Below are 263,539 nucleotides of genomic sequence, written 5' to 3'. Positions count from 1 at the left end.
ATAAGCTCCACAAAGTCTGGGATTCATTCTCCTTTGCTCACTGCAATATTTCCAGCATCTAGAAGTCTGGACAGCTAGATATGGGGGGTGACCACTGAATTCCACAGTATTCAGTCCTCCCAGTGGCTGAAAAAGCAGTCTGAACAGCAAGAAAGCACAGAGTCCTTCAAAGGACCTGTACCAATGTCTCTGAAGCGACAAAGTAGAAAATAAGCCAAGTATCTAGAGCAATAATACACTTGCTGTTATAACCCAAGCTGTCTTATTATTTCTCTGCTTGGACTAAGTCTTTGCAGGAGACAATGGCACGGCTTTTATAGAGAGGGTTCTGTTAAACAAGAGCACAAGTGATAAAATTGGGAGAATTTTGGAGTTATTGACTATGGTCACTATTTGGATGCTGCTGCTATTTGGTAAACATCTCCTTTAGTTATTCTTGCGAAGTAATTATTTGCATTTATAACCAATTTCTCTGCTTAGTAAATCCCAGGCTTATAATTTATTGACTTTCCTCCATGGAAGGACATTATCTGAATAAAATTCTTGGCATGGATTTTGAAAACAAATTTATTGTTACTAAAGGGGATGGAGAGAATAAAGTAGGAGTTTGGGATTAACAAATACACACTATCACATACAAAATAGATAACCAAGGAGGACCTGCTGTGTAGCCCAGGGAACCCTATTCAATATTCGGTAATAACCTCTACGGGAAAAGAATCTGAAAAAAAAATGGCTATATGTATATGTAAAACTGAATCGCTTTGCTGTACCCCTGAAACTAATGCAACATTGTAAATCAATTGTACACCAATAGAATTAAACAAACAAACAAACCCTTTTGTCTGTGTTCGCTTGTGTTTGTTAGACACTATTTGACTTAGTCCTTTTTTTTTCCCCTGGAGAATATTTTCAAATTGCTACTTTGGTAGAACAGTGTTACCTGGAAAAATGTTTGTCAAAGTGTGGATGCACTTGTTCCCTCTCAGGATGTGGCACATCTGCATCCACATCATGCAGAGTGCACACGCACACCTCACCTGGGGAGTGTAACCACGACCACCACCTCCCGATTTGCAAGCATCTCCTGACGGTGGGTCCCCCAGAAGCAGGCGGACTCATGTGGAAGGTGGAGACACCGGGAAAGGTGATGAAGGGGAGGAAATCAGGAAGTCAGAAACTACAGTAAGTGACTACAACTTAAGCCCACAGAGAAACTCTGGGAAACGCTGTAAGAGACATGTGCCCCGCCAGAGGAGTGAGGGAGCTGGGGCACTTTTACACCAGTTCCCATCAGCCACTGGTTGAGGCTGTGCTCAAGGATGTGAATTCCTTGGGAACCTGCAGAGCAGGGCAGAGGGGCGTTCTATGGTTTTGGAAAAAGCCTTCAAGCAGAGAGGCGGAGATCCTGGCAGTTGGAAGAGTCTAGAGCACAAGAAAGCAGCAAGGGCTAAAGGGCATTGAACCTCAGCTCCCTTCATTTTTAAATTCTTAATTTTTTTTATTAAAAAAGAATTTTTTTTTTTTTACTTTTTATGGCTGCCCCTGTAGCATGTGGAAGTTCGCAGACCAGAGATCAAATCTGGCCTACACCACAGCCACAGCAACGCAGGATCTGAGCCACATCTGTGATCTATATCGCAACTTGGGGCAACAGGGAATCCTTAACCCACTGAGCAAGGCCAGGGATCAGACCCACATCCTCATGGACACTATGTCGGGTTCTCAACCCACTGAGCCACAACAGCCTTCCAGTAAAGCTCAGACATCAATGTCATATTTCTCCCTCTCTCTCTTTTTCTTTTTTTTGGTCTTTTTCTAGGGCCGCATTTGCGGCATATGAAGGTTCCCAGGCTAGGGATCTAATTGGAGCTGTAGTTGCCAGCCTATGCTAGAGCCATAGCAACACGGGATCCAAGCCATATCTGCCACCTACACCACAGCTCATGGCAATGCTGGATCCTTAACCCACTGAGCGAGGCTAGGGATCGAACCCACATCCTCTTGGATGCTAGTCAGTTTCATTAACCACTGAGCCACGATGTGAACTCCCCCCAATGTCATATTTCATCGGTGACATAGGAGAGGTCTGGATGGCACTCAGACAAACTTTTTAAAAATAGTTTTTAGGTTTAGAGTTCCCTATGACTTAATGCCTAAGATGCTGATTTTCCATTTGGAAAGTGATATAAGAAATGTAAAAGGGGAGTTCCTGTCATGGCTCAGTGGTTAACAAATCCGATTAGGAACCATGAGGTTGCGGGTTCAATCCCTGGCCTTGCTCAGTGGGTTAAGGATCCGGCGTTGCCATGAGCTGTGGTGTAGGTTGCAGACACAGCTAGGATCCCGTGTTGCTGTGGCTGTGGTGTAGGCTGGCAGCTGTAGCTCCGATTAGACCCCTCGCCTGGGAACCTCCATATGCTGCAGGTGCGGCCCTAGAAAAGACAAACTGTCACAGAACGAGGGAGGCACAGCCCTGGTATCTTTATCCACTGACCAATCGCCTCCCCCATGAGCTGCAGAGCTGGACTCAGCAGCTGGGAGCAGGAAGGCTGGAGAGGAAGCAAGCAGCCATGATGCTGCCAAGAGGCCCCCCAGTGATGTGCCGTCTTGAGAGGCAGCCTTATTGTGTAAAGAGACATCAAATCCAGATGGCGACTTGGGGATTTTTAACTTCCTATACAGAAGTCACATTTTCCAGGACATCCTAATTCTATTTAGTGTGTGTATGTGCGTGTGTGATGGCCAAATGTCATTAACAATGGCCAGGCACGAAAATGAAGAAAGTCATTAGGCTAGGATGGGCTCAGCAGCGGCTCCAGCTCTGTGCTCTTGGGGTGGAGGAGACGTGGGCAGGAGCCCTTGCTGGGCTGCTTCAGCGAATTACACAGCCCCCAGGGACCATCACACATGTGAGAGCACAAATCTGGACTGACAGCAACATCACATTCAATCAAGACCTGGCCTGACCCAGAGAGTCACGGACTTGCTACAGAAAATGCTCAAATGATTGACTCAGAAAAAAACAGGTGCTCATTTGCCTTAGAACTTGAATTTGCATGTTTCACTCAGGGGCAAAGAATGGAACTGGGATCTATGCTCACATAGCTCCACATCCTCCTAAGTTCAAACTGGGTTGGCTAGCCAAGCCTAAAGCAACCAACCACAGGGCAGGAGGGAGGGAGGGAGTTGATGGGGAGGGCACCTGGGCATCAGTCAGACAGCCTGGGTCTGAAGGCCGGCTCTGCCACTCACTTTAGCATGAGACCTGGAGACACGTGCTCAGGTCTCCTGAGCTTTATCTTCTTCTGTAAAATGGGGGCTGTACAAATACCCCCCAAAGAAATCAGAGGCAGCCACGTTTAAGCTTGGTGCCTGACCCACAGGAAGTGCTTAAGAAATGCCTGGCTATGATTAAGGATGACTGATTCTTACTGTAGCCGTCTCGATTCTGCTTTTGATGTCCTCCCCACTGCAGAGCATCAGTGGGTACTGCTAAATTAATTAAACAAGGAAGCCGTCAGACTGGGATGGTCCTCATGCTGAGATGGGATGGGCTACGTTAGCAAACCAACGTCTGAGCCTGGAAATGCCTCAAGCCTACACATCAGAACCTAAGGACAACCAATCACAAACAGCCAACTAGGCTTGAAGCTACAGCCAATCAAAGAACTTTTCTTGGCTTCCACCCTTTCTCCCCATCGCTGTCTCCCCAGCTCTTGTTGCAGGAGTGCTCTTAACCACAGGCGGATGGGCCCTGCCTCTCCGCTAAACTTACAAACTGTCATGTGCCTCCACGTACATTTTAACCGTACAGAGGAATTGACACAACACTGGGGCAAGATTTGACCAAATCCACACTTTAGAAGAAGAGAAAAGAAGAGAAAGGAGGAGTTCCCGTTGTGGCGCAGTGGTTAACGAATCCGACTAGGAACCATGAGGTGGCAGGTTCGATCCCTGGCCTCACTCAGCGGGTTAAGGATCCGGCTTTGCCGTGACCTGTGGTGTAGGTTGCAGATGCGGCTCGGATCCCATGTTGCTGCGGCTGTGGTGTAGGCTGGCAGCTACAGCTCCAATTAGACCCCTAGCCTGGGAACCTCCATATGCCACAGGAGTGGCCTTAGAAAAGGCAAAAAGGCAAAAAAAGAAAAAAAAAAAAGAGAGGAAGGAGAGGAATGAATGAGGCTCTGAAACACCCAACGGGAATGGAAGATGGAAAAGAGTCCAGCATAAGAAAACACAAGTCCACCCAGAGGCACACATCCATCTGCGACAGAGGGTGACATTTCAGATAAGCTGGCAGGGAATACCTGTTACAGTCAGTGGTAACAAACCCGACCAGTATCCATGAGGAAGTGGATTTGATCCCTGGCCTCACTCAGTGGGTTACGGATCTGGCGTGGCTGTGGCTGTGGTGCAGGCCAGCAGCTGCAGCTCCAAGTCGCCCCCTAGCCTGGGAACTTCCGTATTTGGTGGGTGCGGCCCTGAAAGAGGAAAAAAAAAATAATAAATTCATTCATTCATTCATTTAATAAAATAACTCGGCAGTTAACTTCATGTGTTTATTCCTGAATAAAAAGGGAAATAAGAATGGGGAGAATTCAAATATCTACACGTGGGATAAAAATCTGAAAAAGAATGAATGTGCGTACATGTGTAACTGAATCATTGTGTTGTTCAGCAAAAATTATTACAACACTGCAAATCAACTATACTTCAATAAACTTTGAAAAGAAAAAGAAACACTGGCCCCCCCCCCAAAATAAAAGGTCTACTAGAAGGGGGACAGCAAGCCGTGCTGCTTTGGCCATAACATCAAACACCGAGGCCGCCCCTGCGACGACGGGCCCTGCTTTACTGCAGGAGACCTGGTCTCCCGTTACCATGGCGACAGGCTCTTCATTGTTTTCTGCTCCCGCTTTTGCCCCCGTGCAAACAGTACTCAGCCCAGCAGCCAAAGTTATCTCTTACATTTGCAAATCAGATTATGTCACTGCTCTGTTTCAAATCTTCTCCAATGTTTTTCTAATAGACTTCAAATCAAATCCAGCCTCTCCGCCACGGCCCTGAAAGGTCACGATCTGGCCTCTGATGGCTTCTTTGGCCTCCCGCTGCACCATCATCTTGCTCCTGACTGCAGAGCAGGTCAGGCCTGTTCCCTCAGCTGGACCACGCCTGCCTGCAGCTTTGCCTGGCCGGCTTCTGGCATGTGAAGCTCAATTCAGACACCTCCTTTCTGAAGAGGCCTTCCCCAACCACCCCACCAAATGTTAACTCCCCGCCCCGCCCCATCCTCTATTCTATTACTTCCTTTTTTTTTTGGCTTTTTATGGCTGCACCCGTGGCATATGGAGGTTCCTAGGTTAAGGATCCAATCGGAACTACGGCTGCCGACCTACACCACAGCCACAGCAATGCAGCATCCTTATCCCACTAAGGGAGGCCAGGGATGGAACCTGCAACCTCACGGTTCCTAGTCGCATTCATTTCTGCTGCGCCACGATGGGAACTCCTATTCCATTACTTTCTAGTGCTTTACCACTGAGCAAAGTCAGCCTCCATGCAGGTTTATTCGCTTATCATTGGACTCCCCATCCCCGGACTAGGACAGGAGCTTCTGGAGAGAGGAAACTTGTTCATGAGTGAATCTCAGGCACTGGGGTGGCACCTGACACGGAGACAAGAGTTCCTGAATAAGTAAATAAATGTGCAGTCCACTCTCTTAAACCCTCTCCTACCCCCAGCTCCCCACCTCAGGGGAGTTTGGAATGTGGAGCTAGGAGCAGAAGCTGTCTTTGTCCTCTCGGCAGATCTTAGCAAGTTGAGGAGCAGATGGTTAGGGGCTCAGGGGGCCAGGAGGGTGAGGGGCCTGACTCTGACCGGGAGAGGAGGAGAAGGACTACAGGCTGGTGAGTGATGAGGCCTGGGACACATGCCCTTGCATATCCCTGGGGTCATGTGGAGAGCGGGGAGGTACGGGATGGGGGTGGGGTGGGGGAGAGCATCTCGCTGGGCTCAGGGAGGCAGGTGTGGAAGCCTGGCTTGGAGTCCTGTGCCCTCGAGGCATGCAAGTGCACGGTGGGCACCTGAAGCTGGACCAGACCCATGCATCAGTCCCCTGCGTCCCCCTACGGGTGTCTCCCTCATGTCTGAGCTCCCTGGGAAACCTGAAGTAACAACGGAGACTGAGCTTCCTGAAAGCCTGACAGAATGGAGGCTTAGAGATGGATCTTATGTGATATTTCTCAAAGAAGTGGAGTTCCCTTCATGGCTCAGCGGAAAACGAATCTGACTAGGATCCATGACGACCCAGGTTCGATCCCTGGACTTGCTCAGTGGATTAAGGATATGGTGTTGCTGTGAACTGTGGTGTAGGTTGCAGATGTGGCTCAGATCCCTTGCTTCTGTGGCTGTGGTGTAGATAGGCAGCTGTAGCTCCGATTGGACCCCTGGCCTGGGAACCTCCATATGCCGTGGGTGTGGCTCTAAAAAGACAAATAAAATACAATAAGGAAGTGATGGGACATCTCAGAGGCATCTCGGTTCTGGAAGCAGAATATACACTTGCTGCTCCAACATCTACTAAAGAAACACCCACACTTACAATGACCTCCATTTATTAAGACTTCAGGGAGTTCCCATTATGGCTCAGTGGTTAACAAACCTGACTAGGAGCCATGAGGTTGCGGGTTCGATCCCTGGCCTCACTCAGTGGGTTAAGGATCCGGCGTTGCTGTGACCTGTGGTGTAGGTTGCAGACGTGGCTCAGATCCCCCGTTGCTGTGGCTGTGGTGTAGCTCCAATTGGACCCCTAGCCTGGGAACCTCCATATGCCTCTGCTGCAGCCCTAGAAAAAGACAAAAAAAGACCAAAAAAAAAAAAAGACTTCAGAATGCCAGGCTTGGCCAGGGCTCTCTTTTTTTCCCTTTACTCCCCTTAACCCTTCAAACAAGGCTATGAGGCAGCTCTATTATTATCTATTATTTATCTGTCTATCTCCTGTCATTATCTAGTTATCACTATCATTATTTATTACTATCTGTCATTTTCTATTACCTATTTAATCTATCATGTGTGTATGCGTGATCTATGTATGTGTGTATCTCTCCAAACACCTGTCATCTATCTATCTATCTAACAGGGCTTTCTGCATCAGCTCTTTGTCTTACTTCTGGAAACAAGCCAGGGCCCCCCACCCCTCTGTGGATGAGATCAACCCCTGAGTCCGCCCTCCGGAGGAACGAGGTGTCCTGTCCCTGGTGGTGGCAGGGCAGAGGAGGAGAAGTGACTTCTCTCTAGAGGTGTGGGCTGCGATGTTCTTCACCCTCGAGGGGTTACAGCAGGAAAGCGCTGGGGTGGGGGGAGCCCGCTCTGGCTCCTCCCCTCCCCCAGCACCCGCTGGAGGCACCCAGGGGCACAGAGACACCACCCAATCTCAGCTTTTGCTCACCTGCCGCATGATACTGAGGGTTGTTTTCTTGCTTCAGAGACATAAAGGTCTCTTCCTAGAACACCTGGTGGCAGGGTAAGCGGGCAAATACCTCAGAGATAAAATTGGATCACCTGTACCTTCCCAGCAAGGAACAGCAATCTCTTACACAGTGCATCATTAAAAAAAAAAAAAATGCTGAGAAAGACTATGGATGTGGGGAGGCATCCATAGTCTGCTCAGCATCCCCCCTGCTGCTTCCATTGACAGCCCCCCCGGACTCCTCCCCAGGGCTGGTACCCAGGCACGTCCCAGAGCTGCTCTGAGCAATGAACAAAGTCCTAAAAGACCACTCCTCTGACTCCAGCTGAAGGACCCTCCCCTGGCGGGGCTGAAGCTTTCTGCAACCCATGCTGTGGTCTGAGGCTCTTTCCAATGCTCATCCTTCCCCAGGTCTCCAGAAGCAGATGTCAGACAGCAGAACACTGGGAAGCTGCTCCCTGCCCAATCCTGCTCCCTCCCTTTTCTGCAAACAACCTCTCACACTCCAGCTCATCTTGGCATCTGCTTCTCAGGGATGGATGGCTGGAGAAGGCAGGCAGAAAGATGGAGCCTGCCTGGCTCGCTGTCGGGAAGGCAGAGGACATCATCCTGAGTAGAACACGGGGACAGAGAATCCCTGGCACAAGGTGGCAGAATAACTACTGACACTTCGCTGGTGGTGGCCTCATGGTGGAATGGGACAGTCTGACAGGTCGGAATCTGGAATCTGCCATTTGAATGATACAGGGGTGGATGGGGGGGGGGTGATGTTTAGAGGAGAAGAACCGTAGAGTCAACTGGTTATTGCTAAGTTGTCTTGAAGCCCAGCCAGGGAGGAGAAACCCAGTGTCATTAATAAACAGTTAAGCAAACAGGCAAAGGCTAAGTGTGAGACCCAGAGGGTGTATTTGGTAGTTTACCAAGAGGCCCTTGTTTCCTGCAGGAGAAAAGTGAACAGAGCAGAGGAGCTAATGCAGGGCTTGAGCTAAAAGCTCAGCCGAGACCAGCTAATATGCTAAGGCCAAACCCTGGCTGGAAAACCTAGCCCCTGCCACGTGGGATGGGGACGTCTGGACAGAGGCTCCGCCATGGTTCACACCCATGGGGAGCCCTGCCCCTTCCCCAGGTGGTGCCTCTGCAGGGTAGCCCACCTCTTTCCAGTTAGAGTTAGCACTTTCTCGGCGGGGTGGGGCCGCAGAGGCCTCTCCCCCACAAGGCCTCTGGGAGCTGCCCCACCTTCCACTAACAGGGCTTAAATTCTAGCATGTGCTGGGCCTGACACGGGAACAAAGAGGCAGTTCATCAAGAGCTGTAGGAATTAGCTAGCATGTGTCTTTTTTTTTTTTTTTTTTTTCTGTTTTGGGGCCGCGCCCACAGCCTATGGAGGTTCCCAGGCCAGGGGTCTAATCAGAGCTACAGCTTCCAGCCTACACCAGAGCCACAGCAACGTGGGATCTGAGCTGCATCTGCAACCTACACCACAGTTCACAGCAATGCCTGGATCCTTAACCCCCTGAGCGAGGCCAGGGATTGAACCCACACCCTCCTGGGTACCAGTGAGGTCATTTCTGCTGAGCCACAATGGGAACTCCCAGATTTGGGGGTTCTTAATCAAAGGGCAAGAACACAGGACTCCAAAGACTTGGACTTGGAGGCACTTTCTTGGGACATGACATTTAATGTCCTTCAAGGACCACAGGGGTCCGGGTGACCTTGCTGCTGGGGTTGCTGTGGACGGCGGCCTCCAAGATGGGCCCCATGGCCCCCCTCCTGGTTTTCATGCCCTTGTGTCATCCCTCCCCACTGACGATAGGCTGGACTTGTGACTCCCACCAAGTAGAATATGGCAGAGTGACGGATGTCATGTCCATGATGAGGCTGGCTTACGTCTGAGGCTTTCTCTCTCTCTCTCTCCTGGTGCTCTTTCTGCCCTCCTGACAAATACCTTTTCCTTCTTTTCCAAAGTCCAGGCACCACGAGAAGTCCAGACTATCTTGCAGGAGAAGCCACCTGCAGAGAGAGATTCTGGAGGAGGAGAGGTCACAGGGAAGAGAACAGGACACCTCAGCCAGCACCAATGGCCAGCCGTGCCTGTGAGCCTTCTCAGAAGCCACTCCTCCAGCCCCCACCCAAGCTTCAGATGCTGCGGCCCCACTGACACCTTGACGGCAACCTCATGAGAGTCCCAGAGCCAGAACTACTCAGCAAAGCCACTTCCCACCTGACCCACAATTGTGAAAGACCTGGTGTTCTTCAAAGTCACCAGGTTTTAGGGTGTCTATTCCACCGCCAGAGACAACAAATCCAATAGTGCTCAGAAGCCTGGAGAGAGTGATGAGCCCATGCTGGACAAAGTGGCATGCATGATTCGCTCTAAAAGAGAGAAGAGGGAGGAATAAAGAAGCTGAAAGCTGGGATGGATCCATTATGTGAGGTCAGGGGGTCACCAGATCCTGTTCTATGAAAGGATCCAGAGGACACACCATGAACTAAGGCCACCAGGACCTTATTAACTTAAGGTCACCAAGAAGTCTGGTGGTGGCTCTCCTCTGCAGGCCAGAGGGGGAGTCACAGCGCTGGGGGTGACCCCACCTTCACAAGGGACAGAAGCCAGATGTCAATTAGCGGGAGCCAGCGCTGGTGCGTTCCACCATAACAACCAGCACGTCTGGAGGGGTGGCCGATGGGGTGTGGGGATTGTTGACAGAGCAGTGCTGTCCTAGATGTAACACAGGGGGCAGCTCGGAGTGACGCCATTTATCACAACGACAAAGCAAGTGTGGAGACACAGGAGACCAAGGGCAATGGATCCAAGAAGCAGTCATGGCCCCTCACTCAGTGTCTGGATCAAGTCACTTTTCAGATCCAGAACCTGCTGGTGGCAGAGGTAGATGCGTTATTAACAGAAAGGACCCAGTGACATCACACCACATATATACTAGAACATGTACTCAGGTTATTGTACACGAAGAAAGTGGGGAGATCCAGGTATTTGAAAGACCCTTGGGCATTCCTGTGGTGACACTGACAGCCAGAGACACAGAGCCCTATCTTGGTCTCCTGTAGAGTGAGGGCTCGTAGGAACCAGGTTATAAATGGATTCATGGTCAATATCTGGCTCCTGGAAGGTCTACGGGGTCCGTGGTCATCTCCCCCATCCTCCGGTGTCAAATTGGGATTGAGTTTAGCAGTGGATATAATATCCACATTGGGTCTTTGGCCTTTGGCATAAGAGCCGTCAGAGTGAAGAAGGGCAAATGGAAACTTCTGAAGGTGCCCCCTCCTGCCTGGCCAAGAAGGGAAATAAAAAAAATAGTACATCCCTGAGGATTGGAAAAGACTAATATCACCATTCAATACGTAAAGGAGATGATGGCCCCTCTTGTATCTTCACTTAATCTGCCAGCTGGAGCCCTGCAGAGAGCGGCAGATCTGGAGAATGCCTGGGGATGACTGCAGCTCAACGATTCAGTAAGCCTGATTGTAGCTGCTGTGATAGACGAGGTATTTTTTGCTCTAGAAGATTCATAAGGCCTAACGTATGTGGTGTGTGGCTCCTGGTTTGGTAAATGTTTCCTCTTTCTGCAAGAAAAGAAGATCCAGAAATAGTTCACATGATCATGACACCGATAACGCTTATTTAGTTGTGCCTCCACCTCCTTTAACGCTCTCAGCCTTGGTGATAATATAGTCCAAAGAGATCTGGGCCACCTGGACATATTCCATGGAACATCACAGTCGTTGGTTACATTGATGGCATCAGGCTCATCACACAGAATGAGCGAGAGATGGCCGAGCACTGGAAGCCTTGGTAAGACCAGCGTACCACACAGGGTGGGATGTGAATGCTATGACGATTCGGCAACTGGCCACAGCCACGGGGGAGTTTTCAGCGGTCCACTGGTCCGAGGTGCACCAGAACACCCCCTCTAAATTAAAAGACAAATTGCTGATAGAGCTGATAGAGAATCACGATGCAGCTTCAGGATGCTAAGGCAGGGCCATGCAATCTGCAGCAGACAAGCACACGCCTTCAGGGAAACAACTCGTGTTGTATTACTGGGTCCCAAGAGAGACAGTCTACGGTTACCTATTATGAGCTGGGGTCTGTCAGACCCACCAAGTCAGAGAGTTGGGTGGGCCCAGCAGCAGTTCAATGTAAGTTGGAAATGGTATATTTGGGACCAAGCTCCATGGATGGATAGTCCAGAGTCCCAGGTCACCTATCACCGTTGCTCAAGCATCCAGATGACATCTAGTCCATGCTGGATGTTCTTGAGACCAGCTGCAGGCAGAGGAAGAGGCCCTAGCACGCTTTAGAGATGAGCTGGGCTGGTTGGTACAAAGCAAAAGTGGATGGAGGCTGCAACATATGGGATGACTGGCTGAGATGGAAAGTGAGAATCTTCTCAACAGGTGTAGCTTCAAGTGACAATGTGGTTACTCACTTCATGTAAAAGCAAAAGTAATCTGAGGCGAGAATATGGAGAGGTTTGCGGGCAGAAGCCATCAGGTCATCTGATCAGTGTCATGAAAGTAAAAGGACGCCTCACCAGAACAGCAAGGCCCCTGGAGTTCATGTGGCCTTGAAAAAGAGAACTGAGATGTTGCCTTAAAAATGAACAAAATGACAGAACTTTGAATTTACTGTTGCCTCTTGGAATGAACACTCCAGAACGGAGAGACGAGGGAAAGAGGGAGTGGGGTCCTTCTTAGTCTCTTTGGCTGGTGTCTTCTTACATCTTGGACCTCTGAGGATGGGCAAGTCCTTGACCATGTCCACTCCTTTAATTCCTTACCAAACTACATCTTAGAGGATCGCATGGAGGCTCGTGGCTTAAAATAACATGTGTATGCTGATTGCTCCCAAATTTATATGTCAGTTCATCAAAATTAAAAACTTTGTGCTTCAGAGAACATCATCAAGAAAGGAAAAGATGACCCATGGAATAGAGAGAACTATTGATAAATCGTAATTCAGAGAGAGATCTGTATCCAGAATATACAAGGAACTCTTAGAACCCAAAAAATAAAAGGACAAATAACCTAATTAAAAGAGGCAAAGAATCTGAACAAATATTTTTCTAAAAAAAAAAAGATAGACAAGGGGCTGATAAGCCCATGAAAAATGCTCAACATCATTAATATTCTGGGAATTGCAGATCACAACTCAATGAGATACCGCTTCACACCCACTCGGATGGCTGTAATCAAAAAGATAGAACAATGAGGGTTAGTGTGTATCGGGAGAAATTGGAATCTTCACACATTGCTGGTAGGAATGTAAAATGGTGCAGCTGCTTTAGAAAACAGTTTTAAAATTCCTCAAAAAATTAAACATAGAGCCACCCTATGACCTAGCATTCCACTTCTAAGCATATACTCAAGAGAATTGAAAACATGTGTTCACACAAAAACTGGTACATGAATGCTGTGCTCATTGCAGCACTATTCATAATAGCCCCAAAGTGGAAACAACCCAATTATCCCACCAACTGATAAGTGGATACACAAATTACAGCTTAGGCATACAATGGAATATTATTCAGCCACAATAAGGAAGGACTGATAGTCACAGATGGACCTTGGAAACATGATGCTCAGTGAAAGAAGCCGGACACAAAAGGCCACATATTATGTGATTCCAGGTTTGGGAAAGGTCCGGAAGAGGCCCGTCTATAGAGAGGAAGGGGATCACTGATGGCCAAGGGCTTGAGGGGACAGAGGAACGGGAGTGACTGGGGATGGGGATGGGGTTTCTTTGGGGGGGATGAAAATGTTATGAAACTAGGTGGTGGTGATGGTTGCACAATCCTATGAATACACTAAAAATCCACCAAAATGTACACTTTAGAAGGCTGAATTTTACAGGGTGTGAATTAGCTCTCGATAAGCTATTATAAGAAACCACAGAATTAAGAAAGAGTAATTAAATGTCAGGAAACCCTGACCTCTGTCCTAAACTCCACGGGTACCTACCGACCACTAGACATTTCTGCTTAGCTTCTGAGCAGGCATCTCAAACTTAATGTGTCCCACACAGAACCCTCAGCCTCTCCCCAGAGGTGTTCCTCCCACCGTTTCCTCTGTCTCAGGCAATGCCAACCTCAGGCTTCCGGGCGCCCAGGCCAGAAAGTCTGGAGGCAGCTTTGACTCGTTTCCTTCTTTGCGCTCTCCATCCAGTCCATCTTGGGACAGCCTACTCCACGTAGGCCACTGTGGAATCGGACTCCTCCTCACACTTCCACATCTACGGCTCTGCTCCGAGCCGCCGTCATCGCTTGCTCACCCCCTAACTGGTCTCCCCAGGTCTAACCTTGCCCCCATATGAGCCAGACTGTGTTCCCTCCAGATATGGGAACTCTCAGCCCCGGCAACTCAGAATGTGGCTGTATTTGGAGAAAGAGCCCTGAGCGAGGGGCTTCCGTTCATCTGAGACCACTAGAGTGGGCCCTGATCCAATCCAACAGATGACCTTAGATGAGAAGGAAGTGCGGACCCAGAGAGAGACAGCGGGGTGCCCGTGCACAGAGAAAAGACCACACAGAGAAGGCGGCCATCTGCACGCCAGGGAGAGAGGCCTCAGAGGAAACTACACCTGTTGACACCTTGAACTTGGACTTCCAGCCTCAGAACTGTCAGAGAAGACATTTCTGCGGTTCAGGCCCCCAGGCCTGTAGTATTTTGTTACAGTAAGCCCTAGCCAGCTAGCAAAACATCCAGCTACAACCTCCTTGTCACACAGCAGCCGGAGGGCACTTCCAGAATCCTATCACCTCCTGCACAGCACCCCTGTGGCTGCCCATTTCATCAGAGCCAGAGTCACCGTCCTCACGTGGCCAGGCAGGTTCCATTCTCCATCTGCCCTCACCTCCTCCCCAGGGCCGCCAGGCTGCTCAACTCTTGGGAGATCCTGCCTGTCCTGCCCCTTCCCTCCATGGTCCTCCAGCCCCGCAGATGGCTCCGAATTCCTCAGACTCACAGTTGCCCTTGTGCTGCCTGGCCTTTGCACACGAAGCCCTCTGTGCCTAACATACTTCCCCCTGCACGCGCCCACCTGGCCCTCTTCCTCGCCTGTCCAGGCTGATGCTCAAACCTCACTCCTGACAAGGACGCCCCCTAATGGTTCTAAGATCTCTGTGCACGGTCACATTTTTCTTTTAGCTCCTGGCATCACCTGACATATTATCATCACAGGTTTCATTGTCTCCCTGCGTATTGTTATTCCTCTCAACTGGCATGAAAGCTCCTTGAAGACAGGGACTTAATTTTGTTCATATGGCTCTATTCTCAGTGCCTGGGATAATACCTGGCATAGAGAAGCTCCAGAAATGGTAGATTACTTTTTATTTATTTTTTTGCTTTTTAGGGCCACACCTGCAACATATGCAAGTTCCCAGGCTAGGGGTCAAATCAGAGCTGCAGCTGCCAGTCCACACCACAGCCACAGCAATGCCAGATCCAAGCAGCGTCTGTGGCTTACACCACAGCTCACGGCAATGCCAGATCCTTGACACACTGAGCGAGGCCAGGAATCCTCATGGATACTAGTTGGGTTCTTAAGCCGTTGAGCCACAATGGGAACTCCTGATTACTTTTTGACAAAGGAAAGGGTGAGGGGATTGAGGATATTTGGGTCCCCTTTAAGACTGATTGTTTTTTTCCTGCTAGAAAGCTTGGAGCCAACCCGCGTGCTGTCTTTAGTAAAGTGAGCACACCAGGGAACCCACACAAGACCCTGGCTTTGTCAGGTTTCCCTTTGCTCTTATTCCTCCTACTGAGATAGACTGTGTGCTTTTTGGCAAAGGCTGCCTTCGTTTTTGAAATGATTTTGAGTATAACAAGATGAACTTTAAAACACATTTTTAACAAATATGTCTCCAGTTTCTGGCCTTTGGGATGGCTGTTTGACCCCTGGCTGTCCTGGGGGTGGGACAGACCCTTGGAGGGCTCCCGGGCCACATTGCTGGACATGGGTTCCCCTGCTCTCAGGAGTTCCTGGGAGAATTCTTCTGAAATTCTCTGAATTCTCCCAAGGACAGAATTCCCTGTAGCAGAAGAAAAGAGACCCTCTTGAGGGAGCAGTGGTCAAAGAGTGTGGAAAAAAATGAGCTTTGGGGGAGGCAAGGGCGTGCTGTCAGCTTCTGAGATGTCAGGCTAAAGTGGAAAGGAGAGCTTTTAAATTTGCCCGCCCCAAAGGACGCAAGGGCAGTTTCTAGGTTAAGGCCCTGGGTGCCAGCAAACACGGGGACAGAGTGACCATTGTCTGGCCGGCTGGGTTCCTAGAGGACACTCTGCATTGGTGCTCAGAGACTCACACGGCTGACACTGACCACAGGGACACAGGCGGGAAGGCTCCCCAAACACCACCCAGGCATGCAGACTGTGCCCCTCTGCTCCCTGGGGGTCGGACCTTGCAGGCTGAGGCCAGGGCTGGGGCTCCCCCCTCTGCAATCCACATGCCCAGTCTCTCGGCTCACAGTCCTGCCTCTGGCCTGCGGCAGAGGACAAAGCCACGCAGGCCTGGAAGCAGCAGCAGCTGCTCCTCCTGGAGGAGGCTGCCTCCCACCACGTGCCCAGCAGCTACGTGGTGTGGATCATTTTCTGGAACTTCTCACACACTCCCCTCTGCCCCCCGCAAGCTTTGTCCCAGGCCAGGTAAGGAGCGCTGGTGTTTTTCCATCACAATTTCTTGGCCTCCAACTCCACGTGGCCTCAGATGACACCACTTTTCTACTTTCTCCGCTTCTTTGTGTTCTGTTGGCTAATACTTCGCTCAGTTGCCGAGGGACGTCTAGTTGAGTCAGGAGAAAAAGAATCTAGGCTCTGCAGGATGGAAATCCAAGCTTCACTGTTGCAGAGCTGTGCCTTCCAAGAGTCCTGGTCCATCAGCTTCACTTATGCAGCAGGTCCCAAGTGTAAATGTGTTGAAACTGCAGAGGGACCTGTGGTGAAGACGACCTGTTGAACATGAAGCCATCTGCTCCCTGTCTATTCGGTGAGCCTGGGGCGGGTGGGACAAAGAATCAGGTAACTGGACTCAATTTCTGAACACGCCCCAGGGGACTGTGGGCAGGCAGCCCATGGACCACACTGTGGGAAATAAGTCCTATGGTTAACGATCTAGCCACCCACCTACCAATTCAGACCTGGCAACTCCGTGTGTGTTCTCCCCAGAGGAATCTGGTACATGGCTAAGCTGCAGACCCGCTGCCATAGGAATCACTTCGTTCTGAAAAGAAAGTCTCCAGTCTTTCGATTTAGAGGTCCTTCCCCCAGGGGCAGGTATCACACCCTGAAAATCAAGGCGCCACCGCTGCAGGCACAGAAACGCTGGAGAAAAACAGTCACGTGCTGCAGCAGGTGAGATCCTCAATCAAATGACGACCGAAACAGAAAGTATGATTGTGATCACTTTACAGAGCTTTTCTCTCTTTTCCTGGGTCTCGTGGGAACCCCCAAGGTGGAAGTGGCCACCTGGAGCCACCCACCTGGCTGGGAGATGGGCCGCCCCATGTATGTGGGAGCAGAAGAGGCGAACCATAGCTGTATCCATCCATCACCCAGAGCCAGGGCAGCCAGCATCCATCCTGGATAGCGGATAGTCGCCTATCAACACCACACGGGGGAGCTCCTATTGTGGGTCAGCAGGTTATGAATCCAGCTCGTATTCACGAGGATGAGGGTTCGATCCCTGGCCTCACTCAGTGGGTTAAGGATCCGGCGTTGCTATGGCTGTGGTGTAGGCTGGCAGCTACAGCTCCGATTCAACTCCTATCCTGGGGACTTCCATATGCTGTGGCTGTGGACCTAAAAGACTGGGGGAAAAAAAAAAAAAACACTGGGCAGGCTCCTCTGAGCCAGGTGCCAAGTGTGTTAAGTGCCCCGGAGAGGGTGCTCTGTTGGGGGGCTCACCGCCCCTGGAGGGGAATGACGTCACCTGCAGGAACACTGGGTCTGCCTACGAACAGGCAAGTCCTCTGGGGACAATCAGCCGTCCAGGCACCACATCGTGGCCAATCCAGCTGCAGGATCCGCGGTTAGACTTGCCTGAGCTGGGCAGGCTGCTCCTCAGGGGGGACCAAAGAGCTGCATTTGGAGTTTATGACAAAGCCAGAGTCTCAGTCAAACGTCCTCAAAAGCCAAGTGGCATCATGGGCCAGTCTTCAATGTCAGCTCCTTTCCTCCCACCTCCAGTGGGAATCACGAGGGTCGTGTAAGCCACTCCTCTCTCATTCATTCAACAAACATGGACCGAGTACCTACAGGGATCACCATGCCTCGTGCCGTCAATGTGATTGGCGGGGGCAGGCGCTGGGCTAGTGGGGGCTGGGTCTCTCAGATGATTCTCACCCAGCCATGTGAGAGAGAGGCTCACTTTACAGATGAAGAAACGGAGCATCAAAGCGGTGAAGCAGCCTGGCTAAGCTGCCATGGCCAGTAAGAGATGGAGCAGCCTGCTGGCCGGTCAGCCACGCCTGGGGACCAGGCAGAGCTGAGACAGTGTCCTCTTCCTGCCTCTCTGTGGAACAATGGATCCACTCCCTCCACAAGCCTTCATCCTTTCTGGGGGGGCTCCTTCACAGCCCATCCACCCTGCCCCCTTGGGCGCTGACCCTCCTTCCCGTCTCTCAGCCCTCTCAGGTGGGCTCGACCCTTCCATCCCCTGACCCCCATTCCTTGTCACCACTCCCCCATCTTCCCTCCACCCTCTGGCTCTCCCACCGGGTGGCCTCTTGAGCTCTGGTGTTGCTCCGAGTTCTCCGACACACTCCTTTTTCCCAGGAAGACGTCCCTCCGCCCCGCCCCCACACGCACGGCTCCACAAGTGTCATTTCACTGTATACTGGAGATGCCTTTATCCTAACGTGACAGCCCATGTTATGTCAACAGGTGATGTTTCTTCTGTCAGTATCTCCTATTAAAGTGGCTTCACGAAGGTGAACTGGTGCCCAGCCTCATGCATGGCACAGGACAGATTCCCAATAAATGTCTGCCGAACTCACCAGAACTGACTCACAGGCCACGTACAGGGTGTGGGCAATGAAGCAGCAGCCCTGATATGCCAACATAACAAGGTAAACGTAATCTCGTCCGCACTCAGAAGGCAGAAAAACATACGGGAAAGAAGTATGGTAACTGAATTACACAGGAAAGGCCATGACACAGGTCAAATGCCTGACCTAGGAATCTGACCACTGGGTTTAAGTCCTGGCTCCCCCAGCCCCCAGCTCGGCAACCATGTGATCTGGAGCCAGTGATTTTGCCTCTCTGATGCTTAATCCCATCTAGAAATGGGACTAACTCATCCTACAGGATTGTAGGAGGACTAAATGAGAAAATCACGTGAATATTCATTGATTTATTTTTGCTTTTTAGGGCCGTACCTGCAGCATAGGAAGGTTCCCAGACTAGGGGTTGAATCGGCCACAGCTGTGGGCCTATACCACAGCTACAGCAACGCGGGATCTGAGCTGTGTCTGCAACCTACACCACAGCTCACGGCAATGCTGGATCCTTAACCCACTGAGAGAGGCCAGCGAGTCCAGGGATCGAACCCGCATCCTCATGGATTCTAGTCGGATTCATTCCACTGCACCACAAAGGGAACGCTCCTTGTGCAGTATTTAAAACAGCACATGGTTAATGTCTGGTGAATGGTCTATTTATTTTTCATTCATAATAAACGGATTTGCTAATGAAAGAGTGACGGAGGAGATAAGGAGGCATGGCAGAGCATTTTGAGAGCATGATACAAACCCCAGGGCAGATGAACAATGCAGGTGAGAAATGGCCAACCAGGGGCCTAGATTTTACATTTTTTAATTAGCTGCCATATTTAAAAATGAAGAAACTTCACATTAAGGGAAAAAAATCCAGAGTTCTGACTTCCCCTGAGAAGCTGGAAGAGTTGGCAGCTCTGGGCTTCTCTTTCTGCGGGGTGGTCATTGTGGGGACTTGTGTAGTAACTGCCTGTTTTATCACGGATGCCAGCGCTCCGGCTTCCCCGCCCCCACACCTTGCCATTTCTTACCTGGCCTGCTTCACACCATGGGCATTGAGTTTGTGACTCCTGCCATAGTTGATGCCATCTCAATACCAAGATAATTTCTTTTTAAATTCTTTTATTAAAGTATAGTTGATTTAGGAGTTCCCGTTGTGGCGCATTGGTTAACGAATCCGACTAGGAACCATGAGGTTGAGGGTTCAATCCCTGGCCTTGCTCAGTGGGTTAAGGATCCAGTGTTGCTGTGAGCTATGGTGCGGGTTGCAGATGCAGCTTGGATCCTGAGTTTCTGTGGCTCGGGCATAGGCCGGTGGCTACAGCTCCAATTAGACCCCTAGCCTAGGAACCTCCATATGCCGCAGGAGCAGCTCAAGAAAAGACAAGAAGACAAAAAAAAAGAAAAAAAGTATGGTTGATTTATAACATTTCACCAATTTCTGCTGTACAGAGACTATGCAGTGCTGTGGAATATTTCAGTCATACAAATATACACATTCTTACAAAGGAAAAGGGCTTAATCTCCCAAATACACAAACAACTCATACAACTCAACCACAAACAACCCAACAGAAAAATGGGAAGAAGACCTAAATAGACATTTCTCCAATGAAGACATGCAGATGGCCAGTAGGCACATGAAAAAAATGCTCACCATCACTAATTATCAGAGAAATGCAAATCAAAACTACAAAGAGTTGTGTACCACCTCACACCAGTCAGAATGGCCATCATTCATAAGTCCACAAATAACAAATGCTGGAGAAGATATGGAGAAAAGGGGACCCTCCTGCACTGTTGGTGGGAATATAAACTGGTACAACCACTATGGAAAACAGCATGGAGGTTCCTCAGAAAACTAGATTAAGAACTACCATATGATCCAGCAATTCTACTCTCGGGCACCTAACTGGACAAAATGACAATTCAATAGGAGACATGCACCTGCATGTTGACTGCAGCTCTATGCACAATAGCCAAAACATGGAAACCACTTAAATGTCCATCAACAAATGAATGGATTAAGATGTGGTACATAAACACAATGGAATACTACTCAGCCATAAAAAAGAATGAAATAATGCCATTTGCAGCAACGTAGATGCAACTAGAGAGTCTCATACTAAGTGAAGTCAGAAAGACAAATACCACATGATATCATTTACATGTGGAATCTAAAATATGGCACAAATGAACCTATCCACAGAACAGAAACAAACTCACGGTCATGGAGAACAGACTTGTGGCTGCCAAGGGCGAGGAGTTTGGGGTTAGTAGATGCCATTTCTGGCATGAAGTCCAAGCAATGAGGTCCTACTGTATAGCTCATGGAACTATATCCAATCACTTGTAATAGAACATGATGGAAAAATAGCAGGAGAAAAAAGAACATACACACACACACACACACACACACACACACACACACACGACTGTGTCACTCTGCTGTACAGTCAAATTGACAGAATACTGTAAACCAACTATACTCTAATAAATTTTTTTAAATAAATAAATAAAGCCCAGAAAACAAGTATCTATGTTCTTTATTATTATCTTCCATCATGGTCCATCCCAGGAGATTGGATATAGTTCCCTGTGCTGTACAGCAGGACCTCACTGCTGACCCATTCTAAATGTACTAGTTTGCGGGAGTTCCCGTCGTGGCACAGTGGTTAACGAATCCGACTAGGAACTGTGAGGTTGCGGGTTTGATCCCTGGCCTTGCTCAGTGGGTTAAGGATCCGGCGTTGCCGTGAGCTGTGGTGTAGGTCGCAGACGCAGCTCGGATCCTGCGTTGCTGTGGCTCTGGCGTAGGCCGGCGGCTACAGCTCCAATTAGACCCCTAGCCTGGGAACCTCCATGTGCCGCGGGAGCGGCCCAAGAAAAAGCAAAAAGACAAAATAAATAAATAAATAAATGTACTAGTTTGCATCTACTAACCCCAGACTCGCCGTCCACCCCACTCCCTCCCCCCATGATAATTTATTCTCACACACAGTTCTCCTCTGCTTGAGAATCTAAAGTACCTCCATCACCAAACTCACCCTGCCACTTTCTCCATGTGGGAGCCCTTCCAGCCCCACTTCTCATGGGTCCCCATTGCACCCCAGCTCTCCCTGCTATGGGGCTGGCATGGCCCCTCTCTCCCTCTCTATAGCCCCCGCCAAGGCTTAGCTCCTGCCCAGCCACCCTCGCGAGCTTCTCCCACACTCTGCAGTCCACAGCGTGCTCTCTGACCCCCAGCTTGCTCTGCACTGCTGCCAGAAACACCCATGCTTCCAATGCAGTCGGGAGTGATGGAACTTGACCCCGTACAGAAATCTGCCCTTGTCCCCTGGGTTCCCTCCTTTCCCCCTGCTGGACCTATCCCTGGAATTTTGTGATTTAGAACAAAACCAGAAGGGGGTGGGAGTAAGAGGGCAAGCGATGTGGGAGCTGAACGGAAAAGGAAGAGAAAAACCAGAGCAGACCTAGGGGGTCAGGTGAGTGGGAAGGAGAAATGGAGGGGCTGGAGCATCGGCAGAGAGAGGATGGAAGGCCAAGGTCAGGGAGGGGAACTTGGCAGGTGTGCGCTTCCTGGGAGCCAGAATCACACCTTGGCCGCCCCCTTGGTCTTTGGTTCCCCCTGGCAATCCCATCTTCCACAGGGTGGAAGCTCCAGGAGGAGGGACACCCTACCCAGTGCTCCTCTGTACCACCCAGAGCCCAGGGATTCCACAGGTGCACGCGGAGTGACTGACCTCAGTATCCTCACGTGTGCTCAGGTAAGTGACCTGAAGATGTTGGGCATCGAGAGCGTGGGCTCTTAGATTTCACCTCCTGGCAGAAGTGTGATGAGATCAGATTGCAATGTGGTTTTGCCTCCCAACCAATAACCAGGCGGATGCTCTGAACTAGAGAGCAGTGGCGCCCAAGATACAGCCTGCAGCACAGTCACCTGAGGGGAGGGGGGAGAAGATGGTAATGAAAACAGAGATGCTTTCTGCCCCTCCTCCAGGGCATTCGATTCAGCTCATCTGGGACGAGGTCCAAGAAATTGCTTTTCTAACTCCTCCCCAGGTATTGCTGACGCTGCTGGATCAGGAATCACACTTTGAGAAACCCACCTCTAGAGTCCAGGGCTGAGATCTCTGAAGCCATGTCACCCAGCTACTTTGTGGAAGAAAAGTAACAGTTCCCTCCCATGCCCTTCACTGCCTGGCGGGTCACTCGTCTCTGTCTCGGCTTCAGTTGCTACCTGGACCTTAAATGCCCACGTGGGGAGGTGGAGGGTGCCCCCTTGTGGCACAAATGGAAAATTACCTGAACTGTAAGGAGTATGCTCTTCCCCTTAATGGAATGTTGCTGAACAAATTTACCTTTAATCTGCCAGATTACTCACTAAATTCTCTGTTGGAGACGCTGCCTTTGTAACAGATGTTAGAAGTGAACAATTTCAAAGCCCTAGTAGCACTATGTGACTAAGGAGGGCCCTTAGGATGACTTTCAACTGTTTTCCCTCTAACTTTCCTGAAATTGGAAAGCTGGCATTATTAGCTGTGATCTAGTGTAGAAACGCTCTGGCGCCCAGCTCTGTCACCAAGTGATTCAGCGCAAGCACACAGCTTCTCAGCTTTTAGCGGGAGTTACAACACACTATGGGATTTGCTGCCACCTGCTGCTCGGGCCTGGGATGTGCAGGAGTTGGTAACCAGGACGTCAAGCTGAGCCCGCTTCTCAGCCTAGACAGGTGCATTAGAATCAGCCAGAGGGCTTGTTAAATCGTCGATTGCTGGGGTCCACTCCTAGAGATTCTGATTCAGCGGCACTGGGGTGGAGCCTGAGTATTTGCATTTCTAATCAGTTCCTGGGTGATGCACCGCTGCTGGTTGAGGGGCGTGCACCTGCATGGTATTTGTGGTTTCTCCTGAAGACACACACTCTAGAGCTGGATCATTAATCTGGCTAAGTCTGTAAATAATCAAGAGCCTCAATTTTGGGTTCCTCAACCTGCCCAGTATTGATATCTGGACCTGATAATTCTTGGTAGCGCGTGTTGGGAGTGGAAGTGGGGCTGTACTGTGCATTACAGGTTTAGCAGCATCAGGGCCTCTAACCACTAGATGCGGGAAGCAGCTACCCTCCCCATCCCCAGGTGTAGACAGTCACACATTTCTCAGGCATCGCCAGATGTGATGCCCCAGCTGAGAACCACTGCCCCACGAGGTGGGCAGATTTCCCTCTCCGACTTGTTAGACAGAAGGCATATTCCAGCACGGCCTTAAATACGTAATGCTTGTGACCTGTAATCAACTTTCAGCTCTATGGGTTTAAACCACAGAAAAAAAAATGACATACATTTGTAGACTACCTACGCTGAGCAAGGCACTTTGCTAATACTTTTGTATTATCAGCCTTTAATTCTTACAACCACTCTTTCTCTGGTGAGGAAACGGAAGCTTCCATGTGTTAAATGACCCGTCCAAGGCCATGGTTAATACCAGCTGGATCTGGGGCGGGAGGGGGAGGAGCAAGGGGAGTGTAGGGCTGGACCAGCCAGCAGAGTCTCATAAATATAAAGCAAGTCACAAATACAAGCCACATGGGTAATTTTACATTTTCTAGAGCCACATTAAAACATTGAAAAGAAACAAATTAATTTCGACGTCTTATATTTCACCCAATATTTGTATATGAACTGTTGTCATTTTAACATGCAAAATTTTCAATTTTTTTTAAATTTTAGGGCCACACCTGCAGCACATGGGGGTTCCCAAGCTAGGGGTCCAGTCAGAGCTACACCTGCCGGCCTACACCCACAGCCACAGCACGCCAGATCCTAGATATGTCTTCAACCTACATCACAGCTCATGGCGACAGCAGATCCTTAACCCACTGAGCCAGGTCAGGGATTGAACCTGTGTCCTCATGGATACTAGTCAGACCCGTTTAGAAGGAGCCACGATCAGAACTCCTAAACATTTTTAAATTGATATATTTTCCATTTTTTTTTAACTCAGTCTTTGCAACCTATGCAAACTGTATCTTATACTCACAGCACCTCTTAGAGCACAGGTCAGGTGCTCTAGGGCCACATGTGCTCCTGGCTGCCACCTGGCATTGCCCAAAACTAAATCCTCTGCCTCAGCCCAGGCCCCCTCCATGGACTATCGCGTGTCAATTTTATCTGCATGTTCTTCCATTTCTGCCGGCGTTGCAAACATTTTACCAGACCCCCCCACCCCACCCCTACTCAGGGACTCTGCAATCTGTTCTTGGAATAGCTCCAGTTATTTTGAAACAAGGGCTACAGTTTTGTGAAATTTATCAAGCAGTAGATTCCTCATCGGGTGCCCAAACTGTTGACTGTCATCTAATTTTAGCTGCGACAGCTTTTCCAGTGGCTGTTTCCCTGCACGGTCTGTGTCTGTACTTGCATCACAGACATCATTCATCTGAAGCCCATCTCTCTGGGCAAATATTTAATTACATTCTCCAGTCGTTTGGTTCATCTCCCAGCATCTAGGAAGGTTCGCCCTCATTCGGGGATCTTGCCTTTCAGCCCCTAGATGATGTTTCTCCCTACAGTCCTCCTGCTGCCTTCAGTAAAAGTTTCTGAACTCTTAGGAAACCGATTACTCTGTAGAGAATTTTGCAATAAACCCCTTAGTCTTACCACATCTGTTCGTTCACATTTTACAGGTATGAAAATCAAGACAGACCTGAGGACTAAGCTCAACTTACACCAATAAAACGGAGCAATAAGAGCTGATCCTTAAAAAAATGCTTCCTACAAGCCATACACCGGGCTTAGCACTTGACACACATTTTACTTGTTTCGCCTAATATCCTACCAGGTGGATGCAATTACAATGGCCATCCTGAGGTGAGGGGAGGAGGCACAGCGAATTTAAGACTCTTGCCCAGGGTCTCCCAGCTAGCAACTGGCAGAGCTGGGAGTCATATAGAAATCTGTTTGATGACAGAGGTGACCTCATCTCTAGCCTCACTGTCCGAAAGTTGATTTGCAAATGTTGCTTTAATTTCTGAGTTTTTAAGCGTGTGGGTCTAGACTATATCCTTTGCCCCTTCTCTTGATGCGGAAGAGAAATATGTAAATAAATAACTGATAGCAGCATTATTTATAATAGCCAAGATATGGATGCAACCTAAGTGTCCATCAACAGACAAATGGATAAAGAAGATGGAGTACATATGTACCATGGAATATTACTCAGCCACAAAAAAGAACGAGACCTTGCCATGTGCAACAACATGGGATGGGCTTGGAGGTCATTACGCTAAGTGAAATAAGTCAGACAAAGACAAACACTATATGATATCACTTATATGTAGAATCTAAAATATGACACAAATGAATCTATCTACGAAACAGAAGCAGGTCAAAAGGGTCAGGAAAAGAGCATCCGAGTTCACCGCAGCATCATTCACAAAGGCCAAAAGGTGGAAGCACCCCAGTGTCCGGTCGATGGAAGGATGGTATGTGCATACAGCGGAACAGCAGTCAGCCGTTTTCAAAAAGGAAGGGCATTCTGACACTCGCTGCAACACGGATGAACCTTGAGGACATGAGGCTGAGTGAGACAAGCTGGTCACAAGGGGATAAATACTGCATGATTCCACCCGATGTAGGATCAACAGAAGTCAAATTTATAGATACGGAAAGCCGAGTGGTGGCTGCCAGGGGCTGGGGAGAGGGGAAGGTACAGGTGTTGTCTACTGGGTACAGATCTTCCGTTCCAGTTTGGGAAGAAAATGTTCCAAAGCTGCCTGGTGGTGACGGTTGCACAACAACGTGAATGGACTTAAAGCCGCTGAACTGTACACTTAAAAATAGGATGGTAAGTTTCACGTCATGTGTCTTACCACAATCTAAAAAAATTGAAAAAAAGAAAACCTAGCTCATTTAACAGGGACCTGATCCCGTGTCCCTGTCCATTTTTAGCTTGTCTCAGCTTGGCTTCTCCGTAAAGGAAGCTCAGCTGAGCTCAGGACAGGACTGAGCTGGGATCTGGAAGAGCCACCGAGAGAGACAGTCCAGGGCACAGTAGCTCCCTGGGCTGTGGGCTTTGCTTTGAGAAGGGCCAGGTCTTTGGTCCCACGCTGACCTGAGAGGGACACCCCTGTGGGGTCCTCAGTAGCGGGAGGGGAGCTGCTTGTGGGGAAGGGAGACAGCAGCCTCCGTGGACTTGCCCTTTGCTGAGGGCCCTGCAGCCAGTGGCCCCCACCTGGGGAATAACACCGCTACACAGTTATTACTAACTAAGCTCCCGTGGCTGGCATGGAACGCTCACAAGCTGGGTAAGGCAGCCCTGACACTGATGTGAGGACGCTGGAGCCACACCCCTGTCCCTCGCAATCTGATGCTTTCGGACCCTGGGAAAGGAAGGAGCAGAGAAGCAGCCTTTGAACCCTCTCTCATTAGAGAGACAGGATCTTTATACTGCTATGGGAACACTTGCAGAGGAATACACTTCCTTTCCATGCCTCTCCAGCTTGAGTCCCAAGCTCTTTTTACCAAATGCTTTCTACTCTGTGACACGCTTTGCCCACTGTCTATTATTAGACACATCAGAAAAAAGTCCGCCTTTGACTTCTCTTCCTCTGGCTTCTCACTCCCCATTTGCGGGAGGGGTGGTGGTTGGGGTAGGGGCCCTCTCCTTTCAATACCTTTCAATAGAAGGTGAGTGACAAGGAGATGACAGTCATCTGAAAACTCACCTTGGTGCCAACGCAGCCTGGATATAGGCTCTGCCTCCTTTGCAAACGACACCTTGTCCTGGCTTCACCCCCCACCCCCCCAGATGGCACAGCTGATGGGACAGGAAAACATACATATTTTAGAGCATTTACAGCATCGTTTCTCCCCACCCCCACTTCCTGAGAGGGTGGATTTCGTCTTGGCCAGCTCAGTTTTGGGGCCCTTCTTGCGTTGGTTATAAGAAAGTACGGGAAGGGATTCTGAATTGTGCCATGCTGTGGGTCAGAAAGACTTGGGCTCACTGAAGAAAAGGCAGAGAATTAACTATTGGAGAAAGCAGACTAGAGGAGGTGAGGTGGGGGTGAGGGAGAAAGATCCAGGGGGAATTAAAGCGATAAACGGAGGTGGATTGGAGTAGCTGCTGGGCTGTCGGGAGGAGGGTTTGGAAGAGAGATGGGAGAGGATTTTTCAGAAATGTTGTTGGTGTTATAACTGGAATCCATCCTCCCCTTGACATTTTTCAGAGATTGCAGTAAAGACAGAAACTGGTTATGAAGTTATTTTTTGTAGGAGGGACTGGTGTTTATTCAAGGCAGCCTGGACCACTGTAAAGGAGAGCCCCCCTTCACCCCATTGCTCCCATCAGCACACGTGGTAGTCCAGCTATCTCACACTGCTCTCCTATGGGCTGCGTTTGGACCCCAGATGGATCTAGTGTGGCTCATTGAGAGTTAATTTTTTAGCTACCATTGAAAATTAGGATTTCACGTTTAACAAGCCTGTGTTTCCTACTTCTCTTAAAAAACCCGGAAAAATTTGGCAACATGAGACTTTCATTCCTATGAGGCAAAAACAGGCCCTTGCTCTCAGGTTGGCCCCAGTGCACACCACTTAAGGTGTGCATGTGTGTATACACCTGGCCCATTTCCTGCATTTGTATTTCCTGCCATCTGGTACCTTGGGGGCCTGCTTTCCTGCTGAGGATAATTAGAAAGGCTGGACAAATAAAAATGAAATCAGCCTGAAGGCATCAAAGAGTTAATGAGAGAATGGAGACTTGCCAACCCAGTTCTGGGAAACAGTGAGCATCCAGGGAGACAAGCCCAACACCTGGGGGCTCTTTTCCCCTTGGGACACCTGCTGCTTCAGGAGGAGATAAGTAAGAAACTGAGAGGTCAACCTGCACCTAGCAGCTTTCCACGTCTAAGGGGACCAAAGTTGGAATCCGGGGCCCACCAAAGAAGAGGGGGCCCTGTAACTCCCCATTTTAGGCAAGGCCCTGAAGGACTGTACCTTAAGACTGGGTGAATTGGAAATAACCAGATTTTGCCAGGCCCGAGCTCAGCTTCCAATGAGTCTGATGCTTCAAATGGATTAAGGGTATCTCAGGTTGCTAGTATCCCTGGGTGCCTAGCAGATACAAATGTATGCACTCTCTGGAGGAGGAGAGCATCGTAATGTCTCATGCTACTTCTACGAACAATCTTAGTTCTACACACAATTTCAGTCTGAAAATACCCAGGCACACAAGGAAACACAATAACATGAACAAGATCCAGCAGAAACAACTACAATAGCAACAATCCTAGAGAACTCCAGTTATCAGAAAGACAGACTTTGTGCAAAGGAGATAAAAGACAAGACTGAAAAATCTGGCAAAGAACTAGACACTTCAAAATATCATTGACACAACATGGTAAATTAACTATAATTTTAACAATTAAAAAAAGATAATCATGATTTGAAAGACAACTGAGTGGCATTTTAGAGCTGAAAAATATAACAAAAGTACAGAGTTCCGTTGGATGTGTTTAATAGGATCGGAGACATAGTTAAAGAGAGAATTGATGAACTGGGGATTAGGTTAGAAGAAAACATCAGCATAAAACATGGAGAGACACAAGGATGGAAAATGCTGTGGGGAGAATACTCTTATATGGAAAATAAAGTGAAAACAGAGGTTCTGGAAGGAGAAGAGAGAGAGAACAGGGCAGTAGAAATATTTGAAGAGAAAATATTTGAGAAATTGCCAAAATTGACTGAAAGCATCAAGCCACAATTCCAGAATCCCTGAGAAACACAAGAAGGACAAGTAAAAAGGAAGCAACACTTAGGCATGTCATAGAAAAATAGAGAAAAACCAAAGACAAAGAGAAGAAAAATGTTGCGGGGGTGGGGGGGGGGCGTGGGGGGGGGGTGTGGGTGTGTGGAGGAAACAAAAAAGCTACCATTACTTGAAAAAAAGAAACAGACTGTTAGCTTACTTCTTTGTTTTTGTTTTGTTTGGCTGTGCTCACAGCATGCAGAAGTTCCCGGTCTAGGAACCTATGCCAGAGCTGTGACCTGAGCCACAGCAGTGACAATACCAAATCCTTAACCTGCTGAACCACAAGGGAACTCCTAGCTTACTTGACAGAAACAATGGAAATTAGAAATTAGTAGAATTTAAATACCTCTAAATTGATGAAAAAGATTACTGCCAGCCTAGAATTCCATTCCCAGTGAAAATATCCTTCAATAATAAAGGTAAAATTAAGACATTTTTAAGATTCTTTACCAACATTGGATACTAAGGAGTGTTCTTTAAGCAGAAGGAAAATGATTTAAGATGATAGGTTATAGATGCAGGAAGAAATGAAGAACAATGCAAAGGTTAAGTTGAATAAATCAAATGAATTACTATACAAAACAACGTAACAATGTCCACTGGGAATTTTAAAAAAAGGTACATGGTTGGGAGTTCCCATTGTGGCACAGCAGAAACAAATCCAACCAGTATCCATGAGGAGGTAGGATCAATCCCTGGCCTCGCTCAGTGGGTCAGGGATCTGGCATTGCTGTGAGCTGTGATGTAGGTGGCAGATGCAGCTTGGATCTTGTGTTGCTGTGGCTGTGGTGTAGGCCAGCAGCTGTAGCTCTGATTTGATCCCTAGCCCAGGAACCTCCAAATGCCATGAGTGTGGCCCTAAAAAAAAAAAAAAAAAAAAATTTTTAAAGTACATGTAAGTCAGGATGGAGAGGTAAATAGAATTAAAATATTAAAATGCTCTAAGGCCCTTGTATTACTATGGAAGAAGATAAAAATACTAATTTATATTAGGCTTTGATAATTCAAAGATACATACTGTGATCTCTAGGATAACTTCTGAAAGAGAAATGAAAATATATAAATTCCAAGGTAATATAGGGAAAAACAGAATATTCAGCCACCCTAAAAGTAAGCAAGAAAGGCGAATAAAAAGAACAAAGAACATGTAGGATAAATTAAAACATCGAATAAGATGGTAGCTTTAAACCCAAATATATCAGTAATTACATTGTGTAAATGAACAAAATACTTCAACTAAAAGCTAAAGAGTATCAAAACTGAATTTTAAAAAATCCATATACTATTTATAAGAAGCACATCTAAAACATTAATTTTTCAAATATTAAAAGTAGAGTGGGCAAAATATAAATATTAACCACAATTATATTAACAATGTATATTAATATCAAAGTATCTTCATACAAATAGCATTACTTCAGCTCAAGAAGGATACATCATAATGATAAAAATTTCAATTCACAAGGAAGATACGGTGATTAAAACTAGACCACATCTTATAACGTAGCTTCAAAAATATGAAGCTAATATTGACAATAAAAGCACAAGAGATAACCAGATAAATGAGTAAGGATGTAGATTATCTGAACATGACCAGCACACTTGGCTTAGGGGACATATATATAATATTGCAGCCAGCGATTACATAATTCAAGGTCTCCAAATATTTACAACCCCCCACCTTCCAAGGGTTAGGGTTAGGGTTTATTTATAACTTCCAACCTTCTAAGGGTTAGGGTTTAGGGTTAGCTGCCTAAACAATAATCTTAACCCCAACCCTAAGCGATTATATAATTCAAGGTCCCCAAATATTTACAACTCCCCACCTTCCAAGTAAATAATAGAATTGAACTTCTCCCCCTCATTTTAGGTTAGGTGTGGCCCTAAGACTCATTTCAACCAATGAGGTGAGTAGGAGTAACTTCCAAGGGCTACTGTGAAAGTAAACATCTCTCTCCTTTCCTTCCTAAAAACAGAGGGCTGGGGCTCCGTCCGTCTGGGTCCCGACCTGAGAATGACACAGAGCAGAGCTAGAGCTGCCTGGCCAACCTGAGGGTGTGTGACAAACAGACCTCTGTTATTTTCAGTCACAACCATGGTAGAACCTGGTCTATCTAATACAAGTAGAAGAAGAAGGCTGTTTTGCAGGCACAGAGGTGAGCTTGTCTTGAAAGAGTAAGGTGAGGTCACGGTGACTGAAGCTCTGGGGAGGTTGGGTGAGAACGGGGCTGGGGCAGGAGGAGCAGCTCCCAAGAAGACCCTCGAGGACTGGCTAGATGCAAATTTTGAAGGGTCTCGGATTTAACAGTAAGGAGTGGATATGGTCCTGGAAGTTGAAGGTTCTCCAGAAGCAGGTGACTGGTTGCATATTGGTAGTAATGGGAGGATGAACTGGGGAAGATCTCGCTGGTGTGAAAGGGGGGAATCAGACGGAGAATATTCGCAGTGAACATGGCACACGTTTTGTGCTTGTGACAGTTGTTTTCCACTTCCTAGAGGGAGCTATTTTTAAGAATTTGGTGGGAATTCCCCAGCAATGGCGCACGCACACACACACACACACACACACACACACACACACACCATCTAAACAACTTAAAAACCCGAATCAGATCAACTACATTCTACCTGCAATTCTGAAGCTATTTTTTTTTCCCAGTTAATGCTTTCAAGGTTCTTTTCTGTGTCATCTCAAATAAATGTGCCTTTTTTGTTTTTAAATTGACTGCCTAGTATATCCTTGCATGGCTGAACCAAATTATGTAGCTATTTCCCTCCTGACATTTAGGTTCTTTTCACTATTACAATGTTTTAGCAACCATGTCGTGAATCATTTCCATAGGTTACTGTGTCTTCTTTCAATGGAGAGCAAGACCGGTTTTGCCATCACTTTCATGCTGAGAATTCCAGGCTGGGTAACAGGAACACCACCAGGCAGGCCGTGTGAGATGACAGTTTTGGTGAGAGATACCTGGCCTGCCTTGATTCTGCCCAGAAGAGCGTCTGAAACATAGTGGGCCCTCAAGAAGTACTTTCTTGTTGATGAATGAATCCCATCCACTGTCAACCCTTACTGGGCCTGCCCATTCTCATCTGTAAGGGATTTCTCAACCTCAACACTACTGCCTCGGGGGCCAGCCTGGATAATTGACGTGAGGGGCTGTCAAGGACACTGCAGAAGGTTTTGCAGTATCTTTTGCCTCCACCCACCCGATGCCTTGAGCACAACCCCAGTCGCAGCAACCAAAATTGTCTTCAGAAACTGCCAAATGTCTCCTGGGGAAAGGGGCTCCCACTGATGTATGATACGGACTGTATTTGTGTAAAGGCAAAGGGCCTTTCTAAAAACAACCGATGCTGCAAAGATTGATCCTGCTTTTTCCCCCCGCCCTGCCCCATTAAAATGGCCTTTCTTCCTGGGTCTCCACAGTCCTTTCAAACAGATCAGACCTCATTCCCGACCTCCCCACTGTGTGCTGGGTCAATCTTTGTTATGTATTGTCAATCCTCATTACACATTCTCTAACCAACGAATACACCTCCTTGGAGGTGATCATCGAAGGTGGATTCTTACCTTCACTGAGAAATGATTAAATGAACAGGTTTCCCTCCCTCAACTCCCTCGAAGTACCCATAAGGAAGAATGTGGCATGGCACATGCCAGTTTTCATTCACTATGTTAACACCCAGAGCCCAAGACAATGCCTGACACATAGAAACTCAATGGGTGTTGGTTGGACATATGGACGGATGGATGGATAAGAGCCGATTATCAGTCAACAAGAGGCACCCCAGGAGCAAGAGTCTTTGCCCCTCCTGAACCTTCTAAAACCATTCTGAAAAATAATGTTACTCATACTCGCATTTAAAAATTGATCTTAAACGTTCACTCCAAAGTTCACATAGATTCAAGATAATAGCTTCCCATATACTGTAAATATTGGAAATAAAAAATTAAGCTGTGGCATCATTCTTTAAATGTATCTACTAATCTGTTACTGTTATTACTTTTTCTTTCTTTCTTTTTTTTTTTTTTTTTTAGGGCCTCACCCACAGCATATGGAGATTCCCAGGCTAGGGGTCTAATCGGAGCTGTAGCTGCCGGCCTGCACCACAGCCACAACAATGTGGAATCCGAGCTGCATCTGCGACCTACACCACAGCTGACAGCAACGTCAGATCCTTAAGCCACTGAGTGAGGCCAGGGATCGAACCTGCGTCCTTGTGGATGCTGGTCAGATTTGTTTCTGTTGTGCCATGACAGGAACTCCCATCATTACTGCCTCTAATATCCTCTACAGTTTGCTTTCACAGTGCTCTCCCTCAAATTCAAGGGACAGAAGAGACAAAGTTGTGAAATAAAAACTGCCTTAGTTATTGAGGGAAGCTGAATTCAATTATTAAAGGAAGCTTCCAGTTTGAGAATGTGAACCTAGAGATTTCTATATATGAGGCAAAGGTTCCTTAGGTTTGTGAAGAGTGAGGGGGATGCTTTCCAGTAAGGGAAGGATTATTAGGAGCACAGGCATGTTCTCAGGCAAGCCAGTTTTATGAAAAAGTACCTAAAGAAAAGGGGAACCTAGAAAGTGGTTCTCTAAAAATAACCCTCCGTGTGCCCATTGGAAAGTCTTGAAAACCACCATCCTGGGGTGAATCATGCTAGTGGCCAGCAGAGGGCAGTGTTGGACAAGCTGTTGGGCTCCATCTCCCTGGCTCCTCCCCAGGGCAGTAGACAGAAAGGGCAATTTCCCTTGGAGGCAGTGGGGAGCCCAGCCTGGGCGGCCCAGCCCAGTCTTCTCTGGTGTGTGTGTTTGCACAGTGAATTATTCATAGGAAACTGGCTTCATGGAGACTGGAGGCCAGAGACTCTCCATCCTGTACCAAGAATCAGGGCCTGGGACTGGACACAGATGAAAACCCTTATTCTTTTTCCCCTTCAAGAAACTGTGTTTGGGGGAAGAAATTGAAGAGTGACGTCATGCGTATGAATCAACCATGGACGTTTTTGTTTTTCTTCTTAAAGAAATGAAAACAACAGTGAAGTCTCAATAATTTATAGCTTCGGGAGACAGGGAGCAAAGTGGCGGCAAGCTGCCACTCTGCGAGCTCACCTCCCTGGCCTCTGCCCCTCTGGCAGAGCTGTCAGGGCTCTAGAAACAACCATGCTGATGGCGCAAAGAGGATGATGGGCAGGTGGCATTTTGTCAGGCAGGAGGGCTTCCCAACTTCCCAGGCAGGTCTGGACAGGAAGGATCAGAGGTGAAAATCCAGGTTCCTTAAATATTTAAAGTTTTACAAGCTTAGGAGTTAAAAGCAGAAACAGCCAGGGGAAACAGCCAGCATCTCTGTGATTCAGGGTTCAAGCCTGACTCGTCACATGCTCACACCCCCGGCCCGAGGTTGCTAAGAGGGGCTCTTATGTCTGCAGCCGGAAGTGTGTTGACGGTAGGAATGCAGTACAAAGCAGTGACTTTGTCATTACACATATCCTTCCTGAATCCTCAAAGGGTGGGGATGAGCTGGTGGAAATAAAGTTAGGAATCTGAACTAGCTGCTCGGATATATTAAAAGTGACCCGGGGAGAAAGACCCTCTGGCTGCCCTTCCGCCTTGCACAGGGAAAGGTAACCGGGCCGGTTCCAAAAGTGGCTCGGAGACAGCTTGGATGGGACATCTGTCCTTTCACCTGGCATCTGTCCAGCCCCCAAATAGCTTCTGTGTTTGGTCCAAAAATAAAATCACATGAGAGGGGGGAGAAATAAATGCACAAGGACTTGCCCTTGGACTTTCTGTGGGTGCCCCAGCCACCCTGGTCAGGGCCCCGGGAGCGTGGCCTCACCATACACTCCCCTGCCTCCCTCTCGGGGCTCCCCAAGGCTGGGGAACCAACGACCTGGATCAGGGCGGGCGTGGGCTGCCGTCTGCACGCAGCCCCTTCTCTGGGGCCCCCTTGAGCCCCAGTCACAGCAGTGAGGGAGCGGGAGAGAGAGGACCGCAGACCCAACCGCCGGCACTCCAGGGAAAAAGGGCATCGCCTCCTTTGGTGAAAGACACTCCCTGCTGATGGAGGATGGGAAATCCCTTCCTCCTGCCGCAGCCCAGCTGGCCTGCAGCGGGCCCGCTAGCATAGTGTGGATCCTGTAGGCTGTCGCAGCTGCCGTCGCCCCAGAAAGAAAGCGCCCCAGAGCCAAAGCTCCAAGGTGAGTGCGCCTGTTTCTCCAGGGGGCTCAGATTGCGATGGGCGGCGTTCTGCCTGGCTTCAGGCTTATGCTCAGCATGCATGCTCTCCACACGCCCCTTCTCCCTCTTCTCCTCCCTGATCTGAGTCCGTGGCGGGGGTGAGTCTATGTGATGGATGCTGGGGTAAAACATTCCTGCACTCTCCTCTCTCACTCGGAGGGCAGCCTGCTTCCAGAACGAACTGGGTGAGTCTAATTCTTAGCAGGGAAGCAGGAAGGGGTTCCTACCAAGTGAATTATCTTTGCTGAGATCCAAGAAGACATTTCTCCGAAGAACCATTAGACAGATTCCATTACAGTCACGTTAATGTCTAGCTTTGAAAAGCTCTGCCTCAAATAGGAAATAAACAAAAGGATGCCAGCTGAACCCTTGTCTTTGGGCAAAAAGGAGAAAATGCAAATGTGGTCTGCAGAGCTTTCTCCCCCGCCTCTTACCCTATCTCTTCCTGATGTCTTGGAACCCTGCAAAATATTCTTAACAGATCCAAGAATTCATTTCTTTGGTTGTGAATAAGAAGGAATACCATCAAGGGTTTGGGAAGAACTGCTCTGAAAGCAGAGCCAAGGGACAAAGAAGAAGGGAGAAATTTTGTGGAGCCGTGGTTTCTTCCTTCTCAAGTCTCTGCCTCCCAAGCCTGGGACAGGTGCCTGCACTGCTTCTGGGATACGGGCTAAAGTCTCCATCACTTGGGCACATGCACTGTTATTCCTAGACACGCACCGCCCCTCACTAGGGACCACAGATATCTACGCTGAGGGCAAACCAATACAATGTTGGCAGGAACAAGGCACCTCCTTGACTATGTCAAGATTCTTTTAGGGACAATGGACTGAAATCCAGTTTGAAGAGACTTAGGCAACTGGCAAGGCCAGGGGTTTGGGAAGGTGGGGTCCAGGTGCCCAGGCAATGGCACCCTGAATCTGTCTCTCTGCATTTGTTGGCTCTGTGTCCCTGCGTTGTTCTGTTCCCCGGGGGGCTCACCTATCCTGGGGGCAGGGTGGTGGCCAGCAGCTCCAGGCTGCACCCTGGGGGCACAGCCCCCCTTCAAGAACGGTGCCCCCCTTCCCTGCAGTTCTAGCTAGACTCTCAGGGTCACGTTTCACAGAGCCAGAGTGGGTACTGCATCCAGCCCTGCCATGGGGTCTGGTCATCTCCACCCCAAAGCACATGGCCTGAGAGTGATGACGGGCGGGGGTCCCCAAAGACAATCGAGGGGGCTGGCTGCAGGACTGCCGAGGTCCCTGGTTACCATTTTCTGCTGCTTTTTGGGGGGCTGTCTGGATGAAGAGCCAAAACTCCTCCAACACAACCCCTCCTCCTTCCTCCCTCTTTCCGTCCACAAAAATGTCTTGGTGACAGAAAGTCTCATAGGGCATGTGACTGTCTACTGAACGGGTGCCTGGCAGACCCCATGGCCTGTCTTTCCTAGGGACCCTGAGAGTGGGAAAGACACCAGAAGGTTTGTCTCTGGCTCAGTCCCCAGACTGCTCCCCATGCCTACACCCACTGGGCCCCCCACCCGCCCGTGCTCCCATGGGTGTCCCCTTTCCCTCCCGCCCCTGCCGGCCGCTGTCTCCCTCTGCTCTATGATGTGACCCCTCCAGCCTTTATGGGCCGGCCTCCTCTGGCCCCTCCAGTCTCGCCTGCCCTCTCCCCTCCTGGACCCGGACAGCCCTGCCCCCAGCACCACAGTTCCCTCTGATGCCTTGTTGCCCTCCCAACCTGAATTTTACATTTCTGGGGACAATGAAGTTCCATCCCCAGCCCTCCCTGTGGCATCTGATACATCTCAGGGGTTCCCAACGACTTAAAAAAAAAATCAGCCTCCCTAAATAGCTTAGAGAGGATGGCTGGAGTATGTGAGATCCTGAATTCTGATTTTATAAGTGACATAATAACCATGACAGGGAGTTCCCCTTGGGGCTCAGTGGTAACAAATCCAACCAGGATCCATGAGGACGCAGGTTTGATCCCTGGCCTCGCTCAGTGGGTTAAGGATCTGGCGGTGCTGTGAGCTGTGGTGTAGGTCACGGACGCAGCTTGGATCTGGTGTGGCTGTGGCTATGGTGTAGGCTGGTGGCTACAGCTGCAATCTGACCCCTAGCCTGGGAGCCTCCATAGGCCATGACTCTCACCCTAAAAAGCAAAAAAAAAAAAAAAAAAAAGAAAAGAAAGAATAACCATGAAAGACAAGCATTAATGGAGCTCCGAATGTATGCTGGGAGGTAAATAATGCTATTATCCCATTTAACAGATGGGGACACTGAGCCTCAGAGAGCTTAGTCACCTGTCCTAGATCACACAGCTAGTAAGTGGTGGCCTGGGGACAGGAACTCAGGCATGCCTTCCATTGCCCTTCCTATTAAATCCCTCAATTATGCATTTAGCAATGGCTCTTTCTTTTTTCTTTCTTTTTTTTTTGTCTTTTCTAGGGCCACTCCTGTGGCATATGGAAGTTCCCAGGCTAGGGGTCTAATTGGAGCTGTAGCCGCCAGCCTATGCCACAGGCACAGCAACACCAGATCCGAGCCGGGTCTGCAACCTACACCACAGCTCACGGCCACGCTGGATCATCAGCCCACTGAGCAAGGCCAGGGATCAAACCCACAACCTCATGGTTCCTAGTCAGATTCATTAACCACTGTGCCACGTTGGGAACTCCAGCAATGGCTCTTTCTACAGCCTGATTTTATTTTATTTTTTAACTTTTTGGTGGTTCTCTTTTTTTTTTTTTTTTTTTTCTTTTTAGGGCCTCACGTGGCATATGGAGGTTCCCAGGCTAGGGGTCTAATCGAAGCTACAGCGGCCAACTTACGCCACAGCCACAGCCACTTGGGATCTGAGCCGCCTCTTCGACCTACACCTCAGCTCAAGGCAATGCCAGATCCTTAACCCATTGTGCAAGGCCAGGGATCGAACAACCGCAACCTCATGGTTCCTAGTCGGATTAATTAACCACTGCACCACGACGGGAACTCCCTGGTGGTTCTTTTTTAGGTTTAATAAATATGAGTTCTAATTTCCTACATATACATACACACAGAGAGGAAGAAATAGCATTTAAAAATAAGTAAAACTCCCACCTAATTGTAATATATCAAGTGTGTTTCAAATCAATCATCTTTAAAAGCACATTTTATAAAATATCTCCAGTAAGTTGACCATACATTCCTATCATGTGTTTCTGATTTGCTGCTAAGAGACGTGAACCACACAATAGAAAGGCAGCAAAGATAATCAATTGCTCCTCAACTCTAACACCTAAAGTTAAAAAAATTGGGTGAATGGCACAAAGTATGAAAATTTCCGTAAATATTTTGCCCATAGCCAGAAAATATTCAGGTTTTGTCTATTCCGCTGCCTGATTTTAAAGAGCAAGGGGCACAGGTCAGAGAGCTTGAGGAGTTCAGTATTTTCAGCCCCTCTTCTGCCACCCTGGCTCTCAGTGCCTCTATGGGGGAGGGGGAGTCGTTATTAGACTGTAGCCTGGGGTCAGGGGTCACACCCTTACTCCAGAGCCAGAAAGAAGGTCAGGGACATGGGGATTTCCCAAAAGGAGGTACCTCTGGGGCTCTGCAGAGAGCGAGGTGTTTTTTTGATTAAATGATGGCTCTAATTAGAGTGGTCTTGGGGGAAACATTAGCTGGAGGGTGGGCTTGAGAATTTAAGCTTTGCCCACCCAGCTGTCCATCTCTAGGCATGGCCCCTGAACAGGTGACCAGGCAGGGACCCCCCTCAGAGGGCAGCTTGCAGGATTTGGAAAGCAACCAAATCAGATCTCAAAGGAAATTCACATCTTAAGCAAATGGCATGTTTTATACAGTCTGTGCCTCCACATCCAGCCACTGTTCTCTTGGTTGATGCTATTACCTGCGGGACACCTTGGTCTGAGGGTATCTGTCACCTGGGGAGCCCCTGATCTGAGGGTATCTTGTTTCTCTGATGCACATGAACCTACTCCTCTGGGTTAAGATCTCAGGAGCAGATCCCATGGGGTTTATGTCCCGAATCCTCACAATATCCCTGAGAAGAGTCAGAGCTCCAGGGTCCTCACAACTGAGGCACAGTGACACGGAGTCACATCCCAGGCAACACAGAAGCCTGAAAAGGCCCAGACTTAGGGCAGAGGAGCTTTCAGATCTTGCAGATCCCAGCCTACTGGCTTCCTCATGAGGTCGTGATAGAACACAACTGAAACCCCAAGGATTGCGTAGGCTAAGTAAAATGCTTGGTGTAAATCTTTAAAAGAAAAAGTGCCATTGGACCCAAGAGAACTGAAAAATGTATGCTCACACAAAAACCTGTACATAACACAAATGTTCACAGCACTGTTATCCATGACGAGCCAAATTGAGGAAGCAAGGCTGAGGTCCGTTCATCGATGAATGAGTAAAATGTGGCATCAACTGGATTATTGCTCAGCAAGGAAAAGGAATGATGTTCTGATACACCCTCCAATGCGGACGAACTTCAAAGGTGTTACGCTTTTGAAGGAAAAGCAACCCACACTGTATGATCCCATTTATAGGAAGTGGCCAGAACCAGCAAATCTACAGAGACAGAAAGTAGACTAGCCATTGTCTCGGCCTGCAGGGAAGGGGAATGAGGAATGAGAGCTAACGTGAATGGGGTTCCTTTCTTTCTTTTTCCTTTGTCTTTTTAGGGCCACACCCACAGCATATGGCAATTTCCAGGCTAGGGGTCCAATTGGAGCTGTAGCCACGGGCCACAAGCCATAGCCACAGCCACGCTGGATCCAAGCCGTGTCTGCAACCTACACCACAGCTCATGGCAACGCCGGATCCTTAACCCACTGAGCGAGGCCAGGGATCGAACCCGTGTCCTCACAGATGCTACTCAGGTTGGCTAACTGTGAGCCACGACGGGAACTCCAAATGGGGTTTCTTTTGAGGATGATAATTAAGTTTTAAATTAGATAGGGGTGATGGTTGCACAACTTTGTGAATATACTAAAAACACGTAATTGCACACTTTAAATGGGTGAACTGCCTGGTATGTAAATTATATCTCAATAAAGTTGCTCAAAAAACCCCCAAACCATGGCTAATGGGAAATAATGAACCCAGCGACAGGGCTCTGCTGAAGGATGTGGTTTTACCCCATGTGCTCTGATAAGCTTATGTCTCATCCCACCAAGCTTGGCCACAGGCCACCCTGACAATTCAAGTAGAAAGAATAGAGGTGGGAAAGATGGGATCCATAGATTTTCCTCCAGAGTCTAAATAAGGACGATCCTTCCCTCTCTTTATTATAAAGATCATTTTAAATCTTAGGGAATCAGTCTCGCTATTCCATTTTTTTTGTTTCTGGGTTTCAAATCCTGCTTCAGACAAGCATTCCAAATCTTATTACCTATTGATTTCTTCTAATGTTTTTCTCTAATGTTTCCCTCAGTGGTTTGTCTTATTACATTTAAGGCTCTGATTCAGCATGAATTTAAATAACAAGCTGGGGATTCAGGTTGTTTTTGGTTTGTTTTGCCAAACAGTTTGCCAGTGATGAGAATGGGAGTTTTAAATCTGAGGTTAAAATGGACGGGGGGCAGCTTGTAACTTCCTGAAATTCAATATGGAAAAGTGTGTGTGTGTACATTTACTTTTTTTTTTTGTCTTTTTGTCTTTTCTAGGGCCACTCCCACAGCATATGGAGGTTCCCAGGCTAGGGGTCTAATAGGAGCTGTAGCTGCTGGCCTACGCCAGAGCCACAGCAATGGGGGATCTGAGCCACGTCTGCAACCTACACCACAGCTAACGGCAACGCCGGATCCTTAACCCACTGAGTAAGTCCAGGGATCGAACCCGCAATTTCATGGTTCCTAGTCAGACTCGTGAACCACTGAGCCACAACAGGAACTCCTATATATACTTTTGGAGAATAGACTCATCAGTTCTCTGAGGTTGTGTGACTTTCAAAAAAACCATTAGGCCTCTACATTCATAACCTGGATCCAAGGAGAATTCATGAGTTCCATTCTAACGCACCAGAGCCTAATCCGAGCCGAGGACAGCTGTGAAACAATGATTGGGGCGGGGGGGGGGGGGGGAGATGCTGAGTGATTACCCTTGGGGAACGTTCTCTGTCACATGTCAAGGGTGGGTCCCATCACCTTTGGGTCTGATGTTTCACTGAGGCAGAGAACAAGCAGTGCCTCTCACTGGCTCCCGTGGGCCGATAACACTCAAGGTTCCTAATCGCCTCTGACAAATCAATGAAGCCGATCCATCATTTTAGCTGACAGGACTTGTCACAAAGAATGGGAGGCAGTCTACAGTCCAACAAATATAAATAAATGGTAAGATTAAAATAAAACTGCTATTCCAAAGAAGGCAGCAGATCCTTTTGCGCAGACTCCTGTATTCATATAACAAACGTATAAGCAATACCCACTGCGTGCCAGGCACTGTCTAGACGGGCGGCTCTCAAAGTCTGTCCGTAGACCAGCATAGATCAGCACCATCCAGGTACTTGTTAGACACACGCGTTCCCAGGCCCACTCAAGACCTCCTGAGTTAGAAACTCTGGAGGTCGGGGTCCTGCCGTCTGTGTTTTCATAAGAAACCAGGTGGTTCTGGGGTCCTTTAAAGTTTGAGAAACTTTGGTCCAGGTACTGGGAATATGATGGTGCAGAGACCAGCAAAATCCCTGTTCTCCTCATGGACGTTACATCTCAGTGTGTGTGGTCGGAGGAGACAGACAACAAATAAACAAATAGCTGAACACAATCATTCTCATGTAACAGTAAGATCTATGAATAAGAGAAAGATCTAGGAGGGGGGATTTAGGTGGTCAGGGAGGAGGGTCTGAAATGAGACCAGAACGATAACAAGAGCCAGCTATGCAAAGAACCAGGGGACAGAAAATGTGTGTACTTCAGACAGAGGGATCAGTCGGTGCAAAGGCCCTGAGGCAGGACCACGCTTGGCCTGTACGAGGAGCAGTGGGGCTGGAGCACAGTGAGTAGGAGGAAGGCACTGGGGATGGAACTGAGGAGGCGGGTGGTGGCTGCAAGCTTAGTGCCAGAGAAAGGCACGGGTGGTTTTGATCAAATCCAAACAGGATCTGATTTACCTTTCGGCAGGCTCCCTCTGGAATGAATGGTAGTGGGTCCATGCAGAAACAGGAAAGTCAGCTAGGAGGACACTGCAAGAAGCCAGACAAGGACTATGGGTGCTTGGATGGACCAGTGTGCAAAGATCTATTACTAAGTGAAAAACAGACAATGCAGGACGTGGTGCCTAGCAAATTGCTTTTAATCATATACACATTTAGGTATAAAAAGACATTCCTTTCTCCCATGAAAGTTTCTAGAAAAAAAGTATTTATGGGAAGAAGGGGGTTAGTGAGGCAGGTCATTTTATACCTTCCTGCACACTGGGCATTTTAATCACATGCACAGAGCATTGCTTTCATTGAAAGGTAAAATACTTTAGGAGTTCCTGTTGTGGCTCAGTGGGTTAAGGACCCAATGTTGTCTCTGTGAGGATACAGGTTCGATCCCAGGACTCTCTCAGTGGGTCAAGGATCTGGTGTTGCTGTGGTTGCGGTGCAGGTCGCAGCCACAGCTCCGATTCAACCCCTGGCCCGGGAACTTCCCTGTGCTGCAGGTGCAGCCATAAAAAAAAAAAGAAAAAAAAGATAAAACACTTGAAAAATGGAAGACGTGAGATAGAGGAAAACAGAACAGGCCATGGGTGAGCAGTATCAGAATGAGGAAGGCTGCTTCTTGTGGGTCTGCCCCCTTTCCAAGCGTCCTCCCCCGAGGTCACTGAGAGCCAGGCTGACAAATTGGGGCCGGTTCCTGCCCTGGGTTAGAGGGGGAGCAGAGTGAGGCGCCTTCTCAGTGGAGAACTTCTGGACGTTGTTTCTGTCCTGTAGCTCTGGGGATGTTTGTGTCAGGTCTCCTTGGGCAACTAAAACAATTTCCTGTGAATGTCTGCTGCGTCTCCCTGTGCCCTGTTTGTCAAATCGCTCCCCTGTGTCATCTTGGCAGCCAGTTCACCATGAGGCCAGCATGCCCTTCATTAAACTGCATGATTGGGCATAAACAGAAGGAAATACTTTGCTGGGGTGGTGGGGGCGGAGACTGGCGGGCAGCGTCCGATTCCTCCTGTCAGCTGATTAGGATTTGTTGAGTCCAAACAAGGTCAAATGAGATTAGAAAGAAAATGCAGTGTGTCTGGGATGCATTTCCCATAACTGTATCTTTTGTGTAAACAGGATGAATGAAGGGGAAATTTTAAAGCCAATATTGAATGGCAGCCTTGAGAGACAAGGACAAGAAGCCAGGGCTTATGCGTTATGTCTGGAGAGAAAGGGAATTTATTTTCTGGGGACATTTGAGATCTTGCGGAATATATCAGGCTCAGAGTCTTCTTTCATGCAGGTGCAGTTAAAAAGTTTTATGTCTGATGTGCGGAGACCCTGGGCACAGAATAAGAAAAACCATAGAAATGCCACATTCTACCTTTCTCGTCGTTCTAATGCTCTTCAAAGAGGTTTCGAGGCGCTTTCTGTAAGAGTGGCCACCAACGTGCTTAGCAGTGAATCAGTCTCTCAGCATGTGGAAGGAAAATTCTCACCTCCACACCAGCCACAACATTCTAGACATGGCTGATTCTGGCCAAGGCCACACCTCTGCGGATAAACCTACCAGGCTTCCACTAGGATTTTTGTTGACCCTTCAAATTTTTTTCTTTCCTTCTCAGACCCATCCTCTGCAGCGCTAGTGAGCATGGATATAAGGCTTTCATCCCTGCAGAAACAGCTTTAAAATTGGTCTAAGAGCTCTGAGGGAAGACACGGTTTCTGTTACACAGTCTGTATAGGATCTGGCATCTTGGGAAGGCTCAGTAACCAACTTCGACACCTGTTATTTTCAGGGACTAGTTCCTAGCCCAGAACTGCAGGGCTTATTCTGAGGCCAGATTTTTTAACTCTTTTTTTTAAAAAAATTTCTTTATTAAAGTACAGTTGATTTACAACTTTCAAGTTCTGTTGTACAGCAAAGTGACCCAATCACACACATTTCCCTGTGCTGTACAGTAGGACCCCATTGCTCATCCATTTTAAATATTACAGTTTGTATCCTCCCCCCCCCACCCCCCAGCGAATGCCTATCCATCCCAGTCCCTCCCCCTTCCCCCAAGGAACCCCGAGTCTGCTCTCCTTGGCCATGATCTGTTTCTATTTTTTTTAGATAGGATCATCTGTTTGATATTTTAGATTCCACGAATAAGTGATATAGTGTGGTATTTGACTTTTTCTTTCTGGGTTGCATCACTTAGTGTGAGAATCTCTAGTTCCATCCATGTTGCTGCAAATGGCATTAGTTTGTCTTTTTTATAGCTGACTAATATTCCATTGTGTATGTGTATCACATCTTAATCCATTCATCCGTCGTTGGACATTTAGGTTGTTTCCATGTCTTGGCTACTGTGAATAGAGCTGCAACAAACATACGGGTGCATGTATCTTTTTCAATGAAAGTTTTGTCCAGATATATGCCCAGGAATGGGATTGCTGGACAATATAGTAGTTCTATATTTAGTTTTCTGAGGTACGTCCATACTGTTTTCCACAGTGGTTGTACCAATTTACACTCCTACCAACAGTGAAGGAGGGGTCCCTTTTCTCCACACTCTTGCCAGCATTTGCTATTTTTTGACTTGTTAATTATGGCCATTCTGACCGGTGAGGTGGTATCTCATCAAGTTTCGACTCTAATCTAGGTAACCTCCTGTCCTTTCCCATGCCAAATAATGGGGGGGGGGGCTGGAAAGTATTAACATTATCGTGTCTCATGCTCTAAGCATCTGAACGTATACTATTTAAAAGATATATCTAGGAGTTCCCGTCATGGCGCAGTGGTTAACAAATCCGACTAGGAACCATGAGGTTGTGTGTTTGATCCCTGGCCTCGCTCAGTGGGTTAAGTATCCGGTGTTGCTGTGAGCTGTGGTATAGGTTGCAGACATGGCTTGCATCCTGCATTGCTGTGGCTGTGGTGCAGGCCAGCAGCTACAGCTCTGATTAGACCCCTATCCTGGGAACGTCCATATGCCACAGGTGCGGCCCTAAAAAGACAAAATACAAAAAAAAAGAGATATATCTAGATATGGTGTACACACACACACACACACACACACACACACACACTGGAATACTACTCAGCAATAAAAAAGAATGGAATAATGCCATTTGCAGCAACATGGATGGACCTAGAGACTCTCATACTAAATGAGGTAAGTCAGAAAGAGAAAGACAAATACCATAAGATATCGCTTACATGGAATCTAAATGTGACACAAATGAACTTATCTATGAAACAGAGAACAGATTTTGGTTGCCAAGGGGCAGCGATGGACTTGGGCGCTTGGGATTAACAGATGCAAATTGTTAACGTACAGAAAAGATAAACAGCAAGGTCCTCCTGAATAGCACTGGGAACTATATTCAATATCCTGTAATAAACCATAATGGAAAAGACTGTGAAAAAGAATAACCCTGTAGGTAAAACGGAATCACTTCACTTTACGGTGGAAATTAACACAACATTGTAAATCAACTAACTTCAATAAAATAAATTTAAAAAAAGATAAATCTAGATACTTGACATGAAAGTTGAAATAAATACGGAACTTGAGGGACGTTAAACATTTTAAAAATTCAGTGTTGAGGAGAATCACATCACGGTACATGCGTTAAGGGAATGAGAATCACCATTTGCCAGTCTTTGGGCAGGAACAAGGCCGAACACCTGACATGTAATAAAGACACTGGTTTCTATCAGTAACTAGGGATTGTATTTGCCCAAAAGTTATGTGGTTTTTCAGCTTTTTTTTTTTTCATGACAGCATTTTACAACTAGATGTAATGAAGAAATAAACTAAAATAATGACTTCCACTTGCAAGACCGGAGTTGCAGGTGCAGTCACACTCTCGGGCACATGTGATTGTCAGCATAATTGTGTCAGCTAGCAGGGGACATGCGACTAGAGAACCTCAAGAATCTCCTTCGGGAGGGAGGGAGTCGGGTCCTGAGGACCCGAGCTGCCCAGGAATGGTCAACAGCAGTGCAGGCTGGCTCAAGGGTGCCAACAGGAGGCGGGAGACAGGTTTCAGACCCAGTGAGGGCTTAGTAACCGGGGGTGCAGCCCAGGTGAGATGCTGAGCCATGTCTCTGTCTTCAGGGTTTTTAGGGTGTTCCCTAACTTTAAACTTGACTGGGCCTCGTAGCTAAAAAGAGCTTGCACCCTCCACCCACCCACCGAATAGAGCAAAGCAATTCTCCAAAACTGACAAGATGACGGTCCCTCATGTTTTCCTCTTTCCAAGATTCTGAAGGTCCTTGGAATTGTGCAGATATGCAAGATCGCCACTGCTTGAAAGCAACGTTCTCAGTACCTTTGAATAGGTGGAAGGGGCAGTCCATGGGGGTTCCCATTTAATTAGTTTGGAGACAGCAACTCTGTATCTTTTAAGCCCCTTTTAGGAGAGTAGCTCTTCTCCATTATCAGATCCGTGTAACATGTGTGCCTCTAGTTCTCTCAGGAGCTGAGCTTCTTATCCCTTCAGAGGTCCATGAAGCCTCCCTGACTGCTCCCTGATGAGTCTGGAGAACAGGTTTCCACCCCACCTTCCCAGAGGAGGGAGAGACCAGCCAGCATATTTCTAGTTCCAACAGGTCAACCTGTACCTCCTACCTGAATCACCAGGTGGGCAGGCTTGTGTGCAGACAGACAGACACACACACAAACACACGCAGAGCTCCCAGGCTCAAATGCCTGCCGAAGTGGGTAGGACTCTTTGTCAATTACAGGAAAGTATTAATCATGTTTCCATTTGCTCTCCTCAAAGACACCTTCTCAACTGTATCCTTCTCATCCAGCTTCATTCCTCACTTTCCAGCCAGAGACTTAAGCACACAGGCCGCTTCCCCGCCTCCTCCGTCATCCTGACCACGGGCACAAAGATGCCCACGGTCCATGGAAGAAATGCCTCCCCGCCCTTCATCAGAGCTGGACTCACCTGATGATTCCCCTACAGCTCAACGGGGACAGGCTTGACCCCCAGGGAGGAAGGACAGAAATCTCCTCTGGGCAGCCCTCTCCCCACCTCAAGCAGGATGGCTGGCCCTTGCCTTAAGGGGCTTTGCAAAATGGGATCAGCACATATAGACAGACAGACAGACACACGGCCTGGCACCAATGTCTACACCCCGTGCAGCGATGCCAGAGGCCAGGACAGAAAAGGATTCCCTTTCAGCCTTCTGATTCCAGGGAAGTGTGTCTCTGAGCCGCAACCTGCTGTTTCCCTGCCAACTGAGGCCTCAAAACAAACAGGAATCCGCTCAGACGGGCTAGTAGTCCATTCGGCTCAGCCATTTGCCCCAAGACAAACCACTTTAAAATAACACCCAGGAGAGCTGCTACCACTGTCTGCTGTCTCTGCCTCCCTGCCTGCTGGCCAGCAGCTCTGCGTCCCTGGGCCCGCTGTGGGCTGTCCAGGGTTGGGGGCCCTTAGAGCTCCGTGTGCATCCCTGTGGGCAGGGTCGGTGCGGGCAGCTGCCCAAAGGCAGGTCCCCTCTGCCCATCAACAAGGCCAGAGAGAGACCTGGAGGCCGCCCCCGCCTTCCCACGCAGCCCAGCGGGACTGGTAGCCGGCTCTGTGGCGCGGTGTCTGGAGGCGGACCAGCAACCTGATGTACATGCCACAGCCCGTCCCCTCTCCCCACACAGAGCCGCCGTCACCGGGAGGTTCAGAGCCGGCGTGAGGCTGCCGGGGAAGCAGCTGGCTCGCGGTGACAGTGACAGCACAGAGCAGACGAGACCGAGTGGATTCGCTTTGCCCTCGGCCGCGGAGAGGCGCAGCTCTCAGCCTGCATGCTCTTCAGGTAAGAATCAGGTTTCCGTCCTGGGGAGCAAAGAGCTGGTTATATCCAGAGCCGAGGTGGAGAGAGAGAAAGAGAGAGAATGTGTGTGTGTGTTTGTGTCCGAGGGCAAGTATGAGGCTGCTTAGAAAATAAAAGGCCGGCTGGCGGCACGGACATGTAAAAATAGCACCTGGGGTGCAAAGCCTGTAAGAATAATCACACACCACGCTGTCCCCTTTCTCTTCACCCCCCCCCCGCCCCCCACTGTTGGGCCAGGAGGAGGGGGCGGAAGGCTCTTATTCACTAAAGCGCCAGAGGCAGCCTTTGTGGTTCCGAGGAAGCCAAACACTGGGGCCTTGATGAATCTGGCTGGGTGTATCCTGCTTCTCACACTTAATCGCTTAGGTGGCCTGGAAATTCAGCCACCTAGAAATTCTGTCCACTGGGTGGGCACCTCAGATCTGATCAACCTTTGGATGTAAATTTGGGCTGAAATATAGGATTATTTGAGTGTGTTGGAGAGGCTGGTATTCCAATGCCCCGCAGGTCACCTTCTTAGCTTCTTTCTTTGAAAATCGCATCCTCATTTCAGTGTTCCTCCAGACAGGAGGGAAGGGATGGGAATGGCTAGCCAACGGGCACACTCTTGGGCACGGATGCCAGCCACACCCACGTTATGACTGCATGCCAAAGTATGCAAGGCTTCTAGACGGAGTGCCTGAAAAAGTCAGACCTCTAGATGCTGGGGTGGGAATTTCAGGCATTTAATCAAGGACTCATTTTTCAGAGACCCAAGAAGGACCACGTATCTCAGTGCTCAGGTCCAAGAGCTTGCTCTGTGGCTCAGCAGATGTAAGTGCCCTGTGCTCCCTCAGGCTGTGTGAATCCACCCCCATTCCCCACTCTGGTGACTAGCCCTTTCCCTTTCATTCACTATAGGGATGCGATTGTTTATGATTCATCTCCACGAACCCCAGTGGGCGGACTCAAGCATCCAGGCAGCGGGGGAACGGGGCTCTGAGAGAGGGTGAGCCAGCCGACTGGTGGCAAAGGGTTGGGAAGAAAGCAGCTTTGCAGAGTGGTGTCTTGCGAAGCGCTGGCCAACTGCTCCCTGGGCTGTCTGGATGGATGAGCATGCATTTTGGTGGAGACCGTGATTCACTGTTGCAAACTTCCTTTGTTTTCTTTGTGTTGGTCACTGAGGGTTTCTGAGGAAATTCCCCTTTTGAGATTGGGTATCTGAAGACAAAGTCACCGGATCTGCTGCTGAGGGTAGCGGGCGAACTCAGGCAGAGGGCCTTCGGGGGATCCTGCCTTTTCTGTGTGAGGAAATGGATTTGCAAAAGCAGTATTTAATCAAAAGCGAACTTAATACACAAAAAGTTAAGAGAGAAAACGCTGGGTATCCTGTAAAATCTCTCCCAGATCTGGTGAGCACATAGACATACATGGCTTGCCAGCTTCCATAAAGGACTTAAGGAAGTGGCATCCAGTCCATGAAGTGGTTTGATTTTATAGGCAGGTAGCACCAACTCTGATGACGCCATTTCCATGGTAACAGTGAACGGACAGCCACAGGCTCCATCTGTACCTGGCGAAGGCATGTCTGATGCCAGGACCGGGAGCGACGTGCTCACACACTCTGCTGATGAGCATTCGAGGGACCCTGAATAAACTAGTAAGGGGTGTGGAGCTGCCAATCCCACTGTGCCAGCTTCTAGGCGTGCGGCGGCAGGGAGGGGGGCCCACACCCCTTCCACCTCATCAGACAGGCGTGGCTTGGCCCATGCAGTATATTCCCTGACTTAAGCTCCTGGAAAAAGAATCCGCAGTTATTGGTGCCATAGTCGCGCTCTGTTTTAGGTAAATCTTACACTGAGCCATGCCACGTAAACTGCAGGTGAATGACTGTTTTTCCTTCAGAAAGGATTCACTTGTCAAGTTCATCAAATTCCAACAGGGTGTCCCATCCCAAGATGGGACTGGGTCCAGCCCACCCAACCATAGAGAAAGGTGGAAATCTACCTGGGTAGGCAGCTAACAGAGAATGAACCTGGGCTGACTAGAAGGTCAACTCAGCCATGCTGTAAAGGAGTTCAAGGTACAGAAACAACAACAAACATCTGGACCAGTGGTCCATAGCAGGAGAAGAGGGAGGGAGGGAACAGTGATTCTTTTGACTCCTAAATGTCACTATGTAAGGGAGCCAGCAGAATATGGGGCGAAGTGCACAGATTCTGCAGCCAGGTAGAGTCTAGGGTTGAAATTTGGACTCTGACCCCGACTAGTCCTATGACCTTTGCCTCAGCCTCCTCATCTGTAAAATGGGCCAATGAAGTACCAACCTTGTTACTGATGGGATGAAATGAGTGATGCTTTTAGCACAGCACCTGGGTTGGAGTGAGTACAATGTCACCCTCATCTGAGTCTTGACTTTGTGTGTGTAATCTCGCTGGATCCTCAGGACAACCCTGTGAAGAAGGGCTGTCATAGCTGCAGGAACGGAGCTCGGTGGGCTGGGCCACATGCCTGTAGACACACAGCGACCAAGTACCCAAGCCACATTTATACTGCTGTGTGTCTAACCATTGTGCTGTTGATGACGGGCGGGGGGTGGGGGGGCAGGGTCACGGGAAGTGTCCTGAGAGGCAGGTGGAATGACAGATGGAATTCAGCAACAGGTGGTAGTTGAAGTCCTAGAAAGTGGGCCAGGATTTGGAAATTCTGTCAAGAGATGGCAGGACCCTAGATTGGCCTGAGGACAGAATCTCAGCCTTGAGGACCAATGACCTCTGGGGCTGGGTGTTTGGGAACAAGATATGAACGGAGGCCCTGGGGCACGATGTCAGCCTCAAGCTTTCCTGCCACAGGCAGTGGACATGCCCGAGAAGAGAAAATGGTGCCTAAAAACAGAGGCAGGGCAAGGCAAGGATGCTGGGCCAGGGCTCCAGACACTGCTCCAGCCTGGGGTCAGAGGTCATCTTGGGCTAAGTCCGAGGTCGAGGCTAGGTGACACAGTGCTAAGCCCTTTTCTCCAGCTGTGGAGAGAAGAGGAGTGGGCCGTCCAGATCTTAGCCTCTGGGTGCGGTAGAGTCCCAGTGACATAAAAGGCTTGATTTGCCCATGCAATCCCTCTACACAGAATATTTAAAACATGACACAGAGATTTGTTCTATGCATCGTTGCTCAAGCCCACCTCTGTGGCTTCATCCAAGGAATCCTGATAATGGGAACGGGGTGAGGGGCGCGCCAGGGCTGGGCGGATGTGCGGGTTGCTGACGGCCGAGACTCATTTCTGTGGTCTGGCCCTGGGGGTTTTCAAACTTTAATGGCATGAAAATCACAGAGGAGCTTGTTTAATACGTCAGGGACCTAGAACCTACTGACCCAAGTCGCGATGTGGCTGGGCTAACGAGAGGCCCAGGATTCTGCATTTCCTGGGTGATGCCCAGCCGGTTCTGATGCCCTTGGTCCATAGGCTGCCGTCGAAGCAGCCCAGGGCTGAGGGTGTGCCATCTCCCTGTCTTCACTGCTGTTGAGGAGATCGGGGTCATGTGGCTTGAATCAGGGCTACTCGCCTCTTCTGCATCATGGCTTCCTTCCTGAACGACCATTTTCCTTGGGCTGGACCTCCAACGCGCATCATAACGACAGCCCCCCAATGTGCGCGGGGTCACCAGGTGCTGGGCACAGTGCTAAGGCCTTCCAACCGCCCGTGAGTTAGTGATGGTTGTTATCACACTTTACAAGGGAGAGGCAAGGCCCCACTGCCCCTGAGTGGCTGGTCTGGGATGGGACCCCAGGCCCTGCAGGTCACCAGAGCACAGTCACGGACCTCTGGGTGAGTCTCTGAACAAAGTCTTAGCTCTTCATCCGTTCAGCCCCCCTTTCTTGCTCTTGGGTGTCTTTCTCGTCTTCATGATCCCATCTGGTCCACCTCCCTTTTGCCGACTCCCAAACAATCTCTGCGGGAGATGATGTGTCCTTGTGGTTCCCTATTTTTATCTCCTTCAGTAAGTCAAAACGGGTGGGGGCGCTGGGTGGGTGGAAGACACATGTCATGGGTTGAACTGGTTCCCCGCCTCAAGTTCATATGTGCAAGTCCCAGCCCCTGTATTTCAGAACCTGACCTGATTTGGAGACAGTGTCTTCATCAAGTTCTTTCTTTTTATTTCCCTTTTCTTTTTTCTTTTTTGGCCGCCCCTTGGCATATGGAGTTCCCAGGCCAGGGATCAGATCTGAGCCGCAGTTGTGACCTTCGCTGCAGCTACAGTGACGTCGTATCCTTTAACCCACTGTGCCTGGCTGGACATCAAACCTCCGTGCTGGCTCCAGAGATGCTGCCCATCCTGTTGCACCACAGTGGGAACTCCTTCGCAGAGGTCATCCAGTTTAAGTGAGGTCATTAGGGTCCATCCCAATCAGTATGACTGGCGTCCTCTTCGAAAGGGGAAACTGAGACACAGGGACACACAGAGAGGGCAGACGCCGTGATGAGATGCAGTGAAAAAATGTCCATCTACAGGTCACGGAGGGAGGCCTGGACCAGATCCTTCCCTCGCAGCCTCAGAAAACAACTGCAGAAGGACCCAGGTTCCCCCTGTAGGCCCTGGGTCTGCAGTGATCGAGCTCAAGGCCAACACATTCTGCCAAGCGGTGGCAATTTTTCTTTAACTCTGAGTGCTTTTCTGGTGGCTTAAATGTGTTCTTGGCAGCTGCAGGTGGGCCCAAGGCCCAGGAAGGAAGAAGGAATGAATAGAAAAGATAAAGAGAAAAAAAGGGATGAAGAGGAAGGAGGGGGAGTTCCCATCGCGGCTTAGCAGTAACGAAGCCGACGAGTATACATGAGGATGCAGGTTCGATCCCTGGCTTTGCTCAGTGGGTTAAGGATCCAGTGCAGGTCACAGATGCGGCTTGGATCCCACATTGCTATTGCTGTGGTATAGGCCTGCAGCTGCAGCTCTGATTTGACCCCTAGCCTGGGAACTTCCATATACTGTGGGTGCAGCCCTTAAAAAAAAAAAAAAAAAAAGGAGGAAGCAGTGAAGGGAAAGCAGAGAAAAAAGGAGGAGAACGAGAAGGAAGGGGCTGGGGTGGGCACTGGAGGCCGTTTCTGAGCAGTTCAGGTCATGGCAGCTCATTCGCAGGGCCCCTCCTATGTGCCAGGGAGCATGTGACGGGGCCTGGAACTGACAGCCCCTCCCTTCACCAAAGTTAGCGGCCAGGTGGGGTCACCAACATCCGTCCCATGGGCATTCCCCTGGGTGGTCCCCCAACACATAATGCAGAGTACTGGACACAGTTGGGGGCTTTGAAAGGCTTTGGTGAGGGGGTGAGGCTGAGGCTGAGATCTGCAGGCTGGGCGGTGGTCAACTGGGTAGGGATGAATGTTTCAGGAGGGGGAAGAGCCGGGGCAAAGGTCACAGGGTGAGAGACTGGCTTCACCAGGAGCGGAGGGGAGGCTGGAATGGCTGGAAGGTGGGGAAAGATGGGGTTGCAGTGGCAGGTGGGGGCTAGGCCATGGTGGCCAAGGTGAGGGTTTAGGTCCTATGCTAAGAGCTACGGAAAGCCAGAGAAGGAGGCAATTCTCTCTAGGGCAAACTCTGATTCCAACAAAGGACACAGAGGCTACGGCGTGGGTCAGCCCTGGAGCCAGACAGCAGGCTCCCCAAGCTCCCAAACCTTGGCTGCATCGCCAGAAGGGAGGAACGTTCCAGGCCACTTCCCAAATGGTGTTCTAGCCATGGCCTCCCTCATCAGGAGTGTTCCAGGTGCTGGTCATGGCCCCACTGGAAAGGGCCTGAAGAGGGACAGCTCTCAGTTTGTTCATCAGCTAGGCAGCCAGGTCGGGCTCAAAGTGGGGTTGTGACCACTTGGGTGTCATTTGAAGGACACAGAGAGGCTGTGTAAATACAGCTTCTCCTTTGCCTGCTGAACTCTGCCTGAAGCTACAGGGGCAGGTGTGCGGTCAGGACACTAATGATTCAGCACAGCTGTGGAGAATGGCTGGGATTCAAGATGGGCAGGGGAAAGAGGTGGGGGCAGAACCCCCCGAGGCACCAGGGGGTAGAGAGGGGTCTGAAAGGGGACAGAGAGTGTGAAAGAGGGGGTATAAAGGACATGAAGCCAAATTTTGCCTTATTCCTGATTTCATGCAAAAAGCAGCAAGTCAAGCCCACTGCTGCAGGAAGTCCAGCATGGGGGCTGCAGTCCTGTCAGGTGCCTCTGCTACCAGACACATATCACTGGGAAACTCATTGGTGTCAGCTGTTGTTGGTGTCATCCATGAGGGACTCCTGATGTCACACTGAACGCCATGCCTTTACCATATGCCCTGCCTGCCCCCAAAAGAATTCCCTTCTTTGTCCTTCCAGAAGAGGGACGAGATTTTGCTAAACAAGGATGAGCTCTTGGGCAAGTGCAGCACACTTGGGAGAAGAGAGGTGACTTTCAGGAAGGGGAGAGCCACCAGGATGCTTCCCGGGGAGCAAGCCCTCCCCACTCCTCTCACATCCCCCACTGATTCTCACCTCACTGGCCTCTTTTCTGTTCCTCTGCTGTTCCATGTCCTTTCTTGCCTCTGGGACTTTGCAACTACTCTTCCATCTGCCTGAAGTACTTTCCCTGCAGTTCTTCACATAGCAGACCTCTTTATCCTTAAGGCCTCGCATCTCATCAGCTCCTTAAAGAGGCTTTCTCTGCTGTTACACCCAATCCTACTTCTGTTTCCTTCATGTTGCCCCAGTCTAGAGTCAGCTTGTCAATTTTTTTTTCAAGTTTTCTATGACTCATCCTCCCTCCTACATGTAAGCCCCAGGAGGCCAGGACCTCATCTGTCTGGCTCCCTGCCGTATCCCTAGAGCCTAGGACAGAGCCTTGCCACATAGTAGGTGCTCAATAAATGCTGGTCCAATGAATGAATGAGTGACTCCTTCAATCCTGGAAGTAGGAAAGCCAAGATCAAGGACAGCAGTGGGACTTCCCAGCCTCTGTCGCTCCTTAAGCTCTAGAATGGGATGCACTACATCTGCAAGCAGGAAAGATAAGTTCACATCAAGGGTTTGATGCTGACTCCGGTGGGCAGGCCCCTCACAGTCCCAAGGAACCCAGGATCTGTGTCCGCTGCTCTGGCTTAGCCCTTGCAGTCTCATCTCTTCAGAGAACTAACTTTGGGAGCCTGGAAAAAACCAGCCTAGCCGTACTGTTCACAATCAGAGATGAATAGCTTCCTCTGGCTGATGGGCATCAAAGGCAAACAAGTCAGGCCCCCAGAAGGAAGATGCTGACCCAGCATGTTCTGGCCCCGCTCACAAGGGGGCCACACAGCTGCACATCCCTGCCTCGGCTACCGGCCCAGTGGGAGTAGAAGCAGTGGCCAGCATCCATGAATCAAGGCACCCAAGCCTCTGGGTCTCAAAGAGCTGCGAGAAAATGAGGCTGTGCTGGTCCTTCCTCTGAATCTTCATCAGAGTTGAGAAATGGCGCCTGGAGGGACGCTGAGGACAAACACTCCAGCAAGTGGTCTACACAGCAAGTTGCAGCCCTGGGAGCGCATGGCCCTGGTTCAGCGTCCTAGGCTGGCTCGGCCCAGGCGTCTCGGCCTTTAGTGCTAGGGTGGCACTTAAGTTAGAGCAGAAGGATGTTCCTCCTTAGGCCTCCTTTGGTTTCTTGTGTTCGAAGTGCTACTGGGGATATCTCAGGTGGCAGAGAAGCAGGGCGGCTATAGGATTCTTCAGAGTGGTTTCTTCCCAAGGATAAAATCCCCACTCAGTTGGCTGCACAGAACTTGCCTTTCTCTCAGGCCGATCTTAGGATGTCTCCACCGTGGGTTCGAGAGGCTGAGTTCTAGGTTCCTTGGAAACAGAGCTGACACACAAGACCACGAATTCTCCTGTCAGCTCCAACTCGGCCTCATCTCTCTCATCACCATGTCGCTACGCCAGAGTGACCATCTGGGGGCCCTGATGATAAGGAGTGTAATGGCCAGGGCCGGACTGCTTGGGTTTGAATTCTGGCTCTGACACGCAACAGCTGCATGGCCCTGGCCAAGCTCCGTAACCTCTTGACTTGGTAAAAGAGGGAAAACAAGAGCTTTTGTATCCTAGGGGGATTGATGGGACCACGTGAGTCCATAGAGTGAAGTCGGCACGACGGCAGTGTGTTGTTATCAGCCTCCATTGCTGCTCACTCGCAAGGCTGATTTAAGACTTCCGTGAGACAAAAATGTTTTAGCATATAATGCATAACACACAGTGTTTGTCCAATAAAATATTAATTATTATTGCCACTGGCAAGCTTTGCAGTCTGGTGAAGGTTCCTTGGAAGCCTTCCTAAGAATGTACGTGAACTTTGAAAATGATCACTGAGAAGGTCACCTGCTGCCCTGCTGTTCCCCTGTCACATCTCCTTTGTGCCAAGGGACAATTATCACCCTGTGCTCTTTCGGCTCTTAAAAGCCACATGTCCGGAACCTGGACCTAGCCAAGAAAGCAACAGCCCCCTTAAAGAGGTCAAGCATGGAGCAGACACATGCTCCCCGTTCAGCAGTTTTAAGCTGTAGGCGTTTGCCACAAACAAGGAAGCCTCGATTTCAGCAAGGCTCCTTTTGCGCAATTCCCCAAAAGGCTTTAGGATTCCCACCCCTGGGGGTGGGGGCATGTGGTTCCTGGTTTTGTTCAGCATCCCCTGCCCCTGGGCTCTGCGTTGAAATCATTGGACCACAGGATGCATGGGATGGGCTGCTGGAGGCTGTGAACCTCACAGTCCTCCTGCACTCGGGCTGTCCGAGGCCCCGCCCAGCCCTCCTGAGTGACCGTGGGTAAGGGTCTGGTCTTCTCTGTGCTTTGGTTTCCTTCTCTGCAAAAGCTGCTCTCTAGGGGGGGGGTTGCAGAGGTTATTAGGGGGGTGTGGAGAGCTCCAGCTGTCTCTCTCCATACTTGCTCATTTCCTTCCCCTTCCTCTGTGGCCGTCCTGATTATCCCGTAGCAGAGGTTATGGAAAAAGCCAGTGGTGATCAGTGTTCTAGAGGTCCATAAATATTCCCTTGCACTAGGTGACCATGAGCAATCACTTGGCTTCTGGAGCAGCACAGGGAGATGGATTACGGGAAAGGGTCCAGGCCACAGTCTGGGGGAGGGGATGCTGGCGGCCCCCACACTTAGCCTGGCCCATCCTTGGACCATGGAGACCAGGCCCGGAGTAAGGCTTCTCAGCCCGAGGCTCTCCTGGGTCTCCAGACCTCTCGCTGAGACCTGAAGATGGATGGTCTCCCATCATGAAGGTGACCCCATCCTGACACATTCCGACCTCCCCCAGATGTCGCCCTACCTCCCACCAAGGCCAGAGGATTGAAGACACAGCTGGTTCAGGGTGGATCCAAACGCACACAGCGCAAGTGGGGGGAGAGTGTTTCCAAGGCGATGTCTGAATTGTTTCTAGCAACCCATTGACCCGACCCTCCCCGCCTCGCGCTGCCCCAGGACTGAGCCAAGACTGCGCTGGGCGGCTACACCTTGGGATGCCTGGCTGGGGTCCTACTGTGGTGGGAGGTTCACGACCCACACTGGGAGGGGCCCCGGGGAAGGTCAGGGGGAAGGTGAGCCAAAGCAGGCTAATCCCTTCCCCATGACCTCCTGCCCTTCCCTCTTTGACAGCGTGGAGGTCAGCTGGAGGCCCCTGTTTTAGGAACTGTAAGGAAGAGCTCTTAAAAAAAAAAAAAAAAAGGATGGGAGCACATCCTGAACTGGTTGCTTTAAACCTTCTCACAGGCTACAGACCAAGAAGAAAACCCCTGGTAGCGAAGGAGGAACCCTACCTGCAGTGCCGGAGCCAGTATTTTCTTGGAGTCAAGGTCCCTTTCTCTTCCTGGCCAGTCCCCAGTCCCACATCCTACTGGGCTTTGCTGGCCAGCTTCTGTTTCTCATTCTCTCTCCCCCATCCTCTTTAAAGACTTCTCACTCCACCCAGGGGTTTTATTTTTAAACCTGCACAGTAATGCTAGGGCTGAGCAGCACACACTGCCCACGTCCACGGAAAACCAGGCCGCCTGGAGGGGTACTCTCCCCTCCCTCCCAAGGTACTGGGCATCTTCTTCCGCATGAGGGGTCCTGCCCCAAGCACACAGTGGAGAGGCAGACATGGCCCCTACCCTTGAGAAGTTTGCATTGTAATGAGGCAGGGGAGTGGGGCTCAGAGTGTATGCACGCACATGCATGCACACACGCGCGCACACACACACACACACGTAAGCCAATGGGTAAAGAAATAAGCAGAAATTGTGATAAGATGTACAAAAGCACACAGACAAGGTCCTGGAACAAGAGAAGCTGTTCCAGATTAGGTAGGAAGGGAAAGCTTCAAAGGGGGCTAGAAGCAAAGAGCAGCGGAATGAGAGGCTCCGGGCAGGCAGAGCGGAGGGGCTGAGGCTCCGCTTCTCGGAGGGAAGAACATGCAAGATGGACCAGAGCCTGTGTGTCCTGGCACCCATCAGAAGGCCGGGACAGCCCACAGAGGGGATGAGATGAGGCTGGAGAGGCTTGCGGGGCCAGACCATATACATGCCCAGCCTGGCATCTGCAGAGCGGGGGCTTTACTCTGAACGCGCTGAAAGCCACTGGGGGATTAGAGTTAGAGGAGATGTGCAACAATGGACACTTGAAGACTCTCATTTGGCCCCGAGTGGAGATTTGAGGGGCAGGAGGGAAGGCAGCGGTTTGACTGAGGAGGCCTGGGAGTCCCGCAGAAGGGAGATCGGGGGCGCTGAGGCTGCAAAGAGGCGGTGAGGCCACGACCAGAAGTAGGCTGGCTCTTCCAGGACTTAGCCGGCTGCTAGGCATCTTCCTTCCAAAGAGCTGAGAATAGAGCTAGTAAGACCAAACAGAACACCAAGGCCCAGAGTCACAGAGCCGGCCAGCGTAAGGGACGGAGCTGAGCTATCCTAACGCCAATGCCGAGCCAAATTTAGTAGGTTTCCAAACACCACGAAGTAAATCATTAAGATTTTCTGAGAGGTATAGGAAGACTCTGGTCTCTCTTTAAACCATGGCAACTCTCTCTGGTCTTTGCAGCTGTGGCTATAAGGCCCCATGGCTTTGACTGGGTGATCTCACCCACGTGCAAAACTCAAAGGTGACTTTATATGTCTGAGTCACCTAAACAGTGGTCCCTGCTCTCCAAGAGAAACACAACCATGTCATACTCTTCGGCAGAATGGAGATGGAAAACACAGCCGCAAGGTATCCATTCTACAGAGTCAGAGTAACAATAGCTCTCATTTGTTGGGTACCATTTAAGCATCCCAAAGGCTGATGAGGCAGGTACCCCACTCTGCATCATTTTACTCTCCATGATGATGGAGCTGAGGCTTAGAGGGAAGGGAGTGATGTCTGGTGGTAGAAATGGTAAGTCAGGGCCTGGCTTGTCGGCCTCCATCGGCAGGACTCCTACCTACGTTCCAGGGCTTGGTTACTGTACACTTTGGTCACCACCGTTTTTTAAAATTTTTTTTATTATGATTGATTTACAATGTTCTGTCAGTTTCTGTTGTATTGCAAAGTGACCCAGTCATATATATATATATGTGTGTGTGTGTGTGTGTGTATATATATTCTTTTTCTCACATTATCTTCCATCATGTTCCATCAAAAATGATTAGATATGTAGTTCCCTGTGCTAAACAGCAGGATCTCATCGCCTGTCCACTCCAAATGTAAGAGTTTTCATCTATGAACCCCAGACTCCCAATCCACCCCACTCCTCCCCCTCCCCTCTGGCAAGCACGAGTCCATCCTACAGGTCCATGATCTTTTCTGTTTTGCAGATAGATCATTTGGGCCATATTTTAGACTCCACATATAAGAGATATCATATGGTGTCTGTCTTTCTCTTTCTGACTTATTTCACTCAGTATGAGAGTCTCTAGTTCCATCCATGTTGTTGCAAATGGCATTATTTTGTCCTTTTGATGGCTGAGTAGTATTCCATTGTATATATGCGGCACATCTTCCTAATCCATTCATTCATCGGTGGGCATTTAGGTTGTTTCCATGTTTTGGTATTGTGAATACTGCTGCAACGAACATACAGGTGCATATATCTTTTTCAATGAAATTTCTGTCTGGATATATGCCCAGGAGTGGGATGGCTGGGTCATATGGCCATTCTATTTAGTTTTCTGAGATATTTCCATATTGTTTTACATAGTGGTTATACCAGCTTACATTCCCATCAGCAGTGAAGGAGGGATCCCTTTTCTCCACACTCTCTCCAGCATTTGCTATTTGTTGACTTGTTAATGATGGCCACTCTGACTGGTGTGAGATGGTATCTCATAGTAGTTTTGATTTGCATTTCTCTAATAATTAGTGATGTTGAGCATTTTCTCATGTGCCTACTGTCCATTGTATCTCTTCTTTGGTGAAATGTCTATTTAGATCTTCTGGCCACTTTTCAATTGGGTTGTTTTTGTTGTTGTTGTTGAGTTGTTTGCAAATTTTGGAGATTAAACATTTGTCAGTTGAGTCATTTTCAAAAATTTTCTCCCATTCTGTGGGTTGTCTTTTTGGTTTTTTTTTTTAAATGGTTTCCTTTGCTGTGCAGAAGCTTTTGAGTTTAATTAGGTCCCATTGGTTTATTTGTGTCTTTATTGTCTTTATTCTAGGAGGTGGATCAGACATGATGTTGCTGTGATTTATGTCCAAGAGCATTCTGCCTGTTTTCCTCTAGGAGTTTTATAGTGTCTGGACTTACATTTAGGTCTTTAATCCATTTTGAGTTCATTTTTGTGTATGGTGTTGGACACTGTTCTAATTTCATTCTCTTATATGCAGTTGTCTAGTTTTCCCAGCACCATTCATTTGAAGGGACTACCTTTCCTCCACTATATGTTCTTGCCTCCTTTGTCACTGATTGATTGACCATAGGTGTTTGGGTTTATTTCTGGGCTTTCGATCCTATTCCATTGATCTATATTTCTGTTTTTGTATCAGTACCCTATCATTTTGATGACTGTAGCTTTGTAGTAGAGTCTGAAGTCAGGGAGCCTGATTCTTCCATTTCTATTTTTTCTTTTCAATATTGCTTTGGCTATTCGACATCTTCTGTTTTTCCATACGAATTTTAAAATATTTTGTTCTATTTCTATAAAGAATGTCATTGGTAATTTGATAGGGATTGCATTGACTCTGTAGATTGCCTTAGGTAATATTGTAATTTTGAGAATATTGATTCTTCCAATCCAAGAGCATGGTATATTTTTCCATCTATTTATGTCTTCTTTGATTTCTTTTATGAGTGTCTTACAGTTTTCAGAGTATAGGTCTTTTGTATCTTAGGTAGGTTTATTCCCAAGAATTTTATTTTTTTGATGCAATGATAAATGAGATTTTTTTCTCTAATTTCTCTTTCTGATCTTTCATTGTTAGTATATAGAAATGCAATCGAGGATTCCCGTCGTGGCGCAGTGGTTAACGAATCCGACTAGGAACCATGAGGTTGCAGGTTCGATCCCTGCCCTTGCTCAGTGGGTTAATGATCCGGCGTTGCCGTGAGCTGTGGTGCAGGTTGCAGACGCGGCTCGGATCCCACGTTGCTGTGGCTCTGGCGTAGGCCGGTGGCTGCAGCTCCGATTCGACCCCTAGCCTGGGAACCTCCATATGCCGCGGGAGCGGCCCACGAAATAGCAAAAAGATGAAAAAAAAAAAAAGAAATGCAATCGATTTCCATAATAATTTTGTATCCTGCAACTTTACCAAATTCATTGGTGAGCTCTAATAGTTTTCTGGTAGTGCCTTTACGATTTTCTAGGTATAGAATCATGTCATCTGCAAACAGTGATAGTTTTACTTCCTCTTTTCCAATTTGGATTCCTTTTATTTTTCCTGATTGCCTTGGCTAGGCCTTCCAAGACTGTGTTGAATAACATTGGTGAAAGAGGACATCCTTGTCTTGTTCCTGATCTTAGTGGAAATGCTTTCAGTTTTTCACCACTGAGAATGATGTTAGCTGTGGGTTTGTCATAAATGGCTTTTATTATACTGAGGTAGTTCCCCTCTATGCCCACTCTCTGGAGAGTTTTTATCAGGAATGGGTGTTGAATTCTGTCAAAAGATTTTTCTGCATCTATTGAGATGATCACATGTTTTTTATATTTCAGTTTGTTGATGTGTATCACACTGATAGATTTGCAGATATTGAATAATGCTTCATCCCTGGAATAAATCCTACTTGATCATGGTGTATGATCTTTGTAATGTATATTTGTATGTGCTTTGCTAATATATTGTGGAGGATTTTTGCATCTATGTTCATCAGTGATATTGGCCTGTAATTTTCTTTCTCTTTTTTTTGTGGGATCTTTGTTTGGTTTTGGTATGAGGGTTATAGTGGTTTCACAGAATGAGCTTGGGAATGTTCCTTCCTCTGCAATTTTCTGGAAAAGTTTCAGAAGAAGAGGTGTTAACTCTTCTCTGAATATTTGGTAGAACTCAGCTGTGATGCCCTCAGGCCCTGGACTCGTTTTTTTTTTTTTTTTTGTAAGTTTTTAAATCACATTTTCAATTTCAATACTTGTGACTGGTCTATTCATATTTTCCATTTCTTCCTGGTTCAGTCTTGGTAGGTTTTGTACCTTTGTAGGAACCTATCCACTTCTTCTAGGTTGTCCATTTTATACCACTGTGTTTTAAAAGCAGCATAGAAAAAGACCAGAAGGAGATCATATAAGATGCCAGAACAGGCGTATGAGTAAATTTGTATCCTTTTTGTTTTCTGTTTTTTTAAAAGTTTTGAATAGACGGAGTGGATTCTCAAAAGTTGTTTGTATAATGAAGTTGTTGAATTAATGAGTATGTATTACATAAAAATTATTTTAGGTAATTAGTATATTTCATTATAGGAAATGTAAGCAATACTAAAAAAATAAGAAAATAAAAGTTTACCCATCATCCAGAGATAAGCACAGTTAAAATATTGATAGCACTGATACCCTTCTATCTCTTTTCCTGCATTTACGTATGTCCACGTTTGTGTTTACCTACTTATCTTTCTCTGTGTGTGTTCGTGTGTGCGTATGTGTACACGAAACAAAAATGGGTTCATACTGTTCTTACAGACGTTTAACCTAGCAACATATCATGGGCATTCTTTACCCCACTTAATTTTCTTCTAAAACAGAATTTTTGATGGTAGCAGTGTATTCCTCTATAATTTAATGAGTCCTCTATTATTAGATGTTCAGTTCATTGTCACTATTATTAATGATGCCATATTGAACATCCTTCTACAAAACATTAATGCATAGCTCTGATACTACTAAGAAGGAGAGAGCATCATATATGGAAATACAAAACGGAGCAAGACACCTATTGTTAGGGCTCTTTTGGGTAGGCCAACCACAATTCTTGCATTTGTCCTTTGGAATCACTTAAAGCTGGAGAGAAGCCATCTGAATGTTCCCCATTTTCCCAGGCTTGGTCATTAGTCACCTCTCAAGTTATGTTTTTGGTGCAATTCTGCCACAATGGAGGCAGGTGAAGGAAAATTCTGGTTGTGGCTAAAATGTGGGCCCTAGTGTAAGACAATCAGATTTCAGTTCCAAGCCTGTCCCTCACCAGCTGGGTGAACCCCTACTGGTTCATCTTTCTGAGCCAGTTTCCGTGTGTAAATGGCACACACCTCAGAGGATGCAATGATGTGACACAGGTAACGCTCTACTAACATCTGCTCAACGTGGAACTAAAGCTCGGAAAATGGTGATTACTGGGAATTTCCATCGTGGTGCAGTGGAAATGAATCTGACTAGTATCCATGAGGACTCAGGTTTGATCCCTGGCCTTGCTCAGTGGGTTAAGGATCCGGCGTTGCCTTGAGCTGTGGTGTAGGTGGCAGACACAGTTTGGATCCCTCGTTGCTGTGGCTGTGGTGTAGGCTGGCAGCTGTAGCTCTGATTCAATCCCTAGCCTGGGAACCTCCATATGCTGCTAGTGCAGCCCTAAAAATGAAAAAAAAAAAAAAAGAAAGAAAAAGGAAAGATAATGGTGATTCCTATTCTTATGAAGGCAAAAGAAGACTCTCCTCACAAGTTCAGTGCTTTGGAAAACTCCAGCCCAACCCACAATGCAGGATCGAAGGAAAATGAATTTTAAAATCACTCAATATACCCTCTAGCTAAGGTGCCCTTTTACCCTTTGTTTATGCATGTGTACCTGTGTGTGAGTGTGAATGTCTAAAGTGTTAAAAAAAAGTTAACTCTTTTTCCCTTCCTTGCCAAGAACCAGATCTGGAGGATCAGAGATATATTTAAATTCTGTTGTTCACAGCTGCATAAGGAATGTAGCTTTTCTTTCCATTTTGCCAGCTGTGTTTTGTTACTGTCCTAAAATAAAAGCAGACAAAAAAAAAGAAAAAGAAAAAAAAAAGGCAGGACTGTCTACATCAATCTGAAATTACTCTCAGTTTTATGTAAGAAAACAGAGAATATCTTACCCCTAAAACACAGACCACTTAAAGAACTGACCTGACTCATCTCTCGTACACTGTTTATTAACAAAGCACATAACAGGTGCTCACTGAATCTTGCTGAATGTATTTATTGAATATATGTTTTCCTCACAAAGAGCAAGCTGTTGAGAATTAAATCAGTATATTCATTTCATCTAAATACTGTCAGAGCCTATTTGGAGGGGGTGAAGATGATGATATATGATGAAGTGAACAGATGCTTTTTGAGTCTGCAAATTCAGTGTTGGGAAACTCTCCCCTCCTAATTCATGGCTCTTGAAATATGTTTATGATCCTGGCGGAACTATGTAGGGATTTCTCTAAACCGCCATCAAGTGGAGCACATGCCTGATGACCAGGCCAGGTTTTTCCATTTTTGCCTAAAAATGGAAAATGTTCAGAAAAATCTTAGTATATGTCTCTCCTCAATATCCAAATGGCTCCAGACATCATAGGTGACACATGTGATTACAAGGCAATCCAACGCTGGGCCAAGATTTTAATTCCAGGGCAAAGTCCTGCAGGCAGATAACCATGAGGTACCCTGTAATTTCCAAGCCAATCACTGGAAGTGGTAGAACTGCCAGCATCTACTGCCCTTATGTATTCGTTTCTTCATATGCTTGGCTGGTGTGGGGTGAAGGCCTTCTCTGCATAAGAGATCACGCCACGGGAGATTCAAATTAAGAGGCATCTTCGGCTCTCAGGATGTCATGAGCCAAGGAGGAGAGGGACAAGCCAACAACTGGCTGGATCTTAGAAGGGATGAGCAATGTGCCAGGCAAAGCACCACACTGTAGGCCCTGGAACAAAGGAAGGAAGGGCCCTTCTCTCTCTCTCTTTTTTAATGGCCACACCGACACCATAAGGAAGTCCCTGGGCCAGGGGTCAAATCATAGCTGCATCTTTGACCTGCACCACAACTTGTAGGAATGATGGATCCTTAACTCACTGAGTGAGGCCAGGGATCGAACCCACATCCTCATGGACACATGTTGGGTTCTTAACCCAACAGGAACCTGCTGAGCTACAACAGGAACTCATAGGAAGGACCCTTCTTCCTGGAGATCTGGGAAGGCTTTGTAGTGAGGTAGATGTGCTGTAGGCCTTGAAGGGATAAGGAGAATCTTAGCTGCTAGAGGTTGGAAGGAAAAGGCTTTTGGTTGAGGGAACAGCATGCACCACAACGAGAAGGGAGGGCCGCACATGGCTGAGATGGGGTAGGACATAGCAGAAGGTGAGGCTTTTCAGACATGATTTGGGGTCGCGGAAATGCTTTGCAAGGACTTTGAGTCTTAATGTCTGGGAAGTGGAAGCAAAGGAACCCCGAGTATGGACGGGTTGACAATTGCAGGTCTTCCTGTAAAAGAAGGACTGGACAGCCATGTGGAGAAGTGATGAGAACAGCAGGTGGGAGGCAGGAGACCAAGCTCCAGGCTCTGGCTTCCGTTTTTCATCTGTTTAACCTCTTTGCAGTTCTGGAGGGTGTGGCCCAGAGCCAGCTTCCCCTGACCGCTGTGATCCTCTACCTTTTGGCCTCCAGGCTCCTGCGACTTCTCCTCTGAGCTCACCAGCTGCATTGAGGGTCTCCAAGAATCCAGGGTGTCCCCCAGGGTGGCTGCCTCTATTTCTCTCTCTCTTTTCTCCCAGGTTATTCTCCCCTGACGATCCCATCTCTGCCCCTGCTCTGACCCTCCTGCATCTGCCTCCGACCCTGGCTTCCCCTCCAGAGCCCCATGTTCAGTGCCTGCCAGACCCTCAGCTCTGGAGGGGTGGCGCCCCCACCAGGGACAGAGCCTACTGTGCAGCGCGCTGGGCACCTACCCTGTTGACTGCGTTTCTCCTGCTTCCGTCCACTCTCCCACGCATTCCTCCGCCCTCCCCGCCCACGTCTGGAGCTATCTCTGAGGATTCCTCCGCTGAGTTCTCGGCATTTGCCAAATCGCCATCCCCCTCCTCTCCAAGTGACTCTAAGAGCCCCACTCCCTCCTACTCTCACAGCTCTAGGCTAGGATCCATTTCAACTCGATTAACTATTTGCGAAGCCCTGGGGATGGTGCCGGGGACACAGATGTGCGAAGGAAGCACATGGCCCCCGTCCTAGAGAGCATGCAGCCAGGTAAAGGTGAATATTAAGCTAGGACATGGAGGCTGATGAATTTTCCAGAAACGGAAATGGAAATGCAGAGCCAGTGCCCCTCAGCCTCTGCCCAGCCCTCCCCCTCCCCCACCGAGATCTTCCTATAAAATGTTCCCAGAAGCATCTTCCCAAGTCCCTTCTCAAAAATCCCCACGGGCTCCCACTGCCTGCAGGTAAAAAATCTATACTCTCCCAGATGGCGGTGTTCTGGCGCCGTGGTGGTGTGACTTCAAACTCGGGTGCGGTGACCGGCACATCCCCGGTGCCCCCTGAGCCACAGCACTGGTCACTCGTGCTGGGACCAGACCACCTCTGCCTGCCCAAGCCCGGCCTTTGCTCCAGATAGCCCTTTACTCCACATCCGCACATGCAAAGCTGTCCTCGTGGCTTTCAGCAAATCCTCCTGGACCTCTTCCACCCCCAGTCTTTGGCACCTTAATCACAGCACTTACCACAGTCTGTCTTAAGGGTCTGCTTTTCACCCGCCGTCAAGGGCAGGTTCATCCTGAATAATCATGACAATGAAACAGTAGCTAAAACTCTGAGATGCTTTATGTGTGCCAGGCACCGTGCTGAGTGCTCTTACCTGAGGTACCTTGCTTCAGCCTCATAACGAACAGGTGGGTGCGGGTGGGTGCGGGTGGGCCCCGTCACTTATCTGACCTTACAGGTGAAGTAACGGATGCTCCGAGAGATAAACTGACTCTCTGGACTTAAATCCAAGAGCCAGATGGCAGAGCTCATGCCTTCGACCTCGACCCCACCTGTATTCCTGTGCTGTGTCTTATTGGGTCCCTCTACTTAACGGGTCCTTAGTAGGGGTGGCTTGATTAAGTGAAGGTAGATGGTGAAGCCGGAGCAGCATCCTCAGGGTCATACAGTGAGTCACGATGGATGTGCAAACGCAGGGTGTTTACTGGACCATCTTCTCTAACACGTATTAACCAGGAAATGGAGGCAGGTTTCAAAGGAAAGTTGAAGATCCCACCTCCCCGCCTTTTTTTTTTTTTTTGCTTTTTATGGCCATTCTAGCATCATGTGGAGGTTCCCAGACTGAGGGTTGAGTCAGACACATCCACAGCAATGTGGGATCTGAGCCACATCTGTGACCTACACCACAGCTCACAGCAACGGTGGCTCCTTAACCCACTGAGCGTGGCCAGGGATCGAACCGGCAACCTCATGGTTCCTAGTCGGATTCATTTCTGCTGCTCCACCATGGGAACTCCTCCACATTTTTAACGTTTTACTGAAGTATAGTTGACTTACAATGTTGTGATAATTTCTGCTATGCGACAGAGTGATTCAGTTATGCATGTACACACATCCATTCTAAAGCTAAACATTTTTCACTGACTGGGGGCAAAGGATTAGATGGAGGCTTGTTGGATCCAGAATGACTTAATCCGATTTGATTTGGTGCCGTGCTGCATTCACAGCCCTGGCTGGACCAGGCACCGAAGCAGAGAGCTCTCCCTCCACCCCTACCCGCTGTCTCTGCTGAGCCTGGGCGGTGATTCACGAGGGGGACACCCTCCTTCCATCACTGGACTGAACCTGCCCGTTTCCTTAAGGGGAGCCATGTGCAGGGCAGCCCTCCCCCCTAGCACGCCCTGCTCAGCAGCCAGACAGACCTGCCTTTGTGAGCAGGGCGGGTGGGCAGGCGGGCACAGCTTGGCATTCCCGAGCTGGGAGCCTGGGAGCAGGGCCAGAGGGGAGAGTGGGGACAGAGGCTGGGAAAGGGCTGCTGCTTTTCCAGAAGGCTGGACGTGCAGCCGCCACCAGGCCGGCCTGGCACTTCCTCTACTCCATTCTGGGGTGAGTGAGGCAGAGGTTCTCCCCAGAGAGCCCACAGGAATGGGGCCCTGGGTGCCAAAGCCTGATAGCGCCAGGCACTTTGACCTTTCAGATCCACCCCCTCCCCGACCCCAAGAAAACACCTGCAGTGTGGGACACTCGGTAGTGGGGGACTGTCGCCCTCCTGCCTTCCTACCGGCCTGCGCCAGGTCCAGGAAGGAGGCCTTCCCTTACGTTATGCCTTCACTGGCCTGGAGTCCTCTGTCCTGCAGACACCCTACAGCCACTCTGGGCTCCTTATCCTGGCTTAAATGCCACATGTCCTTCTCCGAACATGCACAGACAGGCAGACAGACCAAACGATAAATAAATAAAAGTGGGGAATCTGGTCTAACACGCCAAGCTTTCTACTCTCTGCTTAAATGATGCTGTGTCACTGCTGCTGCATTTCGTGAAATGGTCCCTCTCACCCACTCCAGCACAGGCACTGTGTCCCGGGGGACTCAGGGAGCAGGAACAAGTTTGGAGGAGCTGGCACTTTCTGGACATGGTCCTCAGCCCATGAGAGTCATTTTGTCATAAATGCAGCGAGGACTCCTAATCCCACAGCTTCCCCGAGGGGCAGGCCCATGAGGCTGCGCCAGGTCCAGCCCCCTGATGACAGCCTTGAAGGGAGCCAGTGGCTGCTTCAATGACAAAGCCTGGGACTTCCATCAGATACCAGCCAAGGTGCACACAAAAGTCTGGGTTTTCCTGGAGTTCCTGCTATGGCACAGGGGGATTGGGGGCATCTCTGGAGCATTGGGATGCAGGTTCAAGTCCCAACCCAGCACAGTGGATTAAGGGTCCAAGTTGCAACTGCAGCTCAAATCTGATCCTGGCCCGGGAACTTCACGTACTGTGGAGCAGTCAAAAAAAAAAAAAAAAAAAAAGAAAAAGAAAAAAGGCAGACTGTAGAAAGGCTGGCTAGAGCCAGCCTGGGGAAAAATCACGAGTTCCATCTCCTGTACTCACAACATGATGAGAAAGATGAGGGCTCAGGAAAGGGATTGGCCAAGCCTGTCTCCCTAAGGGGCTGTGCTCTGCAGCCGTCCCTGAGGAAAAGCTTGTTTGTGGTACTTTGAGAGGAAGGCTGTGTGATGCTCTGGATGGAGAGACCCAGCAGGACCTGATGGCCCAGCACGGGGGAGGGTCTGGGTGTGAGACCACTAAAGTCACAAATGCAAAGCTTGATTGACCTTGATGCCTAAGACTTGCGAGGTGGCGATAAGAAGCTTTGGGGAAAAGAGGCCATTTATATTTAGGTCAGGGGATTCCAGCAAGCAGGGCGGCACACAGCTTGGGCACAAGAGGAGATGGAAGGTGAAGCGACAGAGAAGAGCCCTGCTGGGGAGGCTGTGGGTCCTCAGGTGCTTGAGAAAACGCCAGTCGGGCGGGGGCTGGTGGTGGCCTTTGCCAAGCAGGGAGCGAGCCAGCCCTCTTCCCAAGCAACAGAGTTCCTGAACTTGTAGGTGCAGAGTCCTGAGGAGGGCAGGGCCAGGGAGGGCTTGGAAAAGAGGGGGGTGCAGGGCACAGTGGAAGATGGGGTGCAGGTGGGGGCGGGGGGCATGCGGCGGGGCTGCGGTCCTGCCGTCATCACCCACAAAGCATGAGCCGCTGGTCTGGCTTCTGAGACCCCTTCCATGGGGAGTCTGAGGTGGAGGTCTGTGTGGGGCTCCGGGGGGATCTCAGCGGGAATATTAAGAATGATAATGACACTCTTAACAAAGTATCATCCTGTTACATCAGGTTGTTAGCAGCCGCAGCAGCCCTAACATGAAAACAATGCAGCACTGCGCTAAATAAGCACTTTCCGTCACTGTATCTCATTGTATCCTCACCAGGGTAGGTGATAGTGTTGTCTCGCCAGGATCACAGAGGAAACCGAGGCTCAGAGAGGGGACAGTGCTTAGCGTGCATCTCACGGTGAGTCGCCGCCGAGACAAGGCTTGCGTTCAGCAGGGCTCCCTCCAGGGCCCCAGTTCCTGCGCCCCAGAGCAAAGGCTCAACCAGCCCAGAGAGAAGGGGATGCCAGGATGTGGACAGAGTCCTGAGCTCAGCGCAGGCGGAACAACCACAAGACACCTCCAGCACCACTTACTGGAGGTCTGCTTCCGCATTTTATCAAACGTAAAACGCCATCGATGGTAAGATACGCCATCATTGGTAAGATACGCCATCATTTTCTGTACCAGCCGGGCATCAGTGCTGCACATCCTAATATTAGAGATGTCAAAATACCGAAGAAACCTGCCTCTGAGGCTCGGGGAAATGTTCTAGGGGCCACGCTGTGCTAGGAGCCTGGCCTCTGCCCCTTACTCCATCCCAACAGCCCTCTCATCACTGACCCCACTGTTGGAGCCGCAGAGACTGGGTGTGTCCTCGGCAACCTCCTGTGCCCCAAATTCCTAATCACTGGGCCACAGTGCCTCTGGAGGAGATGGCCATCTTTGTCATGTGTTCCTTCTGGTGGACAGCCAGCCAGGCAAACCAGAAACACAGCAGACACACCTGACCTCAAGAGAAAAGCCAAGCTTGCCTCGCTCCTCTGCACAGGCTCATCTGCCCAGACTCGTTCTGAGTCTCAAGCTCCCCTTGAACTCGGGGGCGCAGCCTCGGGCTGCTAGATCAGGTGACCTACTTAGGACGATCTTGCAGCTTGACCATTCAGCTCCCAGTTCACAAGCCTCCCCATCCAGAGCCTTTCTCTGACCCACTGCTCCTTCTTCCCAAATGCCAGTTGGTGATTTGTGCCAGATTTTGCAGCATCATCCCTGACCCTGAACTTGAGTCTTCCCACATCTTCCTTGCCTCCTCCCATCTTCCCAAGAGTCTTCACCCTTCTGCCTGACCCTGCCTTGTTCAAGAGCCTTATTCACGCCTGAATCCCTTCCTAGCCCTGTTTCACACCTCCTTCTCATTTAAGGCTTTCTAGAACCCTCCCTGCATGTCCAAAATGAAAACATGGGGAAAAGAGACGTGGCACGAGGAGGCTGTACGTGGGGAAAAAGCCAACTAGACAAGTGGCCTTAATTTTTGACCCCTGGACCTCCACCACCCACTGTGGGTTGCATGTCTCCCAGCTGGCCTCTTGGTTTCCCAGCTTGTGTCATCATCATCTATCTGCTTTGCCCCCGGACTTGACCTTCAGGCTTGTCTTCCCATGAGTTTCCAGAGAAGAGGGCAGAGGCACTGTAATGAAATCTTCCTCGTCTCTTTGAAATACTCTCGTTCCCTCCCCTCCCGGCCACTGAGTCACTCTTTTCCCTGCACATCTATTCTCAGAGACTTCCCGACACCGGAGCTGAAGGAGGGTGCCTGGCACGTTCCCCACTCTTGATTTGACGCCCCATTTCCACGAGAAACGAAAATTACAACTTGGCCATGCCTCCTTCCTGGCAACATCATTCTGTTGCAAAATGCCCTTTCTCTTCTTTTTCCTGATTAAGCTTCCTCTCGCCTACCCTTCAGAACCTCTCTTCTTTTATGTATGCCTGTCTCATCTCAGCCTAAGTTCCCACAAAGCCCCCTCTAACCAAATTTCCACTGGCCATCTATGTAAAGTTTATGCAAGGTTTGCTATTATTTGTTCTCAGTGTTTAAGCCCAGTACTGAGAGCGAACCCTGCTCAGTACTGCTTCCTTTGCTCCGAGTTCCCCCAGGGCAGAGACCTGCCTGTTCTGTAGATTCACTCCATCTTTGCAGCACAAGGACACAGCAAACAGATGCTGAGAGAATGAACGACTAGCAGCCACTGCTGGGCTTCTGCATCCGTTGAGGATATGAGCACCATGAAGCATCTGTTGGTCCCACACATCTCTGTGAGACCCTACTATGTGCCAGAGACCCTACTATGTGCCAGGCTCTGTGTTAAGCATAGTGGAGATGAACAAAACCAGAGGCCCTATTCTCGCAAAGCTTCACTTCTCATGGAAAAGGACTGTTTAAAAATCATTAACTTGGTATCTGGCCACCAAAGATTGGATTCTAAAAATCCTGTCGAAGAAAGTCTTGAAACGACAAAGAACAGAATTCATACTGTCCAGGAAGAGCTAAGAAACCAAACAGGAAAGGGAGAGTCAGAATGAAATAGGACCCTTTTAACAGTTTTATTGAGATAGGGTTTATATACCATATAAATCACCCATGTAAAGAATACAGTTCAATGGAGTTTACTATACATATATTTTTTGGATATGCCCTTGGCATGCAGAATTTCCTGGGCCAGGGACAGAACCTGAGCCACAGCGGTGACAATGCCAAATCCTGAACTGCTAGGCCACCAGGAAACGCCTGGATTTTACCATATTGACAGAGTTGTGTGACTCCTGCTACTGTCTAATTTCAGGACATTTTCACCACGCGAAAAAACGTGCAGTTAAGCTGTCACTCCCCAGCCCTTCCCCTCCCTCCCAGCCCCTGGACTCTAACTAACTTTCTGTTTCTATGGATCTGCCTAGTGTGGACATCTCATATAAATGAATCATATAATATATAGTGTTTTGTGACCAGCTTCTTTCATTAGCATATTTTTTGCAGTGTTTCTAGAGGCCATTGTAGGCAAAGTGTGGCAGGACCAAGGGTAGACCTCCTGGGTGGAGAGGCAGAGACCCAGAGGACCCTCTGCCCCCCAGAAACAAGGGCTCATCAGCCAAGGCACCACCTGGGGCCATGACCCAGCTGAGAGAGACCAGGATCTCAACTGGAGCTGTAAAGACTGAGGGTGGGTGGTAACAGAGCCGGGAGTGGGCTCCACACCGAGACCCTGGCCCCAGAGGCCCCTGAGTGAGGGTCTCAATTCTTCTAGCCAGACCATGAGGGACCTCTGCTCCTCTGATGGCCGGATGGTACTTCCGAGGGGAGCAGCGAGGGTGGCCGAAGACGCAGGCACGTGTGGGGTGGAGCGCTTCCTACAGGGCTGTTTAGGTTCTTGTATTGAATGAGCATGAGGCTGTTTTTCAGCCTCCTAACAGGTGAGGAATTGGCAGGAAGCTCAGATGATGGATAAGGGAGCAACCGCAGGCACACCGTGTGTGACAAAACCGGTGACCTGCCACCTACATTTGCCTGAGTGACTTGCTCAGCGATGAGCCAGGTCAGCACAGGGCAGGAGTCAGGATCCCACTAAGCCTGAGAGTGTGTGTGTCTGTGGCCGCCTCCAGGGCCTGTTCTGGGGTCCAGGGGCACCTGGGCAAGGGCCTTTCTCCCTCGCAAGCAGAAAAACAGCTCAAAGTGCATGTCCTCTGTCTTGTTTGGCTCTGACTTAGAAGCTTTTGGAGGCATTTGGTTGGGCCCATCCAGGAAAAAACACTCCTCTGACAGCAGTATCTCCGGGATTTTGAGTCCTTATTTTGTTTCGGGTGTTGTGCAAACACTTACACGTGTCACGGAATCCTTGCAGCGACACTGTGAAAGTGGGTGCGATTATTTGTTGCGTTCTATAGGTAAGGAAAACAAGGGCTTGGTGAGGTTTCCCAGGATACAGTACGGATAAGCATGAGAATCAGGTCTTGAACCGAGCGATCTGGCTGCAGGGCCTGGGGAACGGAGCACTGCGGACACTGCCACTCGTTTTCTATCTAAAACGCTCCCTTAGAATTGAAGCAAGATGAGATGAAGAGCTGTTTATTGAAGAAAAAAATGTTCATGTGACTGTTTCTTATTTGTTAAAAAAAAACACTTGCCCATTTCACTCATAAAGATGGTTCATTGGAAAAGGGGACAAGGAACCAAAATGGTGGAGAACTCTTCTCAGCCACTCTTCCCTCAGCGCACGCCACTCCAGCAAACTCAGCCCTTCGGGTATGTTGCCTATGTAACTATCCCCCAAAGACACTGCACCCAGCTCAGGTCAAAGCATGGGTGCTTCATCCACCCACCCAGCCACTCACTATCCATTTGGGTAAATGGATCTCTCCATCCGTCCACCCATCTCTCCACTCACCCTTCTATTCATCATCCACCCAGCCAGCCAGCCATCTATTCACCCATTCATTTACCCATCTATCCACCCATCTACCAATCCATCTACCCATTATCCACCCATCCATCCATTCATCCATCCACCCAGCCATTCACCCATCCATTTACCCACCTATCCATCCATCTACACATCTCTCCACTCACCCTTCTATTCATCCATCCACCTGGCCAGCCAGCCATCGATTCACCCATTCATTTACCCATCTGTTCACTCATCTACCAGTCCATCCATCCGCCCAGCCAGCCACCCATTTATCTACCCATCCATTGATTCATCCAGTTTTTTATCTCACAGTTATTGAGCCTAAAACGTACAAAGCATATCTACAAAGTTCCTTCCTTTGAGAAGTTCACAGTTGGCACAGGAACACCCTCAGAAAGCAGGGTAGACAGGTATGGTGGCTCGGTATGCACGCAGTATGGAACAGGTAGGAAAAGGGAGTGAAGAGAGGCAGGCGTGAGGAGGAGGAGGTTTGCCTGCAGCAAGCTCTGCCCACGTCTCTGCACCTTCTCTTCCTTCAGGTCCCAGCTTAACCGTCTCCTCCTCAGGGGTGCCATGCCTGACTGTTCTAAAGTTGGCTTTCCTCTCTCATCTCTGTCGTGGTTCCTTGAGGCTGGATTTTGCTTTCTTTGTCCTTTAATTTATGAATTTGTGTGTGTGTGTGTGGTCTATAAAGTCCAGGGACACGGTGGTCCCAGAATACAATGGAACAAAGACTTAGTTTTTTCTCAAAAGAATCTGTAAGGCCTGACCATTGATGAGTTCTCAGTTTGTTGCCTGAATAAATAAAGGTTGAGCCAAATCACAAAGAGCCTTGAATGCCAAGTTAAGACGTCTGGGCTGTGGCCTGCAGGCAGTGAAGAAGTGGTGGGGGTTTGAGCAAGGATGAGGCATGACCAGATCTGTGGTTTAGGAGGACAAAGCTAGAGGTGCTGGGGTGAAGCTACAGAGAGAAAAATTCGAAGCAATCACCCTGGATAAGGGCAAGATTTCGTTGGCCTGACCAAGACACTGATGGTAGGGAAGAAAAGGAATGAAAATGTGAGGACTGCTTAGGTGAAATCAGTAGGAGATGCCCGTGGGTGGTGAGGGAAAAGCAAAGGACCAAGCCCTATAGTCTGGGTTTCTCCGTAGCTATTATACTGCCACCCATTAAGGCGGAGGCAACCTGGGATTCTGGCGACATGGATGGAAGCGGAGGCTGATGAGGGCACGTGGGGCGACAAGGAAGCACATACCTGGTTAGGAGAGGACACCTGAAGGATGCTGGATGCCAAGGGAAGCTAAGGGCCAAGAATCCAGGAAGCGATGTTGAGTAAGAGCAGGTAGAGAGGAGGACCCAGAGGGCAGCACTACTGTCGAAACCAGATGGAGGAGAATGTTCTAGAATGAGATGAGAAGCTCTGCAACCCAGGGGGCAGATGAGTCCACAGGAGGGAGCAGTGGAGCCCCCCAGGCAGGCTGCCCCCTCAGCTCCAGTCACACAGGAAGGCGGGCAACAATGGGTCAGACCTTCTGAGGGTTACGGAGTCCAGACAGCGCCGGGTCCACTTGAAATCTAATCATTGGTAGATGTCAAATAAACCAAGAACAGCTACAAGCAACGTGTGGCTCCAGCAAACCAGACAGCCTCAGGCCATCTCTGGCTCGTGGGTCCCAGTTTCCAACCCTGTTTTGGGGGACAACTGGGTGAGCTCTTCCAGGGGCAGTTTTGGTGGAAAGAGGCCTCCAAGGGCTGGCAGTGACAGAGAAGGGCTGGAGGCGGTGACATTTTGGGGGAGAAGCTCAGCCAGGGGGAAAGCTGAGAGCCAGGGTGGGATCCAGTAGCCCCAGCGAGGGTGGGAAGGGTCCTCCAAGTGGAAGATGTTTAGCAGCTTTGGGGGCTGCAGGGAAAGGGTGAGAGGACAGCGTTCTTGCCCTCTTTTCAGAGGTCTTTGCAAGTGTCACTGCCCTTTCCTTTAACTTGGGAAACACCTGCCATGTATTTTCACCACCTCCATCCCACTCTCCGGCGGTCATCATTTTTTTCAGGTTCCCATCTCTGTATCCACACAAACACACATAATTTTAAACGCCAGGTATGGACTCATCCCACACATGCTGTCCTAGGGCTTTCTTCCCCACCTCATCGACGTACATGTGTGTCTAGCGCTCTTTTTTATAGCTGCCTGCATTGTGCATGCCTGGATAATTGATCACTGCGTTATTGAAGCAGGATGGTTTCCAAGTTCTTGCTCCGGTAGCGAGTGCCGCTGTGAACCCCTCAGACACCGGGGGGCATCCTTCCCTCCACAAGATGACTTACTGGTCACAGAGTCTGTCCTGTGTGCCCTTTCCTTGAAGGTCTTGTTGAATTTATCTGCTGTTCCCTCAGGACCTGGGGATGAAAAATGCAGGGAAAAAGGTGTCTTTCCAAGGAAAGCTAATACACTGAGAATGAGGCTTGCATGGGTCCAAATCTGATGACTGCACAGCTTTCTTCTCAACGGTGATGCAGAGGGTGGGGCGGGGCTAAACACAGGTGACTGATTCTTCAACCTCATAAATAAGAACAAACACAAATAGCTCTCAGAGAGAAAAAAGAGCCATCTCCTCTCCTTGGGGTAAACATCCATCTCTTAGGACCAGCATCAATATTTGAAAAAACACAGATTCCTGGGGGCCCACTGAAATATGTGAAAAGAGCCACAATGCTGGAAATTTGTTGGCAGATTTCAGGGAGACCAAAGGTCTAAGGCCATTAAAAAATTTTTTTACACATATTTATGTGCCTGGGATTTGGTATTGAATCTGCGAAATCATCAGTGTGATTATATTTGCAGGAGATTATCCTTTGGCACAGAGGAAGGAAAACCCGCTCTCATTGCTGCAGAGACACACAAAAACACGCAGGGCAAACAAAGGTGACATGTAAACAGTCTCTTTCAGGGACCCTGATTTCTGGGCCAAGGTCAGCACACTTAGCTCAGGGCGCCCTCTTCTGGACTCAGGCTCCATTGCACCAGCCTGGGCCCAGCCCACCAAAGGCAGGACGCATATGATTTTGTTTGGAAAATTGCTCTAGTTCTAACTTCAGTACATCTTTGAGTTTCTTCTGCCTTAGCCACTAAAACCCCAAGATGTTCTTTTTCAATATTTGTGTTATATTTTCAGGGGACACAGGAGTCGGTCTCCTCTTTAAGAAGGATTCCTTGGTGACTCTTTAAAAAAAAAACAAAAACCAAAACCCTCCTGAGATCTGAGTTAAGCCAGTGGGACTCCATGTAAGTTTGCTAACTGTCGGGAATAAGTTCCTAAGTTTGGATAAGTGGGATCTAGGTCTAGAAGCCCAAGGAGAACGGCAATCAGTTGTATGTGTCCAGACCCAAAGCATTTTCTCAAACTGGGTTTGAGACTGTGGGTTTCTGCCCCACTTGAGAAAGATGTCAGAACCTTAGGTCAGCCTCCTGTCTCCGCTAGTCCTCTGACAAATACTGCTGGGCAGCTATTACGCACCAGCAATGTTCACAGTGGGGGACAAGGGGACAAGAGGGTCCCTTAAATCCCTCATGTGTGATAACTAGGAGGTGTTTTTATTGCAAAATACTTGAAAAAGCTCTAAGCATCATAATGAGTTACTGGAGCCTCAGTAACGTGCTTTCTAATTACCTGTAATCGTTCCTGTGCTCCTATTATTCAATTGAACTAGGTTAATCCTCTCAACTCAGAAATGGCTTCTTTCTAACTTCTTAAAAGGGGCTATTCAACCCTCCAAGGCACATAATCATCATGTTAGGATCAGAAGGAGGAGGCAGGATGAAAGAAATTAGCTTTTCTGCAAAACGGCCCGTTTTCCTTGGAGCCGGGGTGGGCAGAGCCGAGGCCAGGCCCTGTTTGGATGTGGGAGCCTGCAGTTACCTGGCACGTCCTCCAGAAACCCTGCCGGGTCAGCCCAGGCCCCTAACCGCCCCCGCTCGCCCCACCCTGCTCATCCATCTTCTGGTTGGAGGAGAAGCACCCTACCCCCTCTCTCTCTCATTCAAGGAAGCCCTTAGGCCTATTTGCCAAACTGAGGGGCATCGGGTCCTGGAAAGGACTAGCCCCAAAGAGGATGCTTCCTCGCAACCAGACCACAACATCACGGGGCCGAAGACGGCACCCAGAACACTGGGGAGGGAGGCAGGCGAGGCCGCCCGGGAAGATAAGGAAATGACGCAAGGCCAGGGGTTGGCAGAGCCAAATCCCACAGCCTCCAGTGGGATTCCGTGGGTGATTTATGCTCTGACTTTTACTAAACTTCAGATGAACCTCGCAGAGGCAGACACCCTTCTGTCCTCACTTCAGTAGGATTTATAACCGTAACACGATGCTGCTTTAAGAAAGTTACGGATCTAGTTTCTAGCATGCTATCCCAATTAGAAGAGACCTTGGCTTTTTAAAAAAGCTAACCTTCTCTCTAAAATCACTCCAGGGAGCTCCTGGTGTGGCACAGCAGAAACGAAGCCAACCAGTGTCCATGAGGACGGGGTTCAATCCCTGGCCTTGCTTAGTTGAGTTCAGAACCCAGCTAGTATCCAGGAAGATCCCTGGCCTCGCTCAGTGGGTTAAGGATCCGGTGTTGCCGTGAACTGTGGTGTAGGTCGCAGACGTGGTTCGGATCTGGTGTTGCTGTGGCTGTGGTGTAGGTTGGCAGTTGTAGCTTGGAGTTGACCTCTAGCCTGGGGACCTCCACAGGCTGCAGGTGCAGCCCTAAAAAGCAAAAAAAATAAATAAAATATCTTGCGGGCTTGCTCCATCAGATGTGCTGAACTTTCCTGTGCTGTTTCTCAAGTTACCCTGTTCAATTAAATCCAGTTCATTCAATTCAACTCACCAAATATTGATTGAGGCGAGCACTGTGTTCACAAAAGACCCAGACGTGGCCCTCAGGAAACTCACAGACCAAGAGACGAGACAGATGAATAAACAAGCTGTGTCAGTCCAGCACGGGGAGTGCTGCGAGAATTGTGTACAAGGCAGCACTCGCAGGCCTCTGCTCTCATGGATTTATGGTCTGGAGGGAGGGCCAGACAGTAATCGGAAAATTGCCCAAAGAAAAGCAGAGTGTAGACTTTGACCGAGGCCCTGAGGAGAGGCAGGCAGCACATGACAGGTTACATGGAACCTGTGGTCAGGGATGTTGAACAGGGCAGCCCTGAAGAAGGGGCAGTTGAAATGTGAAGGATGGTTCGGGGAGAGTTAGCTGCAGAGTGGAGGCCACTGTGGCCCAGGCCAAGGGAAAGCATGTGCAAAGGAACTGTGGCCAGAGATCTCATAGTGCACTCAGGGGCCCAAACCAAAGCTGCTGTGGCCAGAACACAGGGCTGGAGGGGGGGTGGTGGGGTGGCTGGGCCAGAGAGTCAGCAGGGCTGGATCTCATGCAGCCCCTGGTCACCCATGGCCTTCGCTTCTGGGTGCTCATTTCTTCATCCATGTAAAGGGGATCAGAGGGCACCCACTTGGCAGGAATAAGTTTCTAGCCCTCTTCGCACCTCGAGGAAGCCTGTATCAGCCGCTACTGGAAAGCTGGAATTCTCAGGCTCACCATCTCACCAGGATGCACCTGCTGGCCCAGGTCAGACAGTTCTTTTCACACTGCTACGTGGGCACAGTTCCAGAGAGGTCTCAGAGGCCACAGAACATCAGCATCAGCTCCTGTAAGGGACACCGCTGGCCCTCTGGAGACATCTGAATGCGTGACTGGCTGGGCTGCTGACCACAGGGCTCAAAAACAACCACCAAGAGTTTATCCCCAAGGACCCAGAAAAAAACGAGACAGAGGAAGGAGCACAGTGCCTCCCAGAGAAGGCTGTGTCTATAAATGGAAAGTGACACGGAGTGAAAACAAATCTTACTTGATGTGAAGCCATTTTTGACTCTGTCTGGAAATGCAGAGCAGAAGGAAGTGGAGGGGACAGGGAGACGGCTGGCATGCACCCGCGTGCGCTGTGACAGCGTGATGATGAGGGGCTGTGGCCGGCGGCCCAGGCACCCACACCTGGGCCAGACACTGGGCAGAATCCCAGGCTGCAGACGTTGGCCCCTGGGCTGAGGTGGGGAGGTGGGGAGCGGGCCGGGATGGGCAACATGCAAGGAGCTTCAGAGGAGTAGGGAGAGCAGGGCTGGGCTCCTGGACACCTGTTTCCCAAAACGGATTGTCCCAGCGTGGGAAGGGATGACCTAGCCACGAAGTGCCCAGGAAGCATCGGCTTAAAAAGCCATTAGCGCTCTCTTCAGGGCAAACATGACGTTTCAGCCCAGGCCTGCGACCCCTGGGCAGTGGGCACTAGGGAATTTCCAGCATCCCAGGGCTCGGTCTGCCTCGTTAGGAAAAAACTGCGCCCTGACCGTCTTAGTGGCTCTGCTTCAAAACTACTAACAAGAGGTGGCGGTGGGTAATGGGTTTTCACTATGTGCCAAACGCTGTCAAGAACTTGCCTGGAGTTCCTGCTGTGGTGCAGTGGGTGAAAGATCTGGCATTGCAGCAGCTGTGGTGCAGGTCACAGCTGTGGCTAAGAGTCAATCGCTGGCCTGAGAACTTCCATGTGCCATGGTGAGGCCAAAAAAAAAAAAAAAAAAAAGGAAAAAAAAAGAAAAAAAAAAGAACTTTCCCAGGAGGATACAGCATCCATAATAACACCTGCACTCAGCATGTCTGGGTTGGAATCACAGGCCAATCCTTTGCTGGATCTCTGGCCTTGAGCAATCAGTTAACCTCCCTGGACTTCTCCTTCCTCATGTGTAAAATGGGAGTGTTCAGAGTACCTAGGTCACGGGGTTCCAGAAGGACTCGTGAGGGAGGTGAGAGGCAGTTAGCAGGGAGCCTGGAGCCTCCATGCTATCATCACCGTGAACTCCCCTCATCTGTGCTACCCATCACCCCATATTACAGCCCGGGAAACCAGGGCTAAAAAACAGTTGTGCACCTGCGTGATGGAATATTACTCAGAGCTACAAAGAAATGAGGCATCACGCCATGAAAAGACATGCAGGAGCTTTAAATGCACGTGGCTAGAGAAAGAAGCCAACCTGAAAGAGCTACACAGGCTATGATCCAGCTACAGGACATTGTGGACAACTGTGGAGGCAGTAAAAAGATCAGTGGTTGCCGGGGTTTCAGGGAGGGGAAGGTGGGGAAGAATTTTTAGGAGAGTGAAAACTGTGCCGTGACAATGGTGGACACATGTCATTTATCCAACCCCACAGCATGTATGCCACCAAGCGTAGCTCCTAATGTGGACGGTGGGTTCTGGGCGATTAGTACGCGTCGGTGTAGGTCAACCAGCTGTAACAGAGGCACCTGTCTCACCCAAGAGGCTCTCCTTGGGTGCGGGAGGGGGACATGGGACCGATGTACCTTCCTCTTAAAACTGATGTAACCTTATCTCTCGGGAGGCGGAGCTTGGCTTTATCTGAGCTCAGAGCCAGGGGTCTCACCCTCTTTCCTTGGCCAGGGTGGAAGACGTGGGCTCCTGTGGGCTGAGGCGGGGCACAGGGAGGAAGCAGGTTGCAGCTCAGGGAGGGACGCTGGGCACCTCTGGGTTACCTTTTGGGTCCCTCAGTCTCCAGGTGGGATCCCCAGTGGTGGCCTCCTTGAGCCAGGAGCCCCACCCCAAGGTTCACAGGAGGGAGGGGGACATGCTGTGTTTCCGCCTCCCCCACCCTTATGTGCGCTTGGCTGGGGGAGGGGGAGAACTTGGGCGTGTGCATGCTGGAATGGGTGTCTGTGTTAAGCTCTGTGTTTATACTTAGGGTGTAAAATGTTTACCCTCTGACTGAGCCGCCTCCTCTCCCAACACGGGAACCCCCCACTCCTCACTCCAGCACATTTCTGGAACCTGCACCCTGTGGAGCTGATTACAGGTGTTGATCATATTTTTCCATGAGAATAACAGGTGACTGAGGGCTAGACAGTTAAGATCTCTGTCTGTCCTGAGATATTAAAGCCCTATCCAGTTACCATCAACCGCTGTTAAGAGTCTCTAATAATGAAGCTATGAGCCACACTATAAAATAGAGGTATTGACTATAAGGAGGGCATCACAGTCACGAGCATCGTTCTCACCCCCACCGTCATCATTTATCAGCCATGAAAGAAGTTCCAAGTTCTGGGTTAAGCAGGGTATGTGCCTTAAGTCACGTGATCTTCACCATTTTGTGGTTGGGGAAACTGAAGCTCAGAGAGGTTAGGTGACTTCTCAAAGGGCACACAGCACTACGTAAGTAGTGGACTCCACGAACTCTTTTTAGTTGCCGTATCACCTTTGGCAGCCTTTGGAACCCTTTGCATGCATCATCGTGGTGAATCCCTGGATTCCCTCCTACATCAAGCCCTCGCACAGTGCATGGCACATAGGAGCTGTCAATCAAGGTCACCCTCCTACCCTCCCCATGTACACCCATCCTCCACCATCTATCTGTCCCCACCTCCCCACCTCTCAGAAGAACCACCTCTGCTCCCCAAACCAGAGAACTGCCTAAGAACCACCTGGGGAGGTTCACTATCACGTAGGTTGTTCAGCAGCTCTCATGTGGGACACAGGAACCTGAATTTCATAACAAATGGCCCATGTAATTCTGACTTGGGTGTTCCTGGGATCATACTCTGAGAAGTCTTTTAAGAAAATTAACTTTTTGGAGTTCCCATTGTGGCTCAGTGGTTAACGAATCTGACTAGCATCCATGAGGATGCAGGTTCGATTCCTGGACTTGCTCAGTGGGTTAAGGAGCCAGCATTGCCATGAGCTGTGGTGTAGGTCGCAGATGTGGCTCAGATTCAGTGTTGCTGTGGCTGTGGCATAGGCTGGCAGCAAGAGCTCCGATTTGACCCCTAGCCTGGGAACCTCTGTATGCTGCAGATGTGGCCCTAAAAGCCAAAAAAAAAAAAAAGAAAGGAAGAAAGAAAAATAAAATTAAATTTTCATATTTAAAAACATCTATTTTTAAATGCATCTGGTAAAAAAAAAATGCAGAAAGTTCAGAAGCGTGGACAGTTTTAAGTATCTCTCTCCATGTACAAAGGTGTTCCCGGCAGCAATTTGGATAGTATAGCAAGAAACTAAAAGCAACCTAAGTGTCCATCCCTAGAGAAGGCATGCAAATACAGCATGAGCTTCCTGGAAGATCAGAACTTACTGCTTTAGAAGTTACTTACATGACATTTGTTGTTAGACAGCAATTATTACAGAGAAGGTATCAAAATGGATAGATCTCAGATACAATGCCACGTGATAAAAGCAAAGTGCAGAACTACACAAAGAGAGTACAACTTTTATGAGCATTAGACACACATACACACACACTGAATTCCTAAGAGGGGCTGCCTCAGAGGAAGAAGGATAAAAATACTATAAAGGGGGGAGTAAGGGGAACTTCACCTTTCTAATGTCTTATTTGTTTTATACATAAAAAAGCCTAAAGTAAATCTGAGAGAATGTTAACATTTGTTAAATCTGGGAAGAGCACATACAGGTGGGTTTTTTTTTTAATTATTTTTTTGTTTTTCTTAAATCAAGAAGAAAGCCATCCTGCCTCCCTAAGTCACTCCATTTTCTTCCATAAAGGCAGCCTCATGTTTACGTTGTCCCCGTTGAGTCAGTCTAGGCATGAACTCACATGTGAGCTGAATGGGGTTCTCTCCTACCCCCTCCAGGACCTGGACTCATTGATGAGGGTCTCTTTGGAGCTCCGATCTATTCAGCACCATTCCTCATTCCACAAACATTCCCAGGTCTCTCGTTTGGAAAAAGCATCTCTTGGCGTTCCCATCGTGGCGCAGTGGTTAACGAATCCGACTAGGAACCATGAAATTGCAGGTTCGATCCCTGGTCTTGCTCAGTGGGTTAAGGATCCAGCATTGCCGTGAGCTGTGGTATAGGTCACAGATGTGGCTTGGATCCCTCGTTGCTGTGGCTGTGGCGTAGGCCGGTGGCTACAGATCCAATTAGACACCTAGCCTGGGAACATCCATATGCCGTGGGTGCAGCACTGAAAATTAAAAAAAAAAAAAAAAAAAAAAGTATGGAAAAATCATCTCTCCACGCCTACTCAAGACACGATTCTCCTCTGGGTATGACTGTTCTGGGCAGGCGGTGTGGATGAACTGCTTTCAACCACTCACCATTGACTCAAGCCCCGGCTCCCCTCCCATGGTTCCTCCACCACCCTCCTCTGGGGACAGAACTCCCAAGGCCATTTCTTGGTCTTTACCCCTTGATGTTTCTGCAGGATCTGATGCTCACAGTCACCCCATTCCTGACCTCGTCCCCTGCCCTGACATGCACAGTCAGTCTTCATCAGTCTCTTCCTTTTCCATGTCCTCATCTCACTCCCCTTCCCTCGTGCCCACCCTGGCACTGCCCCCACAGGCCACCAATTCTGCCATCTCCTCTCCTCTCCACCTGGGACCTCACCACGCCCCACACGCCAACCCTCAATGAGCATTTTGGTAAATGCTCACTTCCTTTCCATGACCTCAGAACCACATTTCCAGCTGTCTGAGGGACAAGCCCACCTCACTGTCCTGCAGCGAGGGCACACTCAACCCGCCACATTCAAAGCATTTACTCAGGAATTCTAAGTGTCCGCTAGGTCGGTGCTTCTCAAATTTCATATGCATACGAGTTGGCTGGGGCATTGTGTTAAACTACAGAGTCTGGTTCTCCAAGGCTGCTGTGGTGCTTGACACACTGCAATTCTAACAAGCACCTGCTGATACTGGTCCAAGGACCCCACTTTGAGTAGTGAGATGCTACAGAGATTTCCATTCTCTAAGTCAGGCGTTCTTAACTCTATTGGAAAATCAGAAGCACCTGGGGATAGTATTAGGTATAATACTATCATTTAAAAATTTTTTTATCATAGTTGATTTACAATGTTCTGTCAATTTCTGCTGTACAGCAAAGTGACCCAGTTATACATTTATATACAATCTTTTTTTTTTTCACATTATCCTCCATGATGTTCCATCACAAGTGATTAGATATAGTTCCTTGTGCTATACAGCAGGATCTCATTGCTTATTTGTTCCAAGTAATACCATTATTAGAAATATGCATATGGTAAAAATTCAAATAAATTAACTTTTCTTTTACCTGGCCCCAACCAAATAAATGAGTCAGAACTTCTGGGTGTTTAGCCCAGAAATCTGCATTTCGTAAAGAACTACTGAGCACCTACTTGGCTGGGATTGCCTAAGGATTCACAAGTCAGTGGCAAATAAGATGAAGTCTTATGGAGCTTACAAGTTGGAAGTGACCCTGATGACAGAGAAAAACTAAGACTGGAGCGCATTTCAAATAAGTGCTGTAAAGGAAAAACTGGAGTTCCGAGACAGGGAAAAACTAACAAGGGGCTAGTTTAGGATGGTCAGGGGTGACCTGCAGAGGTGACATCTGAGCTATGAGCCAGGAGGAGGTGGACAAGCAGAGATCAAAGGGAAGGAGCACTTCAGGCTGAGGGGACCGTATTTTGGACAGAGGGAACAGTAAATGCCGACGTGATGAGCAAAATAGTAAATGCTACGGCAGGTTCATGCCTGGCGAGTTCAAGGAAGAAGGGGACAGGAGCGTGGATGGAGCGGGACAAGCAGGGAAGGAGAGGAGAGTGAGGCTGGGAAGTGGCTGAAGCCTGATCGTGAGCCCCTTGGGCACAGTCTTCCCACGGAGAGAGGGAGGCGAAGCTACTAGGAGGTTTCCAGCAGGCGAGGGATATGCTCGGACTTCAGCAAGCTGCTGTACCAGGGCAAGAATTGAAACAAGGAGGCAGGTGAGAAATGATGGTGGCTTGGCACCTAGTGGTAGTGAGGGAGAAGATAGAAGAGCTCAGATTGGGGCACGTTTTGAAAACAGACCTTGCTGATGACCTGAACGGGGCTAAGGTGAAGGAGACAGAGAGACGTCTCTGTTTTATGGACACTTATGAAGATCCGAGGTACTTGAGAAAGAACGCTGGGGGACTGAGTGGGGAGACCCCACAGTGGTGTCCAGGCCATCTTAAGTTGAAGGTAATTACTGAACATCCAGACAGAGATGCTGAGTGGGGAGCGGGTTATAAGATCTGGCTGTAAATGCTTTCCAGCCTTACCCCCTCTCCCACGAACTCATTATGTATGAGCTCCTCTTAATTCAAAGTGTACTGCTTCCCAGATTCACAGACATAGAAAACAAACCTATGGTTATTTAGCAAAGGAGAACGGGGGGAGAGGATAATTTAGGAGTTGGGATTAACTGATATACATGACTATATATAAGACAGATAAGCAACAAGGTCCTTCTGTATAGCCAGGGAACTACATACAATGCTTTGTAGTAACCTATAATGGAAAAGAATCTGAAAAGCATACACACACACTCACACACACATCTCCTCACTGATATCTGTCATTCATGTGATTTGTGCCTCCCGGGAAATGCATTAAAACTTGATGCTGTGTTTGTAGCTTTCATCACCACCCCCGCCACTTGGGTGACTTGTGTGTATTTACCTCCTATGCTGGATTCTTAAGTTCCTGGAGGGCAGAACTCACATTCTTTTACCTTCTCTACCACGATAGCCAGAAATGTGCCCAGTACATAAAAACTCTTCACTGAATGTATGGAGTCAGTGAGTGATTAGGACACGTCCTAAGACTAATGCTGAGATTAATCTAGGCATTGGAGATCAAAGGTAGGAGCTTTGCTTAATCCTGGACAGACCGATGATTGCCGAGTGCCCCAGTCACTGGTATAGAGCCACCTAGCGCGATGCTAAGAGTCTCAACATATGTACAATCACTATTTATCTCAAAACAGTGATGCAAGTAACCTCCTCTAGGCCAGAAGCACACCCCTTAAAAAATCTGAATCTAATTTATGAACTCACTAAAATAGGCTATTATTAGAAAAGCTGGTTGTTTCATCTTTCCTAAGAAAAATATTAGTTATAATCACCACTGCTGCTCCATGCCCTTTTTTTCTCAATGAATTTTATTACATTTATAGTTGTACAACAATCATTACAACCCAATTTTATAGCATTTCCATCCCAAACCCCAATCCCCCCCGTTTTTTTTTGTTTTTTGTTTTTTGTTTTCTTTTTGGGCTGCCCCTGGGCATATGGAGTTCCCAGCAACTCCATATTCCCAGCAATGCCAAAGCCTAAACCCACTGTGCTGGGCTTGGGATCGAACCCACAGCCCAGCACTCCAGAATCACCACTGATCTCGTGGCACTACAGCAGGAACTCCCCATGACCAATTATGATAACACTGAACTTTGGTCCACTTTCCTGTCTGTACCTTAAACTGGAGTGATGGACATGGGTGTTGAGCCCTGCTCATTTATGACCTATGACTCATCCGTCCATGAGGTGTCACCAAAACCAGACTCATTTATTCCAGGGCACCTTACTTCACCGTGAGCCAGGTCACGGATTCTGGAGTAGAGAAGAGACATGACAGGTCAGATATAGGGTCTTGGTGCACAAACTGGCAGACCCTGAGAAAGTGCGAGAAAGATGGGCTATGAAGGCAGAGGAGTGACCATGGAGGGAGGTTGGGGTGCAGCCCCAGCTTGAAGGGCGTTATAGGTAAAGGAGAAAGGTGTGAGGGTGTGAGGCTCAATGAGATGAAAAGGCAATAACAACGTGAAGGCTGGAGAAGCAAAGGAGCCCCTGGAAGAAGATGCTTAAACAACACCCTCAACACCAGCACCTGCCATCCGTTGAGGGCTGGTTACAAGCCAGTTTTATCGAGATTGTCTGATTTACTTTCCTCATGACCTTGTAGTAGGTACTATTATCGCAGCCATTACACAGACGAGGGATGTAAAAATCAGAGAGGTGCAGTAATTTCCTGGGGGGTCACAAAACCAGTAACTAGAAGAGCTAGGATTCAGGTCCAGCTCTGTTGGATGTCAAAGTCTAGATTCCCGAAGTGCTGCTTAAAATCCCCTCTGACTCGGATTCGGGGGCATTTCCTCTCACGGTGCCTGGGGTAGGCTGAGAAACGCAGCATCTCCCACCATCCCAGAGAGAGAGGTGCTGCAGGATGAGCTAATTCAGAAGTGTTGCTCCAAAGCCCTGCTATGACTGAGCTGTCTGCTGGGGCCGCGGGCCCTCGGAGCGAAGATGCTCTCACCCATCATCAGGGAATACTCACTCCATTGTGTCGGGCCCCACCTACATGTTTTTTTATTGTCTGCTCTTCACCATGAGTAATGCCACTTTCCATTTTAAGCTGGGAGCTTCAGGAGATGACCGTGTTATAAGCCAGGGTTGAAAGCTAAGCACAGCCTGGGGGATTACTCACCCACTTTAAGATGCAGCCAACATCGCACCCTCCCACTCAGGATGCTGCTGGAATAGCCTCTTCCTTGCCAAAGCCTAAAGGAAATCTGGTTTCTCCTGGAATCAGACTAGGAACGATGCCAGGTTACCCAAAAGTTGGCAAGTTAACTGGTTCTCCCAGTGGAACGCCTGTAGTTGTTCCGGTCCCCTCATGGGCAGCTGTTTGTCCATTCATTTGGCATGTACAAAGGGCCGACTATGTGCCAGGCACTCTGCCCCATGACAGAGCTACTGCCATTATCTAGAGGGCTCTAGTCCTCGTCTTCAGGGAGCTAAGAGTCTAGAGGGGAATAAGCAGCCAACTCCAGTGAAGTATAATAAATAATGGGAAGCCCAGAGAGTTTGGGGAATGAATAGCTGAAGGACTTATGCCAAAGCAGGACAAGCAGGAGCTGGCAAGATTCCTCAACAGTCGGCAACCAAAAATGACTTTGATAATAAACAGAAAGAGAAGCTGGAGAACCCAGGTTTGCCCATGGAACCACTGGGAAGCTGTGGGAGGCCTGAATCACACTGCAGGAACAGTCCGGCCAGACTAAGACCTGTGTGTGTATTGGGGGGGGTTGGATAGCCCTCAAATATAGGATGGGGCTTGAGATGCTGGACAGTCAAAGAGGATGACAAATGTCCAGGACAACAGGTAGAAGAAGGTGGGGAGAAGGCTGTCTCAGAATGACCTAAGATACTGACTCAGAAAAGCCAAGAGGAACAGCTTTAAAGAGAGAGCTGACTTAGTGAGGTGGGCAGGCACTGGGGCCACAGCCAGTCTCTCAGGCGTTTCCTTAGCGAGTTTGCTGCTTAACCCAAAGACTTCGAGGCTCTGTGCAGAGACAAGCCCATTGCCAGTAGGTAAGTAGAAACTATCTTTTGAGCTTTTCTTTTCTTTTTTTGGTGTTTCCGGGGCCATTCTGGAAGGCCACAGTCCTGAGTACAGGCTTTGAGGTTACAGAGCCCAGCTAAATCAGAAAAAAAAAATGTTCTCTGCAAAACAGTTTGCAAAGATGATTGGACAAGGCAACGGGATAGTGATAATAGCCGACCTTTATGGCTTGTGCTATGATGCGCTAACATGCATTATTTCATCTAATCCTCATAATAAACCTATTAGTTTTACAGACGAACAGATGGAGGCACAAAGATTGTAAATGGCTTGGCCGAGATCCCATGGTTAGCAAATTGTGGAGCCGTGATGCAAATGTCCATTTACTGGACTCGAACTAAGAGTCCATTGACAGAGGAATCAAAGAAGTGAGGGTCAGATGGGGACAAACAGTCCCCACACAAGGAGAAAACTTTTTTTCCCCTATGCTAAGAAACCGAAAGCCTAATCTCTTAGCTATGACCTCTCTCATGGGTACCATCTTGAATCTTAAGGTCAATTATTGCTCCCTACTGAGAACTTTTCAAATTTTATCCAAGGGAGAAAAAGCCGTATTTCCTAGAGGGAGACTTTCGGAAGGGAACTTTAAGCAGTAACTCAGGGTATTCACCTTTAGGTTGCAGCAAGAGGTATATATGGTATTTTTAATGGATTTTTAAAATAAAAATGGCTCTATACAAATACTATATGCTACTTGTAAAAAATTAGGGAAATATGGAAAAGTATAAAGAAGAAAACAATCATCTGTAATCTTCCCGACTAATAATGGTGATGGCCCCACCTTCGGGGGTATGTGTGTAACTCTGCCGTCTCTGCAATGCATATCTACAGGTATTGCATTGTAAAATCATAGCTATTAATATATTCAATGATTGTTATTACCGCGATGTCATCCTTTTCCTCAAGGGGCAATTGTATCAGTGTTCAATTTGGCAAAACTCCTACAGGAATATCAGTAAACAGAGGAGAGCATGATATGGAACGCAAGCATCTTTGTTCAAATGCAGGGGGAAGAGGGTGGGCAGAAGACACAAGGGCCTGCTGGTTACACTGGGTCTAGTGTATGTGCTTGGTTCTTTTACGGATTTGTTCTTTCATTATTTATTAGTATTTCTAGCTGGTAAGCCAGTCTGGAAAAATGTTGAACAGAATGAGTAACCTGATCGGGTAACCACTTATTTATTAGGAGAGATTTATTCCACAGTTGACCATACAGATGCCACTAACCACTACTATGGAGATAAAAAGTACAAGAGTCATGTTTAGGACTGAGTGCCAAGTGTAGTCTGGGTTCTGATCCCGCTTCCCCTCCTCTGGCTTAGAGGGACCCCCATCCCTTTCCATGTCCCGGTCTCAGGCAGGTCGAAGCACAACATACACAGCGGTTTGGCTTTCTCAGGCAGGAATGCAGTTCGGCCTTTATAGCCCCCTCTGAGCATCTGCCCTCGGAGCCCATGAGGCTCGAGCCAGCACAAGGCCAGATCTATTCAGTCACTGCTGCCGTCAGCTCTTGGCATGCCCAGTGCCACCCACCTCTTGTCCATTTCCTAACTCATCAAGACAGAGTCCTACCAGCTGAGGAGTCCCACATGCTTCCTTTGTGCCGCCCGGACATCTGTTTTGTGTTGGGAGTCCGTGGCCGGTCAAGTGCTTGCACCACGCAGCTGGATTTACTGATGTAAACAAAGCTGCCTGCACGTGGGTTTTCTGAACCTGAAAAGGCCCCACAGAACTATCCGCTTGGGGGATAAGGCATTGTGCCCCCTGGCCAAGGAGACAAGGAAAATGGACTTGGGTTTAGTTAATAAGTGACAGCCAAGAGGGACCTAGCTCCTCTCCCCTTTCCCTGTTGGCAGGTAATCCCTTTCTTCCTGGACCGCCATTGTCCTGAACTGAGGCAATGTCACTGCCAAGTGCATCCATGTGGTGGCCCAGCAAGCCAAGGGTCAGCTGGCCCCCCTGACAACAGTGGACACTACCTCACTATTCCTAGTACAGAGCCCTTTTCTACTCTGGCCTCTTTGTTTTGTTTCCTCTTGCTTCAGTAGATTGGATTCTTAGTTACAAAAGTAAACACTCAAACAATACTTAACTATCCATTTTTTAAGTTAATCATGTCCAGGCCTATCTTCTAGTCTTCTTAGCTCCACTATTCCATTTGCAAACACAATAAAAAAACTAAACGGTAATTCAGATGAAAACACCTTCTTACTCTGGGAAACTACTTAATTTCTCAAAATTTCAGACTTCTTAATCTGTGAAAACGAGGATAACAAAATTTATGCTACTTCAGTTGCTATATGAAATCCTAAGATGACATTGATGAAGTGCTTAATAAGACAGTGCAAATAAATTAGATTTAATTAGTTACATACTTTCCATTTTTAAATTTTGTAACATTGTATTTTTTCATAATTACTCTTGCCATTACCTTCATGGCAAGTGATACTGGTTTTATATTTCCAGCAGTGATACAAAGTTTCCATGTGTATGAATTCCAGATTCAACGTTGGTTAGACCTTAAAACTACTAATTATAACAAAAATACATTGTAGCTCCATAGGTATAGATTATTCAGGACAATACATTCTGAATAAAAAGAAAATAAGCTCCCTCAAAGAAACGATGACAAAACATAAGACACGAAACCCCAACCAAACCCCAAATCAACCACTAGCCAATCAGACAGCAGAATCTCCCGGCAAACATGGACGAGTGTGGCATAGGGCTGGGAGAAGTAGGCAAGATGCTTTCCAATGGCTTTTTCTTACCATTAAGACCAAAACAGCAAAGTAACCAACTAGTCCCCATTGCCAAGCCCCCTTTTGTACTACCCCCCCCCCCGCCACCCCCGCAAGCTTTCTTTTCTTATCCTGCCTCCCCCACTGCAAAGCCTTGAGGCATTCAATGGTCTCCACCAGAACCATCTGGGTCTCTCAAGCTTTCCATGCTCCAAAATTATCATTCCCATCCCCCAAGTCAAACTCTTTTTGAAATAGGTATGTTTCAGGGTTCCTTAGCAGCTCAGTGGGGTTAAGGATATGGCATTGGCACCACTGTGCTGCTAAGGCACAAGTTCAATCCCTGGCCTGGGAACTTCCACATGCTGCAGTCATGGCCATAAATAAGGAAATAAGAAAGATAGGGATGTTTCCAAAGCAATAGCCAGACATTTTGTTATTCTATTTAAGAAATGTCAACAAAGACTCACTGAGCATCCGTTAGGTGTGAGCTAAGAGCATGTCTCTATGCAGGAAGGGAGAGCGTGAGACCCAATCCCTGCCCTCGAGGAGGCGAACACTCACTAGAGAGGCCCAAGGGAGGATGCAAATAACTCTAATTGCAGGGTAGAAGGGAGTAACTGCCACAAAGAGCTCCAGCCAACAAGCTGCAGGAGGAAACAATGAATTTCGGCTTGGTGAGGGTCCGGACGGTTAGAGGAAGGAGGCAGCACTGGCCCTCTGAGACACTTCCATCCTTAAATAGATTATGTTGGAGTTCCCGCTGTGGCTTTATGGGTTAAGAACCTGACTAGTATCCACGAGGATGCAGGTTTGATCCCTGGATCTGCTCAGTGGATTAAGGATCTGGTGTTGCCATGAGCTGTGATGTAGGTTGCAGACACAGCTCGGATCTGGCATGGTTGTGGCTGTAGTGTAGGCAGCAGCTATAGCTCCAATTCAACCCCTAGCCTGGGAACCTCCATATGCCACAGGTGTGGCCCTCAAAAGAAAAAAAAAAAAAGATTATATTAAGGCCTATGGCCTCCCCAGCTGGTGGATTATTTCAAGGCCCTGCCTGTCCTGGGCTCACTGCTGGAAGAAGGTTTAGCCTCTGATGAGTCTTCCCTGAAACGTGCCGGTCCCTCACTCACGAGTGTTGCTAGGTCTCCTCTAGCTGGTGAAATAGAGTAGGATGCGGGTGTCCTGCGCACATCCCTGGGCCCCACCCACCGGGCTCCTGCCCATCCTCCAAGGTCCCAGCTCGCTGTCATTCCTCAGAAACACCCCACCACAAACCACTCCCTCACTGCCTCCCGCCACCTGATTTCAATGGGGAGGTACAGGCATGGGCCCTGTAGGATGTTCTTACTCAGCTGCTCACTTTTTAAAAACTTATGATCTCCCTCAACAGGAATAAAAACAGATGATGAAAGCAGGTACTGTGATTATTTTATTTGCCTATGAGTCCCCAGGGCCTGAGAAACCATAGTTGTCACAGATATTTGTTGAATGAATTAATGAATAAGAATAGACAGCTGCAACCTCCTCTCTGCCCCCAGTCTCTTCTTCCTCATTTGGTTTGTTCGTTTTTATGGGGAGGGATGAATGGTTTTAGAAGAGACATAGGATTAAATTCAGATGGAGTTAAACTATTAAAAATATTCATGTGTGGGCTCAGGATGGCAACTGGACAGTTAGGAGCTTCTCAGGGGCTTCTAGGTATAGCACGTGACTTTTCAGGAAAACTGACAGAAGGCACAGCACACCTGGACCATCGCTCCCCCCACCCGCCTTTCTTTCAACAAACACTATTTTGTGCACCTTACCTGCCAGGGCTGTGCAAGATGCTTGAGATTGAAAGCTGAGCAGCAAAGGCCAGGGCTCTGCCCTGATGGAGCCAAGTCAAGGGGGAGGGAGTTCCTGTCATGGCTCAGTGGGTTTAGGACTCAATGTTGTCTTTATGGGAATGAGGGTGCAACCCCTGGCCCTGCTCAGTGGGTTAAGGATCTGGCATTGCCACAAGCTGTGGCCTAGGTGGCAGCTGTGGCTCAGCTCCAGTGTTGCCACGGCCATGGTATAAGCCGGGAACTTCCATTAGCTGCAGGTGCAGCCATAAAAAGAAAAAAAAAGTAGAGGAGGAGGAAGAGATCAGTGAGCAGCTGCAGCGACACCCAGGGGGCCAAGGGCACCTGATGGGGGGCTGGGCCATGACCCGGGGTGGGGGTCAGGGAAGAACATCCGGGGAGCAGCCAAGGGGAATTCTGAGGGAGACGCGGGAACATCCCGGATGTCAGGGGCTGAGGGTGGCAAAGCTGGCAGAGAGGTAAGGGCGAGGGGCAGCAAGTTCAAAAGTCCAGAAGTGAGAGCCAGCTCAGAATCGGGAGGTGTTCGCCCTGGTGGGAGGCCACTGATGGATTCAAGGCCAGGGAGCCTTTGGGTCCTCTTACTCAAAGCTAAGCCCAGCAGAGCTTGGAGGCAGTGTGGGTCCAAGCTGGTTGCACCTCAGGAAATGGCCGCAGGGTAAGGTCCACAGAGCCAGGACCCCGCAGCTTGCTTCTGAGGACGGTGGCCAGCAACAGAGAACTATGAACCAGCCATTCCCTGAGGGAACAAATGCAGCACCCTCAGGATGACCTCAGGATCCCAAGGCTGAGCATCTCGATGGCTGGCTGGTCCAGTCTGTCTGACCTGCCCTCCAGCCTCTCAGAGAGGACACTGCTTTGCAGCTTTTTGCAAGTACAGAAGCATGACTCGCAAATCCGGTTCTTGAGGCCGTCCTCGTACAGCCAAGGGACAGACAATGAGTCCAGTCAGCTGCTGAGTCAGGGCAGGATGGAGAAGAGCGAGAACAGGGGTCCTTCATGCCCAGGCTGCAGGTCAGGCAGCAGGACTCGCCCACATTCTCTGTCATCTAATGAGATGCCCATGGTGCCTCAATTCCCCACCTGTCACTGAAGATCGATGAACCCACGTTCCCACAGCAGCTCCCTCTCCTGCGGAAATTATATTTTCTGGTAGACATGGTGGTGAGAATTTCAAGTCTGACATCAGCTGATGTCTGGGTACCGTGAGCTGGTTGCACGCTGTGGTCTCTCTCAGAGAAGGCTCCCATGGAACCAAGATAAGCCAGCCAGAGAGCTATGAAGAGTGGGCACCACATCTGGCCTGTGCCCACATCTACATGCTGTCTGAGGTCCCACCACCTCTTACTTGGGCAGGTGCATCTAGTTTCCCTGAACTCTTTCCCAATACTGCTTCGCTCAACAGTCAAACGGACATTTTAAAAACGTGAATCTGACCATGTCACACAGCAAGACTCATTGTTTGATAGTTTTGAGATAATGGCCCTACCCGCTTCCCCAGCCACAGCCCTCTTGCCTCAGCTGGAGTGGACTATTTTCAGTTCCTTAAGTACAACGTGCTCTTGTTGGACTCAGGACCTTTGCACAGGCTCTTCCTGCTACCTTCTCCTCCCTGTGCACTAGGAATAAAAATGCCCCTTCCTCCAGGAAGTCTTCCCATCTGCCAGGCTCAGTAGGTCCCGCATCATCTGGCTCACAAGGTGCCCTGGACTTTGCTGCTGTAACATTCAATTCATTGGGAATCGCTTTTTTCGGCGGGTCTCCCCCATTTGCATGCAGACGTTAAGAGGTGCATCTGCCTTGTTCTCCATTATACTCCTCCTGTCTGGCACCTAGTAGGTGTTCATGAAGCATGTGTCAAGGGAATGAGTGGGTGCTCAGATCTTTGAACAGTTGGGAACAACGTTATCGCGTGAATTACGAGGCAGAGAGAAACGAGAACATAATAGAACCGCATTGCAATCCTAAACCGCGTGACCTTCCTCGCGCTGGAGGCCAGATTTCATCGCACTCTGGGCTCGTGAATTGTGACTAGGCCCCGTTTACATCCCCAGAACTGGGGTTTGGCTCAGTTCACCGTCATCTGGGCCTTTCCATCAGCCACGACCACGATCAGGAAACCAGAGCCTCGGAGCAAACCCAGTCGGGGTAGGATGTGTCAGTGAGCCTGCTGGTGGCCTGCGCCTCTCTCTACAGAGACAGGAAGCCCTTCCTCCTGCCCCAGCCTCGCACAGCACCCCAGAATGAGAAGGATCTGGAACCTATATTCGATGCACCTTACCCTCTGTTTTATTTTCAACCCCACCCCCACCCCCACCCCCAGCAGGGACAAACAATAATTCAGCAAGGGAAATATGAGTAATGGAAAGAAAGAGGAAAATAAACATATCAAAATGGGCAGTGTCCCCTGGGCCACCACTTTTAAAGAAAACAAGGAGAGTAGATTTGGAGGTATTTCGGGGACCTTGCTAAAATGAGAAAAATAATTGAGCTGGCGCCTTCCTTCGAGGCTGAATTCCTTTCCTTTCTCTTGATGTAGGAAAAAAAAAAAAAAAGGATCTCCCAGACCAGCGGTTCTTACGCCCCCGTGTCCATCAGAATCCTTAGGGGAGGAGTTCCCGTTGTGGCTCAGCTAGTATCCATGAGGATGCAGGTTTGATCCCTGGCCTCGCTCACAGCATTGCCGTGAGCTGTGGTGTAGGTCAAAGACATAGGTCAGATGTGGCGTGGCTGTGGCTGTGGTGTAGGCTGGCGGCTACAGCTCCAATTGGACCCCTAGCCTGGAAACTTCCATATGCCGCAGGTGCAATCCTGGAAAAAATAAATAAATAAATAAATAAATAAAAATTTTTAAAAAGCAAAACACCACAAACTATAGTTAGGATGTGTAGAGCGAAGCAGATTATTAATTTCACCTTCTGGGCAGAAAGGGGGATGGGACAGGTATGCTATGCATTTCACTCACTTCAGTTGACCCTGACCGAGGGGAGCCCACGGGTAAGGAGCTACGCTAGGTGCAAGGGCAAAGTGATGACAGCAACTCACGTGGATGACACCTTGGAACGTGTTTTGTGTTTTCCACTCATGGTCTCATTTAATCTTCAACCACCTTACGAGGTATTAATATCTGTGTGTGAGAGATGAGAAAACTGTGGCACAGAGAAGTGCAGTGACCTGCCCAAAGTCACCCAGCAACTAAGTGCCCACTCAGATTGGAACGAAGGTCTCTTTGTCTGTGCAGCCTCCAGGCTTACCTGTTACCTTGCAAATGCCCTTAAGAGGCCCAGCCCTTGCTTTTCTAATTACAATTAATGAGAAAGGCATAAGACAATCGAAATAATAGGTGCAAATTATATAGTTCTGTGAAGCAACGAGTGATCACCCCTGGGGATGTCTGATGTGTCTCAGCCTGTTGTCATTACTCACTTGGCTGAGGCTTTGTCACCTGGATCTCGGGAGTCATGAAGAGATAGGACAGTCCTCAAACCAAAGCAGCCATTTGCCCTTCTCTGTGGAAGGACGGAGTTGGGGCATTTTCAAAAAAACCAAGCAGCCTCCACAGCCTGTTTCTGCTGCATGCAGAGGCGTCTGGGAGCACGAGGCCACAGCCCAAACCTGGAGGGGTGCTGTCTCATTCTGTGAATCCCTCAAATATGAAAGCTATGATAGTGCCAGGTGGGATGCGCTGCCCAAGTGCTGTGTAGAGCACTATGCACAAGTTAGGTCTTTGCAGTGACCCTACAAGCAGGTACCATTCAGGCGAGGAAATAGACTCGGAGAGGACCAGCCACTTGCCCGCAGTCACACATCGACTATGGGGTGACACCTGCTGGTCTGAATCGCAATGAGTTCTCAGCACCTTGGCTGCCTATTTAAAGACCAGGACAGACCCCCCTGGGAATGCTGGGGAAGCAAGAACTCCCAGCGGTCAGGCATTTTTCATTTGGCTGTGCCAAGCCCGGCCTCAAGCCTGGGAGGTTCTTATTTCAGCAAGTATTTACCAACAGTGTGCCACACAAGGGCCCCACATTTAATAAGCAGAAGGTCTGGTGCCCTTCGCAATAATTCACTGTACATTTACAAATGAACAGCGGATAACATCACTTCGAGGTGCTGTTGCCAGAGGTCTGGGAACTGCTGGATTAAGCAGTCACTGATGCCTGTGATTTGGAGAGGAGGGGAGGTTTGAGCAGAGCTCAGGCAGGGTTTGTCGGCACTGACAGATGACGGCAGGGTGGCAAAGGAGTGAAGTGGCCAAAACGTCAGAGACAGGAGCCACCTCTGAGCCCCGCCGCCAGCCCACACTGCCACAGGGCATCTGCTGCCCACGAGCCTGGAGCTCGCTGAACCCCGGCGAGGGCGGCGGGTGCATGCTGTGGGGACAGCGTCCCTCAGGTTGGGTCACGTGCTCGGGAACATGTGCAGCAAAAGCCCAGGAATGGTGCTGAGTCTCCTCAGAGCAGGGTCAGGCAAAGGGCAGGGGTCCCATTTTACGAGGGCCTTTTGAAACCAAAGTCGGCAGGTCAGAAAGTTTCAAGTTAATTTCTCCTCTCCCTCCAAGAGCAGACACAGAAATCAGAAAGGAAGTAGAGCGAAGTCCAGGAGTGAAAACGGAACTTAAGCCCATAAGAGGCACAAACTTTCTGAAATTTTTTGAGTAATAACCTTAACAAAACACGTTATGCTTGCCCCCAGCAATTCCATTTCCATAAATCCCTCCTAAGCGTGGAATGGGCTTCTATGCAAGAATGACCACAGCAATTCTGCTCATAACAGTGACAAACAGTATACAACCTAAATGTCTAATGATAGGGGACTGTTGCCCCGGGTTTGCACGTCCTTATAATGAAATCTTAGAGTCCTATGCAGCCATTGCAAATGCAGATGTATATAGATTTATGTTTATTAATGAGAAAAAAATCATACATATGAGTCCACTTTCTTCAGATCAGATCTGAATCAAGTTAACAGCGTTGAAATCATACAAAATAAACTCTCTGATCACATGCAATTAAATTAGATCTCAACAACCATAACTATCCAGAAAACCCCAAATACTTTCAGCTAAACAACCTTCATTGAAATAACCCTTCGACAAAAAAAAAAAAAAAAAAGGAGAAATTATAAAATAATTTAAAGTGAACAATATAAAAAGTACGGCATACAAAAATTGGGGAGGCAACTCAAATAATCGTTAGAGGGGAATTTTACCATTAAGGGCTCATATGAAAACATTTTTAAGGGAGGGTCTAAAAATGAATGACCCAGGGTTCTGCATTAAAAGAATTTTAAAAATAAAAGTGTAAAGGAATCTAAAAGTTAGTAGAAATAAGAAAGATTAAAGAAAAAAGTAGATGGCAACACAATAGAAATCAGGCAAACGACGCAGAAAATCAACAAAGCATAGAGCTGTCTTTTTGTCTCTGGCAATCTGAGATATTCATACGTGTGAATCATGTCTAATTTCACTTTGCAACATCCTTACGTCTCCATGAATGGATATGTTAACAGAAGTTATCTCTGGCCAAGAGGAACCTGGACAGTCTTTTAAAGCTTTTTATTGTTGTTCTTCTGTATTGTCTAATTTTTCTAGCACTCTCAAACGTAAGGATTTCTAAGAAGATTGACTGGCATCCTTTGCTTATTTGTTGAAAGGATCTAACAGCCAAGCACCCAAGTATTAGCCCTTTGCTTTTCAAAGAATGGGGCACTTTCCCCTGGCAACGCCAAAGTTCTGAGTGGTTCTAAGACATCTTTTTTAGGAACAATGCCGAGAGAAAGGGTGCCCCCTTTGAAGACTCCTTCAATCACTTTCATGACTCAAGGAGAAAGCTTTGGTTTGGTACGACTTTGTTTTCAGCTCACCTAGAACTGCTGTTCTCTCTTTGTGACTCCAAGAGTTGAGCAGGCAGGAAACAGCATCCAAGCAAAAGCCAGTGACTGCTGTCCTTTCACTGTATTTGCCTTTACAAGTGCCTTCCCTTTACGGGACATTTTTGCCATTATAATAGAGAGATAAAGCTACCTTTAAATAAGGAAATGAAATTTAGGTAAAACTGTACTTCGGTAAAAAAATTTTAAAGTAAGGAATTTGGCAAGGGGATAAGGATCTGAGTGATAAAGGTGCACACCTGTGTTGAGGCCCAAGGAAAGGGATGCTAACCTCTGGTGATGGTAGCCCCTCCTGGAATATCAGTGCACACTAGTTTATCCCAATGGCTCAAACCAACCCAGGCCTTGATTTCTGTCTATCTTATCATTTCAATATAAAAACAAAAGCACAGAGGTGATAAACGAGGAATTTGCTCAGGTGGTGACCCAGGTGGAGGGGGGACGGCTGCAGAATAGGACTTATGTCCAGATGAGTCCTGCTGGAAGGATGATGGAGAGCGAGGCTCCTAAGAGCAGATACAATTTCTTTGCCCTGAGAAAAGAGGCCCTTCCACAGGAAGAAGGTCAAGTCCGGTCTATTTTTATAAGAGCATTTCAAGTGGTTAGTGGACTTACTTCCTGTGGTTCCCAGGAGGATGTTGGTGGCGGGGAACAGGGACTTGATGAGTGAGAATCAATAATTATCTCTATATTTGCTTCACGTTTTTCCATAAAAATAATCCGGGGGAAAAAACACTTGCTTTAGAAGAGCAAAGTTCATGACGCCAGAGAACAGAACAGGACCTAAAAGTTCCTGAGTGTGTGGCAGAGTCCTTAGGTCAAGATTTTGCAAGCGGAAGACTGATGGATTCACTTATTCCCTGCCCTCCTTCATTCACTCGAGAAAGAGTTGAGCCGGTTCTCTGTGCCAGGCGTGCTTGAGGGGCTGTGAAGAAGCTGGCTCTGTCCTCCAGGGGCTTATGGTCAATTCGGGGAGAATGTCATCAACCGAGGAAACACATGGGGAGGGCGGGGGACACACAATTAAATTACAAATGATGAGAAGTGGTGAAAAGAACAAGAGCCAACAGGGGAGAACCACAGAGGTAGAGGGGACAGAACTCAGAGCAGGAGGTCAAGGAAGACCTCGGGGAGGTGGCACTTTAGCTGCCACCTGTGAGGTGGAAAGGGTTGGGGAAGAAAGAGCATTGCTGGTGAGGGAACCATTTGTATGAAGGCAGCCGGAGGGAGGAAACCACCATGGACTCAAGGATCCAAGAGAAGCCAGGAGTGGACAGAACACAATGTGGAAAGGGAAGGAGGAGGAGGTCAGGCTGGGTCACAGGGTCTGGGTTTTACTTCACGGAAATGGAAAGCTACGAAGGATTTAGGCCAGGGAGGGATCATCTGATAGATTTATAAGATCTTCTGACACTGTGTATAGAAATGACTGGAGGGGGCCAAGAACCAAGGAGGGGCTACTTTAGAAGTTAAGACAGGAATGGCAGCCGGACGCGACTAGGCATTGACAGTGGGTGGTAAGTACTAGAGTCACGGGGCTTGATCGTGAATGCTTAAAGAGGTTGATGCACTAGCAGGGCTGGGGCCAGGATGGGGCCAGGGAGGCCCCTGCTTTGGGTGTCCAATTTACTCAGAAATCAAGAGAACTAATATTTTAACACAAGGTTTTCTAAAAATCAAATTTAATGAACAAAATATCAAGTTTCTTTTTTAAAAAAAGAACCAGTAACCATGCTGTGCCAAGCCACATGAGAAAGCTGAGGCCAAGGGGAAAAATGAGTAACTGATCCAGCCCTTATTCAAATTTTTGATAGTTTGTTCATTTCTTCACTCTTGTCCTGGTGGCTGAACTTGCCCACCTGTAAGGCAAGAGACCACCAGGTGACCCTCTACTCTAAACAGATATCACGGAAGGAAAACTAATGACATGAATCATCGAAGCCGCCTGGTGGTGTAGACAGCATTGTTTCTCCTTATTCTGGAGACTCTGAGCCAGAAGGTGCATAATAGTTGCTTCATAAATATTTCTGGGGGTAACGTAACTGGCTGACATTTATGAGGCTCTTACTATGTTAGGTCCTCTGCCCCAAACTGTTAAATACAATGATCTCCTTTAATCCTCACAGTAATTCTGTGAAGGAGGTTCAGTATTACCCCTTTGTTGCCATGCCTGGCATATGCTTGATGGGCATTTTAAAAATATAGGAAGAAAGAAAGAAAGGCTGGAGAGATAGAAGGGACGAGAAGAAACAGAAAAAGAGTTTCACACTGTTTCTTCAGAGTCCTCTGTGGATAAGCAGTGATTCCAACACTGGAACACGCTGCTCTAACAAACGCTATTCACCACGCTTGAAAGGATCAGTGGAGAAAGGAAGCTAACCCAAAATACCACCTTCTTCCACAGGGAATATTTTAGGTAAATTGGGTTGTTTCACACTTTTTCCCAGCAGCTTTTCTGATAATTTATTTCTTGACTTCATTCATTCCCAAATATTTACTGAGCAATTACTATGCGTCAGGCACAGATCTAGGTGATGACAATAGCGTGTGAGCCAAACAATCTCTGTGTGTGTGTGTGTGTGTGGTGTTGGAGTGAAACAGTACCAAGGAAGCAAACACATACAGAAAATCACCAAGTATCATAAATATTACATAAGGAACACTTCAGGGTCTGAGGCAGAAGATAGGGAAGCCATGGGGTCTCCCCTAGACAGCATGTGCCCAACACAGGGAATCTTGGGGGCTCCTGAGGGTCATGCTGCCAAAGAATGTCTGCAAATCAAACCAGCCAAACCTGACAACCTAACGACTTGCTCCTGGAGAGGACAGTTTTGAAAAGCAACACCCATCTATTTATTTATCTTCTGTATGAACTCATCCATAGAAAATCTATTCACGCCATCAAGGAGTCAGGAATACAGCATCGTGGAAACACCGGGAAATATTCTGCCTTCTGACTGCCCCACCCCACGGGCACACCTACATGTCAAGATGTGTGCAATTCCAGCCCCTTGAATCTGATAATGCCAGGGAGCCAAGGAATGTGGTTTCCTTGAAAGTTCAAGAGGACCCATGTGCCAAAAGATGGCAGCCCAGAGAAGGAGGCCAGCCCCTGACATTTCTCCCTACTTCGTGTTGCCTCATCTGCTTTCAAAGGCCAATAATGCAGAAGTGTTCCATGTTTCAAACCACCCCACCCAAGGCAATGGCACTTTGATCTCTAAGACCTGAAGGGCACTGGGAGGTGGAGGATATTAATGGCTTTGAAAGGTCAGTTAGGAAAAAAAAAAAAAAAAAAGGAATAAACAAGGAGAGAAGCCACGAGGCATTGAAGGGATGAAAGCAAGCCATACGTTGAGCTCCCTGCCAAGTTCAAGACCGCCCCCGGGAGAGGCCATGTTTGACATATCAGCACTGAGCTATCATTGCAATGTTTCTGATAAATGGCATCTTGACTGCAATTTGTACCTTCACGGAGACACTAGATACAAGGGCAGATTTATCTCTTAGTTTAGCCTCTTGGATACAAGACCTCGACTTGCTTCCAAGCTCTTTCATCGCTTATCAAACACTGGTCGTACCCCAGGGCCTTCAGGAGTGATGTTCTCTGGCTCCATCTCCTTCCCATAAAACCCACCTGGCCCCTGCCAACCACAGCTGCGTGGGGACCTGTGTGTGGAGCCCCAGGGATGCAGTCTCCGGACCCGAGAGCCACCAGACAGGCGGAAACAGGGCAAAGAGTGCACACTGGTCCGGGTCCCTTCTGGACTTTTCCTGTGGGATCAGAGAGCTGGCACGTGGAAGGAACCTCTAAAGATAGCCAAAGTCCTTAACAAGAAATAACGCAAAAGGAAACAAGTTTTAGACCCTCCTGCGGCAAGCCCGGCAAAAACGAGGCCCCGGGAGGCTGGTACTGGGGGATTCTTTTCTTCCTGCCCTTTGGCCGTGACATCCACTGGGCACCTTTGTGAATCCTGGGCCCAGCTCCCCCCACCCACTCCCTGCATGGTGCTGGACGCCTCTGCAGGAATGTCGCTCTCGGCACTTGGTTGGGGCCTCCGTGGCCCGCTTTCAAGACCCAGAATTGACTCTGACATGTGAAACGAGTTCCATGGGGTTTACATTCCTCTTCTGTATCCAAGCACCTTAAAACACGAACCCGCATGCCAGGACTGCTAAGTCTTCTTCCAGAGACGCTTGGATATATCTGGCTGGCAGAAATGTGAGTTTTGTCCTTTTCCATTTTTGAATGTTTTGAGTGAGCCTGGGGCCTTTGGAAACAAAGCCGCCCCACAGAGGGGCAGCAAGATAAGCTGATGTCTCGGGACAAAGGGTTTTATTCTTGGCAGAGCCAGAGCTTTGCTTTGATAAGCTCATCAGCATCTCTGCGTCTCAGATCTGCTGGTTAGAGAAACGGGAGAGGCGTTCATCTACCCAGTGACAGCAGGAAGAGCAGACACAGCAGGATTACCCAGTCCCTGGCGTGGTGTCTGTACCAGAGACACCCCAAAGTAAAATGCTTTGCAAAAGCCCAAGTGTTTTAAAAATGTAAATAACGGACACGCTAAAACACAGGCTCTCGTTAACCACAGTCATAGGGCCTCCTATTCCAAGGCACTCATGCGAAGCAAGGCCCTTCCCAGGCCTTAGCTCTCCTCCTTCCTCCTGGCACCACCACCACAGGATCGGGCGTCTCCACAGCATCCTTTGGCAGATGAGGGTCAGAAAGGTTAAGTGACTTGTCTGGTCCTACAGGGAGTGAATGACACAGGAGAGACCCACAGCCAGGTCTGTGGGAATATCCCTTCCCCGCGCCTTTCCAAGCTAGGCTGGAGGAAGATCTTTGACCCAGTCTGCCCGGTGGTGTCTGGCCTCAGCCCAGCCCCTTCAGAGCAAAGGCAAATGACTCCACGGTGACAAAAGCCGAGAAGGGCTTGGCCAACGCTGGGTCAAGGGAGAGCAGCGTCACAGTGACAATCAGCAACGTGCTGGTGGGGGACACTGGACTGCGGTGGAAGATGGTCACGTGTCAAGGGAGAAACTTGCAAAGACCTCATTGAAGAAAAACAAGCGCTTCCTTCAGAACATGACGATGGCGCTCTGGGAACTCTGGGGGCTGGTGGCTTAAAATGAGTGGAAAAGCCAAGGGCCACTCAGTCAAAGAGGCATTTAATTCTCTTTCCCATGTTTCTTTGGCAATTTAAATCATAGGCTTTGGAGTCCAAAAACCCTCCCTTCTGATCTCAACTTTCACATTTATGTAGCTGTGTGACCTTAGACAAATTACTTAAGCTCTCTGAGCCCCAGTGTCCTCAGCTGCCAAATGGGAGATTAAAAAACAATGTCATGAGTTCAGTTCAGGGCAGTGTCCCTGGTCTGTTAATTAAACTCTGAGACATTGAACTGGCTGGGGTAGATGACTGCATCAAAAATATTCCTCTATTCATTTACCTCCCGGCTTACAAAAACAAAGAAAAAAAAAAGCCACGCCTGTCTAATAGAATTTCTTTGAAATTGATTAAAATCATGTATGTCAAGCACTTAAGACAGTACCTGGTACATGGTAAATGTTCAAGAAAAGGTCACTCTTATTATTTATGGACATATTTTATGATTTATGGGTATGTCCAGAGCAGGCTATAAAGAAATATACGGCAGGGGCAAGCCCTCGGCATTTCCAAAGAGATAACATACGCCTACTTCAAAGGACTTGAGTTTGGAGAAGCCGAGTTTTCTAGGCCAGGAGAGAAGAAATACCAAAAAAAAAAAAAAAAAAGACTCAACAAACAGCATTTCTTTCTATGAGGTGTAAGGTCCACTGACTTCAAGAAAGGAATGTTCTTGCTGGGCTGGTTCTGGAGATTGTAACTCACACAACAGATTGAAAAGATTTTTGGAGACACATCAGTAAAAGAAGGCTAGAGGAAGGGGCGGAGGAGGGCAGCCAGAGTGCCTGCAGAATCGTTTTGCATTTGGCTCGAAGCCCTTTAAAGCATCAGTCTGCAGGAAGGATATTTCCACGGGAGATGTGTGCAGGTCTTCACTGAGCACCCAAAGGATACTCTGGCCCGGGATGTACCATTAAATTTCAGACAGCACTGGGGCCCGCAGAGTACACCACTGCGCCAGGGAGTGGTCTGTTTTTCCTCTCGGAGGGGAAGCTGTTTTCTCTGAGCACTTAAAAGAATTCCTGACCTCAAATTGAATGATACTCTGTGGGGGAGATTTATGGGGGGTGGAGAAGCCAGACTGCAGAGCATGAAAGATCCAGAACAAGGGAATGCAGGATACTGGAGGTGATGCTTGGGAATGGATGTGTCTGCCCCTGTGTTCTCCTCTTCACTGTGGAGTGTGACAGCTAAGGCTGGGATCGAGCTATTGTGTGACACGGCCCCCACTTCCTGCTGGCTACACTTAGTCTAAGCATTCACGTCCCTCTTATCTGAAGCACAGCTTGATGAATCTGGTACAGCCAGACTGTAAACTCCTTAAGGGCAGACACTGTCATTTCTGCTACAGGTCCAGAAACTCTTATTTGAAAAGCCTTGGGGCTAGACATGTTCCAGAATCCAGAATTTGGGGGATTTTAGAAAGGCAGTATGGTGCATGTATCGTGTATTATGAAACAACTCCAGAGGCGTCTGGTACCGCATCCTATAACCAAACATGTTAGTAACTCCGCACCAGACGATGCAAATATTAACCCAGGAGTCCCCATTGTGGTGCAGCACAAACAAATCTGACTAGGAACTATGAGGTTGCGGGTTCAATCCCTGACCTCGCTCAGTGGGTCAAGGATCCAGCGTTGCTATGGCTGTGGTGTAGGTCAGCAGCTGTAGCTCCGACTGGACCCCTAGCCTGGGAACCTCCACATGCTGCAGGTGAGGCCCTCAAAATAAATAAATAAATAACCCAAAGTGGGATAAAGACTTTAAATAGTCTCAGGACGGTTTGGGTCAGGTTTTGCCACATTTCAGTTATGGAAGAGCTTCTGGTTTTCAGAGACTTTCAAATTTCAGAATTAATGGATGTGGGATTTCAGGCCATTTTTTTTCTTTTCCTTTTATTTTTCCTCCTTTTCTTTTGTAAATTTCCAGGACATCTGCAGCCTTCTGCCCCTGCCCATCCAGAACATGACCCCTTGATCGCCTTCGTACAACATTTGATTTTGGAAACTGGGGGATAGTTTATTTTCAGGGACTTGGAGACTCTCAAGGATTAGAAGGACCCTAAATCAGGAGGGTCCTGAACTCAGTGATCCTCTGTCCTCCTGAGAGTCATACACATAAACCCATGACCCATACTGAGAACTGGTACATCACAGTTGGCACGTAAGCAGATGAGACGAGAGCTTCGCTGCACATGAGTGATAAAGAAAAATTCTCCCCTAGCACTTAGAAAATGATGTTCTTCAAATATTGTGAAAACATCACTGAAATGTTAAAAATCAAGTTTGTTCAATCCTAAATCAGTAACACAGATGATTGGAAAATAAAACAAGCAGCCACACGAAGGTGGATAATCAAGCTACTATCTACTGAATGCTTATAAGCTTTCGAGTGCTGGGCTCAGCACTTTGTATGCATTATCACTTAATACTCAGAGAACCCTGGGCAGTAGCTATTGTTCTGGAGATGAGGAAACTAAGGGTCTATGAGGGTCCAGTCAGGACTCCAACCTGAGATTGGCAGTCAGGAAAAAAAGAAGCAAGGAAAGGAGGGAGGGAAGGAAGAGCAGAAAGAGAAAAGCCTTGACTTACAGCGTGTGCCAGTTTCCTTGGTATAAATACTCTTGCTGGGGCCAATTTCAAGCTACTAATGGTTCAACGACTGGCTCACAAAATTTGTGAATATTTAACCGTTAGCTTCTCAAAAACATGTAGGAGCCATGTTACACACCACTGCCAAGCCCATCCCACAGCCACGTCCAGAGTTTGCTGCCACCTTTGGGAAATGAGGTTTCAGCTCGGGGATTGAGAGCTCCCTGGCTTGGGGGCATCAGGAGGAGGTGCCTGCCCGGGCTCCATCCTTATCTCAGACCTGATGCAGAACTCCAAGGGTGGAGTAGAGAAAAAAGAGGAAAGAACACACGTCCCCCTTCCTTCAGGCAAACTTGCCTTCACCAGAGGATGGGAACCCAACGTGACACACCCTAGCAGACATCGTAACACCGGGAACGCTTTCCAAGACCCTAGAACCTTCCTCTTGGTCGGATAAGGAAGTCAGACTTGAGACCACAGGGTTTGATACCTTCCTTTAAATCCTTAATTCCCTTAATATCTCCTTTGAGGAAGTAAGGAAGTATCTTCTACAAGATGCGACACAGGTTTGGGCCTGCTTTTTACCCCAGGTAGGACATCCCAACCCTAATTTGAATCCAATTAAAATACCTGTAGGCTCCCGGCATAGCTTCTCTGTTAATACCTGAAGGACCTCCCCTTCTGCTAGGTGTCCTGACGAGAAGGGACTGGCTTGGTATTCAACCAGCAAACATGCGCAGGACAGATTATGTGCAGCCAAGACTAAGTGCTAGGTCTAGAAAGGTAAGGCACAGTTTCTGTCTCAGGGCCTCAGAGACTAATGAAGGAAACGGTCAAGCAAACATAGTTAAATTACATTCATTCATTGATCCAAAAGCTATTTATCAAATGCCCATTCGGTGTTAGGCATTTTGCCAGGTACTAGGATATACCACAATGAGCAGGACAGATTAGTTTGTACTACCATGGAGAGAGACATTAATTAAATAATCAGAAGACTGAAAGTGTTATTAAAAACGGACATAAGAGCTCTGAGCAAAAGGTTAAACAATCCTAGGGGAACGAGAGGAACCTGGCCTGGTTAAGGGAAGTCAGGCAAGTCTTCCTTGAGGAATTGACAACTGAACTAAGACTTAAAGAAAAAGTAGGAGTCCAAGTGAGTGGGGTAGCATAAAGGAGGAGAGGAACAGTATTTCGGAGAGAGGGGACAACCTAGGTGATAGTCCTAAGGAGGGCAGGAATGCATGTTTTCAAGCAGACGGAAGGCTAATTTGTAGAGAGAGAGGGCCAGGGGACGAGGCAGGGGAAGAGGCAAGGGGTTGCCCTCACAAAGCCCCCCAGGCCCTGTTATGACCTTAGTCTTTGTTCCAGAGCAATGGGGAAACAATGAAGGGTTTAAACAGGGAACACACCCAGGGCTGTGACAGAGAATTTGAAATGTTGCTCTGGAAGCATCAGGGAACCAACAAATCTGAACTGGTGTGTGTGGAATGGAGGAAGAGAAGGGAGGTTAAGGCTGGGAATCTGTCCAAATAGGCTTTCTGGAGGAGGAAATATCTGAGATGAATTTTTGAAGGATGAGTGTGACTTAGCCAAGCCACGGTGGAAGGGTGGAGGAAGTGAGAGACAGAGAACGTGGCTGGATGAGTGTAAGGACGGGGGGTCAGGGTGGGGCTCCAAGAAGGGCAGGCCAATAAGAGAAAAGGCAACATGGTTAGTGGGCACCAGATGAGGAAAGCCTTATAAGTCATGGTGGGGTCTGGGTTTTATCCTGACAGCTTCTGGGAATGCACTGACACAGTCAAAGATCATCAGTAGGAGAGGGGTGCTTATTTTTGCATGTTAGAAAGGTCACTGGCAGCAGAGCGGAAAGTGGACTGGAAGGAGCAGTGCCGGAGAAGAGAGACCACTGTTGCCTGCCTCAGCAGCCTGGGTGAGAGAAGGTGCTGCACCTGAACTAGGGCAGCACAATGAGGATGGAGAAGAGAGGGTAACGCTAGATGTCAAGGAGGGATGGATGAACGGGCTCTGTCACCAGTGGGAGCGATTTCTATTCCACCCAAAGAATAGTCTCAACAAAATGAATTCTATTTGTGTTGACTCTTTCCTTATAAGCCAGTACACAGTCAATTTTCATAAGCAGTCCATGTGTCCTCGAAAAGAATGGTGTTCACTAACTGTTGGGTGAACACCAACAGTTTTTTTTTTCTGTCTTTTCTTTTTTTGTTGTTTTTAGTTTTTTGTTTTTTTGTTTTTTTTTTGGTCTTTTTGCCTTTTCTAGGGCTGCTCCTGCAGCATGTGGAGGTTCCCAGGCTAGGGGTCGAATCGGAGCTGTAGCCGCCGGCCTACGCCAGAGCTACAGCAACTCAGGATCCGAGCCGCGTCTGCGACCTACACGACAGCTCACGGCAACGTCAGATCCTTAACCCACTGCGCAAGGCCAGGGACCGAACCTGCAACCTCATGGTTCCTAGTCGGATTCATTAACCACTGCGCCACGACCGGAACTCCTCATTTTCTTTTAATGGCCATGCCCACAGCATGCAGAAGTTCCCAGGCCAGGGATGGAATCCAAACCATAGGTGAGACCTACGCCACAGCTGTAGCAATGCTGGATCCCTTAACCATTGTGCCAGCCTGGGGATTGAATCCGAGACTCCAAAGCAGCTGCAGTCAGATGCTTAACCCACTGCACCACAAAACGAACTCCAGGGTTGTCTTGTACTGTTCATTCTATTAAGCTTGTTAACTGTGTATTTCAATCTTCTACTTCCTTAATATTTTTTTGCCTGTGCGCTCTATCATTTGTGATAGAAATGTGTTACAATCTCCCGCCATTGTCATGGATCTGTCCATTTCTCTTTATATAGCTGTCAATTTTTGTTCTATGTATTTTGAGGCTATGTCATGAAATATATATATACAAGCCTAGAGTTTTATATCTTTCTGTTGAATCGACCTATTTATCATGCAGTGATTCCTTTGATCCCTGATCTTTTGTGCCTTAGACCTACCTCATATTATATTAATATGCCATATTAACTCTTACTTTTTGTTAATATTTGGTATCTATGTTTCATCCTTTTGCTTTTGACCTTTCTGTGTCCTTATGTTTAAGGGTGTCTCTTGTAATCTGAGTGTGGATGATTTCTATTAAAAATCCAGTAGCTAGAAGATTTAGCCCATTTACATTTATTGTGATTATAAATATATTTGAATTTATTTTTGCCACCTAATTATGAGAAAAATTTTTAAAACATTTCTATTCTTTTTCTCTTTTTCCATTTTTTTATAAATACAGTTTTTTATTTATTTCACCTTTTTTTTCCCTTATCCCCACCAGTTGCTGATTGGAATTAATACATCTTATTTCTTTTAGTAGTTACCCTTAAGATTTAACATGATATTTGATTTATCAAAATCTAAGGATAATTAATATCTCTAAAGAAGAGTTAAGATTTTCGGGTGATACCATTCAAAAAAATGGGGAGCAAGGACTTAGGACATATTTGGGTGAGGGTTACCAAAGGTGAGACCTGTTTTATGTATGCTGGATTCAAGGACATATATCCAATTACCACATTCATAGATGCCTATACACCTATCCTCAGTGGCTTAATATATTTTGCAAAATATCCTCCTTCATGGGTATTTTGCATTGTTTAAGCAGTGATGGAGGCTAAAAACAAAATTAAAAAAAATAAGCATCAGTGTTTGCGTTCCTTTGATTCTTAGAACCATGTCTTCCCTTCTAGCCTAGTCACCAGGGCCAAACTACGCACAAATGTGTCCCAGAAATTGCAAGCTTCACAAATGTTCCTCCGATAAATGCTGATAAACTGAGACCTGAGTCTGAAACAGTGACCTGGATTCCCTCTTACACAACCACAGCTTACCTTTGCCCCCTCCATCTTCTCTACTGTTTGAGGCTTAAACAGTGAGGGAGGCAGGCCTTAGCTAACTTCTGCCAAATACAAGAGGGAATGAAACATTCTATTTCTGTAACAACTAAAAAATTATTTTATTTATTTTTATTTTTTTAATGATTTTTATTTTTTTCCATTATAGCTGGTTTACAGTGTTCTGTTAATTTTCTACTGTACAGCAAGGGACCCAGTCACACATATATATTCTTTTTCGCACATAATCATGCTCCATCATAAGTGACTAGATATGGTTCCCAGTGCTACACAGCAGGATCTCATTGCTTATCCATTCCAAAGGCAGTAGTTTGCATCTATTAACCCCAAATTCCCAGTCTATCCCACTTCCTCCCCCTCTTCCTTGGCAACCGCAAGTCTGTTCTCTAAGTCCAACAGTTTCTTTTCTGTGGAAAGGTTCATTTGTGCTGTATATTAGGTTCCAGATATAAGAGATATCATATGGTATTTGCCTTTCTCTTTATGACTGACTTCATTTAGTATGAGAATCTAGTTCCATCCATGTTGCTGCAAATGGCATGAGTTTGTTCTTTTCATGGCTGAGTAGTATTTCATTATATATACATACCACATCTTCTTAATCCATTCATCTGTTAATGGACATTTGGGTTGTTTCCATGTTTTGGCTATTATGAATGGCGTTGTAGTGAACATGCGGGTGCATGTGTCTTTTTCAAGCAAAGTTTTGTCTGGATATATGCTCAAGAGTGGGATTGCTGGGTCATATGTAGTTCTGTAGTTTTCTAAGGTGCCTCCACACTGTTTTCCATAGTGGCTGTACCAATTTACATTCCCACCCACAGTGTAGGAGGGTTCCCTTTTCTCCACACCCTCTGCAGCATTTGTTATTTGTGGACTTATTAATGATGGCCATTCTGACTGGTGTGAAGTAGTACTTCGTAGTAGTTTTGATTTGCATTTCTTTAATAATCAGTGATGTTGAGCATTTTTTCATGTGCTTGTTGGCCATTTGTAAATCTCCTTTGGAGAAATGTATTTTAAGGTCCTTCGCCCATTTTTCTATTGGGTTGTTGGCTTTTTTGCTGTTGAGTTGTATAAGTTGTTTGTATATTTTAGAGATTAAGCCCTTGTCGGTTGCATAGTTTGAAACTATTTTCTCCCATTCCCCAAATTGTCTGTGTTGGTTTTTTTTTTTATAGTTTCCTTTGTTGTGCAAAAGCTTGTCAGTTTCATTAGGTCCCATTGCTTTATTTTTGCTTTTATTTCTGTTGCCTTGGGAGACTGACCTGAGAAAACATTGGTAAGGTTGATGTCAGAGAATGTTTTGCCTATGTTCTCTTCTAGGAGTTTGATGGAGTTTGATGGTATCCTGCCTTATGTTTAAGTCTTTAAGCCATTTTGAGTTTATTTTTATGAATGGTGTGAGGGCGTGTTCCAGTTTCATTGATTTACATGTGGCTGTCCAGTTTTCCCAGCACCACTTGCTGAAAAGACTGTTACTTTTGCCTTCTTTGTCAAAGATTAGTTGACCATATGTGTCTAGGTTTACTTCTGTGTTCTATATTCTGTTCCATTGGTCTGTAGGTCTGTTTTGGTACCAGTACCACACTGCCTTGATGAATGTGGCTTTGTAATATTGCCTGAAGTCTGAGAGAGTTATGCCTCCTGCTTGGTTTATGTTCCTCAGGATTGTGTTGGCAATTCTGGGTCTTTTGTGTAAAAAATTATTTTAAATTAAGCATTCAGTTGTAGCTGACCTAGACCAAATCAGGCTTCAATTAGTTCAACATAATCACTGACTCCTATCTCCCTGAGGTCAGGTCACAGTTGTAAATTTTGCAAGTGTTGTTATGAATACTGGGTCCATTTAACCCTTCAGACAACTGAGTGGGCAGGGTAAAGACTATTAGAGGAAACATCTCGGAAGGAGTGAGTGACTCACCCAGGGTCCCAGAGCCAAACTGTGCATGGCTGGGGCCGAAGAGTGTTGCTCACGCTCCCACATTGAAAAGTGACGGGTGTATTCCCAGGCGAGAGCATATACTGAAGATCCTATTCACACGTCAGGGTTCAGGTTCTCTTCCAGAGGCTACAGCTGACCAAGTAAGTCAGCCTTCACATAGACGTTCCAAAAGTCTTGGTATTCCCCACTTTGGTGTCATCAGTGAGTCAAGAAAATCTCCCCAATGCCCTAAACCTCAAAGGGCTCAGCTTAGCACACAACAATGACATGGAGGCCATGGGGCTTGATCTTCTCCATCTCCCAAGACACACACACACACACACACACACACACACAGTCCTCTCCTGACAGCCAGCAAAAGGTAATAGTAACCAGCAGTACAGCTTACACATGACAAATTGCCATTCCTCTTACTGCCTGATTTCACATAGTTAATGGACTCTCTTATTAGAGCAGTTTGTGAAAATCCTAAGCCCCTGGTAAGGCTGCTGCCTAATGGTTTTATCACATCACATACTTCTTTTATGCCTATCCTTTAACAAATACTGGATTGGCAAGAAAACTTAGACCAACCACTGCCTAAAATATAAGCAAGTTATAAACAAAGCAAAAAAAGGGGTGGGGTAGGCATTTTGTGCCTCTGGACTTCCCTTCTCCAACAAAAAGGGATTTCATTCTTTGGATGTCCAGCTAATTCATAAATCCTGTTGTCATAGACGATCAAGATTTATTTTCAGGCATCAGCATATGTCCTTCAGGTTTCAGGAATGGATCTGAACTGATAAGTGGTAAGAGTGATCTGAAATCAGTGCAGCCACACCCCTGCACCCCCCAGTCACTGTCCCTGTCACTGGGGTGGGGGGGAGCAGAGCAGGCACAGAGTCGACATGTGGCCCTGGATAACCACAGGTTTCATTGTGATCAGGAGGCAAGGGGTGCCCACTGGCCTCTGGCAGAGGTCCTAGCTGGGGAGAGCGCGCAGTGACACAACCCCCATGGCTTACACTCATGTGAATGGGAGTATCAGGACAATTCTTGGTCAGAGCTGATGCCTCCAACCTCAGTCAGCCCTTTGGTGCACCTGTTCCCTCCACCCCAATGGGACAGAAGCAAGACTGCAAATGAGTAGAGCTAAATCCACACCCCACCCTTAGAAACCAACTTAATGGAGCCTCCCCACGGGTGCTGGATCTGCAAGGGAGGCCATCCTCTGCAGGCAACTGCTGCACAATTGGGCTCAGGGTTTGACCTCCATTTGAGAAAACCCAGGTACAGCAAGAAACAAAATTCTGCCACCTAAGATGCACGATACAAATGGCTGTTCATACAGTGAAACGGCCACCACTAGTGTGTGAGTGCTGTCTCCTGTACCGAATTAAGTGCTCAGTAAGTGTGTGGGAAAAAAAAAAAAAAAAACCAAAACCTGCTAGAACAAAAAATAGGGCTTATCTCTAAGTTGTAATTTGAGGAAGAAGGATCTGGTCCTTGTTGCGTGCTGATGAGAGCTGGGAGGAGATGTCCATCTGTGGATGTGCATAACTGCTTTACGTCCGAGGGGATCCAGAATGTAATGAGGATGCAGAGAGAGAGGGAGATGGAGAGGCTGGCGCGGGCAGGCTAAGTAGAGAGACAGAGGTGGGCACAGAGACCCAGAGGCTTGTAGACGAAAGACAGCGCTTTGCAAGAAAGAGTGAGGGTTTGGGAAGGAAATGCAAAGTGCCTTGCGAGGGGAACTCTGCCATCCTCCCTGTGAAACGGATGGAAATGAAATTGTTTTCCACCTATTGTTGTTCCATGTGAAGAGGGCCAGACAGGGTTTCGCCATCTGAAAAGGGGATTTTTGGGGTGGTCTGATTTTAAAGATAGTTTATACAGCATGTGCCAAAAGGCTCTTTGGGGGTCCTCAGAGGGCCTCAAAGCAGGTGACTATCAATTAGAAGAGGAGTTCCTGCAGGTTCGATCCCCAACCCAGCCCAGTACAGCGGCTTAAAGGGTCCAGCGTTTCCACAGCTGCAGTGTAGGTTGCAAGTGTGCCTTGGATTTGACACCTGGCCCAGGAGCCCCATATGCCATGGGGAGGCCAAAAAAGGAAAAAAGAAGAAGAAGAGGTGTACCAGGCATGTGAAGATGGAGGTTTCCAAACTGAACCCTCACACCAAAGTCGGGACAAATCACCCAACGCACCGCCTTGATGGCGGAAGGAATGACTGTTCGAGTGGCTCCAAGAGGCTGCTCCAGGCTCGGGCGGAGGGTTTATGTGTGTGTGGTGGTGGGGAGGGAGGATGGGTGGTGAGTGCCAGGAATGCACGAGGCCGGCCGGCCGGCCTTCCAGCAAGTTCGCAGGGCCCCTCACACTTGGTGACGTGGGCTCTCGGGGGAATGAGGAGATGTATGCGGGCAAGACTGGAAGCTGCTGGTGGTGACTGTCACCATTTGAGTCGCGAATGAGTTCCTTAATGAACGGCGACGTCACGGGGGCAGGTGCACATGCCAGGCAACGGGTAAAACCCCCCTCGTGGATATGATACTACGGTTTCATTGACGTCATCTCACTTTGTCGCGGTGATAAAGGGCCAGTGTGGGCTTTCTTTCAACAGACGTCTTTTGAGGCTCAGCTCCCACACTCACTAGCTGATGATTCTGGACAGGCCACTGAGTATCTGTAAGCTTCGGTTTGGTTTTATAAAAAAATGAGGATAATGCTGTCTTGAAGGGTTATGGTGGGGATGCCACGAGTTAACCTGTGGCCCGTGATATGCTAACGAGGTTGGTGCGCATTCTTATTACAAAGCCACTTGACCATCAACCTGCTCAATGAGCTCCTACTCACTCTTGTACGAGGAAGTTCCCACATTAGTTTTCTGGTCTCTGCTTCGCCTTGCTCTTGCACAATCCTTGCAGTCCAGCAGTGCATTCTCCTAAACGATGGGGCAAGAAGATATTTTAAAATACTAATGTTTACTGGCTTTGCTTTTCAATCCTTCTAAGTGCCATCAATGCATTTTTACAGTAATAATATAAATGCATTTAGAGTGGGTACGTACAACGTTCTAGGGTAAGCGTGCATGGCCTGGTGCCTTCTGTGTCATCATATGTATGTCCCATGAGAAAATAATTAGGACAACAGTCTTTGTACCAGGGACAGGCCACCACCTTCCTGTGTCACGTGAGGATCCGCAGGAAGCTGTGGACACAGGCAGAACCTTCAAAAACTCCACTTCATAAAATGTCCCTTTGGCACAGTGGTTGCCCTTTAAAAAGCCCACTTAACACCTCCATGTCCCTTCTTCTCCAGCTCTGGTTCCCTTTCCCTCCGCGAACCCAGGACTGTCCTTTACACATTAACCCTTGGCTGTCAAGGAAACACCCACCCACCCCCACTCTCGCCCCCACCTTCCCACCCCTGGGTCTCCCATGCCCGGCTACCTGGGCTGTCTCTGTACACAGCCTCAGCGCCTGGTCAAGAGAGTGGGAGAGGAAGGGCACAACCTCAGTGCCGGCCTCCCGGCTTTTGTGGGTTTCCGCCAGACCCTGAGTGTTATTTTAGGGCAACTTTGGTGTTTAATTGGAGGATGTGTGTGGATCAGAAGGAGGGACCCAAACACTATTTTTTTTTTTCCCCTCTGCCAAATGATCAAATTCGATGTTCTAAAAAATGCCCAGCCTGGTCCAGAGCTGTGTCCCATTGGGTGGGAAATGCCTGAAAATCCCTCCCCTGCCAGGTCCATCCTTCCTTAATTAACCACCGGCCACCGTGTAGGCCCTTTAACTGTGGGCAGCACCTGGGCAGCCTGTGGTTACCACCAGACCAGGAGTCTGTGCCCTGAGGCTCTCTGTCTCTTCTGGAAAGTGCCCTCTGCCCCTTCGCTGCAGGAACATCCTACAGGGTTCTTTAATTTCTTAACAGCCTCGAAAGCACCACAACCAGCAACTGCTGAGCCATGGCTGAAGGCGAAATCACAACCTTCACGGCCCTGACCGAGAAGTTTAATCTGCCTCCAGGAAATTACAAGAAGCCCAAGCTCCTCTACTGCAGCAATGGGGGCCATTTCCTCAGGATCCTTCCAGATGGCACAGTGGATGGGACCAGGGACAGGAGCGACCAGCACAGTAAGCACCCATCTCTCTTGGGTCCCCTCGCCCTCTGGTGTCCTCCTTAGTCAAGGGTGGGGGAAGGGAGGAGGGCTAAGGGCTGGCCCCTTCTCTCCAGGTTCTATTCAGGCAAGACTCACTCAGAGGCAGGGGTGATGCAGAAGCACAGGGTTCAAGGTATGGGAAACGGGGAGTTGGGAGGGCTACAGCCTGCCTAAGGGGTCCTAAAAAATGGTTTGGGAGGACTCGCTGCTGACCTAACACACCTGCTGTGAAATCAGGTTGGCTACCAGTATTGGATTGTTCTAGATTGCCATAACTAGCCAGAGGTTTGGTCCCCAAGCCTGGTCAGGGCCCCGCTGGCTCCATGACAACAAGAGTCACATGGGGCAGGGGCGGTAAACCCCCTACAAAGACGTGGGCTCCGTTTCAAGCTGAGTCTCCAGGTTGTGTTTCCATTGGGCTTGAGTGGTGAAATCCTAGTTCAGAGTCGTACGCTGACACATCATAAATTACGCTGCTTTAGCTCTGCACATCGTGCAGATGTGGTTGTGGTAACCGGGAGAGTTAAAGTCGTTCTCCAGACCTTATAGTAACCGGAGAGCAAGAGCAATTGCGCCAAAGGCTGCATATCTCCTCCGGGCTTTCCGGCCAGCCCAGCTCTCAGATGGTGTTGATAAATGGAGGTATGACTCTGGAGAAAAGAACCTTCTCGACTAAGAATAAAAGCCTCTTCCTTCTGCTTTAGTCTGGTGGTGGTGTGTACATTTGATACTGGCTGTCTGGGTCCTACCATGATGTTGCTGAGCAGGATTCCCTGAGCATGACTGAGGCATTCATGTTTGGGCTTCTCTGATGTTGCAGAGAAGCCCAAAGTCAGATCTGGTCTCTGCTAAGAGGCTCTAAAGGGTGAAACATGTCACAAACCAAGAGAAGGAAAGTGCAGACGTCAGGAGACACAGAACAGCGCAGGCGGACATTTAGGTTCTGCAGGATGGCTTTAAAATGGAACACACAAACAGTGGCTTAGATGTGATGGCTTCTCTATCAGGTAGCCTTTATCATTCGAGGAATATGCACCAACAGTTGCAGGCACTAAGCACAAACAGCCACCCCGGCGGTGCTCACTCTCCATCCTTAGCTGCACAGGTGGTAGGGACGGAAGCCAGCATTTACTGGGCAGCCGGCATGTCCCCGTCTTCCCACCCATCAAGCAGGCCCTTGAGAGGAGGAGCTGGAAGGCGGAAGTGTTCTGACCTTTGTTCTCATGGCTTGTCTTCAGATGGGCCTGCTGAAGGCCTGATACTCTGTGAAAAAATACGTACCAGAGGGAAGCAAAACAAGACCACTGAGTGTGTCTAACAGACACAACGTTTAATAAGCAACGTTTAATGCAAATAAGTGGATTTTGGACTGTGGTCTGCTGTGTGGTGTCAGGCAAGCTACGCAATTCGTGTGACCTGCCTGCTCCCTCCAACACAGAGGGAACAGGCTTCAATTTCTTGAAAGTTTTAAATGTTTCTAGTAAGTCTCACCATGAGCATGCTCTCTGCTCCTCAGAATCTCATGGGAAAAGAAAACCTCGCTGATGTGCTCTGTGGGGTTAAGCTGACTCTTCTGGGAAACCTTGAATCCTAGGGTAAAAAGGGGCTGCAATTCCAGTTCCAAGCACAGGAGTGTCTGGACAAATGGCTCTGATGCCACAGTTAACGTGGCAGACTGCACGCTAGGCATGTAATTTGGGACACCTTCTGAATAGCACTGGGAATTCAGGTGCCTGACTCAGATGTCAGGAGCCCTGGAAGGCCGCGTACGGTAGCGTAAGAGTGTGTGAAGAAATCTGCGTTGGGCTCGTTACTTAACCCTCTGGCCTCGCTTTTCTCACTTGGAAAGTAAGAATATGACCTGCCCCCTAGGTGTCTTGGGAGGGTTAAATGAGATGATACAGTGAAAATTCCTGGCCCAGAGGAAGAGCCCAGCCCATGTTGGTTCACATGGCCCCCTGTGGTCACCACTGCCATGCTCACCCCGACCCAGATTTCCATGTGTGCAGAACAGCATATGGAAACAGAGTGCGCCGTATTAAGGACCTGGCCCAGTCTCCTCTCTTCAGCAGCACTGCCCTCCAGGGAGGCCAAGGGTCTGGATTCAGGTTTTGATTCAAGGCCTCTTGGCAACGTTCGGAGCTGTTGAGCTGACCTATGTTCTTACTCTAGGACTCAAAGAAAATCACCAATCAAAGCGGGTGAAGGAGCAGAAATCCAGCCCCATACTTGTTAGTGCCAGAGCACTGGATAACTCACACCCCCCACCCCCAGGCAGCCTCCCCATTTTGCACAAAGTGCACTCTGCAAAAGGCACCACACCAGGTCTCCAGCCCCAAGACCCTTCTGATTAAATTCTCAGGCGCCAATGTCCCAGCTATCGAGTCTCAGGGGAAATTGCCAGGCCCACTTTCATCACCTGTGCAATGGGAATAACAGCATTGCCTTGTGCCCCTGACAAAGCTGCAAACTCTGGAGATCCAGTAGCCAAGAGGCCTCCCTGCTGTGGAGGCGCCCACTAGGGTGTGGTTCTGTCGCCCTCTTCTGCCCAGAGGTGGTACTGCTAGAGTCTTGAATTGCAAGGTTCTTCAGGGCCAGAACCAAGCTGGCCAGGGATGGAGAGGATGATCCCTGGGTAACTGGTTAGCTCAGTTCGGCAAGGGGATGGTTTCTACTCCTTGAACATTAGTTTAAAGGAGACTAGAGTCCAGGGTGATAAGTGGGGAGCCACACCTTAAGACTTCCTTCAGGAAGAATATTTCTAAAAACCAAATATTTGGTTTCTAAATAACCAAATATTTAAATACACCTACATAAATCATGCAAGACACAACTGTACACCTTCCAGCTCTACCAGGCAACCCCCCCTGCAAAAAAACAAAAAAACAAAAAAACCCCACCTCCTTTTACAGCTTCTCTTTGTCCCCAATCAGTTGCTCTGCACTGAACAAGACTGGGAAGTTCTCCAAAATCTCTCCTTCCTCCCTCCAGAAGAGGAGGTTTCCCAGAACCTAAGACGAGGCCTTCCTGGGAGTGGATAACCTGGGAGGGACGCACGTGCGTGGCCACTGTATACAGGCTGGAGCCAGAGGGCTCCACTGGGGGCACTTTCTGGCCTTCAGGGAAGAAGTCTTTGGTGCGCCCCTTGACAATGGCTCCGATCACAGCTACAGGCAATTAGCAATGCAGGCTTTGGACAGGCGTCACAGTGCCCCAAGAGGAAGCCCAGCGGAAGGAGAGAGGAGAGTTGCAGAAGGGAGAGGGGCCATGAGGGCAGGTGTGAGAAGATTCTGACTCCCAGGGCTTGACTCGGGGAGACTGCTAAATGGTCGTGCCACTGTGAGAGGGAGGCTCATGGGAGGGGCACAGGGCAGGGAAGGAGGACCAGTGCCAGCTCAGATACAGGGCATCGTAGAACATCCCACGTACAGCCAGCCTTCCTTGGGGTTATCATGGCCCATTTTCCTGTGTGACTCTCTAGTGGTTTTCTCCCCCTCGGGGCTCCCTGGGAACAGGGACTTTGTCTTTACAGCTCAACAGTGCAACTTGTGTGTTGAGCGCAATGCCTGGCAGTCGGGATCATGCACAATAAATATTATTTTGGTGAGTGAAGGAAGTGTGTTGGCAGCAGGTCAATCTAAATTCAACAGCATGTTCCATCCCTATCTACTGAGCACCTGCTATACGCCAGGCACGGTACTAGATGCTCATTTCCTCCTCGCCACAGTCCACCTCGTCCTTAACTGCCCTGGGAAGGAATCCCATGAACGCTGAGCCCAGAGGGGTCCAGCCCAGCTGGTAACTGGGAAACTCAGGACCAGCCCATAGCTGCTGCTTCTAGGACAAAGGCTCTCTCCACAGCCCGCTACCGCCCCCAGCAGGGTGAGCATGCTTTCACTCCACATGCTGATGAAATCAACATACTGATTCCCACAGCCCGTCGTGCAGGCTGGATGAGGATGGGAGCAGGTCCCGTCACTGCTGTTTACTGCTTCCCTGTCACCTCGGGAAAGGTACTTCTCCTCCCTGGGCTTCAGTCTCCTCGTTTTGAAAACAAGGATGACAGGGAGTTCCCATCATGGGCCAGTAGCTTAAGAACCTGACTAGTGTAAGGTCCTGTCATGGCTCAGTGGTAAATGAACCCAACTAGGATCCCATGAGGATGTGGGTTCGATCCCTGGCCTCGCTCAGTGGGTTAAGGATCTGGCGCTGCTGTGAGCTGTGGTGTAGGTCGCAGATGTGGCTTGGACCCCACGTTGCTGTGGCTGTGGTGCAGGCCGACAGCTGTGGCTCCAATTCGACCCCATAGCCTGGGAATCTCCACATGCTGCGGATGCGGCCCTAAAAGGACGAAAATAAATGAGAAATAAAAATAAAAACAAGGATAACCACAGAACCACCCTCAGAGAAAAGTAGGAATTTTAAGTGTGCTCATTTGTGGACGTGTTTAATAACACCCTGCCAGGCGCATGACAACCACTGAGAAAGTGGTACCCAGCACCATCAGCATCGCCATCATCAATATCATCCTCCCAAGGCCTGCTCGGCCTTCCCCCCCAACCCTCTGATCTCTGCAGTCTGTTGAGCTAAACAAGTGCTGCATTCTCTCTCCATCTCGGTGTGTCCAGGCCTATCCAGGTTTGGAGCTGTCAAGGCCTGGCATGTAGGTAGTTCATGCCCAGGCTCCTGCCCCGCAAGCCTTGCCCTATCTAACCACCTGCAGAGCAGGCTGTCTTGGGCAAAGCGAGGGGGAGCTCCCTGTCTGAGTCCACTCTTTCTGCTGGAGTTCCCTCTCTGCCCAAGGGGGCCATGACTTGTTCCTGGATGGGATTCCTACCTGCAACAGTCACTGGAGGAGAGGAAGAAGCTTACCAGCATCCCAAACATGCAGCCTCCTTCTGCAGGGCAGACCCCCTGGCCTCTCCAAGCACGTAGGAGGCTGTGTGGGGAGCAGGGTTACCGGCACTGCTCGCCGTGCGAATGGAAACGTTCCTGAGCAAAGTGTGTGCCAATCAAATATTTATCAATCCAACCACATCCTTCAGGCACTAGAGGACTTCGCTGGTCCAGGGAGTCCTACTCTGAGGCCCTTTATAAAGGGCGGGCTCCGGCTCTTGAGCAGGATCCCTCCTGCCCCGAGTTCTGGGGACAGTCCAGACACCCATTCTGCTATGACTCGGCACCTAATGGTAAAGGCCTTTGCTCCCACCAGCTTGGGCCCAAAGTCAAAACAGCTTTTTAAATGCCCAAGGTGGGCAGACCCAAGCCAGACTGCTGGGCAGACATCAGGCAGGACCACTCTCCCCAGTAGGATGTGGTGCCAGAGGATGCCTGCCTTCTCGTCCCTAGGTGCCCCTTGCCCAGTCATACAGAAAGGATTTTTCTAGATAAACTTTTGCTCTTTTTTAAATATCACACAGTCCATGGACGGCATCAAAATTTTCCAGGCACCTTTTTCAGACCTGAAAGAAGCAGATACCTTTATACGTTCTAAGAAAAGTCTTTTTCGTATATGTATGTATTCCAAACCACTGGAACTTTTTTTTCCCACAAACCCTATTTTATTTCTTCTCCGTCTTTCTCTAATGTTTTACGGCGCCCGGTTTGTGGCTACATTTTAATTATAAATGCCACTGACATAAAACAACCTCACCGAGTTCTGAATGAGGCTGACCTCATTTTGGGTAAACACAGCAAAGGACGGGAAGTCTCCAACCCAGAATAAACCAGGCACGTAATTGCTTTTGGCCCCTCTTTGGAGAACAGGGGTGGAAAGCGGGCTTAAAGGCCAGGGGGGAACATGCTGCAGAAGCAGGACCTCCCTCTGCAGTCGCGGCTCTGCTGAACACATGGGGTGTGACCTTATCTTTAATTATCCCCAGGGCAGGATGGGAAGATACAGGGAGGGCATCCCAAGCTCCCATCTCTTGGCACTGGTGGGCTCCTAACTCCTTTTCCTTCTTCCTATCCTTGGAAAGCATGGGATCACGTGTCTTACTAGGAATAAACTACTCTTAAGAGTTAATGGAAGACTTTGGGAACAAAAGAGAAAACCAGAGGTACTAGCTTGTAATTCCTCAGATAAAAAGGAAGAACACGTAGCCAGGGACCAGCATATCCACTCAAAGGCCTGATTCCCCCCACAGAGGTTCCCCTGAGGAAAGACCCATGAAGGGTTCGAAGGATGAATACAGGACAAAGCAACAGAACCACATGCAAAGGGGATTTTGTACCTTTCCGTTATGTGACATTTATTTTTTGAGAAACTGGCTATTCCTACACCAGCACACGCCAATGCGTCCCCAAAAAAGGGGCAGGATTCTGGATTCTGCTGGAGACAATGTGGTTTCCAATCCACCAGGCAAACGCTGCCAACCTCCTTGGAGCACATTTTTTACAGTGCTTGATACATTTGAATTTCCTCTAAGAAACCTGTACCCATCACCAGAATACCTGGTGGTAGTTAAAAGACTGCTTCCCTTTTCTTCTGCTAAGTCAAGTGTCTCCATCTATACTTCAGAACTGGGGAGTGAATGGGGAGCTCCCTGCAGGCTAAAGACTTGCCTCATTTTTCACAAAGCACTTGCTCCTTCATCCTTGGGATGCTGTAGAACCACTGTCCCTCTCATTAAGAGCAAGTCCTAAATTCCCTGTATGGGAGGGAGAAGGCGCACCCCTCTTTGTGTGCGGGGTACTCACCTGGCAGAAGGAGATGCAAGAAGAAACTAAGCAGAGCAGGTGTGGTATTACTGGCCCCTCACCAGCTTTCCTGGTTCCCTCTCTTCCCCCAAGGAGACCCTCCTTTTGAGAGTACCTAGGTTCAGGTCTAGGAGGTACCTGAGGTCAAGCCCATGGTGGGTCATAGAGCACTGCAGGGGTCACAGCGGGCAAGAAGCAGAATTTTGCCCACCAACTAGAACCAGGCTTTACACGTCAACTACCCACCCCTACCTCCCCCTGCAAAAAAGTATGAAAACATCAGCAGCCTCATCCCCCAGAACTAACCACTGCGCCAACCCACTGGCTGTTTTTGCATTACAATTGCACTTTGAAGGAAAGAAGAGTTAGGCTGAAGGAAATGTTCTTCTACTCCCTTCCCAGCCTCAGTCTTTCTCGTCCTCCCCAGAGCAGCCACTGCTATGAATTTGGCCTGAACTGAGTGCACATTTTCATATTTTACTCCCTATCTACTCATTACTGTTGTACAGGTTTTTTTTTTACCAAGTTTTCATTAATGATTTACCATAAATACCTGTTTACAATTCATTTTTCACTGTACAATATTTTCTGCTTTTCTTTGAAAGTGAAAAAATTTATCTTGGAAAAGAGAGCTTTTGTAGCTGTTGCACTTCTCTTTGCTTTTAGCCCCATCACCCCTGTGGGATGTGTGTGTGTGTGTGGGGGGGGGTGGTTTGTTACTGTGTTGCTTTATCACTAGTGAGTCTTCTGTTTTGGCTACTGTGTTGCTTTATCACTAGTGAGTCTCTGTACCTCTAATTGGATGTAAGCCCCTGAAGGCAGGGAACTTGCTAGTAAGGAGCATAGCACCCAGCGCAGAAGGGCCAGTCAATGAATACGTGGAGATTGGCTGGTTTCCTGCAGAGCCCCCTGGATCACTCCCAGAGGGAGGAGCTGCTGCTTCAGCCCAGGCTGTTGGCCAGCCCCTCCCTCTCTTTCTGAGCCCCCCACTTTCACTTGCTCTCCTGCCCATCCGCCCTGTGAGGCAGCTGCAGGAGGATGTAGGTTTGGAAAACTGGAATGAAGTCACACTGGGAGTTGGACACCTAGTCAGTTACATGAGCAATGCGGCTGCGTGTTATCCCTTCCCGCCAGCTCTGCTTGCAGAAGGATGTATGTTTTAAGAAACTTAGCCAGAAAGAAATCCAGTGAAAATGAGCTATGAAACTTGGACATCCTGGAGGAATAATATTTACAGAGGAAACTCTTGAGACGAACTCTCACCAGTGCAACAACCGTGGTGTTGGGGCTCATGGCGGAGGATGGAGTCCTGTGCCAGGCAGCTCTGCCTCATGTTTACCTCTTTGGGGTGTTTACAGGGCCAAGACGGGACTCCTCCAATGGCAGAGTCAACCCTACTTACCCCCGCTTATCCCTGGGGTGACAGGGACTACTTAAGGCAGAGAAGAGAAATGGACTAGAAAATGAAAAGCTTTAAAAACAAAAAAAAAAAAACAAAAAAAACCTTACTTGGTGATAATGACGTGTCACTGTAGGTTCCTCAGGTAAAATGAGGTCTTTGCCACTCCGACAGGGGTGCTGGTAATGGGATGCCCACATCTAGGGGAGGGGATGTATGGTCAATTTCTATACCATACCCTCAATTTTGCTGTGAACTAAAGTTGCTCTACAAAATAAAGTCTACTAAAAAAAAAAAAAATTGGGAGTCCCCATCGTGGCACGAATCCAACTAGGAACCATGAGGTTGTGGGTTTGATCCCTGGCCTCGCTCAGTGGGTTAAGGATCCAGCGTTGCCATGAGCTGTGGTGTAGGTCACAGACGCGGCTTGGATCTGGCATTGCTGTGGCTGTGGTATATGTCAGCTACAGCTCCGATTGCACCCCTAGCCTGGAAACCTCCATATGCCATGGGTGCGGCCCTAAAAAACAACAACAACAAAAACAAAAACAAAAACAAAAAAACTTCCTTGATTACCTAAAAGAACTTGGCCTTTGAGATTTCTATTGTATTTATAACGTGACTGACTAAATACCTATTACAATGGATGGTATGTGGGAAGAAGTCCCAGGTGACTAAGGTCTGTCCATCCCATGGCCGCAAAAAGGGATTCTAGATGGCCACTTGACATTTTGTACTTGTCTGACCTTGAACCCAAGGGGGGACCGAGAAGGGGAGGGACTATGGCTTGATTTGGACCATCGTTCCTGCAAGTGCAACTCAAGATATCATGTGAAACAGAGGAAAAAGTAGGAAACCTGAAATAGTCAAGCCTGGGTTCTGGTCAAGGCTTTGCCCTGGACTCTAAGTATAATGTTGGATGAAGTATGCTTTTCCAAAGCTTCCGTTTCCTCATCTGTAGGGTAGAGCCAGGGCCACCCTCCTCAAGGGACGCTGTGAGGGGTGATGGGGTCAGCCAAACACAGTGGAAATGATGCCAACAGTCCTGGACACTGCCGGGTGTCCCACCATTCAGCCTCCCAACTTCCCGAAGCAGGTGCTACCACTACAGGGAAGGAAACCGGGCTAACTGACCAGGCTGGTCATCACACAGCTCATACAGAGCCAAGCAGACAGAGCCAGGTTTTGCTTTCATGCAGCTTGACTCTGGCGTCCAAACGCTTTCATCTTACACTATTCATACCAAGAGGGAAGCCAGCATTGGAGGTGGTCTGTAAACAGGTATTCCCTCCTCTGGTCTCCCATAAACATACAGGATTATGCTAAGCAAAAGATCAAAAATGTGTATGAACATTTCCTAAAAACCCTAAAGCGTAAGGAAAATCAAGAGCACTCCAAAAAAACAATTTTTTTGAGCTAAGTTCACATATGACCCAGTTCCCTCATTTAAAGGATGCAGTTCAGGTTTCTTATATTCAGGGATTTGACCAACCCTCTCTGTAATCAACTTGCATCCCCCACCCCCACAAAGAAAGCCTGCACCCCTTACCACAATTTCCCCTTCTCTCGCCTCACCTTCCTTAGCCCCTGGCTACTACTAACCCTGTCTCTATGGGTTTGTCTATTCTGGACCTTTCATAGAAATGGGACCATATGACCCATGGTCCTTTGTGTGTGGCTTCTTCATTTAGCAGGTTTTGGTTTGGCCATGTATCGCTTCATTCTTTTTTGTGACTGAATAATCTTCAGTTGCATACAGCACTGTAATTCAATTTGTTGACTTGGTTTCTCGATGGTTAGAGCTGAAAAACTCTAGAGATTGAATCCAAAGGTCCCCCCCCCCCCATTTAACTAACCAGAAGACAGTGGCCTTGAGGCTCAACAGCCCCACCCTGCTGCTTGGTGACAAAGCCTTACAACTCTCAATTCAGCCCGGTTTTATTCATTCCACCAAGTGTTACTGGAAACACAGTTCAACATGTGCAGCTCACTGATGGATGGAGAGAATCACCTCTGCCAAGATGAGCCTAACACCACTCATTCTGTAAACACACATCAGCTGCCCCAGAGCGCAGGGCACTTTGAGGAGGGGGCACCAGAGACCAAAAGGGAAAGAGAACAGATAAGACCCCCACCCTTCTTCCACATGTGCATTTCTCTGAGGAAGCAGATGTAAATGAGTTAATCCCTAAATGCTCAGTGACAGTGTACATTATGTGAAATGCCACAAAGGAGACAAACTGGGACTGAGAAAGACAATGACGAGGGGACTAGAGTGGCTGGGGTCCCAGGGTGGGGTGGAAGGACTTGTGTGGGGAAGGCCTCCCTGAGGGAGGGGTTTTAGGCAGAGGCCTGGAGGGGAAGGACCAACTCCGTGCATATTAAGGGGAGGAAGGTACCAGCTAGAGATCAGAGCAGGTGCAAAGATCCTGAGGCAGAGCAGGGCTCGGTGTGTGCAGGTGGGGGTAGAGCAGTGACTCAGTGAGCAAGTGGGGTGACCCTTCTGGCCTGTGCCCTCATGACTACCTCCTGGCACTCCCTGGAGTTAGGAGGGTGGGCGGGAAAGGAGGTGGTGGCTTCCAGTTTTCTTGTGAGTTAAATTGACTCCACCTCCCAGGGGAAGCCAGAGGAGGCCCTGAGTCTCCACAGCAAAGACTTCCAAGGACAAGAGAACTGCATCTTCAGTAAGAGTGATGGAACCATGTGTCATCCTTGCGATGAATCAGAAGATATGGAAAACAGAGGGAAATGAGAAGATGCAGGGGGATTAATAAGGAAGTGGTTACACGATTAAGGTGCTGCCACATAATGGAGCATAACTCAACGGGCAAAAAGCAGGAGGGTAACTCCTGCAGTACCTAAGTAGAAAGATTTCCAGTGTGTTGTTAGGCAAAAAACACAAGATACAGAGCTGAATGGTAGCTTAACCATTGGTGCAGAAAACAAATGGCAGGAGGGAGAAAACGTGCATTTCTCTGACATGCATAAAACCTCTCTAGAAGGACACACTCAAAATATGTGTAAGAGGAGTTTGCTCGTTAGGCTCTGTCCCCCTGGGAGAATGTTCCCGGAGGATGGGGAAGGGTCCCACCTGCCCTACATCCCTCCGGTGGGAGTGGGAACCTGGGAGAGGCGGGAGGAAGACATCCATTCTCTACTCTTCTGTGTGTCCAAGTCTGAAACCTGAGAATATAGTTCTGATTCATAGAAATTAACAGAAAACTAAAAACAAGGACGAGCAATGAGGGGTCTGGAGGTGGTGGTGACAGCCCTGGGTTCCTTCCAGCACCCCTGCCTTGGCCTCTGATGACCTTGACCCTTACAGAGCTCAGTAGATTCCCAGAGAGCTACTGAGGGCTCGATAGATTTCACTCCTCATCGCAATCGTTGAGACCAAAGCAATTGTTCCTAAGGGTCCGGAATGCATTTCAAAGCACAAACAGAAAGCCTCTAAGCGCCTCCCTCCAGAGCCCCCGAACAAATGAGCAATCATCAAGCTGGACTCCAGTGAGGTATCCAGCAGAGGGCAAGGCACCCCAGGAGCATCAGTTGGTATAAACAGGAGGGGTAACTCAGAGTATCTCAGTCCTTGCCCTTGACCTCAACGTTTCCCAGCCTTGGCATGTGGATGTTTGAGCTGATGTTCTAAGTCCTTGTTGGGAAGGGCTTCCCTGGGCATCGCAGGAGGTTTAGCAGTCTTCTTGGTTTCTGCTCACAAGATGCCAGTAGCACCATCCCGCTCCAGTCGGGACAACCCCACGTGTCTCCAGACATGGCTGTAGAGCAAAGTCGTCCCCAGGTGAGAACCAGTGTTCCCCTCCCAGGGTGCTGCTCTGTTCTCCCCCCTCAGAAGCCAGGCTCTCCCCTCTTCCAGTAGCCAGAGGGTTTGCCATAGAGGGTGGGAGTTGACTGACCTTCACGGTGGGTGAGCTTCCTGAGTTCCCTGGGTGCCAAGCAAGCGAACTTCCTGGGAACCTCCTCTATTTGGGACAATAACACTATCAGATTTTTACAAGTAACAGTGTCCACAGGAAGCTCCCACGCCAGGAAGGCCCGGGCCATAAAAGGGCACCCCCACTGGAGCAGGTTGATAACTGAGCTGAACACCCTCAGCCTGGCTGGCTGCCACGCTACAGTACCCCACAATCACCGTGGTGATGGAGCCAGGAGAGTGAATGCCATTTCCGCCCCCACCCACGCCCTGCCAAGTGCACTCAGGGTCATTTTGTACCAAAGAAGGTAGCCCGGTGGGGGCGCCTGCCACCATCTCTCCTCTCCTTGAGAACACGATTCCCAGTAGACAGCTTTCTTTGGAGGGTGAAGAAAAAGGAACTGTGTTTCTGTGTTGTGATTAATTTGAGGCTCATCCTTGAGGGCTCTGTGAGATGAATGAGTAGAATTTTCCATGGCTCACTGTCTTGGCCGCCAGGCCCTATCGGCAAAAGCTTCGTGTTTATTTACTTTTGCTCATGTTATTTTTATTTCAGTTCAGCTGCAGCTCAGTGCGGAAAGCGTGGGGGAGGTGTATATAAAGAGTACGGAGACCGGCCAGTACTTGGCCATGGACACCAGCGGGCTTTTGTACGGCTCAGTAAGTATGAGGCTGACACGCTTCCAGATGCGGCCAAGGTTTGAGGTTTTCAGAAATCTTGTTACACTGAGTGATGCAAACTATAAAGCATCAATTAGTCTCTGTTTGTTATTTTTTCCAGCAGGATTCCCACCCTTAACCCTGCCTTATTTTAGGCACAAACATAAAAGAATTTCTTGCAGTTTTCTCTCAAAATACTCCAGTGTATTATCACATAGACACAGAGAAAACATGGATTGAAATTTTAGTAACTTTTGTAGTCACTCACTCCAGAATACCTGGTCCTGCTGCATTCATTCATTCCAAAAATGTTTCTTGAGCATCTATGGTAGGCTATATCGCTGTGTCTCTTAAGCTTTTTTACAAAAATTGCAGAGCCCAGATGCTGGCAGTTGATACATTATGCATCAAACTGGGGAAATAAGCTTTTCATTCTGGAAGGGTCACCTAAAAGGATAAAACGTTTAATAACTTCATTCAACCAAGATTGATCAAATATTTCCTGTGTCTGAATAGGCTTGGGTACCGAGGGGGTGCAGAGATGTAAAAGCCACATCGCTGCCCTTTGGAGAAGCAAAGTCTAAGAGTTTATTCGCTAAAGTCCTTCTCATCTCCTGTCGCATCCCTCTCCTAGTTAGTGCTTATCCGTGTTTGACTCAGTACATATTGATCTTGCCGAGAAAAGAAGAGAATAGCGGCAATCTGATTTGGTCCCTATTGGTATCTCTGGGAAACAATTTGAACGGAAAGAGGGCTGAAGCCAATGGCCACAGGTTTTGAAATTATTTCTGGATTTTGATGATCCTTTCTCGGTAGCCTCACAACTGAAAATTAAGGTTTCACCCAATCCTTTTCCTTCCATTCCTGAAGATGTCAAACAAAAGGCAGCCAGCGGGTGGGGGCGAGGGGGGGATTTTAGTCTGGGGCTCCCTTTAATTTCTGTCAAATTGCCAACTGAAGCTGTAACCTCAGCCAGAGGCTGGGATGTGAACACAGCTCATTGCGTTCATTGTTTTCACGTTGCCCACTAGGGCTCAGGAGACAGACCATCCGAGTAATGGGTAGCTTCTAGTAAGCTGTCTGCTGAAATAGCGATTGATTTGGACAACTTGAAAGGGTTTGGAACAAGGCATTGACTGCTACTAAGGGAGAAGTTTTTTTTTTTTTTTTTTTAAGGCCTGGTCTTCCAGTCGATAATAAAATCAATAGACCAATCATTCAATCTCAGATGCGCCCTTAAATCTCACACCTCTGCCACTTGGGCAAGCTGCTCACCTGCTCAGCCTTGTCTGAAACAGGGGCAGTAATCGGTGATAACAACCACATACCCACACATCCAAGAAGAGTCAGATGATGCCCAGAACCCGCCCACTGGCACAGCAGTGGTAGCTACAGGCCAATCAGTTTACAAGTTCCTAACCCTCATTGTTTCTGAGCTTACACTTACAATCTTATGGTTTTTCCTCCTTTACATCAATTCCACTGTTTATTAAAACCTTCTCTTGCGTGAAAATCTGAGGGAGAACCCTCCCCCGATCGGATTTCCTCTAGGCTCCAGACCTCCCCCTTCTCCCACTATAGTCCTGGACAAGACTGCGGCGCCTGAAATATTCACAGGGTCATCTTAATATATGATGCTGAGTAATTTCATGTTCTCTCATCGATAAAGAGAATTTCTAAAACACCTCAGATGTCTGCCTGATGCTCTTAACCAATTTAAGTATTCACCCATCCTGATGCAAATCTGTGTGTGTAGAAAGGACATATGTATTTTAAAAAATAAGTATGAAAGGCTCTAAAACCTAAGATATCTTTATCTCTGGGAGTGGTGAATGGCTGATTTTATAATACATGAATGCCTTTCTGTATTTCCCAATTTCCTACAGTGGGCATCTGTCACCTATGTAACTGGGAAAAACATGCTAAATAGAAAGAAGAAAACAATTATAAAACAATAGGCATGAATCAACTTTAATCCCCAGGCCTGTGGCACCATACAAAGTGTATCATAAGCGTTGACAAATCCTGGGTGAGAGACAGATGGAGCATCTCCAACCGGGCCTGCTGACTCAGCCTGTGACTCAGCCATTCTGTGTGTGTGTGTCAACCACTCTAGTGTCACAGACACCTCAGGTGGGGGATGTGGCCGTCCTCAGCTTCGTCACACACAGACCTGGCACCCACTGAGGGGCGTCCTGGGGTGAGTCCTCCCTGCAGGAGAGTGGGCAGCCCACACGGGTCCCAAACTCCCTGTCTCCTCCTCCCCCCCAACAATGAGCATCCAACAGTCATGTCTGGATAAGTTCCTCCAGAGGCAGCAGAGTCACCTAATTAAATATCACACCGATGCCCCATTTGCTCTAAAAGGATCTGAGTGTCTCACCCAGTTGTCACTGCATTAGCCTATGGATGAATAAGGAGCAGAATACTTCCTGTCGCATGGTTCCTTACTAATCAAAGTCCACTTTACCGAATGCTTTACGTGATCTCAAGAATCAAATTACATTCATCGCCTAGCCGGTGAGCACCTATTATCTGCAAGGCCCCGGGTCTAGGGGGTAGACACAGGCTGACAAGATTCCATCTCTTCCTTCAGGAGGGTTGACAGCCTAATGGACAAAACATGCTTACAAATAAAGAATAAACAAGAGGATTGGAAACCATGAGAAAGGGTGACACTAACCATTGCAGGTGAAGAGATAATATAGAGATCACATGACTTGGAAATGGAGTGAAGTCACTATATAGCAAAAGTATTTTTTTTTTGTTTTTGTTTTTGCTTTTTGCTTTTTAGGGGCTGCACCTGAAGCATAAGGAGGTTCCCAGGCTAGGGGTTGAATCTGAGCTGCAGCTGCTGGCCTACACCACAGCCACTCCATCTCTGGATCCAAGCCACAACTCCAACCTATAGCACAGCTCATGGCAACGCCAGGTCCTTAGCTCACCAAGCGAGGCCAGGGTTTGAACCCACATTCTCATGGTCTTCTAGTCAGGTTTGTTACCGCTGAGCCATGACAGGAACTCCTACAGCAAAAGTAACTTAATACTTCTGTTTTTGGAGTTCCTACTGGGGCTCAGCAGGTTGAGAATCTGACTAGCATCCATGAGAATGCAGGTTAAATCCCTGGCCTCAATCAGTGGGTTAAGGACCTGAGGTTGCCACAAGCTGTGGTGTAGGTCAGAGGCAGCTTGGGTCTGCCGTTGCTGTGGATGTGGTGTAAGCTAGCAGCTGTATATCTGATTTGACCCCAGCCCGGGAACTTCCATATGCCATAAGTGTGGCCCTAAAAAAAATAAAATTAAAAATACTTCTATTTTTTTATTCAAATATAATGAACATATTCTAAAATCTTGACATACAGAAAGTTCAAAGAACTGGGATTCCTCTCAAACAGATGAATTCCGAGTAAAAAAGTAATTGTTGGTAGATATTTTTAATGTACTTGTGCTATTTAATATGTCAAAGCTATCTTTGCAGCTTAATAAATTTACAGGTACATTGGATTCCACTGTTTGGATGTATCACTCTCCATTTAACCCATCACCGTCTCATGGGTATTTATACTGCTTCCAATATCCAGTAGTTCAATTCTAGAACATCCTTGAAAATACAGTTTTACACCTGCTCAACTATCCTATCGGAATCCATTCCTAGCAGTGAAATTGCTGAGTCAAAGGTAACACATGTTACATTTTTATATGTATTGTCAAACTCTCCTCAGAAAGTTTCCACCAGTTTATCTCACCAAAAGCATGTGAAAGCCCATTTCCCACCCTCTTACTAATACTGTGACGTGTACATTTTTTTTTTACTCTTTGCAGATACCACAGCCAACGTACGTTAAGTCATGTTTTAATTTGCATATTCTTGCTAGTGAGATTAAATATGTTTCAATAGGTTTATTGTCTGCTTTTAAAACAGCAGATATAACATGCCATTTTGATAACATCCTGAGTCTATGTGCACACAGTCTTATCTATGTCTCTCTGTGTGGTCATATGTAAAGCCATAAGGAAGGATATCCATCCACTGTTAACAAGTGCCTATATCTGGGCTAGTGGGCTTTCAGGTGATTTTTTTAAGTTGTGATATCTTACAAGTACCACTCTTTCAATAAGTAGCAAAAAAATAAAGCAATTTTCATTAAAAAAAAAAACTTTAAGTTTTACATTTCGTGCGAGCATTTAAGGTCATCCCAACACTGAAGTAAAACCCTGATACTGTTAGTGAAAATCACCAGGACATCCAGTGAAATCAGTAGGTTTTCATTTATTCTCCAAGACTGAACTTAAGAATCCCCATTGCACCACAGTCTGCTTTTACTCATTTTGGTCCTTTCTCATGGTCAGGCCTAGGTGCCAGGCCTTCGTAGAGACAAAAGACCCAGCCCTACCCAGCCCTGCCCTTAAGGCTTAGTCATTCAGGATCTCCCCATTGGGAGACTCTAGGGTCCTGAACACAGCAGATGTGAGGGGAGCTTACATAATAGCAGATGTACATTGAAGCCTCATGAAGCGCTGGGTCCTGTTCCAAGTCCTCACTGCTATGCTGAGATAGGCTCTATTGTTTTCTCAATGTAACTGAAGAAGAAAGTGATGTACAGAGAGCTGCACTAACTTGCCCAAGGTCACACAGCTAAGACCCAGAGGTATTCCGTCTAAAATCACTCACTCATGGTTCCACTCTCTTCTGCTTTTATTTCTTTAGCAGACACCCAGTGAGGAGTGTTTGTTCCTGGAGAGGCTGGAGGAAAACCATTACAATACCTACACATCCAAGAAGCACGCAGAGAAGAACTGGTTCGTTGGCCTCAAGAAGAATGGAAGCTGCAAACGTGGTCCTCGGACTCACTATGGCCAGAAAGCCATCCTGTTTCTCCCCCTGCCAGTATCCTCGGATTAAAGAAATGACCTGGGTGCTGACCACGCTGGAGGAGCCTGAGGGGTCTGCACCCGGGTGACCCCAGATGATGCCCTTGACCATTGGCTGCGCTAAGCCCTGGCCCACAGAGCCTGAATTTGTAACTCGCTTCTAAATGCCCAGCTCATCTTTTTTTTGGTAGAGCCCTTCACCCTGGCACAGTTTGGAACAGAGGGACCAAATGGCTTTTAGGGGCCTACTGGCTGGCCAGTCGGGTCTGGTTTGGAAATCCAGCTGCCTCTGGGCATTCGCTGCCAGCTGCGGCTCTCAACATAAAGGTGGGGCCGAGTGAAATGTGAGCTGGGGGTCGCCAAGTGGGTGAGGAGGTAACTGCCTACAATTCCCTCCTCAGAGTAAACCCCACCCGAGGGTCCCCCAGATGTCTGGCGTGACTCCATGTCATCCTTTCAATACTGAGAAGCTGAGCAGAGAAGCCTGTGGCAGCATTAGAGGAGGGCAGCTTTCCATGGGTGGAAACAGGAATGATGAAATCCCCTCTCAGGAACAGAAGGGATTAACAAGGCAAGGCTGGGTTCTAGTGGATGCCTTAGAAGAACAGGATCTCAATGCCCAATAAACGACCTGGGCGGCTCAGGCACCAGAGCTGAGAAGGAGGGGGCTCAGGCATAGGAGTGCGGAAGGAAGGCACGGCCTTGGGAGTTGATGTGATCCCCAAGGCTATTCAGCAGCAGGAAGCCCCTGGAGGAGGTCAGGTGCAGAGCAGAAGTGCGTTCTTGACCAAAGATTTGGCGAATTCACTCGGGCTGGGGGAGGGGGTGTGTGAGGGCTAAGAAGGAAGGGGAAATGAGCTAAGAGGATGATTCTAGAAGTGCGAGGCAAAGAGAAAGGGCTGCCATGACCAGCGCCTGACCACCAGGAGGCAGAGACTTTTGGGACCGGGGCAGTGTGCAGACATCTCCTTTGACTGCAGATTCTGGTTCAGTGGGTCTGGGCGGGGTTTTTTCCCCTATTTCTAATAAGCTCCCTCCCAGGCGCTGGAGATGCTGCCTCCCCACCCCCACCCTATGTAAACCACAAGGTCTCCAGGTGTTAAAATGAAAGGGGCTCAAACACCAACTATCCCCAGCCACACCCTTCAATACCCCTCTAATCCTCCCGCACTCCGGGATGGCAGCATCAGCAGTTCTGCCTGTGTCCTGTGTTGGGAGCATGGCTTTAAGGCGCTTTGGCCCAATGCCTATACAATGCCCATTGAGAAGATACACAAAAGCATCCTTCGAAAATGTTAAACCCTTGCAAACAGCTTTTCCCAAGAGGCCATTTGAGTTCCGGTGACTTTGCATAAACACGCTTCCTGCTTAAGTAAACCTGACCCGAGTGGCTAGCTACTTAGAAACATTGTTCATCTCTGACATGATACTGTTGCCATGCGAGGACATTTAATAAGCCATTTAAATTTACTGTGAGCCTGTACATTTTCGTCACATTTAAAAGTAGGTAGCTCAAAGGCAGTTCAGAGAGCATTCAGTCACTGAGAATGATAATAATGTATAATAAGCTCAATTATCTACTCCTTAGACTACATTTGCCTATGAAAGGAGATTTTTCTGTTTTCCACTGTGCTGTTAACAATTACCCCTTGAAAACGGGGACTCTTAAGCAATGACGTAATTGTAGATTAGAAGTGATAAGAGGGTTAGCTCGTGTTTTATAAGGAAGCCATTGTTAATTGAAAGGTAATTTCTCAGTCACTGAGCTGTATTTCGGAAGGAAGGAGAACACCAACGTGTTGAAGTGACAGCGCAGGTGCGGAACTGAACTAACACCAACGATACCACTCTGCATTTGTACCGCCAAACATGGCATAACTTTTTTGGGTTTTGTAGCTTGGATAAGCTTTATTTGGGTAAATCTTTGTAGGCAAGGTGGGGCTAGTGCGATGTGGCTCGACATCTCTTTGCTATGAAGATTTGGCCAGGAAAAGGTACCCAGAGAGGAAATACAAGATATTTATAAAGGCTCATGATTTTTAGTGTATGAATCAAATTCAAGGATGACATTGGCCAACAAAAATGAAATACTGTGGCTAACAGCGAGCTGGAAGTCTGTGATTGCAGAGACGCAAAGCATTGAAAGCAAATAGTCCTGTGACCTTGACCACCTTGGCCCAGTCGCTGTTCGTGTGTTTGGTTCAGGAATGTGTAGGTGCCAATGGTGTGCCAGGCACCATGCTGGGTACTAGGGCCCTTGGGAACCTTGTCTGTCTGGTTTGCTGCTGTCTTCTCTCCCAGGGCATCATATTTATGACGAAAGATGCTGGGGATTCATTTCTTTCAGTCAAGTAAGAACAGAGATGTCGGAGGTTCCTGCTGAATGAGCAGCAAGTCCCAGAATCCAGAGTTTTTGGAAGAATTAGCAACCCCCAGCCTAAGATAATCCCCCTACTGAAGTTTCAGAGGACACGGAAAAGGTAAACCTAACATTCCAACTGCAGAACCATGTCAGGTCAGGGTAACCGCTTTCAAATCAGAAAAAAGGGCTGTTCGGTCTTTGTCAGAAGAAGGGGGTGGCAGCTCCCTGCTCCGTTTGGAACATACTCTCATTCCTTCCTTCAACACGGAGCCGTCCCGTGGCTTTCTCTCTCCCTGAGTATGTCCTGGAGCCATCTGCCTGTCAGATGCCTCTCATGTGGATTCATGTCCAGGCCAGCTGTTATGAGTTGCCTGACATTCTGTACAAAGCATCAGGAGCGTATATGCTTTTGATTGTTTTCAATGGGAAGGAGGAGATGGCAGGAATCTGTTTCCTTGGAAGGGGGGATAGGTAACGCCTCCTCAGGCCAACCTTGTGTACTTAACAGACTGGAGCATCTCGTGGTACTGAAGACCAGGGTCCTTGTTTTGCATTGGAGGAGACGGAGCCCAGGTCCTCAGACTTGGAGAACGAGCTGTTCAACCTCCTGAGCTCCTGGGCTGCAAAGCAGACCTCTGAAGAAGATGACTGTCATTTTATATCACTGTTTTTTGCACCTTAAAAATATTAATAAATGTTCCACTTACAGGTGACAATGTCTCTCTGAGTTTCTGAGCATCACTGGGTTGCATCTTCCTATGGAAGGACTTTGCCAGCATCCCTGAGATGTGGCTGCTTTGTTTTCTAGTTCGTTACCAGATAGGAAACTTTTAAGGCTGATAAGAAAAACATTTTTCATTTTGTTTGGAAACCTAAGGCCATACTAATGCTTCTCAAGGGATCCTTAGGAAGTTTGCCCCATTAAGAGCCAAGGACCATAACTAACCCAGCTGACACTATTTCTTCATTGTAGCATGTGAAATTATGCTACAATTGGAGATCTGACCAGCCTGTGCTTTGGCAAAGATATAGTGACCTGAAAAAAAAATCTAAGGACTTATAATTTTAAGTCAATAGCAACAGGTGCGTCTATCTCCAAAGCCTTGATGTGGGGCTAGAAGTTTGCCCATTGGATTTTCTGAAATTATCATCACATTAAAAAAACATCTCCTTCAATAAACTTTTTCATCTTGTGACGCTTTTTTCTGGCAGAACCAGATCACATATGTGCAACACGTAAACACATGCACATGTGTGCATCTATAAAAAATAGTTGGCTGGTGTTTGCCCACTCAGCTAATTACATATCACAACCAATCCCTCCTTTTCCTTTTAAAGTTGCCTAAAGCATGGATCTCCTGTCATGGTTCGGTGATTAACAAATCCAACTAGGATCCATGAGGATGCAGGTTTGATCCGTGGCCTCGCTCAGTGGGTTAAGGATTCAGTGTTGCCATGAGCTGTGGTGTAGTTTGCACATGGGGCTCGGATCTCGAGTTGCTGTGGCTGTGGTGTAGGCCGGCGGCTACAGCTCCGATTGGACCCCTAGCCTGGGAACCTCCACATGCCACACCTGCAGCCCTGCAAAGACAAAATAAATAAATAAATAGTTGCCTGAAGCAGTATTTTTCTACTTTTTTGTAGCTCAAGCCATCCTAAGAACTACATTTTCTATCACAACCCCTTTAACATTTACACAATTAAAACCCAAAATGTCACAAAATTATGTATATGAAATGCACTAAGATTTTTCTATTACATTCCACTAAAAAGTGCTGGTCAAAGATCAATTGGATGGGGAGTTCCCATTGTGGCTTAGCGAGTTAAGAATCCGACTAGAATCTATAGGATGCTGGTTCAATCCCTAGCCTCGTTCAGTGGGCTAAAAGACCTGGAGTTGCTGCAAGCTGCAGCGTAGGTTGCAGATGTAGCTCAGATCTGGAGTGGCTGTGGCTGTGGCTGGCAGCTGCAGCTCCAATTCAACCCCTCGTCTGGGAATCTCCATATGTCACAGGTGCAGTCCAAAAAAGAAAAAAAAATCAATTCAGTGGGGTCATGACATTTGGGGTCACAACTGCAATTAATAACACTGGCTTAATGCAATCATTCTCCTTCCCAAAGATGGCCAGACCCTATGAGGATACTGTATTATGACTTCAGTGTTTGCAAAGACATGGTTTGTTCTTGAATAAATAATGTTAAGAGGACATCCTGTTACCCAGGAACCATCTGTTTGGAGGGAGTGATGATTCTTTTAGCTAGTCTGCTACTAATCATGCAAAATGAATGCATGGATGCAGATCCCACAGGCACCTACTACTGCCTGCAGTGCTGGTTGGAGCAGATTTCTGCTCTCAGAGCCTCAGAGATTTTTGACCCTCTCCCCTTCTATGGAATTCTCATCACTTGGGTCTTTTGTTTTTTTAATCTTCTTTTTATGGCCACACCTGCAGCATATGGAAGTTCCCAGGCTAGGGGTCGAATTGGATCTGCAGCTGCCAGCCTACACCACAGCCACAGCAACAGCAGATCCGAGCCATGTCTGCAACCTACCCCACAGCTCACAGCAATGCTGGATTCTTTCACCTACTGCATGGATAGAATCCACATCCTCATGGATAGGAGTCGGGTTCTTAAGCCACTGAGCCATGACGGAAACCCCTCACTTGGGTCTTGAGGGTCTCTCCCTCCCTAACTCTGATGGTCTTGACGTCATTGCTCTCTCTTGCCCTCACAATTCCCACTTCATAACCATTTCTAAACCCAGACATGAAAAGTGCACTGAGCCAGGAAAAGACTAGAAACTCAGGGCCTCAGGGCACATTCCCTAGTCCCCAACACTTTCTGGAAATAATGCTCTCATCTACCTTAAAAAAAAAAGTACACCATTCATGACTCAGTCGTAAGATAAAAGCCGTTACTTCTGGACTGCATCTTATTCAGAGATTCAAAAACTCCCATCTTTGCTGAACCAATCAAAAAGTATAATTCTAAATGCCCTAAATGTTTGAGGGGGTTCAGATGTCTGAGAACTGGCCTCTTATGGGTGAACACAAGACAAATACAAATGCAGTCATCACGTTTCGGATTTTTCTGAGTGATGCTCTGCCTGCCGTGGGGCAAGCAGGAGAGGGGATCCTAAGCCTGAAGTGCTTTGAGATGGTTGTCAGCATATTCACTGTGATACATTAAACAAAGATGTAACCTCTAGCTGCACTTTCACAAAGTAACGTGAATTCTTTTCAGGAGCAGTAGTTCAAAGTCAGAATCTTTGAGCCCAACCAAGCAGAGGGACTTCTTTGTTTTCCATCTCAAGATGACTAAGGATTTGTTTGACAAGCATTAAAGCTGAAATGATGGCTCATAAAAAGGGGCACACCCCTCCTTCTGACTTGGCTGCCTAAACCTACCCTTTACCCCCAGAATGACGCCTTTGCCACTGTACCTAAAATTTACTCGAAAATCTAGGCAGACAGCTCAGTGCTTGAGACATGGGGATCTGACACCGGGTGCTCTGGACTCCAGTGATTGACCGGATATCCTCTCAAGTTACAAGGGAAATGTACGAAGTGACTATCGGGAACTTTCTGTAACAGGGTACCCACTTTGCGGCAGACACATTGACCACGATATTCTACCCTGGTAGCTTTCCACCAGAGCCAGACCATTCAAAAGAGCAACCAGGTCCCAGGCAGCCTGAAGCTAGCAGATGGGTGTGCTTTATAAAATGCATATACTGTAGGACCCTGCCAGAGGCTCTTCTGAGGGGTCTGAGAATGTCTGTGAAGTGGGGAGGAGGGAATTTCCCAAATTGCTTCCTTCCTTCTTGGCTTCCTACTATCACATGGGCTAAATTTATATGTTGAGCAGCAAAACGCTGCTGTCGATTTGACTACATCAACAAGCAAAACCTCCCCAGGTACTTGATGTGCTTCTCCATCAGCCTTAAAGCAGGGTTGGGTCTTCCCTGTTGGCAACTGGGTTCCATTTCAGCATTTGGCTCACTCGGCTGCAGAATTTGGGGATGGAGCTGTAGGCAGGCAATTTGTGCAAATCATCACAGAGACAGTCTTCATTGTGATTTTCATATTTCATGTTTTCTTGCCTTGGGAGAACAATTTTTTTCTAGTCTGACCCAGAGACACGTAAGAGCAAGATGTTCAATTACTTTACTGGTTTGCCTTGGTCCAACACTCTTTCTCCAGAATGAGTTACAGGCATGTTATATACTTCCGTGCTTTGGGTGAACTGCAAAAACAGGACTATTCAGGGCCTGGAAATGAGAGCTGTATTCAGAGTTCAGTCATTTCCTGTCAAAAGAAACGGTAAAATCTATGGCATTCTCAAGATAGGAACACCTGCATTAGGAACCCTGACTCTGCCCTGGGAAATTCTTTGTGTTTTAGGACTGACAAATTATTCCTGATAATACGGGATAAAAAAATGCAATCCAGAGTGGCTGTGCAGAGAGAATAGACGAGAGGGAAACGTGTTTCTTTCTTCTTGGTGTTACTGGACCGTATCATAATATTTAATTGGTCTTACAGATTGCTTGAAAATGTGTGACTCCCAAGTAACTTACAGGTCTGGGGAGAGTAGCATAGGGCAGAAAGTGATTCCAGCCAGTCCAGTCCTCAAGGTAAACAGCAGCAATATGCTGAAAATGAAGCATCTTCAAAAAAATACAGAGGAGTTCCCATTGTGGCTCAGCGGTTAACAAATTCGACTAGCATCCATGAGGATGTGGGTTTGGTCCCTGGCCTCACTCAGTGGGTTAAGGATCCAGCATTGCCCTGAGCTGTGGTGTAGGTCACAGACATGGCTTGGATCTGGCGTTGCTGTGGCTGTGGTGCAGGCCCATGGCTATAGCTCCAATTGGACCCCTAGCCTGGGAACCTCCATATGCCATGGGTGCAGCCCTAAAAAAAAAAGAAAGAAAGAAAAAGAGAAGAAAATGAAGCATCTTCCCTCAGCTTCTTCACTAATGCATCCCTCAGTTATTGGGAGTCTAGCACTGGGGTGAGGCAGGGTCTGATCAGGAGACAGAAACCAGGCCAATAATTTAAACAGGAAAACTGTAATGGAAAGAGCAATAGGAACAAGGGATGGAGGGATTGACTAAAGAGCGGGCTAGAGAGATATGTGAAGATACTGGAAGAGCAGGTACAGGGAGCAGCCACTTTGCCCAAGGCTGAGGAAAGCACTTGAAGAAGGAACAAATACGCAAGAGGCCCTTCTCTGGAGGATGAGAGGCGGACTTCCTAGGGAAGGTGGGGGCCTGCCCAAGGGAGAGGGCGGATCTCTCCCAGTCCTTCAAGGAGCTTCCCACTGCAGCACTGGTGACTGCAAGCAACTTGCTCAGGTGCCAGTGACACTGGAGGTTGTGTACCGCTAGGTCTCCAGCAGGAAGTAGCCCACTGGCCACTGTACCAGAGGAGCAACAAGAAAACCACAAGAACCCCAGAGAAAAGCCCCCTCCTCGTGCAATGGCCCTCCAGCGCCCTCTACTGACACACCTTAGGTTGCATCAGCTGACAAATGAGAAATGACAGCAGAGTCCACCTGGTTCCAGCACCTCTAAACAGGGCAAGGAAGGAAGGAATCTGGAGCAGAGGGGCAATACTTTGGCAGCTGGCATAAACATGATTTAGAAACTGGGCTCGACCCGGGATCAGAAGATAAACAAAGGTGGTCTTTGCCCTTAAAAAGTGTGTGACAGCGGGGAAGAACATCCCTATGGAAAGCACCATGTTTTTGGGCTCTGTCCCCTCTAAAAAAAATGCCATCTTTCTAAGCCCGCTAAGCTTCTCTGAAGTCCACCACTGGTGTTCAAGGGGCTTTCTTTAGATAGTACTAGGTCAGTCACTTAACAGAATTCAGCCCAAAGCAATGTAATGTTCACATACAGAAGAAGGTGGCCTTGGCGTCAGACTGGATGGGTCTTGGAATCCTGGCTCTTTCATCTACTGACTTGGTAACTTGGGGCAGGTCCTCTCTTTCCACCTTTGTAAAATGAAGGTACAGATGGTGGCAACCTCACAGGCTTCTTGGGAAGATCCGGTGAGATGGAGGTAGGCAAGTATTTTTAACACAGTATCTGGCATATGATAAGGACTGAATTAACAATTGCTATTATCTTTATAAAAATATAATTATACATATTATATAATAAGATAGGACTTAAGATGATCTTTCAGATTCTCCATTTAGGTTTCCCGTCATTATTGTCATGAGTCCATATTTGGAGAAAACTTGCTTCATAGCAAGTCATTTGGAAAAGACATAGAATCCTTTTTTTTTTTTTTCCACTGTACAGCATGGGGACCAAGTTACACTTACATGTATACATTTTTTTCCCACCGTTTGTTCTGTTGCAGTTTAAGTATCTAGACATAATTTTCAGTGCTGCTCAGCAGGATCTCCTTGTAAATCCATTCCAAGTTGCATCTGATAACCCCAAGCTCCCGATCCCTCCCACTCCCTCCCTCTCCCCCCAGGGAAGCCACAAGTCTATTCTCCAAGTCCATGATTTTCTTTTCTGTGGAAATGTTCATTTGTGCTGTATATTAGATTCCAGTTATAAGTGATATCATACGGTATTAAGACATAGAATCTTAACTGAGGCCAAGCATACATCTGGGAGGCAGAGGTTATGTTATGTAACTGTCCTGTTGCAATTTGAGCTGGTTGGTCCACACCTGGGCTATTGTATCTCATTTTAGATGCTACATAGTAAATGAAGTTTTTCAAATTTTAAAAAATGTTATGTGGAAGCTGAAAGACGAGTAGGATGGGGCCAGAAAAAAACACATAATAATAACAACAAAACTGCAGAGGAAACTAGGTGAGTTCAGTTAAGAGAAGATTTAACTTAGGTCAAATATTAACTATTCATATTGCAATGACATATTAAAAATACTGAAATGAAATCGCATGGCTCTCTTCAGATGGTTCAAGGGTCCTTTTGTTTTTCTTGCTCTGGTAGTCAAGATGAGTACAGGTATTCGGAATGTGACAAGGTTTTTGGTTCAGTACAAAGAAAAAAAACCTTTTCTAACAATGATAGCCACTCCAATTATGGTTGAAGCAAATCCCCAGACAGTGGTTGATATCGGCCATTCTTGGGGATTTTCACACGGAACCTAAGCACCTATAGTTGACTGTGAGGCATCGTCCAGGTCTCCCTCCAGAAATGACCCTCCCAGCAAATGATGCAACCCACAAGGGCTTAGTTTCCAAAATACACAACTCAGCAACAACAAAAAGGAGACAACCCAATCAAAAAATGAGCAGAAGACCTAAATAGACATTTTTCTCCTAAGACATACAGACGGCCAAGAGGCACATGAAAAGGTGCTCGAATCGCTAATGAGAGACATGCCAATCAAAATTACAGCGAGGTGCCACCTCACACCACTAAGAACAGCCATCATTAAAATGTCTAAAAATAACAAATGCTGGAGAGTGTGTGGAGAAAAGTGAGCCCTCCGACACTGGTGATGGGCATGTAATTTGGTGCAATCACTATGGAAAGCAGTATGGAGCTTCCTCAAAAAGCTAAAAATAGAGTTGCTGTATGATCCAACAACTCCACTTCTGGGCATACCCAGGCAAATAGATACATGCACCCCCTATGCTCATAGAAGCCCTATTCACAATAGCTACAACATGGAAACAAACTAAATATCCATCAACAGATAAAGGGATAAAAAAGATGTGGTACATATACACAATGGAATACTACTCAGCCATAAAGAAAGAACAAAACAATGTCATTTGCAACAACATGGATGGAAGTAGGGATTCTCATACGAACGGAAGTCAGTCAGAGAGAGAAAGGCAAATACTATATTATATCACTTATATGTGGAATCTAAAATATGATACAAATGAACCTATATATGGAACAAAAATAGACACACAGACATAGAGAACAGACTTGTGGTTGCCAAGGGAGAGTGGGGGGGGGGGGGTGTGGAGTGGAAATTTGGGGTTAAGAGATGCAAACTATTACATATAAGATGGATAAGCAACAAGATCCTACTGTATAGCACAAGGAAATATATTCAACATCCTGTCATAAAACACAATGGAAAACAATATTTAAAAGAATGCATGTTAATGGAATCACTTCACTGCACACCAGAAATTAACCTAACATTGTAAATCAACTATACTTCAGTTAAATAAAAAGGAAGAAAGAAAGAAAGAAATGACCTTCCCAGTTTGAGAGCATTGCCTGCAGGCAGTTGATCTTGGTGAGGAGAGCTGCCTTGCTCAAGAGCACGCCCCTCCAAGGTGATCGTCATAGACGCATAACAGCCTGGCCCTTTGCCTCAATTTTGGACAACTCCAAAGGATTATTCCAGCTTCAGACCTTCTCAGGTCAGCTGAGGCCTCCACACTGAGACTGCCTCAACTTCTCCTCCTGCGCTGTCGTGCTTCCTCCCTTTCCACAATGTGATGATCCCAAGGCCCCTAGGACACCTCCTACATGCGAATCTTCATCACAGAGTCTGCTTCTCAGGGAAACCCTGCCTGTGACAATACCTGTCCAGGATGCCAGAGGCACTGCCACGGTCCCCTACAGCTCTGTGCTGCTACAGTTTCGGGGCATCCAAAGCTGAATGTTCTAAGCCTACAAAGTACAATCTGTATCTACTGTGTGCAACCAGAAAAATGATCCTCAAGACAAATCTCAGCCTGCTTTCTAATCATCTGACTTGTGGCGGGCCTGATGTCACTGGGAGGGGCTTTTGTTGAGTCACTAAATTGTTCATTCAATCACTCATCCAGTCTTTCAACAAATCTTTATGAAGGCCCCATTATGCACCAGGCTTGGTGGGTGTAGTGGTGCACATAAAGGTTCTTTGCTGGAGCTGACTTTCTAGTGACAGGAAACATATGAACAAAGTCATTCCCAAATTCCAGTCATTTGCATACAGCTTCCAAAATTTCTGCCTTTATGCCCATGGTCTGATCACAGTACTTCTTATTCATATGAAAGGTGGATTCATGGTTTTATTTATGTCAGGCCTGCTGTAAGCTAAAATATCCACAAGAGGATAAGCCACTGCTATACAGATATTTTCATTGAATAGTTACTAAAATAAACATAGAACTTTAAAAAAAAAAAAGAAGAAGAACACTTGCACATCACCTTTCCTGTATACTTTGGGCAGACCCTACAAAGCAATCTACACAAAGGATCATACAGGGGAATACAAGAAGTGCCCAGTGTCCTCAGAACATATAACAGGGCATTGAACTTATGGGCATCCCTGAGGCAGGGAGCTGAAGTGTGCAGGAAGAGTGAGAGCTGACTAGGTAAAGAGGTGGAGAGAGGGCTGCGAAGAACATTCCAGATAGAGGCAGCAGCATGTGCTAAGGCCCTGTGGCAGGAGCGAGCACAGTGCCAGTGGTGCCAAGAGTGGAGATGGGGGGTGGGGTGAGGTGGGTGCATGGTGTTACCTGAGGACAGCCAGTGGGGAAGAGGCCAGCGATGGAAGAGGGAAACTGGGTGGAGCCCACGCTCCAGCCTGCGGCGAGCCAAGTGGAAGCTCCCCAGCACCCTCATCCTCTCTCCCTCTTTCCCACCCTCGACGACGGACTTCTATCACTTCTCCAGACCCTCTGCCAAAGAACACAAGTCATCAGTATCAGCATGCATGTTCCTGGCCCCGGTACAAATCTGGACTGTAAATTGTATTCCAGACATAAAACTTGCGGGGGTGGGGTGGGGGGTTGAGCTTATACTTTTACAATATTTAGATCCTCCCCTGAGACTTTTATTCATTCCATCCAGCAGGTGAAGTACAGGCAAAGGCTCTTTGCTCATAACAAATCCCCTGTATCCAAAGGAAAAGCAAGGCTTGCCAGCACAGTCAAGGGTGAGACAGAAAACAAGGAAGATGTGATTGTGGATTTGAGGCTCCGTCTTATGGAAAACATGCACTAATTAGTGCCTTGGTGCTGCACTTCCAGAGATTGTGAACTTGACATTTCTGTCAAGTTTGGGTGGCTATGCAATTGATCAGTCCAAAAACAAATGAAGCAGCTTAGAATGAGGCACACAACCGGAAACCACATCTTTCAGGAGACAGAAAAACAAAATGGTATCTTGGAGACCCTTCATAGATGGTGCCAATTTCGGGGTTTAGGGAGGTTCTGGATGCCTGGTGGTGAGGTCTTTAATCTGAGTAGGAAAATAGTTAACAAAAACATGTTCCCATAAATCTCACGAGGAAAACTCAACAGACCACACTGCCCTGCAGAAGCTGGCTTCTTTTAAGTCCTATGATCAAATAGTACCCTCATAGAAAAAGAGAGAGATAGATCAAAGAGACTGACAAAGAAGAGAGAGAGTATTCTTGGTCTCTCGATTCTAGAAGAGCATGATTGGTTTTAATAACTGTTCAGAATTCATCTCATTCCTTTTTTCTAGAAGGTTCGGAGACCTGCCTTCTGACAACCAACCAAAGAAGCGAGTTGCTGAATCCCTGAGCAAAGGAGGGGCTGCAGCAGGTCCTGGGGAAGAAGGGAGAGGAGGCCCCTGCTAAGGAACGCACTACTTTGCCCTGGAGCCCAGTGCAGAAGCGGCGTGTGAGAAGGTGCCAGGGGAGAGCACTGAAGGGAATCCATACAGGCTGCCCTGGGAGCCCAGTTCTTCCCAAGGGAGATGGGGAAAGCGTCCCAGAAGAGAGTGTGTGTGACCTGGGTCAGAAGAGAGGAGCAGGTGTCTACCAGGTGGGAACACGGAATAAGGAGCAGGACCATGGAGTCTCACTTCATTCATGGATTAGACCCCACAGAGCCAGCCTGCCAGAGGTCACTGTTGGCCCTGAAAAGTCTCTGGCAGGTGTTTGGGAGGCCCTGTCATATGAATGTCGTCAATGAGTAAGCACTGTGATCTCACTCAGCTGGCCAGGTGCTCCCAGGACGAGGGGCCCAGCAACGGAGGGTACCAGCCAACTCGGGCCTCGCCCTCTCCCCACTGGGAGCATGCAGGCATGGGGCATCCCCCATGACTGGTGGGCACCCCCCCCCCACCATTTATCTTTCTCCTTTTTCTCTCTCTCCCAGGTGAGCAAAGCTGATTTCTTCTGTGTTAACTTGGTGTGTGTGGTGACACTTGCCTGCCAAGTATGGGGCATCGGCTGGAATTATCCAACTGTGCCATGAAGGAGGTTGCTTCCCAAGCCTTAGTTTCTACTTCTCTGATTCAGGGAGACTATTAAAACTTTCTAAATAAATTGAGAACTAAGTGAACTAATCTGTGCAGATTACATAGAACTCTGCTTGTTGCCACGTAGGTGGTCAATCACCATTCACTGCAATTAACTACTGCCATCAGGAGAAAGAGCACATGCTAGGACACAGAAGTACAAAGGGGAATGGTGTGTTTACCGGATGGTGAACAGCATAACTAGTAAGAGGTGAGGCTGGTGCGGTAGGCGCTGGGGAATTTGGGAAAGCTCTTTATGGTAAGAGTAAGCACAGTCTCGGCCTTTGGGCAAGAAGGAAGCAAAGCAAACTTTAAGCAGGTAAGTCTTAACTCCACATTCACGTTAGACTGAGATGGCTCTGGTCGTGGTTCGGAAGAGAAGACAGAGAAACCAGGCAGGAGGTTCCTGTAAGACTGGCCCTGAGATAATGAGAACCTGAGCTGATGACTGGTGGTGGTGGTGGTGGTGATGAAGATTGCCTTAGTGTGGTTCCCCCCAAACAAGACACGGAAACCATGACAGGGGAGCAGGGAGGGAGCAGATCCCAAGCAGCACAGGTGAGGGAGGCCAAGTAAGACAGGGATGGGGGAAGGGTCAACAAAGGTGCATCACTGATCAGGCCCCTGCTGTGGACCAGCTAACACCGAAGGAAGTCCTCGGCCAGAGGAAAAGAGAGAGCCAGGCACTTGAGGTGAGAGCCTGTCTGTCTGTATGGGGACTGTGTGTCCATGAGGACTGCACGTGAGCTCAGAAGGGGTGGAAGGAATATGCATCCTGAAGGTGATGGGGATGACAATGATGAAGTTACAGCAGGTAACCTTGTGCGTCCTGACTATGGCCAGGCGTGGTGCTAAGCATTTTTTAAAAATGCCATTATTGGGTTTTTTTTTTTTTGCTTTTGCTTTTTAGGGCCACACTTGCAGCATATGGAAGTTCCCAAGCTATGGGTTGAATCAGAGCTGCAGCTGAGGCCTACACCAGATCTGAGCCGTGCCTGCGACCTCCACCATAGCTCATGGCAACGCTGGATCCTTAACCTACTGAGCAAGGCCAGGGATCAAACCCACATCCTCATGAATACTAGGTGGGCTCGTAAGCCACTGAGCCATAACAGGAACTCCTAAATGCATTATCACAATCCTTCCTTACAACCCATAGGACATGGTGATGATACTAGACTCCCCATTTTACAGATGGGGAAACTGAAGCACCTAGAGATTATGTGATATGTTTAAATTCACACAGCTTATGGCAGTGCCAGATCCTTAACCGACTGAGCAAGGCCAGAGATCAAACCTGCATCCTCACAGAGACAACAATCGGGTCCTTAACCTGCTGAGCAACAGTGGGAATTCCTAGCTCCCTAATTTGAAATATTTCCTCTGGGTGCATGAAAGTTGCATGAAAAGTTATTTTAAAACTTCTTTGTACCTGAAAATGTCTTCATTCTAACCTTTACTTGGTTGACAGCCTGGCTGCGTGTGAAAGCCTTAGTTGGAAATTGTTTTCACTCAGAAACATGAAGTCATTGTCCTTTTGTCCCCCCAGGCTTACAGCATGGTGCCACTGTGACTCCTGATTAATTGAATATACCTCTTTTCCTCTCTGGATGTTTTCAGTATCTTCTTTCAAACACCTCCAATGTTTGAAATGTTGTAATAATGTGCCTTGGTGTGGATCTTTTAATTTATTCATTGAGTTGGGTTTGTAATGGGCTCTTTTAATCTAGAAATGCATGACCTTTTGTTCTAGGGAATTTTCTGGTAAAACTTCCTAACTTTCTTCTTCCCACATACTCAGTTCTTTTTCGCTCCTATCTCTCTCTCCGCCCCATCTCTCTCTCTCTTTCACTCCCACACACACACACACACACACACTTTTTCTCTCTCCTTCCCTCAAAGTTTTATTTCTCTAGAGACCCCTGATTAATACAATTTGTTAAGCATGAAAATAGTAAGACAATTTTGTAGGAAAAGGCCTCATTTATAGAAAAATACTCATGCTAATGTATTTAGACATAAAATGTCATGATGTATTTAATTTATTTGATGATGGTTTAGCAAATACACACACAGAATGTTAACAACTAATAAATATGGGAGAGAGTATGGGTCTTTATTATCCTCTTCTATTTACTTTTCTGTTCAAACCTTCCCAGAGTAGAAAGTCAAATCAAATAAGAAAATGAAAAATCAGAGCACTAAGGAGGACCTGGCAGTGCTGGGTCAATCCATCTGATAATCAAGTAGATAGTTTCAAAAGCTTCTCTAGAGAAGGAGGGTACACAGGAGACTCTTTGAGCTGGAGGTGGGCAAGAACTATAATCCAGACAATTTCTCACCAGGGGTTTTGAAGAGCTACATTGTCAGTGATTGGATGGATCAAGAACACAAGTGTCCTATGAGACTATCCATAGGCTAGTCACTGGCCTATGGAATGGCTGTCCTCTGCTCTGTATTATGAAGAGGAAAACTTTCCCTTGAAGAATTTATAATCATGAATCTATGCTCAAGTAGATTTAGCCTGCAAATTTATACTACATGCCTGGCCTAAGAAATTAATATGAGATAATGGTCCATGATACTCCCTGGATACCAGGTAAAAGCAAACAAAAACCTCTCTGCAGATTCAAACTCCCAGATCACGATGGGTGATTTCCCCATGTTTCATGCACTCCTGATCACGGGTTTATAACCTAAAAATTACTTATACAAAAAATTGAATGAGAATCAGCAGACACAACAAAATATTGAGCACCACTGCTTATTACCCAATAACTTCACATGCTGGAATGACTAGATATTAATTGGATATAGACCATAAAATAAGTATATTAAAATTACATTTTTCAAAAGGGACTCATAATGTGAGAAATAAAAAGACTATCATGGATCCTAGGCAAATTTAATTCAGAAAGGAATCAAATAGAAGCTCAGAGGAAAAATAACAACCAAATGGGTGGACCATTTCCAGGAATGTCAGAGGAATAAAGTGATCATGAAACCCCTTCACAGATAACAATGGTAAAAACACAGTTTTAAAGACTTTTTTTTTAAAAAAAAAAAGAACAACTATTTAAAGATCCTGGAGAGAGTCTGAAAGAAGGAGTTTACTCTCAAGAAATTGCCATAGGAAAGGGTAAGAAATGAGAGTTTATGTCTTCCTCACCTGGGGAATGCCCAACTCTTACAACTACAGCTGTTAAAAAAAAAAAATAGCAAGGGAAAATCACTGTCGAAGGTACCAGAGATCAAAGTTCAGGACTGAAAAGGTAGCTAGAAGTTTGTAGGAAAAAAACAAAAACAAAAACAAAACACAGGACTATACAGCTCCGAGTATAAACTCTGTGCAAATCCCTGGACAAGAGCTAAACCACACATGTGTAGGAGGAGGCCCCAAGGGGCCTACCTGCTGAAGAAGCAGGTAGGAGCCAAAGAAAAATCCGCTCTTGAATAACAGAGTTATGTGCATCTCTATCTTTGGGTCTGCTGCCTTTTTTTTTTTAACTGAGTAAACTTTCTAACCATGTACAAGTCAGGTGCCAGGAAGTTAGATCTTAAAGGCTTGAAATATCACAGACAACCCCAAACCAGCCAAATAGCTAGAAATTAGGAAAATGGAAATCCTTTGAAGAAAATCAAAAGAGAATGACCTCTATCTCTGCTGAAATCCTTTACTAATCAACAGATTATACAGAAATAAGGAGAAGTCTTAAAGGATCAAGAAAAAAAAGTAGCAATGGCAAGCTACTAGAATAGAGATAGTCACTGCTGTATGTGCAAAGGGTGACGCAGTTTGCAGTTGTGGTCTAGATAAGTTAATTGCCTACTAGAACAAATTCACAGAAAAATACAACAGAATCTACAGTTGCCATAATGGACTATCTACAAGGCACAATTTTCAGTCAGAAATTACTTGACAGGCAAAGAAACATTAAAGTGTGCTCTACAGAGTTCCTGCTGTGGCATAGTGGGTTAAGAATCTGACTGCAGCAGCTCAGGTCACTAGAATTGGGTTAATTTCCAACCTGGCACAGTGGGTTAGAGGATCTGACATTGCACAGCTGAAGCATAGGTTGCAGCTGCAGCTCAATTCAACCCCTGGCCCAGGAACTTCCATGTGCTGGTGTGTGGCCATAAATAAATAAATAAATAAATAAATGTGCATTGTGTATTCAGAGGGAAAGGCAGCCAACAGAAACTGACTCTGAATGGTCTCAGATATTGGATTCACCAAACACAGACAAGCAGTTATTACAAATATGTTCAAAGAATTAATGCAGATGTTACTATATCATACCACACGAACATCTAGGAATTCCCAAGAGAGAAATGGAAACAAAAACACAATGAAAGAAATGGAAATTCTAGAAGTGAAAAGTAAAAAACTGGCATTTTAAAAGTTCACTAGCTGAGTGCACTAACATTTGGAGGATGGCAGAACAAAGAATTGGTGAACTTGAAGACAGAGCAATAGACATGCCCGAACAACAGAAAGAATAAACATTAAGGAAAATTGAGGAGAACCCCAGAGACCTGAGGGAACAACATCCAAATGTTCAATATACATGAATTTCTAATTCCAAAGGACGAGGAGAAAGAGAAAAGGCAAAAAAAATACATCTGAAGAAATAATTGTTGAAAACATCCCAAAGGGGCACAAGGAAACTTGTAGGGGTGAGGAAAATGTTCTGTATTTTGATGGTGGTGGTAGGTCCGTGGGGACATACATTCACCAAAACTCATCTAATTGTACCATTTAAATACACGTGCTTTATTGCACATAAATTATATCTCAAGAAAGTTCAAATATGTCAGTGATGAAATATACCTCTCCCTGCCACTAAAAAATCCTAACAGACAGGATCAATGTTACATTGGACACATCCAAAGAGAGACTACAGGTTAACACAAAAATAAATTTGAAGAAATTAACCAGGACCTGGCATGGTAAGAGCAACAAGAAGACAAGAGACAAGGAAAAGCCCAGAATGAAAGGGAGGATTATAGAATGAGAAAAGAGTGGAAATGCGGACTGACGAATTTTCCAGTTTGGATAACAGACCTATATCCTAAGGTGTAGGACACGTGTGACGTCCTATGCTACACAAATAAAACTACATCCACATCTAGACACACAGCTGTGAGAATGAAGACGACCACCGAGAACACTGCAAATACAGTTGGGGCAAAGCACGGTCATCTATAAAGCAGCATTTATACTGGCAGCAGACGTGTCAGCACAATAGCGGCCGAGAGGGTGGAATGCAGTCTTTGAAGTGCTGGGAGAAAATAAATAACTCACTCCCTGGTGGAACCTCTTAACCAGCTGCAGAGTCACTTCTGAACAGCAACTTCTGCTGTGAGCCTTCTCATTACCTCCCCACTCCCCGTCCATCAAAATATGTCCAGTCTCTCAGGCTATTACAGGACTTTATTTAAAGTAAACAGTGTTAATGTGTTGAGGGTGTTAATGACTTAATACTGCGGACTGCCAGTGTTGACTTAAGCCACTTTTATTATAATATTACTTAAATAAACACGAATATATAAAACTAGGTATAAACTCTTATGCTTATAGTTCTTACATGACTACTAAACCCCCCCAAATTTATAAATAAGTATGTGTGACTTATGTATAAAGAAATTAAAAATAAAAATTGCAATGGGAGTTCCCATCACGGTGCAGCAGCAATGAATCTGACTAGTACCCCTGAGGATGCGAGTTCAATCCCTGGCCTCGCTCTGTGGGTTAAGGATCTGGCATTGCCGTGATCTCTGGTGTAAGCCGCAGATGCAGCTCAGATCCCTCGTTGTTGTTGCGGTGGCTGTGGTGAAGGCCAGCAGCTGTATCTCCAATTTGACCCCTAGCCTGGGAACTTACATATGCTGCAGGTGCAGCCCTTAAAAAAAAAAAATCGCAATGCTAGCAACATCCAAAATACTGACATAAATGTGACAGATGATGCTATTTTGCTAAGACTGAAGACACAAAATTGTGTTTAATAACAGAAAGATACAGTTGTGTGTCTTCTCTTTCACCAAAGGAGGCTCAGTGCGATGAGTCCTGAGTTAGGCTGCCTGGGCTGAACTTCTAGGTGTGACAGGGCAAGGAACTTCGTCTCTTTAAGCCCCATTGCTCCCCTGTTAAGATAAATGAGTACCTCTTCAGAGGGATGCTGTGAAGGTTAAATGCAACAACGGGAGGAAAGTGATTAGTCCACAACAAGGGCTTTATATATTATTACTATTGTTTCTACCATTCGTTCTTTTCCATAACAAACCCATCGTATCCTCTGTTCCAATATTCCAAAAGGTTAATCAATGAGGTAACCTAAAATACAACACAAGAAAATTCCATTCAAGAAAAATCCCAAGGAACGTGGGACTTACGACGGCGGCTCTTTGCTGCATCTTTGCCTGTTAAGGAAAAAGATACCAGCTACACCAGGCTTTTGAGTATCGAACGCTTCTGCTGGCTTGAGACACCTGAGGACTCAATTCACATACCATGTTTTCTCTTTAGTCCCATCCTGGGACAGGATGTCAACGGCTTGCCTTGGTTGCAAAGTGAGCATCAACTCCCACGCAAACCCAGGAACCAAAGGATTATAGCCAGATTAAGCCACAGGGTGACCAGCCAGGTGATCGAGACAGGTCCAGAGTGCTTTGTGCTGATCCTCCTGGAAACAGAAGATACACACACACACACACACACACACACACACACACACACACACACACACACACACACCCCACCACCCCCACCACCACTCTCCAATTTAACAGCTTTCTAGAAATGAGTTTTTAAGCCAAAGAAGGCTCTCCAGGGGTGAAAATCCTAGACTTGGCAGCAGGCTGTAGCAGGAGGTTGCTCAAAGGGAGGGTTTGTCATCCTTGAGGGGCCAAAGAATGCAGGCCTATTAAAAACAAAACAACAAACAAACAAAAAAATCCCCTCTATACTCAGTTTACCAAGAGGGCAAGCCCAGCCATACAATGCAGAGGCTTATCATTTTAGTCTTTCTGGGAAGGGCTGGTTCTGGTAAGAAAGGCTGGGCTGAGAAAACAGCTCTGTGATGTTTATCAAAGGAAATTTAATAAGCAAATTAGCAACAAGGGAGGAGAAACTTTTCACGATTTAAACATGCAATATTTTTTTTAATGACTTTAGCACCTATAATATACAAATGCAGTGAGTGGAAAGTAAATGATAGTATCTCTTAATTAAGCAAAGTCTATTAAGCTCCTGGTCCCAAAGGTATAGCCTTGAAGGTAATCAAAGTTTATTTCCCATACCTGTGGTGCAGACTGGCCCAACTGCCAATTCTTCTAAATGGGTAAGAAATTAGCTGTTATCTGAGTCTAGGTGGGTTACAGACATAGCTTACAAAAAAAGCAGATCCTTCCGAGAAAGAACATTATTCTCACTTGGCACTTTTTGTCCCCATCTTTAAGTCCTTTCCTAATGGCATGGTGAACTCCAGTGAAATGCAGCAAAGACCATGTAGAGTAGATCGCATGAAATACCCAACAAAGAGCACTATTTTTTGGCCATACCTGTGGCATTTGAAATTTCCCGGGCCAGGATTTGAACCCGTGCCACAGCAGGGACCTGAGCTGCTGCAGTGATAATGCCAGATCCTTAACCCACTGTGCCACAAGGGAACTCCAACAAAGACCACTTTGACCCAAACAAGCCATCACACCATCCCCTGATGTACTGCACACAGAGGTGAGCTCTGCTGATGGGTTCTGCCCAACAATCCAGAGTCCACATCCCCTGTACCTGAGTTGTGACTGCCTTCCTCCTCTTCCCAGGATCCTGAGGAGACTAATGGACAAAAAAAAAATGGTGGAATTCCTCAAATTCTTTAAGAACACTAAATACCAACTACAATGACTAGATTCAGACCAAACACCAGATTCTTAAAAATAGAATTTCGGCAGATACCTCCCACTCTGCCAATTTAAACTAAAAATTGGGAGTGGTCAAAGAATCAAAAGCAGGGACTCAGACAGTGGCTCACCCGTGTTCACAGCAGTACCACTTACAATAGCCAAAAGGTAGAAGGCCCCCAAATGGCCATCAACAGTGAAATGGATAAACAAAATGTAGCACAAACAGGGGAATATTATGCAGCCATCAAAAGGAACAGGGTGCTGTTACATGCCACAACAGAGATGAAGCTTGAAAACGTTACACTAAACGAAAGAAGCCGGACACGAAAAGACAAATATTGTATGATTCTACTTATATGTGATACCCAGAAGAGGCATATTTACAGAGACAGAAAATAGGTGAGAGGTTAGTAGGGGCTGGAGGGAATGGAGAATTATTGCTTAATAGTTGGAGTTTCTGGGGGGAATAATGAAAAAGTTTTGGAACCAAACAGTGAAGATTGCATAACACTGTGAATCTTTCATACCATAAAATTGTGCACTTCAAAATGGTTCAAACGGCAATTTTTGTGTTTTCTCTATATATTTTACCACAATTTTTTAAAATGAGGGACTCAAGTTACTAAAGACAACTCAAATATCAACCGGTACATAAATAAACCAAGTGTGGTCCCTCCACGAGTTGAAATAAAATGGAACAAACTACTGACACACAACAACTTGAATGAATCCTAAGAGTATGATGCTGAACGAAAGAAGCCAGTTTCCCAAGGGGATGTACCGTGAGATGCCGGTTACCGGTATTTTCGAAATGAAACACTCCAGGGATGGAGACCAGACCAGGGGTTGCCAGGGGCTGGGGATGAAGGGAAGAAGGCTTAGAGAGAGCACAGTGGTTCTGGGGGTTGATGGAGCAGTTCTGTATCTTGTTGTGGTGAGGGCTGTACACATCTCTGTGCATGTTAAAATTGAGAACTACTTATCAAAAATTTCTGAAAAGCCAGGTTTCAAAAACTAGCGGGGTATGAGGCGAAAGAGCACTCACTGCTGTCACTGCCTGGTAACCACTGAGCGCTGTTCCCTCTCTCGCGCCTTTGAGGATTTCCCACGGGTCCTTCTACCTCTTAAAACACCCAGAGATCACAGTCTGGAGAATGTGCCTTGTAAAATGATCACGAAGGGTCCAGAGCTCCATTCCTAGAATGGATTCTCTTTCCTACACCTTCTCCATCCACCAGCAATCACACTGTGTGTCCTTCTCCCTTGATGCCTGTCCCGGACAACACTTTACTCACGTGGGAAAAGAAATGCGGCTGCGTCCCAGGGCCACCGTCACCCGGGTCCTGGAAACAACCGGAACACACATCCGTCACGAGACAGTGAGGGGGATGCTTAGGGGCATCCTCTGAGGCTCGAACTTGGCAAAATTTGCGTTCTCTCAGCACAGCCTCGGAGGTTGTATAAAAATATCAGCCCCCCCCCCCCCCCAAAAAAAAACCCTTCCTATTTTCATGACTCTGAGTGTCTGGAAGGAGCCAGTCCCCTATCTAAGGCTCTGTCTAATAAACACACCGAAAACCTGTGGGAAACGCTGGATCCAAACCACTGGTCTGCAGGAGAAAAATGGGAAGGGAAAGCTCCCAGCTATCTCGTGTTTCTGTGGCAATTCATGCTCCACTGGCAGCCCTGGCCTTTGGAAGCTTCTGGGCGCCTCTGGGGCATTATTTATGGCAGCCTACAGGCAGCTGCAGGCCCTGGTGGGAGCTGAGCAAATGGGAGAGAGCAGGCAGAGAGAGGAGCTGGCCTGCTTTATCTCATCTCCGTTCTTCCTCACCTCACCCTGCTGGGTGGGGGTGTCACCCAGGCAAGGAATACTTGACAAGCCAGCCATTCATCAGGACTGCTAATTAAAAACTTGGAAAGCGTAACCCTGGAGCTGGTTTTGCCATCTTCCAACACCTCATTAACTTCGTCCCTGTTCTGTGGAGGGCAGGAGCCTCAGGAATTTCTACTGAAGTTCTGTCCTGGACACTCAAGCAGAAAAGGGAACAGCAACACTTTGCCTGAAAAATAAATAATCCCCCCCGTGTGACCACAAGAGTTGTGTCAGATCATGAATCAAACAGGAAGGACGTGACAAGGAGAAGAAGATCCACCTGGATTTGGCCAAATTCAGGAACCCTCACCTTCACCCAGAGGGAAAGAAAGGAAGCATAATACATAATAACCAACTTTTCCTAGGCCTTTCTAGTAAAGTGACCTAACTCTCTGAAGGAGACAGCCGAGAATATAAATAGTGAGGAATCCGAACCATGCTGTGCACCAAAAAAGTGCATTCTGTGAATTTTGAACTGAGCCCAAATATGCTTTTTCCCCCCATTCAATGGCAAAACTAAACTTAGATGTTAAACACATAAATAAACCCTACAAATCTAGTTCAAACTGAAATCATGTCCATTTATTTTCTGCAACTGGAAAAATGAAATAGAAAAACATTCCACTCCACCAAACCAGTGTTTCTCTTTGAGACTGTCTCTGGGAGGAAGCTACTAGCAAAGCATCAGTGCCAACCCGCCGCTGCTGAGAAGTTGGCAAGACTTGGGGAGAAGGTCCCAAAGCCCAAGGGCAGCAGCCAAACTCTTGGTCTTATCCACATCTCAGACGTTCTCACTTGCCCAGGAGAACGGGAAGCCCCCCCCTTTCTCGGTCCTAAGAGGAAAGTTACAGAGCCCATTTTTTTTCCAATCCAAATAAGAAATCAAGGGACCAGAAGATGGATTCTAATGTTTTCCTATTTTCTTTGGCCTGGAGCAAGTCACCAGGGCTTGGACAGTGCTGTCCAGCCTCTTGGATTCCTTCCCGAAGGTCTAATGGGTCCCTTCGTCCATCTGAATGGAACGGAAGGGATGGTAAATGCGGCAGACAGACAAGACCAGATATTTTATCTCACCCACTTAGGAATTAATGGTGCATGTGGACAGATTGCTAGACAAGCCAGAACACTAATAGATCCTGGAAATGTTGACATCCTAGACACGAGACATCGGAAAGTGGTGAACAGACAGAGAGCACGTGAATGAGACAGAGGCTGACTCTGCAGAGACCGAAGGACAGTGACACAGGCCCGGCCCACAGCCCTAACCATCTTCTGCCAAGTCTTTTGGGTGCCTTTTCCCCCTCTTTTTTTGGCATAGAGTTCTGATCTCTTCCCCTCTCCTTGCGGGGGCCACACCAGTTTCTACATCTTCAAGAACGGCCTCTTTCCCAATGACTCCCATTCTGTGTCTGCACTTCTTTGGGGGTCAGCGTGTTCAACTAGCTTCTGGACACTGCCAGTGAATGATCCATGAGCATCCAGAATGCCATTAGCGCTTCCCTGCTCAGTCCCGAATCCGTTCCTTCTTCTCATTATCTCCCAAAAATTCAGAGCACCAAAGCAAAAATTACTCCCAAGTGCTTCTCAAAATCGACAGAGTTCTAGCAAGGAGGAGGGGGCAGAAGGTGACTACATTATATAGACACACCTGCCCACCCTGAAGCTATAGGTGGCTGGGTGGAAGGAGGGGGGTGTGTTTGGCTGCAGGGTTGGGGTGGGGGGAGGGCCGGAGGGGGTAGGAGCACAAGACGGAAATGGGTCCTTCAAAGGTGAAGAGTCTGGCCAATCCACTGGCAGCTCCAAGAGCCTTTGGTACTTATGCTCAGTATAATGATTTAAAGGACCCACCTTACTGTTCATTAGTCAGGAAAACTACAACATTCACGTGGGGTTTGCTTAAGTCATGGGATATCAGGACTTTTATAGCTTCCTTTAGGAAGGTCACCATGTGCTTAAGTAAAAAAAAAAAAAAAAAAAGTTTGAAAGAATGAGAGACAACTCCTCTAGAAGGAATGAATGTTGACAAGTCTCTGATTTTTTATCTCTTTGAGGTTTTTTTTCTGTGCCTGACCATTGCCTCCAGGAGACACACAGACAAAATAAACTTTCCATTTATAAAGTCCCACCAGCTGACAACTTTATAAGAAACATTATAAAATGAACGTTATAAAATGAACAAGCAAACAAAAGTAAGGACCCCTTAGGTCCTCACAGTTGGAGGACTTGAAATCTAGACATCGTCTCATCATCAAACTCTTTAACTTTGTTTTTATCAACAAGAAACCAAGGCCCAAAGAGGGAAAGTGATGGGCCCAAGGCCAAAGAACTACAGTATGGTAGTGGCAGAACCTGAACTTGGGGATGTTACCTCCCCAACTTATATCCTTTCCACTCTCTTAAGATTCTACTCTTGAAAGCAAGGTCTTGACTTTCCCTCCATCCTGAAGTTCACTCCTTGCCTCTACTACATGGCCTCCTGGCACCATCTTGGTTCCTTGGCTCATGGAAACGGGTTTACCCAAATATTCTCCTATATTCAAGGTCACACTCCAACCACGCCAAGCAATCAAACCTTTTTTTCTTGTAAACCTTCCACTCCGTCCCGGTTTCCTGTATAAGCAAGACGTCTGGTTTATTAAGGAGTTTCCTGGAATGGGCATGACATCCTGGAGTCTCTATAAATGACCATGGTTCAGATAACTTGCTCCAGCTCCTCGAGGGGCCTATGGTGAGTGCTCCAAACAATGCAGAGAAACAGATTCTCAAAATATTATATACTGCATCCTCAAAATACTAATGTCTTCATCACAACTATTATAACAGCACTTGTATATGTGGACATAGAACACACAGAAACTCACGGACGCAGTAAGAATTCTAACATATATTGAGGATGACTATTCTTGCTGTAACACTTAGCCAAAAATAGCAACAAAACAGGCCCTTGAAGATGACGAGGTTTTATACAGCCCGATGTAGTAAACTCAGTCCTGGGCTGGAAGTCAGCATGATGTTATTGCTTACCCTGATTTTGCTAGCCAGAACTCTGAAAGCTTGATCGGCACGCCAGCTCAGGATATCTGAGCCATTATCCTAGGTCAGCAGCAGCAACTGTTTTTGCTGCAGCTCCCCAAAACCTTATAAAAGAGTGGTTTTCAAAAATCTGGCTCTTTGGGATGGAGATGAGAGACAGTCTCCACATTTGTAAAAGATAAACGGTTGGGGAGGGACATTATATGATGTCTAAGATTCCTGTTCTAGAAGTTGATGTGTACATCTCAGCTTTCCTTGGTTTGCCTCCTAGAGATGTGCATGGAGAATGTTTATTTTTTCTTGAACTTTTGCTCCTGGGACTTACAAGGGAACAAGAAAATGTCTCATTTTCCTATTCTGTTCTCAAGCAAGACCTGGATTTGGTTTTGTTGTTTTGGGGGCACCCATGGCATGTGGAAGTTCCTGGGCCAGGGATTGAACCAGTGCCGCAGCTGTAACCACAGCCACAGCAGTGACAACACTGGATCCTCAACCCACAGATCCCTGAGGGAACTCCCTAAATTTTTAAAGGTCTGAGCATCTTACCCTCTCCCCATCCCCTCTTCCCCCCTTCCCTCTCCTTCACCCCTACTCTTAAAAGAAAACTGGTTTTGTTTTGTTTTGTTTTTGTCTTTTTAGGGCCACACCTATGGCATATGGAAGTTTCCAGGCTAGGGGTCTAATCGCTGCAGCTGCCGGCCTACACCACAGCCATAGCTATGTGGGATCTGAGCCACATCTGCAACCTACACCACAGCTTGTGGAAATGCTGGATCCTTAACCCACTATGGGGGCAGGGGTTGAACCTGTGTCCTCATGGAAACTAGTCAGGTTTGTTACGGCTGAGTCATGACATGAATCCCAAAACTGCATTTTTATTTTAGGAGGATTATACTAGATCATTCCAGAGGGAATGAGGAAGGTCTCCGCCTTAAACCAAAGAAGCAAAAGCAGCCATACTCAAAAGGGTGGCTGAAATTCTTTAAAATTTCAGGGTTTTAGAGTTTCTGTATATTATACTTGAACAGCTGTACTCTGCTGATGTATCCACAACCTGAACAGGAAGGGGGGTTGCTGCTAAGACACAAAACCCTGAGGGCAGTGCCAGGGGCTTCTGGGCCTATAAAAAAGCACTTTGAAGGATATATCTGGGCCTCTTAGTCAAGTGGTCCCCAACAGATGGCCAAGAAAAGCCACCAGGAAACACCAATAAATATCCCAAATACTTCCCAAATCAATTTAGGAGGCCAGTATGACTCTGATACCAACACCAAATGAAGAGAGTCTAAGAAAACCACAGACTAATATCCCACATGAATATACATATAAAAGTGCTTAACAAAGTACTAGCAGATTTAATCTAGTGATACAGAAAAAGGCTGATTGGGATACAGCTATACACTAGAAAACCACCTAACAATACAGAGTAATAAAGGGCTGAGGTACATGACAACCTGGATGCATCTCAAAAATACCACACAGAGCAAAACAGCCAGATGAAAGTGTGTATTTATATATCATGCAGATATAGACACGATTACATATATGAAACTCTAGAAAAGGTGAATTAGTTGTATGATGGCAAAAAGCCCATCAGTGGTTGCCTGGGTTAGGGTCGGGTAAAGGCGTGAGGAGTGGGGTTAAGGAAACCTTTGGGGTCGATGGAAATGCCATATAGTATGACTGCAGCGATTGTTACAGGGGTGTACAACTCTCTTAGAGCTTTGCCACAATGTACACTTGACATGGGTGCTTCTTCTTCTATGTAGAATACAGCTCAACAAATTTGACTTTCAAAAGATCTGAGAGGAGATCTCTCGTGGCTCAGTGGATTAGGGAGCTGGTGGTGTCACTGCTGTGGCTTGGGTTGCTGCTGTGGTGAGGGTTCAATCCCTAGCTTGGGAACTTCCCCATGCTGCAGGTGTGGTCAAAAAAAAAAAATCTGAGAAAGCAAGATTGTCTAATAGAGGCTTTAGTTTTTAAAAGGTTAGAACATTTGGAAGGATTGGTCAAAATAACTATAGTTGCAGAACCAAGGATTCCCTGGAAATGGTACCAGGTAGTCTTCGGAAAGGTGGTGACAGTGGAAACAGCACAAAATAAGCAAGCTAAACCCTGAAAACTCTTGATAGTCAATAAAGCTATAAGAGACACTGCATCTTAAAGCCATGGGTTTGATGTCCCTTGACACGCCCTGAGAGCTCAGGCTTCAAGGCTTACAGGGCTTAAGACCTCTCCGCAAGTCCTAAAAGCCTAATTTTTTTTGGTAAGGCTTTCTCATGAGAGGTCTCCAAAAGCTAAAGGCAGTGCCAGATAACAGCCAAAAAAGAAATGGGGACCTCAGAACATGATGAAAAATAATACAAGAGCATATATATATATATATATATATATATATATGTATATATATACACACACACATATATATATACACACACACACACACATATATATATATATATACATATATATATATGACTGGGGCATTTTGCTGTATTGTAGAAAAAATTGGCACAACATTGTAAATCAACTACACTTTAATAAAAAAAAAAAAGAGAGAGAGAAAAGAAAAGCGGACCTCAGTCTTACAACCACAATGAACAGAAATCTTCCAACAACCTGAGAAGCTGGGAAGTGGATTCTTCACCCTGAGCCTCCAAAAAGGAGCCCAGCCCTGCCTATACTTTGACCAGGAACACAGAACTAAGCCCACTCAGATTTCTGACCTATGAAACTATAATAAAATTATATAGCTTTAAGCCTCTAAGTGTGTGGTTATTTGTTAGGGCACCAATTGAAAACTTAATGCATGTTACAGCAATAGTAACCATATGTAGGAGCTCTATAGATTTTATTAGACTGAAAAAAACCGAAGGGAAGAGACAACCTCACAATTCTAACAGCTCTTTGGGTGTTCACACTTCATGATGAAAGTAACTTAAAATGTCTATTTATTTGTCCATATCCTAACACTACACTTTCAATTTCCCCTGTGGTTTACCTGAGTAATTCTAAGAATTTAAGTTTCGCATAGAGGAGATAATATCTTTACAGCAGACCGTCTGTTTGTATCAAAAGATTTGAGGTTTTCTTCATTACAGCATAGAAGTGAACTTTGCTAAGAGATTTTCTTTGACTTCTGAAGGAAAGTATACCTAACATTTTACTTCACATGAAGAAGTAATTTTGATTTCAACACTATTCTTAAGATCCAGACATAAAACTTCCAGTACAGCAACCTTACAAACACGCAACAAAGTCTCTAGGTTAAGCAAGATGTCCATGTTTGAAGATGGGGTTTTCTGGGTATAGTTAAGAGAGAAGATTCAAATATATAAAATCAAAAGTGAAAGAGGAGACTTCACAACTGATAACACAGAAAGAGGAAGGATCGTAAGAATCTATGCTGAACAATTACATGCCAACAAATTAGATATCCTGGGAGAAACAGGTAAGTTTCTAGAAATACACAACCCACCAAGACTGAATCAAGAAGCAGAAAATCTGAAGACAGCAATTACCAGTCAGGAGACTGAATCGGTAATAAAAACCTCCTCCTAACAAAGTCCAGAACCAGATGGCTTTACTGGCCAATTCTATGAAGCATTTAAGATGAAGTGATACCAATCCTTCTCAAACGCTCGATATCTTTAAGAAAATACAAAAATGTGGAGAAAACCGCTTTATAAGGTGGAAAAACATATATTAAAGAAGTGAAATCTAGATGAGGTACATATACACAATGGAATATTACTCAGCCATTAAATGGAAAGAAATAATGGCATTTGCAGCACCATGCATGGACCTAGAAATTATCCTGCTAAGTCAAGTCAGTCAGACGAGGCACCAACATCCAGTGCTATCACACTTACATGTGAAATCTAAAAAAAGGACACAATGAACTTCTTTGCAGAACAGATACTGACTCACACACTTTGAAAAACTTATGGTTTCCACAGGAGACAGGTTGGGGGGTAGAGGGGGTGCACTGGGGGTTTGGGCTGGAAATGCTATGAAGCTGGGTTGTAATGATCATTGTACACCTATAAATATAATAAAATTCATGGAGTAATAAAACAATTTTTAAAGTGAAATCTTTTATTTTTTCAACTTTACTGAGATATAATCGACAAAATTGTAATACATTTAACATGTACAACAGAGTGATTGATTCTCTCGATTTCCTTCCCCTGGAGGGTGTAAAACTCTAATCTTTATCTCAAGATATTGAAAAGGCTTCATTTTGCCTGACAGAGGCTTTCCAACTTAGGTTTTTGGTCCTGTGCAGCCTTACACCACAGACAACATGAAGAGGCAAAATCTTCCCTCTTGCAGTCTCTGAGCTCGTAATTGACTGCTCACAATAAGGACATTTGCCAAATAGACTTTTAGCTCACTGTGTCCACATGACTGAACCCGCCAGAGACAAACAAATGTGTCATGAGACAGCCAGTGAGAGTCTACCTTCAAATAAAGCTGGCACAGGAGGCCTTTTACCCCTTCATTTTTGTCACTTTCTGTTGGTCTAGACTGTGGTTACAATGGCAGGAGCCGGAGCAGCCATCTTGGACCACGAGGTGACTTTGAGAAGAAAGGTCCTGCCCGGTAAAAAGCAGGGGCGGGAGCCGACCACTCTGCAGAGCAGAGCTATTCTATCCAGTTCCGGACTAGGTAGCCTACGATTTTTATATGGGAGAGAAACAAAATTCTCACAGGGTTAACAACAACCCTAAGAACAAAATGCTGGGAGCACGAGAGATAATGGAGAACAGAAAGGGTTTTACTCATTTACTCATTTATTAAAGACCCGGTTAAGACAGGGTCAATATAACCAAAACCCACATGCAATAGGTTGACAAGCAGACAGCAACAATGTCAGGCTGTCTCTAGGGTAGTGTCCACTACAAGTTCACAGGCTAGCAGGACACTAGTAAACTTACCATGGTCCAGACCAGGTGCTCTGCCTCACCAAGTCCTCAGAACAGACTAGACCTGGAGAAGCCAACGAGAGCCAGTCAAAGGATAAGAGACTTAACGAACCAGATGGATAGAGTGGACTCTGTTTGCATTCCCCTGTGTAGGGGGGATGATGGTTTGACTGTGAGTTGGGTGGGTCCCCAGATCCACCTTGCTCATACCCTCCAGGTGCGGATCTGCTGGCTTTTCCTTTGAGGAGCTCCTTATCCTTCTCATAAATGCCTCCAATACATGCCATCTGATTCTCATGATGTAGATGCCGTTACTGTTGTCACCATTTTTCAGATGAGAAAACTGAGGCTTAGCAAGGTTAAGTGACTTGCCCATGGTCACAGAGCTGGGATTTAGATTCAAGCCAGGCTGTCACCCTGGAAGTGTTCAAGGGTTCCATGTGTGTGACCTGGTTAAATTCTCACAGCGGTGCACATCATAGAAGGTGAAGTACAGGCTCAGGGAGTTTAGGCAGCATACCCAAGGCCACTCAGACCATGAGGTTGAACTCGAACCTGTCTGGGATAAAGTCAGACTCATATCCACTTTCTCACATGGTTTCTCTTAATGAGTTAGCTAAAGACCATCAGATTCCTCCTCTGAAAAGTGGGGAGAATAATAAACAGGAGGATTTGTTGCTTGAGGAAGTGCATCGGCTCCTTCAAGATTTCAGCTCGGAAGTCTTCGTTTTCTACCAAGAGAACCTCCTATTTACCAAAGTGGGAAAAATAATGGCATTGCTCAGTGGAGTTCTCTTCGCTCCATCAAACTCACTGGACCATGACTTGCCATTTGGAGAATACGTAAGAGCACAGATAGGAGACTTGCTCCATAGATTCTGTTTTCAAGTCACAGTAATTGCTGTGACTGCTTTGTTGTTGGAGTTGCATTCAGGTTATAGATCTGCAAGCCAACGGCTCCTAAGGGTTAAGGTGCCTCCTTCAACATTTAGCTTCTTCCCAGGCTGGGCCTTGGGCAGAAAAGAGACAGGAGTGTGAAGGTCTGTCCATCTGGAGCCACGAATGATCACTGCATGGAAACACTCCCAGGCCTTTCAGGGTAAGTCTGTTCTACTCGGCTACAACGTGAGAAAAAAACAGCCCAGGCACCATGACTGAAAAAGAGTCTGCCCATCAAAACAGTGCAAAGTAGACAAGTTTTCATTTATTTTCTTTGGAGCGCCTCTGTTGGCAGCTGTACCCATTTAGTTAATGGAATATTCTTGACTCACTCAACAGGCTCATTGAAGGAAAGGAGCCACAGAGACCGGAGCAGGATGGACAGCCACCCTCTCTCTCCTTTGGCACGTTCTCCCGAAGTGGAGTCTTTTCGACGGCTCCCAAAGATAGTATGTTGACAGGATGGGCGTCAGAGTCATGAAGAAAGACTGCAGAAAGCGCCATGCTCTCATGAGACTGCGACTCCCAAGGGAAGGAAGTCAAAGGGTGGGGCCCCTTGGGGTGGGGGGTAAATGGTCCAGACTGACCACTCTCACACGAGGACCTGGCCTTACCTCCGCAGACCTCGCCTGCCCTGAGACTGTTTATCCCAAGAGCAACCTGGCTTATCCTCTGGGGCCCCTGAGTCCTCAGTCCCACTCCTGGTGCTCCTTAGAAAAGGCAGCAGGCTGCAGAACAGGAAAGCAGCTCAGGATACTGAGTCCCAGAGCCCATTCAGAGGCCGATGGCCAGGAATCATGCCTGTGTCAACAACATGTGTCCAGCCTCTCCATCTGGGTCCCTCCATCTGAAAGGACAACCAGACAACTCTTCATGATATTCCAAAAAATAACTGTCAGGGGCAGTTAAAACCTTTGACAGAGGTGTGAATTTCAATGAAGCTCTATTTGTAGGAGTTTTGGGTTCCAAGTAGGCCAAATCCCATGACGGTAAATACAACCACAACAAAAAATAATTCCAAACTCCCCCACAGGACCCATTTTTTTCTAGCACCGTTTCCCATCACACAACTCCAGGACAGCCCACAGGAGTTTGCTAGTCCCCTTGCGGTTTTTCCCCCAGGTTGAGTGTATTAATACATGGAAGAGGAAAATCTCTTTAGCCCTACGTTGATTAAATTTTTCGACAAAGTGTTCCCATCAATGACTGACAGCTATACAGGGCTTTGAGATGTTTAGCGCCAAGACCTCCTCTGTTAAATACCATTATGAACCCGTGTTCTCTACATGACATCTCTCTGCTCCTCTGACTCATCTGCCCAAGTCTTCCTGCCCCGTGCCCTCTATCCTCACGGCAGCTCTTGACTCAAAGACTCTTTAAAAGATCTCTGGGTGGAGTTCCCATTATGGTTCAGCGGGTTAAGAACCCAAAGTGGTTTCCATGAGGATGTGGGTTTGATCCCTGGCCTCCCTCAGTGGGTTCAGGATTTGACGTTGCCATGAGCTGTGGTGTAGGTCGCAGACGTGGCTCGGATCCCGCATTGTTGCGGCTGTGGGGTAGGCTGGCAGCTGCAGCTCTGATTCAACCCCCAGCCTGGGACCTTCCATATGCCACAGGTGTGGCCCTAAAAAGAAAAAAAAGGAAAAGATCTCTGGGCAACAGATGTTAACTAGATGTTCTGTGGTGATCATTACTCAATATATACGAATAGTGAGCATTGATGCTGTACGCCTGAAACGAACATATGTTACATGTCAATTATAGCTCAATTTTTTAAAAAGTAAATTTACGGTGTGTAAAATATATCTCAATAAAGCTGTTAAATTTCTTTTTTTGTCTTTTTGCCATTTCTTGGGCCCCTCCCGCGGCATATGGAGGTTCCCGGGCTAGGGGGTCGAATCGGAACTGTAGCCACCAGCCTACGCCAGAGCCACAGCAATTTGGGATCCGAGCCGCGTCTGCCACCTACACCACAGCTCACGGCAATGCCGGATCGTTAACCCACTGAGCAAGGGCAGGGACCGAACCCAAAACCTCATGGTTCCTAGTCGGATTCGTTAACCACTGCGCCACGACGGGAACTCCCTAAAATTTCTTTTAAAAATGTTTAAGAGCTCTGAAATTAGACTCTAGGGATGTCCCCTCCCTGCAGGTTCCAGATTTGATTAGCTTAAAAGCTTAGCTGGGACCTATCATCTACAGACAATGACAGAGACCTAAGGAGGATAACTGAGTCATATGTGCTCCTGCGCATGCACGCACGCACGCGCGCACACACACATTTGCAGAGGGGCAGTTTCAAATAATTCAGTTCCACCAAATCCAAGCTCCCTCTCAGGACTTCAGACGCACACGGGCCATGAAATTAATTTCTCAACATGAAGGAGAAAGAATAAAGTAAACTAAAAATTGATGAGGAGCAGTTCCCACTGTGGCACGATGGGATCATCAATGTGTCTGCAGCGCCAGGATGCAGGTTCAATCCCAGGCCCGGCACAGTGGGTTAAAGGATCTGGCATTGCCACAGCAGTGGTGCAGGTCTCAACTGCAGCTGGGATCTGATCCCTGGCCCAAGAACTCCACATGGTGTGGGGTGGCCAAAAAAAAAATAAATAAATAAAATAAAAAAGAAAGAAAGAAAAGAAAAAAGAAAAGAAAGGAAAAAAATAGTAAGGAAGGAGTCAGGCTTTCTGAAATTAATGAGCTTCCAGAAATATGAATACAATCAAGTCTGTTGAAGAGAAAACCTTTCCTTTGTCTTCCTACATAAGAGTCTTGCCCCCATAGTGTTATAAACACACACACACACACACACACACACACACAAACTAGCCAGCCGCAAGGAGGAAGGAAAAACCCTATAGATTTTGCCATTCTCCCATTTTGTTTATTCTACCCCAGAAAGAGGGGCATGAAGTCAACATAAACTCCAGGACTCTAGGGGCTAAGCTTTTTTTAAAGGGTGCACTTTATGTTAAATCAACAAACTTTCCGAAGCCCCACCATTTGCTGGAGAAGAATGTAAATCTGGGCCTAATGGACCTCAGATGTCCTTCGGGGTTGTCTGAACTTGACCATGAATGGAGAAGTACTAAGCTTGAGAGGGTATTAGCGTGCCTGGCTGTGGATCTGCTCAACTAGAGATTTTCTCTTTCCTTTCAAGATGAATTCTGTCCTTGGACACTGAAAATGTGAAGGGGTGGCTGTAGGGCTATCCAGTGGAATCAAGGGGAAGGGTTCAGGATGAGGGCTGACAGAGAGAGCTTCTGATGCTGCCCAGCATTCAACCGAAATGAGAAGTTAGGCTTACCAGTTACCAAGCTCACCCCCAATACACCTACGCTTTCCCCAGGACACTCCCTCTGCCCTCCATCAATATACAGGACTCGTCGGCAAGAGGAGTCTTCCAAAAGGAACCACCAGGGCTCTCATTCAGTAAAGAGGGAGATTAAGACATGGGCTCTGTTTCCCGCCCCCTTCCAAAGGCACCCTTCATAAACCCACAAGGAGAAGGATGAAGTTCTTCTCCTTTGATGGGTGCCCTCGCCTTGTCTGGAGGCTCAGAAGACTCGGACAAAACAAGTACAGACTGGGCAAGAGAGCACGGATTTTTTTTACTTTTACTCAACTGTCCAGGACTCACTTCTTAAGACTGTTGGTCATGAAAAGCAAGGGAAGCCTGAGCAACTCTCAGACCAGCGGGACCTGAGGACAGGACGCCAGAAGGCAGTGTGGATTAGAGTCTGGGGTCAATTTAAGCTGGTTAATAGTGATGTACATGTGTCTTAGTTTCTGAGTTTTGACACGTGTACCCTGGCACTGTAAGATGTTAAAAATGGGAGAAAGTGGGTGAGGCACATGTGAAAACTCTCTGAGCCTCTTGCAACTTTTCTTTAAACCTAAAATTATTCCAAAAAGGGGGAATCAGAGAAAGCTAAATCCATGATGTTGGCACAGTGTGGACATCTCAGAGCCACAGCAACAGGAGACACCTTGCAAGTGTTTATGACATGCTGGCCACTGAGCCATGCCCTTGACGGATGGTACACACTGAACGCTCTCACCGACTCCATGACATGAACCCTAATTTCCATACCATCTGGGATGAGGGAACTGAAGCTGAAAGAGGTGAGCTAACCAACTCAAGGTCACACAACTGGTAGGTGGCAGAGGCAGAACTCAGACCCGGACAGAGTAACTCCCAGGACCACTTCTCACCTGCCATGCCACAGCATCCACCATTCCACCACTTCTTTCCTGCCCAAGCTGGGGGAAGCACTTCCTAGAAGAGTAACTCAAAGAGGTAAGTTAGCAGCTAATAAAGGAATTACAGTGCAGGCTCTCATTTAGAAAACAGGGGGATTCAGAGATAGGCTCTGTTTCCTTCCACCTTCCAAGTTACCACAATTTGAATTCATGTTTTCAATAATAACTGGACAAGGTAAAGCTGTAAATAAGGATATACAACAAAACTCCCCCTGGACACTCAACCTCTAGTGCTAATGGTCAGAGCTAGAAGGGGTATGTGTGTTTAAGATCCATAAAAACCAGAGTTAAGATACACAGAAAATGTAGATTTGTTCACCAAATCCTTGAATATGAGAACTCTAATAGTCCTTAGGACATTATAGAGCAATTTTATGAATAAACAAAAGTCATATTTAGCACAAAGGGAACTCCTCAAACTCTCTCTGCCGAGTTAGCATAAAACGTGAAAGCTCTCAGGATTTTAGATGAATTCTTGGCTGATGAGCCCGAGCAGGGGGTTGAGAGAAGCAGCATCCCAAAGTTGAGAATTATCATGAGACACGTGAACCAGGCTTCCCCTGAGAGTCCGTGAAGTTCAGTGGAGAAGTAATGATGCTCCATATTAGTTAGGAATCTTTGTAGCTGCAAAGAACAGAGAATCTAATTATGGTGGAACCACAGTCAGGACATTTACTCTTGACTTCACAAGAAATCTGGAAAGGGATGACCTGGGGATTCATTCCGCAACTCAACAATTTTGTGAAGGCTGCAGGTTTTTCCATCCTTCTGCTTAACCATACCCAGTGAGAAGGCTGTTTGTGCTTAAATTTTTCAATTCATGATGACAAGACAGCTGCCACGGCTCCAGGCATCACCATCCCAAGCTTTCTCTTCACAAAGGTCTATTGATCTAGGAAGAAAATCCATCTTGGGAGCACTCAGTAGAGTTCTCCTTAGGTCTTAATAGTCAAACTAGTTTTGGTCCCTTTTATGGGGTAAATGGAGCCCCCCCAGCACCCCCACACACAACCCTGTCCCCAATTCATATATTGAAGATCTAGCCTGGTATCTCAAAATGAGATTAGATGGGAGACATGGCCTTTCAAGAGGTGATTACGTTGATACAAGGCCAGTAGGGTACGCCCCGATCCAATCTGACTGATGCTCTGGCCACACTGAGGAAAGATCATGAGAACACACAGCAAAAAGGCAGCCATCTGAGCCAAGAGAGAGGCCTCAGGAGAAGGTGATCCTGCCAACGCTTCCCGTCTCCAGGCTGTGGGAAGTAAATTTCTGTTCTTTAAGCCACCAAGTAAAAACCCAGTGTTTTTTTTATGGCAGCCCCAGTGAACTAACACTGCAGGAGAGAGAGTTAGCACAGGAAACGGGCCGGCTCGACTGTCTTAGGCTGGGCACTCTCACCCCATAAGAAACCAGTGTTCACAGCGTGTCGAGGGTTGGGAAGGTAGCGACCCACCAGGGAGAGGAACTGATGCTATTTGCCACAGCTCTTGAGTAGCTGGATTACAGCCTCTGCTACTGAGCAGAGACTGCGCGTGAGACACAGAGCTTGAGTTCATCAGCTGGGACTAATAATTAGCAGTTATTCTCCTGTGGGTCCCTCCACTCTGAAAGTCTGTGTTGGGGCAGGGGCAGGGGCAGGGGCGGGGGGCTCTCCTCAGAAAGGACTTTGCTTCTGTGACAGATGAACACACCCAGAGGATCCATTCTGAACATGGAGCTCCCTTCCAGTATTTTCTGTGGTTCTGTTCCAACTTTCACTTACTCAACAGCTTAGTTCCTGCAACAATCAATTAAACAAATTTGAACCTCCATTTCTTACCTTTTCATGGCCCCAGGAACAGGAACGCAAGGCCCCCCTCAATGAGCGGTAAACACACAGATGCAGGCACACGCCACAGGATGAAATACTTATCGTGTCCCTACTGGATTGCAAACTTCCTGAGGACAAATACTGCTTAGAATCATTTCTGTGATCCCACAGGCCACTGCGCCAAGAGGCAATGAGAGCTTCTGGACTGAGTGAATGGAAAACACAGCCTCTGGAAATCCATTTTGGGATTCATTCATTTCACAAGCACATGTCAAATACGAGCAATTAACTTGTGCTTCTTTCTGGAAGATGCGGCTCAGCATCCTCAAAGTTAGTCTTGAAGGATCAAATTATTTTCTTCTCTAAAGAACATCGCATCATTGGGATATTGGGAAAGCCATCATTATGGAATGGTAAGTATTCTCATATTAAGTTTTTTTTTTTTTTCCTTTTCCTTTCTTTTATTTTGGCTGTGCCTGCAGCGTGCGGAAGTTCCCTGGCCAACAATCAACCTCAGCAGTGACTACACCAGATCCTTAACCACTAGGCCACCAGGGAGCTCCCAGAAATTTTATCTTTTAAAGTGCTAAGACAAGACACATTATGGAGTTCCCGTCGTGGCGCAGCGGAAACGAATCTGACTAGGAACCATGAGGTTGCAGGTAAGATCCCTGGCCTCTCTCCGGGGGTTAAGGATCTGGCGTTGCCGTGAGCTGTGGATTAGGTCGCAGATGGGGCTCAAATCTGGCGTTGCTGTGGCTCTGGCAAAGGCCCGAAGCTGTAGCTCTAATTAGACCCCTGGCCTGGGAACCTCCATATGCCACCGGTTTGGCCCTAAAAAGACAAAAGACCCCCCCCCCCCCCCCCAAAAAAAAAGATGCATTAGTTAATGAAGAGTGTGAAACAACTGGTCATGCAAGTGAGAAATAAGGTTGTCCTCTATCACAGTATTTATTCTTCCCCCCAAATTTTAGCTGAATTAAAGATTTTGCACGTAAAAAATAGAAAACAGGAGTGATTTTTTTTTCAATTTCAGCTTATTTTAGAGTTTCTAAGCATGTCCAGAAGGAAAAAAGGGAAAGAATTGATACATTTGCTGTTAAAATGATTTTTCACATATTATCTAGAAAAATATAAACAAAACCAAATGGCAACTGATAAAAAGGGGAACTCTTGATAGTACTTGTGACAGAAAAGGATTATTTTCCTTTATATATAATGAAATCCTCAAATAGTTAAGATGCAGATAAATAACACAACAGGAAAATGGTCATATTTACATGTGCAGGAAGTTCACAAAAATAAATAGTCATTTTGGGGGAGTAAGGTTTGAAGCCCACTCTGAAGGAAGCACTGATTTAAATAAGGTGCACTTATTTTAAGGTCGATGATGTTAAAATGACAATGTTCAAATATTTGATTTTATATATATTTGTGCTGGTATAGACTATCAAGCATTCTCAAACATTTAATTCTGAACTTGACCTAAAGCTGGTATGACCTTTCTGAAAAACAATTAGACAACATCTGTCAAAACTTGCACTTCTCAGACCCTTCAATTCAAAAAATACACTTCTAAATGGAAGCTGCTCTAAAAATACAAGATCTAGGTACAGATTTAGAACACTTATTATAGCTTTGTTTGTAATAAAGCAAAACCAGCCTAAATATTCATTAACAGGAAGCTAGTGAAGTACATTAGCGCATTGGTACAACGGAACCCTACGTAGCAATTTTTTATGAGTAAATCCAAATTTACTGAAATGGCAAACGTCCAAAACACGCTAAGTGAAAAGCAGCAAGCTGTAGAACAAGATGTCCAGTTTGTCCCATTTGTGTTAAAAATGTGTGCACATACACACACCCATCTGTAGGCTTGTGTGTGCCTAGAACAGTGCTGGAAGGACATACAAAATGCTGGTAACTGAGGCTGCGCCTGGAAATGAGGCTGCTTGAAATTACTACCGTGATTGTGTATTGCTTTGGCAATAAAAGAAATAACAGTGAAAATACACAACGCCCTGTGTTGCTTCCTCTGAAATCCCTCAAATGGGAAAAATTAAGCTAAAAATGTGAGGACTTATCATTTCCTTTTAAGGGTGGGCTTTTGGAGGGGAAGGCCCAGACGGAGAGGAATCTCTGGGCTCAGTCGTTGAGAGCGCAGTTTGAAATGCGAGGGTCCGAGGGCTCCTGCCCTGCTGCTCCCACCCGCTCCAGCACCCCCCATCCCTGGGGGCCTCCACACTGCTTAGGAAAAGCAGCAGGACTCAGTTTCTTAATCAGTTCCTGACCTTAGAATTTAAAGTCAGCTCAGGAGGGAAGGAGACGGGGTGGGTGAAGGAAGGCCCCCTGGGAAAGACATCAAACGGAGTGGAAGCATCTCTGACCTCTGGGTCACAAGCCACTTAGAACAAACGCGCCCTCTCCTGCAGCCCACCCTGGGCGCCGGCGCTGGAAGCCAACTCCGAGTGATTTAGGAAACAGGCCGGCCCCGGGGCGGGCAGGAAAGGAGCGATTAAGGGCCAGAGGGAGAAGTGAGGCTTCCTCGGGAACGAGCACATTTGGAAGCGAGGCAGGAAGGGGGCAGGAAGCTGCTCTCGTAAAACAATCTGACAATTATGTGTCAGTCTAGGAGAAGGACTCTGGAAATTACGGGGCTGCTGCGCCGCCCTCCCGCCCTCCCCTGCGAGCTCCTCACGGCTGCAATGAGCTGCAGGAGGAAATTACACTTGGGGCCAGGTGCTTGGTGCTCTACGTTTGGGTTCAACTTGGGACTGAGAATTTTACACTCACTTGCCAAGGGGAGCAGTTCCCTGCAGCGGCTGCACTGATTCCAGCAAGCCTGGCACGCTGGGATGGCAGTGATCATACCTGGCACTTAGCAAATGCTCCCTGGATCCAGGCGCATCACCTGCCTAAACACACAACAGCAGTACAGCAGATACGAGACCCAGTGAAGTTCCATGACCTGCTGCAGAAAATTAGCCATAAGTGGCAGAGCAAGAATTTGAACCCAGGTAGCCTGTCTCCAAAGCCCCACACTCAAAATCCAGTTGAAAATATATGCTATGGGTATTTTTCACAAGAGCAACCAGAACCATTATTTTATATACGCATCTGGAGGGAAGAGGTTCTTAGTCAGACTCCTACCCAAACACAGGCGCTTCTTCTCCCTGTCCAGCCTCCCTCCATCCATCCATCTAGTTCTTGCTTCTTTCCTTAGGTCTCTTAAAGATCAATGGTGTGAGCAGCACAGCAAGGTGCTAGGAAGTTACAAGACCCGTTCCTGCTTCCAAAGACAACGAGAGGACACCGTTTACAGACTTAAGGGTCCAAATGTATTTGCAGGCTTCTCCTGGGCCTTGGAAGGATACTTCTAGGGCCAGTCTGGGTCTTCAAACCCTCGGGACCAGCGCACACACCAGAGTCCTGGCACATTCTGACCTCTTGTCCACCAGGCCCATTTCAGAGGGGACCCTCTGCGACACACTGGGACACGTGTTCAAGGGGCCAGGGGCAATGGGGACAATCTGACTTTTTTCGCTCACAGGCTGAGAAAGTGCGGCTCTGAGGAGCTCCCCTAGGGCACCCGAGAGGAGTTCAGGGGAGCAGCGGCCAAGGGTCCTGACTCCACCAATCACTGGCTGTGTGACCCTGGGCAAGCTGCTTTGCCGTTCTGAGCCTGTCTTATACATTGAAGACTGTCGTGAGGATTCAATGACACAATGTGTTGGTTTCAAGGACAGCGCTTTCCGGAACATGGTAAGCATTTGCAGAGCCCTGGCTCTGACCCTGCAGTCTGTGCTGGGTGCATGGGCAGCCACTCCTGTTCTGACAACCTCCTCTATTTCAGAACACTCCCGAGACATCAGAAATGCTTTACTTCCTCCCTAGCTCAGTTTCATGATGCGCAAATCACATCTTTATGAAACCAGCCCTGACGACAGGATTATTTCCTTAGGTGTGGGGTCTTACATTTATTCATCATTTGCAAATGCTAAAATGCACCTTATGCACTGTAGATAAAAACCAGGCCCTGAGAGAGCTAGACTTCTGAGTTCGGACTCCACCCCCGCCCCTACAACATCTCTGAACCTTCAACTCCTCATCTGTATCAACAGGGATAATAAAGATAGTTCTCATCTCATCAGGTAACTATGAGGCTGGGATGAAAGAATGTAATTTGAGTCTGTGTCCAGCTTCAGGTAAGGACCCACTGAGAGTTATTTTTGTTGCTCTCCTGAAAATCGAGCAAGTAAAACCATCGTGTTGGACTCCTAAGAGAAAACGAACAATGCCCACGGTCTTTAGCATGCAGCTGGAGTTAGATTAAAGCAGAACGTACATGCCAATCAGCATAAATGGTGCTACCAGAAACACCGAGGAGAAGGTACCATTAAAAACCTCTTATTAATTCGCTACAAATTTCCTTGCGACACAAACGTCTAATGGAGCAAAGAGAAGAACAGAACAGAAAGCACAGAACACAGAATTCGCTGCAAATTTCGCTGCGATACAAATGTCTAATGAAGCAAAGAGAAGAACAGAACGGGAAGCACAGAACACAGGATTCGCTGCAAATTTCACTGTGATACGAATGTCTAATGAAGCAAAGAGAAGAACAGAACGGGAAGCACAGAACACAGGTGGTAGAGGTTCCTAGAGGCTTGACATTTGCAGTGTGATGTCCTTGGTTCCGTAAAAGAAACTTCCAGTAGCTGACTTTTTAGGGGTGCGTGCCTTGAGCACCCCCTTCCCAGCACATGCCGTTTCATGAACAGACTGCAGGTGACAGACATCAGCGCACCACACCAAGACTCCTGGCCCAAGTAGGGTTCCGTTAGCCCTTCTGTTGTCTTGTACTTGTTTATAATGGTATTTCGTTTGCCTTTCATCCTTCATTCTTCACGTTCCTTCCCTATACTAACTGCGAGATTTTATTTTCATTCACCCCCTTGCCCTGGCATCGTACACAAAGTATGCAAATAGGTTCTGGCTTCCTGACAAACCTTATCTGGAAATTCCAATGTCCAATATAAACTGATGTGCCAACAGCCCAGAGCGCGGTTCAGATAAACAACAGAAGGGGCCAGGAGGGGGCAGTGATGGGGCAGCACTTGCCAGAGCGAGGTTATTATCCTGGATGACTCGGGAACAAACAGAAAACATTTGGATTTAGCCCAGGAGGGGGTGCTGCCTACTTCCAAGACAGCCTTGCTGAGAAGGCTGGGCAGGGGCTGTGCCCTGGACGGAGGCTGGGGTTTGGGCTTCTGAGCAGCCCTTTCACGGTGCAGGGGGGGCAAGGTTCCAACGGGCCGGGTCCTCCTTTGATCCAAGGGACTCTGCGTCTACAGCAGACGGCAGGCAGGAGTCTGGGCAGGCAAATCTGCTCCTTGGCCCCAAGCAATTATCCAAGCGGCTTGCTGGGCACCAGACAATGTACAACAGATAACATGAGAAAAAAGTAAAACCATCGCCATATTCTAAGGTGGGTTTTTTTTTTTTTTTTTTTTTTAAGATCCCAAGAGGGGAAGTGTTAGATATAGGAGTGGGTGGTTAGAAATCACAGGATATTGAATGAGCCCTGAATTTGGACCTTTTCCTGCCCTTACATAAGGTATCTTTCTATTTCCAACGAGCTTCAAAGTCCCTCCTGTCTTTGTGGTGGAATAACTTCTCTGCAGCCTGTGATCTCAAGGGCTGGCCTCTGTACTCCTAGCTGCACGCCTGCCCGCGCCTTTCTCCCCAGAGCTATCTCCCTCACCGCCTGAGAGCTTGCTAGACCCACACCTTAAAGAGATCATCATTGCTGGCACGTTCTCAGCGATAAGACCCAACTTTGGCTGGTGATGCGCTTTCAGCACCCCACAGCATTATACTGAAGCAGATCACCATCCACCTGCTTCTATGTCATGCTTGCTCTGAACAGAAACCCACACTTACAGAGGAGCAGGAATAGAGAATAGGAAAGAAAGCAAATTGTTGTGGCTCCCAATGGGAACTGAGTTCAAAAGGCAGCCTTGGTCCTGTTGGGAGAGTATAGATGCCGAGGGCACGGCTTACGTATTTAACGCATTATTCCACCGAGTAAGTCCAAGTCTGAAATTCCTCCTGCAGATGCACTGGTCCATGTGCACACAGACAGACATACAACCCAATTTGGTCAGCAACATTTATAATGGCAAAACTCTGAAACAAGCGTCCACTAACGGGAGACTGGTTAAACGAGTTATGGTCCATCTACTGTATACTATGCATCCGACAGAAGTCAATGTGGTGATATTTTGGAAAGCTGTTTATAATTATTACTAAATTAAAAAAAAAATAAAGTACATAGCGTTTCCTGGTGGCTTAGCAGGTGAAGGATATGGCGTTGTTACCCCTGTGGCTCTGGATGCTGCAGTGGCACGAGTTTGGTTCCTGGCCTGGGGACTTCTGCATGCCACAGGTGCAGCCAAAATAATCAGTCAATAATCAAGTATACTACAGTGTATGTAAGAGGTTCCCATTTGTTATGTATATGCACATTTATGTATGAATATTAAAAAAGGGGGGCTCTATGCATGGAGAAATTCTATAACAGTGTCCCCAAAGCTCTGGTGACTTTTGGGCAGTGGAACTGGGGATAGGGGGCACATTTTCCTGTACAGAATCCTGTGCCCTTTGACTTTTTTATATGTGTTACTTCTGTAATAATAAAACCCAGCCTCTAGGAGTGATCAGTATCCCTCTCCCCTGCCTTTAGAAACGCTCTTGACTTTATTCATCTATACCTAGAGTCCATGTGACGGAAACACACAAGTGAGGGAACCCTGGCGTATGATGGGACGCGGTCCTGTGGCTGCGGGGACGTGAGTTCCAATCTCATTAGGTACGATACCAGGATTTCCACCTTTCGGTTCTCCAGTGGTAAGTCATGCTCCCTGCAAGAGTGAGGCTATTATGAAGAGCGATGTTCCTGATATAACACAACATCCTGGAGAGACCAGAGATCAGCGACCTGGCAGGAGCAGGTACACTGCTCTTCTTGACCAAGAATGACAGTGTGGGCACAGTCCGGAGACCTCTGATTAGAGGACCGTTTAGCATGAGCTGGGATCAGGCTCAGCTGTGAGGACCAGAAAAATCTCAACAGCAGCTTAAATATGACAGATGTTCTTTCTTCCTCACATAAAAGGCCTCGAAGACGGTGAGGTTATGCGGGCACACCTTCCCTCTTGTTGCTTCATCGTGTGCGACCTCAGCCTCACGAGGTCAGGCTTCTCCAGGGCAGGGAGCAGAAGGAGGAAGGCGGGAAGCACGAGGGGACAAAGTATACACACACAGGGCCTCTTGCGTGGAGCATCTAAAAGCTGCCAATGGACATTTTACTAACTCCCGTTGGCCAGAAATCGGTCTCATGGCCCACCTAGCTGCAAGTGAAGCGGGAAAGGTCTTCTTGATGCCAAGTGGCGCTGGGCACAGCTTACACGAGTGTGTCTGTGTTATTTCCACAGAAGAAGGGAAGGGTGGATGCTGGGAGATGACTAGTGGTTTCTCCAACTTTGACCTAACCTGCCTCTTCCTCGCCCCAACTCACTTTTCCAAGAGAAACATCATCTCAGCAAACGGTACAGGTCAGGAAAACCATCATGCTGTGCCATATACCCACCTTCGCAAGTTTGAGAAACTTTAGCCAAAGAAGTTTTCCTAATATTTTAACAATGAAAGGATGGCAACCTGTCCTGGTGTTTCACGCACCTGTGTTTCTCTCACCTCGGAACCCAGCTCTATCATCTTGAGCAGATGGGATGTCCCAGCCACTGGGGACAGGAACCATGTCATTCCCTCCACACTTCCACCATCAACGTCAAGAGAATACAGAAGAACTGATCTGTGATGTATCTCAGAGACTATTTCCTGTGAGTGAGATAATAATGCACCAGAATAGAACGCTATTTACGCTATGGGAAACCCCCGCCCCGGGGAGTGGGGGGGGTTGTTCAGATTTAGAATCAAGGAAAAAGGAATTCATCAGCTGATGAAACAGGATCCCTGGAGATAAAGATAGTAGCCTTAACGGTCACAAAGGCATTGGGATATCAGAGCCTCCAGGGTTAAGAAGGACCCATTCCTCTTGCAGAAGGGACAGCGGCCCCTCTCTAGGTGTTCTTGTGGACATCCGCCTTCAGAGCCACCGCACACTGGTGGTTCAGGGCGCCTCTGCAATGAGAGACCTGACACCTCCCTGCCCTGCTGCACCTGTCACTCACTGGAGGTTCCCAGACCCAGGACAGCTCTGTACTAGGAGTGAGAAGTAGGTGCTTCTGTGTATCCTAGCCCACAGGTCATTAGTTAGCAGAAAAACCCAAATGTTTAAACTCAGAAGTAACTTTCATGGTGTGGTCTTCTGTCTTGTTAAAAAACAAGTCACGTTAGGAGTTCCCTCGCGGCACAGCTGGTTAAGGACCTAGCACTGTCACTGCAGCCACTTGGATGGTGCTGCGGTGCGGGTTCGATCCCTGGCCCAGGAACTTCCATATGCTGCTGGCATGGCCCCCTCCCCCCACCCCCCAAAAAAGTCATTTTATGGTTCCTTGATCAACAACTACCCTAAGGGAAAGGAGACGAAGGAACAGAACAGGACCAAGTAGGCAAAAGCCTCAACCAGGCCCCTGAGGATGACTTGTGGAAGTGGAAACTCAAAGGCTCCCCTTTTTGTTAACTATGGGGGAGCACTGCTCTAGACTTGACGATTCGTGACCGCCTCTTTCCAGCATCTGTGGAGTTTGACCCTGGCCCCACACTCAGCCCCACGCTCTTAGGCCCTTGGCTAGTGGGGATGCAGCAGTCATCACGCCAGCAAGTGTGTCAAGCTAGGATTCCACCCCCTGCCACCTGGGCCTGTGCTTTACAGATTCTACCAAGCCACTGACACCGAAGACACAACCCCACGTGGACTCTCGAGTTCTTCCCAAACCTCAGGCATCACCCAGTCTGCTCCATCTCACTACATGACGAGGGTATTTTGCCAGCTGCTCAGTCTGAAAACTCCCTCTCCCACCCATCTCCAAACCATCAACCAACCCTACTGACCCTGACCGCTGTGCACCACTCCCACTGGCCCAGGAGAACGTCCCGCCCACCTGCATTACTATGGAGCCTCTGAACGGGCTGCTCTCTTTGCTCCCAATCTATCCACCTTGTAACATATAAGCCAAGTCAGGTTCTTCAGCCTCCTTGGTTCTAGATCCTCCGGGGGGCTTCCCTGCTTCTCGTGGAGTAAAACTTCACATGCATGCCCGTCTCCAAGGCTTCCTCTTCCAGCTCCCACCTCCTGCACCTATTCCCTGGCTGTGCTCCAGCCCCTCCCCGCTCCCCAGCTCCACAAGCGAGGCAAGCGCCCAATGCCACCGGCACTGATCTTCCTCCAGCCACCTGCTCCTTCACGTCCTAAAAGGCACCATTGAACAGCCCTGGCCAGACACCTTCCCCGACTACCCCCTTGCCCCTACTTTATTTTCTTCATAATATGTATCCCCACTTGACAGAATAGGTCTTTATTTTTTATACATTTTTGGGAGCTGCACCTGCAACAAGTGCAAGTTCCCAGGCTGGGGGGTGGGAGCACTGGAGCAACAACGCTGGACCCTTAAGCAGCTGTGCCGCAAGAGAACTCCACTATGCATTTATTTTCACTGTCTGTCTCTCCTCCCTGAAGCCCAAGTTCCCTGAAGACAGGATGTTTTCTCCCTGGAGCAGAGCTTGGTACAGAGCAGGCAAATACCTGAGAAACGCAAGATGTGGCCACCGCCCAGCTCACGTGTGGCATGAGGTCAAACAGCTACAAGTGCCACGGAAAACTCAGTCACCTAGCAAAACGTGTGGTGTCCTTTTTCACAATTAACCTTTTTGTTTTTTCTACCACGAACCTTTAAAACAGCCAAGGAAAAGGAAGGTTTCCATTTGTTGGCAGAAGCAGGGGGGGAGGGGAGGACATTTATTGAGCTCCTACTATGTGGGAGCCCTAGTCTGGTTCTGGAATATAGAGTCAAGATAGCTAAGCTCCCCACCTTGCGGAGCATACACTACAGAGGGGACATGGAGGCAGAGATTCCAGCCGAAGAAGCTGGAAAGAAAGAATACCATCAATGAGCCAACAAGCTTGTTTCAAAGAATGATTAATAATACATATTTAAAGAAATCTTTCTCAACATTACCAGCAAAAAGATACCTGTTTTACTTATGAGTTTCCTTCCTAGCCTCCTGCCCCACAAAAAATCCTATACTTAGAAATATCCATACATTTCATACATACTAAACACAAGTTGTCCATCTCAGAGCAGCAACTATATTAATTAATTAATTAATGGCCTCCCCTGTGGCACGTGGAAGTTCCCAGGCCAGAGATCGAACACATGCCACAGCAGTGACAACACCAGGTCCTTAACCTGCTGAGCTACCAGGGACCTCCCTCAGAGCAGCAACTTTATGACTTTGTTTCAATGATCAATCATACCATGTCAAAGCCAACATCTCTTGGTTATGGATTTAGCAACTGATCCCGTACTCTGCCATGAGTCTAGAATGTATCTACTGGAGTTCAGTTGACAATGCTTCGCCCATCTTCAAAAGCAAACTCTGCAGTTCTTTCTGACCTATCATAGAAGATGCTTCAGTACACTGCGGAGGAGCTGCATGCTTTCATTTTAATAGAGCTGGTGAAAATCCCATATGGATTCCTCAGTTCACAAAACTGAATGAAAACCCAGAACCCCTTAAAGTAAAAATAGACGCATTTGGGAATCACAAGGGAGATGTTACTTATTCTCTGAGCCTTCAGCTTCTGCTACTCCTAGCGGTGGGAACCTACGCTGTCATTCCAGTTTCCTATGAACTTGGCAGGACTCTGCATCCATTTGGAATTGTAATAGCCCGGCTTTCAGTTTGGGGAGGAAGGAAGGAGTCACTGCATATTCTCCTGGGGCTCCTCGGGCTGAATCCCAAGAAGCCGAAGCTTAAATGTTAAATCCCAAAGGAAAGGGATAACGCCATCTAATGACTTTACCTGGTTAGGGCCCCAGAACCATGTTTGTTCGGGGCTCTCTCTGTGGGTCTTTGGTAATGTTGCCTGCTGCAGAAAATTCTGATTCCTGTAGTAGGTGCTTGGGTTTTGTCTGTTTGTTTTTGCAGTTACACACAGATTTTTCATCCTAAATACCCTAGGCATTTCAGACCAACAGTTCCAGGGTGTGGATGTTCTTACTGCTCAATCCCCACTCCCACACGCTTTAGGCTACAGGAACTGCAAAGCAAGCCAACCAACTCGCCCTCCACAGCCTCTCCAGCTCTCAGCTCCTAGTGCCATGGGCAGACAAAGGAACTAATGTACAAAGGAGGGGGGGACCCTCAGACAGGATGGGAGGCAGGAGGTGCCCCTGGTGGGCTTTGAGCAACCCAGGTAAGGGGCAGGATGCAGGGAGGTGGCTCAACTGAGCCCTGAATCTGCGGCTCCCTGTCCTCTACTTTTGTTTCCAAAGAAGTGATTCGATTTGCGTGCAAACACTTACATTCCACAAACAAGCCGTTTCCTCTTCCTTGGGGGAAGGCGATGGAGAGGGAGGCAGAGGAAGCACGCACCTCTTCAGCAAAGGAGGGCTGTGTTCACTGCCCTCCTCCACCCTCGGCTCTTCAACCCAGGGCTGCACTCTCTTCCCCACTCGGCGTAAACAGACACAATACACATCCCCTATCAAAGATGCTTGTAAAATCATGCAAGGATTTCCAAATTTCACTTCACGAACTACATGCATCCAAGGACGTGAAGTCTGGACCATGCTTGGGAAATACAAAAACCCAACATACAATCTTCCAGTGAAACCAAATTTCTAATAAGCACTCAGTCTAAGAACTGATTGAGGCGCCATGATGCTAGCTAGCTATTGCAGGCATGTAATTAGACGTGTACTGATTTAAATTTTGTGGGTTTCTTGCCATATGCCGAAAAATACATATGCATGTATTATAAAATGTAGTAAGTTATCTATCGCTCATATATATATATATCACAATTACAAAAATACTGTATATAGAATATTTTTTCAGGGTTATATTCTGCCTCAGGCCCTCAAAACCTCAGAGGCTCTAAGCCCTGGGCCTTATCAAGCCTAACAGATATACTTGGAGGTAAATTATTCTCTCAGAAACAAAGAAAAAATACCAAGGTAAAAAGTTTGCAAACACGGGTTAATCCATGGATTACCATCAGCAGCAATTCAGTTCGGTTGGGGCTCCCTTGCCAACGCAAAATCTCTACTAAAACCCTGGACTTCACCCACTCGCCTTGGGCCTTGCCATAGGAAGCAGTAACCCCCAGGCAGAGGTTTCTATTTCAGATCCACTCTGGTCCCTGGGGACCCTGCCCTGGGCTGTGCTTCCTCAACCACTTGAATCTCATTTCTCCTGCAGCTGATTTTTTTTTTTCCCCCAAGATGTTAACAATTTCTGTGGAACCATCTGGAAGTTATTAAGAAAGTGTCCCAGGTCCTCTGAGGCAGCTGGCTATGGCCTCTTGCCTCGTTTCCTGTGTCCTGGATGTCTAAGTTGACTTTCCTAAGAAATTTGGAATATTAGCTTAAAAAAAGAAACAGTCAATATTTTTCAGGCGTTGAGCTCTTGCAGCTTAATTTAACCGCCTGCGACTTTGCATCTTGAGTTCCCATCATTGGCCCCTGCTCTGGGAAGGATGAAGCACGTCTGTTTCAAAAACAGCAAGCCCAAGTGGTCAGGGGTGACCCAGAAATCCAGACTTGCCCACCCTTGCTGGCTGGCCTCACAAAACCTTCCTTGTGTTGCCGCTGCCCCTGAGCCACTTCCCCACCTCTCACCCCGCCTCCAAATTGAGAGGTCCCCCCACCACCACCACCCCGATCTTGGTCCAAAAGCAAACACTAGTCAGTACAGCTCTCCCAGATGCTCTCCTAGCATCCTTGAGGGGAAAATAATAGAACAAAGACCCCAAAAAGAAAGAGCAGACAACAGTGATTCCTTGGTTCAAAGGGTAACGGGAGTAGGTGGGAAAATTATGGGACCTTTCTAACCACCAGCCAGGAGCAGATGGGACCCAAAGACGGAAGCACTCAAGGATCACTTTTAGTATTACGCAGAGTCTGCAAATGGGGCTGGGCCATTGGCTCACCTCCCTTCCTGTTACCCCAACAATGGCCAAACCTGGGTTGCCAGCTTGGACCATTTGCCTTGCCTCCTACAGGTGCTCCTGTTCAGCCCTTTTTCCTTCGGGTCCTTAGGGCTTCATCCTCAAACTGCTTGCATCTCATGGCCCTTTGAGTTCGCCGATAACAGTCAACACTTTCTCGCTGAAGATCTCAAGACCCCTAACAGTGCCATTGAGGCAGCAAACACGGTCAAGACGCCCATGCCCCCGAAGAAACCCAGGCACAGAATGAGTTTCTGGAACACAGCCTGACTGACTGTCTCTGATGCCAGTGGGACAGGAGAAGTTCTGAAGGGAGGCTCTCTCCATGGAGAGTCCACTACGGAGGGACTGCTGTGCTTCCATGTCCCTAATTCCTTGTCCCAACTCTCAGGGGTCTGTCACCCCCTGTCTGGTATGCCACAGACAGTATCTCATACTGAAATACATCTCTAAGTATTTCCTACGAGGTAGAAGACACTCCGATGGAGCCACGATACCACGACTACATCTGAGAAATTTAAAACTGAAAAAATATCATGCAACTCATATGTAAATTTCCACGATCACCCCAATCGATGTCCTTTTTAGCTTTAACTGAGATGGAATCTGCTTATCATCAAATTCGCTCTTTCCAAGAGTCCAGTTCATTTTTGCGATATTCCTAAGGCTGTGTAACCATCACCCATATCTCCTTCCAGAAGCTTTCATCCTCCCAGAAAGAAACCCAGTCATTCTTTACTGGTCACTTCCCATCCTCCCCTCCCCCCAAGCCCTGGACAATCCCTAGCCCACTCTCTGTCTCCATGGATTTGCCTATTCTGGACATGTCACAGAAATAGAATCATAAAATATGTGGCCTTTTGTATCTGGCTTCTTTCTTTCCCTTAGCATAACGTTTTCAAAGTTTAGTCATGTTGGAGCACGTATTATTTCATTCCTTTCTTGGCTGAACAATATTTTGTATAGAAATACATTTGGTTTATCCCTTCATTAGGTGATGGACATTTGGGCTGTTTTACAGCTTTTGAAAAGCCAGGATCCAATCAAGGACTACATATTGCATTAATTGCCATGTCCTTACTTTCATTTAGTCTAAACCACATCATTCTACATCATTAATTCTAGAATATTAGTCTCTGTTCTAGAAATTCATCACCTTTTTTATTTTTCATAACAGTAAATTTTTTGAAGAGGGGAGTTCCCGTCATGGCGCAGTGGAAACGAATCTGACTAGGAACCATGAAGTTGCAGGTTCGATCCCTGGCCTCACTCGGTGGGTTAAGGATCTGGCATTGCCGTGAGCTGCGGTGTAGGTCGCAGACATGGCTTGGATCCCACGTTGCTGTGGCTGTGGTGTAGGCCGGCGGCTGCAGCTCCAATTAGACCCCTAGCCTGGGAACCTCCATATACCGCCAGTGCAGCCTTAAAAAAAAGCCAAAAAAAATTTTTTTTCTCTTTTTTTTAAGAGTATAGATCAGTTGTCTTAAAGAATATCTTTGTGAATTTGTCTGACTGTTTCCTATAATTAGATTCAGGTTAGACAATGTTGGTGATAATGCCACCTGGCTGAGGGTATTTCCTGCCGCATCACATCAGAAGGCACATAAGGTCAGTTTGTCCCATAATCTGTGATGCTAAACTTGGATTTTTGATTATGTGGTATTTGCCAGATCTCCCCATAGGAAAGACACACTTTTCTCTTTGTATAACATTAAAATAAATAATACCAATGTAAGTAATCTTTAAGACTGAATATTTGTTTTCCCAACAACCTTTAACAAAAGATTTTAGCCTCCAGTGGTAATCCTTGCATGAATCCATTATTATGAATGTGTTACTAAACAGTAATTTTCTGATTTTTCTAACTCTGTAATTCCTTCCACATACAGATGCTGGAATTTTGTCAAAAAAAAAAAAAAAAAAAAGGAGGAGAAAGAGGCTTTCCCAGCTCTATGTTACCTTTCAATCACCACTACAAACACATGAATATTTTTTTCTCAATGTGTTATCATCCTCATCTGTGTTATCCTTTTTATGAAGTTCAAACTGTTCCAAATTTGAGAAGTGGGAGCCACCTTGGGCCAACTCATCAGTCTTCTGGACATGTCCCCATCAGTCCTTAAGCACTTCATTACTTTACGACACAATCAAGTACCTGAAATACAATGGATTTTCCCTTCCCGAGACCTTAAGTCACCATTTCTTCAAGAAGCTTGTAGTGAGTCATGGTATTTAGAAACCAAGATTTGGGTGCTGGATGTGCTCATCGATACTGGGTTGCAACAGATGTTTTTGCCCGAATGACTCATTGCATTTACTTAAATCTTCCATGTGTAACATCTCTTGTCATTTCTATCTGGGTTTTGGCTAGTTCATTTTCACTGTTGCACATTCAGTGGGCCCTAAATATTATACGTGTAACAGCTGTCATCTTTTTACTACTTAATAAGTACTCAAAAGCTTTATACTTGGTGTTTTAAATGCAGTACATAACCTTTGTAACAACTCAGTGGTATAGGCGTTACCATTTATCCTTATTTAACAAATGAAATAACTAACACAGAGGATGCTTAGATAACCTGTTCAAAGTCATACCTATTAAGTGGCAGAGTTGGGACTAAACTCTAGATTTTCCTGACTTCAGACCTGCTGAATGACTAGATGATACTATGCCAGAACCATCACTGTGGGGAAATATGACCCTGTCTTGCCATCCACTCCGGATATATTACATCACATTTGTAACATGGATAAGGTCACTGTCACCTACTGCTGTGACACCGTGGGGTATAAGGAGAAAAGCAAAAGGCACATTGACAAATGGGGTAAGCCCTTGACTCTTCTAGGCCTCAGAGGATATTTCATCTGCAAACGCGGACTAATGATACTTAGTTTGTGTAGCATAGAAGGCTGCAGTGGGGAACAGAGAGTACCATCAGCAGAAACCTTTGCAAAAGTTATAAAGCTTGGAGTTCCCGTTGTGGCTCCATGGTTAATGAATCCAACTAGGAACACATGAGGTTGCAGGTTCAATCCCTGGCCTCGCTCAGTGGGTTAAGGATCCAGCATTGCTGTGGCTCTGGTATAGGCCAGCAGCTATAGTTCTTATTAGACCCCTAGTCTATGAACCTCCATATGCCATGGGAGCAGCCCTAGAAAAGGCAAAGAGACCAAAAAAAAAAAAAAAGTTACAAACCTCCCTCTACTATAAGGAAGTTGCTTTCAAATCAGTGTGTTTAAGAATCACCTGAGATGGGGGCGGCAAGAATGTGCTGAATTTCAAGTGCAGACTGCTGGACCCTACTTTGGGAGAGGCTGATTTGGTGGCCTGCCGTGGGGCCCAGGGAGCTGAATGTAACATGCTTCCAGTGGAGGCAGCTTACAGATCACACTTAGGAAAACCCCTCAGAGAGTTCCTGTCATGGCTCTGTGGTTAACGAACCTGACTAGCATTCATGAGGACACGGGTTTCATTCCCGGCCTCACTCGAGGGGTTAAGGATCCAGTATTGCTGTGAACTGTAGTGCAGGTCACAGACATGGCATGGATCCCTAGTTGCTGTGGCTGTGGTGTAGACGGGCAGCTGTAGCTCCGATTTGATCCCTAGCCTGGGAACCTCCATATGCCACAGGTGCTTGCCTAAAAACACAAACAAAACTCTCCGGCAGTTAAAGAGGATGAGAAAAGAGATGATGAGCCCACACTTAGAAGCCACTTTTGCATCCTGTCACATCCATTCCTTGCCTCTGACTACTTCATCCTCAGGCTCAAAGGTCACTTCCCTAAGTGAGCCTTCCCTGACCCTCTGACACAGCCCCTTCCGTGACCTGCTCCCATTGCATCCTTTGACTCATCATGGCACACAACCACCTGAAGGCTGTGTCACTTCCGTGTGTGAAGAGATGCCTCACCGGCTGCCTCTCTCCATGGAGAGGAAGCGTCGGAGGGCGGCAAGCAGGGCCTCCTCAGGACACCCGGTGTCCCAGCGCAGCAGACACTCAATAAATGTCTGTTGGACAAGCGCACAAGTGAAGGAACAAAACATAATGCTTTATCACTGAACAGAGACTGGACGGAAGGCAGCCTTCATTCATCACTGCTACAGAGCAAAGCTCATCAGTACCCACATGAATAATTGGATACCCTACTTCCTCTTCTCGGCATCGTTTCTGGGGTCCTTGGAAAGACAGTTTTCATAGAGGAAATTGCACTTTTAATGACGAATTTGGGGACAATCTGCTCAGACTAGGCAGGAACTCATAATGAAATTACGGCCGCTGCTCTGGCCTCTCCTCCCACGCACTTCCCCTCCTGGCTCCACCGCTCACTGAAGCAGCAGCACCACCTCCTTGGCCAGCCTCCTGCCCATTCTCTCTAAGCAGCAGCCACACCACGTGCTCAGGAGAGCCCTCTGCCTGGGGAGGGTGGGGCTTCCCTCCGGCCATCCCATCCTTCATTGCCTGTGTTCCCCAAGTTCTGTGTATTTTCATTTCAGCATTTGTCTCCATCCTGAATGGGGGCCCATAAAACTCCTGTAGGGTTTCGCCTCAGGCCACATCAGCATTGAATTTCCAAACCAGAGTTCACGTTCCGGATATTTATGGCACGGTGGGAGGTGGGGTTGCTTTGTTTCAAATCTTTGTTTGGCCAAAGTGGCTCCTGACGCTGTCTGGAAAAGCTGCAGGGATCCAAGCAAAGGGGCGAGACGAGGAACCATGCCCATCACGGGATGGGGTTCAGGACACATGGCCCCAGCACCTTGGCATGTATGGAATATTTGCAGCCGAGGGAGTTGGAAAAAAAATTGCAGAAGCAGGACGATCTGACTTTTCACGTCCCCTCCTCCCCTGAAGCAGGTCAGGAGACCGTCCTGTCAGAGTGCCCTCTCGATACCCAGAGAAAAGCAGCATCTCCCTCCAAGACAGAGAAATACAGAGAAGAATCCAAACAAACAGGCTAAGTCTCCCCCATTTACTACACTTCTTATCTCATACTCTGTGTTCTAACATCGAAGTGTCAGAACTGCCCCGCTGTCCATCAAACCGAGCACAAAAACCCTCCGATTTAACTGTCTCTTCTATTTTTGTCCACGCCTGCAGAAGATCGGGGGCCAGCGATCAAACCCACACCACGGCACTCACACCACCAGATCCCCAACCTGCTGCACCACCAGGGAACTCCCGACTTAACTCCTTCTTCAGGTGATCATCTCAAGAGTCCTGTGTCACGTAAAACTTAGGTTAAATTCGTATGCTTTTCTCCTGATGATCTGTCTTTGTCAGGTTCATTTTTCTGAGGGATCCAGCCAGGGACCCTAAGAAGGTCAAGAAAAATTCTCATCCTCCTCTACACAAGGTGGCCAGACCTTGAAAGCCACTCTGACCTTGAGGTGGCAGCTCCGACGTCAGCGGGGGACCCCAGGGAACTGAGTTATGTGATAGTTTTCCATGGGGACCCATTTCCCAGCACATCCGGGTGAAGGTCAAAGGTCCCCTGCAATTTCAAATCATCAGTATTAACTGGACATGAGAGCCTCCTCGTGTCTGAAAGACGCCATCGTCAGACACCATCAAGAGGAATATGCAGAACGATTCTGACAACTCGAGTCAACCTCGTTCTCTGGGGACACTGTCTTTGGTTTGGGCACATCGTGAATCTGGAGCTGAGGATGGCCAGTGCTAGACGCGACCCAGCGCCGGGGCTTGGTCTTCAAGCCAATAAACCTCTCTGCCAGAGGCAAAACGACATGGGGGCTCATCTGGTTCAAGTCCATGCTCCACCACGTCCTAGCTGAGTGATGGAGGACTCTCCGTCTCCTCAGCTCCAAGCTGAGGACAAGAATACCTGCTGGGGACAAGAGTAGATTCCTCACAGCAGTGTAGTGAGGCCTTGGTGGAAGACACGTGTACATGGAATTCCCGTCATGGCGCGCAGAAGCAAATCCAACCAGGAACCATGAGGTTGCAGGTTCAATCCCTGGCCTTCCTCAATGGGTTAAGGAGTTGGCGTTGCTGTGAGCTGTGGTGTAGGTTGCAGACATGGCTCGGATCCCACGTTCCTGTGGCTCTGGTGTAGGCGGGCAGCTGCAACTCTGATTTGACCCCTGGCTTGGGAACCTCCATATGCCATGGGTTTGGCCCTAAAAAGACAAAAAAAGACAAAAAAAGTGTTCAGAGCTTAGCAGAAGGGTGCATGTTAGCAGATATTATTTCGATGTCCAGATTCAAAGCAGTTCTTAGTTTTAAGACACCTATTTTTTTTTCTTTCTTTTCTTCTTTTTTCTTGTTATGGCCATACCTGCAACATATAGAAGTTCCCAGGCTAGGGGGTCCAATCAGAGCTGCAGCTGCTGACTTACACCACAGCCACAGCCACAGCCACGTGGGATCTGAGCCTCAGCTGCAACCTATGCTGTAGCTTGGGGCAACATAGGGCCCTTAACCCACTGAGTGAGGCCAAGGATCGAACCCACACCCTCAGGGATACTAGTTGGGTTTATAATGTGCTGAGCCACAGCAGGAACTCTCTTAAGTATTATTATTAAGAGGAACTTTCACCAGCATTTTGTTAAAGGTTAGTTAAAGGTGGCAAAATGCAAAAAAAATCCTCAGGGTACATCTCTGTGAATTTTATAAGTCTGTACCCACAGGAACACTACCCAGATCAAATATGTGACATTTCCGTCACTCCAGAAGGTTCTGACCTGACCTTCTAGGACAGATGGAACACCATGTCGGGTTCTCAACCCGCTGAGCTGCAACAGGAACTCCAAGACACCTATTTGTATGGTGAGGTCCAGCTGACTTCCTAGAGTAGTGTCATAAACCTGTACAGTGGCCCACTGCCCCAGCCTGTGTGCTCATCCAGCACCTTCTGGGTGTTTTCCAGTTTCAGGAGTTGCCCACATCCTAAGCCCTGAGGCTGGAGGGAGGAGATGCCTACTCACATTCCTGGCTCCCCCAGCCCTTTTTTTTAAGGACACACCTGTACCATACGGAAGTTCCCAGGCTAAGGGTCAAACCAGAGCTATAGCCGCAGGCCTACACCACAGCCACAGCCATGCCAGATCTGAGCCATGTCTGTGACCTACACCATAGCTCATGGCAATGCTGGATCCTTAACCCACTAAGCAAGGCCAGGGATTGAACCTGTGTCCTCATGGGTATTAGATTTGTTTCCACTGAGCCACGATGGGAACTCCCCTGGCTCCCCTTAAAGGCAGAGCAGGTATGTGACTGGTCTTCTCTAATCAGAGCTAGAAAGTTTTCTTTTCTCCCAAGTAACATGCGGCATCCATTTTACAGTGTGGACGGGCCCAAGCATCAGGTGCTTGGGAGCAGCCCTCGCAGTGTCTTAGGCGTCCAGGGCCCAGCAGTGTGCTGTGATCTGCAGTATGTGCCTGGTGGTGGCAAACCTGGAACTTTTCCAGGAGTGTGTCAGTGTCCCTTGGGCCTTGTCCCTTGCCTCAGTGTGATACTTCTTAGCCCATGGAAAACCTGTGAGCCATGTCATATTTCTTAATACATTTCCACATCTACTTCAACTATCTGAGGTGGGTTCCGGCGCTGGCAAGGAAAAACCTGCTCGAAGTTGCTGTCTGCTGGCTTGGCCAAATACGAAGGCAAAGAATTCCACGAAAGCATGAAAGTTCTTTGACTCAATGGAAACTTCAATGTGATGATTAGTGTTTGTAGAGAAACCGAGCATTACCTGGGACCGAGGAATCTTAGGAGATTTTCATCTTGGTGGAATTTGTTGTAATTTTGTCTTCTACGGAGCAATAGTGTAGCAAAGGTGGAAGCAGCTCTAGAGACAGTCTAGACTGCCTCACTGATTTCAGTGAGGAGGCGGAGGATTAAAGAGAAGAGATTTACCCAAGGTCACACAGTAACTGCAGCCCAGTGTCAAGACCACCAGCTCAGAAATCAGATTCTGGCTCTGCTGCTTGCTGACCGCACAATCTCAATCTCTCCATGCAATCCCTGAGCCAGTTTTCTTTGTCTTCTCATTTGCTAAATGAAGAAAGTGACAGTCCACATCTGTCAGGGGTCTTGTGAAGAGTAGATGAGACAGTGCATTTACAGTGGTGAGTATGTGCTCAAAAAATAATAGGTATTAAGTAAGTGTTAGCTAATGTTATTAACTTATCCTTAAACAAATATTTACCACAATCCACTATGTACCAGGTAGTGCCCTAGAGGTTGGTAATATAAAGATTAATAAGCCACTCTCACCTCCCAACAAACAAAAGTGCAGGACCAGACAGCCTCATTGGCAAATTCTATCAAATAGTTAAAGAATTAATACCAACCCTGTCAAACTCCTCCAAAAAAAAAAAAAAAGAGAGAGAAAGATTGAAGAGAAAGGAACACTTCCAACTTCATTTTACAAAGGTAACATTAACCTCAGACCAAAACCAAAGACACTACCAAAAAAAAAAAAAATATGCCTGATTAATATAGGTGTAAAATCTTCAATAAAATATTAGCAAACTGAATTCAATAATACATTGAAAGGATCATACAACATGATTCAGTGGGATTTACCCCAGGAACACAAGGAATCACCCATATCCTAAGCCCTAAGGCTGGAGGGAAGAGATGCCTACTCACGTTCCTGGTTCCTCCTGGCCCTTTTTTTTTAAGCATTTGTAGATCAATCAATGTGATACACCATATTAACAAAATGAAGGATAAAAAATCATATGATCATCTCAACAGATTAGAAAAAGCATTTGACAAAATTCAACATCCATTTTTTTCTCATCTTTTTAGGGCTGCGTCTGCAGTACATGGAAGTTCCCAGGCTAGGGGTCAAGTTGGAGCTATAGTTGCTGACCTACACCATAGCCACAGCAACGTGGGATCTGAGTCACATCTGCTACCTACACCACAGTGCACAGCAACACTGGATCCTTAACTCACTGAGGGAAGCCAGGGATTGAATCCGCATTCTCATGGATACTAGTTGGGTTCATTACCACTGGGCCATGAGAGGAACCCCTAAACATCCATTTATAACGAAAGCTCTCAACAAAGGGGGTATAGAGGGAACATACTTCAACACAATAAAGGCCATACATGACAAGGCCACAGCTAACATCATACTCAATGGTAAACAGTTGAAAGCTTTTCCACTAAGATCAGGAATTAGATGAGGATAAACAGTCCCACTGTATTTATTCGACATAGTATTAGAAGTCCTAGCCAGAGCAATTAGACCAGAAAAATAAATAAAAGGCATCCAAATCAGAATGGAATAAATAAAACTATTTGTTGATGACAAGATACTATATATACTTTAAAGCCTAAAGATGCCACCAAAAAAACTGTTTTAAGTAATAAATTCAGTAAAGTTGTAGGATACAAAAAAATATATATATAAAAATCTGTGCATTTCTATATACTAATAACAAGTTATCAGGAAAAAAATTAACAACCCCATTTACATTTGACCAAAGATAATAAACACACAATAAATTTAATCAAAGAAATAAATGCCTTGTACTGACAACTAAGTTTTTAGACACTGATGAAAGAAACTGAAGAAGACAAATAAATGGGAAGATATTTGGTGCTCACAGATTGAAAGAATTAATTTTATTAAAATGACCACATTGCCCAAAGCAATCTACAGATTCAATATAACCTCTATCAAAATTCCAATGATATTTTTCACAGAAACAGAACAAACAATCTTAAAACTTGTGTTAGAACCACAAAAAAACCCAAAATAGCTAAAGCATTCTTCAGAAAGCAGAATAAAGCTGGAGGCATCATGCTCCCTGACTTCAAACTATATTACAAAGCTGCAATAATCAGAAGAGTATGGTATTGGCATAAAAACACATATATCAGTAGACTAGGAAAAGACAGCCCAAAAATAAACACACGAATATACAGACAAAGAAATAAAGACTGTATAATGGGGAAAGGACATCTCTTTGATAAATGGTTCTGTGAAAACTAGACAGCTACATGCAAAAGAATGAAACTAGATTGCTATCTTACACTAGACACAAAAATTAACTCAAAATATAAGGCCTGAAATCATAAAACTCCTAGAAGAAAACACTGGTGGTAAGCTCCTTGACTATGGTCTGGGTGATACTTTTTTTTTTATTTGTTACCAAAAGCAAAGGCAACAACAACAGCAAAAACCTAGTTTATACGCACCCACACACAAAGGAAATCATCAACAAAATTAAAAGATAACCAACAGAATGGGAGAAAATATTCACAAATCATATCTGATAACGGATTAATTGATAACGGATTAATATCCAAAATACGTAAAGAACTCATACAATTTAAAAGCAAAAACCCAAGCAATTTAATTTTTAAAAGAGCAAAGAATCTAAATAGACTTTTCCCCAAAGAAAACATACAGATAGCCAACAGGTACATGAAAAGGTATTCAACATCACTAATCATTAGGAAAATGCAAATCAAAACTGCAATGAGATATACTTCACACATTTTATTCTCACCTATTTTAGAACAGCACCTGTGTGCCTGACAGTGACATTTCTTGTATATTAATAAAATTTAGTGTATTTGTAGAAGGACTAGCTTAGGTCAAGAAGTTGGACACCATTTCCTCTGAAATCCATGAGAAGAAGATAAGGATGAATGCATTTATCATTTTATAGTTGAAAACCCCTAGTCTCTTTTTCCTGTGAATAGTGAGAGATGAGTTATTGGCTGAGGCAGAGGAAGGCTAGAACAAAAGCAACAAAAACGACTGGACCAAAGGTGGGTGAGGGGATTATTTCCAAACCCTCAGACATACGCTGACTTTCTGTGCTGGACACCTGATCACTTAAAGGCACTAAATCTGAATCCCAGTTCAGGTTCAACTAGGACATACCACCATACTTAGAAAGGCCACCCCATCCAAACTTAAAAAGTCACTGACATTGTTCCCTAACATCTTTGTGTATGATTTTGTATTTTAAGACTTCAATTCTTTTAGAAATTGTTTAGATGTATTATATAAAGCAATAATCTAATTTTTGTTCCTATTTCTAAATATGAGTCAGTTCATGTCAACACCATTTAGAGACTAACCTATCCACCCTTGCTCCATTGGTTTAAAATTCTGGCATGATCAGGACTGGTACACGGCACCATGAAACTGACTTTAACATCGAAAAGATTCTTCTCCATCATTAGCTGAAAGGAGATTGTGGCTTTGAGGCAGAGGACCAAAGCCTTATTTCTAAGACTTTACAGAGGTTATGCTGGCTCACTTACCAATATGCATGTGCAACCACAGGCTTCCTCTCTTCCATCGCAAATTGACTATTGGCTGCTCACAAAGAACACTCTGGAATCTGAAAAGCCAAGTTTTTTAGCTCACTCTTCATGAGCCAACTGATGTTGATTATAAAACCTAACCTCTGCATAGCTCATTCTCTCCTTCTGTAAAATAGGGGTAAGAGAAGTGTCTACTGCACATGTAGCTGTGAGGACTATGGCATTTAAAGAACCTGAGCAGCATAATACCAGCAAAATATAATTTTCATTATTATCAGTGGTGCTGCTACCATCATTCTCACCACGAGCATCTAGATGGGTTTATGATACATTGTAGAGGACTCGTATTTACTGTTCACACATTCAGCAATTCCCATGGTGCATTTACAGTGTTTAGCCACATTCTAGCAGTGCACAATAAAGACAAGAGCCCGACCTTCTTAGAACACACATACTAACAGGGGGCAAGACAGTTAAATCAATGGCCAAACAAGAAAAATACTGCTATGACGAAAGTAATGTAGAGTCATACAGTAGAACTTCATTAGGGAGCAGTCAGAGAAGGCCTCATTAAGGTGGTAAATTTTAGGGTGAGGCTCAGGTAAGAAGGAGTCAATCAGAAGTGTGCTGTCTTTCAAACATGTTGAGTTTTCCTAGATTATTTCACTGTTCTAAATTTCTAATTTGATTACATTGCAGTCAGAAAATATTCTCCATATTTCAATCCTTGTAAATTTACTGAGACATGAGACATGTTTTATGGACCAGAATGTGGTTTTTCTTTTTTTGGACGCACCTGCGGCATACGGAAGTTCCGGGGCCAGGGGTCAAATCAGAGATACAGCTGAGAGCCTATGCCACAGCTGCAACCACACGGGATCTGAGCGACCTCTGTAACCTACATCACAGCTCGTGGCCAGATCCTTAACCCACTGAGTGGGGCCAGGGATTGAACCTGCATCCTCATGGACACTGTGCCGGGTTCTTAACCCACTGAGCCACAATGGGAACTTGTCCTCTGGTTTTGATCCTCTTTGCCTACCTTCTTTTGAGTTAATCACATATTTCTTAGAATTCTGTTTCAATTTATGAATGTTTTAGGTATACCTCTTTGCATTTTTATCTCTGTAGTTGCTCTAGAGATAACAATATATATATTCTACTTAGAGATAATACAATACCATTTTACATAAATATAAGAAATTTACAACTATATATATGCCCATTTTCTCCATTCCCATTGTTTATACTACAGTTTTTATAGATGCAAGACATTAAAAAATCCCAAAACACAATGTTATAATTTTCCTTTAAAGAGTCATACGCATTTTCAGGGAATGAGAAGAAAAAAGTGGTTTTTCCTATTTATCTGCATATTTACCATATCCAGTGCTCTTCATCCCTTTCTGATAATCTAGATGTTTTTCTGGTGTCACTTTCCTTCAACTCAGAGAACTTCCTCTAGCATTTCTTGTAGTGCCATCTCGGCAATGAATTCTCTCAATTTTGTTTATATGAAAAGGTCCTTTCTGTGCTCCCCTCATTCTTAAAGGATATTATTGCTGCATATAGAATTCTGGGTTAATTTTTACTTCTCCCAGCATTTGAAAATTACTGTAACCTCTAGAAGCCTAAAAAAGTGGAACAAAGTCCAAAGTCATTCATCTCCTCTCTGGCTGTTTTCAAGATTTACTCTTTATCTTTGGTTTTCTGTAGATTTATAGTGTTTTGCCTGGGTATACTGTTTATTTATTCCACTTGGGGTTAATTTGGCTTCACAAATTATTAAATTGTGACTTTTACTAAATATAGGACATTCTCAGCCATTATTTCTTCAAATATTTTTCTCTGCCAGTCTTCTTTCCTCTACTTCTGGGACTCCAGTTGAATGTATGTTAGACCTTTTTATATTGTTCGCAGGTCATGAGGTTCTAAAATCTTTTTCCTCCCCATTTCTCAGCTTGGATGATTTCTATTGATCTACTTCCAAGTTTATGAATTCTTTCTTTTGTTGTTTCCCATCATCCATTAATCTCATCCAGTGAATTTTTCCAGATACTGTTACTTTTCAGTTCCAGAATGTTGATTTGAATGTTTTTGTAGTTTCTCTTTTTCTGCTGAGTGTTCTGTTGCTTCATTCATTCCGAGAACATTTTCCTATATGTAGTTGAATATAATTACAACAGCTGCTTTAAAATCCTTGCCTGCTCAATGCAACCGACAGGTCATCAAATGATGGGCATCCAAAGACGTCCTTTGCTTGAGTAAAAGTCACATTCTTCCACCTCTTCATAGATCCAGTCATTTTGCATTTCCGGACCAGAGAGAATGAACTGCTATTGAACCACTAGACTCTAGCCATTCTCCAAGTAGTGTTAGTGTTACTATCTTGTTCACATTTAATAGGCCACTTGACTTGATGGACTTGAAACTCCAAGGGCTACGTCCCCTGCCATGGGTGGCCATTGCTATCTCTTGAGTTCTATAAACCTTATTCTGGGCTGTTTGGAGCCAACCCCATGCAGGCATGATTCAGATATTACACTGGGCAGTCGTTCTTTGCTCTACCCACTTTTAAAGCATAAACCCCGTTCCCAACTGTATCTGCTCTTGAGGATGCCCTGGGCCCTCCAGGCAGGTGTCCATTTTTTCCTAGAGTTTAGAGTTGTCATCTGTGTGGGGGTCGTTAGATATTGCTGGAAGTAGTCCATTGCAATTTTTTTCTTTTGTCTTTTTGCCTTTTCTAGGGCCGCTCCCACGGCATATGGAGTATCCCAGGCTAGGGGTCTAATCGGAGCTGTAGCCACCGGCCTACGCCAGAGCCACAGCAATGTAGGATCCGAGCCCCGTCTGCAACCCACACCACAGCTCACAGCAATGCCGGATCCTTAACCCACTGAGCCAGGCCAGGGATCGAACCTGCAACCTCATGGTTCCTAGTTGGATTCGTTAACCACTGCGCCACAATGGGAACTCCAGTCCATTGTAAATTTTTAAATGGGGGAGTGACAAGAACTCATCTACTTCTTAAAAAAATAATTATGGCTATTAAATGAAGGAATGAATTATAGCAGAAATCAATAATGGAAGCAAGGAAATCTGTTATGAGGCCACTTTAATGGTCCAGGAAAGAGTTGGGGTGGCTTGTACTATACTGGGAGAAGAAATGAGAGAAGTAGACAGATTCACGTGTAAAGGTAACACATGCACAGGATTTGCTAAAGGATTAGATGGGATGGGTGAAAGAAAGAGAAAATCCTAGGATGAGGGCTGGGTTTATAGCCTGAGCCCTGGATGTCTTTTTCCTTTTTTTTTTTTTTAATCTTTGGACAGCCATTCAAACTTCACACACAAATCTTCCAAAGCTCCTCAATTAGGAATAAATAAATGACCCCCATGAACACAAACCTTGCTTTATCATAGTTGGTTAGTAAACATTTTGGCAGAAGAAAGGAAGCAATACAAAATAAAGGACAGAACTATTTTTCAATTATTGAACTTAGTATTTCCGCCTCTGTGTACTGCCCACTTCCCAAATGAACCACAGGGCCATAAATTAGAATTTCAGGGATTTTTTGTTCTATAGCTATGTGTCTCAAAAAAAAAAAAAAGTCACATTTGTATCAGGGATGCTGCAGGGAAATCCATGGGCACAGAGGTTCTCCTCCTGATTGCAAAGAAGGATCCTAAGTATCGGGTGCAGGGAGGGAGAAGGTTGGTGGAGCAGCAGCTGAGAACCTGGAGCAGATGCAGCAGCCCTGGAGGGGAAACTGGACAGGGGAGGTGCCTCTGCGTGGGTCATCCAATGGTAAGAGTATCATGAAAATGCCAGCAAATGACTAATGAGGAAAGGAAATTCAGGCCTGTTTAACTTCATTGCTTCTAATCTAAACCCTTCTGAAGGGTGTCTTTTAACAAGCTAGAGAAGACTCGGGAAGAAGCAGGATGGGGTGGGCTCAGGAAGGCATGTTAAGGGTGAGGCGTTTCTGAGATACCTGAGAAAGAGCATCAAGCGGGCAGGGCTGGGTGCATCTGCTGGTGGAGTTCAGAGCTGAGCTTGGAGCTGAAGGTATAGATTTGAAGTTTTAAGTTTATGTGAAGCACAGAACATCATGAGATGAGATGAGATAAGCTCACTGGAGGGAGGTGGAGATGAAGACGGTGCAGGAACAAAGCTCTTGGACTTGCTAAAATGCAGAGGTGCTGAGCAGAGAAGCGGCCAGCAAGAGAGAAATGAAAGAGCCCTCTAGGAAGCTATGAGACACATCCTAGAGAAGAAAAACATGCTTTGAGAAGAGATGATGACACACATGTTAGAATGGCTACTATCAAAAAGACAAGAAAGGACTTTCCGTCGTGGCGCCATGGAAACAAATCTGACTGGCATCCATGAGGACACAGGTTCTGTCACTGGCCTCAGTCAGTGGGTTAAGGATCTGGCATTGCTATGAGCTGTGGTGTAGGTCGTAGATGTGGCTCGGATCCTGCGTTGCTGTGACTGTGGTATAGGCTGGCAGCTGCAGCTCCGATTTGACCCCTAGCCTGGGAACCTCCATGTGCTGTGGGTGTGTCCCTTAAAAAACAAAAGAAAGAGAGACACGAAATAACAAGTATTGGTGAGGATGTGGAAACGGGGGCTATTCCCTTGTGCCCTGCCAGTGAGAATGTAAATTGGTACAACGACTATGGATAATGCTATGCAGTTTCCTCAGAATGTAAAAATAGAACTACCTTATGATCCAGTAATTCTACTTGCGGGTATTTATCCAAGGAAAACGAAAACACTGACTCAAAAAGATATTCACTCTCATGGTCACTGCAGCATTATTCATAATTGCCAAGATATGGAAATAACAGAAGCCTCTATCAATGGAGGAATGGATAAAGAAGATGTGGTGTATGTATTTATAAGGTGATATTATTCAGACATAAAAGAGAATGAAATCCTGCCATCTGCATCACCGTGGATAGACCCTGGGCATTATACTAAATAACGGAAGTCAGAGAGAAACAAATACCCCATGAGCTCACTTGTATATGGAATCTGCTCTAACCCTTTTCTGGCCACGCCCACAGTATGTAGAAGTTCCGGAACCCGGGAGAGAACCTGTGCCGCAGCAGTAACCAGAGCCCCAGCAATGACAATGCCAGCCAGGTCCTTAACCTACTGGGACACCAGGGAATTCATCTATGTGGAATCTAAAAAATAAAATAATCACCCAAACACCAAGCTCACAGATTTAGAGAAGAGATCAGTGGCCGAGGTTGGGAGTCGGGAGGGGCGGGCAAAATGTGTGAAGGGGGTCAAAAGGTATAAACTCCCAGTTAAAAAATAAATCCACTAGAGGGATGTAAAGGACGGCCCTGTAACTGTAGTTAGTACTACTGTATTGCACAGCTGAAAGTTGCCAAGAGAGCAGATCCCTCTTTTTTTTTTTTTTTCTGTCTTTTTGCCATTTCTTGGGCCGCTCCCGCGGCATATGGAGGTTCCCAGGCTAGGGGTCGAATCAGAGCTGGAGCCACCAGCCTACACCAGAGCCACAGCAACGCGGGATCTGAGCTGCGTCTGCGACCTACACCACAGCTCACGGCAATGCTGGATCCTTAACCCACTGAGTGAGGCCAGGGATCGAACCCACAACCTTGCGGTTCCTAGTTGGATTTGTTAACCACTGAGCCACGACGGGAACTCCGAGAGCAGATCTTAAAAAGTCCTCCCCATCACAAGGAAAAAAATAACTGTGTCACTATGTACGGTGAGAGATGTGAACGAGACTTATTGTGTGATCATTTCACAATATATCCAAACATCAAATCATTATGTTGTATGCCTGAGACTCATGTCAATGATGTCTCAGTTTAAAAAAGGAAGGAATCCTGAGCTGAGTGCTGCTGTGAATTTAAGGAAAATGAAGACAGAGAAGCAGCTTCAGAGGGAGTGTGGGAGGGGATCAGGGAGTGAGGGCCCGCCCCACACGGATCATCCTGGAGAAGAAAACGGGGGGCGGGGTGGGGTGGGGGGCACGGCCCTGTCAGTGATTGTGGAGAATGTTGGAGAAGTTCCACTGTGAGTGGGAAAGAGATGGGCCAGGGCTGAAGGGGGATGGGGGTCAAAGAAAGCTTTTGTCAGTTTCATAGGAAAGTCACATACTGAGAGGGGAAACCCACCTGCCCTCACCGTGTGGGCCCAACTGCCTGCTCTGCACCTCCCTGTTCCTGTCGCATGTGTCCCCAAGAGGAGAAAAGCATGGGTTTCACGGTCTTTAATATAGGTGAGGACGGGTTAATTATGCATTTATCAATATGCACAAAATCCCACTGCCCTCCGATCCACAAGAGGCGCTTCGTGGTCCCTGATTCTATGAGTTCTACATTTAACACCCTGGGTAAAATATTCAACATAGATGTGAAAATCATCGTATAATACGAGAATGTTCTCTGGGTGATATGTGGGTCAGTCCTCTTAACGATGAGTTCCATACGCCTTTCCTATAATCCCTCAAGCAGTAATGTGGTTCAGGGTCGAGAACACAGACTTTGCTACCACTCAGACCTAAGCTCAAGCTCGGGTTCTGCCTCTGCCTAATGCCGCATCTATTTTTTAATATAGTAAATACAGATCTCTAGGCAACTATCTGAGGGTCTCCTAGACTTTCTTTCTACATCTGACGTTCCACTTTGTGCCCAGTGATTGCCCTGAACATTTACCGGTAGGCAATTTGTACCGGAGCCACTTTAAAACCTACCTGGGATTTGGAAAACCGTGAGGGCCGGCGACCTGTGCCCTGCACGAGGGATTTCCACTGCGGATGTCAAGACAGCCCACACCCCCACGTGTTTCCAGCCACCAGGGATCACTAAATTGCATAAGCAGGTGTCTGTGCAAAGTCCAAGAGGTTAATAACGAACAACTTATTTTAGCTGTGGCTTGGGAGGAGGACTCGGTGTTGTCAACACCAGGCAAAGGTACAATAAAGCATCTCCCAAGAGAAAGCCAGAGAGATAAGTCACAGAAAAACGCACCTGTTTGAAGGATTACGCTTTTTCCTGGGATTTCCTTTTTTTTTTTTTTTTTTTGGCTTTTTGGGGCCACACCCTCAGCACATAGGGGTTCCCAGGCTAGGGGTCAAATTGGAGCTGTAGCCACTGGCCTACACCATAGCTCAGGGCAATGCCAGATCCTTAACCCACTGAGCAAGGCCAGGGATCGAACCTGCGTCCTCATGGATGCTAGTCAGAGTCATTAACTGCTGAGCCACAGCAGAAACTTCACTCCTACTGGTTTTCCAACTAGTCGTATTTGTCCTCACAAGTCACTCTTTTCCCCTCTCCCTTACTACCCAAACTCATAATACTCAGAACAAAGACACAAATTCTACTCCCTCATGAAACCTATTAAAAGGCAGGTTGCCCTCAACATCAACACAAAGATAAGATTTCCCATCTAAAGTCAAAAGAAAAAACCTGAGAGTGGTACCATTTGGTGTCTAGAAATGGTATTGAGAATCATTTATTCAAACATCATCAGATTTCCCATTGTTCTCATTTTGGGGTCCGGAATTTGCTAGAAAATTCAGCAATAGGAAGCAAAGATGTTTCCTAATGATTTGCATATTCTTGGCATGCTCTCCTGACAGCCAAAACCATTATACCATCAAACTAATAGTGCACTTCCGAGTGTGAGGGAGGACATGGCGACTCTTTTACAAGTAGAAAAAAATACACAAACTCTGGGTAAGGCTTGGGAGTGTTCATCTAGTTGTACCAGCGTCCCAGCGAATGGAGCTCCTGTGCGCTTGCCTTCAGAACTGTGTCTTCTCCGGCCTCACTGGAGCAGACAAGCCTCTGTCTCCACCAGCAATTCCCCCACGCTGCCTCTTCCACACGCGTACGCCCCGCTATGAGAAACTCAATCTTCCTCCTTCCAAAGCATGAAAGGCCGCCTTGGCCCTACAGTGCCAAGGAGTCTAGGTACCCAAGAAAGGGCTTAGATCAGAGGCTACCCAGCCCCTCCCCTGGGAAAGGCCTGCTGACTGCAGCAATGGAAACCACCCTCCAGGGTGGAGGCTTGTGGGTGAATGATTACTATTTTAAATTGTGAGACTCCTTCCAGGTTCAATCAGAGCGAACAGCGTAGATTCTATAGGACCCAGCAAAATTACCCCGAACAGAATCAACCGTATGGACTATGCATGATGGTCAAACTGAGCAGAAGATCAGCACGTGCTATGGATCTCTGGGCTTGCTGGACTCCTAGCCGTTCATCCTCATCAGCCTGAGAAATACCACTCGGCATCCCTAACAGAACTAAAGCTCCCACAGCAACCACAGAAGACCGAGGACTGGGATTCTTGCCCTTTTCATCGCAGGGGTGGGTTGGGGCTCCTTAACGCATGGGTGTGAGGGCACATGTTGTGTCCCCTGGAAGACGGGCAGCGTCTCGAGGGATAACTATGCTTCCTGGTACTACATTAAGGGCAGGATTTCTCGGTGGGTACTACAGGCCACCTGTACCCAAACACCTGGGGCATCTGCTTAGAATACAGATTTCTGGGCTCCCACCCTCATAGATTCTCCTTTAGGGATCAGAGGTGGGCCCTAGGAATCTGCATGCCTGACATACCCTCCTAGTGATTCCTGGAGCCCTCAAGTGTGAGAATCACTAGCACAGGGTCTGGGAAGAACAGCTACAGAGCTGAGTCATGTAGAATAAAACCCATAGATTTCCTTTATCCTTATCTTCAGACAGGCCAAGGTTACTGCACAGCACCTTCTAAGGTACATAATAAAGCTAAGGTGGTAAAAAGTAAATAAATAAATAAAGGAGTTTCTCGGTAGCTCATTGGGCACTGTCACTTTTCTGGCTCAAGCTATAGCTGTGGCGCAGGTTTGATGCCTGGCCAGGGAACTTTCGCATGCTGCGGGCTCAGCCAAAAAAAAAAAAAAAACAAACCCCAAAAAACAAAGTAGGTAAGATGGTTCAAAATATGGGGTCAGGACAACTGGCCACCCACGTGAAAAAATAAATGTGATTCCTGCCTCCCATCATACACTAATTCTCGGTGAAAGAAAGAATATAAATGTGCAACATCGGCAGTTCTTGCCCTTTAAAAGGAATTAAAGGAGAAATTTTTTTTGTTAGTAGGGAAAGATATTTTGAAACAAGCTACAAAAAGAATTAAGTATGAATTTGGATACGTGTAATTGAAAAAAAAATTTTTTTGGCCACACCCTGACATGTGGAAGCTCCAGAGCCAGAGATCAAACTGGTACCACAGCAGGAACCTGAGCCAAACCAGTGACAACACTGGGTCCTTAAGTTGCTGAGCCACTGGAGAATGCCTAAAATTCTTTAAATAAAAGATTTGAAATATGAGAGATAAGCAACTCACTAGGAGGAGGTATTTGGCTCAGATCTGATGGAAGATGATATTCATACCTAACAAAGAATTCCTACAAATCACTGGGAAATATAAAACCCAATACAGAAATGGACAAAGGACAGAGACAGTTTACAAATAAATAAAATACCCAAACAAATGAAAAAATGCAGAAAAATACTCCAGAAAAATGCATTTTAAAAATTAGGCATTCTTTTCATACCCATCTGAATAGAAAAAAAATTTTTAATCTGCCATTACGTGTTTGTGAGGCTTTCAAGAAAGGACAGTACTTACACCCTGCTAATGGCACTATAAATTCATTTAATCAGTCTAGAGAACAATTTTTTTTTTGGCTTTTTGTCTTTTTAGGGCCACACCTGCAGCATATGGAGGTTCCGAGGCTAGGAATCTAATCGGAACTACAGCTTCTGACTTACACCACAGCCACAGCCATGCCAGATCCGAGCCGTGTCTGGGACCTACACCACAGCTCACGGCAACCCCAGAGCCTTAACCCACTGAGCGAGGCCAGGGATCGAACCTGCAACCTCATGGTTCCTAGTCAGATTCCCTTCTGCTGTCCCACGACGGGAACTCCTAGAAAACAAGTTCCTCATCTCTACTTCATTGTAAAATGTACATGGCCTGATGACCCATCAATTCTACTTAAAAGCAGTGAAGAAAACTGCCTATATGTGCAGGAAACAATGTATACAACAGTGTTCATGGTGGCATTATTTATGATGTTATGTATTGGAAAATAAGGAGAATATTTTCCTTACAAGCCAAAATAACCATTAACAGGGGGGTGAATAAACAGACTGTGCTATATGCATATAGCAGGTCCCGAGCCACAATTAAAATGAAGTAGGTCTATTGAAGTAACAGGGAGAGATCTGCAAAACACAAGGTCCAAAGCAAAGCATAACCCAAAACGCTCTGCACAGAGTATCATTTCAAGTAAATCCTTATAGACAAAGAGGATATATTGCTTGGTGAACAATGAGATCCAAGGAACAGTACAAAGCATTATGCAAATGAGACACATCAATGTTCAGGGAATAGTTTCTTCCCAAGAAGGACTTTAGCTATCAGGTTTCATGTCTTAAAAAGCTGAGCTGCACAAGCAAATACCACAAAATGTTAATGTGTTAACCTGAGTGGTGAATAAACAGATGTCTATTTATTGTCTGGGCAGGCTGAACTGTTTCATAATTACAAGAAAAACTTATGAAATAAAAACAAGGACAAACAAAAATCAACCCCAAAGATGTTATTAGGATTACAATCCTGTGATGCAGAGAAGGACGCCAGGTAGCAGGGTAGGGGGAGTCTAGGTCTCGGTTGTTTCCAAAGAAATATGGTGGGAAGCAGAAGTGAAAAGATTTTTGCTAGGACTCACTCCGACAGGATTTGGTTCAAGCAAACCAGGAGAAGTAGGATTTACTCAGGGACAGAGGAAAGATGCTGATAACTGCATGTGCAAAAGGCTGTCTTGATACCAAGTGTTTTGTAGCAGATAGGAAATGATGCGGTTACACCTTGTGTTACTTAATACATCTGCCATGAAGACAGCACCAAGGAAACCAAAAGATGAGGAGACCGGATCAGCGGGAAAGGCAGAAAACTGAGCAAGGACATTTGGATCGGTGACTGTCAAAGGCTGGTCTCCCAACCAACCACATTCTGAGACCCAGAGTCTTGCTCTTCTCGAGCCCGAGGCCAAAAGTTTCCCCTGAAGTCACAGCCAAGGGGCTAGAAACTTAGTGAGAGGGTCTCCTTTTCTGGAAATCTGAGCATGAACAAGGGTCACAACTGAGTGAAATTCCAGGTCAGAATCTCATCCGTCATCCATGTGCCTGGGAAGCATTTGTTGAACTTAGAGAACCACCTTCTTAACTAGGGGACAACCAAAGCAACTAGGCAAGACGATAAGTGACACTTCATTTTCTCAGTGACATTCATCCTCAGGGACCATATCAACTGTTAGAAATGGCGAGGGAAAAAGGTGGCAGAGACGGGAGCAATGAGAGCCTGAGCAGGTTTAGGGACCAACAGAGTGGCCGGGAGTAAGGAATGGCAAGAACTCAGGCTCCCCAGCAGCTTAGGGAGCAGCTAGTTACATGGGGAAAGGGATAGTTTCCATTTTTAGCACAAGCTGGTGATGGAGTAAGAAACAGGGAAAATACAAGTCGTATTGTTACAATTTAACAGTTTCTCCAGGTATTCTGTCTTGCAACTTTGTGTTCCATTTTGCACAGTTACCACCCAACATCAACTTTCTACTTTCTCTCTCCCCTTTTCCTTCTGCTTTTACCCCCTTTTGCTTCACTTTGTTTCCTCCTACATATGCTTTTGTTAACTTGGCCCCAGGGCTTATTGAATCAGGTCCTGAAGGAGGTCTTGAAGGCTGTCACTTGCTGATGGAGCCCTGTGTGCTCTGAAAAGTTCTTTCGTGTTGTCCAGGAAGTTGTCAATGTCAATCCAGCAGCCCCCATGTGATGCAGGTAGTTATCCATAAGCCACGGGTGCCAGAGGAGGCTGGGCCCCCTCCCTTGTCCCAGGGATGAATTTGTCTAAGTCAAAGCCAAATATAGCAGGATTCCTCCTGCCAGTGACCATTTTAGGAATGATCATTGTTGCCATTCTGGTCCAAGAGACAGGAGGTTAATCTGCTCAAAAACTCATTTTGCCCCTAAAAAGGACAAGAGACAGGATCATTCTCTTTTCCTGCTTTTCAAGTTGACTATGCAAGATGATACCCTCAGCCACTACAGCCATCCCGTGACATGGGGACAAAGCTAAGAGGGAAATCCATACTTGGGGAATGGCAGACTGGAAGACCAGAGGAAGGTAAGGTCTTGACGCTATCACTAAGCACCCCTGCACTGGCCCTACATGTGCTAGTTAAGTGACCTGGTAAAAGCCCTCAGCATTTCAATTGCTTTTAAGTGGGCTTTCTGTTTCTCGTGGCACAAACTAGCCTAGCAGTTACCTCCAACCCCAAACTATGATTTCCAGGTTGAAGTTGGGTGAGCTCTTGGCCAAAAGCATCCTTGTGAAGACTGTCCACAGCTTTTAAAATAGGAGTCACAGGGGCAACAGAAATTGGCCACTTGAGGATTTCTCATCTCTACGGAGTATTTTCAAAAGCCCACCATCTTGGTCAACAGTCATGCGCTCAACACAAGTGTGAGTACCAGCGATGAGCCAGGCACTCTCTCAGAAGCTGGTGGTGATCAAGGGTGACATGCTCACTGGCATCATGGAGCTGATGTTCAAGAGTCAGCGCCCATAACGATGTATCAGGGAACAGAGAAGTCAACAGATGATGTCCGAGTGATAAGGGCCACGCAGGAAAAGGCAGAGTGCTGGGACTGAGAGTGACAGGTGGGGCACAGGACCATTTCAGACAAGGTGGTGGCACACATCTGAGGAAATGACATCCGAGTGCCAAAAGGAGAAGGGATCTGAGGACAATTTTCCAAGCAGAGCTAAGAACCATGAGAAAAGACCTGGGGAGGAAATGCGCTGCAGGTGCTTTGGGGACACTGGAGTAGCGGGAAGGCATGAGAGACGCAAAGGTCAAGGTCGAAGCAGCCTGCAGGAGTCAGGTCGACTAGGGCCTTGAAGGCAGAGTCTGGAGGTTTTTCTCAGCACAGGGGAAAGCCACTGCGCATGTGTGACCCACAATCCAACCACCAGGAGGTTTCACTGCAGCCTGCCCTCTGGTCTGGCTGCTCTGAAAGGCCATTTGAAATCCTTCTCAGCAGGGCAGAGCCTTCGACACGAATTGCAGTGTCCTGGGATGCAGCCTGAGCCAAGGGGGCCAGTGGAAGGGGGCTGACAATGCCGAGGCTCTCACTTTGGTGCTATCCTCACACAGCCCACTCAGGAGGCTGGCTCATCTCCATGAGGGAGACATGGAAATTAACACTTTAAACAGTTCAAAAAAACCCACTTCTTCAGGTTCACGGCCTCCTTGGAGTCCTCACAACGAGCAGCAAATCTTTCTTGAAAAAAGAAGGGGCATTCCAGCTGTGGCGCAGTGGGCTAAGAATCTGACCACAGGAGCTCCCATTGTGGCTCAGCAGTTAGCAGACCTGACTAGCATCCATGAGAATGCAGGTGCGATCCCTGGCCTCGCTCAGTGGGTTAAGGACCCGGCGCTGCCGTGAGCTGTGGTGTAGGTCGCACATGCCGCTCGGATCCCAAGTTGCTGGGGCTCCAACGTAGGCTGGTGGCTCCAGTTCCGATTGGACCCCTAGCCTGGGAACCTCCATGTGTCATGGGTGCAGCCCTAAAAATACAAAACAAAACAAAAAAAAATCTGACTGCAGTGGCTAGAGTTGATGCAGAGGCAGGGGTTCAATCCCTGACCCAGAAACTTCCACATGCCGAGGGTACAGCCATAAAAGAAAGAAGGAAGGAAGGAAGAGAAGGAGGGGGAGAGGGAGGGAAGGTGGAAAAAAAAAAAAAGACAGGCTGAAATTAGGTCAGGGCTCTTCTGCCTGCTACCACACTGAGCGCTGGGCCAGCTCCAAAAGCAACTGCTCTACTTGGAGGTCTCTGCTGAGCAATTTGAGTGATGTCGGGACCAAAGGGCCTTGGAAAGCTGTTGGGTTTCTGAACCTGACCTCCGCCGTGGTTTTCCTGGTGACTTGTTCAAACCATCACTTCCTGCCCTGTGCTTTATTTATCTCACATGTTTATTTTCTATACAGTCTATTCTGAAACAGAGCTCTGTGTGAGTTTCCAGGTCACCGCGTCCCATCAGGGCAAACTCGACAGATGTGGGATGAGCAGGGAGAAAAAACCGGCTGTCACCACTGAGGCTGAGCACAGGCTGCCACCGCTGAGGGGGCTTCTTGCTCTGGGGCCAGCTGGGCAAAGTCAGCATCTGTGAGCCATGCCCCCTGTCTTCCTTCTCCATAGAACATCCCGTGGGCAGGGCGGGTCCCCCCCAACCCGTGCTCCGGAGAGAATCTCTTGCTGACATGTTCGACATGAGTTTGGAGGTCAAAGAGACATCCACGGATTCCTGAGAAGCCTGCTTTAATTTCTCTTTTTCTTCTGAGGTCACCAGCAATTTCCTTCCATTTAATGCATTCTTTGGGGCTGCTGGCATGGCCCGCTGTTGTCACGGCAACAGGGACCAGCCACGCTGCTCTCTGAGGTTAAAGCACACTGTGGCCCACTGGCTTCCTCTTCAACGGCGCCCCCAGCCCTGGGCCAGCATGCTCTGCTGCCCTGCCCTGCCCCTGGCTGCCCAGCACCACCACCAGCCCTGGGCCAGCGTGCTGCCCTGCCCAGTCCTGCGCTGCCCTGCCCCTGGCTGCCCAGCACCACCACCAGCCCGAGAGCCGGCTGTAGTTTTCAGACAAGACTGATGCCTCTTGCTCATCTCCTAGATCCCCCCAATTTTTTTTAAAAAAAGCTCCCTAGAAAACCAAACCCCAAACCTTTGAACTTGGTTTTGCTAAAACTAAAATTGCTCTCTCATGCTTCTGAAACCACAAGCAGAAATTGGGTTTGGGCTGTTTGCTTTGAGCCCCTTCCGCCTGGGAAGTGCCTCCTTAGCATCTTGTTAGGGTGGTTTCTCCACCACGGGGCCTGTGTCTATGCTGGTGGCAGTGGTGGGGACAGTCCTGATGACAACTACTGGAATGTGAGCACAATCGAGGGAAAAGCCTTCCCCACGTTCTCTGTCCTTTATTATTATACGTGATTTATTATTACTGCGTTCCTGGTACCTCCAACAGGGTACCAGGCACACAGCAGACCTTCAATACAAATGTACAAAATTACCAACATTTGCTGGCCTCTTCTTCCATGCCACATGCGCTACTATTTTACACGCAGTTATCTCAGCTTTTGTTGGAGGATTACCATGAAGTAGGGGGAAAAGGACTTACTTTATATGTAAGCCCATGCCAGGCACTACCCTGAGCACTTAGATGTTAACGCGGGGGCTCCTCGCGTCAGCCCTGGAGTGGGTGGAAGGGTGGCCCCTGAAAAGCTATGTCGAAGGTCCAACCCCCAGAAACTGAAGCAACCTAATTTGGGAAACAGGGTCTTTGCAGATTTGATTAAGAAAAATGTCTGAAGATGGAATCACCTTGGATTATCCAGGCAAGTCCTAAGTCCAATGTCAAGTGTCCTCAGGGAAGCCGGAGGAGACACAGGGAAGATGGGCAGACCTGGGAAGGCAGAGACTGCAGTGACGCAGTGACAGGCCAAGGAATACCTGGAGCCCCCAGAGCTGGAAGAGGCAGAAGGACCCCCCCCCCCATCCCCACCCCCGGAGCCTTCAGAGGCAGCACAGCCCTCAGGCACCTTGATTTTGGACCTCTGGCCCCCAGAACCATCAAAAGCATACATTTTTGTTGTTTTAAGCCACCTCGTCTGTGGTCATCTGTTATGGCAATCTTCGGAAATGAATACAAATCCTATCTGTCTTCCCTAGTAGGGAAATGTGAGTGCAAAAAATGAAGCGAGACGCCCACGTGCACAGAGTCAGTCAGTGGCAGAACTGGAACCGGAACCCAGACAGTGTGGCAGGAAAGCCCTTGCACTTAACCCTTATAGGCATGCCTGGAATTCGGTTCTTGAGCATCTCCTATGTGTTGTATGTGCTGGATGCTTGGGATGACAGCTCTAAATCAAAAACACAAGGCTCCTCATAGAGCATGTGTGGGAAGCGAGATTCGGAGAGAAGGAGTTGTTCGTCTAAGCTCACATCATTGGCGGAGCTGGAAGTGAACTCAAGCATCCTCCCTCCAGAGCCTGCCCTTTACTCTCTACATCAGGAGGGGAGCCAGTGACCTAGATCCCCTCTGTAAACGATAATTCAGGACCAAAAAAAAAAATGGGCAAGTGTGGAACTGCAACAGCTATCCTGTCTCTTCCTCCCTGAGCGGAGTCCCTGGCTGTAGGGTGTACTCAGGCTGCCTTGTTGTCAAGCCAACTGGTCTACCATGAGGCAGCGCCTAAGACCCTTTCCTACCACCAGGATGGCCCCACATCCGGGGAAAACACCTTGCAGAGGTGCTTAACACCCACTCTGTCCCTCTAGATTGCAAGCAGGCTGAGACATGTGACTTAACTCTTCCAGCACGCGGGTCAGGTCTGCTCCCAAGTTAGCAACACACTAATCGGAATTCCACCTGGAGAAGAAAATGACTTATTAAGTGAAACCAGACATCACTCCTCAGGTCCAGGGGTAAAAGTTCTGAGTGGTGCATCTGCACTTTCAATGAAGCAGAGATGTTGTGTTCTGGGACTTCCGACACCTAAAGACAAACACATTGGAGAGGATGAAGGTGCCAGAAACGGCCGGAAATGTGTTTTAAACATTTTTTTTTCTTCCATGAAGAAAAAAAATGCCAGAAAAAGGTAGGTGAGTCTGAATAAATACGGTGCAATTTCCTTTTCTAAATTGTATTTAACTCGATCAACTGCAAAAGCAAAGACGACAAAGAATGAGTGGAATCAAAGAAAGAAAAAGGGAAGGACAGAAAAGGTAGAAAGAGAGGGACAAGATAGGGACATCCATCCATTAAAGGGAAAGGAAAGTATGAGGGCGCAGGGGCAAGAGGGACAGCGACAGAAGATTAGGAGAAAATGCAAGAGAAACAGAATCCAGATGTGCAGAGATGGACTTGTTCTGTGTCCGTTTCCAAATGACCCTCCACCTGGGGCCCCAGCCAGCCCCTCCCTTCGGCCGCTGCTCAGGGGGCTCTCTATCAGTCTACAGAAGAGGCAGGAGGCTATCGGTTTACAACAGGAGAGGAAGCAGGGGAAGAGGAAAGAAAGCAGACAAATTACTAAATGAGGAAGCCAATTACCCCGAGCGCCATACTTCAAGCTGTCAGTAGGCTGCGATTCCTCAGGCACCTTGGAGCAAAGTGGGGCTTAGAACTCTCGAGTTCGCTGCCATCTGGCCTTTGCAATAAGATAATCACCTCAGACTTCCTCCGGCCACATCCCGTGGCCAGCCTCCTGAAATGAAATCTTTGCACATCAGAGACGGCTCTGACAGTGCCCCTGGGTCAAAGGATCATGGAAGCAGAAGAGGCCTCCAAAGACAACTGCCCGGGAGTCATCTCAGTTTCCTATTTGTGCCAACGACAGGGCTTATTTGGGGCCTTCTGCTGCCTTCTCCACCAGCAACAAACATAAAGGCCAAAAGCAACAGACATTTGCTTCGATCCAGAAGCCGAGGATGGCTCAGGGTGATGGATCTTTTGTGTCTGCCAAAGGCCAGGACGCCGAAGGCGGTTCAGCACACAAGTGACCTAACTGATGGAGAGAGAATTCCTTATTTTCACATAAAAGCCTTACAAGTGTTGATACGGCCCAAAGTACACACCACCTTCTCTAGCACGCCGGTTGGCAGGGCATCAGGGCACAACAGCGGCTGCCAGACCACCGATATGGGGAGTGAGAGCAGATGAGGGGTCCAAACGTCTGGAAAAGAACACTGTTTGTTGGCCAGCGGCAGGTTCTTTAGAGAAGAGCTGGGCACAGAGCAAATTGCTGCACAGGCCCATAACAGCTCCATCCCAAGGAAGCAGCCAAACCGGCTCCAGCCGCGGACACTTCTGCAACATTTAAATGTATGACACATGACCTGCCTCAGGCCCTGAATCAAGCCATGTATGTGGCTGCCTTGAACCTCAAGGGATGCCAAGGGCCTCCGGAAAAGGAGGCTGTCAGGTGCGCGGTGCTGACTTCACAGTGATGTCTGCATCCGCAAACCCCTCTGAAAGCAGAAGCAGTATTTGCTTGTTGCTGCACCGGCATGCTGCCTAATGCTATAAACGACTCTTCTCCATCCAGAGTGAGGACCGGAGCTCTGCAGGACGTTTCTAGCTGCTGATCCACCCACAGCCATAATGCTCTACAAGGTAAAACTGCTTAGTCACTTCCACAGTTTCTATAACAACGTTACCCAGTGTGAGGCCGGTGGCCGACCTGCGTCAAAATCACCGGGGGGGGGGGGGCCTTGTGGAGAACGTAGGTGGCTGGACTGGAAGCTCTGGGATGCTCAGGAATGTACAGGTGTCAAGTAGCTCTGCTGGGGAGTCATATGCATTCCAATGACTGAAGGAACCACCGTTCTATCTATGCCATTAGGGAGCCCCTCCTGCTCTCCCTCCGTCTCATCCACCCTTCTTTCTTCCCTGCCTCCCTCCATCCATCCATGACCAGCTCCCCATGAGGTACTGTCTTTAAGGCCAGAGGACTCTCAAACCCAGAACTCACAATGAAAACAGCTACAACGAGGAAACACCCACCAATGGACCCATGTTCCTACAACTTGACTCAAGAGGCTCCTATGGGTCAACAAGATAATCTGGGCTTCCTTGTACGAAATGCAGGACTTCTAACATATAAACAGATCTGGAGTTCCCGTCGTGACACAGTGGTTAACCAATCCGACTAGGAACCACGAGGTTGCAGGTTCGCTCCCTGGCCTTGCTCAGTGGGTTAAGGATCCAGCGTTGCCGTGAGCTGTGGTGCAGGTCGAAGAGGCGGCTCGGATCCTGAGTTGCTGTGGCTGTGGTGTAGGCCAGCAGCTACAGCTCCAGTTGGACCCCTAGCCTGGGAACCTCCATATGCCCTGAGCGTGGCCCTAGAAAAAGGCCAAAAATAAAAACATAAAATAAAGCATAAACAGATCTGAGGAAGCTAAAACACACACTAATAATTATGAGCAAGACCTCTCATCACTTTCCTGAGCAACTCACTGTGGGGCAAAAATGTGTCACCAAAGACATACTGATCCGATTTGCCCATGATTCTCTGCTCCCTACATGGCCTTTACTCAGTTCTTGATTGTGACGTACAGAGCATGGCCACCTTCGTGCAATGAGAGGAAGACACAAATCTGGAAGGTCTGTGCCAAGGGCATCACCATCCAAATGAGTAAATTCACTGCTGGCAGCAGAGACCCTCCAGGGGGGCCAGGAACGTCTCACGCCTGGGCAGGGGTTTCTCTTGAGTCTGCGTTCTTCACGGTGACAAAGCAGCAGCAAGGTCCTTCGCTACAGCACAGGGAACTGTCATCAGTAGCCTCTGGTAAACCAGAGTGGGAAAGAATATGTATAACGGAGTGACTTTGCTGTGCAGCAGGAATTAACACAACCGAACGACTTTGCTGTGCCGCAGAAATGGACACATCCTTGTAAATCGACCATCTGCCAATACAATTTTTTTCAAAAAGGTGACAAGAAGAGAGTGGCAGAGATAGCTGCAGGGATGCACTTTGCAGATGGTCACATGACAATTACGTCCATCCTGTCTTCTCATGATACCAAGACGGTCTGTGACAAAGGCAACACGGTGGCTGCGAATCACGATCTAGCCCAGTCACCCCAACACCTTGTGCTTCAGGCAACATGGACGATAGAGTCAGGAACAGATGCTGAGATGCCACCTCTGTCTCTGAAGAGGAACGTTCCTGAGACTCCCAGGCGATCGCCATCTCCCGGTGACGTCGCCGTTGGCCTCCAGGGGCTCTCATCCATCTCCCTCCAATATTGCAGGAGTTTGGGATTCTGTCCCTGTCCTTTCCAGGTTGCTGAGTCCACTTCTCTTTTTCATGGCAGTGCCCTTTGCTGCCCTCCTTCCGTCCATCTTTTCATCCCCCAGAAGCTTTCAAACGAGAATGAAACACCTTTCTCGGCCAGGTGTTGCGTGAATCTTAGTTCTACAAATAAACAGGGAAAAGGTTCCCCAAGAATTCAGGTCAGCCCTAAAACATGGTTGAGAGGAATACTGGCTTCCTCTCCGACAAAGAAAGGGCAACACCAGCCCACAGTACACACAGTGAAAGGTTCGGGCGATGGCAGCACAGCAGCCTCGGCTCTGCTGATCCAACGTAAACAAGAGGGAAATGGACCAGCAGGAAACCCTGTCCGATAACTATTAAAAAATTCCATTGCTTGGTAAGAAGCAACTTATTTCCTGTGAGGTGGGCAGCTGGGCATGCCGTGAGCTGAGTTGCACAGCCAATCTGCCTTGGGAAGGAATCCACGGGTCAAACAGGCTTATGCTATCGCATTTCTGCCCATTTGGATTTTGGATCAAGCGACCTAGCGTGCTGGCTTTCAAACTCTGTTCTGCAGCTGTGCTCCCCACGGGTCCCTCTGCCACTTCCAGGCCCTGCCTATCCATCAGGGTGTTCGATCAAGAAAAATAACAAAAGCCTCAAAAAGCTGGAACACCACTAGCCTCACACAATAGTTTCCATGGGATTTCAGGTGCTCAGGCCAAGACGAAAATGGAAAGAAAAAAAAAAAAAAAGCAAAAAACCTAGCAGGAAATCGCGCGACCTCAATACCACTATCGACCACATAGGATTGGCCTGGAATCTAGCAACGGATCATGTTGATTCTGGCAGCCGCCGAGTGCTTGGACCAGCACGGGGTGGGCTAGAGGGAGAGTTTTTTCACCCTCTTTCCATCCTCCTGATTTCTAGTAAGAGATTACTCAGAAAACGCTCAGCAGCTAATACAATGCCATAGGGATAACCCTCCAAAGACTGAGACCCGGCGTTTTTAGCATCTCAGGCTCAGTGACAGACTTCAAAGGTCCTGAGTTCTGTCATCGTTTTTAACGGCCTCGGCTGGCCGTCCCTAGGACCTGCTGTCACCCGTCAGCTCTCAGTGAGCCAAGCCGGTGGGCGGACTCTCGAATCTGTGCTATTGGAGGAGGCCCAGAAGCTCCCGTAAGAACAGGCTGGACAGTTTCTCAGCAAGAACAAGGGGAGGGGGAGGGGCTTGGTGTATATTCCTCCCCATTAATCATGGGACTTCTCTGTTTTGAGAAAATCCTGTTTACTGTAGGTCTTGGCCTTGAAGCATTCACGAAAACAACCTAAAAGCATCAGAAGGATGCATTTATGGCTCATCACTGTGGGCATGTGAAGAGACCCTAATTGTACGAAATTTAGGGAGGGGAAAATAGTCATTGTTTTCCACCCGTATTGCCCCCCCAACCTCCGCCGGCCTCTTCTTTCCACCTTTCAGACTGGTGATTTTTCCACAACACTCCATAACGTCCTCTTCCTCCTCATTTTTGAGCTCTTGCTGTGTGCCTGGCATGATCTTTTACACACACTGCCTCATTAATTCTCACAGGACACTTGCAACATAGACTGCACTTCCAGGAGATAAACCCAGGGCTCAAAGATTTTGGCCATTCCCCTTGTGGCCCAGCAGAAACAAATCTGACTAGCATCCATGAGGACACAGCTTCAATGCCTGGCCTTGCTCAGCGGGTTAAGGATCCGGTGTTGCTGTGAGCTATGGTGTAGGTTGCAGACATGGCTTGGATCTGGCGTGGCTGTGGCTGTGGCATAGGCTGGCAGCTATAACTCTGATTCGACCCCTAGTATGGGAACTCCCCTACGCCTAAAACAAAGACAAAAAAAAAAAATTTAAAGGGCAGGCCAGGTCCCAGCTGGCCCGTCATAGAACCAGGATTCAAAGCCATGACTTGAACTCCCAAACCTGTGCACTTAAGCAGCACGAAGACAAAGGAGGTGCCGGCTCTATCTACCCAGGAAAGGATAGAAAAAAAAGAGAAAGATTTGAAAACTTAACTTTCATAGGAAGCTAAGCCAAACCAGATTCAGTTGTACAAACATTTTTATTTTTTTTATAATAATTTGAAGCAACTTCAGTATTCAAAGAGAGCACAGATTTCTTGAGTCTAAAAAAAAAGGGTAAGAAACCATTGATGTCTTTAGTGGCATCATGCTGGGACGCCCTCTCGGAAGGCTCTTGGGCCTGGCCAGGGATGTGAAAGGCAAATTAAACCATGAGCGGTGCGTGTTAAGGGATTCCCCTGGAACTCCAAGTTCTGTTTCAGTAAACTGAGTTGCCCCAAGTCTGTCAGCGGTGACGAAAGACAATGGGGAAACTGCTAAGAACATGTCCTTTGGTGACACCTTTGAGGACTTTAAGAAGCTATAAATGGCATTGTTGGAAGTGACCACAGAAGAGCTTTTATTCATAGTAAAAAAAGGAAAAAAATCAAACCTGCATTTAATTATCCTGATCTCTCAAAACAACCAGTGAGAGGGCAATATTTCTGTTGTCAACACCCTCTTTACCCCATCTCTTAGGCACCAAGCACCCTGATCAGAGGTACACAGCCCGGCGCCCACAGAAATGCTAAGAAATGGTAACATCCCTCGTGTTATCCACAGAGATAGCACGTGCTACAGAATGCTCTGAAGAGAAGAAAGGTGTTGGTGATGGGATTATTAATTTGGTCCGCAAATGATCTGCAGACCTAATGTTGGGCGACACAGGGCACCGAAGAGGTGAAGGCAGCTGGTGACAGTTCAGAGACTCAGATGCTTCAGGTTGCCAAGAGACCACCAAAGAGACCTGACTGCTTCTGTGTCTCAAACAGACACAGTCTCCGTTGCTCAGGAGTGGGTGGGTTAGACCCCATGGAAGGAGGCTCCAACGTCCGTTCACATGGAATGGACAAGCAATCCTGCATTACGTGACAGAGGCCACTGCCATCAGGAACGTTCCCCGCCTACAGCCAGGACATCCCCCACGACGTACGTGGCAACCACAGACAGGAAGTCCTGGGTTAGCAGGGCAACATGTACATACTCACACACCCCCAGTACAATGCAGATATAATGAAGCACATGCAAGCAAACATACGTTGCTCGTGTCATCCAAGAACAATGGCTTTCTGTGGCAGACGAAGGAGGAGACGGGGGCCGAAAGGCAGCCTGCCTCAAGGTAGGAAGCTGAGACCTGGGCATCTCTAGTATACAGAGTTTCTTCTGTGGTTTGCTCACACTGGGTCTGTTCCAGATGCCTCAGGGGTTCCCCCCAGACTCTGGGACCTTTCTATGGACAGTGCCTGGGGTAAACTATTTGTCTCCAAAGACCCTTGCCTTGAAGTAGCCACCATTTTTCTCATCAGTTATCTTGCCCCTCCCCTTTAAAATCCATTTACGTGGAGTACACAGTCAATTATCAAAGTTTACAAACTGTTTTGTCACAGGGTGCCAACCATTTCAGGATGCCAGCCATACTTCAGATGGGTGATTAATCAAAAGAAATCCACATACTTGCCAAGGAGGCCTGGATGGAATTGTACTCCTAGCACTGTTGGTCACAGGATAAAGCTGGAAACAACCTAAATGTCCATCAACAGGGGAATGGATCACTAAACTATGGCAAAGTCAAGGAACATGGCATTGCAATGAGAAAGAGCAAGGCTGACCTTTGAAGAGAAACACGGAGAGGCTCCAGGGTATCACACTGAGTGACCAAATCGAGTGGCCAAATAAGAGCTACCACACATTTACACATCATCGTTCCTCACCTCTGCGCAAAATCCTGTTTTCTATAGTCACACGCGCGCACGCGTGTACATGCATATCAAGATCTGCAAGGCTACAACCAATTTGAAAAAAAACTCAGGTCCCCCAAAGAATACAGGGGTAGGTCCTTGGGATTTGGGCTAGTGGTTAAAGGAGGAATTTGTAGAAAGAACGATGTATTTATGCATCACTTAAGATAATTAGAAATAGCATTGAAATGTTTGCATAAATCAGATAGGTCTTTTCTAGCAAGAGTTCCATCCCCAGACACACCTAAAGGAAAGCAAGCAAAGCACCTCTCCCCCCACCCCAGGAGACTGCCCGTGTAATTCCTGCCTCTCAGCCAGCATTTCCTGAGGACCTACTATGTCCAAGGCCACGTTCTGTAAACAAGTCCCTTCCACTCCTGTTTCTTCCTTCCCTAATACTTCCCATAACAAATCTCCTCAACCCAAGCCTGTTGCCACTGGGGCCCTGACTCCTGAGCTCTGACCCTGAGCCTAGCCTTCCCAGGAACCATCCTTCCAGCCACTCGGCAATTCCTGCACAAATATTAACAGTCGCCAGCCTCTGTACCCTTAACTCCATGCACCCCTCTTAGGCTTGGGGAACGTTCCCAAGTCTAGAAAGGTTAGGAATGAGGATGGCTGCTCCCCGCCAACCTCTCCCAGCCCAAGCCTCAGGGTAGGAAAAAAAACGAACCACAGCGCAGCACAAATCCTCATGTTACCCCACCGCCACCCCGCCATCCATAGCAATAGCAGGTTGCTCTTCTCAAGTCTGGGGTCTGCTGACCTCCCTCCCCAAACATCCAGGTTCTGCTCTGGCTGCAGCTAGAGAGAAAGGAGGCCTTTGACACTAATGAGATTTGGTTCTCATCTCAGTTTAATATCATTTCTGCCAACGGACACACTCCGGGCTAAGGCTCAGCTTCATTTTTCCTTAGAGATTTTTTTTGTTTTTTTTTTTAAAGGCCTGAAGACCTTGGACTTGAAGGTCAGTATCTATTAACGTGCCTTTCTCTAGTCTGCCTCCTGAATCAAAAACAAACAAACAAACAAACATGTTCAAAAGCAAATTGCCAAATGCCCTGGGGGTGATTTGGCAAATGGCAGCTTTCCCGGGGAGAGACAATCGATGAATAAAGGGTTAAACCTTAACACGGTTCCCTGGAAGGTCTCTTCTACCCTGTTAATGGAGCCCAAGTGCAAACCTTGGCAGGAATCGCACATTAGCTCATGACAGGTGTAGGCTTCATGCTGGTTGCCGCTGCATTTCCAGCAAAAAATCAGGGACATGGGGACCACTCCATGACACAGTAGGTTGAACAGACTGCCTTGCAGCAGTCTCCTCTGGCTGAAATAATTCCCCCTAACAACTTCCTTGACACACTGTCAGGATGGCCGGTTTCCAAGGTAATGGCTGCTGCGTGGGGACGTAGTAGACATCATCCGTGGTCCTCCAGAGATAAAGTCGCCAAACAGCCCTGATGCACTCTTCCTACGGGGCCATTCCTTTACTCAACAATGATCAGGGAATCCGGTCCCCGTGTGACATGCTACCCAGCAGCCTCCCGTTCTCTCTGCGTCACGATATTGTCACTTTTTACTCAGAGGTTACAAACTCGAGTTTCTATGGGAGCCAGCCAGATACTAAGAACAACCGAGCAGGCTAGCAACAACCAGAGGGGTCTCGTGTGTATAAAGCGAGATGCGATTCTTGGTTCTGGTCAATGAATTTTAACTTCAGAATGCTTTCCCGGAAATGTTATTTTGCAGATCTCTTCTGATTGAAAGTTCACAAACTTCATGACACACTGTCCGGATGGTCTGTGTCCTGGGCTGAACGGTGTCCCATGGCAAGTCATGTATGGAACCTCAGAATGTGACTCTACAAGGAAATAGGGTCTTTGCAGAGGGGATTGGTTAAATAAAGAGGAGGGTTTGCTGGATCAGGGCAGACTCTACATCCAATGACCAGTTTCCTAGTAGAGGAGAGACACAGACACACAAACACACTGAGAGAAGAACAAAATGTGAAGACAGAGGCAGAGAACGGAGTGATGTACTTACTAGCTAAGCAGCCACCAAAGGCGAGGAAAGAGGCCTGGGCAGTTGGCTGGGAATGGAATTTGATCGGAATTTTTTTTTTTTTTTTTTTTTTTTTTTGCTATTTCTTTGGGCCGCACCCACGGCATATGGAGGTTCCCAGGCTAGGGGTCGAATCGGAGCTGTAGCCACTGGCCTACGCCAGAGCCACAGCAACGCGGGATCCGAGCCACGTCTGCAACCTACACCACAGCTCACGGCAACACTGGATCGTCAACCCACTGAGCAAGGGCAGGGACCGAACCCGCAACCTCATGGTTCCTAGTCGGATTCGTTAACCACTGCGCCACAACAGGAACTCCTTGATTGGAATTTTTGTTTGTTGGTTGGTTGGTTGTTTTTTTTTTTTTTGCTTGTAAAAGAGCAAAACCTTTCTGTGCAAGACAACAAAAGCAAAGCAGATATGCTTACAGGTCTCTGTGCTATGTGATCTTTCATCTGAACTACCACAGCGACTCCGAGTCTCACCTGGCTCCTTTCCATCCACTCTACACGGCAGCCAGAGGGATCTTCTGAAAACTCGAGTCAGAGAATGTCGACCATCTTCTTCGAACCCCTTAAGGATGTTCACTGCTCTTCCTACAAAGAGGAAAATCCATGGCTCCCCTTTCCTCTGTGCCATACAGGCTCACCCGCCGCGTCCAGGGCTCCCTGTGTCTTCTTTAACACCAGGAACTTTGCACATGCTGCTTCTTTGCCTCTAACGTCCTCATGCCCCAGCCCTGTGATGTTCACATATGCCCACACTGGACGCGCCCTCCTCTTAGCTGTCTGATGCCTCCTCACCCGTCAGCTCTCACATCAGTCGCCATTTCTCTGGAACTCTCCTTGACCTCGGCCTCATCCACAGTCAGTCCAGTGTCTTTCAGATACTCTCGTGGTACCATGTCCCTTTCAAGTTTAGCATCTCCCACCTAAAAGCATGCATTCATCTGATGACATCTCCCAATGCCCGCCGCACTGTAAGAACCATCCCTCGTGCCCAGCATGGTCCCCACCACATGGCACAGTCTCATAGGAGGCACTGAAGTGCTGTAGCCCCAGGGGTGTGTACGGCTGATTTTTCTCCCACTCCAAGTTAAAACAGTCTCTGCACCTCTTTACTCCAGAAGCCCTCGGTTTGTACTGCTTGCACGGTTCTCTGATGTTCCTAGCTGTTTACGTCTTCTGGCCACTGGCCATTCTGTGGGCAGGGATGGTACTTTGTTCATCAGCATATTACCCGATGTACAGTAGGAAGTCCGTGTTGTACTTAGTATTTGTTGGGTTCTTAAAGGCATATTTAAAACTCTGCCTTGTAATGACAGTAAACACACCTCGCAGAGCTGTGTGCATAGAGCATGGCGCAGGGGTTAAGAGGGTGGGCTCTGGAGTCGGGGTCTGAATCTACTTTGTGCTACTTCTATGTGATGAACCGGTTCATCCGCATCACTGTGCCTTCGTTTCTTACCTGGAAGATGAGGACAGGATGGTACCTACCACAGCTGTAAAGGTGGAAAAGGCACATGTGCTGGCGGTGCTGAACCCTACCTTCTGCTGTTGGAGTGAGTCAATGCCCTCCTTTAGGTTAAAAATTCTAATTGTGAGAGCAGCTCATCTGTTCTAAGATGGAGATTCTGAAACATGGTCGAGGGTTGAAGGAGAAGCTTCATTGGAGAAATATTCATTCAAATTGGGGGGAAAAAAAAAGTAGAGCTGATGGATCTATTCCCCAAAAGCAATGAAAGGCAGAGGGCACAAAAGGCACGCACCAGGGACAGGAGCTCTGGACTGCTTCCCTCTGCGTTTGAGGAAGCCGTTGCTAGAAAGGTGTGTTTTCCCAGATGCACGACTTTGAAAAACTATGGCTACCAAAGGGGACAGGTGGCAGGGGAGGGATGGGCTGCAACCTGGGGACTGCATGCATACCGAGGTCCTCGGAAGGACTGGCCAATGGGGACCTGCTGCGCAGCACAGAGAACTCTACCCAATGTTCTGCGATAATCAATGTGGGCAAAGAATCTGAAAGAGAATGGATGTGTGTGTGGGACGGAGTCACTTCGTTGCACAGCACACATGATCACAACCTTGTCAATTATACTTCAATCAAACTTTTTAAAAGGTGTGTTAAAAAATTTAAAAAAAAAAAAGGAAGAAAGAAACACGCATTTTCCACTGTCTGGATTCTCCTCTCTTGTAATCTCCTTGCTCAGAAGGGGCTTAAGCTCAAAGTGTTCTCTCATAGGAGAACACTCTCATAGGAGCTATTTCCCCACCCCCAAGGCAATGACAACATCTGGAGACATTTTTTGGGCCATGCCCATTGTATGTGGAAGTTCCCCGGCCAGGGATCAAACCTGCGCCACAGTGCGGACCAGAACTGCTGCAGGAACAACACTGGACCCTTAACCCGCTGTGCCACGAGAGAACCCCAGGAGACATTTTTTATATTGGTGATTTAGGCAGAAGAGGGGGGGAATAGGTTACCATTGCCATTAGTAGGTAGGAGCCAGGGACACTGCCACAGATCCTATAATGCACCGGACAGCCCTCCTCCTCCAACAAAGCAGCATCCAGCCCAAAGCATCAATAGGGCTGAGGCTGAGAAACTTAGGTCTAAACCATTACATTTCAACATCTAGGAGTCCTGGACCTATACTCACAGACATCATGTCAAGACATGGCTAATTTAGTTTCTGGAGCATTTCGATTAGCTGCTTCGGCCAAAGAGGAACCTTCCCCCCAAATCAACGTTTTAAAATTTTGGAGATCATGAAGTCATTTGCTCTAATCCCAACTCAATCTTTCATCTCGTCCGAAGAATCCCCAAGTTCCCCGCTATGGCCATCATCCTTCAGAAGGACTACAGAGCCTCGAGGAAACACAAGCTGCTCAGTGCGTGCAGGAAATGTGCCGTTAATCACTTCAACCTGTGTTACTTTAACAGCGATTTTCGGAGACCTGTTTATTGTTCCGCTGCTTGGCCGCTCTGGAGTTATCTGTGACCGAAGTCTTACATTTATTTGTAGAGTCGAAGAAGGTATATTTTTACTCTCACATCCCTTCCAAGTCCCTGAATTAGATTAGTGTGAACTTTCCAAAGTAAATTCACCTTTGAGCTGAAACTAAGCGTGGAAAGTTTCAGCCCAAAAGGACACCTTATTGCAAAGCAAGACGCAAAGGGACACGGGGATTAAAATGGATATTTTAGTGTAACTTCAGCACTCTGCAGTTCCAAAAGCTAGAGTATTTGTTACATAAAAGATTGTCTAACAGAGCTGGTGTACGCAATCCAGCGCTGATGTTCCCTTTCCTCCAGACTCTAAGAAAAAAAAAAACCTAACTGGAAATAAAGGGAATGGAAAAGTCAGCAAGCACATGTGGATCTAATTCTGCACCATGTCACTGGTTAAATCCCAAGGAAGGAATGTTGTATCAGAATGAGAAAAAGGGAACAGTCACTAATAGGAAGGAAGACCTCTGAGTCCTTCGCTGCATGAACTTAATTTCTCGGACCATGACTGTGGTCCAGCAGCATCTGTCGATAACACAAAGTTGGCATTTTATGCAGAGAGCCACCCTGATGGTTTCCTGCAGAAAGGTATTCTCGTAGCCCTGGGTGATTGGTAATCTAGATCTACGTGAGGGCATTTGGAGCTTGCTTTGTTCTTGCTGTTCAACATGGAAAAACACTTCCCAATCGCCTCCAACCCTTCCAAGATTCCAAGGCTGAACGATTCTAATGCAGGCACCTTTTCTTTTTAGGGCCGGACCCACAGCACGTACAAGCTCCCAGGCTAGGGATGGAATAGGGGCTGCAGCTGCTGGCCCATGCCACAGCCACAGTAACACAAGATCCGAGCTGCACCTGTGACCTACCCCACAGCAACGCCGGATCCTTAACCCACTGAGCGAGGACAGGGGTGGAACCGGCATCCTCAAGGATGCTCATCAGATTTGTTTCCACTGAGCCACGATAGCAACTCCCTGCACCTTTTCAAAAATCCGTTCATAGGCACAACCATGACTTTCCCCTATGAGACCCGAATCAAATACTCTTAGCCTATTTTCTGAAATGCCAAAAAAAAAAACAAAAACAAAAACCAAAAACAAGCTGTCTAGTTAAAACTGTTATTTTCAAGCAATTTTAGCAGCAACAGCATACTTGCCCTTCCACCTCCCCTTCCCCAAAATGACACACTGTCTTGGGCAGAAGAGGAACACGTAAGACAGGAGAATCAGCTCTAGTAAAGCAGCAGTTGCAGAGGCTCAGCCCTCCCTCCTCCCCCGAATCCCCACCGGACACGCTTCTCTGTCCTCCACGGACGAGCTGGATCAATAAATACATGAAGAAAGGAGTGTCAGAATGAGTTTCTTCATTTTTCCATGAAATGAGTTGGCACCACTTAGGGCTCGTCCCCGTGTAGGGCACAGGAGCATGAACAGCCTTCTCCCAAATTAATTTTAGCAGCTTTTACACAAATAGAAGTTGCCGGGGAAAGTAAGGTGGGCCAAGTTGATTTTTGGTTTTACTTTGCTTGATTCCCGTCCTTTGAATTTTTATGATTTGCCTCCCCCAAAGTGGTTTTTACCTTTTGGAAAAGGTATCTTAAAAAAAGCTGTTATCTTTCCAAGTTTCCTTTTTGTCTCTGTGGTTAATACTCCTTTTTGATTGTCGGCCTATTGTCAAAAGGAAAAGTGTCAAAGGCATAAATTCCTTCTTCCTCTTCCTATACCTGTAACCTGATCCAACTACTGCACGTGTCTACAGAATGAGTCAAACTGACAGACACTCGGTAGTTATGAAAGGTTCCTCTGCATTATTTCCTATACGTTTTCATTTACATCCTCTTCCTGAATGCCAGGTGCTGGCACTGGGAGGCTTGCCATCCCCTGATGGTCAAGGCTGATTCTGTTCCTTCAGATGGCTAGAAAGAGAGCCTCGCCCCTCATCACGGCCCCACAGACCCGCCTCCCACCACCTCTCATCAAAGAAACCACATGCCCAGATAAAGGGAAACAGATCTTCCTTGAAGGCAGGTCCATCTTCCAAGGGCATGTCCTTGGCACAGGATACTAAAATGGAGACACTCAACATGCAGGCTCTCTATAGATTGGCCAAGTCTATGATTTTTCAAAGGAGCATTTTTAAAATCACAGGACCTTTCATTTGCACGAGGTAAGACATCTTTTAAAAACTGTTTTCACCGGGAGTTCCCGTCGTGGTGCAGTGGTTAACAAATCTGACTAGGAACCATGAGGTTGCAGGTTCAATCCCTGCCCTTGCTCAGTGGGTTAACGATCCGGCGTTGCCGTGAGCTGTGGTGTAGGTCACAGACGCTGTGGCTCTGGCGTAGACTGGCAGCTACAGCTCTGATTAGACCCCTAGCCTGGGAACCTCCATATGCCGCGGGAGCAGCCCAAGAAATGGCAAAAAAAAAAAAAAAAAACTGTTTTCACCAGAAAATGAGCCCCCCAAATGCATACTCTGGCCACAACGATAATCACCGTTTTGCATCTGTAATCCTGCTGAAGGAACCTGTCCAACACAAGGGGTGCCGTGAGATGACGGGGGCCTGCGGCAGCTCGTGTTCCCACAAATACCCTTCACCTTCCTGTCTAAGATGCGTAGGGAAATCACGGCAACTCAAACTGTGGCTGTCTCCAGGCCCATGCTGGCAAACAGTATTCCAGAGGCTATGCATCTTACCTAAGGGTCCATATTTCCAGTGGGGCTGAATTCAGAGAGTGCCTTTGGTTTAAACTCTTTAGCAAGACAAACAAAACAAAACAAAACAGAATTGCACATTCCTGGAAAAACTCCATATTCTTCTTGAAAGCAAAAATTTTTTCCCCAAGTTTCTCTTGAAAACTAGTTATTCCTTTGAGCAGGAAGGAAGGGTTTGGAACAGCTGGCCCCGAGTGAGGCAAGAGAATGTTAACCCCTGTCCCTTCTCTCCTCGACTTAAAGATCAGCTCCCATCCCAGGTCCCGGCAAAAGGAAACCGCAGACACTTAACTTTGGAGCTGATCGGCACGAATACTTCTGTAACAGCAGTGGCAGGTCAGCCGCATCGAAAAGATGCTTAAGTCTGAAACGTACCCCAAGGCAACAAGAGCCCAAAGGGTCAGCTGTGGGCTGACCGGACATTTGAGAAAGCCATGTGAGTCGTGACCGTTCCCAGAAAAAAGTCCAGCTTAACAAAAACAGAGGAGACATGAAACTGCCATAGAAATGGGCCCCTGCCATTCAGCCAGTCTCCTGAGGCAAAATGAACCTTCAGGGGCCAAGGTGGGTTACAGATATCTTAAATGCAATTGCCTTTGCACAGCATTGAGTGAGGAAGGCAAGATGCAGGGAGCGATACATAAAATCCGATTTTCATCAACCCAACAATAATTCCCCCAATCCAAGATAAAAGTGGGTTTTTTTCTATATGATTGTCTGAGCACAGAACTAGGTGTGGAAAGATACACAAGGTGCCAACCTTCACCGCAGAAAAGAGGGTAAGAGAAAGAAGGGAAAATGCGTTTTTAACATGAGACAGACTGATTATCACTGGATAGAAAAAAAGATGCCTGGCCTACGAGTACTTAGAAGAGTATTAAAAATGAAAATCCCATGGTTTTATGACCAACGTGCGAAAGGCACAAAGATGAGAACCAGAAGGTGATGAAAACGGAAACTGATTTGCTTTCAGGATGAAACCGTGCATAATGTTCTCACAGTCACTGCGTTGTGGCAACATGGAAGATGAAAGATCCCGCTGCACTAACACGCGTTATAACACGTGTTACAGAAGTAACACGTGAGGACAAAAGTGAGGTCCAGTTGCAAAGTGGGTCCGAGACACTGTGAGGACCGGGTGGTGTCTGGGATGGAAACGCATCAGATAGGGCATAAAGAATTCCCACGGATCACACAAACAACACCAGACGTAAACTGGTCCTTGCTATTCATTTCCTCAGGCACCTGGCGGTCTTGGGTCTGGAACCTCCCAGGAAGCCAAGACCACCACACCGGAGCCACACAGCCTTGATGCAAAGAGCCAAATCCCAACTAAACAGATTAAAACACGCCCCTCGGCCGATCAATATGGCAGCAAGATGCTCGCTTTAAATGGTGGAGAGGAAACTGATCAGAAAAAAACTGGGAAGGAAATAAAATATTAAAAAATGTAAATGTGATGGAAATTATCCACAGCCGAAAGGTCCTTTCCCTTCGGGAACAGCTGTGTCTGCTAATCCCTGGAGGAGTCCTCCCCGAGATGGCCCTTCCTTCCTTCCTTCCTCCCTCTCTCTCTAATAGCTCCCTTGTTCCTGGTGGACAAAACCAGCCCTTTGTGGCTGCTCTCAGAACAACATTAAAAACAGGAATAGGGAAATTGTAAACAGGAGGCTTCTGGTCTACAGGCGAAGACACACACAGACCTCTGAGGCCTACTTCATGCTAAGCAAAGAAACAGATCTTTGTTGCTAGAGGGATTAGGGCTGCGGGATTTCGGAGGCACCGCTGAGGCATTCAGCTCGCCTGAAGTAGGGGCTTTGTAAAGAGATACCTCCATTAGAGGTCTGTGAGCGGAAATCATTCATACTCTTTATACAATCTGGGTAATGTGATAGTGCTGGACTGTGAAACGCCTCTGCTGGGGCAGGGTCCTAGCTCCGTGAATGGTAAATTCTTCAGCAGCTAAATAGATGGCGGTATAATTACCATCACTGACCTTTTTTTTGGGGGGGGGGTTGCCATTCCCCACCTTTAACCCTTAGAGGGACAATGTGAAAAGATCACCCAGAGCCAAGGAGGCCAAGTCTGCTAAGGTCAGCACACAGGGAACCTTCAGATTCGATGCGGGCATCTTGTGTGGTCAAAAATGCCACCCTCCGGGCATCAGCTGGATGCAAAGTCAATGCCCACTCTATACCCGCTCTGTCCCCATGTCCAACATGGGATGAACGTCTCCACGACCACTTCACTCCCTGCCCTTGGCCTAGAATGCACCCCCCCCCAGGCTACCTAAATCCTACCTACCCTATACGTCCTTGCCCCCTGCCCCCGAGTCGGGCTGGTGGCCCACACCGCTCCCCGCTACACTCCCCATAAACGTGCACACGCTCCATGTCTGCGTAACCCAGTAGAGGGCGAGCCCTTAAAGGGAGGGACTTACTTACACCTTTGCACCCATGATGCCTGCCCTCTGCTGATGCCCAGACCTGGTGTCCAGCAGGACGGCGAGGTGGCGGGTCACCCTGCTTTTACATCAGTCTCTGTGGTAGCTGGGAAGACTGCATCTCCCTCCAGGTCTGAGAGGCTTCTAAAGAACTGATTTAACTCAGAGGTGAACCCTCCTAGGGAGTGCGGGGGATCTCAAGAGACCAGGCAAAAAACATGCCCTTCGAGGATGACAGCAAGCGGTCACTGCCACCAGTGGCCAGAGGCTTTCTTAGGAGCCTCACGGCCCCAACGCTGCCTCCACGTGCTTCCTGGTTGAGGAGGTGGCAGCAGCAGAACAAACATGTTCTCTGGGTTCCTGCTTCGAGTCTCTGGGTCCAAATATTCATTATGGCATCAGCTTTTCTAACTCTTCAGACCTGAGGCCAAAGACGGCTGTCAAACGGAGTGGGAATGAAGATGCCATCGGAGCTGGGGGCCAGCTTCCTGGCTCGGTGGATCAGACGCATTCCTGACGGCCGACAGACTCCTTCTGAGAGGACAGACAGCTCTGGGCGGGTGCGGGCGTTCGCGGTCATCTCACTTGGAAGGGGTCCTGGTTTCGGCTTCTAAGAGAGGCCTGCCAATCAATGAGCGCTTTGCAACCACTGGCGGAAGGGTTGTTTTCCCCTGATGCTCTCGGTTCTCCGGGACGCACTGCCCTGTGAGCGTGGTCTTGGCCTTCCGTGACTGTCGGCTTTACCTGGGCTGCCTTTCTCCCCGTCATGTGGCAGATGGGTCTTCCCTCCCTTACCTTATTATCATCCCTGTCTGCAAAAGCTGTTCAATACGGAAGGGAGAAAGCAACAGGCAGCAGGGCTTTGTCTCTAATGATGCCACTTAATCATCCCACTCAGTCAACCCATGCTGAGCACCTACCATGTGCCACGCGCCACACCAGGCACTGAGACTCCAGGCGCAGTGGAAGGAGCACGCAGGAGCGGAGAGCTTAACCATGCCGGCGCCCTGCACAGGCATTCTGAGGGCCTGGGAGAACAGAAGGGCCTCACCCACAAGAATTCAGCCCGGAAGATTGTGGAAGAAGAAAACGCCACAAGCTTTCGCGACTATGGAGGGAATACAGATACGGACGACGGGCTACCTAATATTCCCTGATGGATATTCAGTCCCTTGGAGGTGATAAGGGCCCCGCAGTCACCTAAGAGAACCTCCTTGTTCTCAGGACATACTCGCTGGACCATTGATGAGTGAGGAGTCAGGAGGGCTAGAAATTATGTCCACGTGGTTCAGAAAAGGACCTGTCTGTGTTATGTGTAACGTATGTACAGGAGACGGAATAAGAGAGAACAAATCTGGCATAAACATGAGTGACTCTCCATAGACGAACGTTCATTGTGCTTTCGTTTCATTTACTCTGTTTTAAAATGTTCAAAACACGCTGGATAAACAATTTAAAATATACGCATACACATGTATACGTATCCGTGTGTGTGTGTACACTACATACCTATATAGGCACAAAGATATTACAAGGGCTAAACACTGGAAGGACAAAAGAGGGGGTCAGATAAAGACAAAAGGGAGGCCCCTCCAGGAAGAAGAGGTGGCCAGAGCACAAGATGTGCAGGTAGTAGCTAGTATGCTTCGATCTGCTGCTCCTGGCCCAGAGGTGGCACTTATGCGTATGTGTCAAATGAATGAGTTACACAGCATCATCGTGCAGGGAAGTGTAAGCAGATGAGACTGAAGTTACGTATAACGTCTGCAGTAAGGAGCTTGAGTGGATTGGGCTCTGGAGGCAGGGTGCCTGCTATGAAGGATTTTCTATCTTCTGCCAACATCCTGAGACTTTATCCTGTGGGCAATGGGAGCCATAAGCGGGAGGGGATGTGGTTCGATTGGCATCCAGAAGGACCACCCTGGCAGTCAGGTGTCATGGGCAGTGACAGAGCACAGACCTGGAGACGGGAAACAAGGGGACCAGGCAGGGTGCCTTTGCTTCCTTAGCCTTCACACGGAGCCCTGACTCTCACCAGCTGCCATTTATCAAAAGGCTTATTATCTGAAAGCTTGGAGCTGACAAACAGCAGAGGTGGTTGATTCAGTGGCTCAACAACATCACCACAGACCCAGATCCACCCAGCCCTGCTCTACCAATGTCTGTGGTGGGCTTTGCCTGCAGACGGCCCTCCGTCCTCCTCAGGAGAGGACGGCAGCAGGTCCTAGAGGACAAATGGCCACAGCGAAGACCACGGGCAGAAGAAGGAAGCTGTCTCTTCTTTGGTCTCTTGGTTGGCAAGGAAAGCTTATCCAGAAGTTTCCAAGAAAATCTTTTCTCCCATCCCACGGTCTCAGATTGGCTCACCAACCCATTCCCAAACCAACCACTATCAAGGAAAGAAGATGACCCATTTACCTTAGAATAATAGCGTACACAAAGGAGGAATCAACTACTCTGAACCATCACTTGAAACGCGTGGGAGGCTACTGGTCCAAGCAAAAGATGCTAGAAGATTGAACTGTGATAAGGGCGGTAAAAAAGGGGGAGATGACGGTGGATCCCAGATTCTTCAGGAAGTTTTGGGGGTAGCATGTGGCGGGTGGATTGAATGTGGAGGTGGAAGGAAACGAAGGAAGAACAGACCCATCCCCCTCCCTCCGTATCTCCAGCCTGGGTGAGCGGGCTGAGGAAAGTGCTGCTAACTGAGCCCAGGTATGCGAGAGGAGGAGGGGAGGGTTTGGGGAAAAGCTAGTTTGGGGCATGTTCCATGTCAAGTGCCTGTGGGCATCAGAATAACTGTGTCGCACCATCAGTGGCATCTGTGAATCACACTTATCCCAGACAGGTGGTTCATACTCAGACACGGCTCTCAGATGGGCTTGGGTCCATACAGACATTTTTGAACCAACATTTAATCATTAAGAGATTCCAAACAGGATTATACATTTCTGGCTTCTCTGGGAAAACTGGACAATCTGGCAACACGGGTCCTAAATTCCTACCTTTCAACCGCTGGCTGCTGCCCAGTGGCAGCCATTCCGTTCAGCTAGAACAAGAGATTCCCTGGCCCGCCATGCTCGCTCACCATCCGTTTCATTCACCGATTGCATCCGCCTGGCCCATGAAGGCATGTCCACCTGATGCCCTGCTCGGAACCAGGGGGGTCAGAGGAGGGGGAAGAGGTCTGAGCCGTGGAGAGACATCTAGTCGTCACTGGGGTTGAGCGAGGGGTCCAGGCCCTGGCTGTGGGTGCCACCACGCAAAAACAAGGACGAAGGAGAAATGAGTCGAGGCGGGGACCCTGGGGCCATCCCTGTTTTAGAAACAGAGGAAGAGAAACTCACGTCGGAGAGAGCCACTGAGATGGAGCAAGTGAGTATGAAGTCTCAGGAGTGAAGATTCTGGCATTGGAGGCAGTGTCTGCCTGAACCAGAGGCCACAGGGGCCCTGGGGAGGCAAGGGTGTAAAGGGAACACGACGTCGAGGAGGCATGGGTGCTCCAGAGCTGCCTTGGTGGCAGGGCAAGAGAAGGGGCAGATGGCAATGGGCTGGCAGCGGGTAAGAGCTAAGTGGACACAGGGCACCTAGACGGCCCAGGTGAGAAAGACGACACAGGATGAACCGCAGCTGGAGAGGCTGTGGAGACAAGGCACGCACCCTCTGCAGGATCAGAGAGACTCAGACAAGGGAAAAAGCAGCCAGCGGCAAGAGCGAGACTTCGGAAATTAACATGGAGGGGTCAACAACAGAACCAGGCCCAGCAGAAGCAGGTGCAGCAGGGGGACAGAGCGGTCAGGCACAGGTGGCCAGATTCACAGAAAAAAGGACTCAGAGAAACCCGTAGGCACGCGAGGATGCTCAGAAGGGAGAGAGCGATGCACTGACCCAACGCAAGGCCAGGGCTCAGTGACCTTTCAAAGAGAGGCTCCCAGGGGTCATCCTTCCTCATGTGGTCCCGAGGCTGGGGTGACGAGTGTGGGGAGGCCCGGCGCCCCGGGCCCTGACGGATAGGCAGCAGCAGTGAAGGGCAGAGCTGGCTTTCGGGGCCTGGAGCAGAGGAAGGCACCTGCACGCTGGACGATGACCCTCCTGTGGCGGGGGGACGAGGGGAGGCTCACGGCACACCCACAGCTTCAGAGCTGGTGACAGCACAGCCGGTCATCTGTGTGTGCCCAGGTGTGGATGAAGGTCTTGCCTCCATCTCTACGCTGAACTCACCGCAAAGACAGCTGCCATAACCACGGCCGCAGAAACCTGACTCTACGCCGAGGGGCCAGAGCGGACCCACCTGCGCCTGTGACTACAACACCAACCCATCTGAAGAAAGCGAGGGTGGGCTTCCCTCTGCCTGGTGTCGTATCCCTTCTGAAGCCCACTGGCGTTGGTGCCACCTTTAGGCTTCCTTAAGAGGAGATGTCTGCCCCGGGGCAGTTTTTGGTGATTAGAAAGTGCCCCCCCGTGGTGTTTTTCCAAGGCAACTCTCTATCCTGGGGAGTCAGGCAGATTCCAAGGCAGTGGTCCCCCTGGCAGCGCACGGCTGGGGTCAAGGCTTTCACTTCGACACATGAAACCCTTCCTGGTTTGGGGCTGCAAGCGCTTCCAGGGCCGCCCGAAGCCCTGAGCTTTGGACCAGCCTCTATGGTCCACGTTCTGTGGTCCAAGGTGGGAACCCTGGGGAGCTGGCAACAGCTTCCATCCCAACACACACACAGGCCCCTGCACAGCCAGTACCAGGTGTGACTGCCCCATTTCCAGCGACTTCCACCCCAAACTGGGTGCACAGAGCTCAGAGATGAGGGGAGGAACCAAGTACCACCCATGAGGAGTCCCTGGCACCCTGGTACCCTCAGAGCCTACGGCCACCATGCTCCCTTTTCCTGCATTTTCATGACATGTCCTAAGCCTCCTTCTTGGATTGTTCTTTTCTGTGTCTTGTTTGTTTTAGGGCAGAGTTGCTATGAGGCAAAAACAAACAGAAAGCTCTTTAAAAAAAAAAAACAATCCAGGAGAAACAGCACCTGGAAAGGCCACCATCTAGATATTCAGCACCTCTGGAGTAACCAAGATTTAATGGCTCTTGAAAACCTCCCTGTCTTAGAAACTACCTCTGATCCTAAAAGTAGTAATTCGTTTATTATTATTGGAACAATCAATATCCTCTCATTCCTTCTAAATATGGCAGGTGGCGGGGGAAGGCATTCACCTGCTGTGAATTATGGGGTGACACCCAGCATGCATTCCCCAGAGGGGAAGGGGCGTCTTCTTTCGAGAACATGCTCAATGCCCACCTGTCAGAAACAATGTGGGGGGCACTGAGGTAGCGGGATGGAGGAAAAAAAGGACCATCCCTCAAGGTCCTCGCCTTTGCAGAACAGGCCTGTCTCTGTGAGATGCACGGACTCACCATCCTTGCTCAGCATCCTCGATCCATGACAGGCAGGGTGCCCCCCCACACCGGGGACACAGCCGTCCAGGTGTGTGAGACACTCCCCTTCTCCTGGGAGAGCCGGATGCCCAGGTAGACAGTCACATGACAACACCCATCATGAGAGCAGACTGTGGGTGTGAACCTGCTCTTCATTCTTATTTGAGATCCAACCTCCTAGACGATCCTGGGCACTTGGGACTTGACTTGTTTCTCAGGTATCCCAGTGGCCCCCGAGGCAGATGTCCTGTCTCAGGGCTCTGCGCATTGCCCAAGGTCACCAGGGTGGTGAGGGGGCGGGGCTGGGATGTGAACCCAGCTTGTTCCAGTTCCCAAGTCCCTGCTGGTTTTTATACCATCGCAGGTACCATTTTTTCAAGTACCGCCTTTGCCGATGCCCTTAACTGAACATTATTTATTTGCGCCTCTCGCAAGGCAACCACCTTAATCCGAAAGGACCGTCATGTGCCCGCGTGTCAGTTTTATAGGACTATATGCTTCCAAGGGCGGCAGGGCATCTCTTTATGCATTGTGGGAGTGTGTATCCTTTTTTAGATGAGTGCCTCTCTGACGAGGTGATGTGTTGCAGACACCTGACACACATAAGAGCAGCCCTGGGGGACGGGGATGGGACGCGGACCATGCCAGCAGAGGGCACAGCCAATGCAAAGGCCTGACCTCAAGGGGAAAGTTTGAGAAGCAAAATCTCTGCGCCATCCCTGTCTTTCGGTCTCCGCTCCCTGCTCTAGTTTCCTTCAAGGCACCTTTTGCTGACATCACAGTGATGACTGGGTCTGCTTCCTGCCTCCGCCTCAACCAGACCGGGTGCTCTGTAAGAGCGTGGGCTTTGTTTTCACTGCTGCTGTGCCTTCGAGCCTAGAGCAGGTCTGACAATCGTGCAGGGAACTCCATATGCATTTGTTCGAAACTACGAATAAATGCATAGATCATTATACATATTTTCAAAGTTTTGGTGATTTCTATTAAGCATTCATGTACAACCACGGAGCTAAGCACTTAATCCTAATGAAAACTCTACTGAGGTAGGTACTCTTTTTTTTTTTGGCTGCACCTGTGGCATGTGACAGTTCCCAGACCAGCAACCGAACCCACACCACAGGGATAACCAGAGTCATAGCAGTGATAACACCAGATCCTTAACCCACTGAACCGCAGGGCAACTCCGAGGTGGGTACTCTTAACCGCATTTTATAGGAGGTGAAACTGCGGTTAGATGAAACTCACTAACAGTGACTCACCCAGTAGGTGGTGGAGCTGGGCTATGAACCCAGGTCTGATCCAAAAGCCTGTGCCTTTTAACGAAAGCATGGTTCTCACACATGGGAGGCCCTCAACAAACAGTCACCAGTGAAAGTCAAACAGATTCGGTGCAGAGGAGGGGGAAAGGTCAGAGACTATGTAATCGAGAACTTGGAAAGTGGGATAGAAGATGCCTCATTCTCTTATGGAAGCCAAAAGGAACCAACACAGAAGATGGGAGATTAGCCGAATGGGCACATTTTCCCCCAGAAATTTATCTACATAAGAAATGATGTCTAAGAGTGTGACTTCTCAGGGCTCCTAGGCTGCCCGACTCAAAGGAAGACACTGATTTCTTGTTGGTTTTTTTGGGGGTTTTTTGGGTTTTTTTTTTTTTGTTTTTTGCTTTTTAGGACTGCGCCTACAGCACGTGGAAGTTCCCAGGCTAGGGATCGAATCAGAGCCGCAGCTGCTAGCCTATGTCACCGCCCCACACCAAGCCACACAACACCAGATTCAAGTTGCATCTGCAACCTACACCACAGCTCAGGGCAACACTGGATCCTTAACCCACCGAGCAAGGCCAGGGACCGAACCCTCACCCTCATGGATACTAGTAGGGTTCTCAACCCCCTGAGACACAATGAGAACTCCAGAAGACACTGAGTTCAATTCAGCCAATGGCAGAGAAGGTCAGACCTCAGCAACTGACCTGTGATTCGGGGAGGAGGCAGAGCTGTGATGAGACAAGTTTTTGGTGACTCCATGGAAATGCTGACCAGGATAAGAAGTCCTGGTCAGCATTTACCCAGGAGGCCCTGCCACTCATGGGCTGGAGAATTTTGCTCTATTCAAAGGTCAGTGACAAAGATAAAGCTCAAAAGGTTTTCATCCGGAACAGGTTAGATCCAACATCGCACCCAGTCTCACTTCCCCTCTCCTTTGATTTCATGTTCCCCAAAAGCGGCTCAGTTCCTGCCCTGAGGATGCGACTCCCAGAAGATCAACGCTGCTTCCTCCTCCTCGTGTGGCCAAGTTAGCCCTTGAGGCAGACTCTGCTGCTGGGAGGTGAACACCAAGCCACCAAGCCTGGCCGGTCCTGGGGCATTTAAGACAGGTGACCCAGGCGGTGGGTCTGAGGGAGCCCCCTGGGCTCAGAGGCCGCCAGGCAGCAGTGGGCCCAGCTCTGCCTTCACCACATCGGGCAGACACTCAGCCCTGGAGACCCCACAAGAGCCACTATGGGAGATGAACACCAGTGTCGTTAGTCACCAGCAAGGTGGCACACCCTGACCGTGGTGGCACTCTGTACCAGGTGCTCAACTTCCACTCGCTGAGTCGTGAAATAGAAAGGAGGCGGGGGGAATGTTCATGACCCAATAGGGAGGGACTGAGAAATGAATCAACAACGATGTTTGGCAATAGCTGACATTTATCACAGCTACCACCGGCCCCGGCAGACTCTCAGAGGGGGCAGAACCAGCTGGGCTCATCTCCAACAGGTTAGAAGCAACCTGGCTGGGTTGCTTCTTTCAGAATCCATCAGTCTTACGGTGGGTCTGTCCTCCGAGCCTGGCAGCCCCTCCCCCGCTGCCCAGCGCCCCTCAGAATGGCCAGGGCAGGCCTCCTAACCACCCGGATGGGTGACATAGTCCCCCTTACAGACCCGCCGTTTCTCGACTGCTCTAATGGCAAACCCATTTCCTTAGGACCGGCTGCAACTCCAGCAAACAGGAGACAGAAAAACACTTGAGAGGCCTCAAGGTCAAGGGGCATCCAGGTGCTGGGAGCATGACCTATGCTGGCCCAGGTGCCGACAGATACAGACCTCCACCCAGCTCCTCCCTTCCCCCAGCCTGAAGGCAGCCACGCAGACCTACCCGGCCTGCGACCACAGGCGGCTTGGGCTCAATGGCTCCTGGCTTCTTCGCATCAGCCTCAACCTTGCCGGCACCTCGGCCCATCAAGGCACAAAACACAGGCTGCGCGACTCATTCCTCTCAGGCACCGCAAGGTAAAATGCATTTGACTTGCCTGGCAGACTGCCCCTCAGATGCCTCCTCTGAGCCAGGCCAGCCTACCAGGGTGGCTTCCACCAGGACATGGGCCTTCCAAGGGGTGGCCTCACCCGCTGGTCCCCAGATGGCCGCTCTGGATCGCATCCTCGGCTCAGAAACTGGCCTCCCTGTGCCTCTCCAGACACAACTCCCCAGGAATCAGCCTCGAGTCCTACTTTCCCCACAACCCTATCCCCCCCCCACCCCCAATTCTACCTCCAAAACACACGGCACATCTCCCTCCGTCTCCACTGCCTGTTCCCCAGGCCACACTATCGTCAACGCTCACCTAAGGGTCCCGAACAGCCTGCTCACTGCTCCACCCACTTCCCCTCTTGGACTCGGGCCCACTGTTGGTTATCCTCCAAATCCACTCTCTTCTCGGGGACCTGGAAACCTGACCGTCTGTTCCGAGAGCACAGTTCCTAGACTCCCCTGGAGAAAGGCTGGCCACGTGACTCTCTACTTACCAGTGAAACGCGAGTGGAAATGATGGGTACAAATTCTGTGTCATTTGGTTAAAGCAAAGCTGCTTGCCAGGGTTTCCTCTCTGACCCCCTTTCTGGGCGCTGGAATCCAGACCAGGAGCTGAGCCAGCTCAGACCTCACAGATGAACACAGCTACCTAGGCCGGGCCAACGAAAGGGAAGGAAGCTCGGGTGCAGGATGATCTTGCAGAGAGGAGCTGCCTCCAGGGCTGGGTCCCTCTGGCCGGTGTGACGGCAAGAGGAGAGGAGAGCAGGACTAGAACAGAGAAGTCAGGGTCAAGGCTACCACACAGCAGAGAACGGAAGACACACGGCTTTGACTAAAGTATTGGTAGCGCTGGAAATGGTGACATGTGCTCAGCTTCTGGATACAGACTCTTAACACAATCCGTTGCCTTTCCTCGTCAATTCTACTGGGGGGGTGGGATTAGGACAAACTGAGGATGACTCCCAGGTTTGGGGCGTGAGCACCTGCGAGGGGGGAGGGCCCGGGAACCCGGCTGGAGGAGGAGGGAAGGTGGAGGTAGAGGGAGAGGAATCACATCCTGGACCTGAATTCTGGACATTCTGAAGAGCAGAGGTTACCGGAGCCTGAGCCTCGAGTCACAACACCTTGGGTTTGAATCCTGACTCTGATGCTTAACCTCATGGCCACCATCAAGCTACTTAAATCCTGTGCACCTCAGCGCCCTCACCCCACAGCACGAGCTCTAATAACAGCCCTGACCTCGCGGTGACGGGCTACAGAGGAAACGCACGCACTCTGGACTTTCTTTTGTGCTCTTTCAATCTTCAAAAAGCCTCCGACCTTTTGAGATCAGGAAGAAATCTTCCCTCATCTCCATGCCCGCTTATCCCCTCTCAAATAACACTAAGCCCCCAAGATTTTGAAAGTAGAGAGGCGGCTGTCTGCTGTGGTTTGGGGACAGCTGCGAGGAAGCTTTCAAAGCAGCTGGTAGAGGCATAAAACTAGAACATTTTCTTCACCTCGGATCCCTGGCAAAACAAGGCCCACAGTTAGAATGGAAAGGTTTTCATTACAAGGCCACCTGTCCAGCCATCTGAAGCCAGCCCCAGCCTGTGGCTGGTTCCCTGTGGGCCACGGGGCAGTGAGGCGGATCCACGCTCAGAGTCCCTGACGCCTTTCCCGTTTCACAGCACTGTATGAACAGGCAGCAAACGAACAGCTCTCAAAACCAGTTGCCCCTATCTCTCCCCTTCCCCAGTGGCCATTAAGGATGGAGACCGATTTTGGGGTGTGAGTCAGGTAGAGCCCCAACTCCATCCTCTCCTTTCCTGTGCTCAGGATAAAGTGGCCCTAAAACTAAATGATCTGATGCTCTTCAAAGCTACCTGTACTCCTCTAATTCCCCTCAAGGGCAGGTAAGTGGTTTCTAAATTTTGATGAAACATCCTTTGGCATTTTTAGAGGGACACATACATGACAGGCCATCCACCTAGATTCAAACCTGTAAATTCAAAATCAAAATTAATGGAAGTTCCCAACTCTCACCACAGGGAGGAAGGGAGCCAAGGAAGAAGGAAGGAAGCCAGAAGGGACAGAGAAAGGAAGGAAGAAAGAAGACAAGAGGAAGTAAAGGTAATAAACCATTGATAAGGGTGTCACCATTTAAAATATGTATCAACACAGAAAAGGTTCAAGTACTTCCAACTTCAGCCTTATTTGAAGAAAAAGTAGACTAAGGCCACAGAATAATGTGAATCCAAGTACGAAAGGTACCAGGAAAAATTACATCACAGATGGTGGTAGAGACTGATTCGTCATTCAAGAGTTTCCCTTTCTTCTGGGGCTCACACCTAGACGACACTCCCCAAGCTCACTGGCAGTCAGTGCGACCCTGTGACTGAGTTCCGGCCAGGGGAACGGGCAGAAGTGACGTTCTCCATTACCAGCCTGGCGCGTGAAAACCTCCCAGGCATCATTCGCCATGTTCTTTCCTTCTGTGTGACCTTGGATGCTCCACGTTGACGAAGATGGAGCCACAAGGTGGAAGGGGCCTGGGATCCTGGAGCACTCCTTAAAGGAGCTCCATCTGCTCACCAGGGACATCCGGTGAGAAATACGTAATAATAGTTAACAAGCCACTGAAATGTTAACTGTTTATCTGTTCATGGCAGCTGGTGTTCCGTGAACTCAGACACGGCTCAGATCTATCCTACCTCCCGACAGCCTCCGCAAATGCCGTGTTTTCATTAAGACCTGTCAGCGGGTGGAAGTAAAACCAATCAACAGACTACCTACCATCAACACCGTACACGCGCGCACTGGCCCCTTCAGTCTCAACCTCCTGACTTACCCAACTGGAACGTAGCAAGCTCAGCAGGAACAGATCATCGGAAGACAACACACACCAAGAAATGCTGCCTTTTGGGCCTTTTTTTTTTTTTCCCCCAAAGGAAGAGATTACATTTAGCAAGACATTAGCTTGCCGTGACGGCACGAAGAGCCTGCCCTCGGATGACAGCTGTGAGCTCCACGAGGGCAGGGATCACGTCCATCATGTTGACCACTGCGCCCTCTGCGTGTGCCTGGCACGTAACGGGCAGCTGACAAACATCTGCTCACGTTCGCACCCCCCCACTTTCTGCACACAAAGTACACGTAGGGTGCATCTCTCTGCCACAGGGCCATTGCACACGCTCCTCCCTCTGCCTCAAACACCCTGCCCCACCGCCTCATCTCGCCCACCTTCTTGGCCCGGTTACTCCAGCCCCTCTTTTCAGATCTCAGCACAAGCATCCCCCCGGACTCCCCTGGGAGCCTCTCTTCTGCCTAACTGTACACTTACGGCTGCGGTCGTCCCCACAGCACTTGTCTGTTTCTCTGAGCAAGTCTTCGTCATCTGCTTCCTCGCAACCCCACCAGAGCCCTTGAAGCTCTCATCCGCAAATACCTCCCAACGCCCCCACCCCGGTGCCTGGCCCATGGCAAGTCCTCATCCAAGAGGCTGAATGAATACAGCACTGTCTGACCGTCAAATCATTAGTCTCACGTATGCAGTTGATTTTATGCAGCTGACTTCTTGAGGTTTTTTTTTCCTTCCTAGCATATAGAGACAGACGACTATCTCTTAGTATCAATGAGATGAGAAACCATGCATGTGACACTGCAAATACAGACTCAGAAAAAGGAACCTATTATTTATTTTCTTGCCCAACAACTATGTATTTAGTGCCTTTTCAGCATAAGCACTATGTCCAGTTACTGTAGGGCGGGATGAGGATGCATTAAATACAGTTCCCCGTCCCCAAACAGTTTCCAAGTCACCAGCAGGCTAAGCATTGATAATAGGACGGGTGGATTTTCCTCCAGGTTTCCTTGTATCTGTGGCTCTTGCTCTAATCACTGTGACAGGCTACTCTGTGTTTCTTGCTTCAGAGAAGGGATATCAAAATAGAGAAAAAAACTGGGGGGGAGGGGGGCTTCAAAGTCTATACCCTGTTGGGAAGGGAACAGATTCTGGTAAATAACCCTGGGGAGCCGGGGACACATGGTGACACGAGGCTTCCTGACACCAACCCGTCCAACAGGAAGACCTCCAAGGAAGAAGGAAACATGAAAATTTCCAGATCGGTTTGGAAGCTCCAAGCACAGGGGCTGACTGCCCCGCGTGGAGGCACCCGAACCTCAGCGAGGGGGCCGAGCTACGTGATTCACTCAATCCCAGGCAGCTGCGCAGAGTCACCCAGCAGGGCACGGGGCAGAGGAAGGGCCCTGGGGTCCCAGGTAGGAAAAAGGGTGCAGGTGCAACACCTAAAGAGGCCTTGCCAAGACAAACGCAGGGTAAGGCGGGGGCCCCCTACACGTCCAGTGACTGAAGGCTTAACAGAACGATGGGCATTCCAGTAGATGCCAGCCGGACAGAAGGCAGGTGAGGGCTCCCTACACCACCTCGCAGATGCCCGCTTTGGCCCTGGTCCTCTAGAATCCAGAATGCTGCCTGGGAAAGGGATGGTCTATCTGCAAGCAGAATTGGGAGCTCAGGCTAGAAACTGAGTTAGAGAGTTCAAGTGACTCTGTGGCGGGAGAGCCATGCCTGCTCTACAGGCGTGAAGAGTTGAGGCTGGTGCTAACGGAACCATGCCAATAGGCACAGGGCACCACGGTCTGCAGAAAACATGGAGCGCCACGTGGCTAGGGAGCCAAGGAAGGTTCAGGAAGGGGACAAAAGGTGAGCACGGGTCTTGGACCAGAAAAGTTTAAGCGGTGAGGATGTGAAATCATGAAGTTCGAGAAAAACACTTCAGAAATGGGAAAACAGGGCAAAGCCACGGAAGCTCTGCATCAAGCCTGGTCCACAGCTCGGGGTGTACGTCGTCTGAGAGCCCAGGGGACAGACCCAGGGCTCTGGCTGCTCCATGTCTGGTGATGGAGCTGCACAAGGTGCTGGAGCCGTGGACATGACCACACCTGGGCCTCCAGAACACAAAGCTGGGAAAGTCCCCGGAGCCGAAACTGAAGGAACACCACGAGAACAGCACTCAGAGGAGGGGCCTGCAGTGCAGGGGGAGCTTCGGGAATCCAGGAAAAGATCTTGATGGAGATAGAGTGGGGGCTCCTTGGGAGGGACTGAAGCAAGGGGAGGGGAGGAAGGAGTGCCAGACGGTTCCGAGGTCCATGTGGGGGATGGGGAGCGCTTGGGGGTACACTGAGAGTAGGATATCCAGGTTGCAAAGTCGGGCTTGGATTCAGAAAGAGAGAGAAACAGCGTATTTGGCATTAGTTGTCAGAGCTGGAAGGACCTTCGAAGAACCCCTAGACCACCCCTTCTCAATCCAGAAACCTATCTCTGTGAGTTTCACCTAGAAAAATTTAAAAAATGAATGAATCCACGACCCTCGCCCTCTAAAATACATCAATCACTGGGCATCTTATTGCATATTCTGAGTCAGGAGGTCTGGGGTGAGGCCTGAGATTATGGGTTTTTTGTTTTGTTTTTTGTTTTTTTTTGTCATTTTTATGGCCACACCCATGGCATATGGAGGTTCCCAGGCTAAGGGACGAATCAGAGTTGTGGCCACCAGCCTACACCACAGCCACAGGGGATCCGAGCCGCATCTGCAACCTACACCACAGCTCACACCAACGCCAAACCCTTAGCCCCACTGAGCGATGCCAGGGATCGAGCCTGCATCCTCGTGGATGCTGGTCAGATTTGCTTCCACTGAGCTGCGACGGGAACCCTGAGACTGCGCATTTCTAACAAGCGCTCAAGCGATACTGATGCTGCTTGTCCAAGGACCACACTTTGAATAACAGACGATTAGACCAACAGGTCCCCAAGTACCACATGCGTGTGTCTGACCATGTAGATGAAGATTTTTGTTGTGTTTTTTCTTTTTAAGGCTGCACCTGTGGCATGTGGAATTTCTCAGGCTTGGGGTCAAATCAGACCTACGGCTGCAGACCTACGCCATACCCACAGTAGCAACACCGGGTCCTTAACCCACCGAGCAAGGCCAGGGATGGAACCTGCATCCTCAGAGTCAACGTCAGGTTCTTCACCTGTTGAGCCACAATGGGAACTGCTGCATATAAAGATTTAGGGGAGTCATAAACATTCTCTTCACTTTTTTTATTTTTATTTTTTTTAATTTTTTTAGGGCCGCACCCACGGCATATGGAAATTCCAAGGCTAGGGGTCGAATTGGAACCGTAGACACCAGCCTACACCACAGGCACCAGATCTGGGCCGAGCCTGAGACCTACACCACAGCTCATACCACCACCGGATCCTTAACTCCCTGAGCGAGGCCAGGGATCAAACTCATATCCCCATACATTTGAGTTAGGTTCGTTTCTGCTGCGCCACAAGAATTCCCAATAAACATTCTATTTCAAGATCTGCACAGACTTTCACTTACCAGAGTGATGTGAAGTTTCTTTTCAATGCATTTAAAGATTAGAAAGTTGACTTAGGAGTTCCCATCATGGCTCAGTGCAAATGAATCTGACTAGGAACCATGAGGTTGCGGGTTCGATCCCTGGCCTCACTCAATGAGTTGAGGATTCGGTGTTGCTGTGAGCTGTGGTGTAGGTCATAGGCGCAGCTCAGATGTGGTGTTGCTGTGGCTGTGGTGTAGCTGTAGGTCTGACTAGACCCCAGCCTCAGAACCTCCATACGGTGCAGGTGTGGCCCTAAATAGATAAATAAATAATAAACTAAAAAGGGAGTTGACTTAAAGCAGGAGGTCCCATCCTGGCACAGTGGAAATAAATCTGACTAGTGTCCATGAGGGTGTAGGTTCCATCCCTGGCCTCGCTCAGGGGGTTAAGGATCCGGCGTTGCTGTGAGCTGTGGTGCAGGTCGCAGATGCAGCTCAGACCTGGCATTGCTGTGGCTATGGTATAGGCTGGTGGCAGTAGCTCCAATTCAACCTTTAGCCTGGGAACCTCTATCTGCTGCAGGTGTGGCCCTAAAAAGAAAAAAAAAAGGTTGACTTGAAGAAAATAATAATGAACAGCGACAGAGGAGGCTGGCAGAGGTGGCAAAAATGGGGCGGGGGCTGTAATGAGTCAAGTGTGAGGAACGCTTACAGGAGGTGTCCGAGGGTATTGACCAGAAGAGAAAAAATTCCAGTTCAGAACAAACAGCGGTGCTGCTGGAGGGCAGAAGTGTTGTTTGACGAAGCAACGTGACTAAGAGTGAAGGGGACTCACACGGACAAGCATTTCTGGAGCCTGTGAGCCCTGCGCTGACCTGGTGCGTACTGTCCTCTCCTCGGGACAGTCCTATCAGGTCGGGTCAGGGTCAGTGTTGTCCCCGGAGTTTGGACGAGGACACTGTGGCTCAGAGAGATGGCCCAAGCTCCAACAGCTAGTAGGTTCCAGAGGCAGGACTTGAACCCAGGTCTCAGGGACTCCTTTCTCTCCATCACACCGTACGCACCTGCATCCAGGCTGGACGCTTCTACCAAATGCTCCTTCTGCTGCTGCTCATCTTCCAAGAACGGAGCTCGGTGTAATTCTGCTGCATTCAAGCCAGTAAAAAGGATGTGACTGCAACTTCATTGAATTCTATCCTTTTATGAATTGGCTATTATCCTTCGCCTTTCTAGGTGACAAACTGAGGCCAACCACGGTCACTCCATCAGGACTCAGGGCTCCCTGCCTACAGATTCAAGGCTTTTCCAACAAACCTACCTGCACCCCACTTCTCCTGGTACGTGACTGTTCATAACAAGGCTTTTTTCCCCAGACTGGACTGGCTTCCTACCATTGGCCACACACACGTCCCCCACCTCACTCTGCCCTGGTGGACACATGACACCGTTTAAATCCATTCAGACTTTAACCTATAATCTTGGTGTCAGTTGGTGGCTAATAGCTGCCTTGTAACTTTAACAGTTGCACCACATCTCCGGCAGGTGCAGACAAGCCACAAAGAAACCCACTTTGAATCTTTGCTTGCTGGAACCAACCCAAGATTATAAACCAAAGCACGTGCAGCGTCAGGCGAGGCTCGGAGTTTTTGCAGGAATGCTACGATGATTTTTTTTTTTTAATCAACCTTTTACATGTTACAGAAAGGAAAGATTTTATCTATATGTATGTCATGGGGGCTAGAAAATTATTCTTCTAAACCAAGATTTGTTCATATGGCATCACACCCCAAACCTGGAATAGGGTTATTTTGTAAGGAGAAAGCATTCTAGAAGCAAGGATTTAAGTGTGAGACAAATAATAGTTACTCTAGATTCTGGCCTTAATCCCTCCCTATGTTAAATAGGGAATGCTCAACAATCACTAGTGTTCTCTCCAAAGAGGACTTGCATCTCGAAGCCAGACTTCCTGACTTCCTTGTCAGTTTCTGCAACTGCACCTCGCGCGCGCACACGCATGTGCGCACACACACACACCCTGCCCCCTCCCCTCCCCTGGTTCCACGCTCCTTCACACGAAGGCCTTCACCCTCCCCTTCGGGCCAGGGCCCCGTGACACGAGCACGCCTTCTTCCTGACTCCCTCAATGTTCACCCAGACCGCCTCGTCTTGGTAGCTATTGGTCTGTCCAGTGCCCTCGGGCAAGGATGGAGCAGGAGCACGTGGACTCCGAAGCAGTGAGAGCAGCACCGCCTCGCCATGTACTGGGCAGGACATGGAATAACCCAAGTCTGACTGCCAAGCGGCCACGAGGCCCCTGAGGAAAGGGGCGCAGGGAGAACAAAGCCAGGCAGAGCCACACTGTCTTACTGGCTGGGGTTGGCCTTAGGCTCCCAGCAGAGCTCCAGTGACGCTGGCGGGAGCCGAGCGTGCAAGAGTCTTGAATGTCCCATTTTGGGCCCAAAGCTGAGCCTCTAGTCAGAGCCAGCGAGCACATGACACGGGTGGGAGAGCAGGGCAGAGAAAGGTGCAAGCGGAGTCCCCCTGGGCCCCATCCCCAGACCCTCCTTGGCCAAGGGAGAGGGAGTCAGCACCCTGGAGTCCCGGCAGGACTGGCTCAATGAACGGACAGACAGACCAAAGACCAAGAGGTGGAGAAGCAGCTGGGCCTTCTCCCAAAGCGCAGGCCTGAAGCCCATCTAGAAGGGCAACTGGAGCAGGAGCAGACCCCGTCTTTTAGCCCCTAGAAGGACAGACAACCCCCTGCAGGGAACAGTCCCTGGGCCCATAGGCTTCTGGCCACACAAAGGAGGACAGAGACCAATCCCAAGTCAGCTGGACCTTCTAGTGGCCTGAAGACCCCATGCTCTTCCCCCACCCCTTCCACACACGCTTGCACCTACTTCTCGGGGTGCCATCCTGGAATCAGAGCCTCTCACCTGAGAGCCAGTGGCGAGGCACAGGTGTTGAGACAGACCTCAACCTTTTTCCAGGACGTGTTCTTTGCAAAACCAGGGTCCTTGGAGATGGTGGGGAGGACTTAAGACAGGCAGGGGCCTGGGACATTTGCTGCAGTGGATGCAACATTTAGACCTGGACAGACATCTCCTCCAGCAATGAAGTACAAAGAACTCTAAAGGACAGAAGAAAACTGCCTGCAGGCCAGTTACAAGGGACAAAATGGGCAACAAGATACAAAAAGACTAAGAAACCAACTGCCACTTTGGAAGAACTGAGAGCAAAAGCGGGCTATCAGGCACAAAAGAAGGGTACCACGCATGCACCTGCATGCAACGTGACCCAAAAGGTGGGCAAAACACCGCAGCCACTCCTCTGGCCTGATGCCTGGACCTGCCCCTAACCCTTGCCCCCTGTAAGGAACCAGCTCCCACACTCCCAGCAAGTGATTAAGCCAAGGCACCTGTTGCCTGTGGCTTGTTTTGCTCCCACTGCTGCAGCAAGAGTCCCAAATAAAGCCTTGCCCGAAGTTCCTGCCCAGTGGCTTATCAATTTCTATTGATGAAGGAGGGCCAATAACTCCAGGCCGTAACAGAGGGAGCAAGCCTGCTGGCCACGAGCCCAGACCCTGGAGTCAGACCTCTATGGTTCAAATCCCAGTTCTGCCACTTTACTAGCAGGTGACCTCCAGCACGTCAGCCAAGCCAACAGAGTCGTAGCCCCCTCATCTGTGAAACAGAGGGAGTGATGGAAGCAACGTCATGAATGTCGTGAATGAAGATCGCAATTTGCAGAAGATGCTGCGCCAGGTGCCAAGCCCACAGTGAACGCGGGGCACACGCCAGCTGCCTGGAGCAAGAGCAGGACGAGTCGTTACTACCGCTGCTACGATACATAGCATCCTCATTATTAGTGCTACTCTGGCTTAACGCTAGTTTGCACGCTTCCCCAGGGTGATGCTGCCTTTGCCTCTCTGCTCCTCACTCCCTTCACTGGTCCACGGTTGATGCCCCTTGTCCACCAAGGCAAATTTCAAGTCCTTCCTCCAATGGAGACAGACTCACCCGTGCAGTACCCCAGGGGCAAAACTCAAAGACATGATGGATGCTTTTTTTTTTCCCCCCCGAACCCCCGCCCCCGCCCCCGGCCAAAGACCACAAATTGCCAAAGGGCTGATTTCCCCAGTAGTTGTCGTCCTGAGTGGACCTAACCCCAAAGTTCCTGCCCAGCCTCTCAAAGCCAGTGCCCAGCTCACCCCTTTCCTGCCCCATCCCCACTGAATTTTACGCATCTCTTTGAAGAGAGAAATAGGGATTTGCCAAGCCTTCTGTCGGTTCACTTACTCAGTCTCCTACCTCCTGTAAATACTCCGGTAGCTGCCACTTTGTTTGAAGAAACCCTCCGAGCAACATCGTTAAAAATAGTAACAGGATAGAAATTTACACCTTAAACAAATCATTCCAACAGATGGGACTTCAAGCATTTATTATCCCTCTCTGGTCTGGGACTTTTCAAACATTGCATTTCCACCCGGCCAGACTGGAAGCTATTTGATAGTGCCTCTCTGACCAATTACACACTAATTAAAAGCCCTCGGTGTGGGCTGGGGGTAGCAGCTTTGCATATGGACTTTAATTACTGGGCCATAGTTTTGCCAAGAAAACACAAAGGGCTTTTCTGGCTGGATGTGGAGGCTTAGAATGAACATATGGCCTTGGGGGCGGGGGAGGGGAAGGGGGGAGTATAAGCCTCAGCAGAAAGCAGTGCTCCCCTCCGCACCACCCCGTGACCTCCTGCAAGGAGCTAGGGACTGAAGTTACACAAAACCCCGGTCAGCCCACGCAAAGGCCTGCTCAGAGGGCAGTGAGCTGGACAGCCATGGCTCCATCCTGGAGCCATCTCTGGATCGGAAAACCTGCTCACCCCTCTGGCCTGCTCTTGTTGTTTTGTGGGTCAGTGCTTCAGGGTTCTTCCTAGGTTTCACGGAGCCCGGGGTAGTACAGTATTCATTTTTGGCTAACCAGAATCCCTTTCCTGGTCTGGTTAGGGATGCCGCTGTCCTAAGCTTCCCCATCCACAAGGCTCTGGTAGGGAGGAGCATGTGGCCCAGTCCTGACCAATCAGCACAATTTAATCCCTCTGGCCACAGCCTTTGGTCAAAGATGGACAGCTGACCCAAACCAGTACCAACAGCATGACTTCCAGGATGTGCGTGGGAGCGCGTGCTTGGGTACCCATGTTCCACATCCTAGCTGGGGGTGGATAGGTGATGAGTCTGAAGCTGTGGCAGTCATCTCACTGCCACAGAGAAGAGCAGATGTGAAAATGGAAACAACCCACAGGAAGCAGAACCCAGAGGGGGAGGAGGAGGGAAAGGGGGAGAAGGGAGTAGATTCACAACAGTGTGACAGCATTTGAGGTCCTGGATCCAGCCATTCCTGAATGAATCCGCTCATGATTTTTCAGTACTGTGAACCCATAAATGACCTTAATGCTTAAGCTGACTTCAGTTAGGCATTCCATTAATTTAAAAACAAACCAACAAACAAACAGACCTATCTGGTAGAAATAAGATTGGGAGGCAGGACAATCAAACAGTAACAACATTATCCAGCAGCCTGCAAAGGACATACTTGCCTCTTTGAAGCCCTAGGGATAATGGCCTGGAATCAAAGAATTTTGGACTAGAAGAGACCTTGTGGACAAAGCATCCTTTTCCATCATCTTTTCTTTCTTTTTCTTAACAGGTAAAGAGGAAAGACGTGACCCGGGAGGCAGGAAACATTGCTGTCTCAGTGCCGTGTATGTAGCTGTTGCTCAATAAAACCTTTCTGAATGAGCATCACAGATCCAGCCACCAATTACCCATCTCTCTCCAACACGCAGCTGTCTTCCTTCTATGTGGCAAGTGTCTCTTGGAGGAAATTCCTTCATGGATTACGTTTACTTCCTCCAATAAGCTCTCTTCTTCCGTCCTTCTCTCCTTCTTGACAGGACACCAACCTCACGTTTCTTCCTGGTCCCCATTTTGCCCTTTTAGGTGCTCAGAACCTTTTCTTTACATCTTCATTCAAAGTAACAACACTGCTTATAGGCAGTTAATAATCCGCACTTGATGCATCTCTCCATCCTTTAACTTCCACCTCCAACCATGAGTTATCTACCCAAATCCTCACCCATCCTTTATCTCGGCTCCTAAGCAGTGACTGCATTAAAAACAGCTGCCAATTTTTACCCCCTGCCCCTAGAAAACACATGCACACACTCAAATCAGCGTCTCCCAACTGAGTGATCAACATCTTTATGACTCCAGAGCTATTTCTTCCTGGGATCTGATTGCACAGCCACCTGAAATATGGTTACCCGGAATGATAAAATCCTTTTTGTTCCAGATGAGAGCGGCAAATAGATGGAAGCATGTATTCGCTGTCAGCTCCTTCAATGACATGATGGGTGATTGAGACTTCCTGGGACTAAATCCCCCCCCCCACATTTGTATGACAGGTTAACGCATCTGCCAGTGCGTAACGTCGGCCAAGTTCTGGGAACACACAGATGGGACGCTTCATGTTGACGTTTTGCAAGCTTCTTACTCTCTGGAACCCAGGAGGCCGCTGACAGCCCTTAAGAATTACAATGACTATTTTTATATTCCTTTTAGAGCATCTTAAGAAATTACAGATCTTCAGAGAAAAAAGCTGCGGGACTTTGAATGAGATTAACACACTCATTTGCTTCCCCCCCCCCCGCCCCCCTTTGCTTTTTAGGGCATCGCTTGTGGAATAAGGAAGTTCCCAGGGTAGGGGTTGAATAGGAGCTGCAGCTGCCGGCCTACCCCACAGCCACAGGCACGTGGAATTTGAGCCACGTCTGTGACCTACATCACAGCTCACGGCAGTGCCAGATCCTTAACCCACTGAGAGAGGCCGGGGATCAAACCCACAACCTCATGGTTCCTAGGTCAGATGCATTTCCACTAAACCACGACGGGAACTCCTCATCTGCTCTTTATTCCAAGTGGAACCTTTTCTGAGAACTTTGGGTTGAGAGGAGAGAAGGTTAATTCAGGACATAAAATAAACAGGGGATACCCTGAATTCTGCAGACTCCCTTTCTCCAAAGCCCACCTCTGTCCACACGTGTCATTGAGCATCCGTGTATTCTTTTAACTCAAAGTTTTTCTGGAGCAAGAAATACAAATAAAGAATTTAAAGACATTTACAATGGATACAGAGAGTTCCTTTCTTATTTCCTTCGATAATGTAATTCCATTTAGATAATTTCCTGCGAAATTGCCTTACTATCCAGCTTCCTAGATCTAATTCATTAGGGAACTAGCGATCCACCTCTCTCAGCCTGGTTTCCCTCCTCTGCTAGGGAACAACGCCAGGCTCCTTCCTGCTTCCTTTCCTCCTCCTCTCCAGCCAGCACCCTGCCCACCCGGGTTGCTTCTCTAGTGCCAGGGGTAGGGGACCACACATCCTGAGAAGCCACTAAAGGGTCAGCTGACATAATCCTGAAAGGCAGGGGGGAGAGCTGCTTTTCTCCAAGCGGGAAACAGGAGAAGGACTACTCCAGAGACCCCTCACTCCATCACCCTGCAGCTATGCTAAGGTGCTACCCTCCTGCAAACTGCCCACAGCAGCCCCCAAGCTGAGGCAGCCTCTCTGAAATGGTGGCCAACATGACAACTCCATGTGCTCCCTGCTTCTTCCCTGCTTTCCCTCCTACCCTGGGGATCTCACCTCCCCGCGGAGCCTTAGTGCCTGGCCCTTTGCCTCAGACCCTGCTTTCCTCAAGGCCAGGTGAAGACGTTTATCTCCGGTAAGCCAGCATTACTCAAAGCAGGATTTTGTAGAATCCTCTGGGGTACGCCCTAGAAAGGCAATGTTCAGGCCCATTCTAGAAATTCAGACACAGTAGGACTCTGCAGCCAGAAGCCCTACAGGTGATTGCATCACCCTATGACGGGAAGACCCCTGGCCCAAGTGCTTCCGGTGTCCCCAGCTCTGCTGATCGGACTTTCTGGTCGCCCAAGGGAGACCCCGGGCTTCTTCCGCTTCCTCCCACATTCCCGCCGAGTCCTGCTGCTGTTGGCCAGCCCCCACTGCTCGGGGCTCGTCTCCTTCCGCCTGGAATTTCATCAGAGCCTCTTGAATGTTTTTTCCACTTAACCTCTTCCAATCTGAGACAAAAATTGGCCATCAGGCAGCATGGGCCACCGAGTACCCAGGACAGTACGATAAGTGAGCACCCTGCTTCCGTCATGGGTATAAGGGAGTCCCAGAGGCTGCAGGCCTTGGGTCAGGCCAAATCGGGCCTCTGCCAGCCTAGGGCTCCCGCCAGTGAGCAGAATTTAATCCTTCTGTCATCGCCACACTCACCCCACTGAGCACGAGAGGGTGTTCGCTGGGGACCCCATGCCAGGGCCAGCCCACCTACTTCCCTGTCACCCCCAGTCAAACGGGGCACCCTGTGCAGAGAGGGTGCTCGACCCAGGCTGCCGACAGCTGGGCAACGATGATCAAATCCCCTCCCTTTCCACCTTCCGATCCTCCGCGACCTGGGTTATTACTCAATTAATTCCCTCTCCTACCCGGTAAACACTCCACCGCAGCTTGAGCCCTCTCCCCCACTCCCTCCGACCTGACCTCGGCCAGAATGCACTTGACTGCACCTGTGCTCTGTTTGTTTCCTTCTCCACGTGCCCCTTCATCACGACGAGAGAAAGTCAAGTAAAAATGACCTTCCTATCCCAAGGACACAGACTGTATTGCCTGTGAAATGAGACCTAACACATGTTAAGTATTTACCAGGCAGGTTCCCCTTTGGTCCTTTCAACGGCCCTAATAGGTAGGTACCACTCGTATCCACCTTTACCGATGAGGAAACGGAGGCTTCCAGAGGTTATGACTTGCCTATAGAAAGTGCTGGAGCTGGTCGGATCTCAACCATCCTGGTGCCTTCTTCCTGCACTGCCTGACGACACACGGCGATTTTCCTCCCTGCAGGTGCCCTGAATGGATGCCCCGTGCTGAATAATGGTCCCCAAGGCCAAGTTCACGGCTGACAGGTCCTCCCGCCCAGACAGCAGGTTTCCAGCTTCACGGTCCTGGCCCTCAACTGCCCTTTTTGCTGATCTAACCTTCTGTCCCATTTGCCACATGGTGTGGCCACATCAAGCAGACGTTTCTTTTCGGGATAACACACAGCCTCCGTGTTCGGCTTGCCTCGCAAGCTTTTTGGCCACATCGAGCCAGAGCTCATTTCCCACCAATATTCTTCCACAAACGTCAGCCACGCCGTCCCCCTAAAACCCTGCATCATCTCATTGTCTTTCATCCTAGCATCTGAACCATTACAGAAAAGTGTCTCTGAGCCACCCGCGATGACTCACAGGCCCCACGACCACATGTCTGTGGACCCTCGACTGCTCCTCCTTTGAAATTGTCTTCTGCAAACCAATTGGCCCTCAGTCTCCCAGTGAACTGTTTCCTCTTCTCCGTAACTCTGTACGGACTCTCTATTTCCTTTCCTGGCCTCTGCCTTTGGTCCTCCTGGGCTTTTAAAACAAACCAAGATCTGAGCCAAGGGACAAGTCTGATGATTTGACTTTAGCAAGCCGCCGGTTTCATCAAGGCACAGGGGTTGCCCTCATTTTCTAACGACCCGGACATCGCATGATGATCTTGTTCCCCCTTCTTAGATGCTCAGGAGATTCAGCAGCGGCCTCCCACCTCAAGCTTCATGGTACTTTGATGTAAGCCTGGCTTTCCAGCTATCTCATGTTCCTCCAGCCTGCACATCTGGAACCATTCACAAGGCAGCGGCTGGAATTTCCACTAATTCAAATGGAATGCTAGCGATGGAGGCTCTCAGCTTCCTCCAGGTCCCAAAGCAACCAACCAACCAATAGCCTGCCGGCCGGGGACACTGGAGCAGCCCAGCTCTGTACGTGGGGGACCTGAGGCATGCGCAGACAACATGGATAATACTATGGACTGACATGTGGCCCCCCGAAATCCTTATGCTGAAACCCTAACCCCCAACGGGACTTTGACTGGAGACAGGTTCCTTAGGAAGGAATGAAGGTTAAACACACACCATAAGGGTGGGGCCCTAACCCAATAGAACTGTGGCCTTCCAACAAGAGGAGGAGGTCTTCCCATCTCTCTCTCTCTCCCAACAACGTGTGGACACAACCAGAGGCTGCTGTCTACAACCCAGGAAGCGCTCTCCCTGGAAGCCAACCGTGATGGCACCTCGATCTTGGGGTTTCCTAACATGCAGACCTTGGGGACAGTTCTGCTGTTTAAGCCACCCAGCCTGTGCTGATTAACGCAGACAGCAAGCTCTTAGGTCCACACCCAGTCGATGGGATTCACAAGGAAAACCAGGAATCCGGAGCCCATCCTCTCCTCACCTGCGAAGCTACTCTGCCTGAAAATCAGGGTACAGAAATCAGGCAAGGCAGCAAGGAAACTGGGAGAAAGGCGTGCAAAAACGGACCCATCCATCCACAAATGGGCATTTGTGCAATGACTACGGCGTGTACGTATGAACACTTTGGAATACAATATATGCTTGTTTCTAAACCCATGAAAGAAAGATCTGGAAAGACAGGCATTAAATGGATAAGGGTCACCTTTGGGGTGGCAAGGCTGGAAGAGAAAAAGGGCAAGGAGGATGGTGAAGAGGGACCCTCTTCATATAAAACAGTTTTATTTGTTCACCTACAGAAACACACACACCTCCAAGTACCTGCTGTGTGAGCAAAGAAGAAAGGCAGTATTCAAGATTCAATGGTCCTGCCTTTCCTTTTAAACAGGTAATTCTACTCCCTAGGCCTTTTCTCGGGGGCCTGGGAACATAATGGCTTTGAAGGCACTGAAGCCTTATCAGTCCTGTTCACGCTGTCCTGCCGGAACCCAGCAAGGTGCCTGGCACATGGTAAATATCTCTGTATTGGATGCTTGGGTACAAGAATGGCCAGAAACCTATAAGCAAGTTCTGTGGAGGGTCTAACCATGGCCAGGAGATTCAGTTGAAGCCTCAGGAAACATCTAGGGCAGTGTCTGTAGAAGGAGCCTGAGTATGGGGCACATGAAGATTCTTTAACAACTTGGGGGTTGAAATAGTTCAAGGGACTCTGGGTGGCACATGCCCCAGGAGAAATGCCAGAGAGACCAGCATTCTGGAGGTAGGGTCTAAGGGTCCAGCCTTTACAAGGGACACTAATATCCCCAAGGAGAGAACACGCCCTTTCTGCTACCAGACCACCAAAGCCACAAGTTCCTGTGTGCCTCTGAACAGATCCTGTCCACCCAAAACATGGCAGAGTCTGGGCTGGAAACGACTTCCTGCAATGCTATCCTGAGATTCAGCACAGCATGACAGTGAAGACCAGAGGCTCTGTCTCTAGACTACCTGGGTTCAAACCCTGGCTCCATCACTTCATTGAGTCAGCTAAGTTCTGTGCCCAAGTGTCCCCACACATAAAATGAGGATGTTGGCCGAGTACCCTTCTCTATGGAAAAACCTTAGAAGGTGCCCTGCTCCTAGGAGAGAGGTGAGAGTTGAATCAAACTAGGACCGAGTTGAAGACACGAAGTGAAATCTTGTGACCTGACTCACACAGAAGCCATCATCCCAACTCCAAGAAGCAAGGTGCATCAAAACCTACACTGGGCAATATCCAATGATTAACCATATGGAAAACTGTATTTTTAAAAAGACTTTGTGTGTATGTGTGTGTGTGTGTGTATCTGAATTACTTTGCTGTATAGCAGAAATTAACACATTGATTGTAAATCAACTACAATTTAAAAATAAATAAATTGGGGAGTTCCCTCTGTGGCGCAGCAGGAATGAATCTGACTAGTATCCATGAGGATCAGAGTTTGATCCCTGGCTTTGCTCAGCAGGTCGGTGATCTGGCATTGCCCTGAGCTGTGGTGTAGGTTGCAGATGTGGCTCAGATCTGGTGATGCTGTGGCTGTGATGTAGGCTGGCAGCTATAGCTCTGATTCGACCCCTAGTGTGGGAACTTCCATGTGCCGTGGGTGGGGCCCTAAAAAGCAAAAACAAACAAATAAATAAATTGAAGCTCCCATTGTGGCTCAGCAGGTTAAGAACCTCACATAATCTCTGTGTGGCTGTGATGTAGCGGGTTAAGGGTCTGGCCTAGGTCGTAGATATGGCTTGGATCCAATGTTGCCGTGGCTGCTGTGTAGGCCAGCGGCTACAGCACCAATTCGACCCCTAGACCGGAAACCTCCATGTGCGGTAGGTACGGTCTTAAAAATTAATTAATTTTAAAACCTATGTGTGGTGCATCATTGTGATGGTCTGTAGAGGTGTTACCTTGCCTAGACTCAATGACAAGGACAGAAGAGGGCTGAGGCCACTCCGTGGTGCACACACACCTCCTCCCACTGACCTGGACACAAATGCAGGTGCTTGTGTGAAAGGATTTTACAGACACAGTTAAGGCTCTCCTCAGGTGACAGCAGGAAGGGGTGATTATCCCCTAAGGGACCAACGGGTCCAACCAATGGGTCTAATCCTTCAAAAGGGCCCGAGCTTTTCCTGGACAAAGACTCTAACAGCGGCTATGCCTTCACTGGATGTCCCCGTTGTGACTGCCTGGGGACAGTAGCTTCTGCCAAGCCCAGGGGGGTTCCAGCTGGCTTGTCATCATCCCTTCCTGATGGCTTGCACAGCAGATCTGAGGCTCACTTCACCAGCCTGCACAATTACAGAAGCCAATTCCTCATAATACATCCACGAGAACAGAACGGTCTACTGGTTTATGCGTCTCTGGTTGAATCCTGACCCATAGAACCATTGCCCAGAGAGTAAATCTGGGGATACCACGAAACCACGTCCCCATTTCCCCATCAACACATCAAGCACTGTTAAGGAGTGTCAGAATGCGGTTGGTTCTTTCATTCACAGGAGTTCTGTTCCACGCAGTCGCCACAAACCCTGGATTAATAAAAGTGCACCACTGTTCCCAGGAAAAAGAGTGGGTGAGGTTCCTTCGAGCCTCTCATCACATTTCGCCGGCTGATCCACGTGTGCCTTGTTTCCTGTGTGTCTCTGTTTAAGACCTTCTTCACGGTGTGGGGTGGAAGAACAGCAATCTCACGGTCGGCAGCACTGAACCTCACCCCCGAAGGCAGCTCATCTGACACACCTATTTTCTCCCTAAGACGCATCACAGCCTTCTTGCACTGAGCAACACACTCTGCTGGGGGTCTAGTTTACACAGTGTCACCACCAAGAAAACTCACCAAAAATGTGGAAAATGTGGCACAAAACAGACTGCGCAAAGGGCAGGTTTACCATGAGAGCTGAAGAGAAGGCCAAGTGTCACTGCGAACACGTATGTCAGGGGCTCAAAGTTTTCTCTCCTCTGAGCATGCGCCCTGTGATTATACCCATCACCAGCATGGATTTGGGGGTTGCAATTTTTAGTGAGTAGGAGAAACGGCAACGTCGGAATCTATGAATAACGAGAATCAACTTTATTTTTACTCCTTCTCCTTTCTATCCCTTAAAGAAATGGGTTTTTTTGTTTGTTTGTTTTCACTTCCACTCCAGACATGACATTTCTTAGGTTGGAATCTGCCCTCATCCCTCTCCCTTTCTCTTTTGTCCTCATCGTCTGCCCTCGCTCATCATGCTGGACGTTCTCTGCTTCCTGCCCCAAGGATGGAGAAGACCCGATCTGAGGATGTGCCATCATCAAGACAAGAGACAAGTCCTACCAGAAGGCCAAGGAACAGCCAGGGCGGGGGGACCCTCCCTTGGTAAACACCGAGGGGGCTGGGGGCTAGGAAGGAAGAATCCAAGGTGATGCTGTGGTTTCTCCTTTCATAAATCCAGCACATCCTGAGGACCTGTGCTTGAGATTCAGAGTAAAACGCTGTAGGTCTCTGAGGGAAGGCAAGGAACGAGTTCCGTCTGGGACCCATTAAGTTTGAAGCAGCCACAACACCCAGATGGCACGTGTTTCCCTCAGGGCTCTCAGCTGGAAAGAAGAGAAAGCAACACCGGCTCATTCAAGCACATGAGGAAATGACTCAAGGCAACTCATGGAATTGCCAGAGAACCAAGGTTGGCACCTCTGCAGCCAGAAGCAAGCACCCAATTCATTCCCGACTTAGCCCAATAAGGAACCTCTTGTTCAAACCACTGGAAACAGATCGCGGTTCAGAGCTCTGACTCAGGACTCGGCTTCCAGAACACTGTTGAATGTGGCCGCCACTGTCACCCTCAGGATGGAGCCTGCGCTGGGCCCTGCTTCTGCTCAGCCCTGGGGCATGTGCATTTGACAGATGGGGCCTGGGCCACCTCCCTGTGCTCTGGCTACAGGTTGGGGACAGAGGGCAGGGGTTTATCTCTGGAGTGGGAAAGGGGTCTTGCCTCATAAGGTGGGAGCTTACCCACCCAGAGGAATGGTGCTCCGATGATAAGCAGCCAATCAGAATAACAAATGCCTGCTACGAGAGAGTCACAAGAGTAGAAATGCCAACAGTAGCAGCGGCTCCCACTTATAAGCACTTACTCTCTGTCAGCCACCATATCAAATTGTTCACAGGCATTTATAGAGTTTGAACTACAGAGAGGTCCCGTTGTGGCACAGCAGAAACAAATCCAACTAGGAACCATGAGGTTGTGGGTTCCATCCCTGGCCTGGCTCAGTGGGTCGAGGATCCGGCATTGCCATGAGCTGTGGTGTAGGTCGCAGATGTGGCTCTGATCTGAGGTTGCTGTGGCTGTGGTGTAGGCCAGGAGCTGTAGCTCCGATTAGACTCCTAGCCTGGGAACCTCCATATGCTATGGGTGCAACCCTAAAAACACAAAAGAGAAAACAATAAAAAATTTTTAAAATAAACTACATGAAAAGTAGTAATTGTGTATAAAGAAGAGATTCAGGGAGAGTAGAGCGATTCACTAGGATGGCCGAACATACCAGGCGACACCAGGACAGTCTCAGGGAATTCAGGGCACCTGGGTTGGCCAGATGGACGTGGGTCCAAATTCTGGCATGTGCACCTGAGGAAAGTGACATAACTTCTTAGAACCTTGGATTCACCATTTATAAACAGGTGTAACAGAAGCGTCTCCCTCATAGAATTGCGGTGAAGGATTCAAGAGGATATATGCAAAGTACTTGGTGCATCACCAGGCATCTACAAAGGGCACGGGAACTGGCAGAAATTATTCGTACTAACTCCCAGGGAATTCGAGAGCATCCACATCACAACAAGTGGTAGAATCAAGATCTCAATCCAGGACACACCAATTCCAAGCTGTGCTTTACTCCCTAAGCATTTATTGCAACCCCATCCAGATGGTGGCTGAAGCTAAAACAGGATGAAGGAAGGGGCACAGGCCAGAAGAAGCACCATAAGCTATCTGACTATCTAAGGCAGATGCAAGACAAGAGCCAGAAAAGAGGAGAAACAGATCACAGATGGAGGAGCTACTTTTGTGACAGTGGAATCATTACAAATGTCAGAAGTGGCACATTGGATCCACTGTTGCAGAGAAACTAGTAGATTAGAACATATTACTATTCCAATCAGAAAAAAAAAAGGTACAATGAAAAAAGTTGAGGGATGTTGACTTCCAGCCATGATGGAACAACAGAGAATGACTTACTCTACCTTCAACCACTAGAAAAACACACAAAATTTATGAGACAACTGTTTTCAAACACTGGGCAACAGAAAGCCCAAGATAATGACCCCCTGAGAGAAGAGAAACAAATAGAGGAAACTCTAGAGTGCCCCGGCT

At 47.8% G+C, this 263,539-nt stretch overlaps 1 protein-coding gene and 1 non-coding gene across 4 annotated transcripts; both read left to right on the top strand.

The window, feature by feature from the left end:
- The first annotated feature begins 35,049 nt into the window (after positions 1–35,049).
- FGF1 (fibroblast growth factor 1) lies at positions 35,050–138,967 on the top strand. 3 transcript variants are annotated; one of them, XR_007134639.1, is made up of 6 exons: positions 35,050–35,483; positions 48,282–48,436; positions 118,103–118,305; positions 130,917–131,020; positions 135,729–138,372; positions 138,763–138,967. XR_007134639.1 is itself a non-coding variant. In XM_047778924.1 (5 exons), exons 3-5 carry the CDS (start codon positions 118,137–118,139, stop codon positions 135,921–135,923), a joined length of 468 nt encoding a protein of 155 aa, XP_047634880.1. In that variant the 5' UTR covers positions 35,050–35,483; positions 48,282–48,436; positions 118,103–118,136; the 3' UTR covers positions 135,924–138,967. The 3 variants fall into 3 exon arrangements, 2 of the variants coding, with proteins under 2 accessions (XP_047634880.1, XP_047634881.1); XM_047778924.1 differs by having other exon boundaries at positions 135,729–138,967; XM_047778925.1 differs by lacking the exon at positions 48,282–48,436 and having other exon boundaries at positions 135,729–138,967.
- LOC125126591 (small nucleolar RNA SNORA36 family) lies at positions 105,911–106,038 on the top strand. Its single transcript, XR_007134696.1, has one exon. It is a non-coding gene; the product is annotated as a small nucleolar RNA SNORA36 family (small nucleolar RNA).
- Positions 138,968–263,539: the final 124,572 nt, after the last annotated feature.

This window comes from Phacochoerus africanus, chromosome 4, assembly GCF_016906955.1.
Source record: "Phacochoerus africanus isolate WHEZ1 chromosome 4, ROS_Pafr_v1, whole genome shotgun sequence".
Taxonomy (NCBI): domain Eukaryota; kingdom Metazoa; phylum Chordata; class Mammalia; order Artiodactyla; family Suidae; genus Phacochoerus; species Phacochoerus africanus.
The sequence above is the reverse complement of the archived record's forward strand: the minus strand, read 5'-3'. Positions and strand labels throughout refer to the sequence as shown.

Excerpts from the sequence above, each read along its gene's own strand:
- FGF1 (XM_047778925.1), top strand. The coding sequence starts at position 118,137 with ATGGCTGAAGGCGAAATCACAACCTTCACGGCCCTGACCGAGAAGTTT. Across the intron at positions 118,306-130,916 it reads GGACAGGAGCGACCAGCACA|TTCAGCTGCAGCTCAGTGCG; the intron begins GTAAGCACCCAT and ends TTTTTATTTCAG. Across the intron at positions 131,021-135,728 it reads GCGGGCTTTTGTACGGCTCA|CAGACACCCAGTGAGGAGTG; the intron begins GTAAGTATGAGG and ends TTATTTCTTTAG.